At 36.1% G+C, this 274,162-nt stretch overlaps 4 protein-coding genes, 2 non-coding genes and 1 pseudogene across 11 annotated transcripts; 2 read left to right on the top strand and 5 right to left on the bottom strand.

Annotated features, from left to right (window-relative positions):
- Positions 1-6,796: 6,796 nt before the first annotated feature.
- Bpnt1 (3'(2'), 5'-bisphosphate nucleotidase 1) lies at positions 6,797-30,575 on the bottom strand. 5 transcript variants are annotated; one of them, XM_027934848.2, is made up of 10 exons: positions 30,424-30,575; positions 25,879-26,006; positions 21,466-21,570; positions 20,182-20,289; positions 17,721-17,769; positions 16,325-16,416; positions 15,214-15,258; positions 12,280-12,477; positions 9,976-10,081; positions 6,797-7,658 (listed from the first exon to the last, which is right to left on the bottom strand). In XM_027934848.2, the coding sequence occupies exons 2-10, from the start codon at positions 25,996-25,998 to the stop codon at positions 7,510-7,512; spliced, it is 972 nt and encodes a 323-aa protein (XP_027790649.1). In that variant the 5' UTR covers positions 25,999-26,006; positions 30,424-30,575; the 3' UTR covers positions 6,797-7,509. The 5 variants fall into 5 exon arrangements, with proteins under 5 accessions (XP_027790649.1, XP_071456164.1, XP_071456163.1 ...); XM_071600063.1 differs by lacking the exon at positions 30,424-30,575 and adding an exon at positions 28,083-28,218; XM_071600062.1 differs by lacking the exon at positions 30,424-30,575 and adding an exon at positions 26,875-26,894.
- Positions 30,576-32,437: 1,862 nt separating this feature from the next.
- On the top strand, positions 32,438-88,870 carry Iars2 (isoleucyl-tRNA synthetase 2, mitochondrial). The gene is made up of 23 exons (XM_027934775.2): positions 32,438-32,832; positions 34,060-34,182; positions 45,973-46,132; positions 47,036-47,184; positions 47,270-47,319; positions 47,402-47,511; positions 47,601-47,691; positions 48,032-48,147; positions 51,356-51,525; positions 52,784-52,874; positions 54,256-54,407; positions 57,507-57,667; positions 66,471-66,573; positions 67,345-67,438; positions 76,695-76,803; positions 78,041-78,143; positions 79,435-79,560; positions 80,184-80,315; positions 81,723-81,829; positions 82,728-82,873; positions 84,838-85,028; positions 86,843-86,987; positions 88,371-88,870. The coding sequence occupies exons 1-23, from the start codon at positions 32,566-32,568 to the stop codon at positions 88,511-88,513; spliced, it is 3,039 nt and encodes a 1,012-aa protein (XP_027790576.2). The 5' UTR covers positions 32,438-32,565; the 3' UTR covers positions 88,514-88,870.
- LOC114092199 (large ribosomal subunit protein eL21-like) lies at positions 41,425-41,990 on the bottom strand. The gene has a single exon (XM_034636189.2). It carries the CDS (start codon positions 41,953-41,955, stop codon positions 41,473-41,475), a length of 483 nt encoding a protein of 160 aa, XP_034492080.1. The 5' UTR covers positions 41,956-41,990; the 3' UTR covers positions 41,425-41,472.
- Positions 88,871-89,135: 265 nt separating the features above from the next.
- On the bottom strand, positions 89,136-196,664 carry Rab3gap2 (RAB3 GTPase activating non-catalytic protein subunit 2). 2 transcript variants are annotated; one of them, XM_027934729.3, is made up of 35 exons: positions 196,405-196,664; positions 169,161-169,225; positions 150,597-150,720; positions 149,681-149,762; positions 148,174-148,221; positions 148,021-148,096; positions 147,612-147,713; positions 139,309-139,408; positions 136,695-136,793; positions 128,862-129,010; positions 127,831-127,910; positions 127,583-127,672; positions 125,636-125,775; positions 123,534-123,750; positions 122,839-122,982; positions 122,545-122,627; positions 122,130-122,194; positions 118,291-118,381; positions 116,072-116,199; positions 113,339-113,552; positions 112,857-112,954; positions 111,949-112,054; positions 111,202-111,362; positions 109,924-110,155; positions 108,074-108,247; positions 107,866-107,972; positions 105,243-105,309; positions 104,217-104,287; positions 100,509-100,544; positions 98,351-98,425; positions 97,823-98,041; positions 94,023-94,112; positions 93,528-93,746; positions 92,200-92,358; positions 89,136-91,978 (listed from the first exon to the last, which is right to left on the bottom strand). In XM_027934729.3, the coding sequence occupies exons 1-35, from the start codon at positions 196,517-196,519 to the stop codon at positions 91,823-91,825; spliced, it is 4,182 nt and encodes a 1,393-aa protein (XP_027790530.2). In that variant the 5' UTR covers positions 196,520-196,664; the 3' UTR covers positions 89,136-91,822. The 2 variants fall into 2 exon arrangements, with proteins under 2 accessions (XP_027790530.2, XP_071456162.1); XM_071600061.1 differs by having other exon boundaries at positions 108,134-108,247.
- On the bottom strand, positions 133,775-133,905 carry LOC114092277 (small nucleolar RNA SNORA36 family). The gene has a single exon (XR_003582664.1). It is a non-coding gene; the product is annotated as a small nucleolar RNA SNORA36 family (small nucleolar RNA).
- LOC139707859 (eukaryotic translation initiation factor 4E type 2 pseudogene) lies at positions 162,825-164,121 on the bottom strand (annotated as a pseudogene).
- A 26,412-nt stretch (positions 196,665-223,076) lies between the features above and the next one.
- Trnaa-ugc (transfer RNA alanine (anticodon UGC)) lies at positions 223,077-223,149 on the top strand. Its single transcript has one exon. It is a non-coding gene; the product is annotated as a tRNA-Ala (tRNA).
- The last annotated feature ends 51,013 nt before the right edge of the window (positions 223,150-274,162 follow it).

Below are 274,162 nucleotides of genomic sequence, written 5' to 3'. Positions count from 1 at the left end.
ATTTTATTATTATTATTATTAAAGACTTTTAAGGAAAACTGCTAGACCTGAGGGTATGGATCAGCAGCAAAGTGTTTGAAGCAAAGCAAAACTCCTGCCCCAGTTTGTCTTGCTGTTGAGTGGACTGTGCAAACATGCTTTTCAGAAGGTCATCTGATTCCTCCTCTCTGTGGTGTATGTGTGTGCGTAAGAGGGAGAGAGAGAGAGAGAGAGATATCTCCATCTCTAGGCATTCTCCAAAGGCTGGTGTTCAAGCTCAAGGGGCCTGATATTAATTCAAAAGACTATCCCAACCTAATCCCACCCTCATTTTCTTAAAGTAACAGTGGTCAACTTTATGTTTTATGTAGCCCTTGATGCTCTATCACTGCAACTTATTTTTAAAAGGGACATGTTTCTTTCTCTGCTCTTCCTTAATATCTCTCCCTCTCTAATCTCAGGGGAAACAGAATTACCTTTCTTCCCCATCGGAGGCAGTTATCTGTCCTTAAGCATACACCCACCACCAGAATGGAGTAATTCAGACCTTGGGGATAGCACCAGAAGATTTCAAAAATAACTCTCTCTCAAATTAACAAGTGAAGTACAACTCTGGACAAAACAAGCGGAATGTAGCCTTTGAATCACCTCCAAAAAAAACCCTGTTTCCTGGGATGGGCAGAATCATATCCTCTGGGATTGGAGTCCCTTGTGCTTCTTTCTCCTTTACTAGCAAAGCAATAAAACTTCTTTTTCCTTTTTCTCAAAACCATGTCCTTGTTATTGGATTGGCATCAGGGACAAGGACTGAATTTTTGATAACATTAATCTCCCCTAAATGTTCTTGTTTTCACTAGAGAGTGTCATTTATATCCATCTTCCATGAGACTTGAGTGTTTAATGCACCCATAGAGGCTTTACCTACTCTTATCCATTGAACCGACTAGCCAGCCTCCAGAGGTGGCAAGGTACCTAAGGCAGAGCAAGTTCTCTCCCCTCCCTCCCAGTCCTTTCCTATCAAAATCTCCAGAAATGGGATCCTAAAACTCATGTTCATCAAGTTCTCCAGGTGATTCTGTACACACCAAAGCTTGCCTTCGTACCTTCCTTTGTTGGAATTGATTTATTTTCTGCACACCCTGCCAGCTTTTAAGATTTTTATTTGTTGGAACAATGTCTTAGACATCATCAGACTCCTCATAATGCTTACTGCTGGAGATTCTTCCTACTGTGTCATTTTTGGTTATGAGGAAAAGGCCACAAAGCCTGTATTTATGAAGACAAAAACTATAAAAGTTTACTTTGTAAAATGGAATTAAAAATTTAGGAACAATGGAAATAAATTTGTGTTATCTTTTATCTTAGAATGGTGTTCTTGAGCTATGTATTAATTCTTAGAATAAAGAAGAATAAGTTAAATATTAAATATTTGTATTTGTTGTTTGAGTTTTCCTAAGCAGACATGACAAGCTGGAGCTCTGGGCCAGGGCCTAAAAAAAGCTGTCCTTGGAAAACACTGCCACAGTACCTGTAAACTATAAAGCATAAGGTTTTCCACAGTTTTGCCTCTTAGTGATTCACTAAATAGAATCAGTTTTACTTATTCCCTTTTGGAGCAAATGCTGTCTTGTTTGCTTGCTCTTCCAGCTGCTGGTTTTAAGGGACATCATAACCAGGAACATGAGTCTGGCAAAAATGGAAGACACAGTCACTTGGAATCTCAGCAAGCGTGTATTGTGCTTATTTACATATATCCTCTTCTTGTTCTGAGAAGGATTTAATCCACTTTATATAGAAATGTAATAAAATAAAAATCATTTTAATTGAAGAAAGAAAATACAAAAGGAAGGTGACACAAAGAGAGGAGCTAGAGCACTGAAGAGAGGGTATGAACCCTGTTTACCTTCTTGGAATAAGCCACAAAACTCGACTTGAAGATGAGAGGAAAACTATCCATGACATGATGGGAAAAATCAGAATTTTCCTACTATAGAAACAGAATTTCTCCCAGTGTGTTTCAGAAAGGGCACCTAAAAAGGTTTCAACAACATATTAGAGTAATTGTAATACATTGTTCATTTAACAATATTTTGAAAGTATATCCTATGTGCCCAGCAGTGTTCTTAGTATTAGAAATATGTGGTTAACAAAAATTCCTAATTTTATGAAGTTTACATGATGGTGGGAGTGAGGTAGCAAATAAACAGTTTTACTTTAGAAAGTGATATTTGGGATAGAAAGGAAATCAGAGAAGGAGAACTTCAGTAGTTGGAGAAGATCTTTTTTACAGGGCCTTGCACATGCTAGACAAGCACTCTACCACTAAGCTATACCCCAATCCCGGACAAAACTTCTTTTAGTAAAATTTGGGACGAGACCAGTCCATTGAGAAGAAGCCAACTATGCAAAGATCTGATGTTTTGTCAGTAGAGCAAAACAACAAAATGTATTTATTTCTCAGTAAAGCATGCAAAGATTGTGCTTTGGAGAATATTTCATCTGCATATCTCCAATTCAACCCAGACCATTATGTCACTAGACTGTGAGCACATCATTGCCAAGAACTATGTATTATTCATTTTTGGGTCTCCAACATTATGCTCTGTACTTAACAGAGGAGGGTCTCAATAAATGTTGGAATGAATGAAAGCAATATATATTATGCTTACTCAATAACAAGTATGTGAGGACTTAAAAACTCAAAGAGATGAGCTAAATGTACATATAGTGCATATATGGATCTGTCAGAACTAAAGAAGGAACAATTTAATTTGTCTAGTATGACTGTTTTTATGGTGCTGGGGATCAAACCCAGGGCCACATGTATGCAAAGCAAGTGCTCTACCATTGAGCTATATTTCTAGCCCTCTAGGAACCAATTTCTAATTAAAGCATCAAAAATCTTATTAAAGGCTGGGGGTATAGCTGAACAGTAGAACACTTGCCTACCATGCGCAAGGCCTTGGGCTCAACCCTAGAACCACAAAAAAGAAATTGTTTCTTTATAATTAATATATTGTCATTATTGGTCTCTTCAATAGGTAATTTGTTTTCAATTGGAAAATAGAAATTCAAATCAAGTCATTTACCTATTGCTCTTGACAAACCTCCCAAATTTAGTAACTTAAAGTAATAACCATGTTATTGTATCTCATATTTTTGTGGGTTAGGAATTTTGGTTATCCTCTGCTAAGTAACCAACAGATGCTCGATGTAGCATGATAAAGGGTCACTTGGTGCTATTTAATTGAAGGCTAAAGTGGTTTAAGGTGCAAAAGGGAAAAATGGAAGCCTAGGCTCAGATAGGTCCCTCTTCCTTTTCTTATTTTTTTGGTGGGGGCTGTCGTTATGTTCTCTTTAGCATGGTAGACTTCTTATGTGCCGCTAGCTTCTCTGAGAATGGAAACTTCAAGGGTTCTCTTCACCTAGCATTGAAAGTCACACAGTTACACTTACCAGCTCCACTCCTTATCAGTGAGCCACAAGGCCCTCCCACTTATAACAAGGGGAATAAACTATTAAACAAAATCTGTAGGAAGCCATTTGTTGTAGTCAGCTTTTTCGTTGCTGTGACTAAAAGACCTGACCCGTACCACTGTAGGGGAGGAAATTTGTTTGAGGGCTCATGGTTTCAGAAGTCTCAGTCTATAAAAGGCTGGCTCCATTCTTCAGCTACACCCTACCACTTCAGTTACTGTTCAGTTAATCCCTATGGGGGATTAATTCACTGATTGGGTTAAGACTCTTACAACCCAATCATTTCTCCTCTGAACCTTCTTGCATTGTCTCACATGTGAGCCTTTGGGGGCACCTCACACCCAAACCATAACACCATTGTTTTGGACTGAGCTTCTGCACTAGGGTGGTATATGTCAGAATTACTACCTGTTATCTAAATGAAAGATTCTGTGCTATTGCTGACACTTCTTTTTGCATATAAATACATGGGGATTGTACAAAACCAGTTGCAAAAATTAATGAACAGACTACTCTGTTAAAATGGGTAGACTCTTGGCGGGTTCGGTCGTGCACACCTGTAATCCCAGAGGCTCGGGAGACTGAGACAGGAGGATTATGAGTTCAAAGCCAGCCTCAGCAATGGCGAGATGCTTAGCAACTCAGTGAGACCCTGTCTCTAAATAAAATACAAAATAGGGCTGAGGATGTGGCTCAGTGGTCGAGTGCCCCTGAGCTCAATCCCTGGTACCAAAAAAAAAAAAGGGGGGGGGGGTAGACTCTTCATCCAGCTCTTTGATTTACTTGATTTTAGCTGGTTTGGTTCAGGGGGGTTGGGGGCAGACCCTGGCTCCTTAGCCAGAGGCATATTCTAAACTTTTGGTATAATTAATACTCTTTGTAGTCATAATATTAGACTTTCAACATGCTATATCCTCAAAGAAAGTTTTAAATTTTGTATACAGCTATCTGTTGGAGATCAAGTGATCTCTTTTGCAAAGAATGACAAAAAAACTTAAAGAAATGGTAACTGAGAATAGCATCGATGCCCTAAGTTTTGGTCACACTCTCACTAGTCTTCAAGATATAAGACTAAAATTTAGAATGGAGTAACTCATGCTGAAGTTCTATGTCACCAAGGTGAAACTTAAGCTTTTTATCTGATCTTCTGAGAAATCATAATTAGATAACAGCCAAATTTCCCAAACAGGCCAGTTGTAATTGGTATGATACTGAAGTTCCCTCTGCTTTAGTTCTTGTAAGAAAAAAGTAACCTGAAATAACCTGATGTTAATTATTTTGTTTCCCTATTCTACCTTACCAATAAAGTAACTTTTAAGTTACCAACCCATTTTTTTTTTTGTTTTTGTTTTCTTCTGTCTAGCATGGTAGATTTTTTATGTGTCTATGTGTCTTCTCTATGTCTATAAAACTAACCTCTTTTTGCTTAGCCTATGGGAACACTTGTTGTCTTTTATGGAATGAGATGTTACCTGATGTAAAGTTGACAACAAAGCCAAGTAAGGAACTCAAACTAAAAAAGATAAAAAAAATTAGTTGTTGCTGGATTCTTAATCATTATCTAGTTAAGGAAAATTGCCTCTAAAGGTAACAGGAGTTTTTAAACAAATCAAGAAATGGGTTTGGGATTTTTAGCTTCTACCGAGGTTCAAATAATATCCCCCTTTTATGTTTGTATGCTGAGAATAAAATGGAGGTCCTTCCTTGCACATGCTAAGCAAGCACTGTATCACTGAGCTACACCTCCAGCCCAACACTTAAAATAAGACTATAGATCATTGGCCCCTATCTGCCTCCTCAACCTCATTTTATTTTTGTAATTTTATAAAGAAAAGTTTTATTTAGCTTACCTCAACTTCATTTATCAGTCTTTCCCCCATTCCTGTTACTTTGGCCACTGTGGTTTCCTTTCCATTCTTTTCTTTCTTTTGTCAGAGATGTGCTTGCCATTCCCACTAGAAACCTTAGCTCTTAACATGGTGAACTTCTTTTCATCCTGTTATTAACTCAAATATCATCTCCACGAATAGTCCTATTTTATCTAAAGGAGATCCTCTTCCAGCCCTCCCACCAGAGTGATCTTCCTATTTTTCTAACCAAATTCCACAATCTAAAATAATTTCATTTACTTATTTATCGTCTTCCTTGCTTCATTAGAACATCAACTCATCTAAACAAGATCAGTAGTCACTGTTCAATGTTCAGTGAATAACATATAGCAAGTACTCAGTACTGTTGAATGAATGGATGGAGGCCAAGGGGAGAGTAAGCGTGATGTTCTGAGGGAGTTCAAATGATTGCACATGGCTGCAGTATAGTGATCAGAGTTGATACTGGAGAAGGAAGAAGTCACACCATTAAGCACTTTGTATACCATTATTGGGAACTTATTTTTTATCCTGAAAACAAAAGCAAGCCATAAAGATCTTAAGTAACAGATAGTATTACTAGATTTCATTTTTAAAAGTTCACTCTGGAGACAATGTAATGGATGGTTGTAGAGTCATTAAAGCCCAGGTAGAGATTTGTATGGAGGACATCACAGTGATCTAAGGAAGTAATCATGGGGCATGAGTGTATAAACAAATGTAGAGGCAACAGAAATGAAGACAGAATGTAGACTCCCAAATATCTCACTTGGTAATAGTTGTGTTTTCATATAGGAGCCTGTGGAAATACCTTTAAGTTATTCTTATGTTGCATTTAGATTTTTTTAAAATTTAGGTTTAGTCCACTGTTCACAGAGAACTCCATTTCTGGATGAAGTAAATGGACCAAGGCAGTGATTTTCAAGTTTTGCCAATTATCAGGATCATCTTGTGGGCTTGTAAAATAAATTAAGGAGGGGTTGGGAAGAATGAAGAGCTGTAGAGACACCATAGTTTTTTAGAGATAGCTGGAGGCATCAAAGTAGGCTTTGGATATACAGAGTTTGAGAGTTCTAAGGTTTAGATTTTGGATATTCTGAGCAAAAGGCCTTACATGAAACCACATGGATAGAATGGATCATCTGATGAGAAAGTAGTCTAGAACACAATCTTGGTGAATAGTGACATTTAAGAGAAGGAAGAGAAAGAGAAGAAAGGAGAATGAGCAGCTAGAAGGAGGAAAAATAAGGACAAAGAGAAAAAAGTTTATGAGAGAGTGCTCAACGGTGAGCTCTGAGCCACAACCCCAGCCCCATGATAGTATATCTTATAATCTCCCATTGAAAGGAACCAAGGCAACTATCCAACTGTTCACAGTTAAGCATTAAAATGATGCCATAAGAATGAGTAAATACACATAGCATTTATAATTTTAAGATACTTAAAAAACTGGCAAATATAAAATAAAGAACTAGGATTAAATAATTTATTTTAAAGAAACTTTTCCCAGAAATGTTTCATCAATGTATATAATAACATTATATGTATTCACAATTGAAGTAGGAACACCTTCAAAACTACCATGAAAAATAAGAGAGAAATCTTTGAACAATTAAGGTTCTGTGCCCTAAAGAAATCTGGTTTACAAGATAGGAATGTTGATTACACAAATGGCTTAGTCAGTCAGGACTAAACCTTTTTTTTTTTTTTTCATATCTCCACATAAAAAGAAATATATTGAGTTTATACATTCTCCAGATGTAAAAATTGGTCCAGTTAACTAATCAAGCTAAATTCCTTTCTTCTTTTTTATTTTTATTTTTTTGGAGACAGGATTATGCTTTGTAGCCCAGGCTGTCCTCAAATTCCTTCATTCATGCAATTTGATCCTCTGGCCTCAGATTCCCCAAGTAGGTGGGACTACAGGTTATGCATCACTGTGCCTGACTCCCTGATTTTGTTAAACAGGAAAAAGGACACACAAAATTTATTACATACCTAAGGCAAAGTAGTATTAGACTCCAATAAAACGAAATTCTTTAACCCCATTTTCTATCTTTAAGTAACTACTATAAATCACTGATCAATGATTAATAAAGGTAGAATACTAATTCCATTCAATCAGTTTTTGAAATGTACTGTTTTGAGAAACAAGTCCTTTGGGCTAAAAAAATGAAAATTTTCTTTAAGGAACAAGTGCATTTTTAACAGATTCTGGAACTCGGCTCGCATAGTAGTCATAATTCCTCAGTGTGGCCAGGACCCCTGCAGAGTTCATATGCTTCACTTCCTTATTGTACTGAAGGGCATTTCCATGGATATCGGTTAACTTGCCTACAGAAAAAACAGCAATATAATGTTAACAGATGATTGGATCATGATACTTACAGAATTTTTTTTTTTGGGGGGGGGAAGCGTTAAGCATTGAACTCAGGGCCTGGCATATGCTAGATATATACTCTACCACTGAGCTACATTCCCAAGTCCCTCTAGTTTATTTATTTTTCCCTTGAAATACTGAAGACAGAACTCCAGGTGTGCCAGGTAAGCACCTTACCACTGAACTACCTCCCCAGCCCTTTTTAAAATTTTTATTTTGAGACAGGCTAAGTAGCACATGCTGGCCTTGAATTTGCCATTCTCCTGCCTCAGCTTCTTGAGCTGCTGGGACTACAGGCATGCGCCACCACACAGAGCAAATGTGAAATTTTTTCCTTTTCTTTAAACATTTTTATTTTTTTTTAGTTGTGGATGTACATAATACCTTTATTTTATTTTATTTTTTTTTATTTTTAATTTTTTATTGTGGGTTGTTCAAAACATTACAAATTTCTTGACATATCATATTCCACACTTTGATTCAAGTGGGTTATGAACTCCCACCTTCACCCCATACACAGATTGCAGAATCACATCAGTTACACATCCATTGATTTACATATTGCCATACTAGTGTCTGTTGTGCTCCGCTGCCTTTCCCATCCTCCACCCTCCCCCCTCCCCATTTATTTTATTTTATTTATTTATTTTTATGTGGTGCTAAGGATCGAACCCAGAGCCTCCCATGTGCATGGCAAATGCTGTACCACTGGGCTACAACCCTAGACCAAAGGTAAAGTTTTTAATTTAATTTGTGACCATAGAGCATTTTAACTAAAAAGATTAAAAATATTTTTCTTTAAGATCAAAATTTCATTTAGTATTTTCAACTTGTATTTCTTTTTTCGCTTTATTTTTTTTCTGGAGTTGGGGATTGAACCTAGGTGTTCACACATGCTAAGTATGAACTCTACCACTAAGCTATACCTCCTCCCCCAAGTTATATTTATATATATTTATATATATATAAAAATAAATGTGTGTGTATGTATTTATATTTGGTACTAAGGATTGAACCCAGGGGCATTTAGCCACTAATCCACATCCCAGCCCTTTTTATTTTTTGAGACAGGATCGAGCTAAATTGCTCAGGGTCTTGCTAAATCACTGAGGCTAGCTTTGAACTTGAGATTCTCTTGCCTCAGCCTCCCAAGCTACTGGGATTATAGGTGTGTGCCACCATGCCTGGCCAAAATTCTATTTCTTGATTAATTTCTCTTCTCAAGTGATTATTTTTCCTATTGTTATACTCCATTACCACCATTCACATTTGTGAAAATGTTTTCATCCTACTATTTATTATTTATGCTTTATCTGATGAAAGTTTAGGTGAAGGATTAATATAATACAATTGTATTTTATGAAAAGTTTCATTTTGCATTCTAAATGTATGGACCAAAACAAAGTACTATTTATTTATTTATTCATTCATTCATTCATTTATTTATTTTTTTGACAAAGTTCAATTTAACTTCATCACATGTTAATACTGTGTGGATAAAGTAATATATTAGGAGAAACGAAAGAATAAAATCTTTGCTTATTGTCATTTAAAAAAAAATCTGACAGGGTTTTTGTTTGTTTGTGGTGCTGGGGATGGAACCCAGGTCCTCACACATGCTAAGCACATGTTCTACTATTAGCTACAGCTCCAGTCTCAGGCAAGGACTTATTTTTATTTGTTTATTTATTCAAAGGCAGGGTCTCACTATATTGCCCAAGCTGGCCTTGAGCTGGAGACCCTCCTGCCTTAGTCTCCCGAGTACAGGGATTATAGGAGTACACTAACATACTTTGTTCCTGACAGGAATTTTCAAATGCACTGCTTACTTCTGATGTTTATTTGAAATTGAAAAAAATCATCTTACTGTGTATATATTTGTAATATATTTTCAGTAAGATTTTTAAAAATTCTGTGATATTTAGAACTGGTACTGAGATATTCACCATTTATAGCTTAAGATAAACTAAGTGAGGTCATGTCAGTAATGACGAACACATTATTTTTCAAGGGAAGAAAGCATTAAAACCACAAGATTTGGGTTAAATTAACTGTATGAAGCTCCAAGTCTGCAAAAGAGACAATAAATTCCAGAATAATAAATTTGCTGAACATCTACTTACTCATCTACAAATTAGGTTTTGGACTGGATAATCTCTAAGTTTCCCTCTAACTCTTATATCCTAAGAGTCTAGGTAAAGTAATATTATTAAAATATCATGTTTCAGCATAATATAAAAACTAGAATTCTCCAAAATAAAACAGACTAACCTCCCACAGCATGTAAGATAACTTCGGGAGCACAAGTGTCCCATTTCTTACATCCAGGGCTTGCAAATACATAAGCAGAAGCTTTGCCTTCGATCAGCTGAATGATCTGTGAGGTTAAAAATAACAATTATCCCTCAAGCATGAAATGACTGAGGTACAAATAAGAAAGACTTCTTTCTTCTATCAAGGATACTTCATCAATTCCCTTGTTGGACTGAGGTTAAAGTCTTTAGCACGCTTAAATGACACAAGTATTATGAGGAAGCATGATAATATTATCATAGATATATGATAATATATGACAATCTGAAGGGAGAAAACCAATCATAAAAGCTACAGACAGACCATCTGAACAATCTCCATATTTCAAGTTAGAGAAAATAAACTTTTCTTTATATTCCTGTTTTTTCTTTCTTACTAGAAAAGCAATATATATCATTAAAAATATAAAATTTTTAAAAACGTCTAAAAATTGACCATGATTAAGTAAAGGATAAAGAAATATCAAGCAGTACCATAATGCAAAAATTGTAGTAAGGTCTAACAGATGTGCAGTGTTTATTAGTCTAACAAGTACTTTCACAGGTCTTCAGGATCAAATATGTTGCTATTTCCATTACCAAAACACAAACTTATATGTAGTTATTCCAATATTTCCTAAAATGCACATATAAAACTGAGGTTGCTGATAACTTTCACAACTCTAAACGGCAATTTGCTATCAAGTTAATTGACTTTTTTGGTTATTCTGTAAAATAATTATTACTAAAAACCTCAGACTTCAAATATTCAGATAAAGGACCAGACTGAGGACCAGAATGAGGAAAATCTCAGTGGACACAAGAGTACCAAATGTCTTTCAGAACTGTTTATGAATACCTTCACACATTTCAACTAGTTGCAGGCTTTTGAGTAAAAGGTTTTCTTTCATTCAACAAATGTTGCAAGACTAACATTATAGATTAAGTCTAACATTATATATACCAGTTTGTTTTTTGATAGGAGAGGGCTGTAGCTTTCCTTAAATTCTCTTAATGTAAAAAAGTTGAGAACTGCCCAACAAGATTCCCCCTCCCCCCACAGGAGAAAGGTAGAGATGTGCAGGATGAGAAATTGATGCTTCTTAGAAGAAAGGTGCTCCTTGGGAATAAAAGAGATGATGGGCTTTGGTGATTACAAAAGTTAGGGGCAAAGGGGAAACATAATTGTCGTTATTTATTCAGTGAATATGGGGAATATATTTTCACTTTGAGCATTGCTTCTAAAGCACAGGCAAAAAAAATGAATTCCATTCAGTTCAATAAATATTATTTGCCTTTCCTATGTTATGTACACATGTGTGAAATGCACACACTATCGCTTAAGTAATGTAGTTCAGTATCATTAGAGCTGACGTATGAATTGCAAGATGACACGAGACGAGGCTCGGGATGTACAGGAGCCAGGAAATAGCAGGCTTTCACTCTGTTATTAAGTTTAGATCTTAACTGTTGTGATGGGGAGCCATCTAAGCATTTGGGACAGGGAGAAGTTTTGCATTTTTAAATTGCTCCAGTAGCATTTATAAAGAATAGATTGAACAGAGATCACTCAGGGAGCTATTATAGCAGCTCTTGTGATGACAAGAGATTTCAACTACAGTGCTGGCAGCCGAGAGGACAAGACAAGACAATAGGGAAGAACTGTATGGGTAGGACTAGACTGATAGTATAGAAGGAAGAAATCTGGGATGACTTTCCCAGCATCTGGGTAAAGCAATCAGGAAAATGATGGTGGCATTAACCAGACTGCAAATAAGAAGAGCATATCTGGGTGCGGTTAAAAAGAGAATAAGGTGAAACTGGACATGTTGAATTCGAGATACCTGAGGGATGTCATGATGATATCCAGGGATAATCAGATGAGAAGAGATCAGGGCTAACAATGTAGGTCAAACTGTGTCCCATTTCACAATTCTCTCAGAAGGTTGGAAGCCTAGAGTGAAAGAATGGGGGAAGTAGACAGGAAGGGTACAGACAAGAATGTCCCTAGGGTCAGCAGAAGAAAGGTCTAGGAAATCATCTAGGAGGGTCCTTGGTAAGAGGCATGGGTTCCTATATATCACTTAATAATCCTGGACTCTGAGATGAAAAAGACTTGAACCTAAAATCTTTAAAAATGTAAATGTTGCTGAATGTGCTTTTAGTGGCAAATTATAATCTTTAATCCCTTCTCTTTAAACTCTTTTTCACATGTTAAAAGAATTCAGTATTTCCATCAATGATTCAGTTGAATTCCAGAGCAGATGACAGATCTTTTTCATACCTTATTTCCTGCTCCTCCTACTCGCAGCACATCATCAGGGTTCATAGCAGAAACACAGTCTGTAACCAACTTGTTGCTATGGGATCGGGTAGTTGTGATAATGTGTTTCCCGGCAGGGACTTCTTTCAGCTGAAACCCAAAGGCACCTAAACCTAAAACTCCCCAGATTGTCCTCCCCAACACAGCATCTGGTCCTGCCTATGTAAATGAGTGAAAAAACAACAAATCTTATAGTCATTTGGAGAAACACATTAGTCATAAATGAAATATTTAGTTACATTTAATTAAGGTTAGAATATTTAGAATATAGGATATTTCATTATAAAAATGAAACACAATTAATGTTATAAAGTACAACAATATCATTGACAAAAAAATTTTCCTGACATAATGTGCTGGTTATTCCCAATGCTGTTTTGGTTAACAGTTTCAAAGTACTAGGGAACTTCTGGTTATTCCCAGAGTCTTCAGGAAAGGAAACATCACATACTGGTTACTCTCTCTGAATCATCCAAAGATCTTTTGGCTGTATTGGAAATACCTGTTTTCAAAAGGTACTGAAGTCTTCCGGAAAATAAACACTATGTATTGAATATGTATTGACTACTACTTTTCAGTATTCAAGAAACAGTAAGGATCATGTTACTCTGGCGAGAATGGATTTTGCTGCTATAGAGAAAGCAACTGAATAGGCTGATACTGAAGAACAGCCATAGATAATGGGGTCAGGGTTAAGATTTTACTGACAATTATACCGGTAAAATGACAAAGATAATGCAGTCTTAGAATTCATATTTTCCTTTGCAGAGCTCAAACAATTTTCAACTACAATGTTAAAAAGTATACATTTCACATGAAAAACATAAACTGTATTACATGGAAAGTAAAACTGATATATAAAATAATTAATCCAAAGTTATTAAAATATGATACTAGGGCTGGGGTTGTAGCTCAGTGATAGAGCACTTGCCTAGCATGAGTGAGGCCCAGGGTTCGATCCCCAGCACCACATAAAACTAAATAAGCAAAATAAAGGTATTGTATCCATCTACAACTAAAAATATTTTTTAAAAATGATACTAGTATAGTAGATATACATTACAGAGATTGTATCTTAATCAACATGAAGCAGGTACCAGGCACCACACTAAATTCGTAACAGGTATTATCTCATCCAAGCCTCAAAGCAACCCTATGAACTTGGTATTATTATACTTATTTTAAGGATGAGAAAAGAGATTGGGAATCATTAAGTAATTTGACTGTGGACTCTGCTACTGAACTAATCAGAGCTGGTGATATTCACTACATTATACTGTCTGGGTTTACTCATCACAGGTGTTTTCAAATGTATCATCTTATTTGTCCTAAAGCAGTACATGGGGTGTTGTTGGAGTAAAATAAACTTATTATACAGCATGGGTTCTTTGGGAAGTGAATTCTGAGTTGGATAAATGTCAAGGTGGGTTCCTAGGAACAATACCTGTAGAAAGAAGCAGGTATGTGCAGATGGCAAAAAGCGAGCTACAGGGCTGGGGATATAGCTCAGTTGGTAGAGTGCTTGCCTTGCATTCACAAGGCCCTGGGTTCAATCCCCAGCACTACAAAAAAACAAAACAAAACCAAAAGTGAGCTATGCTGCAGCCCAACAATATCTTCCGCAAACCCTGTCGAAAGCTCTGGAGCTAGAATAGTTCTTCAGGGCTGCCCCAAATTGGATTGAAATTCTAGGCCTTTATACTTAATATAAAGTATAAATGGTCCTGCAGTGACCATTTCTGGTCCTTGGAAATGAACTGCCTCGGGAACAGATAAGATGCTGGAAGGGTGAGGCAATCTCCAAAGAGGCTGACTTTTGACAGTGCTCTCTGCAATGGGGCAACAAAGGAACCAATAAAGAAGTACTGGTGCTCAATATGTGTGTGTATGCATCTGCTGTTCCCTCTTGAGCCTACACTGCAGGAGGGGCTTGACATGTGAAAAATACACATGGACCCTGTGGTGGCTCTTGGTACCCATTAAGCTTTAGCTTGCTCATTGAGACTAATTCTGTGCCTAGCTAGACACAAATATTCTGGTCCCTAAAAAGTCATACTACTGCTATCAATGAATATGTAGACAAAGAGATTGGGTACAAAGAAACTGGTGACCTGGTGATGTTCATGCAGTCCATGATGCAGCCAGTTGGCCTTCCTCTGTGCTCCTGCTCTCACAGTTTCTCATTAGCTCTTTCCTTCAAAGTCCCCACATTAATTTTCAGAGGGTAATAAAGGGTGGCATTTCACCTCACAGATGAGTTAAGATTCATAATGGTTAAGAAGCTAGCTCTGACAAAAGACTGACTGGGTTTCTTTGCACCATGCCATGCTGCTTCTTTTACATGCCTATTGGCTTTAGTGCCTGTTGAAGCATAACAAAGTTTGAATTAAGTCTTTCATCTAGCTCAAGAAAACAATATGGAATATTAGTAAGGCTTGGACCTGTCTCTGAAAACCAGCTCTGCCATTTACCAATTAGATGACAGTGGTAAGGTAATTGCCTCAGTTTTCTCTTCCTTAAAGGGTTGCAGTGAGTATTAAAAGAGATAATGCTTGTGCCTCGAAGCATACTGTAAGCCCTTAAGCTCTTGATAAATTCAGCTATTATGACAATGATTATATAAAATGGAATATTCAGCCTTGAATACCATCAACATGGCTGAACAACTTTTCAACTTCCATTTGTTGCAGCAAATGTTAAAGCATAAGCAAACAAGAAGAAAAAGAGGACAGAGTGTAAGAAGGGAATGTGGCAAGGGGAGAGGTAAGGAACAGAAGATACTGAACAGGAGAAAATGAACTGGTACATGGGATATACAATAACTACCTACGGGACCAGAGTGCCTATCTCTTTTCTACCTTCTAGTGAAACCAAAACCCTAACTATTTTTCTCACCTTTGCTTCATTCCTGTGTTCCCTTAACTTCTGCTTTTCATTGTTCTGTGGAAAATGAATACAATTTTTCGAATCTCAGAAAGAAGGGATTAAAAATTGTTAATAATTCCTAAGCATTTAGCTCTTTATTTTTGATGAAAGATTCCATGCACGATAAGGTTTTCTATGACTTAAAGGCCCCTCTTTTAAGTAACAGTATTGACTTAAAGTTTATATAAAAATAACAAGCCATATCTGCATATAATACTGTATAAATATTAAAGCCATATTATAAGAAATTAATGGACACATAAGCAATTCAGTGAGAGGCTTTAATTATTTTGGTATGTTTTAAGAAATGCATGATTATAAATCAAATTTATACAAATAGCAGGAAAAAACAAATTCATATTAGAAGTAAAGATTAATCCTGCTCTTAAATCAGAAATTCAGAAGTAATAGTACCCAGTCTGGTTACTTTGTTTCCTCAAAGTTCTATCAAGGTCACATTTCATACCTTATTTTATTTCAATAATTTCCTTTAAAATGTACAGTGATTTAATGATAAATTTTTGCTTTGAAATTAAACTAGTTTCTTGTTTCTAAGGAAGACAATTTCTTTGGAGTATACCAGAATGTCAAAGCAGATTAGAAGAGATGAAATAAGAGAAAAAGAGTGCAAGAGCACATTCAGTTATTGTCAATGTTGGCTGTAATTTAGGCACTGTGCCTAAAAAGCACATATTACTTAGAAAGCAATGTGGCTAGCATCTTTTCTAGGTTGAAATGCTTCATTTCTTTAATAGGCTTCAAGAGACCTGTAAGTAAAGTGTCTTGATGACCACAATAATCAAGAACCATATCAGTAATTCTCAAACTTCTGCACTTGAATCATAAGTACATAAAGAATATAATGCATATAGTATGTCTATGTATACATATATACATATTTATACACTCCTGGTACCAATGCCCCCAGAGTTTAGGGTATTACCTGGGAAATCTGTACTTTAAAAAGTTCCCCAGATGACTGCCTATGCAACTAAGCTAGAAACCACTGGATTAAATGACATCTGGAATCATAACTCTCTATTTATGTAATACAATATTTCTGTATCACTTATAGTTATACCTGGTAGTTGTAATATGGTTGGTTAATAATGCCTGCTATGGCTTTTCCTTCATAGGCAATTCCAATAAGAACCGTTACATTGTCAAGAAGACCTATGAAAAAGAAGTATCAGTCATATCTTTCTCATGTTATGACTCATCATCAGTACATCAATTGCTGCAAGTTATTTTTCAGTAAAGATAAGGAATATGCAATGACTTCCATTATCAATCCTATTTATGGCAAAATGCACTAATTATAAGACAGCTGGCCAGTGATGGAAATAGGGTCTATGGACGTTTAACTGAATTGATAACTATGTCTCATTAGTACAATTTGTAAAACAATTAAATGAAGCAGCCACAACTCCACAGCCATTATCATTAGATTCCTCTATCCTTCTTCCACCATTATTCAACTCATTCTTACCTGATGAATCACGTGTACTCCTAAATTATTCTCTAGACTTTCATTTCAAACCTCTAAAGCAAGGTTTCCTAAAGAGGGGGTCCATAGACTATCAAGCAGTTCTATAATTAACTGATATAATTTTTACAATACAATTCTGAAGCCTTTTCCCAGAGGTATTGAGTGAATCAAAATTTGGGAGGTGGGAGTCAAGACTTAAATAACTTTCTACATTCTCTTATATACATTAAAGCTGTATAGTGCTTCCTTATTTCTCAAAGGATTATAGAGATGTTTCAGTACAAAAACACTGCTTGATTCATTCATCACAGACATGTCTCATCCAAGAATGAAGGTTTTTTTCCTAGTAATCAAGAAAATTTTTCTTTTTTTAAGCCATAAGCTGAGAACCAATGTAAGAAAAGCTATGTAAAGCTCTACTTCAAAAATAAAACTCTAATCTGCTAAAGCCTACAACTCTGGCTCTAAGCCCAGTCCTTTTTACTTTTATGTTGCCAATTTTATTTTCAGTTTGCTGCTTTCTAATTTTTCTCATCTTTGAAACCTTCAGAAGAAGGGAGCATGAACAAGATGTACATGGGATAGTGGTGGTAGTAGAACAAGGACAGCAGAGCTGAATTTGTCATCATTTTCTACCCCAATAAAGCTGGGAATTCATTGTAGTTCCTTTGGTAACACTGATCTAATATGATAGATATTCTCATCTGGGAGACATTCAGGCTTGTGGGGCTGGTAGAAAATGGGCAATAGCATTTGAAGGAGATGAATTTCTCTCTCTCTCTCTCTCTGGCATTGGAGATGAATAGAACTGAGGGTCTCATGCATACTAGAACTGATCCCAACCCTTCTTTTGTCTTAATAATCATTGATGTGTGATAAAAATTAGCTACCATGAGCAGTTTTTTATGTAATACAAAATATCAAATGTTTACAACTAAATATTATATCCTAGTCTTACTGCTGTGAAATACAGAAAGAAAATACCAACCTTCAGTATATTCTTTGGTACCATCCAAAGGATCAACCCAAACCACAAGCTTAAAAAAAAAAGGAAAAAATACATATAAATGAAGTATACAAAATTCCAAAAAAAGATTGAAACTACTCATTTTACATTTTTGAAATTATATTAGGGAAAGCTTAAGCCAATATCAGTGTTAGGATAGTGGGGGAAAAAAATCTAGTAAAGATTTTGGAATGATGCCGGGTGCGGTGGCACACACCTGTAATCCCAGCTGCTTGGGAGGTTGAGACAGGAGAATCACGAGTTCAAAGCCAGCCTCAGCAACTGTGAGGCGCAAAGCAACTCAGTGAGACCCTGTCTCTAAATAACATAAAAAATAGGGTTGGGGATGTGGCTCAGTAGTTAAGCGCCCATGAGTTCAATACGCGGTACCACCAAAAAAAAAAAAAAAAAAGATTTTGGAATCATGGAAGAAGTCCATTTAAACTGGAGAAAAGTCTGATTCAAGAATCTATAATACGAAATAATTAACTGCAAAATTACTGTCACTTGAACAATGCCATGAACACTGACAGGTGGTACAGTAAAAACATTCAAGTGGCACCAAAAATGTTTTGAACAATGTATGGGTGCTATTCAGTTTTTTAATTTTCTTCTTCTTCTTTTTTTTTTTTTTGTGGTGTTGGGGGTTGAACCCAGGGTCTTATGCATGCTAGGCAAGCACTCTACCAACTGAGTTATATCCCCAAACCATTTTTTTTTTCTTATTTTTTCTCCCAGTAATCCCAAACTGCTGGGATTACAGTGCTAGGGACTGAACCCAGAGCCTCACTCTACCCTTGAGCATTTCGCTCTGCCCTATTTTTAACACCCCCACATCCCATGCTGGGGATAGAACCCAGGCAAACACTCTATCACTGCTACTCATTTTTATAAATAAATGCTGATTATTTTTTAAAGACAGTCTGATTACTTTAAGGACACATTCACATAGGCCAAAGAAAAATAAATAGTTCATAGAGCTGGCAATAAGATAAACAAAGTCTTTATGTTTATGATTTTCATCATTTAGGATATGCTGCCATTTACTACTAGAATTCTAACACTTGATGTGAATTTGTAATAGGCAGCATGTTTCTTTCTTTCTTTGGTGCTGGGATTGAACCTACTGTCAGTCACTTAGCCACTGAGTTACATTCCCAGCCCTTTTTTATTTTTTGAGACAGGATCTCACTAATTTGCCTAGGGCCTCACTTTGCTGAGACTGGCTTTGAGCTTGTGATCCTCCTGCCTCAGCCTCCCAAGCTGTTGGGATTGCAGGTGTGTGCCACCACACCTGGCTTGAGATGGCATGTTTCTGATGGAAGACACCATGTTTCATTTTCTTTGTATCTTCCACAGCCCAAAGCAAAATGCCTTACCTAGGTATTTAATAAACATGTTTAAAATGATTTAAAATTAGAAAACTAAAGAAGTGTGTTTAAATCTGAGGTCACAGATTAATTTAATTCAAACAACTATAAAAAGAAAGATGAGGGGCTAGGGTTGTAGCTCAGTGGTGAAGCGCTTGCCTGGCACCTGTGAGGCACTGGGTTTGATCCTCAGCACCACATAAAAATAAATAAGTTAAACGAAGGTATTGTGTCCATCTAGAACTAAAAAAAAAAAATTAAAAAAAAAAAGAAAGTAAGATGATTTTTATGGCCTTATAACATAATAAGGTAGTAATTGTTTCGTCTTCTTCCAGCACCAATAACCAGTGAAATGTTTTGCTACCAAATTTAATAAACAACAAGTAAGATTTTTTCTGTTATTTATTTATTTATTTATTTCTGTAATATTGGGTATTAAATACGGAGCTCATGCATGCCAGGCAAGTGCTCTATCACTGAACTATATCCCAGGCCCTTTCTGTTTTTTGTTTTGAAATTGGGTCTTGCTAACTTGCTCAGGTGGCCTTGAAATTCAATCCTCCCGCCTCAGCTTCCTAAATTGCTGGGATTACATGTACGTCACCACACCCAGCCTGAAAGTATTTTTTTTTTTAACTTTATTTTATTTGTTTATATTTTTATGTGGTGCTAAGGATTGAACCCAGTGCCTCACACATGCTAGGCAAGCACTCTACCACTGAGCCACAACTCCAGCCCCTGAAAGTATTTTTAATCATTATCTCAAACCAAGCATGGTGGTGTGCACCTGTAATGCCAGCAACTCAGGAGGCAGGAGGATTGTGAGTTTAAGACCACCCTAGGCAAACATAATACTCTGTTTCAGAGTAAAAAGGAGACATAGAAAAAGAAATTTAAAAGGTCAGATATTTCATATGATTGCCTGATAACTTCTACTTTGGCTCTGAAAGATTTCAAGTTCCTTCTTATTCCTATTTTATAACTACTAAATTTTTATCTTACATGCAAATTTTATTTCCTTTACCATGGCAAGAAACACTAATAGAGTGTATAAAGTATTGAGATGGCCTTACGTCTTCCTCTTTAATAGCACTGTACTGTGATGGGCATGGTTGCTTCAATATTTCCTCCCACTGACCATCTTCAATCAGCTCTTGATCCACTTCTTCAGGAGGGAGGTCCTGCAGCAGAGATAACATTAACAGTTACTGAAGCTGTTTAATGTTCACTCTCAGTAACAAAAGAAAGGCAGCGTCACAATTTTTATTAGTCTTTCTGTTTACCATTATATTTAGATCTTTTTTTTTTTTAAGAGAGAGTGAGAGAGAGAAAATTTTAATATTTATTTTTTAGTATTTGACGGACACAACATCTTTGTTTGTATGTGATGCTGAGGATCGAACCCGGGCCGCATGCATGCCAGGCAAGCACGCTACCGCTTGAGCCACATCCCCAGCCCATATTTAGATCTTTTAAAGCAAACCCATGGTGCTAGAGATGTAGCTCACCTAGAATGCTTAAGGTCCTAGGCTCAATCCTTAGCACTGAAAAAAAAATCAAATTTAATAGAAAACATGTTTCTCAAAGTCAACTAAATGGTCTCAAGTTCATTATCCTGAATAGGGTTTAAAAAGAGAAGATATTTTAACAGACTTATTTATTTTTTAAAAAATGTATTCTTTCTTAATTATAAGAGATTTCAATTCTTTCACTTTCAAAGTGTTATGGTCTTTGGATAAGTGTGGAAGGAGGCCTAATTTTAAAAAAACAAAACCCATCGTATTTCTAAGTTCTAGAACTTTGCTCATCTTTTTTATCTTTGGGACTGAACTCAGGGCTTCAAACATTCTAGGCAAATACTATACCACTGAGATATACCCATCTTTAGTTTATATGCTGAGTTTTTTTAACAGTAACCATATCTTCTATAACTAAGAATTGAAATACCTGGCCTAAATACGGACCAAATGTTTTTCTGTGGTACTGAGGATTGAACCTAGATGTGCTTTACTACTGAGCTACATCCCCAACCCTTTGTATTTATATTTTATTTTGAGACAGTATCTCATTAAGTTGCTAAAGGCCTTGCTTGCTTGATGAGGCTGGCCTCAAACTTGCAATCCTCCTGCCTCAGCCTCCTGAGTTGCTGGGATTATAGGCATACGACACTGCACCCAGCAATCAAAATGTTTTAAGATCAGATCCTCCTTCCAAAGGACAGAATAATTACTTCTGTGTTAAAGCACTAGAAACAATGTTTAAATTCGAATAGTGATATATAAACCACTGAAGTGTCATTTACAAATCCATATGGTAAACACAGATTAAAAATATACCATGTCCCTGACAACTCTTACCTCTTCCCCTATAATTGTCAGTTTGGGGAATTTCCGTGCCAGTGAAGAACATATGCTCATCTGTACTAATCGGTCAGCTTTGGTCTGCAGGTCTGTTGCAGAGGTCTGTAACAAAGAATGCAAACTTTAGCAGAACTAATGTAAAATAAATTGTCCTCTAATTCCTAAATGCATGTCTTTGTAATGTATAGTGTACTGTCAATTTTTAGAAATGCAGAACTTAACACCAAATGAATCAACTAGTTTCTTGGCTTATTGTTTCTCATAGGATTAATAGTGGTAAACTATGGAAGTGAATTTTTTTCAGTGCTAGGGAACAAACCTGGAGCCTCAGACATGCTACCCATGCGCTGTACTTCTGGGTTACATCTCCAGCCCAATAGTATGTAAAGTTTGAAATGGTATTTTTAAATTATTTTGAAAATTCAGAAATTTCTTTTATAAGATCTCTAGATGGCCAGACATGATATTGCATGCTTATAATCTCTATGTTTAGAGAGGCTGAGGCAGGAGGATTGCAAGTTTGAGGCCAGCTTAGGCAATTTGATAATACCTGTCTCAAAAACTAAAAAGGGTCTGAGAATGTAGCTCAGTGGTACACTCCTGGGTTTAAGTACTTGGGGTGGTGGTGAGTGGACAGATCTCTAGATATCAAGCTTTGTCTTAAACAGATTAAAAACAGGAAACTTAGTGCTGGAGTTATGGCTCAGTGGTAAAGCACTTGCCTAGCATGCATGAGACACTGGGTTTGTTCCCCAGCACCACATAAAAAACTAAATAAACAAAATAGAGGTCCTATGTCAAGCTACAACAAAAAATATAAAAAAAAAAGATAGGAAACTTATGACATTTCAAAGTCAAGTTAAATACTATATATTTTAATACTGGGAAGGTGTTCCTTACAGGGATTTTTTTCAATGACTGCCCCTCAGATTTACTAATGTACACAATTCTTTCTTATTTCTAAAATCTAAAATGAACTCTAGTAGTATTTAATATATGGCCTACCTATGGTACCTTACTCAATCCATAGGTCAGAAAGTTATACTAGTGAAAGGCAGTGGAAAATTTTGCAATTGACTCCACAATCTCCTTTGTTAGTTTGCTTTTGGTGAATTATGGCATGCTCTAATTTATATAACACTGGTTAGACAGATTTACTGATCATCTTGAACAGAATCTTTAAACTTCTTTGCAATGACCTAACAAGTGATGGTGAATATGACTTTTATGACACATTGAGATTTGCTGGTTATCTCAATGCAAAGTATTATTCTACTAGAATATGAACCCACAAAGGGGTTTCATTCTCTAAAGAACTATGCTGGGCAACAGTAGGTACTTTATAAATGAAACTACTTAAATGAATTGTTGAGTTTGGAGATTAATTATGTATCGACTGAGTCTGGAGACCACTGCTGGAGAGAGTGAGTGGGGGGAGGGAGAGACAGAGAGAGAGAAAGGAGACACACTGACAGCCCTGCATTCAATTATCTGAGAAAATATATCCCAATTATTTTCTTCTCTAAGATAAATATTTCCTGGTCTATCAACATAATGCTGTACCTCATCATTGTGAACACCTTGTGCCTGATTTCACCTTTGTTTCTCTTAAAATAAGGTGTCAAACAAGTGAACATAAAGTACTAGAAATGACCAGTATTGAGGATAATGAGATTTTTTTTTTTTTCCAAACTTGGACACTGTACTTCTAGTATTCCTTAGCTTCAGGATACAAAGTTGTACAACATAAAACCAATTTAAACAAAATAAATGATGCTGAGGAAGGAAACAAAATAAATGATAATCTAGAAGGAAATGAACCAGAATATTGGCAATGGTAATATGATGGATGGTCTCTTTATTGCGTGGTATTTTTCTCAATTTCCTATCTTTAATAGAAAAAAAAAAAAAAAAAAAACCCACAAATGAAAACAGTAAGATGAGAAGCCTTCTGAATGCAGCTGTGTACATTGTATGTGGACAACAAAAACCTTTTTTCCAAACAAATTTGAATCAGATTTACCCCATATTACTTCAACATAAATATAAGATTTTATAATTATTGCTGTTACAATATGTTATTGGATTTGGCCCTCTTTTCTCAGAGGTCACAACTACTTTGAATATTTATCATGGGATCCGATACATCAACCAGCCCTTCCAGTGTCATTTTATTGACAAATTTGGTAAGCGTGTTTTCTATAGTGGCCTCTTCCAGAGTTTTGAGAAGATACATTCAATAAAATTTTACTGGCTGGGCACAGTGGCATACACTTGTAATTCCAGGGACTTGGGAAGCTGAGGCAGGGGATTACAACTCTGAAGCCAGCATGTGCTACTTAGAGAGACCCTATCTCTAACTAAAAAGAACTGGGAAGGTAGCTCAGTGGTAAAGTGTCCCTGGATTCAATTCCCAGTAAACTGTAATTGAGTGATTAAAGAGAATGGGACAGTGTCAGGAGCAATCCTGCATCCTGCCAGCAAGGATACTTTTCCAGGCTGAAAATGAATCAAGAATTAAAATTGTAGGGTAATGTTATTTGCCTATTTATGAATATATCTAATGGTGATTTATGATGGGGAATGGGAGACATCATCTATTATTAATAACTTGAATCTTCTAAAATAGACAATGGAACCTGTAACAAATATTTCCCAGAAATCACGATACCCTATATTTGGGTCTGTATGATCCGGTCCATAATTATATCAAAAAAGGAAATGGACTTATTTCACTTATTTTTTTTTCAGGTGCTGGGTATTGAACCTAGGGTCTCATAGTTGCTAAGTATGAACAGTGCCAAGGTACTACACCCCCAGTTTATAATTTCTAAACTTTTTTTTTTCTTTTTTGCTATACTGGGGATTGAAACCAGGAATATTCTACCTCTGAACTACATCCCTAGACTTTTTTGTTTTTTATTTTGAGACAGGGTCTTGCTAAATTGCCAAGGCTGGCCTCAAACTTGCATTCTTCTGTTTCAGCTTCCCCAGTAAATGGGACTGTAGGTGTGTGGCATTGTTCCTGGCCATATTTCAACTTATTTCTAAGTTGCTTTTCTTTTTTAAATTTTTTTTAGTTGTAGATGGACAGCATGCCTTTATTTTATTTTTATGTGGTGCTGAGGATTGAACCCAGTGCCTCATACATGCTGGGCAAACTCTTACCACTGAGCTACAGCCCCTGCCCTTTAAATTGCTTTTTATTCATACATATGCCTCTCTCTTCAGTGCAAGGAATAGAACCCAGGGCCTTGCACATGCTAGGTAAACACTCTGCTATTGAGATACACCCCCAGTCCCTCATTTGTTGTTATTGTTTTTAAAATAATATCAGCTATACATAGATGCCTGACTTATCCTAAATGAGTATCTTAATTATAACTTATTTCTATGATTCTATTAAAGCATTGTTGTTTCGGGATGGGGGTCTTTCTATGTTGCCCAGACTAGTCTAAAATTTGTGGGCTACAGCAATTCTCCTGCCTTAGCCTCCCAAGTAGCTGGAACTACAGGCATGTTCCACCACATCCAGCTTTTAAAATACTAATGGAAAATTACGTTCTTTTTTTTTTTTTTTTTTGGCAAATTACATTCTTTGATTTTTTTCAATTATAACACAATCTTCCTTAAAGATGACGCTAAACATTTAAAGAGAAAAGACAGCATACAGAAAGTTATATTTAAGATACGTAATGTGAACTAATAATTAAATCTTGTGGCATATTTCAAACTGAAACTCATACATGGTAGTATTTCCTTTACAAATCAAATATTACTATAAAATTTCTGATAATTTCTCTAAGTTTAAAATTATCTAGTAAAAAGAAAAGCTTTGGTTTCTTTCTTTCATATTTTTTTTGGTACTGGAGATTGAATCCAGGGGTCCTCTACCTCTGAGCTACGTTCCCAGTCACCCTTTATTTTAAGATAGAGTCTCACTAAGTTGCCAGGCTGGCCTTGAACTTGTGATCCTCCTCCCTTAGGTTCCTAAGGTATTGGGATTACAGACATGTAATCTGTAATCCCAATACCTTAGCCTAGCAACAAACCTTGTTTTGAGTCTTTTCCATAAGGAAAAATGTATTGCTTTTAGTATAAGGAACAATTATTTAAATGCCAGATTTTATTAAACACATCAAGTTTCCTAAAGATTGCATTGTTCTGCATGTAACAGATTAGGATTTGTCCTAGGGCTGGACATTGGTCAAAAGACCCAGTCACATAAATAAAGATCTTGGGTGAAGTCTGGAGTCATTTTCAAAGCAGATACGTGGACCATCTGAGCTAAGGATATTGGAATTTCCACAAGGGAACCATCTATTATTTTAGCTGTGAAAGTTTGTCCAAATTCTTTAGCTAAATCTCAAAGAGCAAATACAGGCTACTATGAAATAAGACTTGCAATACCTTTTCCACGATACCTAGGTCTCCTTCAGCAATAACACGTCTAACTATAGTTCCTGCCTTCTGAGCAATAGAATACGCTGAAGCTACCAACCGCATCAACACAGTGTGACTCGAAGCCATGATGCTCCCTAAAAGGAAATCAAGAAAAATGCTTTGTTACTTTAAAAGCCAAATATTGGTTTTACATACTTGAATTCAATTAGATGCATATTTATTAACTGCTTACTTTAACTGAGTAGGTTCTTTAATAAATATGTACCTAAAGAGACTTGGGCAGGGCGTGATGGTGCATACCTGTAATCCCAGCAGTTTGGGTGGCTGAGACAGGAGGATTATGAGTTCAAAGCCAGCCTCAGCAAAAGCAAGGTGCTAAGCAACTCAGTGAGATCTGTCTAAATAAAATACAAAATAGAGCTAGGGATGTGGCTCAGTGGTTGAGTGCCCCTGAGTTCAATCCCTGGTACCAAAAAGAAAAAAAAAAAAGAACGAGATGGAAAAACCTCAATTTCAGCATTAACTCTTTCCTATAGCATTTTTTTTTTCTCTCTGCAGATGGGACATTTCAAAGCATATTATGATGAAAAACTGGCCCAAAAGGCTCAGCATGTGAAAAAGTTTTGTGTGTGAGATATATAATGTGCAAAGGCTATGGAAGATGTTTCAGGGGCTAAAAGTATAAGATGTAACATCTGCCTTTAATGGGTTAATATTTTGGTGAGTTATGCAGGATATAATATAACCTAATGTCTAAACCCAAACTGGCTTCAATAGATTAAGGGATTAAAGTGTATATATGGGGTAATTAAAAAGAAGAAGGGGGCTGGGAATGTTGCTCAGTGGTAGGGCTCCTGCCATTGAACAACATGTTCATGCAACTGTGCAAGGCCCTGAATTTGATCCCTAACATCACACACAAACAGGTTAGGGATTACACATTATTACAATTATTTTCTGAAATTCAACGAATATTCTTTTAGAGACTGAGTGAAATTTAACCTGTTTTGTTTACCCCGTCCTCAACAGTAGCCAAACAAAGAGAAAAATCATCATAACTCGAGTGAAGATAATCATCTGAAAAAAAATTATGAGTGTCAGGTAAGTCCCTAGCTCAGATAAATGGAAACAAACAAGCAAGCAAATCCCCAACTTGTAGGATTAAGTATATTCCTTTTTGAAAACACAAATTCAAATCCTGGAATTTTAGTGACTGCTCTGGATGCTGGGATATACCACCTAGATTCCCTTCAAACCAAAGGGCTTACTTCCCCAACTGCTAAGATGATGGTCCCTAGCTGTCATCTTTCTTTGGGAATTTATCTGCTAAGAAAAGTCACTTCATCTGAAGCTTGTCAAAAGGAGGGTTTAAAGGCCACTGCCCACCCAACTGGCTGCCACCCCAAATCTGAAGGGTCATCCCAACTTTTGAGTACCCAGGGAGGACTACTGAGTTCACAGTTGAGACTGCATCCAGCTCAACATGCCCCCTCCTACTTCCTTCCCCTTCCTCTTGGGATCAAAAGAATACTCCCTAATAAACCTCTATCACTGTCTCAGAGTGTTCATGGAGAACAAAACTAAGATAAAAACTTTCAGGCTGGATATGTAGCTCAATGGAAGAGCACGTGCCTAGCACACCCACGACCATGGTTTTGATATCCAGCACTGCAACAAACAAAGAAACAAAGGAACAAAAACTCTGTAATTTCTAAATCAAACTGGATCAACAATATTTCATTGCAATAAGGCCACATATTATTATTCTCTGCATACAGGAACTATATATAAAAAATAGTACAAACCTTGATTCAGCAAGTCATTGTGCTGTTACAAATTTCTGACTGAATACTTATTTTGATGTGCCTTTTAACCCCTTTACATCTTTTTCTATCACTCTCATTCTATTTATGAGAATTATTAAGATAATTAAGATAATATACAAGTGAAAAGATGGAATTGAAATTGATTTATGGTAATGAATATCATATTGTGACCAATAGCTGTCTAGAATTAAGATGAAAATAAAATGGGTTTCTGTGGAATATATGAATTCTGTTTACCTTATTATATCATAATCAGGCTAGATTAATTTTCTTCACATACTATATATTATACATGGAACAAACTAGCTACGATCATTACCAATTCAGGAGCACCACAAACAGAAAACATGAGAAATAATTTAATAAACATTTCATTGGCCTTACTTTTGCTCCTTTATATCAATGGCCAGCCATATAGCTGATTTATTCTGTGCTGGAAAAGTAGTCTTCAGGCAATTAATTAATTCTATCTAGATGTCTTAACCATTGAGTATATTTTAACATGTCCGTATCTTATTCAGTTCCCATGTTATGAAAGACTTCCTTTGTGATTGGAAGGTCATTTTTCCTTACTATCTGGTAGCATTATAACTTTTCACAAATATCACTTACCTTTGAGCCAGTTAAGCAATCATTTGAGCCTTGTCAGGCTTTGGGTGTGACTAAAGCACTTTCCCTTCTGTTTGCCAAGTACATTTCATTTTCTTCTTCCAAAGAAAAACTTTCAGGCTTAGGTGTCTACTACCTTCCTCACAAAATGTACACTATACTTATGAACCATCATTTAAAGCTAACATGGAAAACATACGGTTTGATATAAAAAAATAAAACTTACTTATAAACAGTTTCCACAAATCACTTTTATTGACAAAAAAGGAAATATTTCTTCCTTTTTTTCTCTGAAGTACTCCACTTCTGGTCCAAAAGGAATTAGGAATGAAATATTACTATCCCCCAACCTAAAAATTTTCTCATATTTTTAAAATAAATGGATACAATATTGGTTCTTGTTTTAAAAAATAAATGTAGTATTACCAAAGCACAAACTCTGTAAAAGAGGTTCCTATTAGCCTTTTTAAATTGTGCCCTAAACCAGATCCCAAATTAGAATTACCTTTTGATGTTACCCGTGAATTAAGAGCAAGACTAAAAGTAGTCAGAGGCAAGTTAACTTTCTTTTTTAAAAAAATATTTTATTTTTTAGTTGTAGTTGGACACAGTACCTTTATTTTATTTATTTTTATGTGGTGCAGAGGATCGAACCCAGGGTCTCGCACCTGCTAGGCGAGCGCTCTACCACTGAGCTAAAACCCCAGCCCCAAGTTAAATTTCTTAAAGTTCAAATTAACAACTGTACTTCTTTTTCTATCAGTTTTATATCTTCTGGGTCCTAAAACATTACCTTCCATGAGCATATCTTTTTCTAAAAGCTTAGTTAAAAATAGTGGTTAAGGGCACAGAATCTGGTCCCAACTACCTGTGTTCACATCCTAGCTCTGGCACACACTAAGTGTGTGACCTTGGGAACACCACTTAAATTTTCTGTGCCCAAACTTGTAAGTGTACATAACAATAGTACCTATAGTACAGAGTGGCTATAATTATTAAGTGAGTTACATATACAAAGGACTTGTCCCTGTAGGTGAGCATCAAATAATAATGTCTAGCCATCATTAAAATCTTTTGTCCTTATTTTTGGCTATCCACCACAAACATGGGACAGTGTTGAGGGTAAAAAGTTCCTACAGCTTCTGCAATAGTATTTTGACCTTAAGGATGTAATATGATACCCAATATGACCCTGAATCATAGCACAGGTTCTTTTCCCATATTTTTTACTAGTTCATTACAAAAGGTTCTTTCTTTAAATAATATTTTAGGCTTAGAGTAAATATGAAAAAAGGTTTTACAACACGTAAGGCAATCAACCTAACCCTCATCCATTTAAGAAATCCTTACAGTTGCCAACAGAGCTAGAAAGATGAAAAAATAACAGGAATCAAATGACCAGTTTCTTCTCATAGCCTGGAAGAGGCATCTTTAATAATTCAACATAAAGATAGTGACCATATGAAGATTAGGATCTAAAAATGACAGATGTGTTCCCAATCAAAATACTGTCTTTTGGAGCTGTCCTAAACCACACAAGTAAAACAATGAGAAATAATCGCTTATTTTAAAAATTATAAGAGGTAAGAAAAATTTTGTCCAGTTTTCAAGAATGTGAGGAACATGTTCCAGAGCATCCTTGGTTAGAATGAAAAGCCATGAAAACTCTTAGGAGGGCTTTGAGAACCTCAATAAAAGTAACATGTACACATCTTATGAACCAGAAATTATATTTCCAGGAAAATCCAAATATATCATGAAGGCCTATAAATATGTAGAAATGGCAACTGAAAGAGTATTGGCTGTTAAAATGAAATTTAGTGTTACATGTAAGAATTTCTAAATTTGGGTGCACTTAAGGAGCTCAAAGTCTAGGTTGCCTTGTTTCTACAATACAGAGCGATAAAAATATCCTGGAGCACGAAAATGTTGACACTCAAGATTCTAGGTCCAGAAATGGAATATCCGGAAAAGCAATCTGATTCACATATACTTTCTTTTCTTTTTAAACATAAATTCCTTGAATCTCCTCTTATCTGTGCAAAGGGGTAGAGTTAAGAGTCAAGATTTGCCAAAGGCCCTTCTCTCACGTGACAGGGACGGGGAGAGCACTTACTTTGTCAAATTTGCAAGGACAGCGGACAAAAGACGCTCTAGGGGTAACCTAACTGGGTTACCAAACCACAGGTCCCTCGGTATGTCCAGTACCGCGTTTCCGTGCAGCCAATAGGTCGTGCTGGGACAGAGGGCAAACCTACCTCAGCGACTGAGCATGCGGGAAATTCGGCGCAAGCGCAGAACAGGCACTTCCCAATTGCTGCTTCGGGCTCCTGACCCGTCAGAAAACTCCACTTATCCGTGTTTTATGCAAAGTCTCCGTGGTGCAAAAGCTCCTGATAAAAAAGCGAAAGCTGCATCTACTTTTTAGGGTAGTTTCTGGTTTCAGGTGGCTTCCAGCACACGTGGTACAGTTTGGCTCTAACCAAATTAATAGCAGTTTGTTTGGGTTCAGGTTTTTAATGACTTGCCTTTATTAGACTCTTCAGAGCTCTCAGCTTAGTTTTCATTTAAACAATATTTTACCTAAAAATTCATTGAATTATTTTGTGAGAGTGGTAATGAGTAATTTTAAAATTTTGTTCCTGTGTGCTCTTCTGTAACTCTCAAGCTTTTGTAAATAGAAACAAACAGTAATCTCTGTTTTTAAAACACTCACCAGAGAGGCTGGGGATATAGCTCAATAGTAGAGTGCTTGTCTAGAATGGAGGAGACACACTAGATTCAATCCCTGGTACCTTGAAAAAAAAATTGTAATTGCACGAATACAAGTGGCATGAATAAGGACAAACACAACCTACTCTAAGCATATAATAAGTGGTAAGAGAAGTCTGCAGGCATCCTAGAGAACAGCTATCTTCCAAGTGTTGGTTGCATCCTCTTAACAGGTTTTGCAAGGCAACAGCATAGTTAAATTAAGCAAGTTGTTAAAGCAGAGGCTAATTAGGAGTTTCTATGTGTATACATCTTTGTGCTTCTTTGAGATTATAGCTATAAAATAGATCCCAGATAGGAACTGCAGGTCAAAGATAGAGTGCCCTGGAGCCTAGATGACTGGGCTTGAATTCCATCTCTGCTACTTCTTTGTTGTATGATCATGGAAAGTTACCTTACAAAAAACTAGGAGAGAGCTGATAGCCAAATCACACTAAGCCAAGGAGACTTCATTCACACTCCTGTAGTGTAAGTAACTGAAATGGCCAATGTGGTCCAAGAGTCCCTAGTAAAAGTCAATTATAACTTTTTTTCTTTTATTCTTTCAAGCTGGGGATTGAACCCAGGGCCTCATGCATGTTAAACATCTGCTCTATCATTGAGTTCCACCTCTAGCCACTTCAATTAGATCTTTAAAACTCAATTTATAATGGTTGGGGATGTGGTTCAGTGGTAGAGTGCTTGCCTAATATGTGTGAGGCCCTGGATTTGATCCTCAACATGGCTGGAGTGGGTGGGTGGGTGGGGACACACGACCCTCAATTTGTTGAAGTGTTGTTGATAATATTTATATGGACCTGTGTACTCCCTAAAGCAGTGTTGCCCATAATGGAGTTGATGCCACTGTGTGTCTATTGAGGCCTTTACCAGTGATTAAGTCAAATGAAGATGTGCTGTTGTGTATAAGATACCAAATTTCTAAGGCTTGGAATAAATAGAAATTAACCTGTCAATAACTTTTGTTGATTATATATTAAAGCAACAGCATAAATATATCGTATTAAATATACTTTTTTTTTGCGGCGGGGGTTGGGTACCGGGGATTGAACTCAGGGGCACTCAACCACAGAGCCACACCCGCAGCCCTATGCCTTAATTTGTATTTTATTTACAGACAGGATCTCACTGAGTTGCTTAGGCTTCGCCATTGCTGAGGCTGGCTTTGAGTTCCTGAGCTTCCCCAGCCGCTGGGATTACAGGAGTGTGCCACGATATAAACGTACATATTTTTAAAATCAAGGCTCTGTGATTGAAAAAAACCCGAGGGCTTAGACACTTTTCCCCCGCCCCCTAGGATACGGCTCCGCCCCGACGGTTGCAGCGAAGACCCGGAGAGGTTCAATCCTCTCCGATTCCGGGACTACGCACCTTCCGTGCTGCCGGGCGCGTGCGCACTCCCGCCCAGATTCTTGGGGGTCCTTACTTCTTCCAGCCTGGGCTGGAACCCTGGACCTCGCACTTAAGGGGCGTCCTGGGTTGCTCCGCCATGCGTTGGGGACTGTGCCCTCGAGGGCCGGGGGCTACGGCTCTGGCCTCGGCCCGGAGCTTCTGGGGACCGCCCCGCCTTCCCTGTCGCCTAGGGTGGCTAGGGGCGACAAGGAGGCTTCTAGTGCGGTCTGTCACCGGGGCCAGTAACCAGCTGACCAACCCGAATAGCGGCAAGTACCGCGACACAGTTCTGCTGCCTCAGACCAACTTCCCCATGAAGCTGCTGGGCCGCCAGCAGCCGGACATGGAGCTGGAGATCCAGCAGGTACAGGCCCCTCGTGGGCGCGGGGCATGCACCCGGAGGCCAGCGGGGCGGGGCGGAGGAAAACCGGCGCTCTTGGGCCCATCACACCGACCAGGCTTCGGCGGGAGGGCGGCCGGCAGAAACCGGATCCCGGGAAGTCTTCTGCTTCCTTCGGGTTTTACTGGTGAACACCTAAGTGAAGAAATCTCTTGACAGGCCCCTCAGTTGTGGCAGGTTCTGCAGCGAGATATTCAGGGAGACTCGAGTGATGCTCAGATGCCCGCAAGTATCGGATGCACATCCCATATCTAGTCCGGGAAAGTAAATCAACTTCGGACACTTTTCCAGTGACTTGTCAAAAGCGAATTAACATGTACACATATAAGTAAAAATAAACTTATAAGTAACGAGGGGAAGTTGAAGCCCACTTTTGTCGGATCTTTAGGTCCTTAGTTGGAATTATAACTCCTTTGATGGGTAAGGTTTCTTTGAGACCCCATTTTACTCTCTGTCTTCTACTTTGCACTGAACTTACTAAGTGTTTCTGTAATTGTAGAGTTTAAAAAAAAAAAAAAGTCTTCCATAGTTGCAAGTACTGTTAATATGCTTAGCCTAAATATTCTTAATGACAGTTACCAGGGTTCAAGATCTTAAACCTGTTTTGGCCATCTAGTTTTTTAAAAGTAGTACCTTCTATATGCTAAGAAGTGTCACAGTTTCAGTTGTTTGTTCATGTAATTTTCAATCCTGCCTTGTAACATATATAACATTTTTTTTTTTTTCCAGATGAGTAGATCTATAGGAGACTTGGCCACTGCCACACAGCTAGTGAGGGAAGGTGTGTGTGACTGCAATGAGTGTTATTCCAGATTTAGGAAGTGGCAGGTGTTAAAGCTGAAGAATAGCAAGAATAAGTTAGAAGTGCCTGGGGGAATCTATAGGGCATTCAGCAGGACTGGATTGAAGATTAAGGGGTGGGAGTACAGAGAGGTTGCCCAAGAATTGAGTGGTACTAAACCTTTGTAAGGTGTGGAAACCATGTAAAGAGTTTAGACTTCAGTCTGAAGTCTATGGGGGAGAAACTTGAAAAGTTTCAAGAGAATACTCAGTTGTGCATTTCAGAAACTTCATTAATAATCAGAGTTGAATAGATTGGAATGAGATAAAAAAATGAGCAAGTGTTGGTTGTTATTTATGATAAGATTCTATAGTATATGATGTTTAGACATTGTTGTTCTTTTTCAACAGAAATGTGGGTTTTCCGAACTTTATTCATGGCAAAAAGAAAGAAAAACAAAGACAGAATTTTGTCTTCATGATGGACCTCCTTATGCAAATGGTGATCCTCATGTTGGACATGCTTTAAATAAGGTAATTATAATAGGTTGTGAGACTTGAGAGGAAATGTTGATGTAAAAAAAATTCTCTATACAAAAAGTGCATTCTGATTATATGATCATGTAAGTTTACATTGGTGCATAAAACTAAAACTTTTGTGGTACTAGGGATTAGACCTCCTGTATATTAAGCATATACCCCACCACTGAGCAATACTCCAAGCCCAAAACTAAAATACTTTAGTAGGAATAAACAGTTTTAATACTGCACGAAAAATAACATCATTGGCATTTTCTTCAGCTTATTTATGCAATAGTAAATATCATTTTATTCAGTACATAATTATTGAGTATGTTTTTTATGTGCTAGTCATTGTTCTAAACTCTGGGCATAACAGTGAACAAACTAAAGCTATATTCTGTGCTTTTTGTTTTAGTTGGAAGCATATAATCACCAAGATAAACAAAATATATAATATGCTAGACAGTGATAAGAGCAATAATAATAATATCAGAGGAGAGAGATGACAGGGTCACTTGGAAAAACTATAATTTTAATAAATTAATGTAGGATGCCTCCCTCACTAAAAGGTCCCGGAATGAAAAGTCCTCAAGAAAGCAAGTAAGTGAGCTGTGGGAAGATTGGGGGTAAGAATATCAAATGTAGAGTCCCTGAGATGAGAATTTTCTTGTTGAATCTGAGGAATAGTAAGTAAAACTATTGTCTCAATTAAACTAGAGGGTGAATAGTAGATGTGGCTACAAAGGTAGCGGAGTCCAGATCTTAAAGGCCATTTAAAGGACTTGAGATTTTATTTCAAGTTAATAGAGAACCATTGCAGGGTTTTAAGTAGAGGCATTCAGGATCTATGTTTCATTTATTTAATTTTTTTGCAGTACTAGAATACTCTACTGCTGAGCTATGTCCCAGCCTTTTAAATAGACAGAATCTCAGGGAAATTGCAGAGGCTGGCCTGGAACTTGTGATCCTCTTACCTCATCCTCTTTAGTAGCTGGGTGCCTTAATTTTTTGTTATTGTTGTTTTTTGGAGGGGGAGTACTAGGGATTGACCTCGGGGGCACTCAGCTTCTGAGCCACATTTTGTCTTTTAGCCCTGTTTTGTATTTTATTTAGAGACAGGGTCTCACTGAGTTGTCTCGCTATTGCTGAGGCTGGCTTTGAACTTGCAATTCTCCTGTCTCAGCCTCCCAACCTGCTGGTGCCTTAGTTTTAAATACGAAGTGAATTGAAGCGGTTCTCTGAGTGCTCACTACATTTTCTCTCTGCTTTCTGTGTAAAGGGCAACAGTGATTGCGTTTGCTTCATGATTATATGGAGGTGATAGTGGTAGGCTACTTTCTAGACAAAACTATTTTTGTGATAGGCTGTTTATCAAATATCTTTCTTTACTGATTTGTATTTGTCACCTGTATTAGGTTAACTGCATCATCACTTTACTATTTTCCATGAGATTTTTAATTCATTTAGCATTGCCCCCTAAAAGACCCTAAGATTTTTTTTTGGCGGAGTGGGGGCCAAGTACAGCAGTAATTCTACATATGTGCCTTTTGCAAAGCAAAGATTTTGTTGCTTGTCCTGAGTGTTCCTTTTGAGTTTAGAAGAGTATCTGAATCTTAATTGATAATATTCTTTTAAAAATAAGAGGGGCCTTTCCCTCTTTTATCTTACTTTCTGTCTCTCTCTCTCTCTCTCTCTCTCTCTCTCTCTTTCTCTCTCTCTCCTCCCCAACCCCCTCTCTCTCTCTTTCTCTTTTTTGTGGTACTGAGGATTGAACCCAGGGCCTGTGCATGTGACACAAGCACTTTATCACTGAATTACACCCCCTGCCTTAGCCTAAATGTTCCTATGACAGTGATCAGAATTCAAGATTCATAAACTTCTGGCCATCTAGATTTTTAAAGTGTCTCATCTAGTACTTTATTTATGCCAAGAAGTATAACAGTTTTAGATTTTTTTTCTCATTTAATCTTTATACCTGCTCTGTAAGATGGACATTGCAATATTCTTTTCAGATGAAGAAACAGGCCCATAAATGAGTTGGTCAGGGTCACATAGCAAGTAAGGAACAGGGTATGGGACTGCCCTCTCTGGGTATTTTTATATTAAAACAATATTGTCAGATGGGTATGGTGGAGCATGGCTATAAATCCAGCTACTTAGGAGTCTGACAGGAGAATTGCAAGTTTGAGGCCAGCGTGGGCAACTTGGTTAGACCTTGTCTTACAATTAAATAAACAAAACAAACAAACAAAAAGGTCTGGAGGGGCTAGGGTTGTAGCTCAAGTGGTACAGCGCTCACCTAGCAAGTGTGAGGCCCCAGGTTCCATCCTCTGCACCACACAAAAATAAATAAAAGTATTATGTCCAACTACAACTAAAAAATAAATATTAAAAAAAAGGGCTGGAAATATAGTTCCACTGTACAGTACTTGCCTGCTATGCATAAGACCTTGGATGCCATCCCCAGTACCACCAAAAAAAAAAAAAAGTTAACCACTAAAACACTGACTTACTGTCCTTTTTATTGTACTGTAGTTGGAACCCCAGTATGCTGAACCACTGAGCTACATTCCCAGTCCCCTTCCTTTTTTATTCTCCCCATTTTGAGATGGGGTTTTGCTAAGTTACCCGGGCTGTCCTAGAGCTTGTGATCCTCCTGTCTTAGTATCCTAGGCATGTGCCACTTAGATTATAGGCATGTGCCACAGCACCCGTGGTACATGTTGTCTTAGTCAACTGAGGTTGCTATAATGAAATAATGAATTAAACAACAGGCATTTATTTCTCACTGTTTTAGGGGCTCAAAGTCCTAAATCAAGATACCAGCTACTCTTGGCTCTTTTTCTTACTTGCTCATTTCTTTTTGCAATGATTTCATATAGGAAAGATCTCTCTTCTTTTATAAGGGCACTAATCCCATCATGAAGGCCCTACTCTCATGACCTCCTTTTACCCTCATTGTTTTCCAAAGGCCATCTCCAATTACTATTACATTGGTGGTTAGGGTTTCAGAGTATGAGTGGACAAGAACAGAGGCAGAACCTTTCAATCCGTAACAGATATTGTGAAATGAAATACAAAATTTCTTTCTATTCTAAAGTAATAAAAGGGATTTTCAAATTGAAGCTTGGTCTAAACCTATCTTTTCTGTATCCCTCTTTCACAGGCTGCTTGTTAGGGAGAGTGGCTACTGATAGAAGTTCTCTGCTATAGATCTGCCTGTGTGAAATGCTTCCACTAGACTGTAAATCATCTTTGTTGTTCTTTGGACATACTTATAATGGCTGTTTTGCAGTCTTTTTGTTATGGCTGACATTTGATTGCTCTTATAGGTAATTTCTGTTGCCTGCTGTTTTTTTTCCCAGTGTATGGATCATACTTTTGTATTTATTTGTGTAGTATAATTTTTTTTTTTTTTTTTTTTTGGTACTGGGGATTGAACTCTGAGACACTCGACCACTGAGCCACATCTCAGCCCTATTTTGTATTTTATTTAGAGACAGGGGTTGGCTTTGAACTCGCCATCTTCCTGCCTCAGCCTCTTGAGCTGCTGGGATTAAGGTGTATGCCACTACACCTGGCTATAATTTTTTTTTAAAAAAATTGGGCATTTTATATTATGTAGTAAATCTGAATAATGGTCTCCACCACTCTCAGAAACTAGTAATTATTATTTGGTTGTTTATATGTTTACTGACTAGCTAGATTATTTTCATGAAGTCTATTCCTTCCCCCCTTCACTCTTCCACAGTGTTGAAACTCTGATGTTAATTCTTATGGAGGTGAAAAATTTGAGTATGTCCACAGTCTCCAGGAATGACAGTAATTTTGGCAGAGCTCTTATCCTTGTTCCCTGACAACAGTACCCAGGGGTGCATAAATTGTTTTGTAGACTAATCAAATTTGGGGTCCTCTAAAGGATTAGTTCCTGGGGTGTTTATTGCTTGTGCTGATCCTAGTAGGGTCCTTCCTAGCAGCTTCTTTGTTTGGTTCTCTCTTGCAGACTGTCTGGCCTGTAGCTTAGCTGGTATCATCTTGAACATCTTCTCCTAGTTGCCTTTCCTTATAGCCTCTGCTGTTCCTTGAGGCTTGAACTGCTCCATGCTCTCTCTGTTCATGGGAAGAGGTTAGGGACTATTTGTTTTACTCCTTGCTTCTTTTTCACCCAGGCAGAATCTCTCAGCCAGGGCTCTTGAGCTGGGAAGGGTGCAACTATACACTTCTAAAGGACACCCCCATTAGAGAAGATGAATATGCATGTGAGCAGTCGCATGAAGTCTCTTTGAGCTGCCTCTCCTGGTGTGGAACTACCATCTCATGAGCTGGGCAAAGGTGGTTGAAGCCCCAGGATTCCCAGCAGACCCACACCCATAGTAGAGCTTCCATTTCACAAGGGGTGGTGAGTGAAGGAGGGGAACCCCTACTTCCTGAAACAGGATGAGACACATTCATGTCTTCTCTTCCTGGGAAAGTCATCCCTGTGACTGGGTGTAGTGGGAATAGGGAGTCTTGTGTTGTTTGGCCACAGTGGTAGGGAGTGGAGTCTGCACCTCAGTTACCTGGGAGGAGGAAGAGGAGTGATCAAATGGCAAATACCATAGAACTCACCTTTCTTCCCAAATTTTTGTAGATTTTTCTTGATAAATGTTTCTACATTTGCTTTATGCCTTTAAGACTATTTCCAGAGACTTTGAATGTTTTAAAAATAATTTTCACTTTGGGAGCTTTGGCACACACCTATAATCCCAGTGATTCAGGAAGCTGAGACAAGAGAATTGTAAGTTTGAGGCCAACCTCAGCAACTTAGCAAGACCCTGTCTCAAACCAAAAATAAAAAGGCTGGGGATGTAGTTCAGTGGTAAAGCACCCCTTGGTTCAATCCCCAGTACTCTCCCACCCAAGGTTTTTTTTTTTTTTTTTAATTTTTAACCACCATGTTTTCTTTTTTCTTCGGTACTGGAATTGAACCCTGGGCACTTAACCACTGAGCCACATCCCCAGCCCTTTTTAATATTTTATTTAGAGACAGGGTCTCACTAAGTTGCCTAGGACTTCATTAAATTACTGAGGCTGGCTTTGAACTTGCAATCCTTCTGCCTCAGCCTCCCCAGCTGCTGAGATTACAGGCGTGCGTCATTATACCCAGCTTTAATTTTTAGTAGTTTAGTTATGCTGCTTCTTGGGTTAAATTTCCTCAGATTCATCTTATTTGGAGTTTGTTCAGTTTTTTCAATTTATGGGGGTTATATCTGCCAAACTGAGTCATTTATAGCCATTATTTACCTCTATTTTCTCATCTCTATCTGAAAAAATCTCCTTTCAGAACAACAGTGGCCTGAGTGTTAGATCTTTTGTTATAAAACTACAAATTCCTCATGTTCCGTTTTGTTTTTGTTTTTTTTCAGTCTGTTCTTCCTTTGCTATTTAGACTGGGGACTGGGTAGTTGCTGTTAGATATTAAAGTTTTTTGTCCCCTCCATTCTGCAGTTGGTCCTATCCTCTGAGCTTTTTTATTCCTATATTGTAATTTTCATTTAAAAATTTTTATTTGATTTTTCTTTATATGTTCTGCTTCTTTGCTGAGGCTTTCTGTTTCTTTGCTCAGGATTTCTACTTTTCCAATATTTCCAAGCATGTTAAAAATTCCTTATGAAACATTTTCATCATGACTGCTTTAAAGTCTTTGTCAGATGGTCTAGTTATTTTTGTCATCTCATTGTTAGTTATCTATTGATTGTGTCTTTCATTTTGTTTCAAATCTTCCTGGTTTTTGGTATTATGAGTGATACTTTTAAAAAAATTGACACCTTTACATTTTGGATCTTCTGAGATTTTGAAGCATATTTAAATGATCTGTTTAGTTAACATTGCCCTGGCAGAAGAAGATCACCCTCTGGCTCCCAGATTCTCCATTCAACCTCTCTTGACTCTGAAGAAGGGAATTCCTCATTACTGTTGCAGAGAGTGGTAGTTCTGCCTTTTCCTTGGCCTTCACTGACACCCTGCTGGTTATGAGGTGTTAGTTTGCCTTGTTTGTGATCACTGGGTAGTTGTTAAGGTCCCTACTGTGCTAATCCTCCGGATACCACACACAGTGGAAACAGGGAGGAATGCCTGGTTACTGCCAGGGGAGAGCCGGAGTTCAGGCTTCCCACATGGTACCTACTAACTAGATGGATGAGGTTTCATTACCACCCAGTGAAGATGAGATTCCCCACTACCTACCTATGAGGCTTTCTTAGTACACTCCAGCCAAGGAGAAGAGGTTAGGGTAGCTTGGGATGAATTGGTGAAGTAGGTGTCTGGGCACCTCACTCTGCATTTTCCTCAAAGAGGTGGAGGTGAGGAGGTAGTTGGCTAGAGTAGAGAATCTACTGCTTTAATGTTCTCTCCCTTGCTAGGCTACCCCTTTCCTCTTTCTTTACTTAGGAGAGCAGGCTTTTGTTGTAGCTTTTTTTGGTCTGTACCTGTTGGTTTTTCCAGGTTGCTAACTTCTGTTGGTCTAAGTCTTGGATATATAAAACAAAAAGAAAACTCATGGAACTTAGCATTGTATTCTTGGTCCCAGTGTCACTAAACAGTCTGTCTTCTTTGCTTTCAGAGTGTCCCTTCATTTGCTTTATGTATAATGTCCAGGATTTAAAAATTGTATTAAATTGGAGGAATAGGGGTAAGTACTTTTACTCCATCTTAATAGAAATGAAAGGTCTATTTTGAAACTTTTTTAAAAGTTCTTTTTTTTTTTCTTTTGGAGATGGGATTAGAAAATACAGGAAAATTGAAAGAAGAAAATTAAAATTACCTTAATCCTACTACCCAAATACAAATACTGTTAACATTTTAAGGTCTTTCCTTAGTGTTTATAATATTGGTAAAAAGAAGCAGAGCTGGGCATGGTGTTGCACACCTGTATTGCACTTGGAAGGCTGAGGTGGGAGAATTGCTTGAGCCCAGGAGTTTAAAACCAGCCTATGCAACTTAGCATAGTAAGATGTCATCTCAAAATAAAAAATAAAATAAAACAAAAACAAGGAAATTACTGGATAATTAGTGTGCATTGCTTTTCAGTAGATTTTAACACATTCTATACTATGCCTGACATGACGGACTGGTCCTATTTATTATACTTATCTAATACTGAATATTATTGCTAATTTGAGAGGTCAAATGTAATATCTAAATTTGCCTTTTTTATTTTTATATGCTTAATTTTCTTTTTTTTTTAAATATACACTTCTGCTCAATTAAAAAAAATCATTTTTGTAGTCCACGAGCCTTTATTTATTTATTTTTTTACATTTATTATGCCATGAATTCATAGGGAATAGGTTCCAGCAGTTCAGGCTCCTTTCCATTTGTTCTCACAAAATGTGCTTCTCTGGGTGGGGCAGGCTGGCGCTTCAGCTGAACCCAGGTACCTTTCTCTTTGGCTTCCTTCTTTTTCTGATCATTTTCCTTCACATGTTTCAGGAAGCTGTCTCGGCTCTTAGAGTGCTTAATATGCTCAATACGCACATTAATTCTCTTGGCAAGAATCTTGCCCTTAACTTGCTTATTCACAACAATGCCAACAGCATGCTGGGTAACATTGTAGACTCTCCCAGTTTTGCCATGATAACATTTGTGGGGCATTCCTTTTTGAACAGTACCCATTCCCTTGATGTCTACAATATCACCCTTTTTGTAGATTCGCATATATGTGGCCAAAGGAACAACTCCATGTTTTCTAAAAGGCCTGGAGAACATATATCGGGTTCCTCTCCTCTTTCCCTTTGTGTTCGTCATTTTGGCGAATTACTGAAAGATGGCGATTCCGGCCGAAAAGCTATGCTTAATTTTCATGTTGATTTATTATTATTAATGTTAACTCAAATCCAGTTGTGTTTTTTTGCGTTGATGTCATGTGGTAATGATCTAAACAGATATCTGTTCCAAACAACAAATTAACTTTTTCAATACTATTTATCCCTTTGCCATGGTTCTGTGATTCTTATTAAATCATATATACTAGATACGTTTTGGGGCTGTCTTCTGATCTTCAGAAAATCCAACTATTTTTGTGATGCTTTGACCAGTTGAAATTTTAGAAATTTTATTAGAAGAGGCAAGTGTGTAAACTAAAAAAGAAGAGGTGAGTGTGCTTTTTGTACAAGTAATACTAACCATCCTGTTTTAATCTTTTATTATTATAGTAGCTCATATTAGATGGCCTTAATGGGGTTTGCTTAAATAAATCTTGGTAATGAAGTTTATATAATTGAAAAAGAAATGAGGTAGGTCTATAAGTACTGATAAGAAAGATGTCCAGATACTATTAAAATTAGAGTAGAAAAACAATTTATAAAACTATATTATATCAGAATCTAATTTTATTAAAAATTGAAAGCTTAATATTTATTGTTTTTGTAACACTTGCATATTTTGAACAAGGACCTTGTACTACTCTTGTAGTCAGAAACAACAAAGATTAATACAAACATTTTAAAATGAACTTAGTAGGCAAAAAGTGAATCTTGAAATAAATGAATTTGATGTAGAAAATGAATGTGAAGAGTCAAAGAAATTTAGCGAAAGATGAGGAATGACTTGCTCTACCAGATAAGGATTATATTGTAGTAATTAAAGCAATTTGATTCTGGTGCCAATCAGCAATGAAAAATAGGCTGCTCTGGACTGGTCTTGTCCATTCCCTTGTACTCTTGTTATTTACCACAAAGAAACTTCAATTGGTGTTTGCTTTAAGATTATTCCTATTTTAAATTATTTAAGGTTTACTTCACTTATCCATCCCTCTCCAGGAAATCTCTGCTACATTGCTACATTTGTTTTAAAATAATTAGTATAGGCTATTGTTTTAAATGTATCTAGCAAGACTGTTTTATAACAAGAATACAAAATAAAGCTCTTTTACTCTAAACTCTTTGGTTGCAAAGAATAGAAAGGGCAACTTTAACTGGATTAAGTAAAACAAGGAATTTACTGGGTGTTTTACCTGTAAAATCTGGAGATATTTTTAGCTCTCTGCATGCCTATACCCGGGGACTCAAATACTATTATGGATTGTTTTCTCTCCATCTTTCACTTTTTGGTAGGCTTTTCCACTTTTAATGACTTCTTTCCCCTGCCCAACCTCCCACACATTTTCCAGCAGTTCCATGCTTAATAATTTCATCTTTTCTTTTCCAGCAATATCTTACAGAAGTCCTGGAATCAAGTTTCATTGGCCTGATTTGGGTCACAGGTCTATTCCTGAATCAGTCATTGTAGACTTGGGGATAGAATGTGTTGATGGCTGTAATGGATCATGTGTTCACTCTTGGAGCTGTAATATAGGGAAGTCTATCTACTCCATTAGGATTGAGGGTAGAGGAGTAATTACCTAAAAAACTGAGGCCACCATACAAAACCATCTCTTACATGTCTACTTAGAACCCTTGTCAAAAACCATGGGCACTTTGGAAGCAGGGGAAGGTCAGTTCCTGCTCTTTCTTGAACAAACCAAGGAAGTCTTGCTTGCTTTCCTCTGTGTGGAATGCATTTCCATATACTTATAGGGGTCACTTCCTTTGTTCCTTCAGGTCCTGTTTAAATGAGATTTCGTTAGGCTTTCCTGATGTCCCTCTTAAATTGTACCATCCCAACCCCAATGTAATTTTCTAATCCTTTAACTTGCTTTTATTTTATCTATCTATCTATTTAATTATTTTTTGTGGTGCTGGGGATTGAACCCGGGGCCTTGTGCATGTGAGGCAAGCACTCTACCAACTGAGCTATATCCCCAGCCTTTTATTTATTTATTTTTAATAGTGAATGGGTATATTGGTTTATTTCTGTTTTTTTTTTTTCTTTGAGGGGAGAAATCCTATCTTTCCTTTTGAGTGCCATATCCTAGTTTCCTAAAATAGGTCGTGGCACACAGTAGCTATCAAATGTTTGTCTGTCAAGCTGAGGAATACATGAATATTGTGATGGGAAAATCAAAGAGCCAAAAGTGAAAAGTGACTATGGAGCAATTGTTTTGGAGGAGGAGGGTAGCATTTAATGCTGAGAAGTTTGATACCCAAAAGGGCCTGGTGTGTGCTAGGCATATGCTCCACCTCTAAGGTATACCTCCAGCCCTTTTTATTTTAATACAAGTTGCCCGTGCTAACCTTGAACTCTTTCCTCATCCTCTGGAGTAGCTGGGGTTATAGATGTGGACATGCTGGGTTCTACTGGTGTTTTTTTTAGTATTTATTTTTTAGTTTTCGGCGGACACAACATCTTTGTTTGTATGTGGTGCTGAGGATCGAACCCGGGCCGCACGCATGCCAGGCGAGCGCGCTACCGCTTGAGCCACATCCCCAGCCCCTCTACTGTTCTTTTTACTAGAGGTTTCACACATCATTACCTATTACTATTACATTTTTAAAATCCTTGTAGCTAGGCATGGTGGCGTACGCCTGTAATCCCAGCAGTTCAGGAGGCTGAGGCAGGAGGATTGCAAATTCAAAGCCTACCTCAGCAATTTAGTGAGGCTCTCAGAAATTTAGTGAGACCCTGTCTCTAAATTAAAAATAAAAAGGGCTGGGAGTGTGGCTCAGTGGTTAAGCACTCTGGGTTCAATCCCTGATTACTGCTCCCCCCCCACCAGCCAAATAATTTCTTATAAAGTCCTAATTGTTAGTTCAGGTGATTGATTTCATTCTCTTTATATACTTGAAAGCAGTACTGTTCAGTAGAAATAGAACATAAACTACAAGTATGAGCCACATAGGTATGTTTAAATTTTCTAATAACCACAAAAAAGTCAAACAAGTTCAATTAATTTTAATGCTATATTTAACTCAACATATCTCAAATATTTAAACATATAATCAGTGTAAAAAATTTTAGACTATATTTTGGGGGTACTAAATGTTTGAAATCTAGGATATATATTTATACCTATCTTAATTTGGACTATCACCCAAATTCTGGACTATGAGGTTAGTGGTCAAAGTATTTCTTCCTGTCAGGAAAGAAAATTGAGCTGGACCAAATCTATCTTTTGCTTTCAATACTCCTTTCTGCAATGGTAACACATTGTTTTTCAAGGCTCTGCTGCCCTCTACTACAGGAAGTGAACTAAGATGTTGGGTGTGGTGTCCATGCACACCTGTAATCTCTACTCTAGGCACTGAGGCAGAAGATTTTAAGTTCCAGGACAGCCTCAGCAACTTAGCAAGACCCTGTCTTAAGAAAGGGCTGAGAATGTAGCTCAGTGTTAGAGTGCTTGAGTAGCATGCACAAAGCCCTGGGTTCAATCCCCAATAGGAAAAAGAAAGAAAGGGAAAGGAGAGAGGGAAGAAGGGCAGTAATATGGGTTGCTTTTATTCCGAGTTGCAACTTAAAAAGTGAATTAGTAATTTTAGGCATAATGTTTTTCACTTATAAATCAATCTCTCTCTCTCTCTCTCTCTCGATATGGCATTTTAAAATTTTAAATATCTGTTATTTCTGTGTACCACTTAAATTAGATTTGATAGGTTATTTTATATAAATCCTTTTAAAACTGGGCTTTAGTAGTGTTTTTTGTTTGCATTTCTGGTGTTGAGGATTGAACCCAGGGGTGCTTTTTCTTTTTTCTTACGAGAAGACAGTTCTTACTAAGTTGCCTAGGCTGGCCTCACATTTGCTGTCCTCTCACCTTATCCTCCTGAATCATTGGGATTACAGGTGTGCAGCACTGCACCTGGCTGTAGTGTTTTAAAATGATATTAATAAAAGACTGTAAATTATGTTTTCCATACAAATGGTGATTACTGTTATTCATCTTTGCAGATTTTAAAAGACATAGCCAATAGATACCATATGATGAGAGGTTCCAAAATACATTTTGTGCCTGGCTGGGATTGTCACGGGTTGCCCATTGAAATAAAAGTGTTATCAGAACTTGGTGGAAAAGCTCAGAATCTTTCAGCCATGGAAATTAGAGAAAAAGGTAAATAATCTCAATTTCTGTTTTAAAATAATTAAAATGATATTTATAAACACTGAGGCACTTTGAAAAACTCAGTGCTTTACCAAGAGAACTTTCATTTTGTTTTGGTTATAATGAGATCTGTGGGGAACTATATTCTGTGTCACAAAAACCTCAGATTTTGTTTAATTGATTTTTGTGAAACTTTCTCTGTAGAGATTGAAGAAACGATTTTGTGATCTTGCCCAAACTGCATTATTCAGCTGTTTAGTGATCGTGTCTTATTAAATTAATGTTTTGGTCAATTTTTTTTTTAAACTTTCCTGGGTAGGGCTTGTGACCTGTTTCAGGTCCTAAGACAGAAGTAAATTTTAAAATACATATATTTTGAATTATTCGTCTATTTGACCCTTTCCTTTGGCCAGAGAGGTGTATACTGTTGTTTATTTGGATATGATTATGAAGATTATTTTACTACTCTGTGAAGCATGTTATTGTTTACTTAGATTTGATATACTGTTTATTTGTGTGTGTGTATATAATGAAATAAAATTATTCCCTTTTTCTTTTTTTAATACCTTTATTTTATTTATTTATTTTTATGTGGTGCTGAGGATTGAACTCAGCGCCTCACATGTGCTAAGTGAGCGCTCTACTGCTGAGCCACAACCCTAGCCCTTCCCTTTTTCTTAAATTAAGAAATAATGAATACTTTTACCGTTTTCTAGAGGTCACTATATGTAGTCTGGAAAATACAGAAAACAGTAATAAAATTTTAATTTTTGGAACTCCAGTTAATTTTAGAATTTGTATCTTTGAGCTTCTTCAAATAATTTTCCTGTAAGAATTTTTTTTATTCTAAACTATATAACATCTGCATTTAGAGAGCCACATTCTTGTCCTTTTTTTTTTTTTTCCTTTTAGCTAGGTCCTTTGCGAAAGCAGCCATTGAGAAACAGAAATCAGCATTTATTCGTTGGGGAATAATGGCAGATTGGGATAATTGCTACTATACATTTGATAGAAACTATGAGGCCAAACAGTTGAGAATTTTTTACCAAATGTATGATAAGGTAATGAAGTATTTTTTTCTTTCAGTGTATTAAAAATATATATTACAGAATTTCAGCATTAGTATAATATCTTTGTCTTTTGTAGGGTTTGGTTTATCGCTCTTACAAACCTGTGTTTTGGTCTCCCTCATCAAGGTATACATGTGTTCTTTCATAATTAAAGGGGATGAATTTGTGAAGCTTCCAAATATTCATGTTTAACTTTTTTAAATCTTAGGACTGCTTTGGCTGAAGCAGAACTTGAATATAATCCTGAGCACGTCAGTCGTTCAATATATGTAAAATTCCCTCTCTTAAAACCACCTCCTAAATTGGCATCTCTTATAAGTAAGATTTCTTCATTGATTTAATTTATATAGATTATAAGTTATGAAATAATAATATTTGCTGACATATTTACAACTTTATTGTCACAGGTGATTCATCTCCTGTTAGTTTTTTAGTCTGGACCACCCAGCCTTGGACAATTCCAGCCAATCAGGCTATTTGCTATATGCCAGAGTCAAAGTGGGTATATTGCAATTTTTGTTATCCACAAGTAGGATTCATTCTGTCATTAAAATTATGTTAAATTTATTTTATCCTCATTGTCCTCTTAAAATCTAGTGAATTATAACTCAGTTATTATGTTCATATAGATTTTGTGAAGCTTTAGGAGATTCCTTTTAAGACCATATTTCCAGCTTTTTTTGGAAAACAAAACATTTATAAAGTATAGAGTATCTTGAAAATAATGGTTTTTAATCTTGAAATTCATTATTCTAAACTGATATTAGAAATTAAAATGTTATCAGTGCTGTTTTTTTTTTCCTTCATTAGTAATTTTTTTTCTAAAATTCTCTGTTAGGTATGCTGTTGTGAAATGTTCCACTTCTGGAGACCTCTACATACTGGCTGCAGATAAAGTATCATCTGTTGCTTCTACTTTGGAAACAACATTTGAGGTTATTTCAACATTTTCAGGTGAAAATTTATAGATATTCTGACCATCACACTAATCAAAATATTGGGTTGATTTGAGTTCACTACTTTTTTGGATATTCCTCATTATGCATTGAAATAAATGTGACTTCTTCATTTTTAGAAGATAGTTTATACTGATTATGTGTTAAATATTAGTACCCATTATTCTCTGAATTTTCTTAGCTAAATAATAAAGTCTCTATATTCATCAGTTCAGATGCAAGCTGATTAGAAGAATAAGCAACTTAACAAAATTAAAGGGCTTTATAACAAAGGCAGGAAGGGAGCTACAGAATGTGTAAGACCATTCAATTCTTGTTGGTGCAAAGATAAGTCAGAGGACCCTGAATGTTCTTTACTCCATACCTTTTCTCAATCTTTTTAAAGTGTAGACAATATTACAGACTTCACTGACAAGGTAGATATTACCGCAGATGCTGAAAAATTACAAGATTTTTGAAAGTATTAAGGTTAAATTTAGAGATCATTTGTCTAGATTGCAAAAGTATTTCAAATTTTTACTTTGCAGAGATTTATTGGGTTGCCATTTGAGTTACTACATGGCATAGGATTATATATCCATCTTGTTCCTGACAAAATAAGTATTAAAATAGTAGGCATGTTGAACAGCTTAAATAGAATAATTTGTGTTGGATAATTTCTTTCCAAGAAAATATGAACTATTCTTAATAATTACTTTGAGGTTTTTTTTTGGAGGGGCGTGTTTGTGGGATAATATTAAGTAGTACATACAACAGTGTAGGCATAAAGTTCATTAAATTTGCTTTTCCCAAGCCTCTGATTATCATAGTAAAAGTACATAAATAGGATAGCATAAGGTCATGGGACTGGTCTTATGAAACCAACTTATAGAAAGGAATCAAAGTGATGACTAGAGCAGATTTCTCTAGAAATTAGTGTTAACAGTTTCTTCTTTAGTATCATTATGGATTATTTGGAAGAGATGCATCCTGAAGTATTAAAGTTTGCAAATGATTTTTCTGGGAATAGAATACGAAGCCAGCCAAGTTGAACTGGAAGGAGAGCTTGTGATTTTTTTTTTTTCCCCAGAAAGAGTGTTTTATTGTCATTAATTTTAAGGGAATAAACCTTTTAGTACAATAATAGGTACTGTTTTAATCAAAATGAAGTTAAACAACAGATTATTAAAAGATTTTATTGTTCTTTTAGTGGTGTCAATGGATTACATAGTTTTGGCTGCTATATGGTAGGAAAAAAACATCATGAAAGGTGGAGAAATTTCTCTACAAGGATAGATTTTTTTTTTTTAAAGTTATTATTGCCGGGCACATTGGTGCATGCCTGTAATCCTAGTGACTTGGGAGGCTAAGGCAAGAGGATTACAATTTGTAACCCAGCCTCAGCATGTAGGCAAGAACCCAACTCAAAAAAAGGGCTGGGGATGTGCTTGGTCATAAAACATCTCTGGGCTTAATTCCCAATTTAAAAAAAAAAAAAAAAAAGTAAGGGGGCTGGGGATGTGGCTCAAGCGGTAGCGTGCTCGCCTGGCATGCGTGTGGCCCGGGTTCGATCCTCAGCACCACATACAAACAAAGATGTTGTGTCCGCTGGAGAAAAAAACTAAAAAAAATAAATATTAAAAAAAAAAAGTATATTTAGTTGGAAATGAAGAATTACTTGTGGGAAAGATCTGGGAAGTAAGGGTCATTGAAGTTTCATTAACTTTGAAAGAGTAGACTTTGAAGTGAACAGACTTATTCAGTAGGACTAAGTTATCAATCCTTTTGGTAAATCTGTTATTTTTAGAACACATAAAAGAGATTAGATTATGGAACTTAGACAGTAAAGGTATAGAAAATTAATAGATGATGAGTATGGGCTTTTTGTTCTTTTTTGTGGTGCTGGGGATTGAACTCAGGGCCTCACGCATGCTATGCAAGCCCTCTACCACTGAGCTACATTTCCATCCCTATGATATATTATTAAGGGAAGCTAGACTTATATAGAACATCAAAGTTGTAGTTAGACTTACCTTGAAATTTGGGTCTAATCATTTAGAAATCTTGAAATTTGGGTCTAATCATTTAGAAATCATGTGATATCAGACATATCGTGTATGTTTTCTGAAATTATTTTCTCATTTGAAAATTGAGCACAGTATTACCTATTTTGTAGTAGTATTGTGAAGAAGTTGCTTACTGGGTGCCCAGTGACTATCATGTATTATTTATAATCTTTTACCTTTTTAGAGCAACATTAGGAAAGCAACAGCAATGGTTTTCCACAGAGAGAGTGTCAGAACAGGTCATCTATCTGTTGATCTAGAATTTCTTTTTCTTACAAAATTTACATAGTTTTATGTAACTTTGAGAAATTTCCTTGGAATCTTTTGAGTACCTGTTTGTTATAATAGGTAACAATGGATAAAATTGCTAAAATATTTGAATATTTATTGTGTGGTAGGTATTATACTAAGTGCATCAAACATTTAAAATGTATTAATAACGCTGTCCTCACAACAATCCTGCTGAGGTAGGAACCATAATCATCTGTATTTGATAGATTCCTGAAGGTCATAAAATAGTAAAAGGGAAGCCAGCCAGGGTTTGAGCCCAGCCAGTCTCATCCTAGATTTTGCACTTTAACCTGATGTGTTGTTGCTAAACTTACAGAGGTAGAATTTCATATAAAACCATTCTTTTTTTTTCCCAGATAAAATATTATAAGTTTATTTAAAAGTTAATTCTCACCTTGAGTATGCAAAATACAAACTCTACAAAATGTTCATTTTTTTTTTTTTACTTTGTAGTTTAGAAATATACAAAATAGAGGTTTGCTTAAGTTTATATTACATATTTATTAAGGCAGGGAACTATATAGAAAAAAACACATTTGTTCTGCTTAAGGCATATTTGGGAATAAACCATGGTACGAATTATTGCACATCTGAAACTACAGTGCATAACAGACTGCATAAAAATGTAAAAGAAATACATGAAACATATTTACTTGACTTAGGTACTTGTAGATCAGAAGACAAAAAAATAACTTTTTCTTGTCAAAGTATACAGTTTTTGTCAACTTTGGCTTCCTCATTTGGTACCCTTAGAACCAAAACTCACCAAACACCATCACAAGAAATACATTTTCTGTACCTGAATTTCTTCCTTTTCTTCTGATATCATAATATAAAACCATTCTTAATGGTGGTTTTCTTTCCCCACAGGTGCAGATTTGAAAAATGGTACTTGTAGTCATCCTTTAATTCCTGATAAAGTCTCTCCTCTTTTACCTGCAACTCATGTGACCATGGCAAAAGGAACAGGATTGGTTCACACAGCCCCAGCTCATGGTATGGAAGATTACAGTGTCGCCTCTCAGCACAACCTGCCAATGGTACTCTTCTCTCTTTTCTTTTTTAATTATTATCCTTATAGAATCAAAGTGATAAATCCTAACATCTTTATTTCTTGATAATAATAATTTTGGTCAACATAATTAAGTTGTGAAATGCTTAGGTTTATGTAGTATCCTAAAGTTTCAGTAATTCAGAATTAACATGAAATCAAAATAAAATTAGAACTGAAGAATATATACTATGTGGGGACACTTTGAATATGCACAGACCTAATTATATTGTGCTTTACTTTATTGCACTTCACAGATATTGCATTTTTTTTGGTACCAGGGATTGAACCCAGGGGCACTCAACCACTAAGCCACATTCCCCAACCCTATTTTGTATTTTATTTAGAGACAGAGTCTCATTGAGTTGCTTAGCGTCTTGCAGTTGCTGAGGTTGGCTTTGAACTCAACGATCCTCCTGCCCCAGCCTCCAGAGCTGCTGGTATTACAGGCATGCACCACTGTGCCCGGCTAGATATTTCATATTTTACAAATTGAAAGTTTCTGGCAACTCTGTGTCAAGCAAATATATTGGCATTATTTTCTCAATAGCTCAGATGGTTATTAGCATTTTTTAGTATAAAGTGTTTTTAATTAAGGTATGTACATTGCATTTTTAGACATAATGCAGTTGTACTCTTAATATCCTGCCATAAAATAAACATAACTTTTCTGTGCACTGAGAAACCAAATATTTTATGTGACTGGTTTTATAGTTGATCCTGCTTTATTGTGGTGGTCTGGAACCCAGCCCACAGTACTTTTTTTCAGGTATTAAGTCACATAGATAAATTACTCCCAGTTCCTAGAAAATGGCAAGTAGATTTTACTTAGTAATTGAAAAGGACAGTTTGGGTTTTTTTTTTTTAACTTAAAAATCTTCTCTAAATGTATTTTATGTACTTCTATTACTGAGCAGATTTTTCCACTTAGTTAAAAGCCAAGTCTCAAAGTGAACAACTATGTACACTGCCATTCATCTCTAAATAATAGAGACAAGTTAAGATGTTTTAGTATATTTTGTTACTTTTTGTTATTATACTTTAGGTATATGCTTTAATAATATATTTTGCCTTTGGTGATTTAAATATATAAAATTCACAAATTTCTATTGATTGAATAAGTGTACCCAAATTTTCAATGTAGAGAAAGAATAGTCTGCATTGAGATGTTTTATGTGTATTGTTTTGCCAGAGATTGTCATAAGATAAAACGTCTTGATGCTTTAATTGTTCAAATGGATTTGTAGGATTGTTTGGTAGACGAAGGTGGAATTTTCATAGCTGAAGCAGGTCCTGAACTTCACAAGAAAGCTGTCCTTGAAGAGGGAACTGATGTGGGTAAGTACTGTACCTGTTGATAACATAGTGGCATATTTTCTGAAAAGCAGCCAGCAGTAACCTTTGCTTGCTGTTCTTCCTTCTTATACTTTCTGCCAAAACAAAATAATTTTATTTTGTTTAACCACATAGTTTAAAATGAGTTCAGGGCTTTTTCATCTTTTGCTTCAGAGCTGCTCTACTTTTTAAGCAAATTCAGACAATTGGGAGTGATGTTATTTTAGGGCTACAAAGGTAATGATCAGCTGTGTGACTTTTATGGAAGGATAATATCAAGCTTGGGGCTAGATGTTGGCTATAAATCAGACATTTCCCACTCCTTTTGTAACTCTTGCAAATAATTGAGCTGGTTATTTGGTTTATATTTTAGAATCGTAGGACTCCACCAGTCTGGAATTCTCTTTCTGCCTTCACGGAATCAAAGACCATTGCTGTGAAAGCTTTCAATGTACACATTAACACGAGGGTGAATTAGACCTTGCATATTACTTTTCTTGGGCTGTAATAACAAATTGTCATAAATTTGGTGGCTTAAAACAACTAATTATTCTCTAAATTCTGGAGAGTAGATGTCCAAAATCAAGATTTTGATAGGACTATATTTCTCCTGAAAGTTCTATGCAAGAATCCTTAATTGCCTCTTCCTAGCTTCTGCTGGCCCCTGGAGTCCTTGGCATTCCTTAATCTATGGTCACATCACTGCACTCTCCGCTTCTGTTGTCACATGGCCACTTTCAGCTTTTGTGTGTCTCTCTGTGTATCTTCTCCTTTTAAAGACACCAGTCATTGGATTTAGGGCCCAGTCTAATCCATTGTGTCCTCATCTTAATTTAGTTACATCTATAAAGATTGAATTGCAAGTAAGGTCACATGCATAGAAATGAGGATAGACAGAGCTTAACCCATCAGACATGCTTTCTTCTGGATTACCTAGAGAACATTTTAAAATTTATAGTATGATAGATAGACAGGCTCTGAGTTTTAAATTTAGAATTCTTAAGTATATCTGTTCATCTCTCCTTTGAAGTGAAGAGTTGTGGGAATAGCATAATTTAGAGCCTGATTAAGGTTTTACAGCCCCTGCGTTTCTTTGCCAGGAGATATGCAGATTATGTCTTTGATACCTGGGAATAGTACCTATTGGCCTAGACTTAATACTTTTTCTTAAATTTTTTTTTTGTATTTGTAGATGGACAGAATGCCTTTATTTTATCTTTATATAGCGCTAAGGGTTGAACCCAGTGTCTCACACATGCTAGACAAGCACTCTGTCACTGAGTTACAGTCCCAGCCCCAGACTTAATACTTTTCATTAGTTTAGAACTCTATTAGGATTTTCATAGTACTTCTTCATTATGTCTAATCTCTTTTTTTTTTCTAGTCATAAAGCTGCTTAAAAATTCAAAGAATTTGTTGAAAGAGGAAAAACTGATACACAGCTATCCCTATGACTGGAGGACTAAGAAACCAGTGGTTATTCGTGCCAGCAAACAGTGGTTTATAAATATCACAGATCTAAAGACAACAGCCAAGGTATAAAATGCATTCTACTATAAGGGGTTGGGTTTATCTTTCTCACCATGTCAAAGGATTGCATGTAAGGGTGAGGTGGGGTTTTGGAGTAGATGGTATTGTTGCTTTTGTAATTTGTTTCCCTAGCATTGTAGAGTTAGGAAGGTCTGAAAAGACCTTGGGTTTTATTCTTTCATTATGCATACGTGGGAAAAAAGCTTGAAGAGGTTCAATGATTTGCTGATTCACTTTTCCTGCCCCATATAGTGAAAGTAGCATAGAATTAGGACAGAACTGAGTTTAACACATTTTTAACCCCCTAGAAATTCAGTTCTATACCCTCTTCATCGATATCAAGGTGAGAATCCCACATTATAGAGTAAGTGAGCAAAAGTTTCCAGAACAGTGTTTTGACATATAATAGGCATTCGATAAAATTCTTTGTAAACACTTTGTTTCCTTAAGATTGAACTAGCAAATCCCTTGAAGGAGTTGTAGCTTTGAATTAACAAATATTTTACAACTGGTATTATAGTTATTTAATATGTATTTGAGCTCTTTCATTTAACATACATATGTATCTGTGTGTATACTGGTGTATTTGTTGTGTATTTGTGTGTATATGTGAGCATATGTGTGTATCTTCACAAAAAATTTGATTCTATTGAATGAAAGAGCACAGATTATATATTTGTTAACTAGACTGAATATACAGATATTTTGCTGTATAGTTTACAAATAAGCTACTACTGGAATTAGCTGGTTCATTTGTTGGGTTGACAGTTTGGGGTCCTTATTTTTTCATTCCTTTCTGAAGCCTATGTTCCTTACTTTTAAAACATTAACATTTGTAACTTCCAGCTCTAAATAACTTTTTAGTTGAGGAACATCTAAATCTGATATAAGATGTTTAAGCCCAGTTTTTTGGGTTTTTTTTGGTAGTACTGCACTAGGGATTGAATCCAGAGGCAAGGTACCACTGAGCTACATCCCTATACCTTTTATTTTTTTTATTTTGAGACAGGGTCTTGCTAAATTCCTGAGACTGGCCTTTAACTTGAGATTTTCCTACCTCAGCCTCCCAGGTTGCTGTGATTACCCAGCCCCCAATTTTTTTTAAATATGTTTTTTTGATTGTAGATGGACACAGTATCTTTATTTATTTTTATGTGGTGCTGAGGATCAAACTCAGTGCCTTACCCATGAAAGGCAAGTGCTCTACCACTGAGCCACAGCCACAGCCCCCAAAACTTTTTTTACAGACTATTTTCAGTAGCTTTTTGTAGAAGTTGCAAAACTAGAGTCATCTATTGCCACATTTCCATCATCCAGCTTCAACAATAATCAATTTTTGGCCAGTTTTTTTCCCTCTTACCCTACCTACCTTTTCCCCAAAACCACTGGATTATTTTGAGGCAAATACCAGGCATCATTTTTTTCAGGCAATATTTTACCATGTACATCTGAAAGATAAATATTCTGTAAAGCATAATTCTAAGCTGGGTGCTCTGGTGCATGCTTGTAATTCTAGCAACTTGGGAGGCTGAGGCAGGAGAATCCCAAGTTCAAGTCCAGCTTCAGCAACTTAGTAAGGTCCTGCACAATTTAGTGAGAACTCACTTCAAAAGAAAAAAAAGGGGGATGGTGCTGGGGAGGTAGTTCAGGAGTTAAGTACCCTTGGTTTCAATTTCCAGTACCAAAAAAAAACAACAAAAAACAAAAAAACATAATCCAATGCTATTATACCACCTTCAGAAAGTCCTTAACAAAATCCAGTAACCCAGTCAGTATTCACATTTCTTGGCTTTAAAAACCAAGTATTAGTCAAATTGAATTAGAGAAGTGGTGTTGCTCCAAAAGGTTTTTGGGGTAAGAGACTTCAGTTTAGAAAAGAAGCTATTTAAACCTGCTTAGCAAAATGCTTTATTTTGGGGGTACTGGGGATTGAATTCAGTGGCACCTGATCACCAGGCACATCCCCAGTAAATACCCCAAGGGTATTTTCTATTTTATTTAGAGACAGGGTTTCTTGCTGGGGGTATAGCTCAGTTGGTAGAGTGCTTGCCTCTCATGCACAAGGTCCTGAGTTCAAAACACTTGCACCACAAAAAAAAAAAAAAAAAAAAAAGAGAGAGAGGGAGAGAGAGAGACAGGGTCTCACTGAGTTGCTTGGTGCCTCGCTTTTGTTGAGGCTGGCTTTGAACTCACAATCCTCCTCCTTCAGCCTCCCTAGCCACTGGGATTCCAGGTATATGCCACTGTGCCTGGTGCAAAAAAGCTTTTTTTTAATGAAGAGTTTAAGTTAGCATATTTTGACTTTTTGGGGGGATTAATAACAACCATTTATGCTGTTCAATTGATCTTTTGGTAATTGACAAATATATCAAATGTAGGTAGTTGACAACTTTTTGAGGAAATAAAGGGGGAGTTTTCAAAGGATGTAAATAAATAGGAAGTAACTGATATTTTGGGGAAAGTGTTTTCGGCATTGTAAACCTTGCTGTGTAAAATCAATCTATATTGTTTGTAATCCTTGTTTGTCAACCTAGGACAGTAGCTTATTTTTAAAGTGCTTACAAAAATGATTAAAATCAAGTTTGCATTGATCTTAACTATAGTTTATTAAGTATATGTAATACTTGTACTAAACCTTTTATAACCAGTTTTCTTTGTTTTTGAAGTGGAGTCTCCCTACATTGCCCAGGCTGGTATCAAACTTGTGTGCTCATGATCCTCCCACCTCAGCCTCCAGTCATTATTCATTCATAGTTCTTTTTGTGGCTCTGTTAGTAGGTGTGTCTTTCCATGCCCAGGCTTGTTACCAGTTTTGATCTAGGGTTGGTGTAAATTGGAAATTGGTATAAAGTCTCTTGTTAAATCCTCCAAAGATTAAGTCTGCTCTTGATAATAATTAGTAAGACTTTGGTGACTCTGTTTTTATTTTGCCTCATTTGCTCTGAAATCTTTAGTTTTTTGTTGTGTTTAGTTTTGGGAGTGTCAGGGGGATGTGAATGACAGCCAACATCCAAAACAAACCACTGCATAAGGAAAAATAATGACAGTTGTAGAAAAATTTATTCTGCTCTCTCTCATTAGTCTTGATTTATGAATTAATTTCAGGAATTGTTAAAGACAGTGAAGTTTATTCCAGGAGCAACACTGAATGCCATGGTTGACATGATGGACAGGCGTCCGTATTGGTGTATATCCAGGCAAAGAGTTTGGGGAGTTCCAATTCCTGTATTTCATCATAAGACAAAAGATGAATACTTGATCAACAGGTAGAACTTTTTATGATAATTTTTTTGTTGTTTTAAAGTGAATTGTGTTCTTTTTAATAATGGAAAAAAATAGTGTAAACTATTGAGATTCTCATATATTTTTCATTTATTTATTTTTCAGGCACTGGGTATTGAACCCAGAGGTGCTTAACCACTGAGCTACATCCCCAGTTCTTTTTATTTTTTATTTTTTGAGACAGGGTCTTGCCAAGTTGCTTAAGGCCTTGGTAAGTTGCTGAAGATGACCTTGAACTTGCAGTCCTCCTGCCTCAGCCTCTAGCATAGCTGGGATAACAGACATGAGCCACCACGCCCAGCTTCATATATATATTTAAACAAGATATTATAAAATAGCAATATTTTGGGGAAATGAAATATAAATTTCCAAAGGATTCATATTTCAACATATAAAACAAAAACTAAGATTTGTTCCAGTATTGATAATTAGAAAGAAAGCTCTGTTTTATTCTATGAGAATTTATTGTACTAGTTTAAAGTGTTGGGGATCCAAAGATCCCCACTGTTTAGTTGGGGAGCCTAAAATGTAATTTTACTTTAGGAATCACTTTACCAGTGAACTACATCCCCAGCCCTTTTTATTTTTATTTTGAGGCACAGTCTTGGTAAGTTGCTGAGTTTGGCTTCAAACTTGTGATCCTCCTGCCTCAGCCTCCCAAACTGCTGGGATTACAGGTGTGTGCCACCTTACCTGGCCTCCCTGTTAGCAGATGTGGGACAGGGAATATTTATCATTCCTTTGGGGAATACATTCTAGGTTTTCATTTTCTTTGAGTAATGTTTTAATATGGCTAAATTATGTTATAGCCTAAGTAAAGAGTTTGAATACATTTGTAAGTGTTTATACATTTAATCAATTGAGAACCCAGTGAAGAATTTGAGGGAATAGAGGCCAAGAAATAAAAGAGGAGTGTTGAGACTGTAGACGTAGATTTGAATGTCCCCACCTTGTCTCTCAAATTTTTGTGAAAAGGTTATACTTTTCATTGTCAATATTATCATTATTTCTTTAACAGTACTTCCATGATTGCATATATTTGAAGTGGTATTTTTTTTTCAGTGTTAAAGGTTTTTTTTGGTTTTTTTTAAGTCATCTGTAGGCACATATTGAATACTTGTTTTTTTTGTTTGTGTATTTGTTATCTTTTGTGCTGGAGATTGGTTGTTGGTTGTTGGTTGATTGTTGATTAAGTAGGTGAAATATATGTGAACTTCAGAAAAACACAAACAAGTTTTTTTTTTATCATTTACATTTTTATTTGTTAATACATTTACATGGTTGTGTTAAAGATCTCTGTATCTGCCATTGTGTTCCTTCCATGGTATTAGTTGATTTCTGATTTTGAAATAGAAGAGACATACAGAATATTGGCCTACAGAAGTGACAGACAAACGTAGTCATACTGTCTGTCAATTCATAGGTCATTTTCCTGTACACCATTTCTTAATGATGACTCAGATCCTCTTTCATTTTGACATTACACTTGAACTTAAGACAATTGACATTCATTCTTAGTTATTTTGTCAGTTTTATAGAAGAGAAAGATTATCATTTTTCCTCCTTAAGTGAATGAGAATCAAGTAATCACAGTGTTGTATTCTTATGCCTTTGTATTGTAGCAAGTTGGTGACCATCAAAAGTAACAGCATCTCCACTGGAAATTCATACACAGTCCACATGGAGTTGCTGTTACACTTGATAATCCCACTCAGTGGATCCAAAGGTTCCTTCTGTTGTTTTTTTTCCTTCTGTGGTGCTGAGGTGCACCAGGGCTTGGCACATGCCAGGCAAAAACTCTACTGCAGAACTGCACCCCCATCCCTCCTCTGCCTTTCTTGATGAAAATGTATATATTATCTGTAAGTGTGTTTTTTTCTCAAAATAAATTTTTAAATTTATGTTCTAAATGAGTTTAGAGACTGATTTGGTTTGAAACTGATGTTTGATTCTGATTTGAATTAATGGTTTTATTAGCATTTTATATTCATTTGTATTTTATCAAGAAATGATTTCAGTTCTGACCTTAATGTCATTGGTCATTTTCTGCATCTGCAATATAATATCATTATGACTTAGATTAAAATCAGTTTCTAGTTAATAAAAACAATAATTTTTAGTATTAAACAATTAGAAACATCGGCTCCGTAGGCAGGCAAAAAGTTGACTGATTTTTTTTCAGTATTTCACATGATTGTTACCAACTTAATACTATAAATACCATGATTGTAATCAATTTACTGCTATTAATAGCATAGCTAACTTATGCATTTAGGAAACTGAACTTAAGCATTTAGGACCTTGACTTCTGGAAATTGTGAGAAATTTATAGAAATTGGCAAGGAATTTCCAATTTAATTTGAGTTTAGCTGTCTTAATTTCAGGCTTACAATAATAATGACACTTTGGTAGAAATTTTTGTTAATTAACTAAAATTTTCTCCAAAATTATTTCCTGTTACCTTTAAAACCTAATTGTAGGATTAGATTAAGTAAAGAATGCTTCCCTCCCAAATTTTATTGTGTTCTCAAATTCAATTTAGTAAACAAATATGAAGCAGTCTCTTACCTTATTCTTATTCCAGTAATTTGCAGAAGAAAAGTTGTCTTACAGCCCTTAATATTTTTGCTTATAAAGACAAAACAGAAAAATGGTGAAATGACAGCCAGTTTCTTCGTTACCTAGCCTTAAGACTGCTTAATTTCCAATAACATGCTAAATGAGCCTTCAGCTCAGTTGATAGTAAAGTTCAGAATGATTGGTTGGTGTTATAGTTGCTCATACTGCCTAGTGGGTTTTCACTGATTGAAATCTAGGAAGGGACACGTAATGCATGTGTTTAGATAAGGCCTTTGAGTAAAGTACAGAGTTTTATGGTGAACTTATTGCTTTATGAAATACAGCATTAAAGTAAAAACATATAGATTATATAGTGAGTGATAAGTGGTTTCACCCACTTTTATCAACAGTAATTTATATGACCTTTAAGATATACGTTAACTGTGTGCTTGTGTTAAGTATAGGGTATTATTAACAAAATTAAGGCTAGAATTTTTAAATTTCCAAGAGCAAATTTAGACTTTTTCCCTTGAAGAATATATAACATCATAGGGAAATTCTTAGAAAATTATTTTCAAAGATTTTAAAGCATGATCTCAGTTTCATTGTAAAAATAACTGGAATTGTAGTTCTGTGATAGTGCACTAGCCTAGCATGCATGAGGCCCTGATTTCAATCCCCAGCACCACAAAAAGAATAAGAATTTCTACTTCTCTGAGTATTTATCATAGGGAAATAAGAGGACTAATGTCTCTTGGTCTTTTGTACAAAGAAATATATGTACAATATAGTTGTTTGTAAAGAAATATAGTATTATAAAAGAAGAGTTAATCCAGTTCAGTTTTGGAAGAATGATTCTGCAGCATAATGGTTGTCTGGGTCCTTGGGTATGAAAATCAATTAAACAACCCGGCCACCATTTGGCAGTTCCAGAGTTTTACCACAGCTATATGGATACCCTGTGAGCCCTTATTTTATATTAACTTGTATTTTTTTCCATGCTATCCATTATAGCTACCTCAGGTTTTTAAGTTATATATCTGTGTTTATTTTTATTGCAAATTTTGTTTTTAAAATGCTTATCACAGCTTTTTAGAATCAGTCTACTGAAGTACAAGCCAAGAAAGTTAGTTTCCTCTTTGTGATACTTATTCTTTGCACATGAATTTTGATTCATTTGGATTATTATTTGTTATTATTATTAAAATCTGCATATTATAATTTTTTTCAGTTTTTATTATTTTTAGATCAAAAATCACATATATTTATTGATGGCATAAAATTTTCAAATATATGTTATGAAATGGCTAAATTGAGCTGATTAATATGGTTTCTTTATTCTCTCATTCTAGAATTGCTTTTTTTTTTTTTTTTTTTTTCTTTTAAATGTAAGTAATTGTCTAAAATCTCAAAATAGAGCTGAACTGGGGCTGGGGTTGTAGTTCAGTGGTAGAGTACTTGCCAGGCATATGTAAGGCCCTGGGTTCAATCCTCCAGCACCACATAAATATAAATAAATAAATGAATAAAATAAAGCTATAAAAAATAGAACTAAGAGGCTGTGGCTCAGTGGTAGAGCACTTGCCTAGCATATGTGAGGCATGGGGTTCAATTCTCAGCACTACATATAAATAAATAAATAAAATAAAGGTCCACTGAGAACTAAAAAAATATTTAAAAAAAAGAACTGAATTTAGAGAGCATAATGCTTTGTAAAGCATACTTAGTAAATTTAATTTAGTACATGATTTATTTATTTGTTTGTTTGTTTGTTTGTTTGTATTGGGGATTGAACCCAGGGGCACTTTACCATTGAGCCACATCCCCAGCCTTTTTAATTCCATTTTGAGTCAGGATCTCCATAAGTTACTTAGGGCCTTGCTAAATTGCTGAGGCTGGCTTCTAACTTAGGATCCTTCTGCCTCAGCCTCCGAAGTTGCTGAAATTACAAGTATGGGCCATCATACCCAGCCAATACGTGATATTTTTCTATTTCATAATATAAAGTAAGGAGGTGAGTCTTGCTCTAAATGTTAGTGAGGCTTCCTCTATCAATGATGCAGAACTTATTATCCTTCTCAAAAATGTTTCATATTTCTTTTAGATATATTGAAAGCAATTTTCTTTTGTTCAGGTTTATATGCATATGTAATAAAATAAAATTTGGGCTGTTTTTTGTAGTATGTAGTTTTATTTACAGTAGTTTTTTGAAATCATTTTAAAAGTTACTGCCGGATTAACATTGTATGATTAAATGACTTCTAAGAAAAACTAAAATAAAAAAAAAACAAGCAATTTCTTTCTCACTTTATGGGTTTCAAGAAGTATTTTTAATTCGTAAATTAAAGATTTGTAAAATGCAAGATTAAAGACTGGGGGTTCCGCATAGTGCTTGAGCTATAATTGTGCATGAGTGAGGCCCTGGGTTTGATCCCCAGAACTGCAAAGGAAATTAAAAAAAAAAAAAAGCAAGATTATATTTCTTCGCATGTTAAAACATTGTGTTACTTTGTGTTACTTATCTGAGTGAATTTTAGTGAGACTAGAGATAAATGACTAGTTAGGATTTTTGCAGTTGCCTTAGTAACATGTCAGGAGCAAAAATTGGAAACTTCCTTTCTTTGGTACTTTGATAAACTCAGTAAGATACTTGAGTATGGTTGAATAATACTTAAAATTTTTAAAACTTTATGAAATACTTAACATTTAAGGATATGAAAAAAGATTCAATAAAGTTGTTTTGGCATTCTAAAATAGATGTGAAGGTATTATCAATAATGGTAAGATATTTATGCTTCTTTAGATATGAGGACTTTTTCTCCTCTTAGAGTAAAATTTTTCACATACCCTTCTTGTCACAACTTCTCTCAGTGTTCATAGAAACTGAAACTCAGGAAAAATAATAATTTATTCCTGTCATTATCCATTAAGTCACAGGTAGTCCTGAGGCCTTTGGACTCATTTCTTGCTCTGTCAACACACTTATCTCCTGAGAATCCCTTGTTCCCTGACTTCATTTCTGTTCAGGGTCTTTATTATACATGGGTAATAAGAGCCTTTTTGCCATTGCTTAGCAAATCCAGAGAGAAACAGTGTGAGTTCAGTGACAGTGGTGACTGTAATGGATGAGTTAGAGATTCAGAATAAAGAAGTAAAAGTAGCCCTGAACCATGATTTGGGATACATACTTTTAAGGTCTAGTTTTGTTACTTGTTTAATCTCATTACTTACAAAATCCCAAATACAAAATGGGCAGCTATACTGTAAATCCAATTAGTGCTTATAAAGGACTTTGAAAAATATAACATGTACTAGACACACAAATGCTTTTGATTAATGATAATGTCAATCCTGTATCTCTACTTGCTAAGTTTACATGAAATCTGAATGCTTTACTTTTAATTTTGTATTTTTTGTTTATTTTCAATATAAAACAATTTTGCTATTTTCTGAAATTACCAATCTTGTAACATTTATATAAAGGATAAAGGGACATCAATGTATTTATTTTTATGGTATTGGGGATTGAACCCAGGGCCTCACACTTGCTAGGCATGTGGTCTACTACTAAGTTATGTCCTCAGCCTTTATTTTATTTTGAGACAGGGTCTCATTATATTGCCAGGATGGCCTCTAACTTGTGATCCTACTGCCTCAGTCTGGTAATACCCATTTTTAGAATCATTAATTTTTGATGAAAATTTCTTTTTTTTTATTCCATTCTGCAGTTGAACCTACAGCCTCACCCATGCTAGGCAAGTACTCTATCACTGAGTTATATCCCAAACCTGAAAATTATATAATTGGTTTGAACAGTGCATCTGCTGGAATTATGTGTGTATATAAATACTTTGCTAGTATCTTTATCTTTTCTCTTTTTAGGGTTTTGTCCTCTCGGGTGTTAGATTTTCTCAGATTTTTATATCATAATATTATTCATATTTTCTTAACTGACAAAGTATTCTTTGCAAACTATAAATAGTAATATATAACTGAATATTATTATCATATAACTAGGTTATTAGTACATAAAGTGCATAAAGTTTTTATGGTCTCATAGAATAAACATTTATCTTTACTGTTGGAAGTCCATATAAAATGAGTGTAGCTATCTTAGAAACATGGAATTGTGCCCATTACATTCTTATTATCCATAACATTATAATTTCAATGTATCCTTCTAGAAAAATGCCAACTTAGTGACATTTTATAAGATTATTTAAGTTTTAACTTGTAGACATATTTAAGTTATATTGCCCATTCAGTTTTTTGCTTCCTGCGGTAGTTTTTTGTAAACATTTCATTGATGTGTGAATTAGCAGACCAACAGAAGTTAGATGATTTGTTCTACACAGTCATAATTAGTAAGACGCAGATGGAGATTTAGAACTTAATACTTTTTCCTGTTCACTATTTCCATTTCCATTAAGTCCTTTGGACCTATATTAAATTCTTAGTTACTGGGCTGGGTTGTGGATCAGTGGTAGAGTGCTTGTCCGGCAAGTATAAGGCCCTGAGTTTGATTCTTGGAACTGCAGAAAAAGAAAACTATGCACGCACGCACGAGCGTGCGCGCACACACATACCCACACGCATATATATATATGTACATATGTGTGTGTGTATATATATAAAATGTTAATATAGTTGTGTGTTCTGGTATTTGATTAACATAAAATGAACCATCTAAATTTATCTGGTTTAAAATAATTATTTTAAGTAATAGCTAATGCTTATGTACATATAAAAATGAGTGAGTCATTCTTTGTTCTACATTATTTATATCCACCTAATTAATATTCATAATGAGGTTGGGGATATAAGTCAGTGGTAGAGCACATGCTTGCCTGAGGCCTTGGGTTTGATCCCTTGCACCACAAAAAAGTTAAAAATAGAAAATTTAATATTCATAATAAGTCTCTAAATGATGCCCTTTTTATTGCATTTTACAAATGAGGAAACCAAGGTTCATAATACTCAGTACCTTGCCCAGGGTTACATGTCTAGTAAGTGGGTTAGAGCCAGAAATTAAACCCAAATTGTCTGACTTGTAGGTCCATGCTCTTGCCCATTGTATGTACCCTGACTAAAAGGAAAGCAACTAGAGGAAGCTATATAATATTAACAAAGCTGTAATACAAATATTATATTAAAAGTATGTAATTGCTGTGAGTAGCTTTAGTATAAATTTTTTTCCTGGCTCTAATTTTCAAATAATTTATAACTATATATCTTCACACAGTTATTCATTTGATATACAGTTATTGGCATTCTTCCATGTGATGGGCACTGTTTTGAAGTGTACATGTATGGTCTCATTTATTGCAGTTGTTCTGAGGGACATATGTAGGCTCACTAAAATGTAAGTTCCATTAGGGCAGGGATCTCATCTGTTTTGTTAAGTGCAGTATCTCTAGTTCTAGAACACTGCTGAAGAAATTGGAGATGCTCAGTAGATTTAAAAAAAAATGAATTGGATTATTCTTCTTAACAGAGAGGAGAGCTGAATGTTAGAAGAGTTTTAGTTTTTGTACATGGTCATGACCATAGTGATGGAGAACAGAAGCCTAAATATCTGCTGTTGAAGGTCTGTACTCTACTATGGTATTGCCTCTTACACAGGTGGATTTGAACTTAGTTCTGTAAGCAGGAAGGGAGCCCTTGAAAGTTTTTGAATGGAGAATTTGTGTAATCAAAAGCAGTTTAGGAATGCATCCATCTCAAGGTGTATCAGGCAAATAAAGGGATGAGAGTAGGGGAAATGTCAGATCATTGCATCAATCTAATATTGAAGCAGTAAGATTGCATTAATACGGTATCAATGGAAACAACTGTAATATTTCCAAGGTGGAACTGACTAAATTTGTTGGTTTAATTTGGCCAGAAATTGAAGGAGGCAGGGCAATTAGGAGGTTTTGAGTATAGGTACTTAGATAGAAAATAGAAATGGGGAAATCATGAAATAGGAAATCATGAACTGAAATAGGCAGATCAGAAAATATCATAGTATATTAAAAGTATAGATCAGAAAAAATCTTTTTCTTTTTCCTTTTTATAGGGATATATGATTAATTTTACTTAATTAGTTTGAATTTAAATTATGGCAGCAGCCAGATAAGCATGTAGTTGAACTAAGGTTCAGGAAAAAGGAAAAGATAATATAATTTAAAATTTTATTATTCATTATTATAGTAAATTGAAAAATTCTTCCTTTCCCCCCCAAAATAGCCAAACCATTGAACATATTATTAAACTAGTGGAACAACATGGCAGTGATATCTGGTGGACTCTTCCCCCTGAGCAACTTCTTCCAAAACAAGTCTTATCTCAGGTAAACTGCTATTTGTATTTGACAGCCTTTGTATGTTTTTCATGACAATGACAACGTAAGAGTTCTCTGAATTAAAAGGTATGATTATAATGTCATGTAAAGTTAATAAATTTATTTACTATGAATTCTAAGCAAATGCAGTTTGAACATTGGACATTTTGTTAGCAATGGAAACATAGTATTTAACAAAGCATGGAACAGTAAGGTCATTTATCTCTTTGGGAGCTGGGATTGATTTTTGACTGATTGGGTTGACTAAGTAGATAATTATGAGAACAGCCCCCAACATTGGTACATCAGGACTTTTTAGGATCTGATGTGGAGTTAACAGATTACATCACACATCAAAAAATCCACACTAGAAATTAATTTCAAGAACTTTTTAAAAAACAGCAACTATTTTACTACATTGGTAGATGTATATAACTAAGTGGCCATAGTCACTTCTACATGCAAATGGCGAGAGTTGTAATTGAACTGTAAAATGCTTAAAAATGTTTAGATGTTATTGAAAAATGTGAATTGAATGTCTGTTTTTCACTTTCTTTTTTTTGAATATTTATTTTTTAGTTTTAGGTAGATACAATATCTTTATTTTACATTTATGTGGTGCTGAGGATCGAACTCAGTGCCCCATGCATTGTAGGCGAGCACTCTACCACTGGGCCACAATCCCAGCCCATGTTTTTCACTTTCTTAAAATTCTTTGGGTACTTAGTGGCTATATTGTGGTCTTTGTAAAATTAAAATGCTTTTGCACTATCTTATTAGGTTGGTGGCCCTGATGCTTTGGAATATATGCCAGGTCAGGATATTTTGGACATCTGGTTTGACAGTGGAACTTCATGGTCTTATGTTCTTCCAGGTAAGTTTTTAAAAATAGATTATATGCCAATTGAGAAGTTTTGAAAACACAGAAATATTACTTAGAAGAGATCTGTAACCAAAAACTTTTGTTTGCTTTATAAGAAGTAGATCTTCTATTATAACATAATTGTAGACCTAGAAGGATCCTTTGGCAGTCATATGATCCAATGATTTCCAAACTTTTTGTTTTTTTGCTTGTGTGATTTTCAAGGTGAAATTTTAATTAGAATCTTAGTACATTAAATAGATGGAAAAGAATAGGAATTTTCTCCTCCTTGTAACTGGCTAATTCTCCTTGGTTTGTATAGCAATCTGAAAGCATCCAGTTTCCTAAAATAAAGTTTGGAAATCCCTGAAATAATCTGATGCCATCATTTTTTAGAAGAGAAAATGAGATTGAGTTAGAGCCAGATTAAGTGGAACTTGAGCTGATATTCAGTTCTCATTCTTCCACACTGCATTGACCCTTTCACATTTTTCCCCCCTCTTTATAGAAATAACAGACTAATTATTTACCTACCTCATAGTTAGGGTCAATTTTGACTCATAGTATAAAGACAAAGAAGAGACCATGGACAAAAATTAGAAGAGCACAGTAGTAGAAGGCACACCTTAGAAGATGTGTGGAGATATTTGAGAGCAATATCCTTAAGGATACGACATGTAAAGTCGGACATAAGAGTAAAAAAAACGAGCCTTGTCAGCACTGTGAAATTAAAGATGGGGCTGCAGAGTTTGGGGCTCAATGATGGATCAGATAGCTTTGCTTTCTGAACAGGGGAATGTGGGGAGAATAACTCACTGTACAATTGGCCATTGTTAAAGGCATTGAAAGGACTTACCCTCAAGTTTTACGTGAAATATACTTCTGATACTGGGCTTCACTGTTGAAAGCCCAGCAGTATGATTCCTATTCCATAAATATAGGTAAATATATTTCTTTTATTTGGACCTTTCTTTCAGCTTAGGAAATATGAAAAAAATGCATGTAAATGCATGCTTATTCTCTGATAACTAAAATGTACATAATAATTCATAATGCACAAATATATTACATTAATTTTTATATAATAATTTTCAATAGTATTATTTCATAATTATTTTTCTCAAAGTATATATGAGAGAAAATATTGCAAGTTTAGGTACTTTGTTTTTGTGCATTATATGGAAAATTTAGGCAAATGACACTGCTCATGGCAGATTATATAGCAGCAGAAAGATGAGTTTCCTGCTAGCATGTTTGGGGCAGCACCCTGAATTCTAGGAAAGAGTGCCAAAGGTAAAGCTGCTTATGGAATGTATTTCAAGGGTCATTCACTGCTTTGTTCTTAGTGAGAATTAATACTGCTAGCAGTGTTGCTTTATTTCTCAAGTAGTTCTGTTATTAATGTTGTAAGTGCTGGACCCATTAACTGGGCTGTAAACTGCACAAAACTGTCATTAAAACTTGCATGCTGTTGTTGAGTGCTGAATTTAGTCATACTGTTTCTCTTTTTTGTTGTTGTTGTTCTGCTAGGGATCAACCCAAGGCCTCATGAATGCTGGGCAAGTGTTCTACTATTGAACCAGTCCCTAGTATGTGTTCCTCTTCCTCTTTTTTTTTTTTTTTTTAATATATATGTTTTTCTTTTTTCTTTTTAGTACTGGGGATTATAATACAGGGGCACTTTACCACTGAGCCACATCCCCAGCCCCTTTTTAATTTTTTTCCTATTTGAGACAAGGTCTTACTAGGTTGCTGAGGGCCTTGGTAAATAGCTGAGGCTGGTCTCAGGCTTGCAATCCTCCTGACTCAGTCTCCGAAGTTGTTGAATTATAGGTGTACACTGCCACACCTGGTTTAGTGTGTGATCTTCTTAACCAAATAATTTTGACCATGACAAATTTTTTATTAAGTTAAATTAGTGGTAAAAATGTACCTACTTAATAAATCTTTTTTTTTTTTTTTTTTTTTTTTTGCTTTCCTGTTGTATTTAAGTAATTGACTTCGAAGAAAATTCATTTGTCATTTAAATATATATGATGTACTTAATCTTAGGCTGTAGTTTCTACTTTTGTTAACTCATTATCTCTTCTCAATAAAAACCTTAAAAGATAAATCAGTAAGAAGTATGATACTCAGGTAACATTTGATTCTATTTTCCTCCCATTTATTTCATGATAAGAATCTCAAGATAGGCAGAAAGTGTAGTGGGGAAGAGAGCCAGGTACTAGGTGAATTCATAGTTTGAAAATCCATAAAGTTTTTTTTTTTTAAAGTCACCTACTTTTCTGAGAAGTGTTAACTGTAATTTTCGTTCTCAAATGTAAAATGAGTCAATGTATATTTCTTTGAGAGTACATTATTATAAAACAAGCTGAGCTTTCTTTGAGCCTAATTTTAGCTGTTAGTCTTCATTTGTATCTTCTACAAACTGAATTTGATTAGTTAGCATACATAACTGGTTTTACTTTCTGCTGATATGTTTTATAGCAGTGAAAGAGATTTGGCTTGTTAAGTTTTGACATCAGTTCAAGTACCTGTTTCCTTGTGAATTCAAAGTCAATAAATTCGAAACAAGAAAACTTTCTAAAAGGAAATGGCAGCCTGGGGCTGTGGCTCAGTGGTAGAGAGCTTGCCTCACATGGGTGAGGCCCTGGGTTTGATCCTCAGCACTACATAAAAATAAATAAATAAAATAAAGGTATTTGTCCATCTACAATTCAAAAAAAGAAAATAATTAAAAAACAAGATAAAAAAGGAAATGACATTTTTAAATGAATCATTTTATAGGTAAAAAGTGATACCTTTGTATCTAAAACATTGTGTAAACATTCACTGAAGGCATTAGTATGATTAAAAATATTTAATGTATGTGTGATTTTTAAATTTTTTGTATGTAGATGGACAGCTTGCCTTTTATTTATTTATTTTTATGTGATGCTGAGGATCAAATCCAGTGCCTCATACATGCTAGGCAAGCGCTCTCCTACTGAGCTACAACCCAGACCAGTAAACTTTATTTTTTAGAATAGTTTTAGGTTCTCAGCAAAATTGAACTAAAGGTACAGTTATCATATGACTTACCCACTGACAGGCTATTCTCTCCCACTCTTAATACTCCACCAGAGTATTAAGTTATTTGCATTTGTTATAATAGATAAATCTTTTATTAATTAATTAATTTATTATTATTATTTTGTGTGTGTGTGTGTGTGTGTGTGTGTGTGTACCTGGGGATTGAACCCAGGACACTTTTTTTGCTGAGCTATACCTCTAGCAATTATTTATTTATTATTAATTTTTATTATTTTCAGGGTGCATCTCACTAAGTTGTCTGGGCTGGCCTCAAACTTGTAATTCTCTTGCCTCAGCCCAATTGTTGAGCCACAGTGCCCAGTGATAAATCTATCTTGATACCTTATTATCACCCAAAGCCCATAGTTTACACTAGGTTCACTCTTGGTGGTATGCGTTCTGTGGGTTTAGACGAATGTGCAATGGTATGTGCCTAGCATTGTAATGTCGTACAGAATAGTAACTACACCATCCCAAAACTCCGGGTGCTACACCTATTTATCCTTCCCTCCATGCTGTTCTTTAGCAACCACTGATCTTCTTTGGGGAATTCCAGGATTGAATGCAGGGGTGTTCAACCCCTAAGCCCCATCCCCAGTCCTTTTCATTTTTTAAATTTTGACACAGGGTCTCACCTTGCTGAGTTGCTCAGGGCCTCTCTAAGTTGCTGAGGCAGGCTTTGAACTTGTGATCCTCTGGCATCAGCCTCCTGAGTTGCTGGGATTACAGTGAGCCACTGTGCCTGGCAAGCATTGTTCTTTTTATTGTCTAAAAAGGTCTTTTTATAGGTTTACTTTTCCTGTGTCATAGTTGGGATCATACAGTATGTAGCCTTTTCACTTCATTTAATATACATCTAAGTTTCTTCCATGTCTCTTCCTTATTGGATGGCTTATGTTTTTAGACTCTGATTAATATTCCATTGTCTAAATAAACCATAGATTATTTATTTGTTCACCTGTTAAATAATAGTGTTTTAAAATACTTATTCTACTTCCTTTTAAATTTTTTTTTATAGAGAAATAAATATAAATACAGAAAAGAGGTCAGTTTTTTCAAACAAAATTAGACTAACAATTTAGATTTTTAAATAACTTCTTTTTAAAAAGTCACTTTTAAGGGCTTGTGCAATATTAAAGAGCTTAATTTCAAATTTTAATTATTACATTTCAGCATATATTTAGAGATTATTTTTGGTTTAAATTATTTTCAGTTGTTACACAGATTAAGCATAGTTTTGCCATATTTGCTTGTGCTGGTAATACAATTTGTTTCCTTAGTTAAATACAAAAATCTTGTCAAAATTCATGAATTTAAATTTTGTAATGAATTCAAACATTTTTAAATGTTTTTTTTATGGTAATTTTTATGGTTGATTTCTTCTTTTTTTTTTTAAGTATCTTTTTTAGTTATCAATGGATACAATACCATTATTTTATTTATTTATTTTTTTTATGTGGTGCTAAGGATCGAACCCAGTGCCTCACACATGTTAGGCAAGTACTCTACCACTGAGCTATACCTCCAGCCCCGAGTTATTTTTTAAGTTACTTGCATGCCTAAATCACAATCTCAAAGATATTGAATAGTTTATTATTCTTTCTAAATATGAATTTTCATAATTTTCCTAAAATCTAAAGTTACTATGATAGAAATACTTTTTTGACCACGTGGTAAAGGGCCACTTTTCCTGGAAGTGTAAAACTCCATACTTACTACTGATCATACAAATTCTAATTTTTTTTTTTTTTTACTATGAGATCTATTATCTTTGTGTAGTGGGAATATCCATGAATCTTAATGTTCTTCCTGAAAGTTTTCCAAATTTCTAAGAATGTACTTTTGTTAGAAAAAATAAGCAGTACTAAAGACAAACTTTTTAGGAAATAGTCCCAATAGTGAATGATATAAAGTTGTTCATTAAATAAATCTACAGTGAAGTAGCACTTGGGTTTAGCTATGCTTTGTATTTCTTGCCATTTTTACCTTTGTGTTTGGAAGTTCCAGCAAGCTTTATATTTTCATTCCTTTCCAGAGTTTTGCTACTCCCAGACAGCCCATCCCCACTGTTTTCCCACTAATTTCACACCTTTTTTTCTTGAGACAAGTCCTCACTGTGTTGTCTAGGTTGGCTTGTGAACTTTTAAGCTCAACTGATCCTCCCACCTTAGACTCCTAAGTAGCTGGATTATATAGACAGATAGGCATGTACCACCAAGCCCAATCTCACATAGGATCTTTTTTTTTTTTTTTTTTTTGGTGCTAGGAATAGAACCCAAGACCTTGTACATACTAGGCAAGCACTCTACCACTGAGCTACACTTCCAGTCCATGTAGCATCTTAAAAGTCTTTCTTTCCAGAAATTATCTTGAATGATATTTAACTTTTTACCCAGTTCCAACAATTTTCAAATAGGTGAGAATGGGAAAGATACAAACACAGAGACCTTACCCTTAGTATGTATTACCTGTTTTGTTGTGATGCTTCTAGTAGGCTGGTGTCCTAGTAATTTTATTAGAATATTATAATATGTACTTCTAGGGAAGGATCAGAGACCATGTATTTTTAAAAATAGTTTAATATGATTTTATTTTTACAAGTGTTATTTCATGTGAAACTGAAAGACTATACCAGAAACAATCTTCTGTAATTCTGTCAGGAGATATCAGAATGCCCTTCATGGCAAATCTTAGTAATAATTAACAATTACTAGAGGTTTCCTATGTCTTACACTTCTTTAATCTCTCTAACAGCCTCTTGAGGTAGGTAAATACAGGTGTCATTCCCATTTTGCTGAAGAAAAAAATGAGAGCATGGAAAGATTTAGCCAAGACCCCCAAGTCAGTAAGCACCACAGGTACTGGGACGCTGGTGGTCGGAATCTAGCCCCTGGACAGTCTTCAGATTCTTATACTCTGAGTACCATGAATCCTTAGGCAGCAACTAGCTTTCTTTTTTTGAAATATTTTTCTTAGTTGTCAATGGATCTGTAATTTTATTTGTTTATTTATATGCGGTGCTGTGGATGGAACCCACAATCTCACGCATGCCAGGCAAACACTCTACCATTGAACCACAACTCCAGCTCTGGAACTGGTTTTCTTAAAATGAAAATTTTTTAAACTAGCAAGGATCTGAGAGGAAGCCCGTTGTTTCATAGATGTGTTTTTCAAGGTTTGGAAACAGTATGTGCTGCAGGGTGACAGAACTTTGGTTCACTTCTATGATGTTGGACTATGAGCGATTGTTTTACGAGACCAGAGGAGGCACTTCTCAAAGAGATGAAAGGGTTAGGGCTGCTTCTTGCTACTGCATTACCAACTCATTTCAGAAAAGGATTCCCTTGAATTTTCTATTATTTTTCATCTTATTGAAAATTGCTGTATCAAAATGTGGCTACCAGTAGGGAGTTAACATTTTAGAGTGGAATGGGATTTTTATACTGGCCGTATAAAAGCTTAAATAGGAACAAGTGGTTATGAGTCAGTAGAGGAAGGGGAAACAAAAGACATAGCTGAAGCATTCTAGATGTTGAGGCTAACCTGTTATTGTTTTTGTTGTATGTGCATTTACCTTTCTGTATTTTCCCAATTGCACAGACTGGACTGAATTCTCTGTTTTACCATGGTAACACTTGTCACAATTTTTTTTTTTTTTTTTCAGTGCTGGGTGGGGATTGAGCCAAGGACTTTAAGCATGCCCTATCACTGAGCTTCATCACCAGCCTCCTAGTTATTTCTTGCTAACATAAAATCTACCCTACTAGATGTTTCTCTGAGAGGCCAGAGACCACATTTCTTCAGTTTTCCCCTCAGAGTGTAGCACAATGCATGTAATGGGTACTGGGTAATATTGGTTGAATTGAGCTGGTTTAATTTTGTCTCTGTACTTCCATGCTCATCTTTTTCACATAAAAATTACAACTCTGAATCTTCAATATTAGGACATAAGGGAAAAAATCATCTAGGACATAAGGAAAAAAATCATCATTTCATAAGTAAAAGGGATATAGGCCTTTTTAAAGTTGTGAATTTGAATTTAATGTATGGAAGTAATTTTCCTCACTAACCTCATGCCCCAATTTTGAGAACTTTTTTATTTATTTATTTTTTTTATTTTTTTTTTTTAAATTTATTTATTTATTTTAGTTCTCGGCGGACACAACATCTTTGTTGGTATGTGGTGCTGAGGATCGAACCCGGGCCGCACGCATACCAGGCGAGCGCGCTACCGCTTGAGCCACATCCCCAGCCCCCGAACTTTTTTATTTTGAAGTCACAAAGTAATATGAAAAATTCCTACATGCCCTTCATCTAGATTTTCTATTACCAGTTTTACTACATTTGCTTTCTGTATCCTCTCAGTGTAAGTAGAGCACATAGAGAAAACAATTTTATATCTCTTATAATTTTAGTGTTATTTCCTAAAAATATGGACAGTATCATATAACCAATATACATACCAAAATCGGCAAATTGACATTGATTCTATACTGTTAACTCTCTACCTGTCTACAGACCTTATTGAAATTTTACTCAGTACAATCCTTTATGGAAAAGGGAGGGGAAAAAAAAAATCCAGGATCCAGTATAGGATCACAGGTCACACGTAGTTGTCACCTCTCTTTAGTTCCCTCATTTTTTGTCTTTCATAACCTTGACATTCATCAGAGCACAGCCTATTTGGGTTTGTATGATGTGCACTCATGATGAGATTTAGGTTATGCCTTTGGCATGGGTATCACAGAGTGGGGTCGTGTCCTCCTCAGTTTATTATGTTAAGTTGCATGATAGCTGTCAGTCTTGTTTCTGGTGATGTCTAACTTCGATCATTTGGTTGAGGTAGTAACTGCCAGGGTTTTTTGTTTCGTTTTTTTATTCAGTACTGTGGATTGAATCCAGGGCCTTGCACTTGGTAGGCAAGCACTCTACCACTAACATCCCTAGGCCCTCTTTTTAAAATTTTTTGTTTATTGAGACAGGACTTTACTAAGTTGCCTAGGCTGGCCTTAAACTTGAAATCCTCCTACCTCAGCCTCCTAAATAGCTGGGATTACAGGCATACACCATGATGCCAGCCACTTTTCTTTATTGTAAAGCCTTCCCATCTTCCCCCACCAAATTATCAGTAATAAGTATTTTGTAGGAAGATCCTTTAAGACTTTGAAAATGTCTTGATTTCTCAATTTTCACCTAGCAATTAAGCATCCTTGATGAATCTTTTAATTTTTTGGTATCAAGGATTGGACCCAGGGGCATTTAACCACTGAGCCACGTCCCCAACCCTTTTTTGTATTTTACTTAGAGACAGGGTCTCACTGAGTTGCTGAAGTCCTTGCTAAATTCCAAGGCTGACTTTGAACTTGCTATCCTCCTGCTTCAGCCTCTGGAGCTGATGGAATTACAGATTATAGGCATGTGCCAGAAATAATTGTCACTTATGTCATCAGTAGGTTGTCCATTTTCTTATTATTAACTGTCAAATTAACTATTGTTAATAAAGTACCTCTCAAGCTTGCAAATGTGTCCTATCAAAATTGAGACAGAATTATCGACATAGCTTTTTTACATTTTGCCCATCATTTGACTAACTCATTGTCAAATTACAAGTTAATAACTTGATTTTTGTAACAATTCGTTTTTGTCTTATTATTAAGATAAGGCTCATTCAAGTAGTATGACTTCTTGATTAAGAGTGGGCACTCCAGTGCCAGGTTGACTACAGGTTCAAAGTACAGCTGGACTACTTACTGTCATAGAACCTGCCTCACTTTCCTCATCTGTAAAGTGGGGAAAATGATACCTATTTTTATTAGAGTTGACACAAGAATTAAATGTATTAAATGTAAAGTTGTTGGATGCTCAGCAAATATTTGTTGCATTAAGAAAATGATATTTTCATTACATATTTAATTTGAAATGCTAATATTGATAATTATTATGACTCAGCCCCTTATTTAAAGAGTGTCTTAGTTGTGCTTTGGAAGATGTTACTCAAAGGTTCATCATCTTTATTTTGGCTCATAAAATGGCGGTGGTGTAATAGATCAAGTAAATGCAGTTTGGTCTCTGGGTAGAGCATGACGCAAGAAATGGATAATGTGATGGAAGCTTTAATGTTTTGATGATACTCATTATTGTTTTCTTATTTTAACTAACTTAAATTTCTATCTTTTTTGTAATATTTATTTTTCAGGTACCAACCAAAGAGCAGATTTGTACTTGGAAGGAAAAGACCAGCTCGGGGGTTGGTTCCAATCTTCCTTATTAACAAGTGTGGCAGCAAGGAAAAAAGTGCCTTTCAAGTAAGTGTTTGTGCCTGATCTAAACAGTCAGCATGATTTGCCTTTATTGAGTGCCTGCCAGGTTGAAGCACTATCCTGGGTAGTAGACAGATAATGTGTGAAAACTGTATTTACATATGTTTATAAAATGTGTGTATGAATAAAGTGCGACAGTCTCCTGTCACATTAAAAAAATAAGAATTTAAAATAAGAAAAAAAAAAGAGAGAAAAGAGACTTCAATAAAAAGGTGTCTTGTCACTCTGGCTACATCCTAGAAGAGAATATCAGCATTACTGGAGGAGCTGTGAAGACTTTGTGCAGGTAGATTTTACACTGTGGTAAGACTCCACCCGGGTGCTGGGAAGGATATGCCAGGAGACAGCCTGAGTTCAAGTGTCCTTCCATTTATGACACCAACATTGACTAACCAATTGAAACTTTACCCGGGAACGTTATTAAATCAGGGATTTTTGCTTAGTACAGATACTTGCTTTTCCTCATTCAAATCTGTGGGCAGAAGTTGAATCAGAAATTTTCTTAAGCATCTTGAGATTTTTGCTATCTTACAATGAGAACCCATCCCAGAACAATTTACATGTATTTGTTTCTTATGTAACATGCTTTTAAAAACAACAGAAGAGTGGATACGGGTTTTCTCAAGTAGTCTTTTTGAAAGTTGTCGCGACCCCTCGCCAGCAAGGGAAACACGACACAGGATTCTTCTTTCAACAGTTTATTTAGGCCTTGAGTCATGTATCATCTTCTAGCGCCCGCACCCGACACACCCAAGCACAGCTTAATAAAGCCCCCTGCATCCCAATCCTAAGCCGCCACGTGGATCTCTCTCATAGGGTGGTAAGGGATTACGCGCCAACTCTCCATAAAAGGAGTTGTTTACCACAGGCCACAGTGGAAGCCGGCGCCATCTTCTAATGGCGGCCACGATCTATAACAATGTCTTACCACAGAAAGTCATTTTGAGGTGATAATCTGTTTTTGTTTTGTTTTTAAATCTGCTCTTTTAAGCCATGCTTTTTCTTGGTTTATTTCAGTGATCAAAGTCAGTGCATATCAGAAGTCAGGAAAAATTTATTTAATGAACAAAAACATTAAAAAGTTTTTCTGTGTTTAGTTAAAGAGCTTACTTTTAACAGTCATGATGCATAAATTGCCAAGCATTAGGCTATTGAGAAAAACTGTTATCCACTATTTTTATGCTAAACTAAAATGCTCAATTAAACTGATTTGTCTCCTTAGGTCAGTGGTTGTTCATGGATTTACCCTTGGAGAAAAGGGAGAAAAGATGTCTAAGTCTCTTGGGAATGTTATTGATCCTGATATTGTCATCAATGGAGGACAAGTAAGTTTTTCCCTAAAATATATTTTATTTTTGTTTTAAGGCTCTTAAATTATTGGTCCAAGTCCTTAAGAGTGGGCACTCCAGGGCCAGGTTGTTTTTAAATTTCAATGTAAAAAACAAACAACAACAACAAAAAAAACTTTTAAATATGGTCACTTCAGTATAAAAAGAAAATTTAAAAAGAAACAATAAAAACCCAGGATGTGATGGGTATGTTGGTACACACCTGTAGCCTGCAGTCCTGTCACTGAAGGAGCAGTAGGAGGAGTACTCGAGTCCAGGAATTTGAGGCCTTCTGCAACATTACAACTCTCGATCTCTTAAAAAAAAAATAGATGATGTTTGACCATGTTGTAAATCTAAAATCTTAAGTAATACATGATTTTAAAGAAAAAAGAAAGAGCTGGAACTATGTTCCTTTTGACATATTTCAGGTCTGAATCTCCAGTGTTAGGTCCTAAGTAATATTATTCCTTTTATCACTTGAGCTTACAGTATGTGTAACCTGTTATTTTATAATTAAGTGGAAATCAGAAGGACAAAAAGATCACAACTTCTCAACTCACATTACATTTATTCTTGAAGTTATATACCTTAACTTTACAGCAAGATGTTAGGTCTGGGGTTGCTGATAATTTGGGGATTTTTTTAGAGTTGCTTTCTTAATAGAAAACTTTTATCTGTTGTCTTGCTCCTGTGGCTTTTTACTGCCATCCCTACATTCATTGCTTTATGTACAGAGTTCCTAGGGAATAGTGAAAGGGAAAGCACCCCTTCCTCTTTCCTTCCCCATCAAGGACCACCCCACTGCCTACACTGCTTTGTGCCAACTATTGTAGATGATTGGGAGTACACTAGGTATTCCCAGCTATGCATTGAACAAGACCACAGAGTACTATCTCCTCTTTTCTATTTTTAATTATTCATTGAGTACTTGATTGGTACAGGGGATTGAACCTAGGTGTGCTCTACCACTCTCCAGCTCTTTTTTTAAAAATTATTATTATTTTGAGATAGAGCCTCACCAGATTGTTTAGGCTGGTCTTGAGTTTGTGATCCTCCTGCCTCAGCCTCCTAGGCTACTAAGGTTACAGTAACCACTATGGCTGGCTTTGTTGTTTTTAGATGTAGTCTGATTGGAAATTGTTAGCTTGTATTTCATTTCAGTGCTGGTATACTTTATACTTACATTGTGCTCAAACATGGTTCTGAATAAGAGTTTTATGTAAAGCATTTATTCAACTAATAGGAATTGAAAGCCATTCTGATTGTATCTTTTCTCAATGAAAAGGATCAAAGCAAAGAGCCTCCCTATGGTGCTGATGTTCTTCGCTGGTGGGTGGCTGAGTCCAATGTCTTCACTGAAGTGACAATTGGTCCATCTGCTCTCAATGCTGCTAGAGATGATATTAATAAGGTTAGAGCCGTTATTCTTCCTATTTCTGAGTGAAAACTAAATCATTGTAAAGAATGAGGCACTTTTTTTTGACATTGCAGAACTGAATGAAAATGGTTCACATGTTCCACGCATTTTAAAATACCCTGTGTTAATTTATTTAAAAACAATAATAGTAATGTTAAAAATTTTACATATAAAGTCTTTTTATACTTTGTTAATTTACTATGTGAAAAAGCATAATCTGATATAAATTTTATTTTGTATACTGTTCTTATATTTAATGACTTTTCATATTTATTTTATTTATCTTCATCTTTACCTGTGAATTAGGTGAAAAAACATGTGCTCACCTTTACGTGTGAATAAACTATAGTATTAAAAGTTGATTTTCTCTAAAGATGTAAAAATAAAAATTTAGTCATTAGGCATAAAATCCTATGATTGTTTCTGTAACTGGGCTATTGGAATGAGATTTTGTACATTCATAGCCTTTTTTAGGAATGATATAATTTTTTAAAATTTTCCCTTAAAGGAAGTGTCAAAGTTGTATGCAAATTATAGATTTATAAAATGATTTTTTGGTGAAAATGAAGGGTTCATAATTTTTTTTTTAACTGTGTACATTTTCTCATTATGAATAGCTTAGGAATACACTTCGCTTTCTTTTGGGAAACGTGGCTGGCTTCAACCCCAAAACGGATTCTGTCCCTGTCAACCAAATGTATGTCATAGACCAGTATATGCTGCATTTACTGCAGGATTTAGCAAGCAAGGTATGTGTTAATTAATAAGATTTTTGGGAAATGGAAATTTTAGCACTATTGTGTGTTAAAAAATTGTTTTCATTTAAGTGGAAGAAATCTTGCTAGAAATAGTAATGAGAGCCTCTTGAGAAAAGCTATACTTGCTGAATCCTGTACATTCCTAGGTGCCTGTAGATATGAGGTATTCTAATATCTTTTCCTGGAGTCTTAAAAGACTTCAGAGTACCTGGTGGAAACAGTAGGCAGGTCCAGGCTTCCCTGTAGACCAGACTTCTCTCAAGAGGAAAAGATCAGCTCTGTTTCTCCAACAAGAAGGAAGAGAGTTATATTTTATCTGGAGGTAGGCACCTCATCGTACTGGACAGAAATAACTGAGGTGACTACTCTTATGTCCCCTAAGACATTTGCTCATTTACACACATGCACACACATACACAAATAATTTATTTTCTTAAAATTGGAATTTATATGCTTCAATGTGCCCCAAGTCAGAGGCACACACACTAGCTTCTTTGCTCAAACCAAAAATAATTGAAACATAAATGAGGGAACATTAACTAACTATGGTGCTGATGTTCTATTTTATGCTATTTAAAAAAAAAATGGCATGATTTTATCACTTAAAACTTGAGGGCTAGCTGGACACTACGGTGCACGCCTGTAATCCCAGCCACTCAGGAGACTGAGACAGGAGGATTACAAGTTCAAACCAGTCTCAGCAATGGTGAGGTGCTACACAATTTAGTGAGGTCCTGTCTCTAAATAAAATGCAAAATAGGGCTGGAGATGTGGCTCAGTGATTGAGTGCCCCTGAATTCAATCCTCAGTACCAAAAAAAAACCCCAAAAAACAAAAAAACTTGAGGGCTGATAGGGTGCTTGCCTAACAGGTTGCTAGGTTTGATCCCCTGCACCACAAAAAATAAATAAATAAAGGAAAACCTTGATCCTGGTGGGATTTGTTTTGTTTTGTTTTTGGTACCAGAGAATGAACCCAGGGGCACTTAACCACTGAGCCACATCCCCAGTTCCTTTTTGTATCTTATTTAGAGACAGGGTCTCACTGAGTTGCTTAGGGCCTCATTAAGTTGCTGAGGCTGGATTTGAACTTGGGATCCTCCTACCTCAGCCTTCCCAGCTGCTAGGATTACAGGTGTGTGCCACTGTGCCTGGCCTGATCCTGTTCTTGAGGAGTATTATTTTGTAGTTTCCAGAGTAGAACAGTGGGTATTTTCTAAGTGTAATCAAATTTGTTGTCCAAAAAGGATGTTTGGAAGATTATCAGGAGTTCTTGCTTTATTGTCTGTTTTTTGTCTACCTTTGAGGCATATTTTTGAAGGAACGTATTTTGCTTATAATGACTTCCATTTTCACTTGTTACCCCAGCTTCTGAATTTATTTTGACTTTGTCCTCTAGATTAACGACTCATACAAACAATATGATTTTGGAAAAGTTGTTCGACTATTAAAAGCATTTTATACTAGAGAACTCTCCAACTTTTATTTCAGCATAATCAAGGATAGGTATGTATGACACAATATGAAAACACTCAACAGATGTTTCTTGAGTGCCTGATCTGTGCTTGGCAAATGTTGGAATACAGTGATGATTGAGATGGGCAACATTGTGCAGTTATGGGGATTGGGCTCTAGAGTTAAGCCTGATTATCAGTTTGTGCCTTGCCACTTACGCACTTTATGATTTGGGGAAGCCTGTAGGATGATCTCAATTCATCTATAAAAAGGGGATGGTATTTCCTTACCTCCTAATGTGGTTATAAGGATGAAATATGGGTAATGTGGTTAGTGCTGTGATAAAGTAGATGTTCATTAAATGATTGGTGCTTACGTGAGTTAGTGCTTGTTCTCAGACTTGCAAATCATGAGTATGGAGAGAGAGAAATATAGGAGCAATTATATACTAACATTGTACAATGTCAGTGGCACTCTTTCAAGGAGGGCTTGATGCTAAGCTTTCATTCATGGATCTGATGTGCAAGTGGAGGCGTTATCTTTAGTATCAGTCCAGTATGAGGTACTAGCCCCAATCAGCACCTCAGCACTTTCTACATAGGGAAAGTAACTCATACATTGCAGGGGGTGGGGAGTAACATTTTAAATATCAATAGCTAACTGACTATCTTTTAACACAACAGTTTAGATTCTAGCTGTCTTCTACTTGAAAACCAGAATTGAACAGAGCATGGGTGATTTTGTTAAGTTGGATACATCTGGAAAGTGAAAAGTGGAATAGATAACAAGTTATCAAAAATTATATGAAAACAGTCTTTGATTATAAGATGACTAGAGCCACAAGATCAGCTATTGTAGGAATAAACTCAACCTGAGGCAGGTAGATCCTGTCTTGGTGATCATAATGTATAAATTGGTGTCAGTTGCCAAGTAAGTTATTCTCCTTCAGGCTTTATTGTGAAAATGAAAACGATCCCAAACGACGCTCTTGTCAGACTGTATTAGATGAAATTCTGGATGTGATGGTTCGTTCTTTTGCTCCTATTCTTCCTCACTTGGCTGAAGAGGTCTTCCAGCACATACCATACCTTAAAGGTAAGCAGCACTTAATTTGCTCACCAAATGAGAAAGTGAGGGTGCAACTTCTGATTTTATCTCCTCCTTATAAGGGCCCTCACTCACTCTTCTATAGTGATGATACTTTGTGACATGATGTGTCTTGGTCATGTAGTAGTTTCTGCACCTGTTTCCAGAGGAGTAGGATGATTTCAGAATGGCCTTTGAGAAATCATTCTTTCTTAAGTATGTTCATAAATGTTCCATAATATATGTTAAGTTTTATTAAAATGTAATGCCTTTTAGTGAATACTTTTATGATAGTTCTTTTCTTCTGAATGTAGTAAGCTTAATTAAGAGAACAATTACAGGCAACAGTTGACCACTCCAACATTGAGATGATAAGAGAGGAAATACAGGTAGCAAAAGATTATTTCGAGGAAATACAGGTAGCAAAAGATTATTTCAAGAAAGAGTTAGAGACTCTCAGGGAAAAAAAAAAAAACAAACAGAAAGTGAAATGAAGGAAATAATAAACCAAATAAAAAATTCAGTAGAAAGCATCACCAACAGACTAGATCACTTGAAGACAGAATCTCAGGCAATTAAGACAAAATATATAATGTTGAAAATGAAGTTGGTCACACAGTGAAGATGGTGAGAACCCATTAACAGAACTGCCAAGAATAATGGGATAACATGAAAAGACCAAATCTAAGAATTATTGGGATAGAGGAAGGCACAGAGATACAAGCCAATGACATAATATCAGAAAATTTCTCAAACATGAAGAATGAATTGGAAAATCAAATACAGAGGCTTACAGGACACCAAATGTTTAAAGTTACAACAGATTCTCATGAAGTAGCATACAGAATAAGGATAGAATTTTAAAAGCTGTAAGAGAAAAGTTTCAGATTATGTATAGGAGGAAACCAATTCAGATGTCAGCAGATTTCTCAACCCAGACCATCAAAGCTGTGAGATCCTGGAACAATATATACCAAGCCCTGAAATAAAATGGATGCCAACCAAGAATTTTATATCCAGCAAAATTAAGCTTAAGATTAGATGATGAAATAAAAACCTTCCATGGTAAACATAAATTAAAAGAATTTACAATGAGAAAGCCTACACTATAGAATATTCTTGACAAAGTAGTCTGTGAGGAGGAAATGAAAAACAACATTGAAAATCAGCAAAGGGAAGAACTATACTCAAGGAAAAACCTATCAAAGAAAAAACCAAGTCTAGTTGAAAACCAAAAATAAACAAAAATGACTGGGAATAGAAACCATGCTCAATAATAACCCTGAATGTTATTGGCCTAAACTCATCAATTAAAAGACATAGAGGGACAGATTGGATTAAAAAAATATCCAACAATATACTGCCTTCAAGAGACTCATCTCATAGGAAAAGATATCCACAGACTGAAAGTGAAAGGATGGGAAAGAACATATCACTCACAAGGGCCACATAAACAAGCAGGGTTTCCATCCTCATATCAGATAAAGTAGAATTCAAGCCAGAGTTAGTCAGAAGAGATAAAGAAGGACATTTCATACTGCTTAAGGGAAAAGAAACATACAACAAGACATAACAATCATAAATACCTATGCCCCAAACAATGGAGCATCTAAGTATATCAAACAAACCCTTCTTAATTTCAAGAAAATTAGAAACTGTTTAGAAAGGGAAAAGCCATTCATAATCTTATAGATGAGCTATTAATATTGGGATTTTTCTTATTTTTTCTAAGCATCCTTTTTTTTTTTTTTTTGGAGATCTTCCTATATAGTTTATCTTTTGATTAAATGTAACATATTTCCCATTGCTGATACGAATGTTTTGCAAATAGGTTGGCTCCATATTTTATTATATATTTACCGTAAATAACAATTCTTATTTCCCACTAATTGGTAAATATTTAATGGTTAGGGCTCTATGAACACTTTAGGATATATGTAAGTCAGTTTACCATCCCTCTCTTTTTTTTAAAGAACCCAGGAGTGTTTTTCGCACAGGATGGATTAGCACAAGCTCTATCTGGAAGAAGCCTGGGCTGGTAGAGGCAGTGGAGAGCGCCTGTGCAATGAGAGATTCATTTCTTGGAAGCATCCCTGGCAAAAATGCTGCCGAGTATGAGGTTATCATTGTGATAGAGCCAGGCCTGCTTTTTGAAATAATAGAGGTATGCAACAGTTTGAAATGTTCTTAATATTGTACATCTTCACCTGCAGTTTGTTTTAAAAGTCTAAGCAAAGTTTTTTGCTAATTTAGATATTATGATTTTAGTCTTCTAATCCTGATCTTATCACTGATTCTGTTTTCTGCATCTGTGTCCTTTCCTTTATCATCTAAAATTATATACTCTGCACCTGTAACATGTGCATATCACTTTACAGGGACAGGGAAGGTCTTTTAAAGTTATTTGAAATGAAAACCCTAAGGGCTGATATATAAATATGTGACCGTAGTGTTAGAATACATACAAAATTGGGAATTTTGTTATGAGGGCCTGTTTTTTTTGAGTTTTGTCCATCTGGACTAGATTCAAAACAAATCCAAACATGAGTTTCCAATGAACATCTGGAACATTTGTTCCAGCACATTATCATGTATGTCTCAAAGTATTAATTCTATTTTTATTTCCAGGAGGGCCTTGGGATTTGTAGGAGTTGATTGTCCTGATTAGCGATATATTAAGTCTAACACATTGACTTGAGATTTTTCTCTAGTCTAAATGCTTGAAAATTGGTAATGAATATATATAAGATTTTATTGGTAGTAGTTTTCTAAAAAAAAGAAGAAAATCTCTTTGGTTGGTAAGCTTAATTTAAAAATATAAATGTAATTCAAGTGATTAAGAATTTAGCCTTAAAATAGCTAGTAGGATATGAAATTGTTGGTAACAAAGAATAAGATGTTCATGTGTTTAAAAGTTCGTAAGTTCTGACTGCTTCATTGTACACAAAAGGACATTAAGAATCTAGTCAAGTTTGCACAGCCTAGTTCTGGGCTTTTTCCCCCTGTATACTGTCTCCTTTGACTTCAGTTCTTGCAATAAGTTGAAAAGAATAAAATTTGTTTGGGATCATTTATACTTGGAAAAAAAATGCTTTGGGATTTTCAAAAACATAAATTGTTTTAGGAATCACACCAAGTAGCTATCAAATGGCATGCTGTTTTTTTTCAGTTACTAATTTCATGAACTTGTTAAAACCAAATTTTGAGTTTCCTGTTTTCTTATGAACATTTTTAAAGGAATATTTATATTAGCTCACAAATTCATTTTGAAGATCAAAGTTACAGTGAAAAATGTAAAAATGTTGATTAGACAGCCAGATTCAGTGTACTTCTATGTGTTATCCAGATTGCCATCATTAGTCTTTATTGCTAAAAGCACTTTTGTGTAGATACTAACCGAACCCCTCTTCCAGTATAAGAAACAGGATACAGGCAAAACATCATGGTCTTTAAGGCTCACAAGACCTGGGCTTGAGCTATACCACATAATGATTGAGAAACTTGGGCAAATTAACCTCCTTTGCCCATTTCCTCATTTATGAAATGGGGCTAGTAAACACCATATAGGTTTATACACACACACACATATACAAATATATAGCTGTTAGTGAACCTTTATTTATTTATATGCAGTGCTAAGAATCGAACCCAGTGCCTCACACATGCTAGGCAGTTACTCTACCACTGAACCACAATCCCAGCCCCACCACATGTTTTTTTTTTTGTTGTTGTTCTTCTGTGTATGAGACACTGAGATTCTTGGAAAATGAAGCAAAAGCACAATGTTCTCAATACTGTTGATAAAAATTTCAATTAAATCCTTTCATGCCAGTAAGAAGTGATGTATTTAATAGTATTAGCTCAGGGTGTAATGGTATCAAGGTATGCCTCTCTGTCCCCAAGAACTTATGGCATCTGTTTTTATAACCTCAGTTCATGCTAAAAATTTAGCAGTAACTTTCACATGCTTACTTCCAGATGCTGCAAGCTGAGGAGACCTCCAGTACCTCTCAGTTGAATGAGCTAATGATGGCTTCCCAGTCAACTTTACTGGCTCAGGAACCACGAGAGAGAACTGCAGATGTAATTGAGCTTAAAGGGACATTCCTAATCAATTTAGAAGGTAAGGAGGTGAGAGTAGCAAGTGGCATCTTGAGAAATGACTAATTATAAATTATGTGGCATCTTCAGAAATTACTAATTATAAATTATAGGTCATCTTCAACTCTACAGTGGACTAGACTTTTCTAAAAGCAGATATATGCCTGGAATACATCTCTCTGGAAATGATATAAACATTTGCCACATACCTAAGCCAACACTCAAATATTCTACCTGATCTTGAGAATTGAACGCTAGGGATAGAGGACAAGAGATTTACTTCTCTTTTAACTTATTGTGCAGTTACTCTAACTTGCTTCCATTTCCCTTTTATGTCCCTGCCCTTTAATACATAGTACCATACTACTGCTCACCCTTCCCCAGTGTTGATTCAAATTTCCTCTTCTGTGTGCCCCAAATTAATATTTAGCCATTCTTAAGATGGGGTTTTGCTAAATTGCCCAGACTGGCCTTCAACTTGTAATCCTCCTGCCTCAGCCTTCTGAGTAGCTGGAATTATAGGCCTGTGCCATTGCTGTTTAGCCATTTTTTTGTGTGTGTGGTGCTGGGCTTGAACCCATGGACTTGTGCATGTGAGGCAAGCACTCTACCAACTGAGCTATACCCCCAGCCCTTAGCCATTCTTAATAAGGTTTAAAGTTTAATTAAACTCATTCTTACACAAGCATCTCAAGCATTTTGTAGATATTTGTTTCATAGGCACTTTTGTGTCAACCTGGTTCACCTTCATTAATGGAAATGGAAGTAGAGTGGCATTAACAAAGAATAACAAATGGATATTTTAGGAAAGGTAATGCTGCTTGTGTTTTTAGTAATAGCTTTTAGGTACCAGCAGGAGATAGGAGGCTAATCTATAGATGTTGGTTCAAATTTGAGGCTTGGCAGCAGTGTACATGTAGTAAAAATTGTGACTCAATTTGCTTTTCAAAATGTTAAGATACATTCTTTGCACAACAATTAGAAAGTAATTTATTTTTTTGATCAGTCTGAGGTCTTAATAGTAGAGAAAATTTTCTCTAAGCCAAGAAATTTGGAGGCACTGCAGTTGTCACTATAATATTGCTTTTAAAAATCCTCAGTGCCCATGTTGAAATGGAGATGCAGTGTTACTGATCAGAATCCTATCAGGATTAAGAGGTAGAAAGCCTGTTCTACCTGAGTAGGGAGAGAACTCAGTTCCCATAGACAGGCAGATTCCTCAGTTCTCTATAGTCATCAAGTTGTGTGATCCCATCATCTTGGTATTTATATAATGGGGCAAAACCTGACCAGCTATTACTTAGGATAAGAGTAAGCTTTGGAAAAACTGTGCCTGCTAAACCAAATGGGAAATAGTTACACAAGTTGAATGTCAGAAATACTTTTCATATTTTCTTTTTCATAGGTGGTGATATTCGGGAAGAGTCTTCATATAAAGTAATTGTCATGCCAACTACCAAAGAAAAGTGTCCTCGTTGTTGGAAGTACACAGCAGAATCTTCTGATACACTCTGTCCCCGATGTGCAGAAGTTGTTGGTGGAAAGTAGTGCTGTGACATCACTAGCTGAGCAAGAATCCTCATGACAGTACTGAGAGTTTACATGAATTATTTACAATACTGCAAAGAAATCTGAGGTTTAAAAGTAAGGAGTGGGAGTAAATGGTGAAGGATGAGTGTCAAAATCAGAATTGTGAATAGTATTTCCTGTAACTAAAGAATAATGTATATATACATGTGGAAATACAATTGCATATATATGTACACACATATACATAATGGACTTATTCAGAATATACTTGCCTTCAAACATGGCTGAGCAGAATGTTTTATATTTTATGAAAATCTTTTTGACTCAGTATTTAAGTTCTATGATGTCTGAAAATAAAGGCATTCTGGAAAACTACTGACTAATGTTGGTGCAGAAATTGTGAATATCAAATGACAAAATGTGGTTTTGAAAGGGATCAGCAGAGGTGTATTTCCCCTAAGAGTTAAAAAGCATCATTCTGTCCACTACCCAAAATGGGAGTTTTTAAAAATGGCTTGCTTTTTGATTTGGATTGGAAAGAAAAACATCACTAAGTTTATTATTCAAGAAGGGACGAAATGTCTTAATACCACTAAACAAACCAACCAAAACTTACATTTATGAATATTAAGAAAACAACTTGAAAGCGGAGGATTTATTTCATTACTATACACAAGTTCACAATAATGAATACAGAAAAACAGCAGTATATACAGAATTTCACTACTTACATTACAATAGATAAATAAGAGCATTTTATAAACAATCCAGTATTAAAGTCTAAGGATGGCTAATCTATTGAGCAGAAGTCTTAAGAGCCCAGCAAACCCATTCTTGTTACAGTGAGAGGGGGCTTTTACTGTTGCTATAGTGTACTGTCAAAATATCTTCTTTTACAAATGAAATGGACCACAGGAACTTCTAGGTGAATGTTATATTAGTGTAATCTTAGGATTATTGAATGTTTTCTATTATTTTAAGTTGTAATTGATTTTTTTAAAAAAGCAATGTAAATGTTAGTGTTTACTTTGACCTTAGATGAATTTTTATAACAAGGGTGAAACTTTTCTTTCTGTAAAAGTATGACACATTTTGAACCCCTTTATCTACATATATCCTGGCCTCTCTAGTTCTACATCTAAAAACACAATCTGTAATATAGAAGTTATGATTTTTGAACACCTGTGTTCTCTTTAACAATATACAATAGAATTAATTTAACAAGGTAAAAAAATGTGTATGTAATAAGGAAAAGTGGAGGGGTATATCTAGGAGGACACTACCAGTTATTAGCTTACCAGTAATTACAGTGATGGTCACCAAACCTTTGTTTTTAGTTAATCACCCATTCTACATAAAATCTCATTCCTCTTTTTGTGGCTTTTTGTTGTTACAGAATGTATACATAGGTACTTATTTTTCTTTATTATCAGATTTATTTTAAAAGCCCTTAATTAAGTAGTAAAATATTTAACTGCTTTTAACCATAAAACTAAATTTGAAAAATCTACAAATTTTAAATTTTCAGATGATAAATCTAATTAGAAACTCAGTGATTTGTGTTAAGGTTCTGTGAGCCATATTTCAGCTGCTGCTTCTCAGCAAGTCTCATACTTGATATGTAACCTCAGTACCCCTCCAAAAAGTGATAATGGAATTGAGAGGATTTCAATTTTTAAAATGCCTTTAACTCCAAGTTTCTTTAACCAAACTTCTAAATTCATATTACTTTCTAAGTATTTCAAAAAAAATCTCAGGAAAAACTAATGTTGTAGAATACATGTTATAGGTGATTATATAAAGCTAGATGTATTCATAGGAATCCTAGAATGTGACTACCTGGGGTGTGGAGATCCAAGCAGAGGCTGAGAGGCTGGACTAGCTTCAGGCCCTCTCCAGTGCTGTTACTCTGTACAACATGCACCTCGGCTCACAAGACACGCCCCAAACATCACATCTTAAAGCCCTTTTCTTTCAAGATCTGAAAATTGATAGTCACTTAAACCATTATTTTTAATCTAGTTAAGTTCTTATTTGGATGTGATCCTTAGTGAAAAATAATTCACACTAGAATATTCTCAAAACACCAGGTCTTTTTTTCTTTATATCCCTGAAGGCCATTCTTCTCAACTTTGCACAATGCTAGAGTTGGCTTCTTACAAGGGAGTGAAGAAACAAACTTATGTACACAATGAGTCACTATGAATAACAACTGTAATCCATGACAGATATCAACAATTGTACTATAAGGCTACATTCCAAAGACATACCATAATAAATTCTTGGTATCTGTAGAGCTCAAAGCACTTTTTACAGACTTTTGGTTAGTTTGGTCTTAATTAGTAAATATTTATTTAGCACTTGGACTGCTCTAGGCACTATAGGGTACAAAATTCATTGTATTTTATCCTCTCAACCCATCTGTGAGGTAGGTTTGCTAAAGCTGTAATATCACTATGCATTTTTTTTTTCTGTAATGTTCCCAAGGACAGATAACATTACCAAATCCCAGAAGCAGATATTTCTAAACACTTGTAGGAAAAATAAAGTTGGACTTAAAATTTTTAGTATCTTCCCCTCTTTATATATATATATGTTTTACAAGATAATACATTTTTTACAATTACCTGATGTGGACACAACTTTGCAACTTGGCAAAAAGCAAATCTTAATTTACATTGTAACTGATTTTGTTGCATTGTTAGCATGTCAGATTATCAATTTTGGCAATTACAACAGGTTAAGGGTTCTATCGAGGGTCCCTACTGATGATCCTGAACCCATCCATTCTTCCTCCTCTGATGGTATCAGCAGCACCTTTGGGAAAGGAACCTGTCAGCACCCAGAACTCCCAGGTGCAGCTACTATGGGATTAAGCATGATAAGGAACATATTTCCTAAACATTTCATAAGGGAAAGTGGGAGCTTTCTCTAAGTTTGCTGATGGGGAGTATACATGAACACATTTAATCACAATAACTTTTTAGGTATGAAATATAGAATCTTATTAATAATAAGAACATAACCTGTAAATTAAAACCAATTTTAAATAGCAAAGTTTAACAATAAAGCTACTTATGCATTTGAATTAAAAATAAACAGTAAAACATCTGTATTACTATAATATTTGTATTTTATCTTCAGTATTAACCAAAGAAGTGGGATTTAACCAGGATTGCACTTTTTAAAAGTAATATATATTTTTATTTATTTTACCAAAAAACCCCCAACATATTCCATAAAATTTCAGATCTTACTATGTAAAATAACCATGCAGTAATTCATGTTATAGTCACACAATTTTAGACTATTTTCAGTAGATAAGTGTCACAAAGAAGGAATGGATATGGCTTCCACAGCTTCAATGAGGTGTAAGGCTAGACTATACTGCCCGTGTTTTTCTGGTAAAAGCTCAATTACTTTATTTACTAGTTTAGCTGTTGTTGCAATTGGCACTTCAGTGTTTTGAAGATCCTGGGGGTTCTGTAAAGGGACAAAAATATAATCCATTAGTTATATGCAATCAAAAAATAACTGATATAAACTTAAGAATTAAAGAATTTTTTCCCAATAAAAATACTTTTTGTTTGGAACTAGGTGAATTAAACATGTAATTTAAATTTTCTTCATAAATTCTACTAAACATTCATCTAGTAAAATACCCAATGACCTTCTTTCTGCCTAATTTCCTTTGTTGTACTTACCATTGCCTTCAGCCAAGTGCAGAGTGTGGGCGGCAGTCTGGCCAGCAGCTCCATCCCTTCTTTTGTCTGGGTGTGGAGAAGAGCATAAGCCAGCCTTTGCCCTGTCAACACTAGCAGCTGAGAGGCGAGGACCTCTTTATCATGAACCTGTAGAATGGCCTGAGAATGTGGACATGGAGAAATAATGTAGTAAGAGCTAACCAATTTATTTTTTGTAGAAAAGGAGGCTGTGGATGAAGAAATAGATCCTAGTTTGTTTTTGAGCTTGTGTATGTAATCAAAGTATAATATAAATCAAACAGCATTTAACTCCAAGTTGGTGATCAGCTCATTTTTTTTCCCTCACCACCTTCCCCACTGCCCCTTTTTGTCAGTCCTAGGGCTCAAACCCAAGTTCTAGCAAACCCAAGTGTGCTAGGCAAGTTCTACCCCTGAGCTACATCCTTAGCCCCTCATCACCTAGTTTCAATTCAGCATGACTATATAAGGTCTTGTTTCCAACCACTTGGCAAAGGAAGGGAATTACATTAGATCATATCATGACTACTTACAACCTTCAATGACTTTTGAATGTTCTGAGAATAATAATGGGTTAGGATACTGACTGTGATTGGCCCCTGCCAACATCCCCTCCTCATTTCATACATTTTTGCTCCTTGCTTACTAAGTCTGGCAGCCCACACTGGCCCTTTTGGTCCTGGCCATGCTGGTTCCAATCTCAGGGCCTTATACATTTGCTACTCTGTCTTAAGCACTGTTACCCCAGGTTTTTAAATGACTGATTGCTTTATATCCTTTGGACTTCAGTCTGAATTTCATTTTCTCTGACCCCCACACTCTACTGTAGTAGTCCATATGTATTCATAAGATGCTTTTTATTTTTCTTATAGCACTTCTCACTCAATACAAAAATTAGGAGCTTTTCTGAATGTCCAGCAAACATTGATTCCATGCAGAAAGAGCCTTGGATCCTTTGCTCATTGCTGTACTTATGCACAGAACAGGCCTAGCACACTATAGGAATTTATTTGATTATAGTTTTATATTTTAATATTCTATTTTTGTACCTAAAAGTTCCAACAAAAGGAAGAACAAAAAGCTGTATTGGAGAGCTGGGGTTATGGCTCCGTGGAAGAGCACTTGCCTAGGATGTGTGAGGTACTGGGTTTGATTCTCAGCACCATATAGAAATATATAAATAAAACAAAAGTATTGTGTCCATCTACAACTAAAAAAAAAAAAAGCTTTATTAGAAATTCTACTGATTCATTATTCCAATTAACAATTTATAACTTGAGCCCAGTAAGCCTTCATGGTGTCATAATTACCTCTTCTGCTAAGTGGTCAACTCCATAGTTGTAGAGCTCCCCTACATAATGCCTCCTAACAACATCTTCACTAACTTGAAGGTGATGGGCTAGATCCACGGCTAGAACTGGCCAATCTTGATCCTTCCCAGGAATGGCTGCTGCTTCTTCTGAGGGATCTCTCTCCTTTGTCACTGAATGCTGGGACTGGACAGCTGCACTGACAACTTTCAGTAAGAACTTGAAAATGGAGAAGGAGATAGAGCAGTGTCTTGTTAGCACGATTCATTCAAAAAGACCTAAATCAAGGAAATTATTAGCTTTTTTGTCAACTAAGAGTGGCTCTTCCATTAAAAACTGTTTTCATTACCAAAAAAGGAACACACAATTTAAAGGGAAACTAGCTGTCAAGCATTACCTTGAAAGTGGCCATCATTATAAAGGTCAGCTGGATTTTTGCTTTATTGTTCCCCTGCCCCCAAGAAACAAGAATGAAATCCAATAACTAGAATTTACCTGTTGTCGTATAGAAATAAAATTTGGATCCATTTCCCCACTGGGTAATAACTGAATTGAAGTTAAGTCTTTGAAAAATGCATTTTTTCCCTAAAGAGATCAAGAAAAGTGATGAGTATAGATTATTCAGGGAAAAAAGGGCAAGATTAAAAAGCTAAACTGTTTAATCACAAATAATTCATGGTGCTTTTATTTTCTCTTTAAATAAGCACACATGACAAAGAACTGAATCCTGCCAACAGTCACCCCAGTGAAGCCTTTTTGTGGTCGACACCTGACTACAGCCTCATGACAGACTACATCAGAGATGCCTAGATAAGGGGAATTCCTGACCCATAACAACTGGGATAATAAATAGAATCATTTGTTGAGTAGCAACAGATAAATAAAACATAGGAATAGTGTATACTCTGAATCCTTTTAAAAATATGTTGAATTGTTTAAAATTATGTTGTTTGAGAATTGATGTGTCTGAACAATTAAAACAGAATATCAGAAAATATCATTTCAGAAGTTCCTTGACAGGAAACAGCAAAGAGCACTGGCCTTTAAGTTGGAAGACCAGGATCTAGCTCCAGACCCACCACTTCTGCTGCCACTACCTCAGGCAATGACCCCACCATCTGGGTTACTGTTACTTTTTTTGCAAACAAGTCATTCCAGATATCTTCTAGTACCTTCCATACCTATTATGATTCTAGGTTACTGGTGCAGTTTGACTGCCAAGCAGGTTAAAGCTACTCACTCTTCAGTGATGAGACACACAAAATTCCCAGGGCAACATTCCTGGGCACCACTGTTAAAAGTTTTTCCACATACTCACCACAATCTGTTATTATGCAGTTCCCACCTACTAGTCTTAGATTTCAGAGATTATAATCATATCATTTATTATTTACTGTTTTTCAGGAACTACAAAGTACTTCGTGTTGAATATGTCAGTTAACTCTCATTAATCAGAAGTAGGCACTAGAAACATCTCCACTTTCTAAATGAGAAAACAGAGGCTCAGACAGACTAAATAATTCTAATTTAGCTAATGAGATTCTTTTTTTGTAGCCAGAAAACCATACTGCCTTTCTATTTATAGATGACAGCCACATAGTTCTCTTGAGTCATCTTGGCATGCTACAGGGTAAAACTGACACCCCATCACTGTGTTTGTCCAGTTCTGGATTGTTCTGGTTTCACAAAGTCCCTTTTTTGGAAAGTACTGAGCTAGGCACCTAATTTTAGTATTTCCTATTCTTTTTTCTTTTAAGTACTTTTTCCTTTTATAATTTCAAGTGAAAGATATATCAGTTTATTCAAAAGCAGTACATACACATCTAATGCTTATTATTTTATAGGAAGATTAAAATTGGTCATGAGACTTCCCCTAGTCTTCCTTTCAAAAGTAAACTTGGTATTTACCTAAATTCATTCCTTCCTTCCTCCCTCCCTCCCTCCCTCCCTCCCTCCAGCTAGGGATTGAACCCAGGGCCTGTGCAGACTCAGTGTGCACTGCACTACTGGGCTACACCCCCAGCCCAACTAGTGGAATCTAAATGTTAAATGTTGCTGATTTAACTGTAACCCCTTCCATCTTCTTTGGCACTATACCCAGTCTGTCACTAGATTACTGATTCCTCCAAATCCCTCCATGATTTTTACAACCTCTTCTCAGTCCACATCCTCTCCATGACTTCTGATGGTTTTCCAAACTCTGTACGCTACATATTCCAGTCTCTTCTGCACACTGTTGCCATGGCACTTTTCTTTAACATTTCCTAATTACAAATGTATTGAACATTAATTGAGGTCTTATTATGTACCAGGAATGGCACACAGACTTGAGAAAGAGGGGGTAAGTTCAAGGGGCAAAGACAAAAACTTTGAAGGAATGATCCTTTAGTGATAAACTGAGTAAACAGGAGCCATTCAAAACAGTTGCATGTGACAATTAAACAACACAAGTGAAGACACGTGATAAAAATGTTCAGTTTCTCAGGAATGGAGGGTGGTGGTTAGCAGTGATTACAGCACATGGTACAAGAAAAGAATGGCTGATAGGGCAATAAAGGTAAGTTATGGCTGTGTGAAGCCTCCTTTCTCCTAGTTTCCACATGGCATTCTCATTAGAATGACATTCCAGGTATCCTGCTCCACCCTTACTCACTCTTCCCCACATGGACAGGTGAATTTAAAAGAAGGACACTGAATATTCAATGTCCTTGTTTTCCCTAATGAAGAGAGAACAAACATATCCTCAGTTCCTACAGAGTCAAGTACCCTGGGAGGCCTGCAGGGGACCCACTGCCTGTTCTTGAGTGTGCAAGTCTGATAGAAAGGTGAAATGAGCCCACTTTCTGATAGAAGCTAGAATAGAGAACACAGCTTAGGCCTATCAGTAAAAAGTTTGTAGTATTTACATAATAGATTATTTAAAAGACTGAAAGTATGAAATTATGTCATTTGCTGGTAAATGGATGGACCTGAAGAACAGCATGTTATGATGAAATAAACCAGATGCAGAAAAGTCAAAGGTCAAATGTTTTCTCTCATATGTGAAAGCTAGAGAGAAAAAAAGAGAAGGAATAAAAAAAAAAAAAAAAAAAAAGCATCTCACAAAAATAGAAGGGAGAACAAAAGACCAATCAAGAGAGAGGAAGGAGATGAGGGCATGGGGAAGTACTGGAGATGAAATCTACCAAAAACATGTTATGTCCACATGTGACTATAGCACAATGAATCTCAACTGTGTATGTGTGGGGGTGTATGTATGTATGTATGTATGTGTATGAGATAGTAGAATAGAGTGCACAGATTAGGAGAGAGGAGGGAGGGAAGTAGAAGGGTACTGGGGAATGAGATTGTTCAAAATATGTGCATGTTCAGATATGGCATAATGAATTACACTATTAATTATAATGTACCAAGAAAGAAAAGAAATTGACATTTTTATCTCCATTTGTTGGAATCCTGTCTCTTTTTCACTGGCACCTGTGTGGGGGAGGAGGAAATGGTTTTATTATTCACAGCAGCCAAACTATGGAGGTTATGTTCTACTAATAAGTTTGGACTTGATCCTTCAACAATGTCAAAAAGCCTTAAGAAGAGAACCAAAATGATTCAATGTTTTGAGAAGACAGCTCTTGCAGCATGGGTTTTAAGAAAGAATTGGTGGCAGGGTCATTAGAAGGGAGCTGTTCTAACAGCCAAGGGACAGACGAGGAGGTCTGAGCTAGGGGAACAGTGATGGACAGAAATGGATTAGAAGGATTTAAGGAAGAACTTTTAAGAATGCATGTATAATAAAGTAAACGGGCTTGAAACTGGGAACTGAACCAGATAACTTCAAGGTTTCTAGTGTGTGCCAGTTCACAAATTATGATGTTAATTACCAATTATCCAAGCCAGGGATTCAGGGAGGAACGGCAAGTTTAGGTGAAGGGCAGAATGGGATGAAGGTCCAAAGATATATTTTAGATATGAGGTGTCCTAAGTCCCTTAGGACACTCAAAGAAAAATGTCCAATAGAAATACATGCCTCAGACTCTGAGGATAGGTCAGGTCTTGAGATAATCAAATGGTAGAGAATGAGTCTATCAAGGGAGAACACAAAGAATGAGAAGACAGCTGAGAGGGCAACACTCTAAAGGATGGAATGGAATCAGGAAGGAAATAAGGACCTGGAGCCTCACAACAAGTTATCCTATGTAAGTCATAAAAGTACTGAACAACCTCTATTCAATAAGAAAATCCATGTACCTGCTAACCCTGAAACTCCAAAATAACTCTGAAATTCTTTGAGAACTTACCTTACTATCAAAAAGTGAAAGTGGCTTCACCGTCTTCAGAGAAAACCTCATGACTGCATACAAGATGGAGCACAGGATGGAATGATGCTCCACTAGTGGGTAGTGGATGTGCTTCTGTTCAAGGGCCAGCTCCACTATCGAGATAGGTCCTTCTACAGAGAGCCAAGCATCTTCAGTATCCAGGACAGGCACTTGTATTTCATCCCTGCTAATGTCTGCCTAAGGATTTTGAAAATGGAGGGCTATGTTAAGAATTGAAGAAAAAAACTTCTTGCAAATATCCTAATGAGTTTATCAACAGCAATGTGCAAACTCACATTCTACACTATCCAACTGTAATTAAAAAAGACAAAGTTTAATTCCAGTAAGAATTTAATAAGGAACATTGCTATCTCTTAGTTATAAGTCAAAATTTAGAAGAGAATAAATGAAAATAATATCATTATAATAGTCCTTTCTTATGTCCAATAACTTTCAGAATAGTTAATATCTTAGGAGCTGTTCAAAATGAAACTACACCTCTTTTACCTCCATTAAAGTCTGAAGAAGATCCAAGCAGGAGCCCAGGAATGATGTCATTGCTGTGTCGCTCATCCCCACATCCTATTTTTAAAAAGGAATATAATTAGCCTCTATAGAAAAACTATCAGAAAAACAACACATCTGTTTATTTGATTTGAAGTCAAAGCATTAATACAATTAAATTCCTTCCTTCAGACTCTTAGAGCGAAACAATTTTAAAATTTGGCTTTAAAAAGTGGTACTACTGGGCTGGGGCTGGGGCTCAGTGGTAGAGCACTTGCCTTCCATGTGTGAGGTACTGGGTTCAATCCTCAGTACCACATAAAAATAAACAAAATAAAGGTATTGTGTCCATAAACAACCAAAAAGTGGTACTACTATCATTTTTTAAAAATTTAGTGTTCTGGGCTGGGGGTACAGCTCAGTGGTAGCACATGCGTTTAGAATGCCCAAGGCCCTGGCTAAATCTCAGTGCATGCAGGTCAAGTAAGTACACAAGAACTAGTGTTCTTTGTATATTACAAAAACAGATAGTTCTTTGCTAGCCAAATAGTCATAGAAGATAGCAAAATGTACACATGAAGGCTTGAATTGTGGTTCAGGGGTAGAGTGCTTGCCTAGCTTGTGTGAGGCACTGGGTTCAAGTCTCAGCACTGCATAGAAATAAAATAAAGATCCATCAGCAACTAAAAAAAAAGTACACGTGAGAGTCACACCTGAAAAGTTCTAATAAAACAGGCAGGTCTGATTTCAGAACATCTTTTAGGAACTGAACTGAATCCTCCAAACAAAACTAGAATCCCCAGCTCAAGAACTAAATATTGGATTCATGCTGTGGGCAACAGATATTTCTCAATGATTCCTTAATGGGTCTGTCCAAGGGGCCTTGCATTCGGGTATAATTTTTTTGAAAGCAACAAATAATAAGTTCCTCACATCCCCAAAGTACATAATTCAGAGTGTTTATTTATATGTACATGCAAACATACAATCATAACTCCGGTCACACCAATCATACCAATGTTCTTGAGAATATACCAGAATTCTTTGACAATGGTGACTTTTTTTTTTTTTTTATTTAAGAACTGAGGCCTGAATTTGGGTGTCCTGATATTTCTTAGGCTATTTGTAATAAGAATAATCCAAAACTTTGGGCAAAAGCTGGCACTATTAATTACTGGCCTCAAATACAAGTCCAGCATCTGTGAATCAGATCAGAGTACCATTTGATTCAAAATAAACAAATTAATTAACAATTCTATTAATCAGAGGTAAAAACAGAATTGCTCAAGGTCTTACAGTAGAAGCCCTGTAGTGTAAGGGCTTCCAGAGTCTTCACCTTGCTGGGAAGATTCCTAATTAGGGTCTTCATTCATATATTAACTACCTCCCACTCAATGGGTATAGCCTCCTTAATTAACAGAATGCAAATTAACCCTTAACAGATGTAGCCACACTCATTATTTCAGTATTGTAATAAAAATTATAGAAGGTAACAGGTATGGAGAAACAAACAAGAAAACAACAACGACAAAAGAATATCATTTAATTTCAATGTTGTATTTGTATAGTTATTACATTTAGGCACATCAAATTCACTACTCAACCAGGTGGGGTGGCACACACCTATAATCCCAGTGACTCAGCAGTCTGAGACAGGATGATCATAAGTTCCAGACTAGCCTGAGCAACTTAGTGAGACCTGACTCAAAAGAAAGAATAAAAGGGCTGGGGATATGGCTCAGTGGAAGAGCATCCCGGGTTTCAATTCCCAGGACCCCACGCCCCCACACCAAAAAAAAGAAAGAAAATTCACTATTCATATGAATCTGCTTCAACTTGATGTTGGATTTTTCTATTATAAATTTCCAAAGTAGAGCAAAATTATACATAAATGGTAGAAGGTTATCTTTCTGCCCATAGTCCAAAACTGGACACACTGTATGAAAACTTAGTTTAAACAGCCCAACAATCTGGAAAGGTAAATTAAACTAAGCCATAGTTCATGACCAGTTTCCTTAACATAGCCTTCACTTTTCATTTTTCTAATCTCCTGATATGTCATCAAACTGACAAAAGGCAAAGTTCACCTCTAAAGTTAATAAGGTACTATGGAACATATAGGATTAACAACCATACTTCTGGTTAAGAGAGATTCACTTACCCTTCGGCATAACCTATCCTTTGGTGATTTGCCAACCTACAACAAAAGAAACAAAATGCTGTATTATTTGGTAATTTAAATTAAAATGCACTACTAGGTTACAGAACATTTTAAGTATCACTTTAAAAACTATATATGCAACCATTAAAAAAATATGGCAATGTTTCCTTAATAAACTGTTGGTTCTGCTAAAGGTAATGCAATTAATTTTATGGTAAAACTTAAAAGTATATCACACTGAGCTCGCAAATTATCCTTTTCAAAAATAAATCATATATTTTTTATATATGAAGAAAAAAGTACAAAAAATTGTATTTCTTTTTGTATAAATAACTGTGTTGCTAGAGCAAAACTTAAGGCCACCAATAAAAAAAAAAGCACCTACTGATTTTGCTTGATAAAAACACACAATTGTTTTAAATAGTTAGAAAGAAGGAAAACAAAAGACAGTAGTCACATCCTAGCTCTGAAAGATTTTCATTATCCAATAAGTACCTACTAAGATTCAACTATACATGTCTATAGGGTAATAGGTGAGAGGTAAAAGTTCTACCCTCAGGGTCATTACTTGATAAGAAACTATAAGGAGATAGCAGAGAAGGGACTCTAGTACAAAAGGCTCTTTACTCCTTCCCTCTAAGATTACTGCAATACTAGATCAGCCCATCCCAAGTCTAATGAGATATTCTATGCTGTTGCCAGAACCATCTTTTTTTTTTTTTTTTGCCCTTCTTTTAGTTATACATGACAGTAGAAACTATTTTGATATATTTATACAAGCCTGGAATATATCTTATTCTAATTAGGACCCCATCCTTGTGGATGTACATGATGGTGAGACTCACTGTGGTATATTCACATATGAACATAGGAAAGTTATGTCAGATTCATTCTATTGTCTTTCCTTTTCCCATCCCCGGTCCCTCTCCTTCATTTGTCTAATCCAATGAACTTCTATTCTTCCTCTCTCCCCCCTTATTGTGTATTGGTATCCACATATTAGAGAGAACATTTGACCTTTGGTTTTTTGGGATTGGCTTATTTCACTTAGCATGATAGTCTCTAGATCCATCCATTTACCAGCAAATGCCATAATTTCATTTTTTTGTAATTTTTAAAAAATTTTAATTTGTTACAGAATGCATTATAATTCATATTACACATATAGAGCACAATTTTTCATATCTCTGGTTGTACACAAAGTAGAGTCACATCCTTCATGTCTTCATACATGTACTTAAGGTAATAATGACCACTGCATTCCACCGTCTTTCCTACTCCTACATACCCTCCCATCCCTTCCCTCCCCTTTTCCCCTTTGCCCTATCTAGAGTTGCCAGAATCATCTTTTACAATGTAAATCTGAGTGTGTAATTCTTTAAAAAAATTATATATAATTCTTTTAAAAAATTAATAACATATATTATATATGTAATATATAATATATATATATATATAATATATAATATATATATATATATATATATATATATTCTTTTAGTTGTTGATGGGCCTTTATTTTGCTTATTTATTTAATATGCAGTGCTGAGAATTGAACCCAGTGTCTCACAAATGCTAGGCAAGAACTCTACCACTGAGCCACAAGCCCAGCCCTAGTATGTAATTCTTATCTTAAAATTATCACAATATCTTTGATATCAAGCAATAGATTCCATTTACTGAGCCCTCACTGTATGTGCCAAGCAGAACCTATGCTAAGCAGTTTGCAAATACTAGTAGAAAATCCAGACCCTGAAGCCGGCACAGAAACCTATTCTTGCTCAGCATCTCCTCCCTTCCTACATACAGCCTATGCTCCAGCCACATGAAGCTACTTACAGTCTGAATCCAACAAGATGCCTCTTTTCTTCAGGACTTTTTGCTGGAACACATTTTTTTTTTTCATCCATTCTTTACTGGTTCACATGTACTCATATATCAAAATCTGAGTCAGAAGCTTTCCCCTTGTCTTGCTACATACTTCTTCAGGGCTCCCACAATTCCCTACCTGTCTTTTAGACTGGGTTCCAGTAGGGCTATGACTATGACTTTCATCTGTGCCATCATAGAACCTACCACAGTCGTTGGCACATAAGAGATAATGCTTTATAAATATTTATTGAATGAAGGATTTATTGAATAATGACAAACTCCCTGCTTCCTAGATCAGTACTGTTTTCACACAAATCAAACTGTGAGGATTAAATGTGTGAATAAGAGACTCCTAGCTCTGAAAGATTTCCTTGATTCAATAAGTACTTAGTAAGATTCAACTGAAACTAAATTGTGTAACACACACATACTTTTCATTAATATTATCTCAAAAAAAAGGGGATAATCAGAAGTGAGATAAAACAAGAAATAATCATCACAAAGGGCAAAAGAATAAAGTTCTAAGAGATAATAATCAAACAGGTAACAAAGGTGAACATGAGGGAAAATAGTTAGGATTTTGAGGGGAGGAATGCTGAAGATTGAACAAGGCTATGTGCATACATGTGCTCTTCTACCATTTAGCTACACCCTCAGCCCAAGAATGGTTAGATTTAAGTGGGAAAAATTATCAAACAAAATATGTCCATGGGGAACAATACCCTTAATATCTATTCATGATACAAGGATGGCTATTGCTGTACACTTAAAAAAATATTTTAATCCTAGTGGTGATTCTTTTGACATCCACTTAACTGATGCCAAACAAAAATGCTTTATAAGAGGCAAGATGGCTACTCTCCAGTATAAGAGCAGCATCAGTTCTCATCAGATGAGGTCTGTGCTTACATGTTATGTTTGTCTTCAAATCTCCTGCTGCCTGTACAAGTCATTGTAATTATGATTTCATTAAATAACTGATAAATACTAAAGTGAGTTGTTTATATGAATGCTGTGGTGAATGCTCTATAAGGATTTATGGACAAGAATAAATAACCCCTAGGTCTGTTAGATCATATATAGAATAAACAACGATAATAATTAGGGAATGTGTTATAAAAAATCTAAAAATTTTTTACTTAGATTATATCCAACTTTAAAGAACTAGGATCTAGAAATGACAGGCAATGCATTATGAATGAGGTTTATGCAAGAAACCAAACAAGAACTGTAATCAACACTATACGAAGAATATGCCTTGGCCCTATATTCAAGATTGGTCAAGATTGGTGAATAACAGGGCTGGAGATGTAACTCTGTGGTGCAGAACTTGCCTAGCATGAGTGAGGCCCAGGATTTAATCCTCAGCACCCACCACCAACACCACACACACAGATTGTTAAGTATATATTTATATATTTTAAGATAAAATAATGTTTGAATTGACCAGGCATCCGAATGCCTTTGGGTAAGAGGTTTATTTTATCTTATAGTTGTCAATGGACCTTTATTTTATTTATTTATTTATTTATTTATATGTGGTGCTGAGAACCAAACCCAGTGCCTCAGACATGCTAGGCAAGTATTCTACCACTGAGCCACAGCCCAGCCCCAGGTTAAGAGATTTTTATAGTATATTATTCCCAGTGATATTTGGTGCTCTTCATCATGTCATTAAAGTACCTGTACTGGAAATGCCACTTAACATAAGTAAAATGTAATATCACATAAAAACAGAGTCTAACAAGGCCCAGTGTAAACATTCCTTCTACTATCACTAAATTAAGTTAACTAACTAAATAAGAAGTCACTACATGAAATTTAAAAATACCCTACCTTATCCATCAAGTATGTAGCAGCAGAAAACCTTTTAACCAAGAATGTATTCCACATCATCAACGCAATGCCTAGAGAGCACAGAATAGTATAGTAGTGAATGGAATGCTTATATAGCCTCACTGTCATCTTACAGAACAAATTATTGCCTTCCTTAAGCTTATTACACTATATGGGCTATTTATTCAGATATCATTTCTTATATCTCAGGTAAAATTTACAAAGTTAATAAATCTTTAAAAGTCTGAACAGTGCTGCAAAAGAGTATATCAAAATGGTCAATAAGCATAAGGGAAGATTTACATCATGAGTAACAACAGAAACATAAAATCACAATAAGGTACCATCATACAACCACCAGAATGGTTAAAAAAGTTTGAATGACAATGCAAGTGTTGGTGAGGATGTACAGAGAACAAATCCTGATGGGATTACAAATTGGTAAAAGCACCTGGAAACTGGCAGACTCTACTGTGGCTAAATATGTGTCTATCCATCATCCAGCAATCCTGCTGATTATATACCCAAGAGAAATAAATACAAAATGTACAAGATTTTGAATACAAAATTGTTGAGACCAGCTTAATTCATAATAGCCAAACACTGACAATAATCAAATAGTCCACTGACTGATTTTTTTAAATTGTAACCATCAACTAAAATAAAATTAAAAAGTAAAATGCAAAACAATGTATTTAAGCCAAACAAAAAAATCTGGACTTTATATTTACATATTCGCTAAGTGGTGGCATTAAAATTTCTGAAACAGTTGGCAATTGGACAGCATAGACATGACATTCAGCTTGGGAAATAGAAGGTGACAATACTAGCCCCCTCACCATCTTCTAAATAGCATTTTTCCAAGAAGGTAAAACAATCATTATTTCACTATAGCAATACATAGTAATATATTAGGTGGTAGGACAAACAAGAATTTAATGAGATGTGAATTTGAAGATTCATTTCCTATTAAAAGAAGAGGACTCTTCTCAACCAATCAGTGATGTTTTTAACATGTTTACTTACCATTTTGAACATGTGCATTAAGAATGTGCTTCAAGTGTTCTATCGACCTTACGAAAAAACGTGCTTCCTTATATACAAACAGAAAAAAGAAAAAAAATGTATTTAATACATGTTTCAAATACCAATGGTTTATGTAAGCTTTTGTATAAAGCTTTCTAAGAAATTTAAAGTTTGCAATAAAAACACGGAATTACTGGATAAAAAGTAACTTTCTGTAGGAAAACTTCAATTGTCCTTCATAAGTTCACAGTACCTGTATAATGGATTATTCCTAGAAAGTTCCAGGGCTGTCTATGCTGACATCTGGATTCAAATTCATTATGGTTTGTATCCAGTTCTCTCTCCAATTAATACTTGAATTTCACACAGACGTGAATACAATAAGTTCACTTTTGCAAATGTCATTCATTCATCATTCAACAAATATTTATTGAGCATCTACTATGCACCAAGCAAGTCCTGTCTGAGGCACCAGGCATACTATACTGAACAAGACACCCAAAGCCTTGCCTTCACTAAGCTTACATTCTAGCAAGGATACTAGACAATGAACATGACCATTAAGTATATTATGCAGTATGTTAGCACTAAGTGCCAAGGAGAAAAAAATCAGAACAAGAAAGGAAAAATGAAATATCAGAGGGGATGTCTGAAACTCAATTCTTTATAATCATGGAAGTTGATATATTAAAATGCAAATACAGAATGAGTACAGATAATTAAAATGCAAATACAGAATGAGTACAGATAATGAACAGAATGTAAACAATTTCAAAAACACAGAAATGTATAAAAAGAATGATACTCATCTCTAACCTTAAATATTGCAAGATCTGTTATTTGAGGGACTCTTTTGACAGAAAGAACCTCAGAGATAAGTCTATTAGTGTATCTTTTCCTTTGAGTGTATATATGTAGTTTTTCTAACTAATTAAAAAAATATATAGTCCTGGTGAAACTATCCATATCTGTACTCTCATTCTGTATCCCTGTACACAGATTAAACACATCACCACTGCCAACACAGACTGGTGTTAGAAATTCCCTAATAGTAATTTCAATTACTTTAAGCCTATGGAAGGAAGGGGTGTGTGTGTGTGTGTGTGTGAAATGGTGGAGCTGGTACACGGGTTTAAAATGGGACAAGGAGATGAATATTTTTTTTAAAAAAAACAGTCACTCATTTTAAAGGCAAGCAATTCTAAATATGGCTAATAATAACTCTAATGAAATGCCAGACACTAAACATTCTTTTTTTTCCCTCTATAAACTTCTGCAACTCTTCAAGATGACTATTTTTATAGCAGGAACAAATGGACAGGGTTCAGAGACATTTCCAATGCCATACTAGATATGTGCTATGATCATTAGCAGCTATACACAGTGGCAAGGGGGATCCAGGTCAGCTCTGTCCACTGGGCAAGCTATGTCCACTTTGATTTGTAAACAAATGCAGTAGTGTTTTCTTCTTAAATGTCATTTTCTCAGACATAAATTAATTTATTTGGATTTTAGAAATTATGTCCTAATTCTAGTTAACATTCCTTTTTGTCATGGACTGCAAAAAAAAATATGCCATTTAATTAGAGAGCCTTGAAGAGAAAATTCCCTGATATCACTTTTTGGTTAAGGTTTAATTAACCAAAGAATGGTCTTTTATTTAAATTACTTACATTTTAGTATCTTTTTAAAATTATATAATCATTTACATTTTACTGTCTTTCTTTAAGTGATTACATATTAAATAACACGTTTTTTGAAGGAAGGAAGAATGTATTGCTATTAATATATTAGTGCAAATAGTTCACCTGTGAATTTTTCTAGAAGGGTGTGACTTGATATAAAGACAATAAAGAATTTTTGAGGGAAATGATTTACCAGAACACTAACCAGGGAACCCTAAGTGAAGGACTGATTGACAAAGAAGAATATCCACCAGACCGTTCTACATTTTACTGTACTGGTATCAACCCTGAAAGGTTGGTGCCTTCATTAATGGGAAGGAGTGGAGTGAAATAGAAAAAGATCATAGGTATTAGTCAGTCACCAGATGTTGGTCAGCAAATCATCTGGAACTCAAATCCAAGCTTGGGATCTTCTCCCTATACTGTTTCTAGACCATGAATGCCCAGAGAAAAGATGGTGGCTACCAAGAGTGGTGGAGGAAAATTAAGCTTGAGCAGAGTTTGCGAGGGCAACAAGGCTAATCTTGGACAAGAATCACCCTGTACACAGTAGGGCTTTTTAAAATTGTTAGAATCTGAGGCAAATATAAGAGAAGTAACAAACATACAAAGAATAAATATACTTGTTACAACCTAACTAGGAAGTGGAATAAAGTATGCTGACTTTAAATAAAGAAAAATCTATGCTTAAAATCTGACACTCAGCAGCATATCCTTAGACAGGGAACTCAATTTCTTTGAGCCTTAGTTTTCTCTTCTCTAAAGTGGAGATAATGACAAAATCTATCCTTCATAGTTTACTGTATTATGAAAAGTCCTGGCAGAGTTGCTAGTACAGAGCTGTGATAACAGGGAAACAGTAAATAAAGAGCCCCCCACATGTATGCAGCATGAGCACAGAAACAAAATCAGCATGAAGGAAGTTATAAGAATCTTACCTCTGGATCTTTATTCCACTGAACAACATACTCCCAGCAGCAGTGGGCATGTAGCACATCAAGCTCAAGGCTACAAGGAAATTGCTCGTAGGCTAAACGTAGCAAGTCTGAAAGTCACAAGAGAGGGGTGATGTTGGTATTTCCTTAATGAAAACTCAACCACACCTCTCTACTCTCAATTTCATATTTCTCATTATTTGTGTATCACCTGGTATGGCTCCTAAGTCCGTCTCCACCTCTGACACCTCAAAGAAACCTCTGTTAATACCTTCTTTGGGTTCATCTGGATTTTCTACATCTCTTTCTTTATTAGCCAGTTTCAATACTTCAGGGCTAAAGTCTTGTTTAAATATCCACTTGGCCACACTGTCTGCAATGCCACCTACAGGTTGGAGACAAGAAAGAAAATGAGAATTTAAAACATAAGCAGCAGTGCTTGATAAATGAAGTAAATTTACAGTGCATGATGTGTATTTCGTTGGAAAATTTCTAAGTGCTACATTCAGTTTTAAACCTGAAGGTGACCCCAAAAAGTCGTGATATATATAGAAAAGTGACCATCACTCAACTGGCAAGGGCAAGTGAGATATTTGCTATCTCAAGGCATCTTTATACTTTCAGAAAATATTAGATAAATTTAATGCAAATGCATGCATGTCTACACTATATACCACAAATTTTATATGTGTACAAATTCAAAAGATACTTTAACAAACACATATCAAAAAATGAGTACACCTGTAAAAACACTTTCATTTAAATCACAATTGTGATCATCAAGTCTCCTCAGGAAAATAAATACGATAGTACCTTGAATAGAAAACTAATTTGCCTATGAAATATTTGTGGGAAAAATTCAGTCATCGATAATCAACATGACCAACATAGTTCAAAAATTTATAAATGCAAGCTAAAAAAACATTCAAAATCTATGAATGTGGACAACATTAAAAATGATCACAAGTCATAAAAAATGAATTAATTAAATAAAAAATCTATAAATACTGGATAAACCTAGAAACAGTCATCCTGTTATGAAATGTCCAACAAAACTTCTGGTAAGAGTGAGCACCCAAAGATAATAAAAAATGTACAATGCTATGGTCCTTCAAAATATAAGCACAGGAACCCTAATGACTCTACGCAGAAAACAGTATGTAAGATAAGAGGACAAATATTGTATTTTCTTATATAAGGAAGAAGAGAGTAGAATGAAGAGTGGATACCAGGAACTTGTGGGGAGGAGAGGGACGATGCAGAGAGAATGATTAATGGCACAGGGGTGCAACTGGAGAAGAGGAATAACTTCTAACCCTCTATAGCAGAGTAGGGTAACTATGGTTGACAATAATTAATTGTATATTTCAAAATAGTTAGCAAAGAGTATTTTGAATGCTGCCAACACAAAGAACTGAAAGATGTCAGAGGTGATGGATATGCCAATTATGCTGATCTGGTCATTACACATCATAAACAAAATGTCACACAGTATCCCATAAAAAAATACATTGTTACAAGTCAATAAAAAATAAAAATATATGTAAGGAAAAAACAATACAAAGAAAACAAGGAATAAAATTCTGTGGGTATTAGGAGGAAGAAGAAAAAAAATATCAGAGGAAGAGGAAAAAATTCTTAGAGGAAGGAAAACGTGGCCAGACCTTGAAAGATGAGTAAGATTAGATGCTTAGGAGTGGGTAAGGTGGGGAGAGGGAGAAGGACAGGCTCAGATTCAAAGATCGGAGGCCCAGCTGGGTGAGGTGGCACAGACTTGTTACTTGGGACAGTAAGGCAGGAGGATCCCAACTTCAGACGAATCTAGGAAACTTAGTGAGAGACTGTCTCAAAATATAAAGAACTGGGTACACCTTAGTGGTAGAGCATACCTGGGTTCAATTCCCAATACCACAAAAAAAAAACAAAAACAAAAAAAACCCACAAAGCTGGGAGTCCCACAGATGCTTTATTTTAACTAAAACCTAGAATTAGTAAATATTAATTTAGAAAAAAAATCTCGCAATGTAAAAATATAAATGCAAATGCTAAATTTTTGCTTACCTTTTCCTCCTTCTAACAATTTTTTAACAGAAAGCTTTGGAAGTGGCTCAGCTTGCAATGATGACACTTTGGAGTTTCGAGTGCTGCTCCCTTTGCTGTGAAGCAGAGTCTGGAGTATGAGACAATCCTCCAGTTGTTTCAGCAGGAGTTTCCAGTATTCAGTGTCAAGAGAAAGAGCCTCCCAGGAATCAGTCAGGGCTTCTGAATCAGTACCCAAAACTGTTTGAGAAAACTAACAGAAAATGTTCTGGGTCAACATTAACTTGAATAAACTTTTATCTTGAAACATTATAGACAGTATATATCACAATGCAACACTCAGATGCTATTTCACAATGATACTACTTGACTAGATGAAACATGAGAGTCAAAAGTAGACTGGAGACTCAGGGGACAATGTAGAGGGCTACTGTAATAATGACCCTGGTTCAATCAGTATAGTGTACATTTCAAATAATTTTCTAAGCCTTCTTTGGCAGGGGCAACAGTTTTTTCTATTAGTAATATCAGGATACTGATATCTCTTCAGAATACATGGACCAACTTAAAAATATCTGAAATTTCCTCTCTCCATCATTATAAAACATCTCAAGTTGGCAATATTAAATTTAGCCTATAAACTACTATGGCTGACAATGTTAACTGAATCTTCATAGAATTACCCAGGTGTCTCTCCAAATTAATGGAACATCCTCAAGGAAAAACTATTGCATCCTCCATGAAATATATGAGATGTTAGGGTTTTTTTTTTTTTTTTTAAGATATAAATTTGAGTTCTAAAGAGGTAAGGAAAAACCATTCAATCAAAAGGTCAGTAGGAAACTTAAGTTGTTCAAGGGCAGGTTTATAAAAGCGTGAAGAATAAAACAATCATAGAACTTGAGAAGAATAAACTTGAGACAAAGTCTAACCCTAACCTCTTTTAGATGAGAAAACTAAAGCTAGGAGAACCACTCTGAAGGGACTCACCACAGCTCAACAGCTACTGGCAGAGCTAGCTCTCTATCCTCCAATTTTAGCATTTTTCTCCTATGACATGTGGCAAATGTTAAATTCAAGTATGTACAACATCTGAATAAACAAATTGAGGGCAGCACTCCAAATTAGCGCCCCCCCCCCCAAAAAAAAAAAAAAACTTTAAAATAAGAACCTGATGGACACATATTTTAAATTCCACACATTCCATGAAACTGAAGACAAGGAATTCCCAGGAAAGGAAAAGCATCCTCTTTGCCAAATGGATAAGTACAGAGCAAAGCCACACCTTTGCCAACTTACTTTTTTCTCTGTCATATTGTTTGATAACTGTGCAGCAACAGAATGCCCAACATGTGCAGATAATAGAGCAGCTCCATTGTTCTCAGCCTGAATACAGGCCATGCGCATCTGCTGCCACCAAGGGGACACAGACTGAGAATCCCAGGTCTCATCAATTGCCACTAGAGGGATAGGAAGAAAAGTTCAAAGTAAATTCTTGTTTATTTTTTTTCTTATCTTTCATGTGTAAAGCTAAATTTTACAAAGATGTATTGGTGTATTTCTGAATGAACTGATAAATCTTATAATCTATTTTATTTTGAACACTTATATTCCATTTCTTTATAATGTTAGTCATCTTGTTTCTGAATCAACATTAAACCCCTATTTGCAATATTTTCATCATTACTAACCAAATATCTTAATAGATTATTGTTCTGATAATCATAAAAAATAAAAAAAAATTACTTCCACCAAAGACTATTCAATTTGCCCGAGTTAAGAAAATGTGTTATTCATGTCATGTTACATTTTATGACGACACAAAATTAATTTTCATATAAAGCATACTTCAAATGTATTACAATCGTTCTATTAATACAAAAAGAATCCCTATAGTGAATTGTTTTGTACACTACAGCCTCCTTTCATTAAAACTCTCCTCCCTGCCTATTTCTGTGGTATTTCAAACACCAAATATTGTTTCTAAGAGCAGCAGCCCAAATCCTGAGAATGGTGAACTACACACAGTATGGAGCAGCTTCCTACCTTTCATCTTGCTCAGGAGGGACAGCATCGTGTGAAGACAGCAGACAGACTGTGGTTTATCCAAAATATCTTTTTCCTTAGAAAGCCAAACACTCAGGAGCAAAGACTGAAATCAAATGTAAATCTCTTTCAGATCTTGCGCTTTCTTAGATGGCACCCTGTACACATAAATAATGCAGCCTTTTGAATTGGCTACTTGTTACATTGTGTAACATGAGGGTCAGAATGAGATAGCCTAAGAGATCCTTCATATCTGCTGGATACCTAAAGTTTGCCAATTTCTGTCTTGTCTTTACCCCCAATTCAAACCTCTTTGTAGAAGCATATTACCAGTAAGGATGCTACTATGTGTGAATTTGCTGTGGATTAGTGAAGTGGCCACTGTCGGGAGGTATGAGTGAAGAGAGTGAGCTGTGAATCTTGCCCTTGCCTTGGCTGTACCAAAGATGCCATGGTCTTGGCAATGGAGAACAAGTACACGAGACCACCAAACTTTCCTTTTAAAATCACTAACAAGCTATGAAAAATATGTTTTAAATAAAGACACCTAAGTAAACAAAGTGACTTTTAACATACCTATCAACCACTGTATTTATTTAAGTTTACAACAAATTTAATTTTAATAACTGTCTCATTGTTTTGTGTGCATGTGTGCTGTGTGGGCAGAGTGGAATTTATTTAATCTTTAGGCTCACCATTAGGTTGCCATTAGACTCACTCTGATTCCCCTCCCTCCCTCCCCCCACCATATATATAATTCTATTAAATTTCGTGATTACAATTTGATCATTCTTAGGAGGTTTTTAAGTATGTTCTACAATATGCTAAAAGTAAACTATTTTTAAAAAGATAAACCCTTGTAGCTAACATTTGCAAAGAATAGCAGCATCCAGCAACAAAAATCTTACCAACAACAGCTGAGGGCTAAGTCCAGCAGACTCCAAAGTGTGACACATATCCTCAGTGGAGCTTTCTCCATGCAAACACTTCCAAAAAAAGAAACTACCTAGCAAAACAAAAACAGAACACATTAGCCAAGGGATAATTACCATCTGGACTAACAATTATCCCAAGATGCAATCTAGAATTCCAGAGGAGCAAAACAGCATGACAGAAGAAAAATCAGCAGTTTAATATGCCTAATTTATTAAAGTAGAAAGCAAATCATTATATGTTTAACACTGTCTCTTTAATATACACCTTACATAACAGAATACATGTAAGGTGTATCCAGAGTATCTTTTCTTGACCAAAAAGTATCAATTTAGTTCTTTGACTTTGTCCTAAAATTAAATGGATCAATCTACAAGATGCTATATGCTCCTACCTGGCTTTCTTCTAGAAAAGGGCGGTAATAAAAATATAAAGAGCAGTGTATTATTTTGCCTACCTAAAGCCACATATTCTTCTTCACTTATCTTCTTTATGTTGAGCACATCTTTTTCATATTCTAAATATTCCAGAAACGTCTTTATAGGCAACACACCATCCTTATCGTCAGAAAACCGGACAGCAGTTCTGGTGTTCTCTTGTTTATATTTCTCTAATAATGCCTGGAGCTTAAGTAGTTCTTTTTCATCAAGCCTTAGTAATATAGCCAAATCCTTAAAAAAAAAAAAAAAAATTCTGAATACACCATGTCTCTCTAAATATGCCATGTGTGTCAAATCCTATTATCTGAAATGATTTTCAAGGCTGTAAGAAAAAGATGACATTTTTATTAATGTGACAGCTATAATGGACTCTGCTTAAACTTTACACGCAAATTACATTTCATGAATGGTTATTTAAACAAAATAATCTTGAAAGTCTACGTAATACTACTAAAACTACCATTTCAGGTTTGAGAGTCCTCAATATTCTTTAAAATGTTAGGATTTCAATAAACAGGTATCATCGTATAATCAGAAAAAAATTCAAAAGATATCAACTGACACTCTTATCATTCTGAAAAAAACTAAAGAACTATTTAAAATTAAATGCTTATATACTAAACAACATACATATTATTAAAGAAAAATGGGAAACAATTCTCACTGTATTTACACATAAGTCCTCTGTGTGGCTCTCAGGGACATAAAGATTTAAAAACCACAGATATTACCCACCAGCATTTTAACTACTTTGATACACCATAGATGCAGAAACATCTCTTCATACTACAATCATTTTTCGAAAAGTATACACACAAACTTTGCTGCAGCAAAGTTTCCTCCATGCTACGTAAATAAAGCCACTTTCTTAAATAAATTTAATTCATTACTTTTAGCTATTGTTTTTAAAGACAAACAGCAAGCTGTAAAATGCTATTAAACACAACACAGCACATTGAGTTACATGTATTAAACCCCACAAACAGCAAAAAATAAAAATTCAAATATGAATTTTAGTTTTGCATGTATAAAATTAGTCCTTTGGCCTAGAAACTGGCAGTATCTTTTAAAAGCATCCAAACAATTCTATAGCAAAATACAGTTTTAATTCTTTAAAAGTGCTTTTAAAATAACAAAGAATAATTTGCCAACTGATTTTCAAGATTTTTGTGATTCTTTTATCTCTGCACACTATATGGATGTATCAATCAAGTGAAAATGAATTCTGTAAGGGGCTACATATTGACCTATCAAGTGGAAATTAATTCTATAGATGATTATTAATGACATTAAGTTGTTAAGTATATTTTTATAGTAGATGGACACAATACCTTTATTTTATTTTATGTTATGCTGAGGATCAAACCCAGTGCCCCACACTTGTTAGGCAAGTGCTCTACCAACTGAGCTACAACCCCAGCCCCAACTTTTTGTTTTTTAGGTAACAACTTTAAAAAAATAAATATTTGGTCAATTCCTGCAAAAGAGTTTTGGATTCAGGCATTGAAGAACCTAAAAAAACTGATTTGCTGGGGCTGGGGTTGTGGCTCAGTGGTAGTGCACTTGCCTGGCGTGTGCGAGGCCCTGAGTTCGATCCTCAGCACCACATATAAATAAAGGTATTGTGTGCAACTACAACTAAAAAACAAATAAATATTTTAAAAAACCTGGTTTGCCCATTTTTAACATCAATTACAGAATATCATCATGAACACAGTATTATTAAACTGCTATATAAAATCCATCTAAAATTCCCCAAATTAAAAACAATATTAGAATGTGTGTTTTTTTTCCATAAAAAAATCTTCCCTCATTTTTCTATTTATAAAAATTTTATTTGTGTGTATGTATATTTAAAATAAAAGATTTCTACATAAAACCTCACTGAATTTTCAAATATGCCAGATATTTTTCCCCCAGGACTAAGGATCAAACCCAGAACCTTGCATATGGTAGGCAAGTACTTTACTACTGAGTGACATCCTCCTAGCCAGACAATTTTAAAAATGCATCATCAATAACTCTGACAAATCACAAAAATCATTTCAACTTACTCAGGCAAGTACAGGACACGAGGTCCCAAGGTTGGGCACCTGCCTAATGTTATAGTTATTTTCTCGTAAGACACTATTTTTCTCTATTTTCTATTAGGATTAACTTTATTTCTCTGCATAAAAAACAAGAATTTTGTACACATTCCTCAGAAATAATACTATACTACAATAAATATTTCAAGGGGCTGTCTCAAATTTGTTTTATAGAATAATACAACATTTATTGTAGCTGTTTTAAATACTATTGATATAAGGTAGAATTTTAAGAATGTATTTCATTATGTAGTACACAAAAGAGCCAGCTTAATTGTTTGCTAAGAAAAACTGATCTCTTCTATATCACAGAATTTTTTTTTTCATAATAAGAAATTATAGTTTTATAATATCAGCAAACTTAAAATATTTTCACTGGAAATCTTTTCTAGAAGTTGTTTTATTTATAAGAAGTCAACTTTAAAAACTATGTTGAGAAAAACCAAATAAGTCTAGAGTAATAAACATCAATTAATAATAAAATTTCATATTCTCATATTAGTAGTATAATTTTAGCAGCTAGGCATAGAAAGTCAGTAGGGGCATGGTAAAAAAATTTAACTTCTAAAAAAAACTTGATTTTTCTACTACTTTATAATTTTGAGAATTAAACATATATCAAAGAGACTATTTTGTATAATACTAAAATTTTGGATTACTCACATTATCAGAGACTGGTGTATCTGAATGAAAATCAACGGAATTCAACTGACTGACAGACTCATAAAGATGTAGTAATTTCAGTTTACTGGCACAAAATTGTAGCAATCCTTCATCAACAGACTCAAGTTCTAAAAGGCAGAAGGAAAAACATTCAATGTTCTGTTGTATTAATTATTGGAGTGATCAAACAATAACAGATTTTGAAAGCAAAGGTAATTTTTCCATTATGGTAAAATGTATAACTTTCTAAATGAAATGAAATGCTCTAATAGTAGGAAGGAAAAGAAATGGGGGGAGGGGCAGAAAAAATAATCTGGAAATCCTTTGAAAATGGTTTCCTTCACCCCATAACTACTATGCCCTGCTATGCTCACATACTGAAGAAATTCAATTACAAAGTTGCTTGACTTATTATTATGATGGTCAAAGATAATAAAATTCAACTAGAAACTATGAACTGTGACAAATTTTTCCTCAAGAAAGGCTCACAAATAGATTGAAATTAAAATTCCATTTAAGCACACACATTCTCCTTGAATTCCATTTAACACACCCCCCCCCATTAGGTTTTATTTTGTTCAAGATTAATGCTGAGGAAATACTTTCTAAATACATTTCTGAATGAGATTTTACATATTTATATGTAATATAAAACAAATATTTGTTCTTTGAAAAGACAGACAATGAAAAGCCCCAAGAAATCTCATTTAGGATGTAATAACATAGAAAACCATCCAGGTTCTTATTGATAACAATAAAACTCAGCAAACAAAACACTGGAAAATTTTAGGAACCTCACTTATGGGTTGAACTTGAAACTGTGATGATCGTACAGAACTCCCAAAAATGATGTTTGGCTTATTCCCAGCCCAGTGCAAGATAATGTTTCATTTAATAAATTTTGATATTTTGTTAAAACCTTGAGGGATGGGGGGCGTTCTGTTGTCATATATTGTGATTTTTATTTCCTTTTTTTTTTTTTTTAAAGCAGGTAAAATAGCACTTTAATGAAGGGCTATTATGAATACGGACCATTAGCAACAGCATCTTACAGTAGGGGAGAAAGGCTGAATTCAACTTCCCAGTATACTTTTTTTTTTTGGTACCACGGATTGAACCCAGGGGCGCTTAACCAGTGAGCCACATCCCCAGCCATTTATTAGAGACAGGGTCTCACCGAGTTCCTCAGGGCCTCACTAAGTTGCTGAGGCTGGGTTTGAACTGGCAATTTTCCTGCCTCAGTCTTCAGAGTTGCTGAGATTACAGCGTATACCACTGCACCCGGCTCCCAGTATGCTTTTTAAAAACAAATATTCTAACCAGTTCTGCACACTAAGGAGTTTACTGTTTACTGAAAGTCAGCTTTATATATGTTTTGGGAAAAAGTTAATAGTAAATAAAAGTAACTAAATAAAATCCTGAAAAATATACTATAATTTGTTTATTAAGTTACCATTGGTTGGCTTTATACATAATTAAAGAAAAGTATAAACATAAAACTATATTCATATAATTATCATGGCTAGCAAAAAATCAAATAGATGCACACTACAATTTAACTAATGTTAGGAATTCAGGATAAGTTGAATTTTGCTAGCTTACTACAACTCTAAGAATAATCATGTCTCAACATTTTATATTGGTATCTTTTCTCACAATAGTGAGATTCATATAGAAAATGTTTTCAGCCAGCACAGAAGCGCATGCCTGTAATCCCAGTGGCTTGAAGGCTGAGGCAGGAGGATTGTGAGTTCAAAGCCAGCCTCAGCAATTTAGCGAGGCACTTAGTAACTCCTAAGACTCATCTCTAAATAAAATATAAAAATGGGCTGGGGATGTGGCTCAGTGGTTAAGCGCCCTGGGTTCAATTCAATTCCTGGTACTACTACTACTACATTATATATATATTTTCCCCCCACCCCCACCAATAAGAAACAGAAAAGGGCTGGAGGTATAGCTCAGTTGATAAAAGTGCTTGCCTAGCAGGCACAAGGCCCTAGGTTTGATCCCCAAAACTGTGAAGAAACAGAGAGAGAGAAAGAACAAAATCACATGAAGATCAACTGTATACTTTAGAGATGTGGAATAAAAAAAGAAGTTTCCTTATTTTTCATGTGTATTATTTCTACATTAAATAACATGATAGTATCATTTGCCCTATAATGAGAGTGATAAAATTTGAAGTGTAAACAATCTCCAATGAATATAAACTCTATTACCTTGATTTTTTAATGTGTCCATTAAAGTCTGAGTGATGTTTCTAAGGCAGGAAAATGGTAAACGTTCACTTGCCAAAATGCTTTCCAAGGCCTAGAAGAAAGATATTGAACAATTCTAATAATTATAAGACATTTTTTAAAGTTTTATATTTATATTTATGCACCTAAATTTTCACTATCCCAAATTTCCAAGGGAAGCTTCATATTTAAGTTGCTGTAGTAAACATACTTAAGAATTAAAGGTGAGGGTTGGGGTTGTAAGCTCAGTAGTGGAGCACCTGCCTAGCATGTGGTGAGGCACTGGGTTCAATCCTTGGCACCAATAAAAGTAACTAAATAAAATAAAGGTATTGTGCCCATCTACAATTAAAAATATTTTTTTAGAAAAAGAATTAAAGGCACATCATAAATAACATGTAATCAACTTCATATCATGTCTCATATGGTATAATGACAAAAAAGTTCAGGGTGAGAATAAAACAACCAGAAGGCAAGTGCTGATCAACAGAATGGCCAAGACAAACAGAAACAGAGACAAAGCCATTCATCAACAAGAAGAGTCTGAGCAAGCCTCTACTATACAGGCATAAATAAAAAGAGGTTACTGTCATGCCGATAATAAAAGCTGACAATTTAGTTATAGCTTAACTACTGCATATGTACAGGTGAATCTAAAGGCCAAGCTAGATGGATATAGTATCCACCCTCTGCTCATCTCTCACAATATATAATTTGTTTATTAAGTCACCAACCCTCTAATATACTTGAGTCTTCTTTCCCCAGTTCCAAAATATCTCATGCCTAATATAGCAACCATCAGAAACATTGATGGGTTACACACAGAAGTTAAAAGTTCATATCGTTTACATCAATTTAATATGTTCATTAATTTAAATTGATGATACTAATTTAAAAAGTGGACGAAGAATGTAGCATGAGACAAATACCACATTATAACACAATAACTTTCATGTTTGTGAAAGAGAAATGGGGTGGCTCACAACATTCTTAGGCCTATGACGGGACAATTAATTACCTGAAGAACAGAAAGAAAGTGACTGAAAGAGGCAAGAACCAGGAAAAACGTAATCTGTCTCTGTTCTGCTTACAAGTGCACATGTGAGAATCTGGCTTGCTTTCTCCCTGCTTACTGTAGTCAGTCTCCCAAAATCAAAACTGAATTCTTCTCTCCCTCAAATGTCATAAGAAAATAAGACAACTTTTGCTATTGGGTTTTCCAGCATTTATAATAAAACCCACAGCTTCATACATGATGTAGGAGTACAGTTTTAAAACACACACACACACACACACACACACACACACACACACACACACATATACCCCAAAGAACAAACCAAACAACCAAGAGGATAACCAGCACTATGCTGAAGTTCCCTAATTCTGTTTTTCCATGATGTAAGATAAGAATGATGGCATCAAAGTAGGAAGATTTGTTGGGGTTATGACCCTCTCCATGGTTCCCTAAACTGCCTTTGTAGACATCCTCCTTGTCATCATACTGTGTCATCTTTAATAATTGAAATTTGCCCCAAGAAAAATGAAAGCCAATTAACAGTCAATGGAATGGAAACTGGGATTACAAGATACAGTAAAAAGTGCTTTTAAAAATGACCACAACAAAAATCACTATTCATTAAACTCTTCTAGTAGATAGCTGTAAAATAAGAAATACACATATTAGTCTCTACCCAGAGTCCCTGGCATAAAGCTTTTAAAACCCATGTAATTTTCTGAGTGACAGGGGTTACACCCTTCCCATATGCTATGCCTTATGCATCTCTTCCATCTGATTGTTAATCTGTATCTTTTGTAATATCCTTTAATATACATGGATAAAAATAAGGAAAAGGTTTTCCTGAGATCTATGAGGTGCTCTAGCAAATTAATTGAACCTGAGGAGCAGTCACAGTCAGAAGTATAAGTGATAGTCTAAAGACATCTACTATGTGTGACCAGTGTCTAAAGTGGCAGGAAGTCCTGTGGGACTGAGCCCTCAACCTGTGAGATCTGACTTTCTTTCTAGGCAGACAGAGTGAACTGAATTAGAGTTCACATTGGTCAGAGTGGGGGGAAATTCCCATATTATGGGATTTGGAGAAGTCTGATTAGTGGAAGAAGTATCAAGTAACTATCTAAGAGAATAGGAAAAAACACTGATTTTTTTCTTATATTTTCACAGTAGCATTATCTGAAGTGCTGTGAATTATAAAAAGGAAATATTTAGTAAGGTTCCTATTTGAAGGCACTTTAAAAAAGTATAAAGAGGAAAAAGCTGGGAAACTTATAAAGTAAGTAGAAAATGTAGTCTAAAGATGAACTATACGGCTCTAATTAAAAGTCAAGGAGAGCTGGATGCAGAAGTACCTCCATATAATCCTGGCGACTCAAGACGCTAAGGCAGGAGGATAGCAAGTTTGCGGCCAACCTTGGCAACTTAGCAAGGTCCTAAGCAACTTAATGAGACACTATCTCTAAATAAAATACATAAAATGGCTGGGGAGTGGCTCAGTGGTTAAGTGCCCCTGAGTTCAATCTCCCACACCAAAAATTAAAAGGTTACCATAGCTCAATGGTAAAGTGTCCATGAGTTCAATCTCTAGACCAAAAAAAAAAAAAGTAGAGGAAGAATTCAGGGTTACTTGTGGGGATTTAAGTGTCACACAAGAAATTATAAAGTCAGTACATGAGCTCAATTATGAGGGGTTTATGAGGAGGAGTGGGAGTAAATGTTACAATCAGTAACCATATTACAACCACCAGCCTAGCAAAAGGCAACATGACCGAGATAATATCATGAGGCTGTGGAGCACAGGGACTCTCCCACTGTATAAATGAAATTATGAATTAGTACAGCTATTTTGAGAAACAATTTTTTATCATCTAGTACAGCTGAGAAAGCTCATAACCCAGCAATTCCAATCTCAGGTATAAACTCCTGTATGTGTCCACCAAGAAACATATACAAGGATAAGCATGGCATTATTGTTTGTGATAGTAAAAAATTGGGAACAGCCTAAATGTTCACTGGAAAGAGGGAATAAATAACTTAAGAGTCACAGAGTGGAATTCATATGGTATAGAAACAAATCAACAATCACTATATCTACAGTTCCATGCATCATATGATGACTCACAAAAACAACATTCAAAGAAAAACAAGACAGAGAAGACAGAGCATGCCTCCATTTCTATAGTTTAAAGAGAGAAAATGCACCAAGAGGTTTCAAAGAAGTCATAAAGAAATGATGCAACTAAAAAGAGCAAAAGAGAAACACAAAATTCTGAATAGCAGTTACCTTAGGAATTAAGGGGATGGGATTGAGGAGAGGCGCATGGGGCTCTTTAGAATTCCTGGTAAAATTCTATTTCCTACAGTGGATCAGACACGTGTGCTTATTTTACTATTTGTCTTTAATCCAAGCATATTATGTATGAATATGTGGCTACATAAGATCCATGCATTCAAGGGTATGGAAATACTTACATTTTTATAAAAGAGAGAGGCCACAGAAATGTCCACATAAACTTATAAGAAGTGATAAACATGAATAAAAACATGAAGACTTTATCCTGTCATATTTGGAAGGAAACCGGAAAATAAAGATTTTCTTAATATAAACATGGATGTGTAACCAATGTGATTCTGCAATCTGTACACGTGGTAAAAATGGGAGTTCATAACCCACTTGAATCAAATGTATGAAATATGATATGTCAAGAGCATTGTAATGTTTTGAACAACCAATAAATAAATAAAAAAGAGTGATACACAATTACCCTGTGTCAGGAAAAGTTCATATGTGATATACACTTACTTGTTTTTTGGTTGCAGGGTACTTAATATCAAGAATTAACTCCTTTATTTCTGTTTCAACCAAATCTATAATGAGAAAATCAAAGTAGAATTTTCACTTTTTATTACAGTGAAATATTTATCTGAAAGAAAATGAACATTGAAAACATTTGTACCATAGTCAGTCTAAAGAATTTTGGGGTTCTCTCACACTATTGTTATAAATTTTAACATCTCCTAGATGGCACACTTCATCCTTATAGAGCATCTCCAATAAAAAGAACAGGAGATTACAGGCACTCTCACCTCATTCTGAAAAGCAGTTGAGATAGCTCATCAATGCAGTTAAACATTTTGATTGCTCCATTCTGAATATTTATTAATTTAAAAAAATAACAAAACAGTTTACTTCATTATTTTGATTGAAGGATACCTACCAAGATTGGGAGATTTTGTTTTCAATAAGGCTGCTAGTTTCTTTACTAAGTGCATGTCCTTGGCTCGTTCACTCTTCTTATCACTAAAATAATAAACACAACAACTTCTTACGGAATATGAATTGTTTTCTTTCTATTCCTGATACACTCTCTCTTTTTTCTTTACATGCTTCCTATTTAAAGATATGAGTCTAATGATGGAAAAAACACACTAACTATAAACAAAGCACAAGCTAAGGAACTTGTAAAAATTTACAGAGAAAAATCAATCAGCAGACACTCAGCAGATCTTACCTCAGCGCCAAATGGAAAGGAACATTCACCGTTTTCACACTTCCAGACACAGGGTCAACGAGACAGATTTGGTAAGTCTGCGGCTGCCAACTTTGACTGGTAACGTTATTTAAACCCATTATTTTGTAGCCAGGATACAGCAGCCTAAAGAAATCATATAAACAATGTAGCAGAAATGTTAGAAAAAGGAGAAATGACAAAAAGTACTTTTACTATAGCTAGGGAACTCTACAGTATCATCAATTCAGGAGCACTAATAAGGCAAGTAAATACTGATATCAAAAACATAAGTAAAGCAGGACTTGACTGGCAGTTATACCTTGTAAAAGGTACTATAAAACTAAATGAATACAGTCAGCCATATGTGTTAATGTTCACCTTGCTTATGATCATCACTAGGAAAATCTGAAGGAACCTTTCCTTTTGGGCTTCACAGTGTAAGTAAAGGGCAAATGGCTCCATCAAGCTAACTTTCAACTCAGTAGCCTATCATGGTATTTTCAATAATATTTGCTATTAAATATGTCATATTTAATTATATACCAGACACAGAAAAAAACAAAGTAAAGAACATTACAATTCTCAAACAATTTGTAATCTAGTAAGTAGCTTTAATCTAATAAAAGCTTTACTTTAATAAAAGTATTCTTATATTTCTTTTTATAGTTGACAAAATGCCAGGGCTTGTAGCTTACCTGCAGTGCTTTCCCACGTTGAAAGCTCCTACTCTAGGTCCCTGCTGTGTGCTCCACACTTCTAAAATTCCCCTTCTTGGTGCATAGATGACAAGGAACTGAGCTACTCTACTGGGACCCTGATTATTTCCAAAGGGGGAAAAGTCCACCTTTTCTGGGACTCTTTCATGGAGATCCTCTACAATTTGAATCCATCCAATTTGTGCATCTCGGTACCCTTGGAGACAGAGGGAAAGAGAAACTAGTTAATTAATCCAGGTTCAGTAGCATCTGGAATACTGGAGGGAAAGGGCGGGTGTTAAAAAAAAAGCTATAGAAGCACATTATAATTTTATTATGAAATATCTTAAACAGGAAAAATAAATATAATAATCTATCACTGAGTCTTATCAAATTTTAATATTTTGCTAGCTATATTTGCTTCAGATCACTTTTTTTTCTTTAAAAAGAAAATATTATAGCTAACACTGAAGCTTCCTGATCAACACTATACCCTGCTGGATTCCATTTCCTTCCTTCCTTTTCTTTAAAAGATTCCCTCCTTTAAAAAATATTCTGGGGAGGGCTGGGGTTGTGACTCAGATTCAGAGTGCTTGTCTCACACATGTGAGGCACTGGGTTCAATCCTCAGCACCACATAAAAATAAATAAACAAAATAAAAATATTGTGTCTATCTATAACTAAAAAAACATTTAAAAATATTCTAGGGACATTACTAGGTTGGGCTTCAAAATAAAATAAAAGCCTAATTAAAAGATAAACAAAAGATCAAACTGATTTCCTGCTATTCAAGAATCTTGGTGGTACACAGGCAAAGGGAAAGCATGACTACAGAGGTGATATGAGGGAAATGTGAGAGGAAAGCAGCAAATAGTGCTCTCTTCCATTATGGGTGGTCCATCTCATAGGCCAGCACACAATGGAAAGGAAAACTGACTGCAACAGCTATGAGGAAAGACAGGCAACAATGCCAGCAATGAGCTCGCCATAGTGGATCTGGGCCATTTGGCATGTCTACGTCTTCTATGGCTAGACAAATCTTGCTGAGAACACAACTCTGATGTTTCAGGACAGAAATGAAATATTTTTAACAATGAAACTTATTTCTACAGATATTGAAACGTGGCAGGTAAAGACTGCCTCTGCCCATCACTGCAAGAGTACTTTGGCAAGAAAGTGATAGTGGGCCTCAGTCTAGTCCAAATAATATTAATGTCTTCAAATCAATTATTCCTCACATTGTTAAGTATAGACAAGATTGTACCATAACTGTGGTTTCCAACCAATGTTCTTTGCAGACATGTTACTATTCCAGGTGACTCTAAACAATGGATTATCCACTTCTTCCTTAGTCAAATTTCATTTTATTCAGACTGACAATGTACCCAGTTAAAAGATATTTTTAAGTATCCCTTACAGTTAGGTGTGACCACGTCACTAATGAATTACAGATAAAGATTGGAGAGATTCTGGGGGACTATTTTCAAAGCAGACTGACTCAGTTGGCAGGAGCATCCTTCTTCTCTTCTCCCTCTTCTTTTCCAGAATGCAAAGAAGGAGGCTGGCAGAAAGAACCCTGAGTGGGGAAGCTACATAAAGGAGACTAGCTTCCTGAATATATATATCATATTGATTATGTCATATCAACATATGAATAGCTGAATGAAACTGACATAGTTATTGATAAATTAAGTGGCCTGACCTAAACATACATATACAAAAGTCAAGTTAGTGAAGATGGATTTGCCAAGTTTTAGTCTTTTAAACCTAAATGACGTGGTGAGAACCTTTGGCTGAAGAGTGGTCTTGGGAAGGAAAATGAATGTAGCAAGGGTGAAAAACTTAATTCTGAATTCAGAAATTGACAATGACAGAACTGAAAGAAAGTGCACAAGGCAAAAATTAAAAGCACTTATGAGGTGATCAAACTTAAAATATATCTCAATTGACTGATCTGATTTCATATTAAAAAGAGAAAATAAAAACACAACAGATTAAATGCTGTTATCAACCAAAAGCTGAAGGACGATAAATGCTGCTCAACTCTTGCAATGAAAAGTTAATTAAGTTTTTTTATGGATTTTTGTAAGAAAGTAAGTACCTTTCCACATGCGTATTGCAATTCCTCTTGCTACATCTAATAAAATAACTCTGCCAAAATCATCTGTTACTGCTGCCAGTGTGTTACATGGAGACAGACATATACTTTCACCGTGGCGTCTAGAATCTGGAAGTCCAAATCTGTTATTTAAAAGTAAATATAAAGCTCAAATCACATTCCAATCTGGAAACATATAAGAAAATACTGAACAAAAGACTGTATCTGTTTTTACATAAAGAAATATGAACGTAGTTCTGAATTGAGAGATATTTTATTAATTAGTCACATCTGGCATTTGCAATAAAAAATACACAAAAGAAATAAAATAAAAATATAATCCTATGTAGGTTTTCTATAGAGATATCCACAACTTCATATTTTTAGAAAATATCAAGTGTAAGTTTATCCTTCCTTCCTGGGTGCAGTGGTGCACGTCTATGATCCTAGAGACTTGGGAGGCTGAGGAAGGACTAAATTTGAGACCAGCCTAGGCAACTTAGCACGGCCCTCAGCAACTTATGGAGACTTTGTCTCAAAATAATTTTAAAAAAAAAGGCTGGAAATGTGGCTCAACAGTACAGCACCCTGGGTTAAATCCCAAGTACCCTATCCCAACCCCCAAAAAGTTCATCCTTCCTTGATTAAGAAGCAAGTCAAAGAAAACAATACCCTTACAACCAACTAAATATTATAATGCTTGCTCCTACACATCTTTTGTCTATTTTAAGTTCTTTTTTTAAAAATTTTCAATTCTTGTTAAAGTCTAATCTGTTTTCTTTTTTGCTAGAGCATATTTTGTTGACACCAATATATCTGCCTGTAGCAAGAACTTTCCTTTTTCTAAAGAGTTATTACTAAATTGCTATTGGTCTATTATCAATCTTATTAGAACTATGGAGTAAAATAAGAGAGATAATGAAAAAGGACCAGGAAAGTTACTTCCAGATAAAGTACCTGAAACAAAGTGCTCAAACACTGTTATATCTATCTGAGATATATAGGGTCACATGGGTAATTTCTTGATTGTTGAGTCAATTCATGAAAGTCAATAAATTACAGCACAGTATTTTAAAATGAGATGAAAAAGTCACAGAAGATAGACTTCAATAAATTTTACTGACAATTAATTAGTTGGCTTTCTTTAAAAAAGAAGGGATGGGTTCTATTTCCTTTTATGGTGGTACTTTATATTAGGTAATAAGAAATGATTTAAAAATAAAAACAAGCAAAAATCTTGCTCCCCCACCTCCTGCAAAAACAAACAATACAAACAAAAAAATCAAAACACCCTCACAAATACACTAACACATCCTAAAGCATTATTAAAATAAACACAGAAGCACAACCCACTACTCTGAACAGTGCTTAAACACTCAGAACTCCTGCTTTTATTAAAAAAAAAAAAAAAGAAAAATCACTAAGTACTTTTTAGCTATCACTTAACTTATTTTCCAACAACTTAAACTAAGTTTGTAGATGTCTGTTAAAAAGCATACTCAGCAAATACATTTTGAGCACCTGCTGTATAAGAGGGAGAAGGTGTGAACAAAATAGGCAAGAATCACTCTTCTTAAGGAGTTTACATTCTAGTGTGTATGGAGGCCACAGGTGAACCCATCCTAAGTATTTTCAGAAGCTCCAAAGACTCATGAAATCAACAAATCAACTCAGTGTACTGAAAGATCATAAATAAGTATAACAGTTATTTCTTCTTTTCTTCTTTTTTCCCCCCCTTTGGTACCAGGGATTGAACCCAGGGTGCTTACTCACTGAGCCACTTCCCCAGGCCTTTCTATTTTTTATTCTGAGACAGGGTCTCACTAAGTTACATGTCAAATCCTCCTGCCTCAGACTCCCAAGTGGCTAAGATTACAGGTATAAGCCACCACACCCAGCCATAACAGTCGTTTCTAAAAATACCAAAAGTGACAAGCATGGCAGACTTGCCTTACAGCTAAAGGGGTAGCTGGCTCCACCTTTGGCTTCTGCTTTTGGACAGCTTCTTCTTCATGCTTACTTTTCCAACCAAGCCAACCACTGAAAAGAAAGAAAATTTAAAATAAAACCAGAGCTTCAAGAATTCTAAAAGATAAAATAAAAATTAAATTAAAAAAAAAAATAATTCTAAAGTGCAGACAATCAAAATATAAGGTAAAACTAAGTTACACATAAATTAAAAATTGTTATTTAATTACCTGGCAGCATTAAATAAAGCAGAAGTGAGTTTACTTGCAACTGCTAGTGCAACATGGGATAATAATGGTTGTGTGCTTCCCTGAAAGAGAGGACATTTAAATGAGAAAACTCAGCAGCTTACAAAGAAACAAAACCTACCTTCTAAATAAGAATTTAGAATGCTCTGAAAAGATGTAATTCCTGAACTAGTAGCTCACCTTCTTTCAGACAGTAAAAACTTTATTTTAGGAGCAAAAATAAAATCACTAGTAGTCTATTTTACCTTTAGGATTTCTCTCATTGAATTGTAACTTAAAGTAAATGTTAAATTAAGACACGAAGACAACATTATTCTAGCTGAGCTATGGATTTTCCATCTATACACAACTGGCTCTTTGCCCTATTTTTCTCTTTTCTTTTTAAAATAAATTTGTATAAAGTAAAAAGATAATTTGGACAATTTTGAGAGGACTGCTTTTTAAGTGAGAAATAAGAGCTGCCAAATTTAACACCTAATTTTCCCATATTTTAGGAAGCAATTTTTGCCACTTCTATCAGCAATTTATTCTGTTTTTACAATTCCTCATTTATTCAAATCCCTGGTGGGCTGACATAATTAACAACCCTGAGCTTCTGGCTATTGCACCAATATTTAAAAACTGAGTTGTCAAAGAACTCAGGATTTCAGAAACAAAGAAATTTGCTTTACCTTATTTATTCTATTTTACCTTTTTAGTTAATCTAAAGAATTTAGAAGAAATGTAGTTCTGATTAATTTTAGCTTCAACTGAAAATTAAAAATGTAAACTGCTTAGGGACTGAGGCTGTAGCTCAGTAGTAGAGCACTTGCCTCGCACACGTGAGGCACTGGGTTTGATCCTCAGCACCACATAAAAATAAAGAAATAAAGATATTGTGTCCTTCTATAAATAAAATTTTTTTTAAAAGTGAACTGCTTAATCTTTCTAAAGTTATGTTACCATATCCAATTTTTAAACAAGTTGAAAAAATTAAGAGTGGCCTTACTCATGATTAGTAATGAAACTCATACCTCTAGAGCATAGAAGAAGCCAGTAAATGGATTGGACCCTACAGTGATATACTGAGACATGGCAGGTGGACTGTTTTTAATTGTCGCATTAAATCCACCTATATTGGAAGCAGTCTTCATTTGATCAAAAGGGGACAGAGTCATAATACCTAATGATACAAAAACAAAAGGAAAAAAAACCACATGATTTGAATGCCTTGAAAAGACACTATCATTTTAGGTCACTACAATTTCACTTTTATTTTGAAATGCTGAATGTTTGGTTTTACTTAACAGATAAAAGTAATTTTTTAAATTATAAAATCAACATTAGAAAATGCTCAAATATTAAAATTCTCATCCATAATTTCTCCAGCCTATAAAATATTACAAAACCATGATTTAAATATTAACATTTTGAAAATAGATATAAACTTGAAAGGTAGAAGGAATATACAATACATCTATATCCCCAGGTTCACTTCTTAGAGGCAACAACTGATAAGTTCATTATGCTACCTTCTGGAAGTATTGCATATACACAAATAACTGCATACCATATAAACTGATGTGTGCCTTCCTTTTTTTTTATTTGATAAAATTTCAAGGAGATGTATTTCATTCTTCTTACTCTTAGTATTCCCTCTATGAACATACCATAATTGATTTAACCTATTAATAAATATTTAGGTTGTTACCCACTTTTTGGTACTACAAAGAAAGCTGCAATATATCTCCTTAATGTGTCTTTGCACACCTATTAAAATTATCTGTATAGTAAATTCCTATAAACAGAAGTGCAAAGTCAAAGGAGATCTGCATTTTTTAAATTATTTTTTTATTTATATATGACAGTGGAATGCATTACAATTCTTATTACACAAATAGAGCACAATTTTTCATATCTCTGGTTGTATACAAAGTATATTCACACCAATTCATGTATTTATATATGTACTTTGAATAATAATGTCCATCACATTCCACAATCATTTTTTATCCTATACCCCTAAATGTGGCCTATATACACAATGGAATATTACTCAGCAATAAAAGAGAATAAAATCATGGCATTTGCAGGTAAAGAGAAGATAATGCTAAGTAAAGTTAGCCAATCCCCAAAAAACAAATGCTGAATGTTTTCTCTGATATAAGAAGGCTGATTCATAGTGGGGTAGGGAGGGGTAGCATGAAAGAAATAGACGAACTCTAGTAGGGCAGAGGGGTGGGACAGGAAAGGGATCTATATTTTAAAAATTTTACTAAGTATTCTCATACTGCATTCCAGAGGTGGTGATAATTTACACTTCCTCCAAAAACTGCAAGAGAGTACGTATGTTAACAGTAAAAACGCACTCTTAAACATCTACTTTGTAATCTGTGAATCCTGTTATAATGAAGAGCTACTTTTCATTTCCCCAAGGCTTTAAGAGCAAAAGTAGATAGCTTGAATGCTGATATTCACATGCCTGTGAATAGTAGAGGAAAAACCTGTATCATTTAAACTCACCTGGGTGGCAGAGAGAGAAATGGGGAAATGTGAGATTAGGCATGTGGGAAGTATCCCTCTGCTGTTAGATTCTAACATATGTAGACTTAGGCAATATCTCAAACTTGGGCACTCACACAGTACAAGGAAACAGCGTGTTGAGAGGAACTGCACTCAAATGTATCATAGAATGCAAAAAGAATTATTGTCCCATTTTCTGTTGTTCCACATACTGATTTTCATATATAGAAACTACTTCTAAATGGCCCTGTCAAAAAGTACACTGTTCTTAAAGAGGAATCCTGGGAAGGGAAATTCTTTTAGTAAGTTCATATGCAAACCATTCACTAAATCTAGGCATGTAGGGATTAAATAAATCCTTGTGAACACTGGACTATTCTAAAAAGTCAGAGTCTCACATTCATGAATGAATTCGAGATTTAACATATAAAGATAAAATTTGTAGAATAGATCAAAGGATGAAATGATGGTATATAGATTGAAATTTAAAGTTTAAAAGAGCTTTTGTTCATATTCCCATACAATACAGGTGGAGGATATAAATGGCTACAGGATATCCAGCAGACAATTTAGCAATATATACCAAATGTATTAAAGGAATTGATTCTAATTTATTCTAAAGAAATAGCCGATTTTTTTTCCTATTCTTACCACTAATGATATTTTCCTTCCCACAACTTAAGTCATCCCCTTTCAATGCATCCCCTTTCAATACTTTAGATTCTATTATCAATGGGACATTCCTTGTAACCATGATTTTAAGCATATCACTTTTTGACCGCCTAGCTTTGCATCTTGATTACCTGAGTAAACCCTTGCAATAATCTCACAAATTTGTCTAGTTTCAATTTATCAATCCCACTATTTTCAAGCAACTATTAAGCTTACTTCCCTTCTCTTCCAGCTTAAATTTGTATTCTAAAAAAAATCACTCTCTTGAAATTATCCACAATCCGTTGTATCCATCTCCCTCTACACACTCAACTGGTTAAATCTTAACACAGGTTGACCTCAATCTTCTGCCATTCTTTTGAAGAAAAGTAGTTTGATCAATGTCAGAGAAAAATAATACATCTGGGTTTCAAAGGAAGACCCTCAAAAAAAAAAAAAAAAGGTCAAATAACACCTAAATCCCACTGTTGTGCTTAATTCCTCCCCCACTCCTAATCTTTTGAAATCTGTTTAAAAAAAACAACAACAAGCTTTTTGACACTAATTCCCCTTTCTAGATTTTGTTGTCCACATCCTGTATTATTATTTAACTTGTTCATCTACCCTACATTCGCTACATATTGTTACACAGTGGTAGTTGAATGTAGATGACTTGTCTTTTATCACCAATTTTAGCATTCCTTTTCATGGATTAAAGGTAATATAGCCTATTATATCTCCCCTCCTTCTATCCTTCCAATATATCTGTATCTTCATTTTTTATTAAATCCACATTCAGTTTTTATTAAAATGACATAAATATTACTCATTAGTGAGACAAACTATCTTTTATAATTACATTTCCTTAGCTATCTTCCTCCCTCCCTCCCTCCCCCCCCCTCTCTCCCTCCCTCCCTCTTGGAGTTATTATTACCTTGTCATTTAGGGTATTCCCTGAACATCTAAGATTTTGAAACACATTAAAATTTGAAACACATTGAACACATTAAAATTCCCCTCAATATAAATTTCCATAAAGTCAATCTCATGGAATACTTTTCTAGGTCTCATAGTGGCAAATCTCTTTGACAAAGTGATTATGACCAGAGACATGAGTGAAATGAGAAAGAAGGCCCAATGTTTAGTAGTATAAAGATTTCCAGGCAGAGTGAGCAGTAAGTGTAACTTCTCTGAAATGAGAAGATAAATTGGTGTATCTGAGGAACAAGGTCAGCATGCTGGAACACAGTGAGAGAAGGGGTGTGGGAGGACCACAAGCCACAAGAGTTCAGGCCTTATCTACCAATGTAAGAAGCACCCAGAAGAGAGATGATATGGAAGAAGAGGAGGAAAAAAGAACGAGCTGGTTTGATGGAAGGAAATCAGAAAGGCGACTTTGGACGTTAAGTCTGAATAAGTGGAAGTGTTCAGAAGCGAGTTGGAAAAATACAAAGCTCAAGGAAGAGATCAGGATTGGAGATAAAAATGGAGATGCTATGATTTTATGTATTGTTTGTAATTTTTGAAAAAAGGGAAAGGAAATATTTATTCTTAAACCTAAACCTAACCTAAATATTTATTCCTAAACCTAAACCTAACCTAACCTGGCTTTCATCCTTACCATTCACCTCATCTGCTCTTATTAAGAGTCAATAAATGGATCTATGTTGTCAAAACCCATGGATGGATCGATCTCTCTCTCTCTCGAATTCTATGAAGCATTCCACAGCTAACCACTCCCCTCCCTCCCCAATTTATATCTAAAATCTCAACTGCCTTTCTTCCCATTTGTCTACTTGATACCTGTATTTGAATGTATAGTAGTGTCACAAGCTAAGCCTAACATAAATCTCTTCCTCCTCCTTTTTCTCATTTCACTGAGGAGTCTAATCATCCACTCATTGTCTAAGCAATTTTCAAACAGCTCAAACTTAAAAATTAATACATCCTTGATTTTTTCCCTGTTGTCTTATTTTTAAAACTCATATCTTAACAAGTGAAAATATATCCCATACCTCTCCCTCTCTCCAACTCTTCTGCCTCCACCCTAGGTCTCATTTTTTCTTGCCTGAATTACTGCAGTACTCCTAACTGGTCTCCTTGCTTCCTTCTCCAGCCTGCTCACTAAACAGCACCCAAAGAGATATTTTAAATTATAAATCCCTACTTGTAATTTTTGAAAAAAAGGGAATAAAAATATTTGGAGTCCATCAGTGTTTCCTACTGCATTTAGAATAAAATTGACCTCCTTATCTCTATGAGAACTGACATCTCTAACCTAAATTTCTCCTGTTCCTGCTCACTGTTAGCAGTCAAGTCCCATTGACCTTCCTTCTGTTTCTTCAATACTGTGTGGTCTTCAAGGACCCCAGGCCTATATTCCTGCTGCTGCATCTTCCCCAAATCCTCTTCTGACAGCTTTTCCCACAGCTGACTCCCTCTCACCCTTCAAGTCTCAGTTTGTGTGTCTTCCCTAGAGAGGCCTTTCCTTGCCAATCTACCTAAAGTACTCTTTCTTTACTATCATAACCTGCTTATTTTCTTCATGATGCCTACTAGTTATTTGACAACACTGCACTCATTCAGTTTAACTGTTTATGGTTTGTCTCTCCATCACCAGAATTTGGACTTCATCAGGACAGGGGCCAGTCAGTCTTTTATTTCTATTATCCATATTAGTCTCTTGGAAATAACAGGTATTTATTTGTTGAATAACTTAATTAGACCTTTACATAATGACATACATAAAATTTACTGCATCTTTTGTTCTTCCATTTGTAGGCTGGGGATAAATGAATAGAATAACATTTTCTATCCAATCATTTCCCCTAGCCAGTTTCCATGTTCCAAAGTTTAATTAACAGAACAGGGAAGATACCCTGAACTGAACTCAACACTTTGGAATTTTTATATTAGCATTTTTATGTTAGCAAAGGGTAAAGACACACTGAAATGTTCACCAGTGTTTATTACAGAATATTACACACAAGAACTGTGTAGCAAGTAGAATAAGAGGAACTATATTTCAGATACCTTTTGTTAGCCTCTCTAGATTCAAACTCCTTCCTTTTCTCCTTCCTTCTTCCTGCTCTCTCTCTTCTGGCCAGGGGTCAATTTTTATAAATAATGCTGACTTCCAATTTAATCAGACAATGGGAAGCCCCATTAGGAGATTAAAAAGAGAAAGGAAAATAAAATCAGGAAATCCATTTCCCTGGCTCCCTCTCTGAAAACTGGCTATGACTCTTGAGCAAAAGTCATCCTGCTTTCCAAGCACTGATTTCTACCACTATCTTATATGTTCTGAAACTGCTTCCTGCTCTTTTCCCTTTAGACAGACCGGTGGCTAACAGCTTGGCTGCTAAAATACCTTGGGATACTGAACTATCCCTGTGGTTCTGTACACCACATCTTTCTATTCCTAGTTTCTCTGCAAATAAACCTTCTTTCAATTATATTATTTCAAGTGTGCCATTTGTTTTCTATTAGGATTCTGGCTGATAAGATGTATACTTAGCAAAATTGATATGAAAGGTCCTTTGTGATGCATTAATTGGAAAAGGTTTATAGTATAGTTGGTATGATATAATCCTCTTTATAAAAACATATCTCTGCACATGACCATATGTATATTACACAATGTATTTATACACACACACACACAAGAAAGTCTATAAAGATGGTTATCAAAACACCAATGTTAAGTATCTCTGGGTAGTTGGATCTAAGATTTTTTTCCTTTTCTCTTTATATATTTGTATATGAATTTTTAACAAGCACATATGCACTAAAAGAAAAAATACAAATATATTTTTAAATAGTAGCTTTTTCTCCACCCCCATTATTACTGTATTAATTCAGAAACCCATTACTTTTCAGTTTCTTTACTAGTCTTGACCCCTCCATTCCAGCCTCTAAACTGCCACCAATGTGATTTCTCTAATGGGCCAATGTGATAATGTTATTCTTTTGCTTAGAATTCTTAGATAACTCTCAATGTAGCTAGGAAAAGGCTCTAAGTGAAAAAAAAAATTAGATATTCTCTGCATATTATATTATGCCCTTCAAAAATCTGACTCCTCTCTACATATCTGGCTTAGTTATCCTAGGCTCTCATTGTTTCCCCAGCACAGTATGCTCTTTGACCCCCTCTACCTATGTGCATTTGGCTAGAACGCCTCTTTAGGGTTTGCTTTCTTGGTCAAGTCCTACTCATTCTTTCAATCTCAGATTAAAGTCAGTCCTCTTCCCTGATTCCCACAATGCTAGCAGTTTTGTGCTCTGCACCCACTGTAGTTGGTCCTTTTGTCTATTATATCAAGCATTGTGTTATAATACAGCTACTATTCTCATGTGTTTCTTCCAACTAAGCTCAGGCTTCCAGACAGCAAAGACACTGACTTTTCATATCTATACTTCTGATTCCTAACACAGTAAGCCCTCAAATACTTGTTGCAAGAAGAAATCTGCTTTTACCTATAATCTTCTAATTTAAGGGCTAAAATGATAGTGGTCTTTAACTGTCACAATTAGCAATTTGAACAATTTTCTGTGAACAGGACAAACAATAAAAATAGACAAGCAAAGATATAACAATATCCAGCAGGTCATCATAACCATTTCCATGTGACTGTCACTTTAATAATCTGAATTAACTTTTATACTCAATGCCAGGTATTAGAACTTGGTGATTTCAATGCATCACCTCATTCAGCCCTCATGACAACTCCATGAAGTGCATCCCATTATCACCACCTTTTTACGAGTGGGCAAACTGAAGCATAAAGATCCCCAGTAACCTGTCCAAGGTCACATAATTATTTACCATTACCCTATGTGTGTACACGCATGCATACTCACACACTGGTCGAAATGGTTTTCCTAACAAAAATCATGTAACATTTCAACAAGGAAATTACCCATAATTTCAGTATGATACCACTTGTTATGGTTTGGATGTGAGATATCCCCCTAAACCTCTTGTGTGCAAGAGGGTTCAGAGGGGAAATGACTGGGTTGTGAGAGCCTTAACCCAATCAGTTGACTAATCCCCTGATGGCATTAACTGAGTGGAAACTGGAGGCACAAGGGGTGTGGCTTTGGGATACATGTTTGTATTTTGCAATTGGAGTTTCTCTCTCTGCTTTCTGATCATCATGTGGGCTGCTTCCCTCTACCACACTCTTCTTCCATGATGTTCAGCCTCACCTTGAGCCCTGAGGAATGGAGTCTGCTGTTTATGGATTGAGACTTCTGAAACTGTGAGTCCCTAAATAAACTTTTCCTCCTCTACAATGGTGCTGGTTGGATCTTTTAGTCAAACAGCGAAAAAGCTCACTAAAACACCATTCACAATTTCTTCGTACTTTCTTTTGGGCTATTATTCACATTTTATATAGTTGTTTAAGGGTTACATTTTCAAAAGACTGATTTTATGGACCAAAACTGTCTGTTGAAAAATTATGTCAAAGAGTGAGTTACTCAAAACTGTCACTAAGGGCATAATTACTTTTTTTTTTTTTTAACTGCTACTATTTGTTAAAGACTACGATTGGAATCTGAACTTTCAAACGTCTCATTAATGGCATGCATTTTTTCACAGAAGTATAAATGTCCATTTCTAAGAAATGAAATACTTTAATCAAAAAGTATAATAAGTAAATTTCAAAAGAATCTGAACTAGTAATGCTTACCAATACTAGCATGATCAATAATAGTGTCAATGTCTTGCAGACCCCACTTCTTATAAGCTAATGGTGGTGGTTGTATGTTCTCATTGCCTGATGCTGCAGCTGTCAGAAATAAAAATTAGTCAATTCAAACAATTATAATGGATAAAATGAAGCTTTAACAAAAACCATTAAATATACAATAACTTATTATTCTAATATTTTGACTAATAATGAAGCAAAGTAATGAAATGGCATAAAATGAGATTTATTCTCACCACAACAACACATAAAAATGCAAACACTTGAAAGACTAAGTTGGCTGTCACACAAGACAACCAAGCTTTGGAATATCTAAGTAATTAGAGAAAATGATTAAAAATCTACTGAAAATCAAGGTGAATTCATGCTGCACTTCATGCCAAGTAAACAATTATTTTCACTTGAGAAAGAGAGGAAAATCTGAGAACAGCATGTTTTGTTTTACTCACTGAAAAACTAAAAACCTGATATACTTGGCAGAGCTCACATACAGCATGGTTTCTATCTAGGTAAATAAGACTAGACTTGACAGATATGTTAATAACAAAAGCGTTGTCAGAAAAATTAACAAAATGCCAATCTTTAACCTCAGTCCTTCTACCTAATAAGTAATTAAAGGAAAAGCAACAATTAACAACCCATGCTATAAGTTCATGCACAAGGTCCCAGTTATCAGTAAATATTACACATCAGAATGCTGCTAAATTCTGGCTGTTAATTCTGTGAAGAAAAGTACACTTCAACAAAAGGAAAATATAGTCCTCTAAACACTGCAGATTTGATAGGAAGGCCAACAAAAGGCAATTTTCCTAAAATCTGAAATAAATGCCACAACAATTTGTGACTAAATAATCAGAATTCTTACTAGAGCAATTTACAATAATAGAGCACTAAATGTTTAATTCCTTACTTTCTAGAAGGTGAAATTACTTTATGATCTTATACACAGTAAATAAGAATTCAAAAATGATGAGAAATTCAATGGCCAACAATACTAATTATAACATAATTGTCTATTTCTACTTTATTTCATTTTTTAAAGCAGTACTGGGTATTGAACACAGTGCCTTGTGCAGGTTAAGCAACTGCTCTGACACTGAGCTATATGCTCAGCTCCCTTTTTTAAGTTTTATTTTTCGAGACAGGGTCTCATTAAGTTGCCCAGACCAGCCTTGAAATTGCAATCCTTTCGTCTCAGGCTCCCACATAGCTGAGATTACAATATGCACCACCATACCTAGATTCTAATTTATTAATAGAATTCCTACCTACAGAAAATTGCCAGACTCTTTGGGCATATATACTAATGATGACATTTTAAATGTTCTCAAAATAATGAAGATTATGGTGGATCAAATTTTAAAATTTTAGAGGTTATGAAAATAAGCAAAAAAATTAAAAATTATTCTGACCCAATAAAAATGTACATATCATTAAAAAGAACCATAAAACCAAGACTTCTGAAATTTATCAATCACAACCTGCTAAAAGAGACAAAGAAAAATTTTCTATTGCAATATAAAATGGTACATTTTTGCCCTAGAAGAAATTATTTTGCATCTTTTGGTCTGGATTTAGAAATGACTTTTATGAAGTAGCAAACATATTCTAATGAAACTGTTTTTAGGGAGTAACTTCAATCATTTAGGAGTTAAAATAAAAACGGCTAAAGCTCTTCTATCCAAGCTCTAAAAGAAAGATTAAACAAGCTCTACTTCTGGTATTTTCACTGAATTTAAGACTTTTCTTCCTCATATTTTAACATCTCTAAAATTGAGAGATGTATCTTTCAATAGCATTATTTTTGTTCCTAGAGATAACAGTGCACCTTACAATCAATGGTACAATAGTGAAAAACAAGATCCTCTTCCTAAGATATAATAGCATTATAATGTAAACTGTAGGGAGAGAAAGTAAGAATTCTTTATTATTTGTGCAGTTTTCATCATATGTATGTATGTATGTATGTGTGTGTGTGTGTGTATATATATATATAATGTGTATGTGTATATATACATATATACATATACATATATGTATATGTATATATGCCTCTAGCTTTTTTCTATTTGTAACTATTCAAAGTTAGCGAAAAGAGGCTGATGCTGACTCTGCTGGGCCCTGCATTCTGTGGGGAAAGTGTCTCCTGCACACACTATGTCCTCAGAAAGGAAGGAAATAATGTAGAATCACAGGATTATAGTGTATTGGCCCTAAAGCTGCTGACCTACTGAGAAATTTGCCAGATGCAACCAAATTCCTGACCCAATGCTGATTGTAATACAGGGCAAATCTTTCTCCTAACTAAGATATGTTGCTGGGTCAGTGAAGAAAGCCTACTATTCCTGTGCTGGCCATTCTCCACTGCCTCCAGAGAACACCGTTCAGCCCTTGACTTAATCTTTCTAAGTTCTCTACCTATCAGTGCACTCCATAACTAGAGAAGCAGGCTTTTCCTTAAATCAAAATACAAAGTCGTTTTTTTTGTTTGTTTGTTTGTTTTGTTTTCTTTTAAGAAGACATACTAATTTTGAAAGCAGCTCACATTAAATAAAGCAACATCACATTAGTTAAATATTTCTTGCCAAAAAATTACCTTTTGCTACTTGGTTTCGACAAGCACGAAGAGACTGAAAGAGGCTAAATCCATCAATAGTCACAATGGCAGCTGGATATAAGATACTCAACTCTTCATTCTATTTTAGAAATAAAAAGAACAAAATAAATTTTCTTAAATAGAAATGGAAAACGAACATGTCTAGTTAAAACCTGAATGTCATAAATAACGTAAAGCAAAAACACTTTGACTCATCAGTCAACTACCCAACACACAAAGCAACGTAAGACACAGGAATAATAAAAATAAATGGAAAATTAATTTCAGAATATCTTTTGGCCAAATACTTAAAATTCCTCTCAAATGAGCTTTTGTATATTCTGGAACATGGTCTTAGAATAGACACTAAAAAAAATATTTTCCATTTCATAAAAATTAAGCATAATTACTACATAGATACAGGCAATACAGAAAGAAGAAAATGCACTTAAAATCTCAAAACATGTCCCAATGTATATTCTCAAATATATTTTTTACACATTTGCATAAAACTACCACATAGTCTTTTAAAATTTATTTTTATTTTTAGGTTTTGGTACTGGGGATTAAAACCAGGGGCGCTTAACCACTGAGCCACATCTTCAGGCATTTTTTATATTTTATTTAGAGACAGAGTCTTGCTGAGCTGCTTAGGGACTCACTAAGTTCCTGAGGCTGGCTTTTAACTCCTGATCCTTCTGCCTCAGCCTCCCAAGCTACTGGTATGACAGGCAGATGCCACCACACCAGGCTACCACATAGTCTTCTATAACAGATATTTTACTATGTAATAATATGACAATGCTATTTTCCCTTTTAATAAGTAAACAAATCATTTAATCATTTTTTTTTTTTTTTTGCCAAGGCTCCAGTTTTCCATTTTTTTTTTTTTTTGAAATGGGTTCTCACTATGGTAACCATGGTGGCCTCAAACTCCTAAGCTCAAGCAATCCTCCAGCCTCAGCCTCCCAAGTAGCTGAAACTACAGGTGCAGGCCACTATGCCTAGCTATGTACCCAAATTTGCTTAACCAATTCTTGTTAGTGAACATTCAATTTAGCTTCCTGCTTCCACTCTCGCTGTCTATAACCCACATGCCACACAGCTATCATCATCTTCATAAGACACAGCAGATCAAACCACTCTCCTATCCTTCTTTATCCCTTATGATTAACTTTGGCTTGAAGTCTACTTTATTTGATATGAGTATGGAAACCCCTGCTTGCTTCCACAGTCCATGTGAGTGGTATGTTTTTTCCGAATCTTTCACCTTCAGTCTGTGGATGTCTTTTCCTAAGGGATGAGTCTCTTAGAGGCAGCATATTGTCGGGTCTGTTTTTTTTAATCCAATCTGCCAGTCTATGTCTTTTGATTGATGAGTTTAGGACATTAACATACAGGGTTATTATTGAGACATGATCTGTATTCCTGATTACTTTTGTTTATTTTTAGTTTTGAACTTGACTTGGTTTCTCCTTTGATTGGTTTTTCCTTTAGTGTAATATCTCCCTTTACTGATTTTCATTGTTGTTTTTAATTTTCTCCTTATGGAATACTTGCAGAGGATGTTCTAGAGTTCAGGCTTTCTAGTTGTTATTTTAACTTTTGTTTATCATGGAATGTTTTTATTTCATCATCAAATTTGAAGCTTAATTTTGCTGGATATAAGATTCTTGGTTGACATCCATTTTCTTTCAGAGTTTGGTATATGTTGTTCCAGGAACTTCTACCTTTGAGAGTCTGGGATGAAAAATCTGCTGAAATCAGAATTGGTTTCCCCCTATATGTAATCTGAAACTTTTCTCTTATGGCTTTTAAAATTCTATTTTTATTCTGTATACCAGGCTTTTTCATTACAATGTGGTTGGTGTGGATCTGCTGTGATTTTGTATATTTGGTGTCCCATAAGCCTCCTGTATTTGATTTTCCAATTCATTCTTCATGTTTGAAAATTTTCCTGTTATTATTTCATTGAATAGATTATCCATTCCTTTGGTTTGGAACTCTATGTCTTCCTCTATCCCAATAATTCTTAAATTTGGTCTTTTCATGTTATCCCATAATTCTTGAATGTTCTGCTTATGGTTTTCTTACCATCTTTAATGTGTGGTCAATTTTATTTTCAATATTATATATTTTGTCTTCACTGTCTTCCAAATGATCTAGTCTGTGCTCGCTTCGGCAGCACATATACCAAGTGATCTAGTCTGTTGGCAATGCTTTGTATTGTATTTTTAATTTGGTTTATTGTTTTATTTTAAGGGTTTCTGTTTGTTTTTTTTTTCCCCAGAACCTCCATCTCCTTATTGAAGTAATCTCTTTTTGCTTCTTGTATTTGCTTATGTAGCTCTTTATTGAAATTATCTTTTGCTGCCTGTATTTGTTCTCATATCATCCTTTGATTCGCAGAAAATCTTAATTATGTACATCCTGAACTCCTCCTCTGTCATTTATTCTGCTGTGCTGGCCATGGATTCTAATAATGCAGTATCTTGGTTTATTTGGGGCACTTTCTCCCTTTGTTTTTTTCACATTGTTTGTGTGTCTTCCCTCCTAGCACTGTGGATCTGAGGCATTACAGTTTTCACCCTATAGGCTTATAGTATCCCTGCAGGGTTGTTCTCCTTTAAGGGGGAGAACAATATTAACAGATCCCAATATACAACAATATACAGCATTAAACCAAATAGCTCCTGTTAAGATGTTTACGGTTTTGCACAATGTTTACGGTTTTGCACAATGTTTACGGTTTTGCACAATATATAGAAAATTCAATTTTTATCTACAATATTAATAGTAGGTTTGCAAAAGGGTCTACAGTGTCTAATGGCAGACAAAGACCGGGGAGTAAGGTGTAGGATGAAATGTTGAGGGAGTAGGAAGTGAGGATATAGAGTTATTAGATCACAGGAAGCATGAAAGAGGAATCTAAAAAAGATGAGTAGTAGCAGAAAAAAGAGAAAAGAATCTTGGGGGAGACAAGTGGGAAGACAATAGAGAATACAGAAAACAAACAAAAATTAAGAAAAATGTAAAAATAGGAGACAAAAGAATGTACAACACAACTGTAATATACTATTCAGACATCCAGGTCCTCAGTAGCCTAATTAATGAAAACTACTTGGTTTCATGTTGGAGATGTGAGAGTGGGAGGGGAGAGAGAGAAAAAAAAATCTTGAAGGAAGATACAAGGATTGTTTTTGTTGGAGATCACTATCTTTCCTGTTTCCCTTCTCATCCAACAGGTGGGGTATCTCTACCCTCAGGTTGGTGAAGGTTATTAAGGTGGGATGGTTGGTCTTGGGGGCGGAACTCCTGAGGTGGGGTATAGCACTTGCTGGGCCCTGATGGGAGATTGTACCATAAGGACCCTTTTGGGGGCCCGCTGGTGTGATGTGGACACCTGGTCTTATCTCCTTATATCACCTGTAGACCTCATAATTCCTAGTCTCTAATTTAGTCTCTAAACTGTTTCTTACTCCCCCAATCAGGAACCTTTCTCTCCAGAGGTCTTGTGGGCTGCATTCCTGTCAAGGAGAGCTATTTTGTATTGGGCAGTTCAAGACCAAGTTTTATGAGCTATGGACCAGCCACATAGACACAAGCACTGTGCTGGGTTAGCAGAGGCCAGAGAGAGGGGGGAGTTGGGGACATTAGGTACCTTGATTTTGCTTTTAAGTTCTAGCCTGTGTCCCAAGCTGGGAGTTTCCCCTACTAAAGATGGCGACAAAGGTGTACCAAGATGGAGGCGGCTACTTTCAGTAATGGGATGTCGGGTCGGATGGGGCCAGGCGGTGGCGTTAGGTTGTGTATTCAGAGATGCAGCTTTGTGGAGAGTGCAGTGTTGTGGTTGGTGGCTGTCTCCAGACCCTGTGTGGTATCCCCAGGTGCAGGCTACCACGTGTAGGGGACTATGGCAGTGGCTGCAGTGCCCCAAAATGGGAGGCTACTGGGGGAGTACCACATTGGTAGATGGAGGTCCACATGTGAATGGAGGCGGGAGGTTCTGAGCATGGGCAGTGGCTGGGTGTCCTGTGTGGGAACAGGGGCCAGGAGTCCCACGCTGATGCTGAGGCCTGGAGACCTGCAATACAAGGTGCTGGGATTCCTGCGTGGGAGCAGATATTGGGGTTCTCTAATCACTCACAGAGAAACAGTATTCCCGCTACTTGAATCCCAGGTCCTAGAGCCTGCCTCTAGCCTGCCATCTTGGGTCCCCTGGCAAGCTCTTAGATTATTAAGGCTCAACATATTCTCATGATTTTTGGCCAATTATAGTTCTTCTTTGGAAGTCTACCTTGCCTCTTTTCCTATTAGACTATTAGGGTACTTGTACTTTTAAGAGAAAGTTTGGGGCCACAAGAAACAGGAGCCAGGGGTAAGGGAGCTGGCATGCCTGCTCACATGATGGTCCACTGAGCATGGTGCAGGGAAGGAGCTAGAAGAGAGAAAAGGTCCTCACCACCAGCAAGTAAACTATCTCCAAAAGCCAGAATCTTCCTGAAGAAAATACTGACATAAATGCCAAAGGCTCAAAAATACTGTGTAAAGTGTTTTTGTTATTTTTTCAAAAGCCACAGAAGTAGTTTCTTTGACATTCCAGAAATAAACCTCATTTTCTCTTGGAATCTTCCCCTGCAATGACTCACTGTTGCCCTTACAATGCATTTTTTGCCCCCAGAACGGAGTTAAAAATCTGCACCTGTGATCTCTGATAGACCTGGAAGTATACTGTGAGGAAGCTAATAGCAAGTTTTTGATATACACATAGAAACTGATGTGTCAGATTCAGAGACGCTTATGTACCATACAGAGTAACAACAAGACTTCCTTCTCTGTGTTCAATAAAAATTTTTTTTCAGCTAAAAGATTATTTTTTGTTTGTATGGCTAATCACAAGCATCTAAATATTAGTTATATTTTTTCTATCAGTTTCAAAAATGAATATCATAGACAGCCAAATTTAGAGCATTTAAAGGATCTTCACTATACAGTCAATTTGGAGAAAAATGGAAAACAGTTCTTTGTATCATTATCTTAGATTTCCAAATGCTCTTTGTTGCTGTCAACAGTTTCACTTCTATCTCCTCATGATGAATACTTAAGTCTAGACTTAAGTCTTCAGCAATACTTTTATTTTCCTATACCCTTTACTTAAGAGAATTCATTATCCATGACTTCAGCCATCATCTCCATTTTAACCTCTGTGCTTACATACTAGCTTTGCATCATTACATGATACCGGTGTCTTCATTTTGTTTCCAACCACTGCCTCAAATTCAACATGCCCAGACCACAGTTAACAACCTTTATTTATTGTCACAAGCTTCCATGGGTTGCATGTGGGTCACCACGCATCAAAGCCTAGTGGATAGAAACATCTGGTGTTTGGGGATGACCAGTGGACATTTCCTCTGGTCAACTGCCCAGGAACACTGTGAATTTTTATCCTGCTCTGCCATGTCCTACACAGCACCTGAGATGGCTAATCAACCTGCTGACTGCAAGATATCAGAAAGCAAGACCCGCCCTTGAAACCTTATCCCTGCCTTTGATGTAACCCCTTAAATAAACCATGGGAGCCATCTTTCCTTTGTCTAGTTCCAGCTCTTGTGTGGACTGGATGTATCAGGGGCTCCACTTTTATAAATATATATTTATATATAAGTATATATAAATATATATTTATAAATATATTTATATATTTATCTATACTATTTGATTTTGTTTTTCATTAATCATTTTAGACTTTTAAGTTTTCAGGTGGCTTATACCCTTCTCAGCAGGTAGAATAACCCCCCAATGAGACGCTGGCTATCACCCCCATTAATTTATGGCAAAAGCAGTCACCTCTAGTTAATGGCACTTCTAAGAATGATAATCTTAGAGCTATGTTTGACTCATTTCTCTTTTTAATACTCTACATTTCTAGATAATAACCAAGTATTGTCAATTGTTCCTTCAAAATTATTTTTGTACTGATCCTTTCTTTTTTCCCATAGCAATACTACTCTTGGTTCCCAACACTCAACATCTATTATAGATAACCTAAAAAAAAAAAGCCAGATAACCTAGGCTTCCCAATTCCAGTCTCTAACAATTCCAATTCATTCTGAAGAAACAGTCCTTCAAAATCACTTTAATTATACCACTTCCTTTACATAAATCTTTAGGGGCTTCTCTCAACTCCTGGATCAATTCTGATTTTGACATAGCTTTCAAATTTATGCAAAATTTGGCTGCTCTCTTTATTCCAGAGGCAGTTTCTCATTGTTTCCTATCATGATTTCTTTGTTGTTGCATACATGAGTTTACATGTAAATCTTCCCTCATTTTCCTCTTGATTACTTGACATAGTGCCCCTGTTTCCATTTAAAATTCAAGTTAAATTCTACACCCATTTTCAAGGCTTAATTCAAATCTCACCTCCTCAGAGAAATCTGCTCTTATTGTCCTAGTCTTAATTGAGCCCTGCCCCCAATCAAAACTTGTACAGAATTTATTTTGTCCTATAAATCAGCAATTAGGTGTATCTTTATATCACTAATTCATTCATCAGTATTAACAGATATTAATCTAGACTCTCTTACTAGATGAAATCTCTTTTATAGCTCCCATCTTTCTATCATACAATTTAAGTTCAAATATACATATAATTTGTTCACTTGAAATCTTGTGGAAGTCAAGAAATACAAAAAAGAAAAAGGCATGCTATATCTCCAGCAATTAGAGAAAAATGCAAATGAAAACTACTCTTAAGATTTCATCTCACTCCTGTCAGAATGGCAATCATCAAGAATACAGGCAATAATAAAAGTTGGCGAGGATGTGGTACACTCATACATTGCTGGTGACTGTAAACTGGTGCAACCACTATGGAAAGCAGTATGGAGCTTCCTCAGAAAATTGAGAATGAAACCACCATTTGACCCAACTATCCCACTCCTTAGTTTATACCCAAAGGACTTAAAATCAGCATACTATAGTGACGCAGCCACATCAATTTTTATGGCAGCTCAATTCATAACAGCTAGGCTATGGAACCAACCTAGATGTCCCTCAACAGATGAATGGATAAAGAAAATGTGGTTTATATACTCAATGAAATATTACTCAGCTTTAAAGAACAGTGAAATTATGGCATTTGCCAGTAAATGGTTGGAGTTGGAGCATATCATGCTAAGCAAAATAAGCCAATCCCACAACACCAAAGGCCAAATGTTTTCTTTAATATATGGATTCTAATTCACAATAAGGCGGGGGAGGGGAGCACTAGGGAAGAACAGTGTTACCTTAGATTAGGTAGAGGGAAGTAATGGGAGGGAAGGAGAGAAATGTGGGGATAGGAAGTTAGTAGAATGAATCAGACATTATTACTGTATGTATATATGTGACTACGTGGCCAATATGATTCTGCAACATGAAAATGAGAAATTATATCAGAAAAATGAGAAATTATATCCCATCTATGTATATAAAGGATATAAATGCATTCTACTGTCATGTATTAAATTAAATTTTAAAAATTTTTAACGAAAGAAAGGCATGCTATATATTTTTGACTACCTTTACTGCAAACCAAATAAAAGCATATTGGCTTAAGCTCTACAATTATATTTTGATTGTGAGAAAACCAAGATCTCACAAGAAACCTAGGAAGAAGTGAAAGTCTCACACTGAACAATAAATCTTCCAATAAATAGAAAAAAAACATTTTCCTCTATAAAAACTTAACAACCTTTGCTTAAAAAAAAAAAAAAAAAAAAGTTAACTACAAAGTAGCAGTACTACTAAGACCAGAACTTTTCTTTTACTATGGGTAATTTTGGATACCTAATCAAAAAAGATCATAAGGTTACATATCACACTTTTGCCTTAAGTCACTATTAAAGTCAAAAAATAAGAAACTTTCTTGGCTTCTAAGTATTTTACTTTTATTATAAAGTGAAACATAATACTTCATTAAAAAATTACAGCAAGATGGGCTGGGGTTGTGGCTCAGCGGTAGAGCACTCGCCTCACACGTACGGGATCCTGGGTTTGATCCCCCGCACCACATAAAAATAAATAACTGAAATAAAGGTATTATGTCCAACTACAACTAAAAAATAAATATTTTTTTAAAAATTATAGCAAGACTAGAATTCTGTAAACAGCTACAAATAGATTATCTCTCTAGAATGTGAAAGCATAGCTAACTGTGCCACAAGACAAAAACTTCTCTAAATTTCCATGCAAAAAGGTGGGGAGAAACTGCTTCAGAGTAATATCCCTATCACTTTGAACATCATCTTTTTTATTACCTGCTCAGTTACACCAGGATGTCGGGGGATTTCATAGGTTCTGCATTTAAGCTGAAGCACTGGATCTTCATTCAACAGCTGTGCCAGCAAGAGTACACCATTCTAGAAGGAAGCACAGAGAAGGGCTCTGCTTGTTTCCTCACCAATATACATGAACAGGTATGGCTGCCAGAGAGTATTATTTCCCCAGCAGTTTTCCATGGATATCAGGTACTCTCTTTTTAGAAGACTACAGCTTTTTTCTCTATATCATCCATAGGAAGGCCATATTGCCTATCCTGGCCTCCATCCCCATGAAGTATCAATTATACATTTATAAACATCAGGTAATAATAAAGTCACAAACTAGTATATGGGGATGCATAAAGAAATACTGCAGTCTTTTCTACCTGCTGAAAATTCAACTCACCTCAGTGTAGAAGCGTACATAACCCGAAGTAAAACCCACCACAATGCAGGTCCAGTCAGGACGCCCAGTGGAACTCCTGTTACCAATAAAATTTACAATCTTAATATCTCATGCACCAAAGTAAAGAAACACACAACTCTTATTTATCCTTACCTTTTTTGGCTTGCTAGAGGGATACAAAGAGCACTAGTTACACATTCCCTGAAAACAAAAACAAGATTAAAATCAGATGGTTATCCAATAAACTATCAATTGTTTTTATTTTTCTAAAGTTTAATATTAAAGGGTAGTAAGTGGAAAATGAACTTTGTGGACCAGTTTTAGTTGATGCACAAGTAAAAACACAGTAAAACTCCACAATATTCATTCACAATAAAATATAACATTGTGTTCATTTGAAGTTAATAAAATACGGCGTTTTTTTACTCTGTATTGTCATGAAAACATGAAAGCAAAAACTTTGAAAGCAAAAACATGAAAGCAAAACTTTGCTTACACAAAAGACTGTATACAGAACCTAGAAGATCTCAAATGATCACCCGCAGGCACTTCCTACCATCCACTCTCCTTTCATACCAACTAAGAATTTCAACACACCTCCTGGTTCAAGGTGACGGGCAGGGCTGAGGGTAGGAGGAACTGCTAGTCACATCACATGTAAATTGTACTTCTAGAGATATATTAGAGACACAGTATTTCAACTACCTGCTTCCTTCTTTTTAAGCACATGTTAGGGTTGATATCCTAAAAAAGATTTTTTTAGACATGTGGACTTGAAATATTGTCAAGAGCTCAGACTAAACCTTGAAATGAAAACAACTCTGAATTTTATTTTACCTGTCAAACCTTGGGACCATCACCAGCTTTTTCAAGTAATTATAAACTCTTTTGCCCCACATAGCACAGTAGGTAATCACTGAACAAAATTAATCTTTTTGTTTATTGTTTTTAAAGTATTATTTTGCTCTGCATTTGTGGCAAATGTCTTTTAAGTGCTGACACTAAGAGAATTGTGATCAATTTATTCTGATAATAGAAAACACTTCATTAAGTATCTGTAAGATGCCAGACATATTATAAGTCCTTCCAGGTGATATCTTTTATCTGAATTCAGTCTGAAGGATCTTTTCCATTCTGATCAGAGTTTCCAATCATAAAAGTTTAACTGAAAATAGTTCCTGGCTCAAGGTTCCAGACTAGCAGCCCCATCATGTAATTACTACAGAGATCATGGTTTAAAAAGGTTTACTGGGTCAGCAGGAACCTTAAATATCCCAACTGTGAGTTTTAAGACTTAATGTAGCATAGTATCCTTCAGTACAAACCTGATACTAGTAAAACAGAGAGCACAATGAATGCCTGGCTTTCTGGATGAATAAAACTAGCAATGAAGAAAAGGGAGAAAAGACAAAATGTAAAAAGGATTTTATGGGATTCTTTCTGAACTCTCATCCTCTTTGAAACAGATTTTTAAAAAAGAAATATCATGAGTACAATAAGAATTTGCTGGCCAGACCATTGTCTACAATCTCTAAAGTTGAGATGCATATACATTTTTTAAACATTTAAAATGATGAAACTTCTTAACAGATTCAGTTATAAGGCAAAAGATTTAAATATACATTAACACAAGAGCAAAAAAAAATTAACTGACACCTACCCTTCTTCGACATTTAAAGAACCACTCCAACCAACAGCAAATTGCATTTCTTCCTTTCCTTTATCACTATATTTCCATTTTGCTGAAAAAATTAAGATGCCACATGTTACATATTATAGCATACTAAGACAGTTACTCATATATTTTGATCTTTCCCTTTAGAATGATGAGTAAAAAACGTATTAGTTCTGTATTAACTGATTTGTGTCTTTTTATAGGAAAACGTAATATAATATTACGAAAAATTTTAAAGAATTTTATGAAACCAGCTGGTCCCTAGTTTTTAGTCATTCCTTCATCCTATTAAACCCGTATAATGCAGAATAGAGCTATTAATTCCTATGAATCACACTATTTTATTTGTAAAATTACTGTTATCTTCAGATGGCTGAGAAAATTTTCTTATTAGATTTATTCTACTGAGTAGAAATTTGCTTTATAAGACCATTCCATATCTGTTCTATATATAACCTTATTTTGATTAATGAGATTTTTCATATCTTATATATACCTCCTAATTTTAATCTTGAACAAAAAAATTCATGAGCTAAAAACTTATGCACCAAACAAAAATGTATATAGTACTGTGAGTTTTCAAATTACAGTTGAAAATCACCCCACTCATATTGGTATTAAAAAAGGATCAGTGGCATTTTCACCACTGGCTGTCCCTTTGCAAAAAGTGGGCAATACCTAGTACTTCCTCTGAAGGGCCAGACAGACAGTTTAAGTATCTTGCAGCTAAGAGAGAAAAACAAGAATAAAAAGAAAAAAGAAAGGATAGAGAAAAGAAATAAAAGTGTTACACAGATTAGAGATGCCACCATACAATACATTCAACAGAAATAACATTTTTTCTTTTCACCTAATCCATTTTCTGTTCTATTCTATGAATGAAAATAACGAATGCACTTACGCACTAGAAACACGGCCTTTTGCTCCCGGGCTATAACCATAAGATCGTTGGTGGGAGATAAAGATAAAACACAATCGTGAAGCCAGGAAGTTTTTCGTGTTTTGCAAATATTTCCTTCTTCTTCCTTCAGTAAAAAAGAACCAGTTACTAATTATACCTTTTTTTCCCTCTCTCTTTTAACTTAGGGCTGGCCTACGTGAGCCTCATTAGCTACACTAAAATTGTATGCAACTTTTTTTCCTCCCCAGTAGTTGAGGATGAAACCCAGGGCTTTGTATATGGTAGGCAAGCACTCTACCACTGAGATATACCCCCAACCCTACAATTATTATAAATACAAAAAAATGAGTATTTACACTTAGCTTGTCCTCCTTGTGAGGCAAAGAGTATTAAAAAAAAAAGGTGAAAAGAAAAATTCCCAATTCTTTTATAGAGTTTTATAATATTCCTTAACAAAATATGTCAAAATGACCAACAAAATACCCACTATAAATAAATCTGTTTGGGATATTAATGCAAAAGTTTTAAATATAAACAAGTAAGACATTAGAAGACTGTCACAAAGGGATCGCTTTAGGAATGATTCAATATTAGGAAATTTATTAAATAACCCTATTCATAGGTAGATAGCTATGCCACGAGCAGTTCAAGGGCAAAGAATAAATTACCTGATGATTGTTATGGCTTTAAGAGATGTAAAATTATTTGATAAAATCTGATACCTTACTTTTTATTTGATCTGAGGTGTTAACATATATCTTAGACTTCATTGCACATCAAGTTTTTTTTCTTTTAAAAAAGGCTGCATAGTATTCGAATCTACAGATACAACAAATGTATTTAACTAGCTCTCTACTGATAAATTATTAGAAATGAAATGTCTGGGTCAATAGTAATGTGCATTAATAAATTTGCTAGATATGCTGAAATTGTTCTCCACCTATGCTGTGTTAAATGTGAAAGTGCCTGCTTTTGCACATATTTTTCAAAAAATATTTTAACTCTGTATCTTTGTCAATCTAATACATAAAAAGTATATATTTAAATTGTATGAGTAAGAATAGGTATTTTCTCTTTTGTGTAAAATATTTTCTCATATGCATACGTAAAAAAGTATGCAAATGTCCCTTTCCTTTGTAGATTTCCTGTTGGGTTGCTGCTCTTTTTTGAACTGATTTATACATCCTCTATACATAAGGGAAAACTGGCCTTTTGAACATTAGAGCTTCCAAATAGTTTTTCCCAATGCTCTGTTTTTCCATGCAGAAATTTTTTGTATTTGTATAACTAAATTACTTATCTCTTCCTACCTTACTCAACCTAATATATTATCTTACAGACTGAATTCAAGAGAGTAAGGCAGGGAAGGTATGAGGCTGCTTTCATTTTGAAAAAACATTACATTTTTATGCTTAAAAAATTCTTTTAATGATGCCACAATCATTGTTTATATCCCTAACCCTCAGCCAGCTCATAAATGTAAATTTTTAGTTATATAAAACCAGAAAATGAAATTTCATGTGGCTTGGTATTCTGGTTTCATCTACTGATGACAGGACAATAAAGAGGCAAAAAAACCAAAATCTTCATTATTTTTCACTCCAACCCCACCCACCCACCCACCCCCCTTTTTAAACCAGAGATTGTACTCAGGGATGCTCTACCACTGAGCAACATTTTCAGTGCCCCACTCCTTTTTAAAAATTTTTTGACACAGTGTTTTGCTAAGTTGCCCAAGATGGTCTCAAACTTGCAATCCTCCTACCATAACCTCCTGAGTCACTGGAATTCCAGGCATACCCAAGTGTGCACTACTGTGCCTGGCTACATTTTCTATGTCTTCTTTACCATTTTGTCTTTCCTTACAACTATGGGACTAACAGCATATGCTTTTAATCTGCCACAGTAAAGTTGATGCATATAAGTGGGAATTTCATATTATAAAAAATAGGACACAAAAATATTACCATATTATATCATATCATCATTAGAGTTTGATATGCCATAAAATCTAGATATAAACCTTTAGTAGTGCTTCTCAGGAATGCTGCTAGCTTTTCACAAAATGCAAGGATTTTGTGCTTTTAATATAAGCTCTAAATCTCTTCTGATTCACAGCAACGTGGGGGGCAGCTATATACCTATACAACGGTAACCTCCCAGTCATATGTAATTCTGAATTGTTCCTTGTGACTAAGGCACAGTATTTGATGTATCAGATCAAAAAATATAAAAAGCCTCTAATTACAAAAACCAAGCCCAAATGAAACTTTCAAAAATTATGGAGTGGTAAAAATGTGTTGTTTTCTCATAGACTTACCTATTTGCTACAATCAGAATAAAATCTGCTTTGTTATAACATAAATTTAAAATAGAAAACCGGCCAGGCATGGTGGCACATGCCTGTAATCCCAGCAACTTGGGAGGCTGAGGCAGAAGAATCGCAAGTTCAAAGCCAGCCTTAGCTATTTAAGGAAGCCCTAATAAGCAAATTAGTGAGGCCCTGTCACAAATAAAAGATAAAAAGGGCTGGGGATGTACCTCAGTGGTAAAGCACCCTGGATTCAATCTCTACTACCAAACCAATCAAAATAAAAATGAAATAAAACAGAAACAGGGAACCAGGTGAGGTAAAGGTGGAGAAGAAATTTTACGTAATTAAATTTCTTTCAATAAATCCTCGAAAAGAAGAAAGTCCTTGGTATATCAGGAGACAAACAATGAACATATGATATATAAAGGCAAACAAAGAATGAAAGGATTAAAAAATACATGTCTTAAATTGTTTTGCAATGTTACTTTGTACCCAAGCAAGTTGAGATGTAGAAAGCAAGCCACAGTGACATGAAATTTCTTCTTATGATAAAGAAATCCTTTGGCACCATCCTGAGCATAAGACAGTGTGTCCATTAACAAGTGTTCTGGCACTGATGTGTGTTTGGGTCTGTTCAACTACATCAAGAACACTGAGGCAGGGATGACACTGGTGACTTGGGTTATTTTCATAGGAACACTTGCCAAACACTTTCTATGTGCCAGACACTATGTTAACCCCTTTACATATATCTTAATTTTCAGAGTAACTATATAGAGTTCTATTACTACACCTATTCTGGGACAGGAAAACAGAATTATCATGACAGCTTCCCCCAGGTTACAGGGAGAGTAGGGAGGGATTTGATCTTGAAGGACATGGGGAGCCACTGAAGGCATTTTTAAGCAGTGAGGCTACCTGGTCAGATCTGTGCACACTGACTCACTCTCACTCCCCTTACCCCCATCCGCCAATTGTCTTGTTTTTAAAACTTTTAAAACATTAATAAGTAGCAATAATAATGACTGCATAACCTGCTTGATTTCAGTTACTTCCTCCCTCTTCTCTCTCACACACACTCTAGAGATGAAAGTTGCCCAAAATAATACTTGCCCTTAAAACTATGATGTACTCTAAATTTTTAAAATTAAATTTTATTATTTAAAAAGTACTGAAAAGCCATGTGTTTTAGTGAGCTTTTTTATTGCTGTGACCAAAACACCCAACAAGAACAATTTAGAGGAAGGAAAATTGACTTGAGATTCATTGTTTCACAAGTCTCTGTCCAGATAGCCAACTCAGTGCTCTGGGCCCAAGGTGAGGCAGCATATCACAGCAGAAAGGCTGAGTAAGGAAGCTGCTCAGCTCATGGCAGGGTCAGGAAGCAGAGAGGGAAAGGGCCACAGGGAAAACGCACACTGCCAGAGCACAACCCCCAGTAATTCACCTCCTCTAGCCATGACCCACCTACCTATAGAGACCACCCAGTCAGTCCACTCAAACTAGGTTGAATTGATAAAGTTACAGCTCTCATAATCTAACATTTCACCTATGAATATTCCTGCATTAACAGGAGCTCTGGGGGGGACATCTCATATCTAAACCTAACACCACCACAAACTGTTTTCTCCCCAAGTTAAGATAAGCAGTTTATAGTAAATTGTTCTAAGCCAGGATTTCTGAATTTCAGAATTTTTGACATTTTAGGCAAGATAATTCTTCAGTGTTGGGGACTATTCTATGTACTACAAGATGGTAAGTAATATCCTAGACTGCATCCAATAGATGCCAGTAGTACCACGGCATGACAAACAAAACTGCCCCAGACTTTTTCCCCTGGGGTGGGAGGCAAAATTGCCCCAGGCTGAGAACTACTGCTCTAGGCAATAGAAGATCAAAGCAAAGATGAGATGGATCTGAGAATCCTGAGAGCTGAAATGACAAGAGGAACAAAGGCTCTTGGGGGCCTAGTTTAATGCACAGGGCAGGGACAATGAAATATAAACCAAAAATAAAGAATGTGGACCTGTGGAGCCAACTTAGATGCCCTTTAGTAGATGAGTGGATAAAGAAAATATTGATATATATATATATATATATATATATATATATATATATATATATATATATATACACACACAATGGAATATTATTCAGCATTAAAAGAATAAAATCATGGCATTTGCAGGTAAATGGATGGAGTTGAAGAAGATAATGCTAAGTGAACTTAGCCAATCCCAAAAAACCAAATACCAAATGTCTTCTCTGATTTAAGGATGCTGATTCATAATGTGGTTGAGAGGGGGGGCATGGGAAGGTTAGATGAAATCTAGATAGGGCAAAGGGGAGGGAGAGTAAGAGAGGACGCATGTGGGTAGGAAAGATGGTGAAATGAGACGGACATCATTACCCTAGGTATATATATGAAGACATGAATAATGTGACTCTACTTTGTGTACAGAGACATGAAAAATTGTGCTCTATATGTGTAATATGAATTGTAATGCATTCTACTGTCATATATAACAAATTAAAACTAAAAAAAAAAAAAAGAAAAAAAGAATGTGGATCTGGGCTGGGGCTGTAGCTCAGTGGTAGATCACTTGCCTAGCATGTGTGAGGCACTGGGTTCAATTCTTAGCACCACATATATATAAATAAAATAAAGTTCCATTGACAACTAGGAAAAAAAAAAGAATAAGAAATTCTTCAAAAAAAAAAAAAAAAGAATGTGGATCTGTCTGAAATAGTTCCTGTGTTAGATATTTCAAGAGAGCCTCAAGTCAAAGCAGGAAACTAGATGAAAATACTGGTATAGAGAAGATGGAGGGAAGCCCACTCCAGCTGAACCACAATAAACTGACCTTAGTTTGTGCAACAAAACTTGATTTCTAATTCATAAAGAAAGCTCAGGCAGTGAACCTGACTGTGCAGAACGATGTTTTCTGAAGCTTCACAGAACACCAGCACACATTAAGTAGCTGACAAGATGTAGGCTCATCATTTTGTTTTGTTCCATAAGGACTTGCCTACTAATTAGGTTTTTGGAAAACCTCCCCACAGTAATGGAGCCCATAGTCACTAATATTGTTCCCTTGAAGCTAGTGATCCTAAAAACAACACCATCAAATGACAAGATAGTTAATTTCCCAAGTGAGAAATGAAATTTTTAAAAAAGAAAACAGCACCTCACTGCTTAAAGGTGCTATGAACGCCACGGACTACCTTGGTTTTCCACAAAAACTAGCACCTAGTTACTAAAGTTACATTAAATGCATCTATTATCTTTAAAACATAATCCCTTTTGGGGGTAAGGGAGGGAAATCTATAGTTATGTTTTAGTGTGGCCTATACTTCAAGGCTTCTTCTTAGAATTAAGACCAATAAAATTTTTTTCTTAATCTGTACAAACATGGAAGCCAAGACTGTGATTATGAAAAGGAATCCTTTCTAAACGACTACAGCATAGAGTTTACAAATTTTCTTTTTTTTTTTTTTTTTTTAAGAGGTCCACAAATCTGCCAGGTGTGGTGGCACACACCTATAATCCCAACAGTTTGGGAGGCTGAGGCAGGAGGATCACCAGTTCAAAGCCAGCCTCAGCAACTCAGTGAGGCCCTAAGAAATTTAGTAAGACCCTGCCTCTAAATAAAATTTTAAAAAGGGCTGGGGATGTGGCTTAGTAGTTAAGCATTCCTGGGATCAATTCCAGGTACAAAAAAAAAGTGTATAAAATCTACAAATCTGTCAAATGATTATTCTTTCGTGATGTATCTAATGATAAAATTGCAATAGTATAACCAGCCTTTCAATTATAGTTGGTTACCTCAGGGGCCAGTAAATTATGACTTGGTAAACATAGCAGCAAATATTTTTTTGCTTATCAGGTAAGTGCAGTGATCAGATAGCCACTGAAGTAGCCAAGAGTAGTTTCTCAAAGTTTTCAATTTTAGTACAGTTGAGTCCATCATTTGCATTGTTCCTGACATCCTATTAACTTTCAAAGATATGTATACGTTATAGTGGTGCCAGTAAAATCCAGTGTAATTAAGGGACTGTCAGCAATTCACTATAATTCTTAGTAGTACTACTTAAGTCACAAAAATTAAATACTCATCTGCACTTTTAAAGCACAAGACCTAAGTGTTTCAGCAATTTTAAAACACAAAAAGAAAGTAAACAATGCTACATAACGAGGTGGGTTTTTTTTCCCTCTAGTCGGCTACTAACATATGTAATGCCCAATGTTTTTTAAACGTTCATCTTTTTTTTATTTTTGGCAGAGAGGGGAGCAGGACCTTTATTCCCAAACAAAAATTTATAAAAAATTTCAATATACAAAATGGATGAAAACAGAGATGGAGAAGCTACACAGCACCTCTATGGAACCCTATAGTGTCTTCAAAAAAACAGCATGAAAAGTACCAATTTTGGTCATTTCCAGATTAGAGTCTAAAATTTTCAAGTGAAAGATCTTAAGATCTTTTCAAAATTAAATGGGGCAATGCATGAACTCTTTTTAAATTCGATTGCAAATAACCCAAACCAAAAAAAATCTCACAAATACAATAACAAAAACCCTATCATTTCAATCTTAACTTTTAAAATTTACTTTTCTTGAGGAAGTTAACCATGATTCAGTACTCTTAAAGTTTTACTTCAAATGTCAATTCAAGTAGAATTAGTTCTGTTATTATTTATTCTTAAATTGCATATACAGAATTTCATTTTTTAAAATTTTTCCACTACTCTCTGCAGGGCACCATCAGTGGGAAGAGGGATTCAGTCATTTTTATAAAATTTTCTATGTGCCCATTCATTTGCTTACTCAAACTGTATAGATCTATAGAAAAATGCCTACATGGATAAATCCTTAAATAACAATGGCTATTCTTAGGTAATGGAAAATTGATTATTTATTTGTAGTTTTCTGTAACACCTGAATTTTGTGTAGTAAATATGTACCAAAACAACTTAATTACTTGTTAAAAAAATAATAACTGCAATACAAATGTGAACCCAAAAAACATATCTATCTTCTGAACAATTATTTAATACTAAATAATAAATCTATGTGCTTCAATAGGCACTATGGGGTATAATAAACTACCAAATAATTCCTGCTTAGAAACTTGGACAAACAAGAGTAAGGAAAAATTTGAACTAAACATAAATCATAACAGATCTAATAAATAGATCTAATAGTTTAACTAAGTGTTATGAACATTAAATTGCTATTAGAGCTTAGGAAAAAAAAAAAAACAGATTATAGTACACATGCCCCCAAAAGACTTTAAAGTGAAAAACAGGACAAGATGACTAAGTTCAAGTTAAAATATTTAAACATACATCAAAACATTAAAATGGCATTTTACACCCCTAGTAAAGATAAAAGTAGAATTAGTTCTGTTATTATTGATAACAAACTAGGAGTCCACAATTTCAAAAATACCTGCAAACAACAGACACCACACACACACACACACACACACACACACACACACACACAAAATCATCTCTGGCTTCTGTTTCCTAACATTTGATTTTTAAAAAATAAGAATGGAGAACAATTTCAGTTTTACAACATAGACACTAGCACACAATCAATGATAAAAAGCAGTTGGCTCATAACTGTTTTTACATCTGCACAGGCCAAATAGGAAAAGGCGTTCTCAGATACTGCTATTTGTAATACAAATTGCAATAACCTTTTATCAAAAATTAAAATGTGTGTACATTTTGCCTTAAAAATTTCAGCTTTAGGAATTTACTCTACTGGAATAATAAGACCAGTTGATCTCTACTGCACATTTACTATGTTCTAGGTATTACTCTAAGCATATTTCATTTAATTCTCATAACAAGCCTATAAATTTGATAATGTTATTAGTCCCACTTTAGAAACAGGGTAATTGAGCTTAGAGAAATTAAGTAATTCATTCAAGGTTTCATAATAAGTAGCAGGGCAGATATTCAGGCCACTTGACTCCTAATCCTGATAATTTATGACCACATGTAACCAAAGATACACTGGTAGATGTAAAAAAGCTTATAACAAGCATTGCTTGTGATGGATGGATGGATGGGTGAGAGAGAAAATGGGAGGGAAGAAAGAATTTTTACATTAAATTACATCTGGTGTAAAATACCAAGGGTAGAACAATGTGTAAAATTAATTTGGACTTTTAGATTAAAAGGGTGAATTAAACACAAATTTTACTCTCACTCAGCACCAAAACCTCCCCCAAAACAACAGTAAAATGTTTTGTTGGCACTGGTTCTGGACCTGCACACATTCTACCACTGAGCTATACTCCCAGCCAAAAAGTTTTGTTCAGCTTTTTTGTTTGTTTGTGGTGCTGAGGATGGAACCTAGGACCTCATAAATGCTAAGTAAGCACTCTACCACTGGGTTACATCCCCAGCCCCAAATAATTTCTTTTAAAGGCAAAAAGTAACACATAGGAAAAAGCTACAAAATTTTGAGAGAGAGCTAGAAAGAAAATGGCAGATGGTAGCTGATTTTACTGTCCCTAGAAGCCAAGCTTCTAAACTGATAAAGAGGAAAGCTGACATGCAGCCCCAGTTGTACTCAAAACTGCCAACAGGTCTAGAAACTGGTGCCAGGTCCCTTTGGAATTGAAGGCAAGAATGGGGCTAAAATCAGGAGGTATGGTTGAAAGGTAGGTAACCTGCAGCAAGGTCCCCAAATTCCCTCTCTCACTTCATCCAGAAGGTGGCAGAAAATCAGAGGCCCCACCACTAAGCCAGAACTCACTTAACAGAAGGTACTCTGCAGGAAGATAGGGAGAGCAAGTGTGAACTAAAATTAACAACTGTAAATAGAAGGAAAGAAAAATGGGAACTAACTACATAGAAAGACTAAAACCTGTCTCTTAAGCACATAGGCATAATAATACCATCTAAACTGACTGGGACTACTTGTTGCACTATGGCCAAAGATCCAGAAACAACTTAAATTCACTTTTCTTTACTGGCTAACAGTCACGTAACTTACTCTTTGCTAGCAAATCACTTCCCTGGGATCTACTAAAAATGCAATTAATGGTCTTACAGAACAAAAGCTTTGAATCCCTCTCCCCCCAAAAAAGGTCAAGAAATTATGGAGATCAAAACTGCAGAAAAACGCTAAAAACCATGGTCTATACCAAAGTTTATGAACCTCAGCACTACTGACATTTTGGGAGGAATTACTCTTTTATTTGTGTGGTGGGATGGGATTATAAAATGCTTACTTGGCAGGAGCCTAGGCCTCCCCCTAATTATGAAACCAAAAACATCTCCAGATAATACCAGGAACAAAATTATCTCCAATTGAGAATTACTGGGCCAGCTTGTATTAACCCTGAGAAGACAGTCACTGGCAAAATCAATGTTTTTCTGAGTCATAGGTCCAAACCCCCAGTGAGAACTAGCTTTAGGAAAGAGACCCTCTGCAGCCCCTGCTCCTGAGTTTAATCTAGGGCACATCTTTGGTATGGTATACTTCTTTTGCCTCTGGCTAATCTGGTGTTTGTGTCTCCTGTATGTCAGATGGTACCAGAGCCTGATGGAAATAATGAAATTAGGCTTCAACCCAATTATTTCTACTGTAAGAATTTTTAATCAGGCTGTATAATATTCCATTTTTCAGTCTATAGGCAAACATTTCCAGCCAAGATGCTTTCATTCTCTGCCTATCTTAACTGAGGACTTTGACCCAGAACCTTCCTGTGCTGTTTCAGCAAACACTAGCCATTTATGATCAAGCAAACCAATTCTATACTTCCCACCTTTTGTCCTTAATACATCAATAAAGGAAAACCATTAAATCTGCCTCGCCAGTTAAAATTTTTTTTTCGATGTAAGCAGCAAAGAGGCGTTTATTGCAAGCTAGCTTGGTCCTCCATGAGCACACAGCAACTGGTAATGCTGAGAGGCCCCGAGCCCAGGGTTTGCAGCAGTTTTATACACTCTTTGGGAAAGGCAGGGACTTCACATACATCATAGCATCTCTTAGCAAATCATCACACATGGCGGTAAAATCATAAAACAACTCTAAAACATGATTAGCACATTCACTGGTGGGAACAAGTTGGGTAAAGGATGATTGGTTAGTACAAGAGGGGGATTCGTTTGAACTGATTGGTTTAAGCCATGAGGGGAATATGTGCTGAACTACGTGGTTTCCCAACATGTTATCAACCACCATAAACTGCTGGGGCGGGGGGGTCATCTGGCATCTCAGGTATTTTTCCTGTCTCATGCTGACTGGAGGTTGCTAGGGGGTTGCTATGGGTCCTCACCTAGCCTGACTGAGTCAGGGACACCTGGTGCTGCAGACCTCTCCTGCTATTTGTAGAGCCAGTTAAAATTAAGCCTTTTCAAACTTCTTCCAAACTGCTTTAAATTGCTTTATAGCACAAGGCTGAGCAAAACATTCTACTCTATCACTAATTCCTATAGCAAAATAACTATAATTTCAACTAAAAGCCCTTGTAACACTTTGTAAAAACAAAGAAACAAAAAACAGGACAAAACTATCTACCATTAATTATAGGATCAAGCAGTAGTACATTTGCCTTCCTTTCTAATTAGTATAGAAGAAAACCTTTGTTTTGATTTTTCTCCCATCCCAATCCATCTTGAAAGCCTATTCTGCTTACCTTTTCATTCTCTTACATGAATTCTTTCCTTCAAGTGAGAATTCACTTTTTTCACTTGTCCAGTTAGTGAAAAGACAAAGATCCATTATTCTGGGCATTGTTATGAACTGACTTATATCCCTCTCTACCCTAATTCACAGATTGACTGTGTCTGGAGATAGAGCCTATAAGAAAATAATTAGGTTAAAAGAGGTCCTGAAGCTTGGGCCTTATCCTACAGGACTGATGACCCTTGTTTTTATTTTATTAGGACTAATATCCTTTTAAGGGAAAGAGACACCAGAACTCACTCCTCTGTCCATGTTTGTATAGAAAAAAGGGTAAGTGAGAACACAGAAGACAGTGCAACTCAGGACGAAAGGCCTCATCAGAAACCAATACTAATGGCTCCTTAATATTGGATGTTGAGCCTCCAGAAATGTGACAAAAATAAATTTATGTTGTTTGATTCACCCAGACTACAATATTGTTATGGTAGCCTCAACAGACAAATAAGGGCATGAAATATCTATGGAAAACATGGAAGCTTTGAGAACTGCCAGTGTCATTGATGCATACTTTCTTAAATGTGACACTAGTTACTGCTGAGCATAGATATTAGAATATGCTTTCTCTCAACTTTTTTTTTTTTTCGGGGGGGGGGGTACCAGGGATTGAACCTAGCTAGGGGGCACTTAACCACAGCCTCATCACCAGCCTCTCCCCCGCTTTTTTTGAGACAGCGTCTTGCTAAGTTGCTTAGGACCCCACTAAGTAGCTGAGACTGGCTTTGAACTTGTGATCCTCCAGCCTCAGCCTCCTGAGCTGCTGGGATTACCACACCTGGCCTTTCTTTCAGTTTTTGGTAGAGAAAAAGACTTTATTATTCAGTGAATTTATCTTTAAAAACACCCAGAAAAAGAATACTTTCATTTTTAGATAGTGGTTAGTGAAGGAAAGGCAATATAGAAATAAAACAAACCCAAGCAGTGCAACTGGGTTCCTACAGAAGAGCTCTGTCTCAAAGCACCCTGCAGAATAGGTGGACAAGGTGCCTCATCAATCAGAACCACAGCAAGTAGCCACAACCCTAAGGGGAGCCTGTCCACCCCCACTCTACAAGCCTAGGCCAACTACAGAGCTCCTTCTGCTAAGCTGAGGGACATGTCCCTATCCTTTCAGCATGTACTTGATGCTGTCAGTTTTTGTTTTCCACAATGGTGCTGGGAGGTAGGTTAAGCACTCCCTCAAGTATATCCTAGATTTGGGCTAGGTTGCTCAGTCATTGGAAGTCTTATTCCATATTAATATAATGTCCACCTGAAAATAGAGACCATATCCCTGCAGATCTCCTCACCAAACATGAACCATTTTCCTAGCATGGCCAAGATGAGATTTTCCCAGTAATGGGAAGCCAAGCCCTTCCACTGGTGAATGATCCACTTGTCACCATTTTTATATGCATCATCCTCCCACATGAGTTTAATTTCTTCTTTGAAGAGATAGAAGTTACTGTGGCCATCAGGTCCTTAGGACATATCATATGACTATAAAAACCTTCAAAACTGCTCCAGAGAGTCCAAGGTGCTAATCTGTTTGATATTCTGTTCATAGCTGGGTGAGCTGGTAGCAGAGCCTGGGGTTCTCATGGAGTCCCAGGAAGTATATAGTTGTACTACAGGGAATGTTCTGCCAGTCCAAGGACAGTAACCTTTCTCTTGCTACTAGTCCAACTTGTCTTATCTTGATTTTTCTCCCTCACCATATTTCAGTGCATTCTTTTCTTCATTCTGATCATGGTCCCCACTGTCATCATCTTTCAAGGTGTTGAATTTGTACCTTTTGCTGCTGTTGTCTCTGCTTCACAGAGTGACTTCCACTCTGTTGAGTCCAGAATACACTTTCTTCACTAAGCTCTTATTATAGCTGACACCTTGGAACCAGAAAAAGCTAAAGAGGATTTCTCTTTTCTTACAAAGGCCTCTTCTGGATCCCTGGTATTAAGTCTCTCTGAATACAAAAGCCCTTTACTCTCTAATGCCATAAAAATGAGAAACTACTCTCAAAGAGCTAACAACTTGTGGAGATAAAAAGCACCCTGGAGTTTTTACAGTTTTCTGCTGAACTCAATAGCAGCCAATTGGCCACTCGATCAGCATTCAGTGGCACTGGCTCCTATTCCACTTTACTCTTTGCTACCTCTATCTGTCATTTATCTACACACCACTGCAGTATTCCTATTGATCAAAACACAACAGCTCTCCAAATGTCAGGCTAACAAAGAAGAAAAGTTTACCATCCTCTGTTGGCAACCAATAGAGAACCTTATCATTACATTTACAGCACCTTGATACAATGATGCCTGACTTCAACGTATTATACTTCTTCTACTTCTGGTGTCCTCTATAATGTGGATAAGACATAAGTGCATTCAGAGAAGGTAGGTTTTGAATTTGCTGACTATTCTTAGCAAAAGAGAGTTGCAAGTTTCCTTTCAATTCCCTATTTTTCTACTGGGCAGCAATATCTGTTACCTTGACTAGAGCTTGTACTTGTACTTGTACATTTTACACATTTGCCAAATTTTACTCTGATTCTTATTATACCTCTGGAGCCAATTATGCCTTTGAGGTTGTTCATAACCATTGAAAAACAACAGAAGTCTTATCTCAACTGAGTAAAATCTATTAATCCTGATATAGCTGTGAATGTGAAATAAAAGAAAGAGAGGAAGAATCCAAGATCACAAGCAAAAAAATATCAGCAAGGCCATGAAACAGAATAAATTATGACTAAACAGAAGTTAGTCTGTGTTTTTAATAAGCATAATTCTAGTTATTTGAAGTGTTCAGAACAGGCAAATCTATGGACAGAAAGTAACTTAGTGGTTGAGGCTGGGAAGAAGAGAAGAATAGGGAGCGACTACTAATGGATATGGGTTTCTGTTTGGAGTGATGAAAATATTATGGAATTAAATCATAGTAATAGTTATACAAAGTTGTGAACACTAAAAACAGTAAATTGTATACTTTCAAGGTGAAATTTTATGGTATGTGAATCATATTAACGTAATTTGTATTTAATATAACAAAAATGTTAAAAATCTGAGCAACTGAATTGTACAATAAAACTATTTGCTGAACACAAAAGAATAAAGGAGTAAAAAATACTTTAAAAAATATGAGTTATAGAAAACAAACAGCAATTTTACAGATATAAATTTAACCATATCAATAATTATATCAAATAAAAATAAATTATTCACTCCAATCAAAAGTCAAGATTGTCAGACTGACTAAAAGGCAAGATTATATGAATAGGCTAAAAGGACAAAAAGAAATACACCATGAAAACAGTGACCAAAAAAGAGCTGGAGTGGCTATAGTATCAGACAAAATAGACATTAACATAATGAACATCACTAGAGATAAAGAGAACTACTTCAGAATGAGGTATCACATATACATCTACATTCATATTGATGTATAATATGTGCTTCCTGATAGAATCCAAAAATACAAGAAGCAAAAACTGAAAAGGGAACTAGATAATTGCACAATAACAGATGTAGATTTCAATTATCTTATTTCAATAATAGATAGAACTAATGAAGAAAAAAAAATCAAGAGTATAGAAGATATAAATAACACTACTAACCAACCTAACCCAACTGAAATACATAGAACTCTTTACCCATTAAGAGAAGAATGCATATTCTTTTCATACATATGAAACATATACGAAGACATAAAACAGTGTTGATAAATCTAGAAGTTTTGGAAGTATACAAAATGTGTTCTCTAGCAGCATCACATTAGAAATAATCAACAGAAAGAAATCTGTCAAAATCACAAATACAGTAGTACCCCACCCTTATCTGTGGTTTTGCTTTCTGTGATCAACTATGATCAGTCCAAAATTATTAAATAAAAAATTTCAGAAATAAATAATTCATTAGTTTTAAATTGTGCATTTTTCTGGGTAGCATGATGGTATCTCAGACTACCCCATTCCAATATGCTCCAATATGACCAAGTCATGAATTATGCCTTTTGTTCAGTATATCACACTTGTATGTGCTACCTGCCCATTAGTTACTTAGTAGTTACCTCAGTTATTAGCAAGAGACTGTCTGGGTATCACATGCTTGTGTGCAAGGATAATGATGCTGGCAATTTTATCATGGTATATTATTAAAATCATTCCATCTTATTACTGGTTATTGTTGTTAATTTCTTATCATGCCTAATTTATAAATGAAACTTTATCCCAGGTATGTATATATAGAATAAAGGTAACGTATATAGGATTTGAAACTATCCATGGTTTCAGACATAAATACACTGGGGATCTTGAGATGTATCCTCCCTCTCTAACACAGGGAGGCTATTATATTTGGAAATTAAACAATATATTTCTAACTAACCCCACAGATCAAAAAAGGAAGCACACAAGAAATCAGAAAATATTTTTAACTGAATGAAACTGAAAATATAACATATCAAAAGTTGTGGGATGCAACTAAATCACCAGTTAGAGGGTAATTATGGCTTTATATTACAAGAGAAGATAAATTTAGGGGCTGTGGTTGTGGCTCAGTGGCAGAGCGCTTGCCTAGCATGTGTGAGGCACTATGTTCGATTCTCAGCACCACATATAAATAAATAAAGATCCATTGACAATTAAAAAAAATATTTTTAAAAAACCAAGAAGATAAATTTAAAATAAGTAATCTACAATTCCATCTTAAGAAGCTAAACAAAGAACAATTCAAACTCAAAGTAAAGAGGATTAAAGCTAAGAAAAACAATAGAGAAATCATTGAAACTAAATTTTGAAACAGCTTTAAAAAAAAAAAATCAAAATCGAAAAATTTTAGGTGGACTGAGAATAAAGTAGAGAAAACACAAATTATCCAGATCAGGAATGAAAGAAAGGATCTCTCTGGTGATATTATAAAAATTAAAATGATGAATGAAGCAGTTGCTATTTCTAGGTATCATCTCTTATTCTGCTCCAACAGGGTTTGGCATCCCTTTTTTTTTTTTTACAGGTTAAAATGGTACTGGTTAACTTTCTTTCAGAATACATGCCTGCTTTGGCTCCTATCATTATCAAGACCCAAGCCTTGATCTAATTAAAACATTAAAAAAAGTAAATAATTATAAAATATGCCCAGTGCAGTCACACAAACATGTATGGGCGGGGGGGAGGCCCTTCCTCGATTGCTTTGTGGGAAACTACCTCAAGCTCATACATTTCTAGGCAGAACCCAGTCAGTTTTAATGAAGGCAGAGACAGAGTAGCCAAGTATCCATTTTAACATAGCATTAGAACAGCAAAGGACAAGGCATTTAATTGCTGCAGTGGTAGGACTCAATACTATTCAACATGTCCCAATTTTCCTAGAGGTTTTCAGAAATGGCTCCCTGTACTTAATCTCCCCATGGAGCTTTTCCATAAATCTCAATAACATGAGCACATTCCTATTCTTAGCACATGATGCTCTTGTGTTTTTCCTCCATACCTATTATCTTTCTTGTCTTTCCCAACTCAATAGGACACACCATCCCTTCAGTTGTTCAAGCCAAATACATGGGAGAGTTTTAAAAAAATTATCATGGATATTTCAAACATTAACAAAAATAAACAGAATGATACTTATTACCCACCTTTTGAGAATGTCAACATTTTGCCAATCAAGTTTTATTTATTTCATACCATTCCCCAGAATAAAGAAGCTATTCTTGATTTTTCATTTTCTTTTTGTCTCTCATAACCAACCCACTGGCAAGTCTTACTGTCATCTCCAAAACTTATCCACAGTCCATTTCTTATTTTCACTATTACCACCTTAATCAAGATGCTCTCACTTCTCAAACTATAGCAACAGCCACCTAATTGGTCTCTCTGCCTCCACTTTTGCTCCCTACTTCAACCTATTTAAAGAGACTTCAAGGAAAACTACAGAAATCGGGTAAGTTTGGTTTCCCAAAACATTTAGGATAAGCTCCAAACTCATTAAACTTGACATCACAAATGTTTACTTCTCTGACTGGACCTTGGAGCAGTCCTACAATGCCACAATAGACTTTTTCATGTTCCTTCAAACTCCAAGGCCTTTCCTGCCTCAGAGGTTTCACATGAGCTGGCCTAAAGTGCTCTTTGCCAGATCTTCACCTCATTGACTTTATGTTGTTTTTTACATCTCAGTTTTGAAAGGCCTTCCCTGAGCTATCGTAGTCACTCAATCACTTGCTGTCACATAACCATTTGAATTCTCTGAATACCTACTTAATATACTATTTAATATTGAATATACTACTTAATACTTTTCACCTGTCTTTCTTTTTTTATTTCTCTCTCCCCATTAGAGTGTAAGCTCCTGGGAACAAGGACTATAAGACGGCCTATGCAGTAAATATATTCATTCTTTCTTCAGAAAAAAAAAAAATCCTGATTTTTGTTCAGGTATCAATTCCTTTTCTGTGTAGCCAGAGAAAAGCTAACCCTCTTATGCTCCACCTTCAAGGATGGTGTGGATAGTTTAGATGAGAACATGTAGCACAATACTGGCCAAGAAAATTTAAGGTAAGATTTGGTAGAGGATTCTGAGAAAGTTGTTCCTTTCTCCTAAAGAGTCATGGAAAGACAAATTCTTTTTCTCTGTCTGGTCATGAATGAAGAAACATGTTTCCACATGACATTTGTGAGAGAAACAAGTCTCAGGATGAAGCCAACACTGAGTGTACAAAGTAGACAAAAGGGAAGAACTTGCTAATATGGTTAAATTGCCTGATCAACCCATCTAGGAGCTATCCTGTCTCTGGACCTCCTCCTACGTGATCTAATAACATTTCTTATTTAAGCCAGTTTAACTTAGATTTTCTATTACACATACATAAAAATACCATAACACACACAGGAACTTTACCTACTTGCTCACTGCTATCTTCCTAGCACCCAGGAAAATGCCTACAGTTTGGTGGGCACAACAAACATTTATTGAATGAATAAGTAAAAGAGTCTTTAAAAAAAAAAACTTATATGAGAGATAAAGAATCCTAAAACAACCACTCCCCTCTAGCCAACTGCTATAGTTTGCATTATCCCTAAAAAAGTATGTGTTAGAAACTTAGTCCCCAATGCAACAGTATGTGAAAGTGAGGCCAAATAAGAGGTGATTAGGCCATGAGAGCAGAGTGGATGGATTAATGCTACAATCGAAGCAGTGGGTTCATTATCATAGGAGTCATTTTGAGTTTGGCCCCCTTTCACAAACACTCTTTCTCCCTTTCTCTGTCTTGCCTTCTCCAGTGTGATGATGCAAAAAGAGGCCTTGCTAGATACTGGCCCCTTGATCTTAAACTTCAGTATTTATAAGCAATTATAAAGTACTCAGTCTCAATGTTATAGCGTGGACAAGACACACAATGAAGTCATTAAGGTCCTTAAGAACAAGTATCAAGTTAGGTACTATTAAGTAAACATAAAAACTTTCTTGACATAGATTTTAAAATGTCAACCTAATATTGAAACATTCAACATCATTACAAAAGGAAAACGTCCCTATCAAAAAACATGCAAATATTTATAAAGACTTACAGGTTCTTGGGGTTCTGTTTCTTCCCAGGCTCCCCAACCATCATCTTCCCAGTTTGTTGATTTACCTATTTTTTAAAAAAGATAAAAAGTGCTTATATGAAATGTAGGGCTGAAAATATTTTAAAAACATTACCTCTATACATAATAGAACCCATCCCTTTATAATACTGACATTATGGAAGAAAACTAAGGCAAAATGTACTACATCAGAATTTTGTGACTTGTAGTAATAATCAGATAACATTAGCCCTACTGAATTCCCAAATCTATGTTCTAGTAAAATCATGTGCAAGTTATTTGGATCTTAAGAAGTTGGACATTAAGTACGTCCACATTTAAGTCAAACAGCAAGATGACCTTAAAAATTTTTAAATGACAAATGTTGTTACCTAAGACATAATACAAATACACACAGTGACAAAAACACATCTAATATTTCACATGACTTATTTTTTGATAAGTCAAAGTATCAGTGGAAAAGAACTAAATTTTGAAATAAGACCAGCCTACAAGTTCTGTACCCTTTTCCAATATTCTGATTTCTTGGATGTAGTAACAACATCGTGGATTAAAATAAGCTGATCACTAAACAATGCAACAAGGAATTAAAAGCCTCTCAGTATAAAGAGTATCATTCCCTATATTGCTCATGGTTTTTTTAAATATTTAATTTATTTTATTTTTAAAATACATGACAGTGGAATGTATTACAATTCTTATTACACATACAGAGCACAATTTTTCACATCTGTTTATATATAAAGTATGTTCACACCAATTCATGTCTTCATACATGTACTTTGGATAATGATGTCTATCACATTCCACCATCATTGCTAACCCTCTGCCCCCTCCCTTCACCTTCCACCCCTCTACCCTATCTAGAGTTCATCTATTCCTCCCATGCTCGCCCTCCCTATCCCATTATGGGTCAATCACCTTATATCAGAGAAAACATTCAGCATTTTTTTTTTTTTTTTGGATTGGCTAACTTCACTAAGCATTATTTTCTCCAGCACCATCCATTTACCTGCAAGTGTCCTGATTTTATTCTCTTTTATTGCTGAGTAATATCCCATTGTGTATATATGCCACCTTTAATCCATTCATCTACCGAGGGACATCTAGGTTGGTTCCACAGTTTAGCTATTGTGAATTATGCTGTTGTAAACATTGATGTGGCTGTGTCCCTGTAGTATGCGGTTTTTAAGTCCTTTGGGTGTAGACCAAGGAGAGGGATAGTTGGGTCAAATGGTGGTTCCATTCCCAGTTTTCCAAGAAATCTCCATACTGCTTTCCATATTGGCTGCACCAATTTGCAGTCCCACCAGCAATGTATGAGTGTGCATTTTTCCCCACATCCTCACCAACACTTATTGTTGTTTGTATGCATAATAGCTGCCATTCTAACTGGAGTGAGATATCTTACAGTAGTTTTGATTTGCATTTCTCTAATTGCGAGAGATGATGAGCATTTTTTCCTATATTTGTTAATGGATTGTATATCCTCTTCTGAGAAGTGTCTGTTCATGTCCTTGGCCCATTTATTGATTGTGTTGTTTTTTTTTTTTTTTTTTTTTTGGTACTTAGCTTCTTGAGTTCTTTATATACCCTAGAGATTAGTGCTCTATCTGATGTGTGAGAGGTAAACATTTCCTCCCAAGATGTAGGATTTCTATTCACCTCACAGATTGTTTCTTTTGCTGAGAAGAACCTTTTTAACTTGAGTCCATCCCATTTATTGATTCTCGGTTTTAATTCTTGTGCTATAGGAGTCTTATTAAAGAAGTTGGGGCCTAATCCCACATGATGAAGATTAGGACCTACTTTTTCTTCTATTAGATGCAGAGTCTCTGGTTTAATTCCTAGATCCTTGATCCACTTTGAGTTTTGTGCATGGTGAGAGACAAGGGTTTAATTTCATTTTGTTGCATATGGATTCCCAGTTTTCCCAGCACCATTTGTTGAAGAGGGTATCTTTTCTCCAATGCATGTTTTTGGGCCTTTGTCTAGTATAGGATAATTGTAATTTTGTGGGTTAGTCTCTGTGTCCTCTATTCTGTACCACTGGTCTACCAGTCTGTTTTGATTGCAATACCATGCTGTTTTTGTTACTTTTGCTCTGAGTATAGTTTAAGGTCTGGTGTAGCAATACCACCTACTTCACTCTTCCTGCTAAGGATTGCTTTAGCTATTCTGGGTCTCTTATTTTTCCAGATGAATTCCATGATTGCCTTTTCTATTTCTTTGAGGAATGACATTGGGATTTTGATCGGAATTGCATTAAATCTGTATAATGCTTTTGGTAATATGGTCATTTTGATAATATTAATTCTGCCTATCCAAGAGCAAGGTAGATCTTTCCATCTTCTAAGGTCTTCTTTGATTTCTTTCTTTAGGGTTCTGTAGTTTTCATTGTATACATCTTTCATTAAGTTGATTCCCAAGGTTTTTGTTTTGTTTTGTTTTGAGGCTATTGTAAATGGGGTAAGTTTTCCTCGTTTCCCTTTCTGAGAATTTTTCACTGATATACAGAAATGCCTTTGATTTATGGGTGTTGATTTTATATCCTGCTACTTTGCTAAGTTCATTTACTAGTTCTAGAAGTTTTCTGGTGGAGCTTTTTGGGTCTTCTAGGTATAGAATCATATCACAATAGTGCTAATTTAAGTTCTTCTTTTCCTATTAATTCTTTCATCTAATTGCTCTGGCCAGTGTTTCAAGAACTATGTTAAATAGAAGTGGTGAAAGAGGGCATTCCTGTCTTGTTCCAGTTTTTAGAGGGAATGCCTTCAATTTTTCTCCATTTATAATAATGTTGGCCTGGGGCTTAGGATAGATAAGCCTTTACGATGTTGAGATATGTTCCTGTTATCCCTAGTTTTTCTAGAGTTTTAAACATGAAGGGGTACTGTATTTTGCCAAAAGCCTTTTCTGCATCTATTGAGATGATTAAATAATTCTTCTCTTTGCATCTACTGATGTGATGAATTACATTTATTGATTTCCTTATGTTGAACCAACCTTGCATCCCTGGGATGAATCCCACTTGATCATGGTGCACAATCTTTTTGTTATATTTTTGTATTCAATTTGCGAGAATTTTATTGAGAATATGTGCATCTATGTTCATTAGAGATATTGGTCTAAAGTTTTCTTTCTTTGATGTGTCTTTGCCTGGTTTTGGCATCAGGGTGATATTGGCCTCATAGAATGAGTTTGGAAGTGCTGCCTCTTTTCTATTTCCTAAAATAAATTGAAGAATATTGGTATTAGTTCTTCTTTAAAGGTCTTGTAGAACTTGGCTGTATATCTATCTGGTTCTGGGTTTTTCTTGGTTGGTAGTCTTCTGATGGTGTCTTCTATTTCATCACTTGATATTGGTCTGATTAAACTGTGTATATCTTCCTGATTGAATCTGGGCTAATTGTATGAGTTAAGAAATTTGTCGATGCCTTCAATGTCTTCTATTTTATTGAAGTATAAGATTTCAAAATAATTTCTAATTATCTTCTGTATTTCTGTAGTGTCTGTTGTGATATTACCTTTTTCCTCACGTATGCTGGTAACTTGAGTTTCTCTCTCCTCCTCTTCATTAGCGTAGCTAAGGGTCTGTCAATTTTATTTATTTTTTCAAAGAACCAACTTTTTGTTTTGTCAACTTTTTCAATTGTTTCTTTTGTTTCAATTTCATTGATTTCAGCTCTAATTTTAATTATTTCTTGCCTTCTACTGCTTTTGCTGTTGATTTTTTCTTCTTCTTCTAGGGTTTTGAGATGTAATGTGAGGTCATTTATTTGTTGACTTTTTCTTCTTTTAAGGAATGAACTCCTTGCAATGAACTTTCCTCTTAGAACTGTTTTCATAGTGTCCCAGAGATTTTGATATGTTGTGTCTATGTTCTCATTTACCTCTAAGAATTTTTTTAATCTCCTCCTTGATGTCTTCTGCAACCCATTGTTCATTCAGTAACATACTGTCTGGTCTACAGGTGCTGGAGTAATTTTTATTTTTTGTCATTGATTTCCAATTTCATTCCATTATGATCTGATAAAATGCATGGTAGTATCTCCACTTTTTTGTATTTGCTAAGAGTTGCTTTGTGGCATATTATTATATGGTCTATTTTAGAGAAGGATACATATGCTGCTGAGAAAAAAGTGTATCCACTTGATGCAGGTTGAAATATTTTATATATGTCAGTTAAGTCTAAGTTATTGATTGTATTATTGAGTTCTATAGTTTCTTTATTCAACTTTTGTTTGGAAGATCCATCCAGTGGTGAGAGAGGTGTGTTAAAGTCACCCATGTTTATTGGGTTGTGGTCAATTTGACTCTTGAACTTGAGAAGACTTTGTTTGATGAACATAGCTGCACCATTGTTTGGGGCATATATATTTATGATTGTTATGTCTTGTTGGTGTATGTTTCCCTTGAGCAGTATGTAGTGTCCCTCTTTATCCCTTTTGATTAACTTTGGCTAGAAGTCTACTTTATTTGATATGAGAATGGAAACCCCTGCTTGCTTCTGCAGTCCTTGTGAGTGGTATGATCTTTCCCAACCTTTTACCTTCAGTCTGTGTACGTCTTTTCCTATCAGATGAGTCTCCTGGAGGCAGCATATTGTTGGGCCTCTTTTTTAATCCAATCTACTATCCTATGTCTTTTGATTCGTGAGTTTAAGCCATTAACATTCAGAGTTATTATTGATACATGATTTGTATTTCCAGCCATATTTGTTTATTTTTGTTATTTAACTTGACTTAATTTTCTTCTTTGATTAGTTTTTTTCCTTAGAGCATTCACTCCCTCTCCTGATTTTCATTGTTATTTTTCGTTTCCTCTTCATGAAATATTTTTCCAAGGATGTTTTGTAGTCCTGGTTTTCTAGCTATAAATTCTTTTAACTTTTGTTTATCATGGAAGATTTTTATTTCATCTTCAAATCTAAAGCTTAATTTTGCTGGATACAAGATTCTTGGTTGGCACCCATTTTCTTTTCAGAGCTTGATATATGCTGTTCCAAGATTTTGTAGATTTCAGGGTCTGTGTTGAAACCTACATTGCTCATGTTATTTTTTTTTAATTAGTTATTGATAAACCTTTATTCATTTATTTGTTTATATGTGGTACTGAGAATCGAACCCAGTGCTTCACTCGTGCTAGGCAAGTGCGCTAACACTGAGCCACAACCCTGGCCCCATGTTACTTGTTTTTATACAATTATTTTGGAATTTATCAGAAGACATAAAACTATCATTTTCTGGGCAATTATACTGAAGTTAACATTAGATCCTTTATATGAATTACCTCAAATTAAATTTTCAAATTTGATAAAGTTCAAATAAAACTTCAGGACCAAGAATTACATTGTAGAATTTTTATTTAAATTTTATCAAACTTTTAATTTTATTTTTAGTAATGCATATAATGTACCTAATGCTTTTTCAAATTCAGGATCCTGCATTTACTAGCTCTTGACCACAAGTAAATTACTCCGTATCTTTGAGCTCTGATTCTCTTACTACAAAATCATGAAAAAAAGTATTACTTATGTCTAATGGGGTTGTTGTACGGGTTTAAATCAAATAACATTCTAAAGTATTATATGCCTGGCATATAATAAGTTCTCAGTGGTAGTTATCAATATTTAGCTATTAAAATATAATGGTAAGATTATAAAAATATATTGGTAGTTATCAATATTTAGCTATTAAAATATAATGGTAAGATATGGAGTTATGTGAGGCACTGGGTTCGATTCTCAGCACCACATTTAAATAAATAAAATGAAGGTCCATCAACAACTAAAAAAAAATTTTAAAAATATATAGGGCTGGAGTTGTAGCTCAATGGTAGAGCACTTGCAGAGAATGTGTGAGGCACTGGGTTTGAATGTCAGCACCACATGTAAACAAATAAATAAAGGTCTACTGACAACTAAAATTTTTTTTAAAATATATATAATGTTATAAAATATAAATATTATTTTTAAACAATCAATTTTAAAATTCTTGGGGAAATCAATTTAAAAGAGCAAACTGATTTTGATGGCTTCCAGGGAAAAGGAAACAAACAAAACTTTCACTTATATACAAGGTTTTAAAAGTTGCAGAAATAAATTATAGAGCTGACAAAAAAAATTGTTACAGTCTGATACTTAGAATCATTGCTCAATTAGCTTGTGGTAATAGTTTAATCATTGCTACTTAAATGCCAAATAATTACTTCCAAATATGCAAAACACATTGCTAGGCATATATTAAGTCCTAAAATAGCACTATATTTGATTAAAACTGCACAATTTATAGATGATTTCCATATACGAGTTAATTAACAATTATAAGTGCTCTGTGAAATACCATGTGCCAAGCCTTGCAGCAGGAGCCAAGAAAAATACATATTCCTTGTCTTTAAAGAATTCATGATCTTGGGCTGGGGTTATGGCTCAGTGGGTGGTAGAGTGCTTTCCTAGCACATGTGAGGCACTAGGTTCTATCCTCAGCACCATGTAAAAATAAAGTTATTGAGTCCAACTACAACTAAAAAATAAATATTAAAAATTAATTAATTAAAAAATTAATTAGCCAGGTGCAGTGGCATGTGCCTGTAATCCCAGCGGCTTAGGAGGCTGAGGCAGGAGGATTGCAAATTTAAAGCCAATCTCAGCAATGGAGAGGCAACTCAGTGAGACCCTGTCTCTAAATGAAACACAAAACAGGGCTTGAGATGTGGCTCAGTGGTTGACTGACCCCAGGTTCAAACCTTGGTACCCAAAATAAATAAATAAAATAAACGTATTGTGTCCATCTATAATTAAAATTATATATATAAAATAAATTCATGATCTTGTGTAGGGGACAAATATGTAACTATAATACATGGTGAGTGCTATAATCCACTACTGTAGGAACTTGGAAGAGAGAGTGAGAGATTAAAAAAATATACAATATAGAGTCCTTCTAAACTAAGTCTTCATAAAGTAGCTACAAATTTTCAAATATACTGGGAAAACATGAATAAGAAAAGGCAACGTGGCAAAAAGATGAAATGCATGTAACATGTAATGAACACTTCTACATGCATAAGTGCTTTATGGACATTAATTCACTTAAATACCACAAGGATATTTCTGCCTCATTTTACAATGAGAAAACACATTCATTACTTATAGAGTTTATGCAGATTGACCAAGATCACAAAGGATTAGGGGGCACAGTGGGGCCTGAAATGAGGTTGGCCTGAGTTCCACAGCCCATGCTTCTATCATGCTGCACTTCCTCCTAACAGGGCTCACGGAGAAGGAAAAGATTAGCAAACAGTGGTGTTTATATTTAAGGCTGAAAGTAAGAAAGTTCTTATTATTTTAAAATAGAAACACTTCCTTGATATTGAGATTTAGAGGGTTTTGTTTTTGTTTTTTTAATCTTGGAAAAGCACAGTTTGTTCTTTGGCAATTAATTCAGTTAGGCAATCTCCCTATTCTTCTAATTTTCCAACTGCACTGACACCAACTGTTTTATTGTGAGTTGATGGTAGACAACTAGGCCATTCCATTTACAGTCTTACGATATGCACTGTCTCTTGTACAAGGAATTAAAATCCCATGATCCAAAATTTCTATAAAAATGTATATATTAAATAACGACCACATCAAAAAGACCATGCAGAACTTAAAGCCCTTCAGAAATGCCAGTTAATTAATTCATTCAACAAACAGCATCTTTTATCTTCAGTCATTGTGCTAAGGGATGGATATATGAAAGCAAATAAGCCTTCAAAGAGTTCAGTTTATGCACATTACCTCTGTTAAATGATGTACAAAACAAAACTAAAAAAAAGGTTTTATTTCTCCTTCTTTTAAGTACAAAAAGTACCTGACTCAATTCACAAATGACTCATACAGCCTAAATGGAAGACCACAGTAATTTGTATTTCCTATCTCTGCAGAGACCCAATATTATTTTGTGCCAAAATTCAAAATATCCAAGTAGAGAAAGACCTTGAGAAGTACTTTATACTACACATTCATGTTCATGAAGGAATCTCTCACTATCACAGGAATACATTTTCCCAAAGAAGTCAGGGTATAAACCAATTAATACACTATTATTTATGTAGATAATAGGTATTTTTGTAGATTACTCTATAATGCTAAATCTATTTACAATTATCAGTATGAGAAAATGCATTCCAAATTCTAGTCAAATAAAAATGGTAAACATTTTGCAAACTGGACACTACCATTGTGACTATTCCTAGGCAGTGTTAGTGATATAATTTTTTTGATGTCCTAGCTTCTCTTGAAAATCACTTGATACTGTCTTGCAAGCTACCAGTTGACAGTTATTGTCAGCTGTTAAAAAGTGTTAGCATCCACCAGGTGTAGTGGTGCATGCCTGTAATCCCAGTGGCTTGGGAGGCTTAGGTAGGAGGATCCAAAGTTCAAAGCCAGCCTCAGCAACTTAGTGAGGCCCTAAGCAACTCAGCAAGACCCTGTCTCTAAATAAATATGAAAAAAAAAAAAAATGGTCTGGGGATGTGGCTCAGTGGTTAAATGCCCCTGAATTCAATTCCCAGTATTTAAAAAAAAAAAAAAAAAAGTGTTAGCATCCTAGCACTTTACCAAAAAAGTTATCCCTTATGCTTTCAAATTATGCAAGCAAGCCAAGCACATGAGGGGAGGGGGAGGAATGATGGTTTATATTGGAAAAAATAGCTGATAAATATCTAATAAAGATGTCATTCATGTTAAGAATTTTATTCAGGCAAAGTTTTTTTCTTCTGATAATCTCCCTATGAAGGATAGTGTTCATCCAAAGCAGTGTCTCTCTCTTTTTTTAATATATATACATTTTAGTTGCAGTTGGACACATACCTTTATTTTATTTTATTTATTTTTATGTGGTGCTGAGGATTGAACTCAGGGCCTCGAACATGCTAGGTGAGTGCTCTACCGCTGAGCCACAACCCCCAGCCCAGAACAGTGTTTCTTAACTGGTATCTGATCAAGGTTATAGTAACCAAAGCAATATTTTAAAATAAATTTGAGAACTATGCACTGATTAGGTTAACTATTACTGTAAGAACCTGAGGTCTACAAATTCCTTGTAATCATGAAGAAACAAAAATAACTTCCTTAAATTATTATCAATTACTATAAAGAAAAGTTTAAGATAGTTTATCATGATTATCTCTTAGAAGAATAAAGAGATCAATATCTCCTGTAGTCCAGGGTAATCTGAAAGTCCTAAAACCTGGTATAATTTAAGAGGTAAATCAATATAACAAAGTGTATTATAGAATAAGGACACCAGGTCAAGCAACTTCTTTTGGATGGTCTGAGTCCAGTGTAAAAAGTCCATCCAACCCAACACCACTAATCACCATATAACATAGCCATTGGCAATTACCCAGTTTGCTCAATGAGCTATGATGGCAGTCATTTCAAATGCTAGACTACAAATTATAAGGTAATTTTAATTGTTTTTTCCTATTTATTAAATAAGTAGCAATCACTCTATCTCCAAAAGGCAGTTCTTTAAATGATACTTTCTTCAACTGCCTTTGTATACCATTCATTTTATTGAAGTCCAGTGCAACAAAAATTAATCCAGATATTAAGGCAATGGCATTCACATTCATTGCCTTCATAAGAACAGAATTACAGTTTCTCCTGCAGATCTCAACCTACAGGTAGCTGGGAAACCTCTGCAAAGAAGAAATTAAAATAATGAGTTAGGGATGACTGAAGGTTTAGAGATGGTTCCACTCTTAGGGGTTGTTTAAAGAGGTCTGTGTCTAAGAATCTATATTAACCAACTTTCCCCAACTCACAAAATCTGAGCCAGATGGCACATGGATCACACTCTAAGGAATATTAGTTTTAAGGACAAAGTACCAGTCTAATCTGATCCTAAATATCTTTTATTCTTTGCCTACTATCACCCTTTTCTCTATTCTTTCACTCTAGGTGGACTGTCACTCACTGGTGGGCAGTTTTCAAAAGTGATGTCTAAAAAAAGTATTTTTTATAAGTAGTTTTTAGGTGTAAATGAATCTTTATTTATTCATTTATTTATATGTTAAACTAAGAATCAAACCCAGTGCCTCACACATGCTAGGCAAGCACTGCACCACTGAGCCACAACCCCAGTCCACAAAAAGAAATTTAATGTAAGCCACACATTCAGCTTGAAATTAACCAGTAATCACTAAAAAAAAAAAAAAAAAAAAAAAAAAAAAGAAAGAAAAAGAAAAAGAAACAGATAAAATAAATATATATATTACTTAACATAACCGGAATATCATCATTTTTATATATAACCAACGTATATACTCATGAATCAATTAACTCATTCATGAGATAGTTTAAAAATTTTTTTTCATATTCAATCTTGGAAATCCAACACATATTTTACACTTAGAATACATCTGGATTTGTTCCAGCTACATTCCAAATGCTCGATCCTATGTAACTACGATATAAGACAGCACAGGTCTAGAACAAAAAGTAGGTCTCTGATATCAGGTTGCTTGGATTGGATGTTCAGTTTTATCTCTACAAAGTTAAATGACCTTAACTTCTTACTGCTTCAGCTTCCTCTTTAGCAAAATGAACTTAATGACTATCTACCTCAGAGAGTTGTTATAGTTAAAAAATGCAAAGCAAAATTAAAAACAGAGATATCCGTAAATGTTATAATTATCATTCTTCAAATATAACACTCTCATTCTTCCTCTCTACATATTTGCCTATTCTATAGGCCAACCAAATGCCTCTACCTCTCCAAATCCAACTTCTCAGATTAATCCTTCATGAAGTTTTCTTGTGTCTACTATGATCTTTCCTTCTTGTGAAAGTACAGCATTTGATTGTTTCTTATTTAGTACCTAATATCTGCTCAATAAATAGTCTTTGAATACAACATTGTTACCCAAATGCTTTCCTGTAATCATGATAGTTCCATAAAAGCAAATGGAACTAAATTAATATTTATAAATATTAATGAACAAATCACTTGTTGATTCTAAACCTCTTCCACTTCAACGGAAATGTAAAACAATAAAACTTTTTAAAACAATTTTACATACACACACACATGAGTTTATAACCAGGATCAAAACCATCTTTTTTGATCAACTTTTCTATGTAATGTTATTATAATATTGACAATTCTATTCCATTCTATTTTAATTAGTGAGACAAAACAATTATAAAGCACCAATTCCTAGATTTAGTTTTTAATAAGAAATAATAAAGAAAATACAGTATTTTCATTCTAATTTAAGTCTAAGTGGCAGAATTTGATTATGTAAAGATTCTTTGGAAATCCACTTCAGAGAAGATGGCTTGATAAGGATTAAAGCATATTTACACTTCATACAGAGGTCACACATACACAATGTATATTTAAACATTTCAAAACAAAATTTGCATCATTACTAAATGATCACACTTCAACAATGGAAAACCAATATGCTAACTCCAGTATGATGTGATTTTTAACAACCTAATTTTTGTTAGAGCTAGAAAAAATAATTACAAAGGCCATGGGATTCCTATATAAACACCATACCATAAAATAAAGGAGAAGAAAGAGAAGATGACATTATTTTTAAGTCATGTCTGTACTCTATTATGTAAATATTCTTTTGCCAATGGTGAATAAAGCTGCTTATACTAAAAACAACTCAAAAATAACAAATATTGCCTATTGGGGAAATCTAAAAATAGATTAGACTGCTCTCAGGTCCCATATTTTTCATACTATGATTCACATCCAGATGCTGCTCCTGAAGCAGTCAGTCATTTAAAAATATTACATCAAGATGGCATTCCAGCTATAAGCAAAATGTTTCAAATGTTCATGTTTTAACTGGGCTTTCTCACTTCATCGTCTATACAAACTATTGATAAAATGGCATTTCTGGGCACGCAAGACACTACCTGCTTAGTTTTGAAATCATGCCCCCCACCTCCCGCAACAGGGCTTTCCTGAAGAGTGAGTTTCCTTATTTATTTATAAAAATTTATTCTTTTCACTTATTCTTAGCCATTTTTTCCCCCTTAAAATTCACAGAAAAATCAAGGATTTCACTGAGGATTCAATTTGAGTCATTCAAGAAGTCTGCCTGCTTAAGATGTTTTTTTCTACCTCAGTTGCTGAAATTATCCTTCACTCTTGTCTCACACCATGTCTTGAGTCATAACTTCTGTATCATGAAGAGAAATAAATAGGAACAAGAGGAAGTTATAAATAATAGTGACAAAAGTAACTGCTTCCTCACTGGTCATTAACCCGGCTTTTTAATCTTTAATTTTTTTATTTTTATTTTTTAAATATCCATCACTTAGTAGAGGATAGGAAGGGCAGCAGAATACAACAGACACTAGTATGGCAGTATGTAAAAAAGTGGATGTGGAACCGATGTGAATCTGCAATATGTATACGGGGTAAAAATGGGAGTTCATAATCTGCTTGAATCAAATGTATGAAATATGATATGTCAAGAGCTTTGTAATGTTTTGAACAGCTAATAATAAAAAAGTTATTAAAAAAAAATAAAAAATAAATAAATATCCATCACTGAACAGGACGATTTTTAATTGTCTAGACTAATTGGTAACAAAGTCCTTGTTCTTACCCTTATCAGGATAAATGTTTTGCTTGAAAGAATAAAACCAATGACTTTAAAATGTATACTGTAACCACTATTTCCCTCTGGAGAGAATTGTTTTCCCTAAAAAGATTAAATTATACTAGCATTAAAAACTGTTCCAACTTGGGCTGGGGTTGTAGCTCAGTGGAAGAGTGCTTGCCTAGCATGTGTGAGGTACTGGGTTCAATTCTTAGCATCACATATAAATAAAGTAAAGGTCCATCAACAACTAAAAAATATTTTTTAAAAAACTGTTCCATCTCTCACTTAATAAATGAAACCTTTGAACCATAGTGAAAACATTTAATTTCAATCATTAAAACAAATTTGTAGATGTCTTATTTAGGGGTATTTCCAATTAATAAATTACTTATTCTACTAACAAAAGCTCAAATAAGAAATTCAACTTCTGCTTTCCACAGCTCTATTTAATTCCCCAAATACATTATTCTAATATGTTTCTGAATACTCTGTCCCCATCAATTGAGTGAGTTTTTCATTTTAATAAGAACCTGAAGCTAGACAGGAAATTGAATTCTAAAAGTGGACAATTAATTTTACTGTATTTGTATGAGTATGTCAAGATCAAAAACTAAATGAGAAACTGAAACCATTAAATGTTAGGAAAAGGAAAATGATTTAATTTCCATGGTCTAATAAAAGATCTTTTAGCACAAAAGCAAATTCACTTCTGTTCCTGAGTCAAGAAAAAAAACAAAAGTAATATACATGTTTCCAAAAAAGTAAGAATCTCCAGAACCTATGGCTTATAAATAGAAAATTCTGAGTAATTCAAATTTTATTTAGTTCTTCTTGTCTACCATATGGAAAGCAGCACCCAGCAATAATAGGTAAATAAGAACAACAACAACAACAAAAATACAAATAAAAGGTTGGTCAGAATTACTAGCTTTTATTTATTTACAGAGAATGGAAAACAGGAAAAACTTTTTCATTCCTGAGCACATAAAAATATGCAGCAATCTCAAGTAAGGAGGTGCCAGGTGCGATGGCACATGCCTGTAATCCCAGCAGCTCAGAAGGCTGAGGAAGGTGGATTATGAGTTCAAAACAGGTCTCAGCAACTTTTTATCTCAGGATAAACAATGAGAAAAGGACTGGGGGTGTAGCTCAGAATTTGAAAGCCCCTGGGTTTAATCCCTGGTACCAAAACAAACCAAAAAAAAAACACTAAAGAAAGAAAGTTATCCCATTTCCCCTTTTTAAAAAAATCCCTCTTTAATATATATATATATACACACACACACACGTTTGTACACACACACATATATTTTAGTTGTAGATGGACACAATATCTTTATTTTATTTATTTATTTTTATGTGGTGCTGAGGATCGAACCCAGTTCCTCACATGCTAGGCAAGCGCTCTTCTTCTGAGCAACAACCCCAGCCTGGTTATCCCATTTTCAATAAGCAGGGGTACATTTCTTTCAAACCATCATGATTAAATCAGACTACGTCTTTTCAATTCCAGGATTCCAATGATTCCGTTCTCAAATGACTTCTCATACCATAAAAAAGTATATCCTGACAGTCAATTCATACAAAGACAGAGCTGAAAATTAATCTTAAAATAGAAATACAGCACATCCTTCTTGGCCTCAGGTAAGACTGCTCTAAAAAGTTCATGAAAATAAACATGCTCCCTTTGCCCAAAAAAAATAAAACTAAGAAATATTTAGACCCTCTTTTATAAAAACAAATACTCCCCCTACCATCACATCTATAAACCTAAAGAAATGCCTTTTTTTAAAAATTTGATTCAGTCTTAGATCACTGAATCTTATTTACTCAGGTTTTATTCCACAGAAATCCAAATACATAGAATCTGTGGCCTGCAGAAGGCGAGGCAAGATCTTAAAAAATTTCATAGGTTTTATTCTATTTGTTTTTCAAAGGAAGCCAATGACTAAAGGGAAATAATATTTAATGTATATTAAAAAGAACTTACATATCTTATAATTTTATTACAGTCTCACATTTAGATATTATTGATTTTTTTTAATATTCAAAGCAACAGAAAAAAAGGTAGGCCTGTCTAATAAGGTGAAGGAGGGTGGGCCATTATGAAACATGAGTTTCATAAATATTTCTTAGTTTTTGGGGGGCAAAGGGAGCATGTTTATTTTTATGAACTTTTTAGAGCAGTCTTACCTGAGGCCAAGAAGGATGTGCTATAAAAATGTCTATAAAATTGCTAACTAAAGCTAATTTCTGCATATTTCAAGGAAGCCAATTCTACATCTTCTTTGCTTAACCCTAATATTCAACTACTTTCCCTGTGAGAAAGCTAATTTCTTTCATTATATTTAAATTAAATCCTTCCTATACCAGTCTCATCTTTTTTTGTTTTGCAGTGTGGTGTACATGCTAGGAAAGCACACTACTACTAAGCTACTTCCCCAGCACCCAAACTAGCCTAAGCTTGCTATTTACAGTTTTGTTTTTGTTTTAAGTACACATTGAGAAAGCATGATAATTTTAACAATAGCACATAGAACCTGAAACATTTTGGATCTGTAATAAAGAAAAAAATGAAGACAGCATATTTATCATTGTGTTTCATTTGAGTTAGCATTTCTAAAATAAGGACATACATCCAGCTCAGGCACAATTCAATATACAATACGCATTCATTCATTAAGTTCCCATTACACACCAGCTGTGTACCACTGCTGAAGATACAATGAACATATTTCTTATTCCCTGGTCTAAAATGGTTCCCAATTTAGTGCAGAATATAGAGATAACAGGCAAATACAACACAAGCCCAATATTATCAAAAACTGCAAACTAGTGTGAAAAGTTAGTCACATATTCTAGAATACAGGGATTCCGTGCACTTAATATAGATGTAGGTCATTATTTTGCATGACTCCTTATTATTTTGCTATATCAACTAGCATAATTACTTTAATCAACCATCTAGTAGCAGGTATTGTTTCCAACTTCTTTGAAATTACAAGTACCTTCTTATAACATTATACTGTATACTGATTTTTTTTAAACTTTAAAAACTATTTTCAATGTGCTAAATAGTTCTAAGAACTATTATCTTAAAAATGAGTAAAGAAAAGATGAATTCAGATATAAATCAAAAATTTACCTTTCCAAAAAATATTTTTGAAAGTTTTCTGGGAGCAATCTCAATACTATACATTAGAAATGCAAGTACTTAAATGACATAATCAAATATCTATGTGTGACATTTAATTATGTCACACATCATGTGATATTAATTTAAAGACAAAAATCTTCCAAATCCCAGTGATATGTTAGCTTAGAAATATTCTTGCTTTATTCATTTCCATACTTCAGGAAAATATGAAATATAAAGCTATACACAAAATACCAATGTCCCTTATAACAAATAGTGTTTTCTTATGTCCAAAGAATATTCACAAAATTGATTACTGGCCCCCCAAAAAGCAAACCTTTACATAACATCCAAAAAGCAGAAACACATACACTTTCTAAAACAGCAAAAAACCAATCAGCAACAAAAAGTAAAAAACAGTCATGAAATTCATTTGGAAAAATAAGAGGCCCAGAATAGCCAAAGCAATCCTCAGTAAGAAAAGTGAAGCAGGAGGTATCACAATACCGGAACCTAATTTATACTACAGAGCTATAGTAACAAAAATGGCATGGTATTGGCACAAAAATAGAATTAAAGAATAATGGAACAAAAGACACAGAGACATATCCACATAAATACAGTTATCTCATACTAGACAAAGGGGCCATAAACATACATTGGTGAAAAGATAGCTTCTTCAACAAATGGTGCTGGGTGAACTGGAAACCCATAAGTAGTAGATACAAATTGAACCCCTATATCTCACCCTGCCCAAAATTCAACTCAAAGTGGATCAAGGACCTCAGCATTAGACCAGAGACCCTGGGCATATTAGAAAAAAAAGTAGGTCCAACTCTCCTTCATAACAGTTCAGGGACCTACTTCTTCAGTAAGACTCCTAAAGCACAAGAAGTAAAATCAAGAATCAATAAATTGCCATACTAGTGTCTGTTGTGCTCCGCTGCCTTTCCCATTTGTAAATCAATGGAGGTGTAACTGATGTGATTCTGCAATCTGTGTATGGGGTGAAGGTGGGAGTTCATAACCCACTTGAATCAAAGTGTGGAATATGATATGTCAAGAAATTTGTAATGTTTTGAACAACCCACAATAAAAATTTAAAAAAAAAAAAAAAAGAATCAATAAATGTGATAGCATTCAACTAAAAAGCTTCTTCACAGCAAAGGGAACAAGTACATAAACAGAGTCTCTACCAAAAAGCTTTACCACCTGTATCTCAGAGCATTAATCTCCAGGATATATAAAGAACTCAAAAAAATTAACACCAAAAACCCAAATAAGCCAATCAATAAATTGGCAAAAAACTGAACAGATACTTCACAGAAGAAATATAAATGGTCAACAAATATATGAAAAAAATATTCAACATCTCTAGCAATTAGAGAAATGCAAATCAAAACTACACCGAGATTTCATTTCACTCAAGTCAGAATGGCAATTATCAAAAACATAAGGAGCAATAAATGTTGGCGAGAATGTGAAAAAGAGGTTCACTCATACATTGCTGGTATAATTGCAAACTGATACAACCATTCTGGAAAGCAGTATAGAAATTCCTTAGAAAACCTGGAATGGAGCCACCATTTGATCCAGTTATCCCACTCCTCAGCTTATACCCAAAGGACTCAAAATCAGCATACTACAGTGATGCAGCCACATCAATGTTTATAGCAGCTGAATTCACGATAGCCAAGCTTTGGAACCAACCTAGGTGCCCTTCAACAGATGAATGGATAAAGAAAATGTGGTATGTATACACAATAGAATATTTCTCAGCTATAAAAAAAATGAAATTATGGCATTTGCTAGTAAATGGAGAACTGGAAAATATCATGCTAGGTAAATTAGCCAGTCCCCAAAAAACTAAAGGTCTAATGTTCTCTCTGATGTAACAAGGGAGGGTAGGGAAGGGAAATATAGAAGTTCATTGGATTAGACAAAGGGGATTAAAGGGAAGAGAGGGGGGATGGGAATAGGAAAGACAGTAGAATGAATTGGACTAACTTTGCTTTGCTCACATACGAATATATGACCAGTATAACTCCACATCACGTTTAACCACAGAATGGGATCAAAATTGTAATGGATTGCACCCCATGAATGTATAATATGTCAAAAAACACCCTACCATTATGTATATCTAAAAACAATTTAAAAAGAGCTATTAGAAAATTTTAGAATTATTCTTCTATAACTTTTAGACAAAAAAAGAAAATAAAAAAAGAAATTAATCACAATTTTTGAAACAAGAGACTTGATTAAAAAGAACCAAATATAAATATACAGATATCAGAATTTACCTCATACCAAGTAAAGAACTATTTGTGCGCTGGGGATGGAACCCACAGCTGGGTGTACACTAGGCAAATGATTTACCACTGAGCTATAGCCCCAGAACAATATATCAAAATAACAAATTTTAGAATAAACTTAAAGAGATCTTACTCATAACAATAAATTTAATAAAGTACCTAATCACTCAGATATATTAAAGAAAGGTGCAAGATTTATATGAAAGGCAAAAAATATTGCTAAAGGACACAAGAGGTATAAATAAAAATACCCAAATATTTGGGCTGGGGTTGTGGCTCAGTGGTTACAGTGCCTGGGGCACTGGGTTCACAAACAAACCCATGGAAACAAATTCCCATCAAAATCTCAGTATAAATTCAGTTTTATTTTATTTTAGAACTTAATAAATTAGGGGATTGGATGTATAGCTCCACAGTGGGGTAATTGCCAAGAACACGTAAGGCCCTGAGATAATAGATCCCCAGAAAAAAACTTAATAAATTAATTCTAAAGTTCACTTGAAAGACAAATATGTAAGAATATATCCCTAGGACACTTTTGAAATTAAGAGAAGTTTGAAAGGGACTGTCCCTAATATGTTATTAGGATAGGAACTGGCAAATACATCAATGGAATAGAAGCAAGTCCAAAAAAATGGAAGCGACCATTTCTGAGAAGTTAATAAATAGTAATGGTAGCAAAAGCAAAATTTGACAAATGGGATTATATCAAACTAAAAAGCTGACATTAGTAGGGAGACGATGAATTATTTAATAAATTATGTGAAAACAACTGCATATCCATTTAAAATAAAATAAGGATAGGATTCTACCTCAGCTCTCACACTTTCACAACACACACACACACACACACACACACACACACACACACATAAAAATCTAACATCTAAGTTTAGGATTGGAACGCTCCTTCAAAGGATACGAAACAGAAGCCAACAAGCAAAGACTGAGATATGATTATATAAAGTCTTAACCCTGTCCCATTAATAAAGTCAAGACAAATGATAGACTAATATTTGCAAAATATAAGCATAGCATTAGTTTTTATAAAACAATAGAAAAAGTCCTATACAAATGCCATATATGAAAATCACTCCAAATGGATCAAATATTTAAATGAAAGATCGGCAACAATGAAACTACTAGAAGAAAACAGAAAATACTTTAGGACATTGATCTGGGCAAAGATTTTCTTGAATATCACACCAAAAGCACTGGCAACAAAAGCAAAAATGGACAAATGGAATTACATCAAACTAAAAAGCTTCTGCACAGCAAAGAAAACAATCAACAGAGTGAACAATCTAGAATGGGAGATAATATTTGCTAACTATTCATCCAGTAAGATATTAATATTTAAGAATATGTAAGGCTACTTGAGGTGGCGCAATCCTATAATCCCAGTGGCTTGGGAGGCTGAGACAGGAGGCTCACAAGTTCAAAGCCAGCCTCAGCAAAAGTGAGGCACTAATTAATTCATTAAGACCCTGTCTCTATATAAAATACAACATAGAGCTGGGGATGTGGCTCAGTAGTCAAGTGCCCCTGAGTCCAATCCCCAGTACCTAAAAAAAGAATATGTAAGAACTCTAACACTGAAGTAATACTAAAATCTGATTTAAAAATAGGCAAATGACCCCAATAGTTATTTCTCAAAAGAACATTTATAAATAGCCAAGAAATATATGAAAAAAATGCTCAACACCACCAAGCTCAGGGAAATGCAAATCATAAACCCAATGAGATACCATCTTGCTCCAGTTAGGATAGCTATTATCAAAAAGACAAAAAAATAACAAATGCTGGCAAGGAATGAGAAAGGGCAGTTCTCATATACTGTTGATGGTAATGTAAATTCGAAAGGCCATTACAGAAAACACAGAACAGAGATTAGTCACTGATGTATGAATGGATAAAGAAAATATGGTTAATATACACAGCGGAGTATTATTCAGTCACAGGAAATGAGATTTTCTTATTTTTAGCAACACAGATGGAACTGGAAGACATTATGATAAATAAGTTAGTCAACAAAAAGACAAAAACCGACATGCCCTCACTTACATATGAAAGCTAAGAAATTACTCTCATTGAAGAGAGTAGGATAGTGGTTATCAGAGGCTAAGAAGGTTGTAAAGGAAGAAGGGATGGGAAGAGAATGATTAATGGGTACAGAAGAATAGCTGGATAAGAGGATAACTTGTAATGTTCTATAGCACAGCAGGAAAACATGGTTGACGTCAATTAATTGTAAACAACAATTTCTAGTAGAGGAAATTATTAGTGTTCCCAACATAAAGAAATGATAGATGTCTGAGCTAATGGTTATACCAATTACCCTTACCTGATCATTATGTATTATATTCATGTCTTAAAATATCACATCATATGTGTACAATTATCACATGTGAATGAAAAGTTAAAATATCTTAAAAAGAATAGAAAATGTCAGCCAGGCACAATGGCACATGCCTGAAATCCCAGCAACTCAGGAAGGCTGAGGCAAGAGCATTGCAACTTCGAGACCAGTCTCAGCAACTTTGTGAGACCCTGTCTACACACACAAACACACCAAAAAAAAAAAAAAAAAAAAGGGGCAGGGATAAGTGCCTAAGGGTTCAATCCCTGATACCAAAAAAAAATCCATTGAACATTTAGTAAAAGCTATAAAGAACTAGTTTTCCAAGTAAGCGCTACTTGGTTTACAAACATCTAAAATACTCAACTTTACTTAATTTTAAAAAATACAACTTAAAGCAATGATATACCATTTCCATTCATCAGAACAGCAAAGTAAAACAAAAAACTGTTAATAATGATGACAAATACACACGACACTTTTTTTTTTAACCATGGGATAGAAATGAATTTGAAAACCTAATTTTAGAGTAATTTGGCAGCTGTGACTAACATGTACACAAAATATGCCTGTAATCCCAGCTACCAGTGAGGCTAAGGCAGGAGGTTGCTAATTTAAGGTCAGTCTGGGAAACTTAGTGAGACCCTGTCTCAAAAAATAAAAAGAGCCGGGGATATAGCTCAGTGGTACCCTGCCCCCTGTATGCAAAAAAAAAAAAAAAAAAAAAAAAACTTAATGAATGTTCTTAGAGAAAAATATTGGAAATATCTTTACTGTTCATTGATCAAGGAAGCCTGCTGGAGTCTTCATTAGAATACTATGTAACCCTTAGGAAAAAAGGATATAGAGAGTTATAATATAGAGAGGATGGAAAAATAATACTACATTATTAAGAAAACAAAAAAAGTGTTGTGGCTCAGTGGTAGAGAGCTTGCCTAGCATGTGCAAGGCCCTGGGTTTGATCCTCAGAACCACATAAAAATAAATAAGTAAAATAAAGGTATTGTGTCCAACTACAACTAAAAAATAAATTTAAAAAAGGCTGCAGATACACATAAGATAAAAACTGGATAACATGAAATTAAAAATAAAATTCCCAAGCAATATGTGTGTATTGACTGACTGATCAAGCACAGAGAGTCTGGAAGGATTCTAAGGCGGCCATTTTCAATAGAACTTTCTATAATTAAGGAAGTATTCCATATCTGAGCTGCCCGATATGGTAGCCACTAGCCACATGTGGCTACTGAACACTTGGAATGTAGGCAGTATACTAAGAAATTGAATTGTTTTTAGTTTCTATTAATTTAACACAAATTTCTATTAATTTAATAGAAACTAAAGGGTATCATATTATATAGCACAGGTGGCTAGCAGGTACCATATTGTAGAGCACAGCACTGAAGTTTTAATATCTGAAAGGTGGGATAGGTGGTGGCTTTCATGTCTGATTTTAAATACTTTTAGAAGAAGGCAAAGTGATAATGGGTAATGTCTACTCTTGACCTGATGAAATTCTGTCTTTTGGAGGGAATTTATACATGGGGTCTAGATTCATACGAAGAAAAATGATCTATGTTCAGAGTACATTTCTGGTCTCCTTTGTGAAAGAGAAATTTGGGTATGGCAGACATCTAGCTTGCCCAGACCCTGAGTTCACTCCCCAGTAACACACGTGTGCACGCACACACACACAAAGATTGGTCATCACTGAGCCCAAAGAAGAATAATCTTCAAACTTTTTGATCATAAATACCCCCCAAAGAGTGTTTACTTCAGTTTTGATACTGGATATTGAACCAGGGGTGTTGTACCACCAAGTTATACCCTAGCCCTTTTTTATTTTATTTTTTTTGAGACAGGATATCACTAGGTTGCTGAGGTGAATTTGTGATCCTCCTGCCTCATTCTCCTGAATGATGAGAATTATAAGTGTGGGTCATCATGCCCAGCCTCCAAAAAAGTTTTTTTTTTCTTTAATATTTTTTAGTTGCCAATGGAGTTTTAACTTTGTTTATTTATATGTGGTGCTGAGGATGGAATCCAGGACCTCACACATGTCAGGCAAGGGCTCTACCACTGAGCCACAACCCCAGCCCCCAGCCCCCCAAAAAGTTTTTAAGTAATTACTTGCACAAAAGAGGTAATTTCTGCTATATTGCAAATGTGCACATTTTAAAATAAAAGCATTACCTTTTAAAATTTATTCACTGGGTTCTAAATCTATATGAAAATGATACCCACCAACATAATTTAAGAAATATGATATTCTCAACAGTTTTTATAAGTTCTTTTTCCCCTTGAATTCTTATTTGTGTTCTACTTCTTCCAACAGAGTATTTTAATGTAATATAGATTTTTATCAGTCCAAAACTTTCTTTGAAAGAAGGGATACGAATTGAAAAAAGCTTTTTGTGATTATATTTCTAAATATTGAAATTTTCTAATAATTATTAGGAGCAGATAACTGAGGAAAACAGCATAAATGTATTACACATTTTGATAATTATTAAACACATAAAGTAAAAATCATTTGAAAATTTGTTCTGTGGAGTATCTTACTATAAATAGTAAGATTAGGAATGTGTGAGAGGTGAACCTTTCTTAAGTAGAAGGCAGGGTGAGAAAGTAGGCACTTTTATAGGTACATGGGGAAAAGAATTCACTTAAAACCATCTATTCCCAAGGTAACCCCTGGAAAATTTCCATGTAATCCAGAGGTACTTTTATTTCCATCTGAAGACAGCTACTGAGTGAAATCTAAACTCCTCCAAGGATGTCTTCAGTTTTAGTTCTTACTATACAGACCCTCCCTCCACCATTTATTATCAGCAGTTTTCTGAACACCATGCTATATCACATCCCTTGTCTGATCATTTTTTCTCCTCTTGAAGGGCATCAATTAAGCTATTAATAATGCAAATATCATCTCTTATATGAAGACTTTCCTGGGTTTCCTGTATAGAATGAACCAACACTCTTTCATTCTTCCCCATCATGTGCCAATCACAGTATAACACCTCTAACTGTTCTGTTCTTTTTCCAATATTCATCTCCTTTCATTAGCTGAAAACTCCTTGAGGGATCCACTTTATTTACTTTTAGACTTATTTTGTGCTTAGTACATAGTAAGTAGTCAGTAAATATTAGTAGAATGAGAAATTAAAGAACATTCAGGTTTCAGCTTCCTTGAAATTCCTATTTGTTTTCAGATTACTTCTTAGTATGATCTCTAACTGAAGAAATTTTTTAACTTCATAAAATTTCACTGTACTAAAATTTTAGGTTCAGGTTTTCTTAATGAAAGCTCTTTACAAAAACTGACACTTTATAAAAATGGACAGAGATGATTACAGAATTCCATTGCCCTAGCATTTCAAGAATTCCAAGTAAACTATCTAAAAACAAGTTATTTTTTCTGATTTTTGTTTGTAAATTAGAGCATTATTTTTACATAGGTTAAAATATAGGTTTTACAAAGGTGCTCATTGGTTCAGAAGTTCTTTATTTATTCTGTATGAATTGATGATAGCCACAATACTTACCTAAACCTAAGAATTTGATTTAAAAGGGTAATGAATTAAATTAGTTGTAAACCTGTACACATAGTAAAATTTAATCTAGATGTTAGGGTATGATTACAACCTCAACTGGCTGGACTGAATTCATATCCTGTGTCTACTCTTCACTGTGTAATTTGGACAGGTATTTAAACTGTATGAGACTGTGTTCCAGCGTTTATAATTATGCCATACAACAGTATAGCCATTAGCTCCATTTGTCTATTTAAATTAATTAAAATTAAGAAAAGTTGAAAATTCAGTTCCATAGTTGTACTGGCCACATTTCAAGGGCTCAAAATCCATAAGTGGCTAGAGGTCACTATTCTGGGTAGTGATGAAAATAAACAGGATATGACTGAGAATAACAAACAGGAGCAAGAGGTTGTTTTGAGTAATGCTTTAGATCAGGTGGTCAGAAAATGTTGCCATCAGGACCTGATATTTAAATTGGGATTTGAGTGACAAGATGCAACTAGCAGACAAAGATCTGCAAAGAGCATTCAGGACACAGTAAACAACAAGGACAAAGGCCTCAAGCACAAATGAGTTTAGCTTGTTTAACAACAAAGGGTGTCTGAAGTATAAGATACAAAGGGAGAGGAGTGTGAAGTCCAAGAAGTGGCAGGAGGGAGAGCCTTAAGGGCCCATAAGCCAGGTAAGAACTGTAGATTTTATGTTAAATGAAATCAAAAGCCATAGAGGGTTATAAAGAGGGGAATGCTGCAATCTAAACTATGTCTTAAAAGCTCTTATTACTGTTGTAAAGCAATCAGAAGAAGCCAAGAACGGAATTGGGAAGATCTGTTAGAAGACAGGTACCATGACTCAGGTTGAGAAAAAACGGAGGCCTGCGACAGGGGGGGGCCACAGTGGATTAGAAATGTGTTCCTTTTCTCTACATGCCCTGTCTATAACCCTGTATCAATTATCCCTCACAACCAAATCGTACAGTCTACTTCAGTTTTAACTCAACATCTTGTAAATATGCTATCTGACAGTACTATTCCACTGAAACTCTCCTAAGGTCCCTGTTATCTTCATTTTCTCAAAACCATTAAGCGCTTTTTCTTTTTGATACTAGGGATTTACCACTGAGCTACATCCCTGGTTCTTTTTTTTTTTTTTTTTTCTTTTTTGAGATAGGGTCTCACTAAGTTGCTGAGGCTGGCCTCAAGTTTGTGATCTTCCTGCTTCAATCTCTGAGATCAGAGGTGTGTGCCACCATGCCCAGCAGTGCTTTTCTATTCTTATCTGACCTCTGCTATGTTTGCAAACTGCTGAGTACTATTCACCTGCATCAAATTCTCTTTCCTCAGCTTCTGGAGCATTACTGTCACCTGTTTTTCCTCTTTGCTGCACCTTCTCGGTAACTTCTGACTCTTAAATATTCCTCTAAGGTTATATCTTTAGTACTCAGTTTATTTCACAATATACATAATCCTTGAGACTAAATTAACATTTCTGCTAGTAACACTCAAATTAAAATGCCTTTATTCTCTTTTACATACCCCTACGCCTGCCCAAGTCAAAGGCATCCTAAAATCCCTCTGACCAACTACAATCCCTATTGTCAAACACTCATGAGGTCCTGCAGATTCCACCTCCTTCATCCTATTATATCCTTCCTCTCAAATTCTGTCAAGGCTTAGTTTAAGCTCACATGACTTCTTTCTTGCATTACCGGAACAACCTCCCAACTTCTTCTCTCTCCTCCATACTGCTGCCAGAGCACATTACAGGTATTCAACAGGATATGCTGATTACATTAAGTACAAATCTGACCATGTAATTTCTACACTTAGTCTTTCACAAGCATCTAATAACTTTCCCAAGTCTTCTTCATGATTTAGCTTATCAGTATGACAGCTTCATTCCTCCCATTCTTCCTCACACATCCTCCTCTACATCCATTCTTCCTCTCACATCCTCCTCTACATCCATCCATTCAGCTTTTCTTAATTATCTAAACAGCATGCCATTTCAGTCCTCCTTCCTCTGCACATGTTATTACTACCTCTTATTCCTTCACATACTACTTCAAAGATAGGTTTAAGTATCACCACTTCAAGGGAGTGTCTCATATTCTCAAACACTCTGTATGGGAGCTACTTGTATTTCCCAATAAACCATAAGCTTCTAGAAGTCAGAAACCACCAATCTTAATTGGTTTGTAGCACCCATGATTGGCACAGAGTAAATATTCATTTATATATACTTCTGATTTGCTACCTTCTAAATTTTGAAAATGGAGAGTATTTTTAGTGGACCTTATATTATCATTCCAGTATAGCACAAACTGACAACACGTGCTTAGCAACGTGCTTTCTAAAGGAAAGGCAAAACTAAACAAACAAAAATCAATAGACACAAAACACATCCTTTCAAAAGGAGAAATGTAGGAAATTCTGAGGAACTATATAGTATCTAATAACCAAGCCTTGGGATTTCATACTGCATGGGGAAGGGCTTATTAACACTGTTTGATGATAATAACAGATGCAAAGCTTCTCGCCTCAATAAAGGAAATTAGCTTTTCTTGGCCATGTCACTGTAATTTTAGTTCTCGGTGTGGACTCTCGCTCGCTTCCTAACAGGTTATTTTTTTTATTTTTAAGAAGTTTACTCACCAACCTTATGAGTCTTTCACTTGTCAATCAGTCATTTATGGTCTAAATGTGAAGGAGAAAAGGGCGGAAGAAGAAGGAAGAGTGTGGGGGAAGATAAACACTTCTAGATGGGGACGTGGCAAAGGCCACAGTCCCAGGGATGGAGAAAAGTGGGCGTTGGCACCATACCAGGGTAGAGGGCTGACATGTGGCAAGAAATGGGGAGGACGCAATCACGGAGCAAGTAGTAAGGAACAGGGGACACGGGGATGGAGGGAGGGAGAAATGGAAATCCTTGGAGAGAAAGCTAGAAATGGGAAGGAGGGGGTGGGGAAGCGGTGACAGGCAAAGGCGAGTGGAAACAAGACGCAATTTTTGGACAGAAAGCAGAGAGGCTGAGAAGAAAAGCCGGGGAAGAAGGGAGACGAAAGCCGATGCTCGGGGCGGACCAGGCTTTCCGACAAGGCGGGCAAGGGGTCGTCCCAGCAGGAAGACCGGAGACGCCGGGAACTGGGGGCCCAGAGGGAAGGGCAGGCGGCGTCGGGCGGGTACGGGACCCGCCCCCGACAAACACGGGCCCCGGCGGCGGGGAAGAAAGCCGCGAAGCTAGGGGCACTTACTAGGATCCCTCCGTACGGCACCGGTGGGGGTCTCCTCCCGCAGGTGAGGAAAGAGGAAGTCCCGGGCGGCCTGGAGGTCCTGGAAGTAGCAGAACTGGACAATGGAGCAGGCCATGACTGCGGGGAACCCCGCTTGGGGACTCACCTTACCTCACCACGCCCTGCCTCGCTACCCCACCACGGCCACCGCCAAGCCCCAAAAGCTCTAGCCACGCAGGAGGCGGGGAAAACAAACCGGAAGCTGTCAACGCACTTGGAGCTGCCGCCCCAGAGCGCCGCGCATGCGCAGGACTGCCCAGGCGCTGGGGAAGGAGCGGCCCAAGCCACGTGACCAGAGGGGCAGCCGCGGAGTCCGACGTCGACGTGTACGCTGGGGGCAAAATTTCAGTGCCAGTTCTGCGCTGGCAAGTGAGCCCTTTCATTCATTCTGGCTTTTAGCCACAGTTGATTTAATTGGACTTTGCTTAGGCCTTTGAGCCATTCAGCCAGTAATAATGTTGGCCTATTATTGACATGATCGTGATATTTCACAGAGAGTAAAATGTGCTTTAAGCTAGGAGCAGGTACGGGGAATAAAATAAGGCTATGTGCAGTATCGTATTTTGAAAAGATTGATTTTTCTTATGGAAATAAGCTCCGAGTCTGATTTTTAAATGTTCCTACTATAAATGCCCATAGTATTAGGCAAGCCCAATCTAGTACCGGTTACACTGTGTTATACTCTTAGTGTTTCCATCATCCATTCATCCATTCAACAAATATTTGTTAATCTTTTCTTCGCCATCTATGCTAGGCGCTGTTGGAACAAAAAAGAAATAAATACCTGTCCCTGTAAAGCTGAAATTGTAGCGATTGACGCAGACAGTAAGCAATTAATTACTGAACAATTTAACGGAAATTGTGAAAATGCTAGGAGGGAAAGAAGTACAAATTGCTAGAAGAGAACATTACAGGGAATCTGGCATCTCATTTAACTCCATTTTATATACACAGTATTTAGTATGGGACCTGGCACATAGTAAATGCTTAATAGATACTTGCTGAGGGAATAAAATGTGTACGTAAATTAAATAGAATTCCTTTTTTTTTTTTTTTTTTTTGTACTGGAGATTGAACCCAAGGGAGCTTTACCACTGAGCTAAATTCCTAGTTCCCCACCTCCCTTTTGAAAGGATCTCACTCAATTGCTCCTGGCTGCCTTAAATTTGCAACCCTCCTGCCTCAGCTTCCTGAGTAGCTGAGATTATAGGCGTGCACCATGGCGCCTGGCCACAAAGCCCTTTGTTTTCTTTTTAATTTTTTTTCTTTTTTTGAGATAGGGTCTGGCCAAGTTGCTTAGGGCCTTGCTAAATTGTTGAGGTGGGCTTTAAAGTTGCACCTCCCAAGTTGGAGTTGCTGGGATTACAGGGCTATGCAAGCACTTTCTTTTCTAAAGTACTTTTCTACACATTGCCCAATTAGATAGTCACAAATACCATTTTGAAAGAGTGTATTATCCCAATTTTTTATTTTTATTATTATTATTATTATTATTATTATTATTATTATTATTATTGATGCTAGGGATCAAACCCAGGCCCTCAACTGTGCTAGACAGTGTTCTACTGCTGAGCTATACCTTCAGCTCCTTATCACAACTTTTTTTTCTTCTATTTTTGCATTGCTGAGGATCCAGCCTAGGGCTTCTCACATGCTAATTGGCAAGCACTCTACCACTGAGCCACAACTGGAGGCCCACTTATCCCAATTTTTTAAATAAAGAAATTTATCTAAGTGCTTCTGAGAAGAATGCTGAAGTCTGTTTATTTTTCTAAAGAGTAAAGAACTCTAGGCACTCCCAAAGGAAACCTAGCAAGGTCATTAACTTTTTGTGAAAGAAAATGAAACAGGAAAAGTGAAAGGCACATAGATGGGGTCCAGAGCATTCATTTCTGTCAGGCCTGATACACACTTAGTTCTAATATAACAACTATAATTGAGTGCCCGGGTTCTTTTCTTAGTCCATTAATCCCTGCTTCTCGAATAGAATGATGCTAACAAAATAGGATAGATGATTTCTATGTTGTCAGGTTAACAAGGATCAGTTCCTTATATATAATTGTCAGGGACCTATAATTCTTAAGCAAAACTTGTAGAAAAGGCAACTTCCAGTGGTCCCTTTTTCCATCTGAAAAAAATGCAATGCTTCTTTTGGTCATCACTCAATATAACAATCCAGTTCTGAAAAGATTATCTCCTTAAATCCAGCACCAACACCAAACTAAAATAAAATTTAAATTTAGATTTGCAGCCTTATTGGACAAATAAAGAATATATGACACTTTGTGGAAGAATAAAGTGCCATTCCTTGAAAACCACTCAGATTACTATTCAGGTAAATGCATTTTATGGAAGTAACTGCCCTTGGTTGGTTCAGCTGGCCTTTGTTCTGTACTAAGATATATATATATATATATGCCTCATCTATCTCCTGTGTGGCAGTCATTGAATTTCATTACTGTGTTGGCTCAATTTCAATAGTGAAGTCCCTGACTTCCTTCCAGGTGGTGTTGAAAAGGTTTAATCATTGAATGTTTTTAAGAACTTTAGATAACCTTCACAGAAATTACAACACATTCATGAACTGAACTCTTTCCCCAGAAAGTTATAAAGCTGCAGGAGGATGCCTTGGAGCTCTGCTGCCATGGTTTCTGTGGAGTGTGGAAAGATTGTGTCAGACAGTGAATATCACCAATCACACAGTCTTAAGAAAGCACAGGCCTTACATGTCCCAGCATAGAAAGCGTCTCTATGAGATATGAGCTCAGGACTTCAGAAAAGCACTTTGACCAAAATAATAACATGAAGTGTCCAAGTACTAATGTGAATTTCCCCTAGAATCTATTACTATAATTTAGTGGCTCTGAAGAGAAAGGTGTTTACTAAGGACAATTAGCAGCAGTTCCTTGAAAATCCTTAACAGCCAAAGAAGAAATCCTGAGGCCAAAGAAGTTGAGCTGCAGGATAGGCAGCAAATAGAATGAAACAGACATTATTATTACTGTGTATATATATGTGACTGCATGACCAATATGATTGTGCAACCTGTACACTCAGAAAAATGAGAAATTATATTCCATCTGATTCAAATGTATGATATGTCAAGGTCATTGTACTGTCATGTGTAACTAATTAAAACAAATAATAATAATTTAAAAAAAAAGAAACCAAAAAGTAAAAATTCCAAAAAAAAAAAAAAGTGACAGAAAGAACTTTAACCAGTCTCATGATCTTAGGGAATGCATGTCACTTTTTCAGGCCTTAGTTTTTTGGTCTTTAAAGTGAAGAGGCTGGAATTTAAGGTAATCCCAGGGTTATGTAGGTTGGGTAAGAGACTGGGAAGGGAAAGGACTGGAAGTTTTTAGTTGCTCAAAAGACACACCAGTAAGAGGCCTACGTCAGCAAAAGTGGATAGGAGGACACTGAGTGAAAGGAAGGAAAGCAGAGAAAGAGGTGGAGAGTTACAGAAGCATTACTGCATAGCTTTACCCAGGCTCATCTTTGAATTGATTGTGTGAGCAGAAGCAAGGGTTGTCTACAACTAGTTTATAGTCAACAAATATCTATAGACGGTTATTATACTATAGATGCTGTGGTGAGCCCAGTGAGGCAGTAAGAACAAACTCTCCAGGGACTTGCTACCTGCAAACGACATACACACATATTTCTGACAAAGAAAGCAAAGTATGATAAGTACCATGGGTGCCTCTGGATGAAGGGCAGGGGGAGAAATAAATGAAAGATTAATTTTCATCATTAGGCTTGTTTCTTGGAAGAGGAATAATGGGGAATAGGTAGGGAAGGCAATAAAAGATTTGATTCTAGATTATAGAGAAACTAAAATTTCAAATAATATAATATTTATTTCCTCGTGTGCAAGGGGTAGCCAATTGAAACTTTTTCAAGAAGAGGTAACAAGATGTGGGATGACTGAAAGCAAAGAGACTACTCAAGATGTCATGACAACTTCTAAACAAGAGGTACTGACAACAGATCTGGAGGACAAATCAATGGAGTTTGGGTACATAATTAGATATAGATAGTGAAATGGGAAGATAAGAACCAAGATGATGTTAAAGTGCTCAGTCTAAAGAACTGAGGAGGTGATAATATCAAGTCAGAAACCCGAACAGAGAATACAAAAGAAGGAGAAGAGTTGGAAGCAAATAAGAAGGGGGTGAATTTGGTCTTGAATTTGAATTTGTTAAATCTGAAGTGATTATGGAATAGCTAGTTTTAAGTGGGGGGAAAGTCATTTTCGATAAATAGAAGTTAGAAATCTGGAATTAGGCAGAGCTAGAAGATTCCTGTGGAAGTCATCCACACCAAGATTATACTGAAGGGAGAGGACGAAAGTGCTAGTGCACTCTACATGGGTGAGAGCAGGACTGGGCTGGAAGCAAGCTGGGAGGACTATTTACAAAAGCAAAGAAGAAAACGTTATGTGGTAGGATCATGCCCTAAAAGCCAAGGGAGGGAGAAGACATGTTCATATACAATTGAGTCTATTGTGTTGACTTCTATAAAGAATTTAAGGGGAATGAAATCTGAGAAGAGATGACAGCATTTGATGGGAAGCACTTTACGAGTGATTGTCCAGTTTGTACAACAGCCAAATTCTGCTTCCTTGGCAGACAATGTATATCCTTTCTCCAGAAGTAGATTATTTTTTCTGATAGCCAGAGAGGCAATGGTAATCTTTTTCTTCAACTCTGACTAACTAAACATTTTAGAGAGGGAAAGAAAGTTATATTTTTTCTGGCATTGACTGTGAAAAGAATTTCCTTCATGAAGCATTGTGTTTTATTTTCTTTTTGAATGCAAGAAAATATAATTTCAGCATTTTCATGTATTTATATTGGATCAAAATATACTTTATAAGAGCATATGGAAAAAAACCTTAAATATAGCTAAGTAACAGATATAAGTGCGATAGTACTTAGGACTTTTCAGGTAAGTAAGTCACTATATTTTAAACAATAAGAAATGACATTTGTGGAGAAACTCCTAGTTACCCATTATCCACTCCCCGCCCCTTTTTTTTTTAACCATGAGAACTCTTATATAACTGGGGCGGCTAGTGCTGAGATTTAAAAACAAACTTCATCTCCCAACCTCTCTCAACTCTGATTGTATTCATGTGACTAAGTTCATTGAGTCAGAGCACAAATTGCTAGAATTGTTGGGAGAGATTTCCAGGAAGTTTATTTAAAGAGAAACAGGAAGGTAAACTCTTGATCTTTCCTTCCCCTTTCTTGTTTTGCTGTAGTTTGGATCTGGAATGTCGCTCAAAGGCCCTTGTATTAAAGGCTTAGTTCACAGCTTGGAGCTATTTGAAAGTGATGAGAACATTTTGAGGTGAGACCTAGCGGATGTCTTAAATCATTGGTGCATGACCTTGATGGGGATACTGGGAATCCAAACCTCTCCCCTCTTCCCACCCCCTTTCTCTCTCTGTTTCCTAGGTGCATGAGGTAAGCAGCGTCCTCTATTAAGTGCTCCCGCCATAATGTACTGCCTTACCACAGTGGGCCCAAAAGCAGTGGGCTAATTACCATGGGACTGAAAACTCTGAAACTATGAACCAAAATAAGCCTTTCCTTCTTATGTCTTGATTGTCTCAGGTAATTGTTATAGTGACATAAGAGTGGCTAACAGGTTTCCTAGGAAGAATTCAACATAGTTATATCTCTAGCAAATTTTTTTTAGAAAATGAAATGACTTGATCTAGGATAGAACATGAATCCAGGAGCCAAAGTCTCCTCTGCTTGATGGAACTGCCAGGCCAAGCTTAGATTACCATATCTGTACTTCTTTAATATGACAAACTAAATATTCACATCTTTCAGCCATTTCTCTTTTGGGTTTTCTGTTATTGTAGCTGAACCTAATCCTGACTTAAGTAAGGATAAAACCTAAGTAAGAAGAGGAACTTCATGAACAGAGATTGGCCTATTCTATATATTTTATTTAAATAAAAGTATTTTTATTACTATGATGTTATTTTTATATAGCACAATTCAGAAGAGTTTAGACCAATTACCTGGATATTTTTAATTCTTTAGATGATTTTGGCTTAATTTGGAAATAAAAATGTGTCTCATATGAACATTATATTTCTTGTTTTCTTATTCTTTTCATAATAAAAATGGATCCTTAAAAGACTGAATGGAAGGAATGTCCCCAGTGTTGTTTGGTATCTGAATGATGAGTTTCAACTAACAGTTTTCATAATGGAAGATTAAGGCAGGTTAGGAGAAGGGCAAATTTCCAGAATTCATAGTATTTGAACCTGGGTTCCCAAGTCTGAAAATCCATTGCCATTGATTTGTACACTAAGACAGCTGAGGCCTGCATATTTCTTGACCATCGCTGTACTTTCTCACTCTGGGTAACTCTTTCCTTAATGCCTTCCCAAAACTTCGCTTCAGTGAAGCTGCTACCTCCAGACCCCCTTCTTCTTGTATGATCTCTTTATTTTTTGGATGTTTTTATTTTATTTTTTTTTTAATTTTTTATTGTTGGTTGTTCAAAAACATTACATAGTTCTTGATATATCATATTTCACACTTTGATTCAAGTGGGTTATGAGCTCCCATTTTTACCCCATATACAGATTGCAGAATCACATCAGTTACACATCCATTGATTTACATATTGCCATACTAGTGTCTGTTGTGTTCTGCTGCCTTTCCTATCCTCTACTATCCCCCCTCCCCTCCCCTCCCCTCTTCTCTCTCTGCCCCCTCTACTGACATTCATTTGTCCCCCTTGTATTATTTTTCCCTTTCCCCTCACTTCCTCTTGTATATACTTTTGTATAACTCTGAGGGTCTCCTTCCACTTCCATGCAATTTCCCTTCTCTCTCCCTTTCCCTCCCACCTCTCATCCCTGTTTAATGTTAATCTTCTTCTCATGCTCTTCGACCCTACTCTGTTCTTAGTTACTCTCCTTATATCAAAGACATTTGGCATTTGTTTTTTAGGGATTGGCTAGCTTCACTTAGCATAATCTGCTCTAATGCCATATTTTTTGGATGTTTTTAAAACTCTTTGTCATCTTCTTTTCTTCCTCCAGTCCCTTCAAGTCACTTGAATTATTCCAAATGTTTTTCTTTCTGTTAATGGCATCACCCTTCTGTTGATGCATGACCTATTAACAGAAACATTATCAGTAATCTTTTTCTGCCCTTGTTCATCAGTCAACTACTAAAGTTCTATTGGTTTAACTTCCAAAATGTCTCTTGGACTGAGCCTCTCCTGACCAACCTCATTGCCGCCTCCTCTCCTGAGCTGTTTTGATAGCTCACTGTTTCCTGCCGTTTCTGATTCTGGTGTCCTCCCACATCAATCATCCTACGCATTGCTGCTAGATCTGTCTTCCAAGCCACTTAAGTCTAATCATGTTACTCAGTAAATCTTCCCAAGACATTTTCATTTATTCTTTAATTTATTCATTCATTTAAGAACTGTTTTCTAGGTGCCCAATAGGAGCCATGACTAGCTGGAATCCCTACAAACATGAATATAAATAAGACCCCATACTGGTTGAAGTGGGAAACAACCAATACACAGACAGGTCAAAACGCCACAAGGGCATAGAGTGGGAGCAAAAAGGCTTTTAGAGGTCATATCTGAGCTAAGTCTTGAGAACTGAAAAGATTTTATCTGATGGATGAGGGTAGAAGGGAATGAGGAGAAAGTATCTCAGGCAGAGAAAACATCATGACCAAAATCCTGGGAGCAGAAAAACTCATGCAAACAAACACAAGCAGCTGTTTCTAGATCATGAAGTGTGACACTGTGGGCGGAGGTGAACCCAGAGCAATTTTAATCTTCCTGGAATTTCATTTCCTCCAGAAATTTAGGACTAATTAACATTTCTTAGTTTGTTTAAAGGTGAGAAATGTCGCCTCCAGTTCATTTTCTTTATTATTTACCACTTTTCACTTCTTGCTTACAATCTAGGGCTGCAGAAGGGGACAAGGTTTTATAGGTGAGGAGTGGTAATGTGTTTATCTGCCCCAGATGCCCCTGATGTGCTGGATAATTTACACTAGAGGCAAGATTCATGTTGAATTTTGACCTCTGTTCCTCTTTACTAAAACTTTCCCACACTAAGTGACAACACCTACCTCTGCCACCCAAGCCCTCTAATTTCTCCTCCTTGTTTCACTCTTATTGATGCAGTTTCTTTCCAATAGATTTGGTCAGTGGTCACTGTCCTGCTAGCAGCCACTGATGTGACTTATCTCTGACACTTGGATTTAAAATCTTATAAGTACAGTCTTTTCCACTGTACCAATTAGTTGATTTCCTCATACTCTATTCTTTCTTATTGTTCTTGCACCAAAAGGTATCTGGAAGATTTGAACTGTTCAGGACTATGGATCCACACAGAGGCACACTGGAACTTTCCAAAGTAGTTAATTTCTGAGCATCTGCTATGTCCCTCTTCTTTACTTCAGAAAATTAAAATCCTTCAAAACTCAGCTCAAATATTACTTCTTTTGTGAAAGTCCTGACTTCCCAGGAAAAATTAGTCACTTTGGATCTCCCTTGATTTTTGTCACTGTTGTCGTTCTTTTTAATTATATATGACAATAGAGTTCATTTTGACATAATTATAAAAGCATGGAATATATTTTGTTCTAATTCAGTCCCCAGTATCTCCTTTTCAATTTTCTCCCCTCCCCTACTCTTTCTTCTACTTTACTGATCTTTCTGTCATTTACCCATAGTCCTTTTTTTAAATTAATTTCTTGTGGATGTGCATGATGGTGAGATTCACTGTGGAATATTCGTATATGTACTTAGGAAAGTTATGTCAGATTCATTCTACTGTCTTTCCTTTTCCCATCCCCTTTTCCTTCCCTTCATTCCCCTTTGCCTACTCCACTGAACTTTTATTCTTTTTTTTAAATCCCCCTCCATGTGGATTATTTATGCACATATTCTCAGATTTAAATCTTATGATTTATCTGCATTTCTGTCTCCCCCACTAGATGGTGATGTCCTCAAGGGCAGGGACTATGACCTGTTTACCTTTGTGAAATTCACTCATTCAGTACATTAAAAAAACAAACAAACAAAATGTATTAGGTACCAGAAGCTAACCCTCCCATTTACTAATTTGTAACACACAAAAAAGACATACATGTACTGACATATAATAAACTCCCACATAGATAAATAAATAGGCAATTTTGAAAGTGGTAATGTTGGGAATAGTGCAAGTGCACTTCACTTTGGGGATTATAGAGGGCTCCCAGGAGGAAGTATCAAGCAGAGGAAGTATCAAGCCCATCAACTGAAGAATGGATTAAAAAAAATGTGCAACATGTACACCATGAAATACTATTCAGCTATAAAAAAAAAATAAAATTCTGTCAACTGCAACAACATGGATGGAACTCGGGATTATTATGTTATATGAAGTGAGCCAGGCACAGAATGATAGGTTATGCATAATCTGACTCATGTAGAATTTTAAAAAGTTGATCTCATAGAAGTTGATAGTCAAATTGTGGTTACAAGAGGCTGGTGGATAGGAAGGGATGGGGATATCGGTGAATACTAAGTTACAGTTAGGTAGGAGCAAGAAGTTCTGGTGCGCTATTGCACAGTAGGGAAACAATAGATAACAGTCATGTACTGCATACTTCAAAAAGCTTAAAGAAAGGAATTTGAATGTTCTGAATGTTCTCACCATAAACAATGGTAAATGTTAAATGGCATAAATACATTGCCTGATTTAAACAGTACACAATATACACATGTATCAAAATATCACATTATGCCATTAATATGTACAATTTTTATGTTTTTACATATCAGTTAAAAAAGAATAAAAAGGAGCTGGGCAGGGTGGTACATGCCTGTAATTTCAGTGGCTGGGGAGGCTGAGACAGGAGGATTGCAGGTTCAAAGCCAGCCTCAGCAAAAACGAGGCACTAAGTAACTCAGTGAGACCCTGTCTCTAAATAAAATACAAAATATCACACTAGGGATGTGGCTCAGTGGTTGAATGCCCCTGAGTTCAATCCTCAGTACCCACCCTCCCAATAAAAAAAGAATAAAAAAGATATTCTGGGAATATGGAGGTGAGAGCCTGAGGGGCAAGTAGAGAGAGGCAGCTTATCCATTCCAAATTTTTCTAGAGTTTTCTATCAACTTCTGTTTCAGAGCTGTTTTGAGTACATCAAAGAATCTGCTGAAAGGCACCAAAATTGGGGCAGAAGACCCATGTAGGAAGGCTTGTTCATAGAGTCAGTCTAAGGAGACTGCATGTTATATACTTGAATTGAAAGGAATATATTTTTTTGTTGTCAATGTGATTTATTTTTTTTTTCAGTCTTTTTTTTAAAATTTTTTATTGTTGGTTGTTCAAAACATTACATAGTTCTTGACATATCATATTTCACACTTTGATTCAAGTGGGTTATGAACTCCCATTTTTACCCCGTATACAGATTGCAGAATCACATCAGTTACACATCCATTGATTTACATATTGCCATACTAGTGTCTGTTGTATTCTGCTGCCTTTCCTATCCTCTACTATCCCCCCTCCCCTCCCCTCCCCTCCCCTCTTCTCTCTCTACCCCCTCTACTGTCATTCATCTCTACCCCTTGTATTATTTTTCCCTTTCCCCTCACTTCCTCTTGTATGTACTTTTGTATAACCCTGAGGGTCTCCTTCCATTTCCATGCAATTTCCCTTCTCTCTCCCTTTCCCTCCCACCTCTCATCCCTGTTTAATGTTAATCTTCTTCTCCTGCTCTTCGTCCCTACTCTGTTCCCAGTTACTCTCCTTATATCAAAGAAGACATTTGGCATTTGTTTTTTAGGGATTGGCTAGCTTCACTTAGCATAATCTGCTCTATTGCCATCCATTTCCCTGCAAATTCTATGATTTTGTCATTTTTTAATGCAGAGTAATACTCCATTGTGTATAAATGCCACATTTTTTTATCCATTCGTCTATTGAAGGGCATCTAGGTTGGTTCCACAGTCTTGCTATTGTGAATTGTGCTGCTATGAACATCGATGTAGCAGTGTCCCTGTAGCATGCTCTTTTTAGGTCTTTAGGGAATAGACCAAGAAGGGGAATAGCTGGGTCAAATGATGGTTCCATTCCAAGCTTTCCAAGAAATCTCCATACTGCTTTCCAAATTGGCTGCACCAATTTGCAGTCCCACCAGCAATGTACAAGTGTACCCTTTTCCCCACATCCTCGCCAGCACTTGTTGCTGTTTGACTTCATAATGGCTGCCAATCTTACTGGAGTGAGATGGTATCTTAGGGTGGTTTTGATTTGCATTTCTCTGACTGCTAGAGATGGTGAGCATTTTTTCATGTACTTGTTGATTGATTGTATGTCCTCCTCTGAGAAGTGTCTGTTCAGGTCCTTGGCCCATTTGTTGATTGGGTTATTTGTTATCTTATTGTCTAATTTTTTGAGTTCTTTGTATACTCTGGATATTAGGGCTCTATCTGAAGTGTGAGGAGTAAAGATTTGTTCCCAGGATGTAGGCTCCCTATTTACCTCTCTTATTGTTTCTTTTGCTGAGAAAAAACTTTTTAGTTTGAGTAAGTCCCATTTGTTGATTCTAGTTATTAACTTTTGTGTTATGGGTGTCCTATTGAGGAATTTGGAGCCCGACCCCACAGTATGTAGATCGTAGCCAACTTTTTCTTCTATCAGACGGCATGTCTCTGATTTGATATCAAGCTCCTTGATCCATTTTGAATTAACTTTTGTGCATGGCGAGAGAAAGGGATTCAGTTTCATTTTGTTGCATATGGATTTCCAGTTTTCCCAGCACCATTTGTTGAAGATGCTATCCTTCCTCCCTTTATCAAATATAAGATAGTTGTAGTTTTGTGGATTGGTTTCTGTGTCCTCTATTCTGTACCATTGGTCCACCCGCCTGTTTTGGTACCAGTACCATGCTGTTTTTGTTACTATTGCTCTGTAGTATAGTTTGAAGTCTGGTATCGCTATACCGCCTGATTCACACTTCCTGCTTAGCATTGTTTTTGCTATTCTGGGTCTTTTATTTTTTCCATATGAATTTCATGATTGCTTTCTCTATTTCTACAAGAAATGCCGTTGGGATTTTGATTGGCATTGCATTAAACCTATAGAGAACTTTTGGTAATATCGCCATTTTGATGATGTTAGTTCTGCCTATCCATGAACAGGGTATATTTTTCCATCTTCTAAGATCTTCTTCTATTTCTCTCTTTAGGGTTCTGTAGTTTTCATTGTATAAGTCTTTCACCTCTTTTGTTAGGTTGATTCCCAAGTATTTTATTTTTTTTCAGGATATTGTGAATGGAGTGGTTGTCCTCGTTTCCATTTCAGAAGTTTTGTTGGTGATATACAGGAGTGCCTTTGATTTATGCGTGTTGATTTTATAGCCTGCCACTTTGCTGAATTCATTTATTAGCTCTAATAGTTTCTTTGTAGACCCTTTTGGGTCTGCTAGGTATATAATCATGTCATCTGAAAATAGTGATAATTTAAGTTCTTCTTTTCCTATTTTTATGCCTTTAATTTCTTTCGTCTGTCTAATTGCTCTGGCCAGTGTTGCGAGAACTATGTTGAACAGAAGTGGTGAGAGAGGGCATCCCTGTCTTGTTCCAGATTTTAGAGGGAATGCCTTCAATTTTTCTCCATTCAGAATGATGCTAGCCTGAGGCTTAGCATAGATTGCTTTTACAATATTGAGGTATGTTCCTGTTATCCCTAGTTTTTCTAGAGTTTTGAACATAAAGGGATGCTGTACTTTGTTGAATGCTTTTTCCGCATCTATCGAGATGATCATATGGTTCTTATTTTTAAGTCTATTGATGTGGTGAATAACATTTATTGATTTCCGTATATTGAAACAGCCTTGCATCCCAGGGATGAATCCTACTTGATCATGGTGCACAATTTTTTTGATATGTTTTTGTATCCGAATCGCCAGAATTTTATTGAGGATTTTTGCATCTAGGTTCATTAGAGATATTGGTCTGTAGTTTTCTTTCTTTGAAGTGTCTTTGTCTGGTTTAGGTATCAGGGTGATGTTGGCCTCGTAGAATGAATTTGGAAGTTCTCCCTCTTTTTCTATTTCCCGAAGTAGCTTGAAAAGTATTGGTATTATTTCCTCTTTAAAGGTTTTGTAAAACTCTGCTGTATACCCAGCCGGTCCTGGGCTTTTCTTAGTTGGTAGTCTTTTGATGGTTTCTTCTATTTCCTCAATTGATATTGGTCTGTTTAGGTTGTCTATATCCTCCTGACTCAATCTGGGCAGATCATATGACTTAAGAAATTTATCGATGCTTTCACTATCTTCTAATTTATTGGAGTCTAAGGATTCAAAATAATTTCTGATTATCTTCTGTATTTCTGAAGTGTCTGTTGTGATATTGCCTTTTTCATCCCGTATGTTAGTAATTTGAGTTCTCTTTCTTCTTCTCGTCGTTAGCATGGCTAAGGGTCTGTCGATTTTATTTATTTTTTCAAAGAACCAACTTTTAGTTTTGTCAATTTTTTCAGTTGTTTCTTTTATTTAGATTTCATTAATTTCAGCTCTGATTTTAATTATTTCTTGCCTTCTACTTCTTGTGCTGTTGCTTTTCTCTTCTTTTTCTAGGATTTTGAGGTGAAGTGTGAGATCATTTATTTGTTGGTTTTTCCTTTTTTAAGGAATGAACTCCAAGCAATGAATTTTCCTTTTAGAACTGCTTTCAATGTGTCCCATAGATTCCGATATGTTGTGTCTGTGTTTTCATTTATCTCTAAGAATTTTTTAATTTCCTCCTTGATGTCTTCTATAACCCATTGATCATTCAGTAACCTATTGTTCATTCTCCAAGTAATGCATGATTTTTCCTTCCTTCTTTTATCGTTGATTTTCAGTTTCATTCCATTATGATCAGATAAGATGCATGGTATTATCTCTACTCCTTTATATTGTCTAAGAGTTGCCCTGTGACATAATATATGATCTATTTTTGAGAAGGATCCATGTGCTGCTGAGAAAAAAGTGTAACTGCTTGATGTTGGGTGGTATATTCTATATATGTCAATTAAGTCTAGGTTATTAATTGTGTTATTGAGTTCTATAGTTTCCTTATTCAACTTTTGTTTGGAAGATCTGTCCAGTGGCGAGAGAGGTGTGTTGAATTCTCCCATGATTATGGTATGGTGGTCTATTAGACTCTTGAACTTGAGAAGAGTTTGTTTGATGAACATAGCTGCACCATTGTTTGGGGCATATATATTTATGATTGTTATGTCTTGTTCGTGTATGGTTCCCTTGAGCAGTATGTAGTGTTCCTCTTTATCCCTTTTGATTAACTTTGGCTTGAAATCTATTTTATTTGATATGAGTATGGACACTCCTGCTTGTTTCCGAAGTCCATATGAGTGATATGATTTTTCCCAACCTTTCACCTTCAGCCTATGTATGTCTTTTCCTATCAAATGCGTCTCCTGTAGGCAGCATATTGTTGGGTCTTGTTTTGTGATCCATTCTACTAGCCTGTGTCTCTTAATTGGTGAGTTTAAGCCATTAACATTTAGGGTTATTATTGAGATATGGGTTGTTCTTCCAGCCATATTTGTTTATTTTTGTTACTAAACATGGTTTGTTTTCCTCTTTGATTATTTTCCCCCCCTTTACTGTCCTACCTCCCACTGTTGGTTTTCATTGTTATTTTCCATTTCCTCTTCCTGTAATGTTTTGGCGAGGATGTTTTGAAGAGATGGTTTTCTAGCTGCAAATTCTTTAAACTTTTGTTTATCATGGAAGGTTTTAATTTCATCTTCCATCCTGCAGCTTAATTTCGCTGGATACACAATTCTTGGTTGGAACCCATTTTCTTTCAGTGTTTGAAATATGTTATTCCAGGATCTTCTAGCTTTCAGAGTCTGTGTTGAAAGATCAGCTGTTATCCTGATTGGCTTACCCCTAAATGTAATCTGCTTCCTTTCTCTTGTAGCTTTTAAAATTCTCTCCTTATTCTGTATGTTGGGCATCTTCATTATAATGTGTCTAGGTGTGGATCTCTTATGATTTTGCACATTCGGCGTCCTGTAGGCTTCTAGGATTTGGGATTCTGTCTCATTCTTCAAGTCTGGGAAGTTTTCTCGTATTATTTCATTGAATAGACTGCTCATTCCTTTGGTTTGGAGCTCTGTACCTTCCTGTATCCCAATGACTCTTAAGTTTGGTCTCTTAATGTTATCCCATATTTCTTGGATGTTCTGCTCATGGTTTCTTAACAGTCTTGCTGAGCTGTCTATGTTCTTTTCCAGTTGAAATACTTTGTCTTCATTGTCTGATGTTCTATCTTCTAAGTGTTCTACTCTGCTGGTAGTATTCTCCATTGAGTTTTTAAGTTGGTTTATTGCTTCCTGCTTTTCTAGGATTTGTTTGTTTGTTTTTTATAACCTCTATCTCCCTGTATAGTTGATCCTTTGCTTCCTGGATTTGTTTACGTAATTCATTGTCGAAGTGATCTTTCATTGTCTGATTTTGCTGTCTAATGTCTTCCTTGAGACTCCAGATCATCTGAAGCATGTATATCCTGAATTCTTTATCTGACATTCCATCTGCTGCAGCTGTTACCTCTTCTAAAGTTGAGTTGACCTGCATTGCTTGTGGTCCTTTCTTTCCTTGTCTTTTCATATTGCTTGCGTTTTTTTCTGCTTCGTGAAACTGTTGTGTTTTTGAAAATTTTTCCCCCTATATATTTATATTGCTCTTGTATAGTTGAAAAATCTCCCTTGCAGGGTTGGGCAGCAGTCTGCCTACCTTGCAGGCGCGGGCGGCGGCTCTGCTGTGCCCCTCCTCCAATTGGTGTGATGTGTCTACCATGCCCGCGGACCTCTGGCCCTGTTCTGCCGGTGGGTCGCAGGTCTGCCTACCTTGCAAGCGCGGGTGGCGGCTCTGCTCTGCCCCTACTCCAATTGGGGTGACGTGTGTACCATGCTGGCAGGCCACCGGGCCTGATCCGCCGGTCGGTTGCAGGTCTGCTTACCTTGCAGGCGCGGGCGGCGTCTCTGCTCTGCCCCTACTCCAATTGGGGTGACGTGTGTACCACGTCGGCAGACCGCTGGGCCTGATCCGCCGGTCTGTCGCAGGTGTGCCTACCTTGCAGGCGCGGGCAGTGGCTCTCAATGTGATTTGTTTAAAAAAAAAAAGTGCAGACATGGAATGTGCTTAATATTAATTATTTAATTAAAATAAATAGCATTTCAAACAGGATGTTTAAAGTCTGGGCAATGGAACTTGACTTGGACTCTCCAGGAAGCCTTCTGTCAGAAGCCCTGGCATTTCTGTCTGTAATCTTGTAAACACACTTTCCTGTTTCAGCTTGCATATCACAGTTAGGTATCTTTGAATTTTCGCATTTAAAATTATTTTCTCTAAACATAATGGTTCACATTTTATGAAACAGAAAATTGTTTTGCCCTCATGATTCTTTTTCATGTAAATTTTTTTAGTTTGTGGCATTCAGTCTTGGCACTGTTTATCACACTTCTAAATTTAGGATAATCTCCATATTTCATTATTGAGCTTTTTGTTTCCTCTTAGAGAATCTTTAAGTTTGACCATGATATTTGCACTTAAAAGTGCTGGGTTCACTAAAGAAGGGTTGTTTTTTTGTTTGTTTGTTTTGTGGTGCTGGTGATTGAACCCAGGGCCTTGTGCATGCAAGGAAAGCACTCTACCAACTGAGCTAAATCCTTAGCCCCAGAAGTTTTGATACAGTAGTCCCCTTTCATTCTCTGGACGTGCATTTCAAGACCTCCAGTGGGTGTCTAAAACTGGGGATAGTACCAAATCTTATGTGTAAATACAAATATGGTGACCAGATTTATTATCCCACCTGCACATCCACCCTTTAACTAAGCTAGCCATCTTATATGTCTGCTTTATAATTTTGTCAGTTTTTATCTTCCTTTCCAAGTCAATTTGTAAAAAAAGATCTAGTAAGATAGAATCATGAGATTAAAACATTTTCCTCATAATAACATAAATAACATTTATTGGCAATAGTGTGTTGGAGTCAGAGCTGACTGTTAAGTTTTCTGGAAATTTGTTAGCCAGTTACTTTCACCTTGATATCTTGAAATCTGTTACAATAAGAATATTTACATCACAGAAATCAGCAAAAACTACAAACTAGGATTTGTTCTTTTTACTTCCAAAACCAGTAAACATTTACCAGCATGCTACTGAAATGAATTTTAATTGTGACACTTAAAGAGACCGATGATCGGGGATTATAGAAGCTATCAATTCACTAAGTTCAGAACACAAATGTCCAACAGATAATTTATGGTGGTTCAAGGTGTTAGTCAATACCCACAAGATTCAAGTGATTGAACGATAATACACATGGCAAAAATATGTAGAATACTGCTTTTCAAAAGATTAAAGGGTAAAGCAAATTCATTGGGAAAACCTTTATCCTGAACAAATTTTGTATTTGAAAAGATAAGAATTAGAACATAAAGTATCATTTCTTGTTATAGAATTTGAAAAATCAAAACTATGACTTTTAGATTGTCCACTAATCTCCACTGGGCCAATAATTTAAAAAATGTAGCTTCAGTTTCCTATTATCATCAAATATTTAATGAGTGATGATTTATATAGAGAAGGAGTAAAAACAGGAATTTAAAAAAATTTACTTTATGCTCCCTGCAATTCTAGATGTCTCACACACCAGATGTCCCTTAATCTTTGAGATAAGGAGATGATTTGCCAGCCCTTCATTTAGAAAAATGAATGACTATATGGTATGTATAATAACTGTTTATGTTTAAAATTACTGTTAATAATGATGATACAAAATTAATATGGATTTTATGTATGGCAATGAACTACCTACATTTTATTTTTTAAAAATTTATGTAATCTTCTCTCACATCTTATGAATTAATTTAACCATACAGTATTACTCTTTTGCCATCCATTAGCATTCTATTGTTCTTTGTCTGTTTTGTCCCTTTTTCCCACTCTTCCCATTACCACCTCATCTGTGAACACTAATTATATACTCTCTGTGTACATGACATTATATTAGATGCAGGCTTGGTAGAATACAGCCATTCTAGATAAATCTTATTCGCTAAGACAAACTTAACCTTTGGAGAACAGTAACAGTATTTATTGTAAGGTTTGACATTGAGCTCTATAAACCAGCAAAATCTATTTTGAGATTTTTTTCAAAGAAATTTCAAAAATGCTGAGATGTTAAGCAATGAATAAAATAAGGGAATTAATAATTCATTAATGTATTAATAAATATTTCAGTGCTAAATGGAGTCCTGGTTAATGCATGTTAATATCTTAGTGAAATTCTTTGAATGTTTTATATATTTCAATTTAAAGTATTTAGTATTATTGACCATGGAACTATAGATACAGTGTTTAACCAAAGTCACTAATAAATACGAAAAGAGCACTTTGAGAAATTTTAATAAATGAACTTATTAATAGTGCAAGACATTCAAAGGCAAAGATATATGTCTATCACACCCTAAATCTGATTTAATTGTACTGATTAGGGCTTTTCTTCCTTGAAATAGATTGTCAAGATGAATTCAGACAGTCATTAAGAGAATCACTGGTATGTCATTGAATTTATAGTCTCTGTTTATGTTGTGGACATGTCCCTGAAATTGTCTTCAAATGGACTTTTTAAACCCAAGTTTTAATTTTATTATTCCATCTGGCAGTACATTTTAAAAATTTGTCTTTATTGTGCAGGATAAAGAATTTATTAGCCTTGTTAACTGCAAAACCGTGCCTTTGGTCCATTACTGCATACTAGTGATATTATAGAGATGCTCACATTTAATGAGTACATTTAAAAATCACTATCATTTATGTGAACAGCAGAATATAATTTCAGAAAATGCTTCTCAGCATGGCACTTTTTACGTTTTGGGTCTGATAATTCTTTGTTGCTGGGGTTGTCCTATAATCTTATATACTGTAGATGCCAATAACACCTCCAACCAGTGGTGACAACTCATGTTATTCTTCTGTCCTCATCTAAGTGTCACTCTTCTGTGACAGCCTTGCTTCTGAATGCCCTCTGGTACTCTTGAGTAAAGTTTAAAGTCCTTAAATTAAGAATTATATGAAAAGCACTTAGCCTGACATACAATAAGGATAAATGAATATTAGTTCCCAACCCTTTATCATGGTGTAAAGGGTTTCCAAACTAAGTTTTCACTTACAGGACTCTCCCATCCTCCCTTCTCTTTACCTGCTTCTCACTGCCTAGGAAATGTGTTCAGTGTTCTAGACCACTGGAATCTTCTCTGCCATGTGTACTATCAATTGCTCTTTGTCCATGTTGTTAACCTCCATCAAGAATTCACACCCCCACCCTCCTGTCAGCCTGCTGAATTCCCACTGCTCATTTAGAATCAAATCAAGCCCTTCCTCACTACCCATTCCCCGGACAGAATGAATTTGCCAGGTGCAGTGACTCATGCCTGCAATCCCAGCATCTCAGTAGGTTCAGGCAGAAGTTCACAATTTCCAGGTTAGTCTGGGTAACTTAGCAAAATCCTGTCTCAAAATAAAAAGTAAAACGTGCTGGGCTGTAGCTAACTGGAAGAGTGCCCCATGGGTTTAATCCCTAGAACTGAAGGAGAGAGAAGATGGGGAAAAAGACTCATTGCCTAACCTTAATTTTGTACATAGTTCCATTATAATATTGACTGCATTACGTTAGCTATTTATGTGTTTGCTTCTACTGATCATGAGTTCTTGAAAGTAGAGATTGTCTTGTATAACCACCTTCATGTTCAATGCCTAAAACATGGTAAGAGTTTGGTATATGTTTACTGCATTGAACAATAATGAATTGATATGGGAGCAACATTTATTTAGGACCACAGCCCCAGAATCGTTGGTTAGCTGTCTCAAGTGAGAAAGCAAAGAGATATAGATAGTGCAAATTTAAATGGTACAAAGGAGAGAAAAGTAGAATTTTTTTTTTAAAGGTAGCAGATCCAAAGAAGATTTTTCTCTAGTTGGTTAATTTCATGGAGGATATTTTAAAAGAATAGCTAATAGCACATTAAGTAATAGCAACACCTTTGGAACAAATGCATTGCCTACAGGGGTATATTCTGTAGATAAAATGTTCATGTTTGTATAAAAGCTATTTATTTTTCAGAAAATTATTATTCTATATTACATCCTACTGAATTATTTTACTATCCTTAAAATCACAAAATGTGTAGATACTAATAGAAAAAGCACTCATGATTCTAATATAAGCTGTAGTAAACTGTAAGAAGCAAAATATGGGACTTATGGACTTATGCAAAATATGAATTTATGACAGGGAGAAAGATTTGAATTTTTGTAGATTTGGATCTGATTTTCTATTAAAATTTTTAAAATTATGTAACATTTCAAACATAAGACACATTGAAACTAAAAAACTAAAACCATTGTTATGTGACTCTCTCTTCTTCCCAGAGTTTAATATTCTATTTTCCTAAAGTGTATCCCTAGATAGTATTTTTCATCATGAATATGTGACTAGTAATTCTTCCTGTGTTTCACTGGCATTATCTTAATTTCATTCTCTTCTTAAGTTTGTTTAGAGTTATTTTAGTCTTTTAGATTGAGAGTTATTTTACCTTATTACTTAAAAAGTGGGATCCAAGATGATGGGCTAGAAGGAGCCTGCATTCCTTGTCTCTCTGTGACCTGAGATTCAAGTAGTGGGATTACTATTTTTCTGTGAGTTATTAGAGGACCCCTGACAGCTGTTCCCACTCAGGAGGATTCCTGCTGCTGTGTCCACACAGAACCCCTGGCCGCCTAGCCAAGCAGAACCCCCAGCATCAGCCAGTGCCCACACAGGACCTCCAGCTGTCACTCTTGTGTAGACCCCCATCTACCAGCTTGGGGTTCCCCTGGATGCCTCTATCTTGGGACACGGAAACCACTGCCATAGTTGCTTGTACCTGGGGACACTAGACAGGGTCTGGAGACAGCCTCCAGCCGCAACACTGCATGCCGCAAAGCTGCATCTCCGAACATGCCGCCCAACACCGTAACCCTGCCCAACCCAACACCCCATCTCTGAAAGTAGTGGTCTCTATCTTGAGACACATTTGTCACCAACTTGGGTTATCCTTGCTACCACTATCGCCATCTTTAGTTGGGGCAACTCCCAGCTTAGGACACCAGCTGGGGCCTAGAAGCAATGTCAAGGGACCTATAGTCCCCCAACTTCCCCCTCTCCCCTGCAGCCACTAATCCGGCACAGTGCTTGCAGCTACTTGGACAGTCTGTAGCTTGCAAAGCCTGATCCTGATCTGCTGATAAAAAAACAGCTCTCCGGGACAGGTGCGCAAGCCACAGAGCCCAGCCCATAAGAACTCCAGAGAGAAAGATTTCTGATTGGTAAGTAGAAAGAGAGGGTGTGAATGAGATACAATTTAGAGGATAAAGTAGAGACCAGGAATTGTGAGGTCTATAGGTGATATAAGGAGATAAGACCAGGCACCCACATCACACCAACAAGCCCCAAAGGAGAGCCTCCCAATGGGGAGCAGCAAGTGCTATACGCCACCTCCAGGAGTTCTCTCCCCAAAATCAACCCTCCCACCCTAATAACCTTCACCATCCTGAGGGTGGAGATACCAGCAAACAACCCCACCTATGGGATGAGAGGGGAAGCAGGAAAGATACTAAATTCCAACAGAAATAATATTTTACTTTTCCTTTGAGATATTTTTTTCCTTTTTTTCTTTTCTTCTCTCCCTCTCCCTTCCTGCCCTCATATCTACAACATTTGCAAAACCAAGTACTTTTCATGGAAAAGGCTACTGAAGTCTTGGATGTCTGAATAGTATATTACAATTGTGTTGTATATTCTTTTATCTCCTGTTTTTATATTTTTTATTTTTGTTTGTTTTTTGTACTCTCTCTATTGTCTTCCCACATGTCTCCCAAAATCATTTTCTCTCTTTTCTCCTCTACTAGTCAACTTCTTTTAATTCCTCTTTCACACCTCCTAAGATCTAATAAATCTATATCCTCACCTCCTACCTCTTTAACATCTATCTCATCCTGCACCCACCCATGTTTCTCTCTTTGTCCACCATCAGAAACTGTAGCCCCTTTTGCAAACCTACTGTTTACATTGTAGCTAATAAGTGAACTCACCTTTTCTGTATATTATCACAAAATGCAAATGTCTTAATAGGAGCTATTTGGTTTAAGGCTATATATTGTTTGAATTGGGATCTGTTAATATTGATCTCCCTCTTAAAGGAGAGGTATTGAAACTCTACATGTACACTATAAACCTATAATGTAAAAACTATAACACCTCAGATCTGTAGTGTGGAAGGGAAGACACAAGTAACATGAAAAAACAAGGAAAGAAAGTGCTCCAAACAAACCAAGATACTACATTATTAGAACCCATGGGCAGCACAGTAGAAGAAATTTCAGAGAAGGAGTTCAGGATGTACATAATTAAAATGTTCTGCGAACTCAAGGATGATATAAGAAAGAAAATAAAAGATCACTTCAATAAAGAGCTATGTGATCAAATACAGGAAGCAAAAGATTACTTCAATAAAGAGAGATTCTGAAAAAACAATAACAACAACAACAACAATAAAACAGAACTCCTTGAAATGAAGGAAACAATAAGCCAAATTAAAAACTCAATAGAAAGCATCACCAACAGACTAGATCACTTGGAAGACAGAACCTCAGACAATTAAGAAAAAATATATAATCTTGAAAATAAAGTTGACCACACAGTGAAGATGGTAAGAAACCATAAGCAGAATATTCCAGAATTATGGGATAACATGAAAAGACCAAATTTAAGAATTATTGGGATAGAGGAAGGCATAGAGTTTCAAACCAAAGGAATGGACAATCTATTCAATGAAATAATAACAGAAAATTTTCCAGACATCAAGAATGAATTGGAAAATCTAAATAAAAGAGGCTTACAGGACACCTAATGTACAAAATCATGGCAGATCCACACCAAGACACATTATAATGAAAATGACTAGCATACAGAGTGAGGAGAGAATTTTAAAAGCCACAAGATAAAGAAATCAGATTACATATAGGGGAAACCATTTAGAATCTCTGCAGATTTCTCAACCCAGACACTCAAACTAGTAGAGCCTAGAATAATATATATCAAGCTCTGAAAGAAAATGGATGCCAACCAAGAATCTTATATTCAGCAAAATTAAGCCTCAGATTTGATGATGAAATAAAAACCTTCCATGATAAACAAAAGTTAAAAGAATTTACAACTAGAAAGCCTGCACTTCAGAATATCCTTGGCAAAATATTCCATGAAGAGGAAATTAAAAACAACAGTGGGAATCAACAAAAGAAGGCATTACACTAAAGGAAAAACCAATCAAAGGAGAAACCAAGTCAAGTTCAGAACCAAAAATAAACAAAAATGACTGGAAATATAAATCATGTCTCAATAATAACCCTAAATGTTATGGCCTAAACTCATCAATCAAAAGACATAGACTGGCAGATTGGATTAAAAAAAAAGACCTAACAATATGCTGCCTTCAAGAGGCTCATCTCATTGGAAAAGACATCCACAGATTAAAGGTGAAATGTTGGCAAAAACATACCACTCATATGGACTGTGTAAGCAAGCAGGGGATTCCAGCCTCATATCAAATAAAATAGACTTCAAGTCAAAGTTAATCAAAAGGGATAAAGAAAGATATTTCATACTGTTTAAGGGAACCATCCATCAACAAGATATAATAATTATAAATATATATGCCCCAATGAATAAAGCATCTATGTTCATAAAACAAACTCTTCTCAATTTCAAGAGTCAAATAGACCACAACACAATAAAACTGAGTGACTTTAACATACCTCTTTCACCACAGGATAGATCTTCCAAACAAAAGCTAAACAAAAACACTATAGAACTCAATAATACAATCAATAACTTAGACTTACCAGACATATATAGAATATTTCATCCCTCAACAAGTGAATACAGTTTCTTCTCAGCAGCACATTGATCCTTCTCTAAAATAGACCATATACTATGCCACAAAGCCACTCTTAGCAAATACAGAAAAATAGAGATACTACCCTGTATTCTATCAAATCATAATGGATAATGATAAAGTAAAAATATATGCTACTCCAACACCTAGAGACTAAATAATATGCTATTGAATGAACAGTGGATTGCAGAAGACATCAAAGGAGAAATTAAAAAATTCTTAGAGGTAAATGAGAATAATGATACAAGAGGAAACTTCATTGCATGGAATTCATTCCTTAAAAGAAGAAAAAGTCAACAAACAAATGACCTAATATTACATCTCAAAGCCCTATGAAAAGAAGAACAAATCAATACCAAAAGTAGTAGAAGACAGGAAATAATTAAAATCAGAGCTGAAATTAATGAAATTGAAACAAAAGAATAAATTAGAAAAATTTGACAAAACAAAAAGTTGGTTCTTTGAAAAAATGAATAAAGTTGATAAACTCTTAACCAGGCTAACGAAGAGAAGGAGAAAGAAAACTCAAATTATGAAAATCCATGATGAAAAAGGAAATACCATGATGGACACTACATAAATACAGAAGATAATTAGAAATTATTTTGAAAATTTGTACTCCAATAAAATAGAAAATATCAAAGTCATTGACAAATTTATAGAGTCATATTATTTTGCCCAAACTGAATCAAGATGATCTACACAACTTAATGTGTACAGCAAATGTACAAAAGTTGAACAGATCAATTTCAAGCAATGAAATAAAAGATGCCATCAGAAGCCTACCAACTAAAAAGCCCAGGACTAGTTGGACACACAGCTGAGTTCTACAAACCTTCAGAGAAGAACTAATACCAATTTTTCTCAAATTTTTCCATGAAATAGAGAAAGAGGGAACACTTCCAAACTCATTTTATGAGGCCAATATCACCCTGATTTCAAAACCAGACAAAGAAATATCAAAGAAAGAAAACTTCAGACCAATAAATCTAATGAATATAGATGCAAAACCTCTCAATAAAATTCTGGCAAATTGAATACAAAAACGTATTAAAAAGATAGTGCACCACAATCATGTGGGGTTGATTGCAAGGGATGCAAGTTTGGTTCAACATATGGAAATCAATAAATGTAATTCATCATATCAATAGACTTTAAGAATTATATGATTATCTCAATAGATGCAGAAAAATCATTTGACAAAACATAGTACCCTTTCATGTTCAAAACACTAGAAAAACTAGGAATAATAGGAACATAACTCAACATTGTAAAAGCTATTTTTGCTAAGCCCAAGGCCAACATCATTCTAAGTTGAGAAAAAAAATGAAAGCATTCCCTCTAAAAACTGAAACAAGTCAGGGATGCCCTCTTTCACCACTTATATTTAACATAGTTCTTCAAACTCTAGCCAAAGCAATTAGACAAAAGAAATTAAAGGGATACGGATAGGAAAAGAAGAACTCAAACTATTTCTATTTGCCTATGACATGATTGTATACCTAGAGAATCAAAAAAAAAATTCACCAGAAAACTTCTAGAACTAATAAATGAATTCAACAAAGTAACAGGATATAAAATCAACACCCATAAATCAGAGGCATTTCTCTACATCAGTGACAAAAGTTCTGAGAGAGAAACTAGAAAAACTACCCCATTTACAATAGTTTAAAAAAATACAATACTTGGGAATTAACTTAATGTAAGAGGTGAAAGATCTTTACAATGACAACTATAGAATGCTAAAGAAAGAATTTAAAGAAGGCCTTAGAAGATGGAAAGATGTCCCTTGTTCTTGGATAGGCAGAATTAATATTGTCAAAATAACCATACTACCAAAAGCACTGTTCAGATTTAATGCAATTCCAGTCAAAATCCCAATGACATTCCTCATAGAAATAGAAAAAGCAATCGTGAAATTCATTTGGAAAAATAAGAGACACAGAATAGCTGAAGCAAGTGGCATCAAACCTTAAACTATACTATAGAGCAATAGTAACAAAAACAGCATGATATTGGCACCAAAATAGACTTGTAGATCAGTGGTACAGAATAGAGAACACAGAGACAAACCCATATAAATACATTTATCTCATACTAGACAAAGGTGCCAAAACATACATTGGAGAAAAGATAGCCTCTTCAACAAATGGTGCTGGGAAAACTGGGAATCCATATGCAGTAAAATGAAATTAAGCCCCTATCTCTGACCATGCATAAAACTCAACTCAAAGTGAATCAAGGACCTAGGAATTAGACAAGAGAACCTGTGCCTAATAGAAGAAAAAGTAGGTCCAAATGTTCATCATGTGGATTAGGCCCCAACTTCCTTAATAAGACTCTTATAGAGCAAGAGATAAAATCAAGAATTAGGGCTGGGGATGTGGCTCAAGCGGTAGCGTGCTCGCCTGGCATGCGTGGGGCCTGGGTTTGATCCTCAACACCACATACAAACAAAGATGTTGTGTCCGCCAAAAAATAAATAAATAAATATTAAAAATTTTTTTTTCTCTCTCTCTCTCTAAAGAAAAAAAAATCAAGAATTAATAAAGGGGGCTGGGGTTGTAGCTCAGTGGTAGAGCGCTTGCCTTGCATGCATGAGGCCCTGAGTTCGATTCTCAGCACCACATAAAAATAAATAAATAAAAATAAAGATATTGTGTCCATCTACAACTAAATTTTTTTTAAAGGGATGCTTTCAAACTGAAAAGCTTCTTCTGAGCAAAAGAAACGATCAGTGAGGTGAACACAGAGTCTACAGAATAGGAGCAAATTTTTACCACATGCACATCAAATAGAGCACTAACCTCCAGGATATATAAAGAACTCAAAAAACTTAACACCAAAAAAAACCTAAATAACTAAAAAGAAAACCTAAATAACTAAAAAACCTAAATGAATATAGATGCAAAACCTCTCAATAAAATTACTCAATAAATCAGTAAATGGGCTAAGGAACTGAACAGACACTTCTCAGAAGAAGATATACAATTGATCAACAAATACATGAAAAAATGATCAACACCTCTAGCAATTAGAGAAATGCAAATCAAAACTACTCTAAGATTTCATCTCACTCCAGTCAGAATGGCAGTTATTAAGAATATAAGCAACAATAAGCGTTAGCGAGGATGTGGGGGAAAAGGCACACTCTTACATTGCTGATGGGTTGCAAATTGGTACAACCAATCTGGAAAGCAGTTTGGAGATTCCTTAGAAAACTTGGAATGGAACCACCATTTGGCCCAGTTATTGCACTCCTCAGTTAATACCCAAAGGACTTAAAAACAGCATACTACAGTGACACAGCCACATCAATATTTATAACAGCACAATTCACAATAGCTAAATTGTGGAACCAACCTAGATGTACTTCAATAGATGAATGGATAAAGAAACTGTGGTATATATATACACAATGGAATATTACTCAGTATTAAAATAGAATACAATCATGGTATTTGCAGGTATTTGGATGGAGTTGGAGAATATCATGCTAAGTGAAGTAAGCCAATCCCAAAAAAACAAAAGCCAAATTATTTCTCTGATAAGTGGATGCTGATCCATAATGGGGGTAGGGGTGGGGAGCATAGGAGGAATGGGGAAATTTTAGATAGGGCAAAGGGGAAGGAGAGGAAGGAAGGAAGCATGAGAGTAGGAAAGGTGGTGGAATGAGATGGACATCATTACCCTAAGAACATGTATGAAGACACGAATGGTGTGACTCCACTTTGTGTACAACCAGAAAAATGAAAAATTGTGCTTCATTTGTGTACTATGAACTAAAATGCATTCTGCTGTCATGTATAACAAATTAGAACAAATAAATAAATAAATAATTTTTTAAAAAAGCATTCCATTGTTTTCTGCCTCCAATGTTTTGTGTTGAGTAGTCTGTTAGAAATTTTTCTTTCAAATTTTTTACATTTTTCTTTTAAGTTATTTTCATCTTTTCTCTGTGGTTGCTTTTTTGATTGCCTTTCAGTTTTTGATGGCTGTGGAAATACTTTGGGGGGATGTTTCTATGTGTGGATTTATTTATATTATATTGTTGAAGATTTAGTAGGCTTCCTGAAATTGGGAATTCATGTCCTTTCATTGGTCTTAGAAAATCAACATACAAAAATAGCTTTTATTGTACACTGATAGTGAACTCACAAAGAAATCAAGAGAACAATTCTGTTCACAATAGCTTAAAAATACCTAAGAATAAACCCAGCCAAGGAGGTGAAAGACCTCTGCAATGAAAATTACAAAACAGTGAAAAAAGAAACTGAAGATACTAGAAGATGGAATGATCTCCTGTATTCTTGGATAGGCAGAATTAATATTGTTAAAATGACCATATTACCAAAAGCAATCTACAGATTCAATGCATTCCTGATCAAAATACTAATGACATTCTTCACAAAAGTAGGGAAAATAATCCTAAAAATTCATAGATAATCAAAATAGACCCTAAAAAAGATCCTAAATAGTCAAAAACAATGCTGAGCCAAAAGCAATGCTAGAGGTATCATAATACCTGATTTCAAAATATATTATAGAGTGATAGTAACAAGAATAGCATGGTACTGGTTTTAACTTTAACAATATAATTTTATTATATTTTAGTTTCTTATTTTATGTTCAATGAATTTATGCATAGTTATTTCATGATTTCCATTAGATTATTCTAATATCAAATATTCTCTGGGGTTAGGTTCTGACTCTTATTCAGAGTGGATTTTGTGTGTGTGTGTGTGTGTGTGTGTGTTGCTAAGGATTGAACCCAGGGACTTGTGCATGCGAGGGAAGCACTCTACCAACTGAGCTATATCCCCAGCCCCAGAATGGATTTTTTTTCTTCATGTATTTTGTAATTTTTGAACTAGTATCTCATATTTACCCAAACTAACTGTGATTGGGAAACCTGTGTAACCTGCATTGAGGGCATGGTCCTGGAGAGCAGGTTTGGTTTGCTCTGGCCTGATGTCATAGGCATATCAGAAGTTTGGCATACTGATCTTTTTTCTTCTGAAAGGGTATTCATTTTCCTTTACCCATGGGTGTTAAATATTCAGGGAGGATTTTTCCCACACAGAGCTAGGTCTACTCAAACTCTCCTTCTGCTGGAAAGTTAGTTATTTTCTAAACCACCCTTTCACAAAGGGGCAGCCCTTTTATGATCCTGGTTTTATGAAGGAGGTTTTTAGTTCCATCTTAAGAATGATGATTATTTCCTAAATAGACATTAGAGCTCCCTGGATTTCCAAGGCTAATGCTGCCTATTGCTCCAGCACTGTCTCTGTGTCAACTCACAAGGGCACTTCTATGTTTTTCAGTCTTCCTTTTTGTTTCTGGCACCTGGGATTTTCTTTGGTTTGGTGCCCTTCACTATGGTTTGAAAGAATATTTGTTATATTTTGTTCTGCATTTATAGGTGCTTAGAGCTGGAAGACTCAGATGTTTTTAGTTCTTACAGCAAATCAGAACTCCCTAACATTCTTTCTTTTTTAAGATTTTTAAACTTCACTTAAAACAAAGCTTTGAGATATGTTTTCCCCATGGAGAAGAAAATATGAAAGAATAAAACACAAAATCCTAAAAACAAATTAAACTACACATGTATTTAAAGACTTAGCATCCTAGCTTGCTTTGGGTATTTACTAGCTTGCTTTTAGTGCATCATGATGCAATTGAAGGAAATGTATTTTTTCCTTCTGATTTAGATCTTTACCCTCCTCTTATATATATAAATATAATCCAGGGTTATATATCCTAACCCTGGATATATAATTTATCCTCTGTTATCCTTAGTTTTCACCTTTAAATAGGAATAATGATTTTTTAATTCTCTCACAGTGTTATTATAAAGTTTAATGAAATAATGTACAGCTGGTGACAGCTCTCTGTAGACTGCAAAACATGATGCAAATTATAGTTACAGCTATGAACTTCCAGGTATTAATGGGACTAGTGACTTGCACTTGTTTTTATTTTCTGCAATTGAATGTTTCTGAGAATCATGGGTCTGGCCTATTCACTTGCTTATATTATATTTTAATCCCAGAACTTTTTTTTTTTTTTTTTTAGTACAAGAGAAATGCTGCACTAAACCTTTCCTGGAATATTAAAACTACAATTATTAATTAAGTTGAATATATTATTTACTATATCAATAAAATATAAATTCTATTAAATTAAAGGAAAGAAACGACCCCTCCCTTTTCTCATTCCAAAGAAAGTGCTTCCATGATTTGAGTTGTGTGCTGTGGTTTTTATTATTTGCCTCTATTTACTAAGCAGTCTTGCATTCTGGGCAAGATATATATTAAGGGAGTTGGGAATCTTGGCTACCATTGTAGCCAAGTAATATTATTTTTTAAGTTGTAAAATACACATAACATAAAATATACCATCTAGAGTTCAGTTGTGTCATATTATTGTACAACAAACTTCCAGAGCTCTTTTCATCTCAAAAAACTAAAACTGTTTTCCACAGCAGCTGCACCATTTCTCTCTTCTCAGAGTCCTTCAAAATACCATCTTACTTTATGTCTGTATGAGTTTGACTAATCTAGGCACCTCATATAAATAATAGCATACAGCATTCACCTTTTTCTGATTGGCTTACTTCACTACATAATGTCCTCAAGATTCATACATGTCACATCATGTCTCAGAACTTTTTTTCTTTTTAAGATTGAATAATATCCTATTTCACGTTTATACCACATTTTATCTGTTTTTGTCTATGGATGCTTGTATTGCTTCCAACTTTTGGGTATTGTGAATTATGCTGTTACCAATATTATTGCATAAATATCTCTTTAAGATCTGATGTTCAATTCTTTGGGTATATAACCCAAAAGCAGAGTTGCTGGACCATACAATAATTCTATTTTTAATTTAATTCTATTTCCAATTTTTTCATATCCTCACCAACACGTGTTGTCTTCTTTTTTTTTAATAGTAGCCTTCATAATGAGTATTATGGCTGCATACTCTTAATGCTTAGTGATGTTGAACATCTTTTTGTGTGTTTTTGCCCGTTTGTATATCTTAAGGATGTCCTTTTAAGGAAGAATCCCAGGATATCATTATGTAACACTTTCACTTACATCTCATTGGCCAGAGCTAGATAAACCAAGGAAGATTGGTTAATACAGTCTTTATTCTGGGTGGCATGTGCTGTTTATTAATTGGGTCATTGGTTTTTGTTGTTGAGTCATAGGAGTTTTTTACATATTTTGGATAACCGCTATCAGATATATGATTTGCACATATTTTCTTCCATTCTTTTTTATTGCAGTACTGGAAACTGAACCCCCTCTATCACTGAGATACATCCCCAGCCTTTTTAATTTTTTATTTTGAGACAAAATTACCTTAAATTTGCCCAGACTGACCTCAAAATTTGCCATCTTCCTGCCTCAGACACATGAGCAGCTGGGATTACAGGCATGTGCCACCATGACTATCTTATTTTCTCCCATTCTTTAGGTAGGTTGTCTTTTTACTGTGTTAATTGTGTTCTTTGATGCACAAAAGTTTTAATTTAATGTGGTCCTCTTGTTGCCTACACTTTTGGTGTCATATCTAGAAATCATTGCCAAAAGTAGTAATACATTTATGTAGCTTTACAGTGGGAACCATGGACATGAAAGAGCAAAACCAGTTTTGTCTAAGATCATAAATTATTTAAGTTCTACCTAGAATTCAAATCAGATAGGAGGTAAAAATAAAGAGGAATGGATCATTCTTTTAGGCCAGTCAGCACTGCCAACCTCTCCCTGTTTGAACATTTACACATCTTCTAAATATTGTGGACTGTGGAGTCTGTTCCTTGCCTAGATGCCCACTTTCCTAACCTCTCACTGAGGTGTGGCACATGACTGTCTATGTCAGTCACCTGCATCTGTTCCAGAGTTCCTTGCAGTGGCAATGGATGTAGAAAGCCTGTGTTCCTGAGGGCTGGCAGAGATAGCAGAAACAATGATGTCTTGAGTCCAGTGCCTGCTGTGTGTGCTAGAGCCTTCTGGCTGTCTATGATTACCTTCTTCCATACTAACAAAATCTTTTATTTTTATCTGGGCACATGCCACTCAGAATAAAGTCTATATTATTTAGTGGAAGTGTTGCCTAACCCCCATCCTGGGATCCTTTCTTAAAGGACTGCTGGCTTCATCCCTTCTTTTCTGTGTGTTGAAATGGAGATCAGGATGGTTGGAGCTGGAGCAGCTATCATGAACCACAAGATAACCACAGTAATGGAGGCCCTGTGTGTGGGAGCAACATTATAGAAGGGTCCTGCATCTGCATGCCTGAGACTCCAAAGAACAGCTCTAACAGCCCTGTTAGATAGTCTCATATTCTCCAGACTTGAATATGAGAAAGAAAAGTACACATCAATTCTAAGGTCCTGTAATTTAGGATCTCAGTTGCTTGCAGCTGAAGTTAGTCCTAATCAGTGCATAGTGTCAGTAGTACAAATGCAGTATAAGGGGTGGAGTCTGCAGGGGACAATTCTGTGGTGTGATTTGAGGTTCATTTCTGATTCATTGTCCTTGTCTCGTTCTTCAGCCTCACTTGTGATTCTGATGTACCTGACATTTTAATGAATTCCCATTCTCCTTAAATAAGTTGGAATTGAGTTTGATTGTTTACAACAAAAAATTCTTATGTATATAGGGTGATGATTTCTTAAAACTTTTTAGAAACCTAACTTTGTTTTCCACCACAAATTTCAGCCTTAAAATTCAACTCCATTTTAAGAAAAGTTGACATAAAATTCCACACACACAGAAACAGTTAGAAAACAGTCATTTTGAAAAGGCAGTCATCACTGGGCTTCCTTTAAGTTATAAGACCTCTTTTGTGTTTAAAAATGATATAATATTCAACATATTCTCCTTCTAAGTCAATGATAGATGTGCTGACTCTATAAAAGGAAGTCTAAGTATGAAGGAAGGAGTGATTTTAATACCTAGTCTATCTTAGCACCTCACTAAGTGGTCCTCTGGGCAATTATCGCTGAACTGCAGTTATCTTTAGAGTAATGGAAGAGCACATTTATCAAAAGGTCTCAGTTACTGATTAAAGACAGGAAGGTTTCAGGCCAGGGTGCCAAGGATTGGAAAGGTCAACAAAAAGAATGGAAGAGATTGTGTTTCCAATTAAAGCTCTTTTGATCTTAAAATACTATCAGGATCTCATTTGGGGCTTATTTGGGACACAAGAACCTTCTATCACCTAGTTGTTGAACACAGCACCAGTCTGAACTATTTGTTCCTTCATTCATTTATCCATGCTGCCAATCATCTCTAAACACTTATTAGGTACCCACTCTGTGGTAGGCACTGGACTGACACCTGCGCCTCCTGCTCCTTGTCTTCATAACCACATACATTTCACATTCTGAATAACATCAGTGAATTAAGCTGAAGAGTCAAAAGGAGGAAACATCGCTCATTTATTGTCATCTATCAAATATAGTGTATGACACACTGGGGACGTAGAACTTGATGAACAGGCCGCAGGCTGCCTCACTCCCTTGGCAGGAATGCATACCATCAAAGTGCATGTCTAAAAAGGGTTAAGTCCCTAAAATATGGATTATTAAGACAAACTTTGCCTTTTTTATCCTCTATTTGCCTTTTAAAACCTTTTCTATGAAGAAGATAACCATCCTTGATTTGCAATCACAGTCTTCTGGGAATACAGCTATGTGATTGGATCCAAACCCTCTCCTCTGTCATCCATAGATAATTGTTTGTAAGGGCAAGAATATTGTATTTTATTCATCTGTGCATCCCCAGAGCTTAGAATGTGGTAACAGTTTAAATATTTTTAAAATTTAAAATTATTTCTCACAATTGACCTATTTCCTCTTAGATTCACAAAACTCAGCTTAAAGATCACTTCCTCAGGAATATCTTCTCTGATATAGAAGTCAAGGTCTGGGCCCCCTCTTATGAGTTCAGGGAGCACCGTAAGTTTCCATTTTATGGCACTTACTATGCTTGTATTTACATAATATTTGTGTCCTGTATTAGAACATAAGTTTCAGGAGGGTTAGAACTGTGAATTCTCTCATCTTTGGTATTATAATTCACAATAAGAGCCTGGGACACATTAGATGCTCAGTAAACATTTATGGAATAAATGGATTTTGATCCCCCAAATATTTATGAGTCTTATCTTTCTCCCTCTGGTCGTCTATTGTCTACACAGTCAATTACAACTTTTCAAAACTATTGTAGTTTTTTTTTTTTTTTCCCTACACAAACTGGTTTTTGTTCCTATGTGTTTCTGCCACCTACTGGTTAGACACCCGGTGTTTTGATGAACAGATGTCAGAATGGCTACATTTCTATGCAGAGCAGTTTTTATTTTTTATTTTTTGTCACTTTTCCAGGACTTTGATTGACAAAGCAGTAATGTATTTCTGCCTTCAGAACTATACTTTTTAACCTTGTTCTGTAGGAATGTGCCCATTAGGCTCTGTAGGGAAAAAAAGTTGTTCTCTTCAATTAGGAACTGAGATATTCTGAGCTCTTTTCCTACTTTAAATGAGCCACTAGAGGGTGCAGTGACATGCTCTGTTGCACCCAGATTGCACCTGTAGAATTAGTGGTAGATGGATCTTAGTGACCTCCTGGGCCAACTTTTCCCATTTGAAAAACAGAGAGAGAAAGGGACTCGCCTAAGTTCATAGAGTTGGACAAAGCCAGGGCTAGAATCCAGACCCCTTGCTTTCCCGTCACTGTAGCACACTGCCTCCCGCCCTCTAGGCTTTGGAGGATTCTTGTAGGGCAACTGATAAGGATCAATTTTGACAAGGCTGATTAACCCACCAAGACAGCCAACGTTATCATCCAGGTTTATTTATTAATGGTCCATATGTAAACATGTGGGCTGGAGGGAGGGGAAGCATGAGATAATGGAGGTTGTACTGTATCCCAGCACTTGTGGGGAAAAAAGACAGAGTAGATAGTGATAGCTATTATCTTTTTATTAGTCAAGCAAGATTCCCATCACTCCTTATTCCAGTAACTACCTTCCCTCTCCCTCTGCCACTCACAGAGGCTGGCCAGTGACAGGGCTTGCTAGTCAATTCCCCACTCCTTCCCCTCCCCCAAGAGTGATGGTTCAGGGGAGGGAATGAATTTCACCTGGACCTTTCCAAGTCCTTCTGTGGTATTTTTGAGTTTGAAGCTAGAGAAACAACTGTTTTGTATTGGGAGTTGTGGTGCCACAAGGATATAAAGTTAAAGGATAATGGCCATCTTTCTAACCACATAGAGAAGACCTGCTATAGAGGCAGATAAGACTTGCTAAGCAGAGACCTGGACAGACAGAGGATGGAGTCTCATTTCTAATCCTTCTGCCCTGGCACCTACAGCTCCTCTCATGTTCACTTGAGTTACCATAAGTTATTATGCCTAGCTACAAATGTTTATCAATTCTATTTCCCTTAAAAGAGAGTCTGATTTCTATTTTTGTCACCTACAATGAAGTGTTTTGTAGGTCTAGAGACATACAAATTACCCAGAAATACTTTTTAAGTTAATATACTGTCTACAGTCACTATGGTTTAGGGTTTTGTCTTCTTTCCTCTAATCCTAAATTGTTGAGACAAGAGAATCTTTCAATACCAAACTCATGAGTGAGGAGTGATTCACTTTCTGTGTGTCTTCACTGTTGTCTATCCTGGTCAGCTCAACCAGGAATAATATGTTAGTAATGTGGCCACGTGACACAGTTCCACTCTATAACACACGCCTTATACCCACACTCCCACAAACATCCAGGTGTTCTGCAACCCAGTCTCTTCAATTATGGGAACCAGTGTGTCACATCTGCACTGATTCTGGAAAAGGCAGCAGAGGGTAACAGAAGTAGCATCAGATTGAGGCCTGAGAAAGTGTTTTAGTCCCACCTCCATCTTCCTCTTACTAGGAAATCCCCAGTTAAGTCATTTACCTTCTCTGGGTTTATCAGGTTACAAAAATATAATGATACTTAATATAATCCTAAGATAATATTATTGTTCTATTATTTTCAAAGAATAACTCAAATGCATCCTTTAGGAATGGTACCTTGGTCTAACTGTTCTTGTACCAAAGAGAAATCATGTTTAATCTCGCTGTTTTTTTCATTAGTTTTTAGGGAAAGTCATGTGTGGTATCATTAAGTATCCCTCAAATAGAAATCCCTGCTCCTGGCATGAAAGTGCAGCCCTGCCCTTCTTGACAAATTATTTGCTCCCCTTAGGGTTGAATCTTACATATGCCAGGGAAAGTGAATTTCTTCTGCAATATTAATTGCTGCAAAGGAGCAAGTCTGTATTTCAGGGCCTAGGAGGAAAGAGCTTTCCTCACGTTCTCACCTCTCCCGCCCAGGCTTGCTGTGACACATCCACCTCCCGGACTGTGAAGAGCCAGGTTGCTAGGAAACCAGGCCTAGGCAGTAGGCAGCGGAATAAAAAGGGAAGCAAATACTTCCTGGACTCCTGATCTAGTTTTAAAAGACTGAGTTAGAGTACACATGGAGGTGGTTGGGGAAGGGAAGGGAGTATTAGGGAAGATGTAAGATGAAGCACTATGCAAGATGAGCACCACATGAGGCTGTGTAAGACACCAAAGGCTTGTTGTCTTAAGCCATCCTTTCTGGGCCAGAGCTTGTCTCAGGCCCCAGTGATTGAAACGCACGTGCCCTTGAATTACTCTGGACTGGGTAGTGTAGTTGAGCTCAGTGTTACTCAGAAGAGGAAATGGTCTCCTGATGGGATCCCCTTAGACACAAATTTAAAACTATTCTCTGGCAAGGTAAATCCTACCTACTTGGTCATTCTGTTAGCAGGTTTGCTTTGCACAGTGTCTGGCATATGGTTAGAGCTCAATAGATAATTATTATTGTCATTGTTATAATTGTTTTTACTGATGGGTATCGGCTGTTCATCTGTTTCCTCCAATCCTAAAACTTTGCTTCTATAATTATTTGAAGAGATTGTGGATTATAAATGTCTTTACAGGGGCTGGGGTTGTAGCTCAGTGGTAGAGTGCTTTCCTAGCACATGTGAGGTACTGGGCTTGATTCTCAGCACCACATAAAAATAAATAAATAAAACAAAAGTATTGTGTCCATCAACAACTTAAAAAATTTTACAAAAATGTCTTTACAGTGTATCTTGTTTTCTTTTAATGCCTTTCTAAATGCTTCTTGCCCCATTCCTATATATACTTGAGCTCTGAACTCAGTTTCCTTCAGTCAATCCATGGGCACAATCCACTCCAAAATATCTAACTTAACAAAATATGAACACAAAAAACACACCTTGCCAGGGGCACAAAAAGCCACCTTCCTTTCATTTCTGATCTTCACTTGTGGGATGTTTTAAAAGCATTTAAGTGGTATGGGGCCTGTTCCAGAAGTCATTGGCATTTGGTCGGTACCATTTACCTGGCCATCGCTGCTCACCTGTACAACTCTGTCTCCTACTGAGGTTCTGCCTGCTGCTCAGAGCAGCAGCTCCCAGAGCAGCACAGTAGCAGCAAGCTCTGCTTTAGAAGGAAATCACATCCTGGAATGATGTAATGTTTCCAAACATGTGGTGGTTGGGTCACATGAGATCTGACATCATCTGGAGCAGGGAGCTTCCGGGAATGCTGGCTCTAGCAACTTTGCCTGGCAGACAGGAAAGAAAACAGGGCAAAACAAAAGTGATGTGCCAGCTCCAAAAATCTGAGTAGTCAAATCACCAGGGAGAAGAAAGAGAATTGTACTACTTACCCCAGACACTCTACACCCTTACTCCTCTGCACTCAGACTAATTTATAATCAAAAGGACCTTGGGGGGCTTTGTCTGGTCCAAACTTCTGTCTCTCAGGAAGATGTATCTAAAACTTCAATGCATGTAAAGACTTCCAGGAGAATGATGCTTCAGAACCAGCTTTGGTAAGTGGCTCCAATGTCACACTACCTTTAGAGCAGTAGACTAGCCCTGATGTATCAGCAGGAACTAACCAGATGTGGAGGGGTGGCTGGGGAGGAGTGAGGTAGATTCTGCCACCAGGAATTCTTACGTAATCTAGTGGAGATCAGTAAATAAAGCTTCTGCAAGCCCCCTTGATGTGGACTAAATACAATATTTTAAAAAGCAAACTTTGCCTTTACTGATCCTGATGATGTTTTTAGTTGCAAAATTTCAAATATATCAAAAACTTATAAGAATATTTAAAGTATGTATATATACCCAGGCTCACCAATTAGTAACATTTTCCCATATTCGGTTTAGTCTTCTTTAGTGCACATACACACACACACACACACACACATACACACTTATATATCATACACTTTTATCTTTTAAGACACATGTGCACACATGTGTGTGCATGCGAACACACTCATGTCCCCAAATGTTACCTAAATACAAAAATAACCTGTCTCTGTCTTAAATTTTCTAAGCCACTCTGATAAACTTTCAAACCTAATGTCATGCTTCCTCCCCACCTCAATCCTCTCATCTATGTCGAGAATGTCTTCTTTAGAACTAAGAAGTTTATTCATGTGTTTATTTCTCACACTTGAAGAAAAATATACTTTTACCTTTCAGTATTTAAAAAGGACAGCTGTCATCACCATAAACATGCTATTGCCTCTTGATTTTTGCCAGAGGAAAGAAAAGTACTGAGCATGTAAAATAACTTATCTAGGGTCCTGGCCAAACTGGACAATGGCCAGCAATCAAACACTCTCAGTTTTCATCTTTTTTTTATACCAACCACACATGAGCAGATGTTCTGTGTCCTATTCAGCAAAGGTAGCTAGCATGAGGCATTTCACAGGCAGACCTGGGTATTCAACTCAACCTGTCAGTCTCACCTCTGTCATTTGACTTCCTCTATGTGTGGGGCCTATAATGTAAAGATAAACATTATAAAAACACCTTTATGCTGGACCCCATCTTAACCAGTTTTCCCACTTTCTCCATGCATGTCCTCAAATACCCAATATATTCCAAATTTATATGTCTGTGCCCATCACCACTATGGTAAACAACAGTGGATTATTGAACATCTACTATGTTTCAAGGTTAGATCCTTGAGATCTCTGACATTATCCCACCCTTATAGAGTTAATACTCTAGCAGAGGAAACAGATATTAAGCAAGTGATTTCACTTGGGATACATGCTCTATTAGGGAAAGCTCAGGTTCTAAGGCACCCACTATAGAGGGAGAGGGCCTAATCTAGATCAGATAATGAGACACAGCAAAGGAATAAAATGGTCTGGTAGGTGAAGCTGTCCAGGGTCAATGCTCACATAGGACACAGTGATTTACTACACATTCCAGTCAAGCCAGGTAACAGGTATACGTGCAGGAGATCAGCTCTAGTCTTCCACTTCTGAGAGAAAAGTGTCTAGTGGACTCCCTCACTGGTTGATACACTGCCTCTGGAAAGTGACTGGTTGTCAGTAACAAAGGCTTGTCAGGGCCAGAGCAGATGCTTGATAAAAGTGGTGCTCTCTGTTACATTACAGGTGAGAAAATGAGGCTGAGAAGGTTATACAACTTGCAGGAGGCAGCTGGAACTGAACATGAGTTAGTTTGACCCCAGATTTCCTATGCTGAGAGACTATCAAGGAAATCCTGAATCTGTAGGAATGTGAGGAGTATATTGATAACCTTCCAGATCTGAGGACAGACTTACAGGGCTCTGCAACTTATAGAAAGGTGGCCAGCTGCTGTTTCTATCCATGGCACATAGTAGATTTTGAATAAATTGCCTTTTCTCTTCAACATTGCTTTTCATTATCTATTGAGGATTTCTAGGCCTGACAAATTGTTTCACTTAGCTAAGCGTTGGAATTACAATAGAAAATACTCATTAGGGGCCTGGGGTTGTAGTTCAGTGGTAGAGTGCTTGTCTAACGTGTGAAGCACTGAGTTTGCTGCTCAGCACCATGTAAAAATAAATAAATAAAGGCATTGTGTCCAATTACAAATATATACACATACATACATATAAAGAAAATACTCACCAGGATGTGTATCTAATCTGGCATAATTTTCTCTCCATTTCTAAACTGAGAACCATTTAATTTTTTTCCCCTGGAGTTCATGTTTAAAGTCTGGGCAGCTGTTCAAGGAGGGAATGCACACCCATCCTGGATTAATATAGAGACAAAACACTTTTTTGACCCATGCTTCAATTTATAGTGTGAACTCAACCTTACTGGCATTTAACTGTTAAAATTTTCCTATCACTAAATGCTAAGGGAGAATCAACACTACAAAAACTGCCCCTCTCAAGTGTTGAATTAAATTATGTTACATACACACTGAAAATACAAACTCAAAAGTACAAAACTCAGTCAAATCAGACTTTCAGTTCCAGCTATAATAAAGGAGCTGGCATAGGTTCACATAATTATAAAACTGGACAAAATACATGAATAAACTTTTCAGGTATTAAACATCAAATACTACAAGCCTCAGCTTCTTGAAAAAAGGGAAACACACAAAGAAACATCCACTTTTCTCCTGGCTTTCTTCTTGGGAGCCATTTCCAGAATGGGGCATAGGGAAATGGAACCAGCAAGTGATGAAGACAGACGTTTGAATTTTAGGGACGATGTGACTGCTGAGATTTGTGAAACAAGGTACTGAGAAGGAGGAAACTACACCACCAGTTCACTATGTGCTAGAACAAAACTTAGCACTCTCAAAAGAGTAAATTTCATTGTATTATCTACAATGTACATATAACAATAAAAGAAATTACCCATAGATGAAGACACAAGAAAATATGAACCCTAATTTGAAAGAAAGACATTCAATAAAAGCAAAACCATACATGACAGTTTTCATAATTAGAAAACTGTAAAACATCTGTTATAAACATATTCAGAGATATAAAGGAAAATGTGCAAAATGGACAATCAGATGGGAAACTGACAAATGAAAACTATTTAAAAGAACCAAGTGGAAATCTAGAACTAAAAAATAAAATGTATAAAATGAAAAATTATTGACTGTATTTGTTTATAAGAGATGTATATAAATAGATACAGATAAGTTAAAAATAAAATAATAGGAAACACTAATTATAAGTAAATAGAATAAAATGTAAGAGTGATTAATGAGAAAAACCAAAACCAAGAAAATAATTGTAGAGGTTTAATATTAATTAATAGTCATTACAGAAAAAGAGAACAGAGGAAAGGAATGTTCAAAGAAATAATGAGCTCTTCTTCTTGAAAGACAAACATCTCCAGATTAAAAAGAACCACAAGTATCTGATAAATAAAAAGCCAACTTTTTAGAATACCAGTGATAGAACATACTGAAAGTTCTTAGTGAGAAAAGGAGAATATATACACAAATTCTGGAATAAGAATGGCACCAGACTTCTCAACCAAATTGATGGAAAGAAATGCCTTCAAAAGCCAAAGAAAAATGATTGACAATCTATTATTTTATTCAGTCAAGTTATCTTTAGAATGTGACACTACATAAAAGACATTTTCAGCCTCAGTATGGTCCCCCAAATTTACTTTCCCTTTCCAAAACCCATTGAAGGATGTGCATTACCCGACAAAGGAGTAAACCAAGAACTAATCATCCAATAAACAGAGAACCTAACACCAACATGAGGAAGAAAATGAAAGTATCCTGAATTTTTGGCTGAGTGTCAAGCCTAGAGCATATCCAGTTCAGTTTGGATCAGGGTGACAAGAGCATATTAGGGATGTCTCCAGGGGAGAAAATGAGTTAACAGAGTATCTGATACACTTGGAAAAATATCAAGTGAGGATAATTTCACAGTTCCCTTTACAGTTAGGAATGAGCAAGTAACACAATTCTGGTGAAGAGGATGTGGGCTTCTTTCTATTAGGTGGTAATGCTAGAGAAACTATTGTTCTCCAAAGAAAAAATAACAAAAGAGTGGCTGACATATTATTGTCCTTACCCCTTCCTCCTGGCTGGTATGAGGACGTGGTATCTGGAAGATACAGGGAAGCTGTCTTGAGATGATCAGAACAAAAACTACACACTAAGAATCTGGTTATCATATGATTCAAGGATTCTGGAACACAGATGACATGATAACAGTGTTTCTCAAGGTGTGATAGGGAATGAGGTAATTTTAGATAGAACTGTACCCAAATGGAATTAAATAACATTGAATTACACACACAAAATCTTTTTTACTGTTTTAATTCCCTGCTGAAATAACTGTTTTGCTTAATGTACAAATAGCTTAAGCTAACTATTGCCACTGCCTTCTATCTTCTCTTCAGAGTAGGGTATATCAGACATTTGTTAAATGTCAATTTTAATCACGCTCTGACATTCTCACAGGCTGTGTGCACCCTGCCCGGGACACTAGGTGCACCAATGAGATGAGGCTGTTCCCTGCCACAAGTCCCTTTTCTTGCCCTCTCCTGACTGTGACCTGGGACAATCAAAAACACTGATGAAATCCTCTCACACCTTTTGCTTATATACTCCACCCTGATGTCCAATAAAGATGCTTGCCCATGGATCCTCTCTTTCAGTTCCTTACCTGGTCACGTTCAGCCCACTCCCTTGGCCCTCTTCCTATGTGGCCCCCAGTGTGACATGGCACATCTCCCACTGTAGGGCATATGATTTTAATTTCATATGCTACTCTGACTGTAATTTCCATAGCTGTGTCATGGTGATCCTTAAAGACCCACAAGGAGAACTTGCTCCCCCATGTACAACACAACAGATAGTGTAAAGACCCAAATTTTCAAGATCAAAATGAAATAATATAGTATTGTGATAACATGTAAAAATACATAGTAGATAACCAAGGAAAAATTATTTTAATATATATATATTTTTAGTCATAGATGGTCACAATACCTTCATTTTATTGATTTATTTTTACATGGTGCTGAGGATCAAACCCAGTGCTTCATCTGTGCAAGGCAAGCATTCTACCACTGAGCTACAACCCCAGACCAAGAAAAAAAATTTTTTGAGAATCACTTCTTAACCAATTTGTCATAGAACAAAGGAGTAAGGTTTATTTTGGCTCACAGTTTTGATGGCATATTATGGCAGGGATCTGTGATAGAGAAAAAAAAAAAAAAAACATTCTCCTCATGGCAAGGAAGTGAAAGAGAGAAGGAGGAAGAGACCAAGGCTCCACAATCCCGTTCTAGGGCATGCTCCCAATGCCTGAAGACATTCCACTAGGCCCCACCTCTAAAAGGTTCCACCACCTCCAACAGCACCAAGTCGGAACTAGGCCTAGTTAACACATGGGTCTTTGGGGAACATTCCCTATCTGGAATGTTCCAAACTATATCAACCCTATTACGAACTATGTCAACCCCATTACAGTCATTGTAATGTCTCTGTACTATAAAGCAGAAAAAAAAAAAAAAGAAAGAAAGAAATAGCAGCTATTCCAATTCTAGCTCTAGTTCTAAGATAAGTTTTTTATTCAAGGTAATCTTGCTTTCCATAATTGAATTGTGAAAATGATATCCTTTTGCCTCATAAAACTAATCACTCTTTAGAAGTTTCTCCCATTCTCCTTTTCTGCTGCCCCCAAAAGCTTTTTGAAAATAAATGAGCTGAGACATATTACTCATCTCTCTTGGTCTCTGTGTGACTTTCACATCTAATGTTTAACCCCAGGCCCTGGGGAGTCAGTTGTCCCTTCCAAAGAGATTTGATAAAACAGCAGAAGGTTTCAGGGAAATGCAGGGAAAAAAAAATCTAATTGCTGGCAGCAAGAACAAAGATTCAACCTTCAGTTTTCCAGATGTAGCTAGATTCTGTCCACACAGATACCATTTAAAATTTAATTTAAAATCCTTTGATTTCTTCAAAAGAAGATATTTAATGAACTTTGGGAACTGATGAAGGTTTTAATTATTCACAATGTCCTTTTCTTAGTAAAATGAGCCATCCCTCAGAAGAGGGAAAGGAAAATAGCAACAATTTTCCAGGCACTGTACCTTCTTTAATTTTCATAATCTTCATGAGGAGTTGTATTATTATTGATGCTCAAACTGGAACTCACAGAAAACAGTCACTGGATCAAAGTTACTCAGCCATTGAGTGATGAAGTTGGGTTTGGATGTGTTTGATTTGTTTGACCCTTTTTCTCTTTTTTCCCCTATTCCTAGACACTTTGGAATTTTGGCATATTCATTGTTATAGAATCTCATCCACTGAGCCAGCAATCCTTTTGATGACAGATTGACCTTGGGGCCTATTTAGAAGTGATCACTGAATTAATGGTATTAAAGATTGAGCATATCTAATCCAAAAATTCGAAATCTGAAACGATCCAAATTCTGAAACTTTGAGGCACCGACATGATATCATGTGTGGAAAAATTCCACAGTATGAAATTTTGTTTCATGAACAAAATTATTTAAAATATTGTATAAAATTGCTTATAGACTATGTGTAGAAGGCATGTGTAAAACAAAAAAAAATCAAGTTTTCTCAAATCCTATCACCAAAAGATCTCATTATGTATAAATGCATATTCTAAAATCTGAAAAAGTCTAAAATCTGAAATACTTCTAGGCCCATACATTTCAGATAAGGGATACTCAACTACCTGCTTCTTTTTAGATTTACTGGCTGCCTGCCCCCATATGAAAAAAATCCCAGTACTATAATGGAGAAACAAAAGGCATAGCACATAGGTTCTTTGCTCTCAAGGATACTGAAATCTAATTAGAGAAAGAAAATGTGTAAATAGAAGCTGTATGTCACCAGGTACTAATTAATAAGCCAACACCATCCTTATGGCTCTTCTATTGTTTTTTTTCCTATTCTAAAGATAATAAGTATACATGGTAGGAAAATTTCCTCTAACCCCACCATTTGGTATATTTTCTATGACTCTTGTTTTTCAAAGCACAAGTGTATATATATTTAGACATTTATTTGAATGAAATTTGTATATAGTTATATCCTAGTTTTCATTAACTATTATAAACACTGTTTCATGACATTAAAATTGTTTTAAAATACATTTTCATGCCAGTATAATATTCATAGTATTATAATTGATGTGTTATCACCTATGACTAGATACTTTGATTGTTTAAAATTTTTGATACATGATATTGAATTGAACATCCTAGGCTGCAAATCTTTCCTCATGTCTCTGCTTACTGACTTAGGATAAATTTATTCAGGAGGAATTTAGAATCCATTTTTGGAGACTCATATTACATGTTGAGAAGACATAAAATAGAGATTCCTAAGCAGAACTGAAGTACATTCACTTAGGGCACCTAGCCCTATGGACTAAATAAAGAACCACATTTTGTCTCCAATTCAATCACTCACTGGTTCGCAGTGATTGTGGTTTGATTTTTCCTTAGTAGAGAGCTATCTACTATTTGAGAGTGCACTTCAGATGGTGCTTGGTGACATTTTGCCTTACATTTCATTTGTAAATTTTGTAGTCCTTCTGTGCCTGGGATGTGGTTCAATAGAACTAAAATTCTTTGCTGTCTCCATATTTACTAGTTAGGATCTATATAAACTGTGGCAACTGAGATATCAGAGTACCTTGAATCTAAGGAGTCCTTCAAGTCCTGTTGACTGGGGCCTTATTTCTAGCATTCTATTTGAGAAGAAGAAATTATGGTAATGAAACTCCTGAGCATAAACCCTATGAAATCAGAAAGGACCATCTATGTTTGCAGACTAACTTCTATCATCATTTCTGATACTCTGATATAATGAGTTGAGAGTTATTATAATAATATAAGACACATGACCCTAACAAGTATTTTGGATTATGTATTCTGAAGATGGTTTAATATGATTAAATATTAGTGAAAACTTAATCTGATAAACTGGTCATTTAGGACATCACATTATTCATTCCTGTGATGCTAGTAGGAGTGACCCTTGGCATCATGAAGGCAGGATAGTCTACAAGGATTCTCTGTGCCAGACAGAGTTTTGTCTCACTACATTAATTACACAGGGCCCAACAGTGATCTAAAGGAGTGTTCTGGTAATGGTAACAATGTGTGGATTAGTCAATATGTGTATTAGAAATTATATAATTACAAGAGAGGGATTATTATACTGGCTTATTTGATCAGAGGCTGAATACTCCCATGATGGCTCTCTGCAGGCTGGAGAGCCAGGGAAATCAGTAGCTGCTCTATCTAAGAGCCTGGAATGTCAAAATGAGAGAGGCCAATGATATAGCTTCTGTCCACAGATTGGAGGCCTCAAAAACCCATTGGAGAACCACTGAGTACAAGTTCAAGTTCAAAGGCTTAAAGAACATGGAGTCTGATGTCCACAGGTGATAACAGAAAAAAAAAAATGCACATTCATTCAAGAAGGTTTCAGTGAGAAAGAGAATAAGCTTTCCCCTTCTTTCACTTTTTTGTTGCATCTCAACCCCCAACCAATGGAATGGTATTGCCCAAATTGGGGTAGGTCTTTCCCACTCAGTTCCCTGATCCACACACCAATCATCTGGGGGAAATGCCCTTATACACATACCCAAAGGTGTGTTTTACCAATTTTCTAGACATTCTTCAATCTAATTAAGTCGACTACCAAAATTAATCACTACAATTCATATTGTCAGGTTGCTTGCTAACAATGTACAAATTCACATTTCCTTCATAAGAATATGTGATAGCATCTCTCACGTTGTATTCTCGCCAACACTGAATTGTATCTTTGAAAAAACTTTGATGTTTTGTTAGTTGTTTTCATGGAGTTCTGTGGCTCAGGCTGTTGGAGGAAGCCTAGATAACAGAAACATAATCGTGGTTAAAATTGACCAATCCCAATGGGTGGAACTGGCAATGACTATCTTTGGTTGAAATTGGAGAAAAAAAGTGTATCAATGGGAAAAGAAAATTATGAGTTCTGTTTATGACAAAATAATTTTGGATTTCCTGTGGGACATCTGAGCAGTGATAACTAGTAGGTAATTTAGTATCTGTATGTGGTCATCTGAGATGTAAATAGATCACAATTAATATATGGAAAGTATAGAAAATCATGGTGCTATTATCCAAGGAGAGTTCAAAATGGGGAAGGAGTTGAATATGGAGTCTTGCAGAATATTAACACTTAAGGGGTTGATAAAGAAGAATAAATAGAAGGCTTACACACATACACATATTCAAAGAGGTAGAAAGAAAACTCAGAGAGAGTACTATCATGAAGTTAAATAAACAGACTTTCAGAAACATTATCCTCATGTTCCAAAGAAAGAAAATGGATTAAGTGTTAGTGATTAGGAGATGATGTTTTAGCATTTGTGCTGCCAAAAGAAAGTCCCTGAGACTAATTTAAAATTTTTTTTCTCACAATTCAGGAGGCTAGGATGTCCAAAATATCATGTTCAGTTGTCCAGTGAGGGCTGCTTTCTTCTTCAAAAGGGGCACCTGCTGCATCTTCTGGAGGGTATTAACATGCTTCCCACACATGGCAGAAGGTAGAAGGGCAAATCAGACAAATGTTGACTGAAGCTTCTAAGGGCCTCTGTATCATTCCTGAGAGGAGCAGTCCTCATGGACTAATAACTTCTTAAAGTTTCCACCTCTTAATATAATTATACCTACTGAATTTTGTAGGGGACACATTAAAACCATAACAGATGGGGTTTTGATGACAATAGTTAAGTTTTGGCTGATCTGCCTGTTAACCTTCAGTTTCCCTAAGGAGTGGCACACATAGAGTATCAAATACTAATTGCATTGCAATTTTATTAAGGGCCAAGCCAATACCAATAACTAACTCTCCATGCAGATGTGGTGAAAAGAGTTGAAACTCTGGCTTAGACTTGAGGCATAAGTGGGATTTTCTATTTTGCATTTTCTTCCCCCTTTCTACTCTGACTCAAATCTGAAATTTAGGATTTTACCTGCCTCTGGCTAGCTGCATGAGAGAAGGATTTTGAGGTGAACAAGATTTTATGGGGCGTCCCCAGGGAACACACTGAGTTCACTTATCCATCAAGTCACATGGAGTGTAAGATAGAGCTCAGAGAAAAACTGTGTGCCTATGCGATCACAAGGAACTCTACCATTTGGCCAGGAGGCAGCTCTGCCTTCTGGACATATAAGCATGTTCTCAAAAGACTGGGAAAAAAGGGCCGTCTGCTGCATCTTGTTCTTTTAATTGGAGTAAGGACTTTCTTTCTGCTCTCTAGGAATTTAAGTAAAGCTCAGATAATAGCATTTGAAAAATTATTGTCTTCTAAGAATAGCCCTATCGTTCATGAGGATAATCTAGAGCAGTGCTGTTCATTAGAATTTTCTGTGATGATGGAAATGCTGTCTAAATCTGTGCCGAACAATATGGTGGCCATTACTTATGTGTGGCCGTTGAACATTTGAAATGTGATAATTGTGACTGAAGAACTGAATTTGAACTTTTATTTAAATTTAACTAGCTAAAATTTAAACAGCTCCATGTGGTTAGCAGTAACTGTATTAGACAATGAAGTTTTAAGATTTCAGGGAATTGTGAAATCTGCTGGTTCTCCACAATACTCACGATAGCCTTCTTTTTGCATCTTCATCTTTATTTAACCTATTATTCCTAGTTGTTTTAGGCCAACTGTTATAGGTACAGTCAAGTAAACCTGATATAGGTTAAGCATCCCTGATCCAAAAATCCAAAGTGCCAAGGTAATGCCAGAGTGGAAAATTTCACATCATGTGATGGGTCCCAGTCAAAACACAGGCACATTAAAAATATCCTATAAAATTAGGTAGAGGGGAGTGAAAGGAGGGGAGAGGGTATTGGAGTAGGAAAGATAGTAGAATGAATCAGACATTATTACCCTGTGTACATATATAACTGTATGACCAGTGTGATTCTACATCATGTACAACCAGAATGAGAACTTATACTCCATTATATACGATGTACCAAAGTGCATTCTACTGTCATATATAACTAATTAAAACAAATAAAAAAATTTTAAAATCCTATAAAATTAGTTTCAGTGTATGTTTAAGGTATTTGAAACAAATTAATTTTGTGTTTAAATTTGGGTCTTATTATGTATATGCAAAATCTGAAAAATAAAATCTGAAATACTTATGGTCCCAAGCATTTCAGATAAGGGATACCTAACACATACAGAGTTTCAGGTTCCTGTATAACATAGGAATGCTAATATCATAAAGATCACAAGATGTCACTCAACCATGAATTCCAAATATTTAAATAACTTTGTCACTTGATTTGCAAATTGTCAGTTTTCTGGATTGATTTTTGTGAGTCAGGGTTCAAGCCCTCTGGTGCCATCCATAAATCACTGTTCTTTGGTTAAAGCAAATCCCAACAAGCATTGTGGATATACAGATAGTGGTGGTGGTGGTGGTGATGATGGGATGCAACTATGATCTATAGAAAGGAAAGCGGGCAATGAACCTCATTGCTGTACTCACATGATAAAACTGCCATGGAAACTCAGACTCTGCCGCAGTCCGGCTGCAGCAAAATAACCGGGGGGTGACGAACAACTTGTGTAGATTGATAGAGCAGGAGTGGAAGCCGTTTATTGTAGGACAGGAGCAGTATTTATACATTCCACACAGCTTATCTAATTAGCATAAACTAGATACAGCAGTCAACCAATCAGGAATCTCCACACTTAATGGCTTGCTTTTGTTACTTCTCAAACCACTCCCTCTGGCATTTTGCCAGGCACCATCCAGACTTGTTTACGAACTCTAACATTCCCCTGGCTAAATGCCAGGTGTTATTTTGACTTGTTTACAGACTCTAACAAGACTCAACAAGGTAAACTCCAGTTTTGGTTCTACCAGCAGTCTTCCAGGGTCTGGTTCTTTTGGACATAGGAATAATATACAAAAAGACATTTTCTGGAAGTATAGAAATTTTTTTTTTCTGTCTCTCAGAACATGGAGCTATCCTCTAGGTTGATGGAGCTGTGGATTGGTGCCATCCACTCATCAGAGTTTCCCTAGATATGGAAAGGAGTGAAAGATTTTTTTCTGGAGAGGGCATGAATGACTTTTTCAGAAACAGAGCCAGAGTTACTCAATAATGGTCCCATTCAAGAGGAACTGTTTACTAATGCCATAATCTTACTTATTCCTAAAGCCAAGGATGAACGAAAAGGAATTTAAGACTCTAACCAAACTGGAAGCAAATGAGTGATATAGGAAATCCTTCCCGTTCAGCAGTCCTGTAATGTTTTACCATGTGTGGGTGTTCACTGCCCCTATGGTGGACTACATTGAAGTCTAAAAGCTAAATTCTTTTAACATGGCAAAGTGACACATCAGATGATATGTCATTGGATGATCCAATGGCTTTGCTCAAGGATGGTTTCCTTGCTTTATTGGCTGATAATGAAGTTACTGAAGAATACTTATTGTCCCTAAAGGATTTCTTTGTCTTAAGAAATAAACTTACATTTTCTTTTAGTTTAAATCTAGAAAATTAGAAATTATCTAAATTCTTCCATCTCATCTGGAACAGAGTGTTACAGAGATCATTAGTGAAGGACCCTAGGTAGAACCCAAGGTCCTCGTCATACCACAGTTACCCTTTCTTGGATGACTGTGGAATTGAGCTTCCATTTCTTCTTTCCTTCACTTTTCCCTTTCCTTTTTGTTCAAATGTGAGACAGTCATTATAGAGAAATTAGTACAAGTAGAGAAGTGTTAAAAGGAAAGTAGAGGAGAAGAAGGAAAAGGAGAAACAGGAGGAAAAGAGAGAGGAGATGGAAAAGGAGAAGGAAGACAGAAAAGAGGATAGAGAGGTGAAGAAGGAGAAGAAAGAGGACAAGGAAGATTGGAAGGGAGAGTTGGAGGGTCCCTGGTGTTTCTTAGCAGACATCTGCAAAGAATAGATATTTCCCTGGCAAGCCTAAAGAAGGATGGAAATGATTTCTCCTGGTTCTCCTTGCTGCAATGAGATGACTTCCATTTGTGGCATTGTCCCTCTGGAGGGACTGTGGAAATCTATGTGGCACTGGGTCAGAAAGTACCACCTCAGGGGAATGGATCACAGGCCCTAGGACAGCCAAGCAGGAGTATCCATGGATTGACTTTTGGTGCTAGGATTAGAAGTAGGCTGATTGGCTGCCTGTGGCCAGCTCCGAACACTTTTATGTTCTCCTACCTCCAAGAATTTAGGACAAAATCAGCAGGTCTTGAGAGAGAGACGTGTTCACGCAAGTGAGTCACCTTGTGGGAACTCCTCTGAAGCAAAGGTGTTGCCTGAGAAGTAGCAATGGGTTCTGTGGTTTTGATCCTCAGAGCTCTCATGGCAACACAGTTGGTTGGTACCTAAATTGTAATGCTCTCTTCTCTATGCATGATGATCATTCACATCATCCGTAGGATTTACTCTTTTAAAGTCTGTTTCTGTTGGTGGGAATAGATTTGCACAAAATCATCCACAGTTTCAAATAGCCTTTCTCTTGCCCAACTGTATGCAAGCTGGCCATGAAATAAAATAAGTCTAGCCAGCTTAGTCAATCAGTCCTTGACCTTGGCCCAATGGTCCAGTGTTCTAATTGGTTTCATAAATTGTCAGATACTTAATAACAAACACATGTTCTAAACTTACCTTTTTGGTCCCCTTCTCCCTTATCCATTATGAATAGTTATTCCACTAATTGTGAATCATAGGGTTTATCTCCACCATTCCCCAATGGTAAACAACCTGGAAGATGTATTCCTAGGAGCTCTCCTCTATCTATCTGCTTACTCCTTGTGTGTTGACCTTCTTTCACATCTTCTATCACTATATTCCTTTCTGCTTCTGAGCCTTTGCACATGTTGTTCTTTTTTTTTTTTTTTTTTTTTTCTGGAAGGACTGCTCTCTCTCTTTCCCCCTCTTCTGTACTCTCTAATCTCTTGTTGCAGTATAATTTAACATTTCTTCAGAGGAAGCCTTGCCTATGTGCTCTCAGACTTAGTAACTAGGAAAGAAATAAATGAATATTTGTGTATGTTTTTGTTTGTCTGATCTCTTCCATAGCAAGCATCTTTTTAGCAGAGACCTGTTTGTCTTCTTCACTCTCACACCCAGTGCCATGCCTGCAGGTACCTAGTGCAGTGCCAGCAGGTATTCACAGACAGTGGGATGGAGGTACCTAGGCTAGGGGTGCAAGAAGAGGCACAGCTCCCATCCAAGGCACTCCAGGCAGGTCAACTCTACCTGAGAGAATCCATGTAAATACTTACAGGCAAAAATGGCGCTAATTCAGTTAGACTGGAGAAACTAGGTAGAGCTCCAGAGAGGATTTTTAAAAATTTTTTTGTCACTAGTTCATGCTTCTGAAAAAACAAAAACTGGACTTGACATTAAAAAAGGAATATCCAGGTTTGTATTTCTTAAGTCTTTTCCTTCGCTGATAATAATTCTGATGCCTTACTTTTGCATAGCCTGCCTGAGTTTGTCTATAAAACTATTTTACATTCATCATTTTATTTGCATAAGTGTAGGTTTTTCACATATGTCATCTCAACCACAGAAAGCAAAGGCTCCTTTTCTGCATGAGGAAAATATTAAGGGGAGAATGGGAAGGAGAAGAACAAAGATTCAAAAGTGGATTTAGGCTATGATAATTCCCACTGGAACCCAGTGTTCCTTGGGCTCTCAAACTGTATTTGATCAGACACTAGACTCTGGAGACATTTGGACAAATATGTGCCCATTCTTTTTTAAAAAAATTTTTTATTTGTTCTTTTTAGTTACACACAACTGTAGAATGTATTTGATATATTATACATACATGAAGTATAACTTCCTATTCTTGTGGTGGTACATATTGTGGAGTTACGCTGGTCATGTATTCATATATGAAGGACGTGGCCATTCTTATTTGAACAGGCAGGGAAGATGCCTTTGCTAAGTTGTTCTTTTTGCTGAAGGTCAGACCATAACTTCCCTGTGGTATTCATCATATTCACAATGATAGCAGCAGTATACTGTACTAGACATTTCATAATAAGTATCTCACTTAATCCTTGCAACTCTGAGAGGGAAGTGATATCCCAATTTTCCACATGAAGCAACTGAAGCTAATGAGCTAATGAAGCTGAATAATTTTCCCAGAGCTTCACATTTAGTAAGTGAAAGATGCATGATTTGAACTTGGGTCTATAGAGCCCGAGCTTAGAAATTTTCCTCCATCCTAACTTATCTCACTGAATCCTCTCTTTTTTTTTTCTCCATCTCCATTTCATTTCTCAGGATCTCCATGCTAGATTATCTCCAGAAAATTCAAATTTTTATTTCTTTACTCAGCAAAGCTGAACAAACCCACCAAAGAAGCTCAGAAGAACGAAAGGACCCTCCTGTAGCTTCAGAAAGCTATTGTGGTAGTTTAATAGCATTGCTTTTTTTTTTTCCTTTTCCTTTACACACATACACTTTTTAAAAAAAAATATTCAGGACAACCCTGTGAAACAGATATTATTAACATTATTCCCTTTTACAAGAGAGAAAATGGAGTCACATAAAAATTACTTGTCTAAGACAAGTTTGTAGGTAATGGAGATGTAATTATTAATCACATCTATTGATTTCCAAACTGCTGTTCTTTCTTGTTATTCTCCTATGCATAATCTCAAAATGTCCCAGAAATTCTAACACTGGTATTTCTAAACCATGATCCCCGACCCCTGCCAACTGACTCACCCCTCTGGGAGCAGCACAAAAATCCTTTTTCAGAACACATGTCCTGAGTTTTGTTTAGGAAAACAAAGGTCAAAGACAAGAAGCTTTGGAAGTCCGCGCTCTCCCGGGAATGGGCTGATATTCCTTCTTGCTCTTCTTTAGCAGTAAGTTTTTCCAGCTGGAGGTGCCCCAGCAGGAGTGAAGTGTGGTGGCCTGGAGTGGCCTTTGGGTGAGCAGGGCTGATTATAGCCTAAAGGGAGTGTAGCCCTTTCTAAGTTAGCAGACATAAAAACCACAGAGGTAAACTGGCAGCTGCTACTTTTTATTTTATTTTTCTTATGTAGCAGTCTTGGAGGCCTTAGTAGGGAGGGAAGGATTCAGGGAACATAATAAACCTCAGGCGCTAATGGAACCATTAAGTTGCCTCCAGTGCCTGTATTTCCTCTCCCTTGGTTTAGTGTCTGCTATTGGGTTCTCCCCCTAGTCCTGAAGCCACTGCTGTTCATCACAGCCTTTCTAAGGCTCTTACTGAAGGTGAATCTATGATAGGCCTATGTTTTTTCCATTTTTGTGACACCTGTGAACACTGACGACAGATGCTAAATCAGCATTTCCTACAGGCTAAATAAAGAGGAGTTTGGGCTGAGAAATGGCTTCAACACATCCAGCACCCAGTCTTGTCCCACAGAGCACACCATTCCTCCCCTAGTCTCTTCTTTCCTTGCCTTTTTTCAGAGAACCAGCTAGAGAACCAGTCAGCGGAGGAAATAGTGATTGGATTCATGCAATTCCTCTCTTAGGCAAGTTAGGGACAATATTTGCTGCAAAGCTCACAGAAGCAATTGCCATGCATTTTCCTTTAACCACCTGCCCATGTGCAAACAAGACAAGAGCCACCAATAACCATAAGAATAGTTTCACACAATCACTATCTCCCTTGCTATCCTACTAAAATACAGGAAGCTTCAATATATGTTGAAAACTTTACTCTGTTTCTAAGAGCTCTGTCCACATTAGATTGCTTCTTTTACAACGTTAGCAAAACATGCAGAAAGCATCTGCTCTAGAGCTAATGCCTGGGAAGGCAGATCCTGGGACCTGTCTTAGAGTTGAGGGCATTCAAGAGTAAGAGCCCCATTCAGAATGAAACATGGCATACAGTTACTTCTCAAAGGTGGCATCTTGGAAAAGAAGTGGTCTGAGAGGCAAGCAATAAAAAGTTCTCTGCAGTCTGATAGTGGAGTGAAAGCGTCTGTGGGTGTAAGCTCCTATGGACCCATGGATTGTGGGAGAGAAGAAATTGTGCAGTGGTCATGCATTCTGGATTCCCAGAACAGTTCTGACATGGCGCACTGTGGTTCTTTCCAGAAAGAAGTTCACCAAATGTGGAAGTGAGATTTAATTTGTCTTCATAAGAGCTTTCAAACAGAAAACAAAAAAATACACACATCAGAAAATACAATTTTCCTAGACTTCATGGTTATATTTGGGGGTTAGGTAGACTCAAATCTGGCAACTTCCACCTGAGGCAGTGGTAAAGGGTGATTTCTGTGGCTGGAGAGCTGTCTCTGAGCTTTCTTTCAATGATGTAGGCTCAAATACACAGATTTAATCAACTAAGTCCCAAGTTTTCAATTCTGCAAAAATCTCAATGAAATTGACAAAGGTACATTAAAATAGATTGGAAATCATAATCTAGAGCTTATATATCCTTTATATGTTTTCATATCTATGAAAATATGTATCATTTTCAAATACTCTATAATCATTCACCTATAACTTTTATTGAAAGACTAAGTCTCTAAAAACATAATATTTATTTCAAAAGTTACTAAAAGTGGTATATTTGTTGCTCAATTTTAAGAGTCCCTCTATTTAAGATTTCATAGGGATGTTGGAGCTTAATTAATCAGTTAAGCCTCATTAGATGACATTGTGGCAGAGAGGATGGGGTGAAGTCTGGCACAGGGAACATGTAGGTCCCTTCCCTGGACTAATATTGACCTGGCATTGCTGATCTTCTCATTTACACTGGCTATTAAGAGCTAACTCTGCCCTATGTGTAGTTGGCAATTAATTTCTAATCCCTCCTTTAAAAAAATATGACTTTTGTCATTTACTAAAATATAGACATGCATAGGGAGATGGCAGGAGTAAAGACCAGCCAGGATGCCCTCACATAGGGTTTAGGGTCTGTTTTACACATAAATACAAATGAATATTCTCCTGACCATCTGGCTTTTCCAGGAACATGCATGGTAAGGAGCCCCCTTATATCATAAGTAAACAAACTTCAAAGGTTGAAGATAGTATTGAAGAGCAGTTCAAGTATACATTTGGAAAAGAGGAGGAACAATATGAAGTAAGGTCAAAGAAACCTTGGAAAAGGTTCAAAAATATATATTTTTGAAAAGCAGGGTGATCACAGTAAACATGCTTAAGTATATTTCTGAAAAGATATTGAGGTTTGGAAAAAAGGGAAGCCACAATATTTGATCCAAGGAACAAAGGCGAAGATAGCCCTGAAAGATAAAGATATTTATTACTTCTGTCTGTTAGTTGATATCAGGGACAAAGGATGGGTGCAGCTTTCTCTTATGAGTCCCCCATCCTGGGGTGCATCAGCCTGCATTTGTTAAATATATATATATTATATTTTCCCAAGTCTTGTAATTGTTATTATCGTGGGAAGAGACATTGGAAGGTGAAATGGTGAGGGGTAGGTAAAGAGGGCCCCTGGGTGGATCTGCAGACCCAAAACTAGACAAAGATTAGGATCCTCACCTCACCCTACTTTCTAAGTTGGCTTTATTTTTCAGAGAATTTTTATGTTCACAGAAAAATTAAGCAGAAGATACAGAAAATTTTCACACACCCTGTGACTCCCACATAGACACAGCTTTTCTCACTACCGACTTACCCCACTGAGTGAAGTACATTTGTTACAGTCATTGAACACATTGACACATCATCTTGGGCCCAGAGTATATCCTTTTACATTTGGATTCACTCTCACCCAAAGATTTTCACAGGAGTTTAATATGCAAGCTTAATGCTAGTGTCCACACCAGGTTGGACTAGGTGACATCGCCTCCTGCTTCATTTCTTATTTTCAAAGCATTATGCTCCTCAATGGTCCCTCAGTACCTACATTCTAGCCTGCTGAGTGTCTTCCCCATTTTATGGCCTATCCTGCTAAGGAATGGATGAGGTTTAGATGTTTTCTTCAGCTCCCTTCCCACATCAGAACTTTTATTTATCTCCTTTTCCTGGGGATTTGAGTGCTTTTCAAGGTTGCATCTAGTTATTTTTTATACACGTCTGTGGACTAAGGTGCAAATAAGTGCTACTGGAGGCAAGAGAAAGCTGTGGGAAATCAGGCTTACCCAAAGGAAGGACAGTCACATTCTGTGAATTTCAAGAAGCAGGTTTGGGCAGGCCAAAGGGGTAAATATTTCTTGACTGGCCAGCTTTGGACTAAAATTATACTGGGTGGGAGCTTTCCTACAGAACAAACCCTGTATCTTTCATTATTATCTTCTTTACTACTTTAGATTTGAAAGACAAGGAGTAGGATTGTCTAGAAAGACCTAGCCCTCCCCGTTCCCTCCCTCTCTCCCTCTCTCCCTTGCTTTCTTCTTTCCTTTTTTCCTTCCTTCCTTCCTTCCTTCCTTCCTTCCTCAGGTGAAAAGATGAACAAGCAACTCAATTCAGGTATCCTAGGGTTACAAACTTCAGGCAACGGTGTGCTGATGTGGCTCTCTGGGAAAACTAAATATGTTTATGAGTTTATTGTGGACTTTATATGTAAAAAACATGTGGAATACAATTTACTAATAATAAAAACATAGGGCTGGGTTGTGGCTCAGTGGTAGAGCGCTTGCCTAGCACGCGTGAGGCACTGGGTTTGATCCCCAGCACCATACAAAAATAAATAAATAAAACAAAGGTAGTGTGTCCATCTACAAAAAAAAAAAAAAAAACCACATAACACACTTTATTGTAAATTTCATTTTGTCAATTGACTCGTAAGATATTTCCGTTGATTTTTGCTGAGTTCGTATATCCATAGCCAACCTATAGTTGTGGTTCAACCATGGTATGACAAATGGAGTTTGCATACCAATTCTTTTTCCAATAAATTTATTGTCATAACATCTATTATGTAATCTACCATTTATTTACTATTTTTTAAAATTTATATATATATATATATATATATATATATATATATTGTAGTTGTAGTTGGGCACAATACTTTATTTATATGTGGTGCTGAGGATCGAACCCAGGGCCTTGCACATGTGAGGCGAGCACTCTACCACTGAGCCATAACCCCAGCCCCTACCATTTATTTACTATTTATCACCTGTATAAATCATGACCATTACAAAGAGCTCTTTCAGCTCTAGTAATATTTGTAATATAATTTCTAAAGCAATGGTTTTGTTTAAGAAGAGGCTTATATTCATGAAAATTTAACAATTGGCCCTTGTGGACTGAGACTCTCTAGCATACCTCTGCCTTTCGGACTGGGAATCACCTGGTTTGATTTTTTTTTTTTCCAAAGCAAGGTTAGGATATAGGCTCTATAGCCCCAAAGCATCAAAAAATGTTTGCTCTCTTTTTTGCAGGACATGGTGGCTTTGCCAACATCTCATATCTTACATTCAAAGAATGTACACCTTTTATTTCTCAGCCCAGGTAGAGGTGCTAAATTCTCTCCTACAGGAGAAAGCATGGCTAAGGAAAGGAAAGAAGGCAAGAATTTAAAGTAAATTTGTGGTGTGTGTGTGTGTGTGTGTGTGCGTGCGTGCGTGCGTGTGTGTGTGTGTGTGTGTTGCTGGAGATTGAACCCAGGGGCATTCTACCACTGAACTACACTCACAGCCCTTTCGATTTTTCATTTTCAGACAGTGTCTTGCTAAGTTGCCCAGACTGGCCTTGAACTTATGATTCTCCTGCCTCAGTCTCCTAAGTGACAGAGTAAAGCAAGGATTTTTCAGTCTGTTTTCTTCAACCCTCCTGTCTGTCTAGCCCCCTGCTTGGCACAGCATTTTTGATATGACTCTTCAAGGTCAGCATGACAATAACAATCCAATTCCAACCCCTTTTCTATCTTCTGATCAATTTTCTTCTTCACTGTCTAATCCAGTTTGCCACAATACCCAGTTCTAGGAGATGAGAAGATTTTTTAAATGCTCAGACTTATTAATGAAGTCAGCATGCATGTGAGGAAGAAAGTAGAAAGACCCCAATTTTTTTTTTATTTTTTTGTTTACTAATCTCTCATCCAGGAACTTATAATTCCAGATCTGCTCTGAGTCGAAACCAGTCTCCCCTGAGACTTAGCTAAAGAGCACAATTTCCCCTTTCAGATTTTCTATTGATTCGGCAGTCGATTGCTCTAAAGTTGAGTTTTGGGGTTTTGCCAGTTAGGTTGCAGAGAGTAGCATTTAATTTCTATTGTTGTCAATGCCACCTTTATTAATACTATAGCTTCAGGAGAGGCAGCAGGATTGTGTGGGGCAAGGAAGGCAAAAAATAATACTAAATTACTTTTAAAAATCTTGATTTTTTTTTTTTAGTTGAGGTAGAGTTCACAATGTAAAAGTTATAATCTCAAAGTGTACAATCCACTGGCTTTTAGTATGTGTACAATGTTGTGCAACCATCAGCACCATCTAGTTCCAGAACAGTTTCATCATCCCCAAAGGAAACCCTGTACCCAGTGAGAACAGTCACTCCCCCTTCTCCCTCTCCCTCCAGTCCCTGGCAACCATTAATCCGCTTTTAGTCTCTATGGATTTGCATTTGCCTATCCTGGATATTTCATATAAATAGAATTATACAACATGCAGCTTTTTTCATTTAGCATAATGCTTCCAAGTTTCATCTATGTTGTAATGTGTATCATAAGTTACTTTTGAACTTAAAAAAAAAAAAAAGCCACAGGCTCGCTTCACCTGTCCACATTTCTCCTCCTATCCAGTTTTACTTGGCAATCCATGAAAAATTTGCAATCACAAACCTTTGATATGGTGCTTTTTCCAGGTCCCAAGGATATGAGCAAAGGGGATTAAGAGGAACAGAGTTCAACCACTCTAGATGAAAAGCTCATCTTCCAGGAACATCAAGGCCAATGCTTTTTAAATCTTAGTCATATTTGGATTTGTACCTACTTATGGACTTGCCATTGTGTTGGCAAGGACTTGGTTGGTAAAAACTGACTTAGTATACTATCCCTTTAATTTATTTTATTTTCTGATGGACTCAGGAAAGCAAAAGACAAAACTATGGCAATGAAAAAATAGAGATTATAAATGAAAATCTAAGAACTAATCAGAGAGAAAAAATGGAGGCTTCTTTTAATGCATGGGTAGGATCTCAATGACTTCACTATTTGTAAAACAAGTACTCAACTCTTGACAATTCTGCCAAGGGAGGGAATGGTACTATGAGAATCTTTTATTAAATGTCTCCCGGTAGCTCTGCCTCATCACTAATTTCTACAATAGGAAAACAGCCATTTTTTAGATTCTTGTTTATCCTTCTATTGTCACCTCTTCTATAAGCTTGGATTGTTTATTCCTTGCTTCCATCATGCCTTAAAACAGATCTGGCAGTTCTCCTCTAAGTAAGGGATTGAGGCTCCCTCCATATTTCAAGTTTGGTGTTTTCTATGGCCCTCTTGGAATCCTTTGTAGATCATCTAAATTGAACAAAGAGGGCTCAAACAGAGGATGCTTTGGAGATTTTAGAGTCCAGGCCTGCATCTCTTCCAGTGTGTTCCTTTAGCCTTTACAAGGGGTCTGGGAGATAAAGCCCTGTGTGTGCTTCGAAGGAAGAAACGACAGAGTTGAGCATCTAGTGACTTTCACACTAGCGTATTTGGAAGAGGTGGGTGGGGGAAGAGTGCCACATGCCAGTTCCCAGGTCAGTCATGCCACACCTGTGCCTCTAGTTAGCCTGATTCTAGGTTGGAGGACTGCACTCTACCCTGAGCCACCATTCACTTTCCTTCTGACCACTTTCTGCAATTCAAAAACATTCCACCTCCCTTTAATTGATGCTGCTCTCGTAACAAGTATTTAGAAGCTCTTTATGTTGAAAGCACTGACTCTTCACTTGGTCCTGCAGATGTCCAATAGCAGGATAAAAGCTTGGCATCTCTGCCTTCATTTTACATCTGTCTCCTTTGCTACCTTAAGCTTTGGGTAGAGCTGATAATCCTCCCTCTTCAAAGCTTAAGGCACCAAGATAAGAGTAACCAAGTTATTTTCAAGATTTGCAGGAGCAACAGGATCAACAGATTGTTAACTGCCAGATTTTATAATGTCCTGTTCCAGACCACCAAGTGGTGCCTAAAAGTCTCCAGTTATTGTCCTAAACCTGAAGGAACTAAGGTGTCTCATTTTTCTGACCAGTCCTTTTTCTGAGTCATTCTCTCCTGCATTCGGGGAGCAGCAGGTCTGATCAATGTGATGAGCTAAAACCACCCCCTCAGGCAAAGCAACTTTCTTATCACTGTGGACAAGTTGGCTGATCCTGAGATAAAGATCAACCAGATCACAATTTGACCAAGCCTGCTTGACTATGCACACTTCTGGCCCCACTTCCTTATATAACCTGGGAGCTTGTGTCAGTCCCCCTGAAGACAGGACTGAAAATGTTTGATCCTCCTTGTATATTGAATAAATTTCTATCTCCATTGCTTTATCTGATTTCTGGGGCAAGTGACACAGACATGATTTGTTAGGACCCCCCTAAGCCAGGGTCCCTTCTGACCTAAGAACCTAGTAACACTGTCACAAAGCCTGTCCCAAGACAAGGAAAGTCTGTGCTCCTTTTACCACTCCACACATATACTTCTCTTACTGCAGCTAAGCCCAGACCACACTATAATTAAACTTTACTGAAGGTTTTAATATCATAGAAGGAAATGACCATGTAGACAAATGTAAAACTGACATTAGCTATGACTCTAGTAGCTAGGACTCTGTTCTCAGAGTCCATTAGTTGAAGCCTGATTAATTTCTGACCTGCTTCACAGAAGTGAAAGTCAGTATTCTTCATGGGAAAAAGATCTCAGTGTGTCTACCTTATGCTGAGGCCAAGGCCACATTATCTGCAAATCCCTCAAATGGTAAAATGTTCCCTGCTTCTGAATCTTATATTTCTGATCTTGATCTACTCATCCCAATATGAAAGATTGTGGAAGTTTCATCCCCTTTAGGAATAAATAAAAGATGCCCTCTATATTCACAAGATAGTCCCTCTAGAATATAATAATAAGATATCAGGGTTTTGGTGTGTTTTTTTTTGTTTGTTTGTTTGTTTGTTTTTTACCAACTGAGTTCATATAACACTACATTAGAGGCACAATTAGCCCAGTCTAAAGGTTGCTAAACTCAGACCAGTTTACTTTCGCTATTCTCTTTTGGTTGAAGGAATGCCCATGCATGCCCCTGCTGCCATCTTGGAGTTGCAACAGCCAATCTCCTTGAGCAACTGCATTTCTCAGAACAGGCAATAATTTGTAAGATTATGGGTCTGAGCTTATATTTTAGCAAATCTCCCCACAATGAAATAGATTTTCTTAGGACCATGCAAACAAATTAAACCTTTTGAAGCTGGAAAATTACAAACCAAAGAACCTAGAAGATGCCTTTGCTCTTTTTTTTTTTTTTGATACTGGAGATTGAACCCAGAGTCACTTTACCATTGAGCTACATCCTAGCCTTTATTTATTTCTTTTGAGATGGGAGTCTCACTAATTGCTTAGGGCCTTGCTAAGTTTTTGAGGTTGGTCTCAAACTTAGGATCCTACTACATTAGCTTCCCAAGTCACTGGGTTTACTGGTGTGTGCCACTGTCCCTGTTTCTAGTCAATTTAAAAAAGTGTAAGGATTTTTTGATGACAAATCAGATTCCATTAAACTAATTTAAGCAAAAAGTGGGTGTGCAGAAGACTTATTAGAGGGCAATAGGATCCCAGGTTTTGGAGGTAAAGTTGTTTCATAGGGACTTGGGCCATTAGGAGCTGGGCTCATTCATGCTTTCTCACTGCATAAACTGCCTCTCTCCACAATTGGCTTCTACTTGTCCATGAACAAGGTGGAAAGATGGTTACACAGTGTTTAAGTTTATAGTATCTAGATTCAGGTAGCCTCGGGCAATTTGCAAATGTCTCAGTGCCAATTCTAGTCCTAGAAAGAGATTGGTTCATCTTAGCTACCCTTTATCTTATTAACTATAATCAGCGAAAAGGGGTAGGTGGTATAAACATCTCTGTCAGTGTGTATCTTGTGATTTGGGGATGTCATTTCCATGACAATTGTGATCTCCAGAAAAAATGCATCCTTTTTCAAAGTTAATTTCATGTTCTACTGCCTATACCAGATAACTGCTCAAAAGTTCAATATGACATTTTTCTGGATTTGATCTTCTTCATTAAAATGTCCAGGATCAGATGTTCCAGTTTGGGTCAACACTCAAAATCCTTGTTTTCCCCTTCTCTGCAGGATTCCCTATAGAAAGGAAACATCTTCCAAGCCAGAGCCTGGAAGTGAGAACCAAGTCCTGAGACAACATCCAAGAAGGCTCCAAATTCCCCTTTCACATCTAGCGGCAAGTGTCTTGATCCTTTTCCTATAATACATCAATCATACACCTTGGGAAGTTCTTTGTATGTAGTAGACTCTCAACTAACCCTTGTTGGAATGAATTAATTACTAGTTCATTTGACCTGGATTCTAATTGACTTGCTGGCTTTAAGAAGAACTGTCAGGCACTTGGTGGTTTGTTCAATGTCTTGAGCATTTCTTTTCTGTATTATGAACAAAAGACTTTAGCTGGTATTTTTTTGGCCTTCAACTTTCTGAAACTTTTCCAACTCTCTTGACAGGCAGAATTAATTTTCACCTCCTCTATGCCACTTTAGTAACTAGTTAACATTGTTAGTAAATCATGTCATATGGAATTTCAGTTACTCACACAGAGTCTGCCTACCCAACTAGAGTGTGAACTGCTTACATATAGCAATTCTCTTTCTGTACACCTGTTGGATGTTAAATGCCAAAAGAGGTTTTTTTGAATGTATGATTTGATGAATGAATAATCTGTTTCTGGAGTATTATTAGTCTTTGGATAAAAATGGAGTCACTGTAACAATCATCAAACCATTTTTCTCTAGATATACCTTCTTCTTGTCACACATCCCTCAAATTCCTACCAGTATTTCTGATATTGTTGTGGAGTGAGTGCTGCATATTTTCTCATTCATTCATTGCCTTAAATATATTTTTAGGTCTCTTCTAAGGCCAAATAATATACTGCCAGGCTCTGGGTGATAATGATAGATGACGAAGATTCCTGTGAATGTTTAGCACACAATAAGTAGTTCTCTTCTTTCCTGAGTTTGGAACTAACTTAGAAATAGAACAAAATATACAAAGTTGAAACATTTAAAAAATACCTGACAAAGCTCATATTGACAATGAGCCTTATACCTATGGTCGAGTATGTTTCTTCTTTTTTTAACGGTATGCATTTACTCTTTTTTTAAAAAAATATTTTTGGTTTTAGATGGACACAATATCTTTATTTATTTTTTTTAAATTCATTTTTTTAGTTATAGGTAGACACAATATCTTTATTTTATTTTTGTGTGGCACTAAGGATCGAATCCAGTGCCTCATGCATGTTAGGCAAACACTCTACCTCTGAGCCACAACCCCAGCCTTATTTATTTATGTTTATGTGGTGCTGAGGAGTGAACTTCAGTGCTTCACAAGTACTAGGCAAGTGCTCTGCCACTGAGATACAACCCCAACGTGCAAGTGTGCCCCTCAATACTAAGTTGGAGAGTTAAATAGACTTACCCACCTAATCATAAGCCATGACTCCTGTGTAGTCTGCCTCTACAAAATCAGCCATGGAGAAACAGAATGTGTATTCTCAGAGGCCAGCAGAGCCCCTAAGGAGAGGGCAGGGAAAGTTTAACTGATGGAACAAGAGCTTCCTGGTTATCCTATGGCTGCTACAATTTTCCTGTCACCGTGGCTCTCATTGGTGATCTTCTTTTTAATTGACAAGGAAAGTGACAGCTCTGTTGTTAGGATGCCTGATAAGTGCAGCCACTGCTAGTGTCAGTCAAAGGCACTTTTACTACTGTGATATATCCCTGTGACACCGATGCCAAGGCTACTGACACCTGGTCAAGGTGATAATGTCTGAGCCGACTCTGTCCCAACATTTGTGAAGAAGTTGTTGGCACCAGAAGGTCTGCATGCTCAGAGCTTATGAATAAAGAGCTCTTGTGGTTTCCACTTATTCTTTTCCTGCAGCCTCCTAGGCCAAAGATTCAGGCTGGGTTATCAAGGATAACTCTCTGAGGGACAGACACCAACCAGTGATGGGGATGACTCCAAATGAGGTCATTTATACTATCTCAGAGAGATGCCATGGGAATGGAAAGAAGACAGCATTCAACATATAGTCTTTTTCTTGGGATTCTATACTGGATCATATCACCTGTATTGAATTACAAATTAGTGATACTTATAAGTCCTTAAAAATCTTGTGAATAAACCAATAGTTTGCATTGTGTTTTTATTTTGGTGTGAAAACCCAAATATGTCAACATGTTAAATGTAAGTTTGTAAGACACACCTGTTTTTATAACCCAGTTTTGATATTTCTTACTGTAAGATTTCAGGAGTTTCAAAAGCAAGAGTTTGGGGCTCCCTGAACCTCGAAGAGGCCCCATACTCATCCTTCTTGCCCTTGAACCCCTTCCACTCAAGACCACTATCCTTATATAAATTTATTTGCCAAAGAGGTTTCTTTCCAAGGAAGAATTCTTTTCCAGGTTGTTCCTCTGACCCTCACATAAGTAAATTCCTGATGGATCCCCCACCTACCCAGGAGTCCTTGCAACATGCCTTGGCGTGCCTGAGTCCTGGAGAGAGCCAGCTTAGGCTCATGCTGGGTTCCCCGCACAAATAGGAATGAGCCAGGAGGGGCTTACCTAAATTAATCCACGAACTAAATTAAGTTAATAAAAGCAACTTTCACAGAGCAGATATAATTAGGACCCTGGTTCTTGGATTTGTTTCCATTCTTCCTCCAACCTTAGCTTCTATTTGAGAATTAGCTCTAATTTAATCAGCACATTTCAACAGTCACACCTTGTGAGTTCATTATCTAAGGAATGTTTAAAAACAACAAAACATATTTTTGTGGGAATTTGAATGAACAAAGCTTGCTGGGGAGTTCTAGATAGTCCTGCATTTTATTTTCCTTATGGAAGGAACCTCACTTCTGTTTATATTTAGGACTCAAATTTATTCATAATTTGTGTTTCTCTAAATCCCCCCCGGGTGGGGGAGAGGATGCTAAGTGAGATGCCTGAGAGGAAGTAGATAAATCTTCCATTCTTGATTTTTTAAAACTAACCAAACATGCATGTGTTGTCATAGTACAGGTTAGTGGTATCTTTTGCATGTGATCCTGGTGCTGATCAACAAACCCAACTAGCTCCTCTTCATGTACAGCACCACCCCTCAACTCTGAGCAAAGCCCACCACCATGCATGAGAGTCTTTGGGTAGTCATCTCCATTGCTGAGTCACTGGCTATTTTAGCTCAAGCTGCTATCAGTACATGCCTGCCTCCAGCACAGATGCAAAGCTGGGTGGCCCGATGCTATCTTAGGTAACTAGAGCATTGCTTCTGAAAGTGAGAAGCTGCCTTTAAATTATTCAGTGAGCCTCCCTCCAGTTCACAGGCCTTTCACAACAAAAGGAAAAGCAGCAGAAAAGTGCCATGATGGTCTTGATGCAGTAGGAATTAATGGGAAAGAAAACACTGGGGAAAAGTCACCAGCTGGAAGATGCAAGCAGGGACTAGAATGTTGCAGAGCCCTGCCTACTTTTCTATTTTCCAGGTGGGAATGTTTGAAGAGAAGTGGGAAGGGGACAGTGGCACTCAATCAGTGTTACTGCCGCCATTGGGGATATTTGTTAGTGCCTGTGTTAATGTGTGTCTGTTTCTTGCTGGACTATTTGCACCTCAAGGGCAGGGATTTTACTTGGGTCAATTCAATGTTATATACCCAGCTCTGGCGCTTAGTGACTGTTGATAAAAGCATGTTGAATGGAACATGCTCTGTTTGAACTTTTTCTTTCAGTTCTACCATATACTTAAAAATTTTTAAATTGCAAAATAAATCTATTTCTATAACTTATCTGCTTAACTCATGGCCTTTCATATGCTTGACGTTGGCCTTCTTTTTTCTCGATTGAAAAGGAAAAGACTCAAAGGGATTAATAGCTTGGAGGATAAGTACCTACATATTCTTAAAATGAGATTGAAACACTCCTAAATTTGTTTGGCCATCATGTTAAGCAGCTTGTAGCACTACAGGTTAGCTACAGATATTCTATCAAAGGGAGAAAAACCTTGTCTCTCTACCCTCCTATGTCCATTGGCTAGGGCCTGTGAATAAAACTAATAAGAGACAGAATAATATGAGGAAAAGAGTTTTAATTACTGTATGCTTCACTGTTCACAAAGAAAAATATGTCTCAGGGAGACAGCCAGAATTAGGGTTTATATACCACCTCAGGCTAGACAAATGAAAAGGGGTTCTAGGCTTGATGGGGAAAGTAAATTATGGCAAAGCAACCAAAAAATGTATGGTAAACAAAGACTTTAGATTAAGATATATTATGCAGGGCTGGGGTTGTGGCTGTGTGAGGCACTGGTTTTCATCCTCAGCACCACATAAAAATAAATAGATAAAATAAAGATGTTGTGTCCATGTATAACTAAAAAACTATTTTTAAAAAGAGATATATTATGCAGATTTAAGTTGTTGCCTTTTCCATAGGTAAGAGTTGTATAGTCATCCTCCTTTTTCTTGAGAGAGACAGAGGGAGACCTTTACAAATGGAAATTGCCTTTATAAAAGTAAGTTGCCTTTTTAAAAGGGAAACCTACACTCTATTTTCAGAGCTTTTCCTGTGTGTGCTGTTCTTCAGTTGCCTGCAATTCAGAATAATCTTTATGCCAAAGGGGTCTATTTTGGGGTGGCATATTCTGGTCCCCATCACTAGTGTAAGTTCCTTCTGCATCAGGACAGATTTCAAAATTTTAGGGGTTTTTTAGTTGGCATGATTCATACACTCTGGAAGCAATAATGCTCATTTCTATAGGTCTCTGGTGTTGTTAGGAGGCTTTGATGTTGGATTCCATTGAATGGAATCCAATGACCTCAATTATGTATGTCTTACTCTATGATCTTAGAGTATGATCACTTACACGTTTTCACAACGGTCAGTTGATCGAGACTTCACTACACATATCTTAGCATATGATGACACAAAGAAGAAAAGAGAAAAGGAAGTTAGGGGAATGAGAGTTCAATATAGCCGGAGTGTTGAGTACAGCCTGAGCCTAGGAAGAGCTAATGGTCAAAGCTGGATGGACCAGGCATTTATTGTTTGCCTCCCCAGCATCCAATCCTTCTGCTTCTGTCAGTAGCCCCTACTTCCCTTTTAAGATCTGTCTATTCTCCATTTCATTCCAGACGGTCTAGATGGGACTCTAGCTCTGGAAATAGAAACTGGATTGAGGCCCAACCCAATTGTCACAGCATATTTTCTTGGCACGAGAGGGGGATTGAGATCTGGAATGGTCTAATCAATGTGAATTTCTGGACTTTTCTTAAGAGTTCTGAGTCAAAAATATTCACTCTTTTCTACCAGTTTGAACCTAGAAAGAATTTGTTCCCAGATTAGGTTGGAGCCATTTGGGGGCTATAGGGAAAGAGAGAGCCTGTAAGAGATTGAAATCAATAAAAAACAAACTGAGTAATAAAACAGAGAGAAAAAAATGGATCTTGGAGATATCATCCAAGCCCCTGAACCATGATGTTCTTGAACTTCTGAACTTTCCAATTACATGAACCAATATATTCCTTTTTTGGTTTATACCAGTTTGGGCTGAATGCTCTGTTACTTGCAATTGCAAAAATCCCAGTGTAGACACTGATTTGTCAAATTCCTTCATCAAGTTCAAAGAGTGAATACAAGTGAGGATTAAAAGAAAAATCCAAACAAATTCTAAGAGGACACTGAAAAGGCCAATGAGCACTACTAGCTGCCATGAAGTGACAAGATCTGTGTTGCTGTCCTAAATGGGGACCAGCAAGTAGCTGGTCAACAGATGATATCTTACTTAACTTCCAATTCATTTTTTTTAAAGTTTAGTTTGGCTAAGTCCCAAACATTTTTGTTTTAAACATAGCTTTAGTAATCTAAATATAGGATAGAAGCCTTCCCAAGGCCTACTGACCTTCTGAGAAATACTTGAGCCATAAAAACCAAAAATAAACTAAGTCCCTTTTTTAAAAGTTTCAGCCATCTGAAAATCAAAATGGGGGATAGATTCCTACAGCTCAGTTCACTCTGAGTGTTAGTTACCAATAGCAACAGATAGTTATTTTGAACACAGACTCTAACATTGTTCTCTTTCTCCATGTTCATGTTGGCAAATGGGTAGAAATCTATGGTAACCTCCCACAGTGAGAATATGAGACTATTTCAAATAGTTCCAAACACATGATAAATTAACCTTCAACCCCTAATAAATGTTCAGCCTCTATGGCTTCAATTCTATTATTATTTTCTATCCCTGTTGATCAGAATACCAGTTTCTCTCATGGTTAGAAGTTCAGTTTAACCTATTTAAAAATGTGATGCTGATGATTGAATGAATAGTTCATGAAGAGTAGAGAATATACAAAGGATTTCCAAAACCACTGCTGAGAGGAAAGATGATAATTTGGGGCTGCCTGAGAAATTTCATTGTCACATTTAAACTCCCACAGAGTCTAAACCTTTCTCTTTCTAAAGATTGGTGATTTATTCTCACAAATCTTTTTCATTCATATCTAGGAAATTTGGAGTATCATTTTCTAATGCTAGAATGCATCTGTGACTTATCTTCAATTCAGTTTTTGCCTAGTCAGCTAGTGATAGGTGAATTGATGTGAACAGTTTTTTTTAATTATTATTATTATTTTATTTATTCTAATTTGTTATATATGACAGCAGAATGCATTACAATTCATATCACACATATTGAGCACAATTTTTCATATCTCTTGGTGTGTGAATAGTTTTGTATGATGGTAATTTTTTTAAAAACTATTTTTATTAGTTATTGATGGACCTTTATTTATTTATTTGTTTATATGTGTTGCTGAGAATCGAACCCAGTGTTTCGCACATGTTGGGCAAGTGCTCTACCACTGAGCCACAACCCCAGCCTTATGATGGTAATTTTAATGTGGGGCACGCTGAAACTTTCTAGCTTTGAATGTATGGTCCAAGTGAGCACTTACTCAACCTTCTAAAGGTTTCATGTGCATTACTGTTGTCGCTTTATCTGGGTACCATAGAGAGAAAGGAAAGTTTGTCTTCTGGGATGGAGAATTGTTTCCCTATACCCCCAGCCCTGATGAAGTCTCTCCAAACTACTGTGTGGTTTCTGCTTGCCTGCCTGAAAATATGTACTGCTGACCCTGAACACTTGCTGGCTCATTCCGTCCCCCCTCCTCTTCACTTGAGTTCCCCTTACCTCTAAGCACTCTATGTTGGACTCTTGTCCTCATCTCTCTTAATTCTGGTTGCTTGTCCTTAGTTTCTTTTTCCATACTGACCCAGGCTGCTGAGTGTTAAGCTTACCTTTAAACAGAGCTCACCAAGTGTGAGAGTCCAGCCTGAGAAAGTGCAATCATGTATCTGTTATCTACTGTTAATCTAAAAAATTGCCCAAAGTGCTTAGTGGTTAAAATAACTTTATTCTGCTTACAAATATGCAATTTGGGCAGAACTTGGCAGGAACAGCTCTACCTCCAATCAACCTGGAGTGGCTCAAAGCCTAAGTACCGGCATCTGAAGGCTGTCATTCATAAGTCTTACCAATGCTGGGCTGACACAAAACAGCTGGGGCCCCTCCAGCATCTTGCTCTATTTCCATGAGTTAGTTCAGACCACCCAGAGTGAAGATGACCCATGTTGTAGTTTTAAAACAAGTCTGCAAATTCTTGACAGTTTGATTCCCTTTCCTGTGAATATGGATTGCCCTTAATCACCCACTTTTAATGAGTATAATGAAGTAAAAGTGATGCTGTGTGACTTCTGGGGTTAGGCTAGAAAAAGCAATACAGTGTCCACTAAAATCTCTTTTTAGGACACACACCTTGGGATTCCTGAGTCAACCTGTGAGAAGTCTGGCTACCTGGAAGCCACCATGCTGGAGATAACTCAGGGAGAGGTCCAATGAACTGGCTCACTCATGCCTGGGGCTTCTCTATCCAGTGGTTTTTTAACTTTTAGGAGGCTACCCTCAGCTAGTTCACAAGGCATCATGTTCTAGGGGTAGAAGAGGAAAAGCTGTGAGGCCTATGCTTAAATTTGCGTAATATATTTTAGCCACACTCTATTGGTTTCAGTACTTGACCAGGCCAATCCAATTTAAGGAGTAGGAAATACACTCTACCTTTTGATGTGAGAAGTTAAAAGAATCTGTGGCTGCTTCTTATGGTTTGGATATAAAATATTGCTCACAGACTTGTATGTTGAAGGCTTAGTTTCCAATGCAGCAATGTTCAAAGCGGGGGCTCTTGGAGCAGGGCATGGTGGTGCATGACTATAATCCCAGTGGCTTGGGAGGCTGAGGCAGGAGGATTGCAAGTTCAAAGCCAGCCTCAACAACTTATTGAGGCCCCTTAGCATCTCAGTGAGACCTTGTCTCTAAATTAAAAAAAAAAAAATACAAAAAAGGGTTGGGGATTTGGCTTCATGGTTAAGTGCCCCTGGGTTCAATCCCTGGTTCCCAAAAAAAAGGGGGGGGGAGGTGGATTCTTGGGAAATAATTGGATCATGAGGACTATAATTTCATTAATGGATTAATCTGTTGATGGTTTCATAAATGAATGGATTATTGGGAGGTGGTGGAAACTGTAGGAGATGTGACCTAGTTTAAAGAAGTGGATCCTTCAGGGTATGTGGCTTTCCCCTGCCACAACTTCCTGCCATATGTTCTGTCTCAACTCAGGGCCAAAGCAATGGAACTGGCCAATTATGAACTGCAGCCTCTGAAACCTTGAACCAAAATAAACCTTTCTTTCAAGTTGTTTTTTCTAGGTATTTTGTCAAAGTAACAACTGGCTTTCTATTTAAGAGATGGTAAGTCCTGGTAATCTGAAAGGAAGAAGCATGCTGTCTTTCAAAGGTGACTGAGTAGAGGTCCTAAATTTTGCCTTTCTCATCTTGTCCCAACAACCTCACACTCTGAAATGTGAATGAAGAGTGGAACCCAGTGTCCCAAAGCATTATAGAGTGCAGGATCAGAAGGATTTCATTTAGCTAACTTGCTCCCATATGGTGTACATGGATGGAAGAGGCAAGGTGAGCTGGGAGAAGTGCTAGGCTCACAGAGTGGTTTGTCACTCCCTAAACCCATGTCCCCAGTCTTTCACATCCCATGGAAGCATTCTGTTCTCCTTGTGGACACACTATGCTTCCCCACAGCTTAAAACAGTCCAGGCCCATTCCTTCTCGTGTTTTATATATGCAGTCACCTCAGGCTCCCATTGGATGCCAGCTGAACCTTCCCTGTGGGCCTCCATTCACTCAGAAGAGAGGGGTTGCTGAACTTAGCCTTCATCTCATCTACTGTGAATGGGGTTTGAAATGAGGGAGGCACTGGGTGAGCGACCCACAATAATCATGCTAATTTTTCTTAAATTATCCAAGAACAGTCATTCCCCACCAGGGAGATAAATAATTTTCCTTTTTCATTGACCTTTTTTTAATGTGGTTTTGACCCCACTTGTTGGGAAAAACATATAACGACGGCAGCACCCCAGAAAAAACCCCAACATGGCGTCTAACGACCCTCTTTCTCCTCTTTGTTTCTTTCACTGGCGCGAAACATTCCCGCCGGTGCCAATGTTCAAACCCTGCTGGTGGGAAGCCTTAGCCCCAATTAGAATTAACTTCTTGGGCTCCGGAACTGACATATGGAAGAGCTTGCCAATAAACGGGCAACCTGTTATCTACCTTAGCCCTGCGACCTCTCCTTAGACCTATATAAACACACAGCCTTTTGTAATAAAGCGGAAACCTCTTTGGTGATCTGTGTCATGTGGTGCGGCGTCTTCCAGTCTTACACCACTTCTTATGAAACAATAGATCCAGCCTTGTTATGGTAGAGGTTCATTTACCTCTTTTTCATTGCAGAGTTTTTTTACATTAACTGAAAATGCCTGTGTGTGGGCTCTCATGGATGAGTGGCACAATTTTTGATATGGTAACTCTTAGATCCCTGAATTTCTACTTTTAAAATTGAATAGCAGATGGAGAAAGGTGGGAAGGAGCCAGAGAGGTTTCAGTTTATTTTAAATAAGAATATCCCTGAAAAGAAGAGATAGGCATCGAAGAATCAGATTGCTATGTTCTTTTGTATTTACTTTATTTTGATCAGATTCAAGCACCCCAGCCAGATACGACAGCATAGGACAGAGGTCATTAAAAGTATGTAGACAAATGTAGAAAAGTTTATAATGATTAGTGTGTATGTATAATTAGTGCTTGTTCCACCTGTTATATATATGCAGTTGTATAGTTATAATGGAAGAAATTTGTCTGAAAGTAGGATCAGGATCTGTATGTCAAAGACCATTCTAATTACTAGAAAATATTTTAGGTCAAACAACTTCCAAAAGGTGTTAGAACCTTACCGTTGAATATAAGTGTATTTATTCCCATTCATTCATTCAACTGTTTTTTTGGGGGTACTAGGAATTGAACTCAGATTCACTTAACCATTGAGCCACATCCCAGCCCTTGTTTTATCTTTTCATTTTGAGACATGGTCTCGCTAAGTTACTTAGAGCCTTGCTAAATTGTTGAGCTGGCTTTGAACTTGCCAACCTCCCGCCTCAGCCTCACGAGCTGTGCTGGGATTATAGGCATGCGCCACCAAGCCCAACTCATTCAAATATTTTTTGAGCATGTGCTGTGCGTTCAGATGCTCTACTAGATCCTGGGGATACAACAGTGAATAAGAAACATAATCCCTGATCTTAGGAGATTACAATATAAAAATTTTAGAGATTCTAATAAATTTTGACCGTGGGTCTAAAGAGCATTACGTAACTACTGTGTGGACCATATCCAGACAGCTGTTATGCTAATGTTCTGCCACATGACTGTCTTTTGACCATGTCCCAACACTCCATCTTTCTTCCTCTGGATTTTACTGCCTAATTTCCTCATTAGTCCAGAATTTACTATTTCAAGTTGAAGATAGCAGATAGATAGATAGAAAATCAGAAAGCATTTCTTTCAGATTGACAGGTAGCTATATTTTCAACAGCAAAACAAACATGGGCCATTGATTACATTAATAAATTGCATATCATCAGCTTTATCATTAATTAAACTACTTTCAAGATTCCTACAATAGCTTGATTGTGCAATTTAGTCTTAGGTGATGATGTGATATTTTTGTCTTTTTTTATTGTGTATCCTGGGGGGGGGGGAGTATTGAGCCTATCACTTAGGTGTCATTATAAACCAAGTTGATATGTTCCATTTCTAGATTTTGACCTTTGTTCTTCATTTGTAGTATTAGAAAAAATTTAAATCAAGAATACCTTCCTATTGGCACATCAACCAAATACCAGTTAAATGATTTTTTTGTTGTTGTTTAATATTTTTAGTTGTAGATGGACACAATACCTTTATTTGATTTATTTTTATGTGGTGCTGAGGATCCAACCCAGTGCTTCACATGTGCAAGGCAAACACTCTACAGCTGAGCCACAACCCCAGTTCAATGAATGTTTAAATTGACAAATTTAAAGTACATTCTACATAATCAAAAAAAGCCAAATTATATTCATTCAGCACATTTTATATAACTTCATTTTATTCCAATTATTTGGAAATTGATAATCCTAGTATAATACAAATGGCATTTCTGGTAACAGGAAGAATGATTTAAAACTAATCAGAAAACCTAGATTTATGAATGACAGGTTATAATACATGTACACACTCCATTATATTTTATTTCATTTTTTTAAATAGTCTTCAGTTTATTTTAATGTTTATTAGAAAAAATAACTACATAAAATGTGAAATATGATTGCTCAGAACAAGACCATAAAGATGCTGAGAATCCATTTTATTTTAATAATCATTTATTTGTATAGTAAGAAGATTGTTTTACTTTCTAAGTTAGTTCATAATGAATTAATTACAAGTAACACTAAACTTAAGTGATAGCTTGGTAATTTGATAAAGAAACACTTTGTTCATAAAGGAAGAGAGAGGGCTAGTTTCTTCATGCTTGTAAAAATTCACTAATTTATAAATGCTATAATTAAGAGCACTAACAGTTTTATTGTTACAGTCTGAGGCAAAAGCTGAAATATATAATAGCAATCTTATCCGAACACCTTCTACCACATGATTTAATATCACATTTTTTTCTGCCTTCTCTGACCAAAGTTTTGACCAATTTGATGATTTGAAAGAAAAATACTTCCTGCTTTGATATAGACTTAGAAGATCTAGATTTAGTTCATCCTATGAAATGTGTTTAAAGAAATAATGGAGCCCCGAAGCAATGGTTCAAATCCAGGGTGGGCTGATAAGACACCTAGGGGCTTTGGGTCAGAAACTCTTTTCTCTTAAATGCGCCTGGTAGGGTGCATATAAATCGGAATTAAGATACACAGCACAGCTCTGCAGTTGTAATTGCAGTGGTAGTCTTGCAAAACATGAGCCAAAACATTCCTTCCTGAATTCTGCCACTCCTTAGACATATCACAAAATTCAGCTCTGGCCATTCATCAATTGCAACAGCTGTCTCATTTGTCCAAAGGCACTTGCTAAACAAGCATATTGTCTTGCTTTCATTTGCATCTGTGCAAAGCTAAAGAGCTGGTAAGGTGTTGGTCTGGCTTGTGGGGGCAGGAAGAAAATGGGTGGTTTAGACTTTTCTTTTATCTTTTCTTTTTTGTTTGCCTTTGAGTTCATAGGAGTTGGAAACATGAACACAATCTCTATGTCAACAAGCCAGAATTTTCTAAACATGGGATTAAAACCAACATAGGGAAAAGTTAAATATTTTGCTATAAAAATTGTCCCTTAATAACACACATTTTGCAATGATTTCATAGAGAGGACCAAAAACAAACCATAGAAAAAAACAGGCCCTCCTTTTCTTAGATAAAATAATCACCTGCAGGATGCTGAGCAGGGGCACCTGAGGCCTATGGGTAATCAGGGAACATCTGTTAGCAGAGCTGCCTCCAAAGCATGAAATTGTTCCAGATAGTAAATTGTCAGAGAAGCAGAAGGGCTGGACACATGGCCTCATCCAGGCATTCTCACCCATCTGACACTCCTTTTTCTGGGCCTCTGCTCCCTGACTCTGCTTTGCTCCCCTGCACGCTAGCCCAGAGTCCAAACCATTGTGTCTCCCTCCCCTTTCCTGACTCTGACTGTTCTGAGCTCAGTCCATGAGGGGAACCCAACCACTCCTGGTGTTGCTGACTTTACTACTGGTTCATCGCTCTGTACTTCTCCAGCTCTTCCTCTGCATGGCGACAGATGCTTATCCAACATGATGTGTGGGTGTATCTTCCATGCATTCTCTGAGCAAAGTAAATGACCTGGAAAGAAAATACCGTGTGAGAGAGGCTAGTGGTGACAACAGCACAGTGGACTGGGAGAGAGGAAGGTGAGGAGAAGGGAGAGCTTTCTTCTTGCCACCTATGCTCCTAAATTGTCATGTGTCTCTGGGCAATTCTCTTATTTTTGACTTTTCTCCTTGTGTTAGTCAGCTTTTCATGGCTGGGACCAAATATCTGAGAAAAACAACTTAGAAGAAGAAAGATTATTATTATTATTATTATTTTTGATTCAGAGTTTCAGAGGGTTTAGTCCATGGTCAGCTGGCTCCATCACCCTGGACCTGAGGCAAGACCAAACATCATAGTGAAAGAACAAGGCAGGGGAGAAGCTGCTCACCTCAAGGATGCCTCTAAGCAGAGAGAGGGAGGAAGGGCCCGGGGACAAGACATACCCTATCAGAGCACACTCCCAGCAATCTATTTCCTTCAGTTAGGCTCCATGTCCTATAGTTTTCACCTCCTCCCAATAATGCCAAAAAATTATTAATCTATTGATAAAATCAGAGCTTTCATGATCCAATCATTCCCCCATAATCCCACCTCTGAACATTACTGCATTGAGGAGCAAGCCTTCAACACATGAGTTATTAAGGTCTAATTTTTACAGCAAACCATTATGTGTAAAGATGAACTTTGACCTTGGACAGTATTCAGACTTTTTACTTAGCCACAGCCTTCCCAGCAGAACTTTTTAGCTTTTTCCTCTGGCACAAATTTCAGCTGACTTGAGGTTGAGTGAAGCCTGTAGTTCCTGTTCCGTTTTTTGTTGACTCATTACAACTCAGGGACATGCTCAATCCCATAAGTAATAGTATCTTTCCAAATAGCAACCCTCAACAGAAGTGGGTGTGAAGAAAAGTCAAGCAAACTCTCATAAGGGCTTATCAAATTCTCCTAAAGTAGGAGAAAAGTCTTACAATAAAAAATTTCTCCTCCTGGGCTGGGACTGTAGCTCAGTGGCAGAGCACTTGCCTTGCACATGTGAGGCACTGGGTTCGATCCTCAGCACCAAATACCTGAGAAAAACAACTTAGAAGAGGGAAGATTTTTGTTTGTTTGTTTCATAAAAATAAACAAATAAAGGTGTGCTATCCATCCTTCTCCTCCTCCCCCTTCTGCCCCTCCTCCCCCTTCTCCCCCTCCTCCCCCTCCCCCCTTCGTCCCTCTCCTCCTTCTCCCCCCTCCCCCTCCCCCTCCCCTCCTCT

This window comes from Marmota flaviventris, chromosome 12, assembly GCF_047511675.1.
Source record: "Marmota flaviventris isolate mMarFla1 chromosome 12, mMarFla1.hap1, whole genome shotgun sequence".
NCBI classification, from domain to species: Eukaryota; Metazoa; Chordata; class Mammalia; order Rodentia; family Sciuridae; genus Marmota; species Marmota flaviventris.
This window is presented reverse-complemented; position numbering and strand designations above follow the sequence as displayed.

What these genes read in the sequence shown, in the direction of transcription:
- Bpnt1 (XM_027934848.2), bottom strand. Translation starts at nt 25,998, where the DNA reads ATGGCTTCGAGTCACACTGTGTTGATGCGGTTGGTAGCTTCAGCGTAT. An exon ending in TGACAATTATAGGGGAAGAG is followed by an intron (nt 20,290 to 21,465) that starts GTAAGAGTTGTC and finishes TCTCTGCTGCAG; the next exon opens with GACCTCCCTCCTGAAGAAGT. An exon ending in AACCATATTACAACTACCAG is followed by an intron (nt 15,259 to 16,324) that starts GTATAACTATAA and finishes CATTTTCCACAG; the next exon opens with AACAATGAAAAGCAGAAGTT.
- Iars2 (XM_027934775.2), top strand. Translation starts at nt 32,566, where the DNA reads ATGCGTTGGGGACTGTGCCCTCGAGGGCCGGGGGCTACGGCTCTGGCC. An exon ending in TGGAGCTGGAGATCCAGCAG is followed by an intron (nt 32,833 to 34,059) that starts GTACAGGCCCCT and finishes CTTTTTCAACAG; the next exon opens with AAATGTGGGTTTTCCGAACT. An exon ending in TTGTCATCAATGGAGGACAA is followed by an intron (nt 78,144 to 79,434) that starts GTAAGTTTTTCC and finishes CTCAATGAAAAG; the next exon opens with GATCAAAGCAAAGAGCCTCC.
- LOC114092199 (XM_034636189.2), bottom strand. Translation starts at nt 41,955, where the DNA reads ATGACGAACACAAAGGGAAAGAGGAGAGGAACCCGATATATGTTCTCC.
- Rab3gap2 (XM_027934729.3), bottom strand. Translation starts at nt 196,519, where the DNA reads ATGGCCTGCTCCATTGTCCAGTTCTGCTACTTCCAGGACCTCCAGGCC. An exon ending in TCGAAACCAAGTAGCAAAAG is followed by an intron (nt 136,794 to 139,308) that starts GTAATTTTTTGG and finishes TATTTCTGACAG; the next exon opens with CTGCAGCATCAGGCAATGAG. An exon ending in TTCTTCAGACTTTAATGGAG is followed by an intron (nt 98,042 to 98,350) that starts GTAAAAGAGGTG and finishes CAAAATCCTTAG; the next exon opens with GCAGACATTAGCAGGGATGA.